This window comes from Ovis canadensis, chromosome 17, assembly GCF_042477335.2.
Source record: "Ovis canadensis isolate MfBH-ARS-UI-01 breed Bighorn chromosome 17, ARS-UI_OviCan_v2, whole genome shotgun sequence".
NCBI lineage: Eukaryota > Metazoa > Chordata > Mammalia > Artiodactyla > Bovidae > Ovis > Ovis canadensis.
In genome coordinates this window covers 82,484,109-82,709,515 of record NC_091261.1, presented here as the reverse complement: position 1 = coordinate 82,709,515, position 225,407 = coordinate 82,484,109, and the positions used below count along the sequence as shown (strand labels likewise).

Sequence of the window (225,407 nt, the reverse complement as noted above, 5' to 3'; positions counted from 1 at the left end):
CTGAGATCCCACAGGTCACAAGTGCAGCCAGAAGGAAAGCTTGTTAGGTTTTCTTAGTTTATCAGCAACTCTGTCTGTTATTTCCTCCCCCCAGATCTAACACAGCCTCTGAGTAAACGGAACCATGTGGTTACTCTGTGAGGTGACCACAACCATGTCAGTCTACAGGAAAAGCTCCATCAGGACACAGTTCAGCTAGACACGTTGTCTCCTCTCTCTCTCTCTCTGGCCATGCCACGCAGCACGTGGGGTCTCACTTCCTCAATCAGGCATCGAGCCCTTTCCTTGGCATGAAAGCGCAGTGTTAACCCCTGGCTCACCAGGGAGCTTCACCAGGAGGTTGGATGCTGCAGCAAAGCAGAGGCAGCCAAGGAAATAAAGTGTTAGAAATAGAATGATTTGTTCCTTCGTTTCGACAGTTTAGCTTTCTCTTTTGTCCACTATTCCGTTCTTAGATGTGCACAAACATATGCAGTGTGTGAGCGTGTAACACACACACACACGCGGCGAGAGTATCCACATCGATATGTACGCGGGTGCACGCATACAATACGTACAGGGCCCCCCTCTGTGGGCTTTTTACAAAATTATTTTATTTTCTGGCCGTGCAGCATGTGGGATCTTAGTTCCCTGACCAGGAATTGAACCTGTGCCTGCAGCGTTGGGAGCGTAGAGTCTTAACCACTGGACCAGCAGGGAAGTCCCCCCAGTATGTATCCAGTGGTTAACGATCGCCTTGCAGTGCAGGGGACACCGGTTCAATCCCTGATCCACGAAGATCCCACGCGCCGCAGAGAAACAGCCCATGTGCCACAGCTTCCGAAGCCGTGCGCCCTGGAGCCCACGCTCCACAGCAAGGGAAGCCGTTGCAGCGAGAAGCCGTGCTCCACAGCTGGAGAGCAGCCTGAACTCACGGCGACTAGAGAAGGACCTCACACGGCGATGCAGACGCAGAGCAGCCAAAAACGAATGTTTGTATTAAAGGTAAAAACAATATTAAAGCAAGACACCTTTTAAATCTATGTACCTACATGCAACACACACACGTACATATCAATGCGCGCGCACACACGTGCAACATGTACACACGTGTATGTAACATGCACACATGTGTTGCGATGTGTACACGCGTGTGTGTGTACTGTGCGTGCATGCGTGTGTGTGACGTGTACACACGCGTGTATATGTGATGTGCGCACACGTGCAGCGCCCTAGCACGAACATTTGCTTGTCACTGCATTTTCATCGGACAGAGGTTTTGAGTTCTGTGTAGTCAGGTCTATTCAATTTTTTTTCCTTTATCCTTTTCCTTGGCTCGAAGAGGCCCCTCCTTACATCCTTTTTTGGTTATATTTTATATGTACTCTTAAATCCACCCATCTGGGTTGTAAGCGTCCGAGGCGCCACGTCTTTCTTGAACTTCATCCCCCGCTGTTCCACAGACCTGCCTGTCTTCTCTGCTACTGCTGCTCTGTAATTCATAGACAGGAGGACTTGGGTCACATTTTTAGGAGGTTTAAAAAACATTTTTTTTTTAATTTTTCTAAGTGAGCCAGGCAGGAATCATTTTCTCAGAACTTGGCCTCTTCACACCCCTGCAGTTCTCCTTGGGGTTTTGATTATAACTGGCCTGTTTGGAAACAATTAACACAGTTCTACGTGAGATTAGGTCTTCACATCAAAGAACATGGTAGATGACTGTTCATTCAAGTCTGCCTCTAACCATCAGAAAAGGTCTGCAGGGCTTCCCTGGTGGGCCAGGGCAGGGGACGCGGGCTCGGTCCCTGGCCCGGGAGGCCCCAGGTACTGCAGGGCAGCGGAGTCCATCAGCTGCAGCCCCTGAAGCCTGCACACCGCAGCTGCAGCAGCCCCTGAAGCCTGCACACCGCAGCTGCAGCAGCCCCGTCTGCCACGACTAGAGGAAGCGTGAGCACAAAACCAAGACCCAGCGCAGCCAAAACTAGATGGAAGCCAGAAGGAAAAGGAGAAAGCGCTTATCATCGCCTTCATATGCGTTCACATGCGGCTTGTTGAGGTCAGTGTACTTCTGCAGGGTTTGTAAATCAGCCACGTGATGAGACACAGAGGCAACTCTTGCCGGCAGTTTAGTTCAGTCAGTTCAGTCGCTCAGTTGTGTCCGACTCTTTGCGACCCCATGAATCCCAGCACGCCAGGCCTCCCTGTCCATCACCAACACCTGGAGTTCACTCAGACTACGTCCATCGAGTCCGTGATGCCATCCAGCCATCTCATCCTCGGTCGTCCCCTTCTCCTCCTGCCCCCAATCCCTCCCAGCATCAGAGTCTTTTCCAACGAGTCAACTCTTCACATGAGGTGGCCAAAGTACTGGAGCTTCAGCTTTAGCATCATTCCTTCCAAAGAAATCCCAGGGCTGATCTCCTTTAAAATGGACTGGTCGGATCTCCTTGCAGTCCAAGGGACTCTCAAGAGTCTTCTCCAACACCACAGTTCAAACGCATCAATTCTTCGGCGCTCAGCCTTCTACACAGTCCAACTCTCACATCCATACATTACCACAGGAGAAACCATAGCCTTGACTAGACGGACCTTAGTCGGCAAAGTAATTAATCTGCTTTATACTATCTAGGTTGGTCATAACTTTTCTTCCAAGGAGTAAGCGTCTTTTAATTTCATGGCTGCAGTCACCATCTGCAGTGATTCTGGAGCCCCCCAAAATAAAGTCTGACACTGTTTCTACTGTTTCCCCACCTATTTCCCATGAAGTGATGGGACCGGATGCCATGATCTTCGTTTTCTGAATGTTGAGCTTTTTTCACTCTCTTTCACTTTCATCAAGAGGCTTTTTAGCTCCTCTTCACTTTCTGCCATAAGGGTAGTGTCATCTGCATATCTGAGGTGATTGATATTTCTCCCGGCAATCTTGATTCCAGCTTGTGTTTCTTCCAGTCCAGTGTTTCTCATGATGTACTCTGCATATAAGTTAAATAAGCAGGGTGACAATATACAGCCTTGACGTACTCCTTTTCCTATTTGGAACCAGTCTGTTGTTCCATGTCCAGTTCTAACTGTTGCTTCCTGACCTGCATACAGATTTCTCAAGAGGCAGGTTAGGTGGTCTGATATTCCCATCTCTTTCAGAATTTTCCACAGTTTATTGTGATCCACACAGTCAAAGGCTTTGGCATAGTCAATAAAGCAGAAATAGATGTTTTTCTGGAATTCTCTTGCCTTTTCAGTGATCCAGAGGATGTTGGCAATTTGATCTCTGGTTCCTCTGCCTTTTCTAAAACCAGCTTGAACATCTGGAAGTTCATGGTTCACGTATTGCTGAAGTCTGGCTTGGAGAATTTTGAGCATTACTTTACTAGCGTGTGAGATGAGTGCAATTGTGTGGTAGTTTGAGCATTCTTTGGCATTGCCTTTCTTTGGGATTGGAACGAAAACTGACCTTTTCCAGTCCTGTGGCCGCTGCTGAGTTTTCCAAATTTGCTGGCATATTGAGTGCAGCACTTTCACAGCATCATCTTTCAGGATTTGAAACAGCTCAACTGGAATTCCATCACCTCCACTAGCTTTGTTCATAGTGATGCTTTCTAAGGCCCACTTGACTTCACATTCCAGGATGTCTGGCTCTAGATGAGTGATCACACCATCGTGATTATCTGGGTCGTGAAGATCTTTTTTGTACAGTTCTTCTGTGTATTTTTGCCACCTCTTCTTAATATCTTCTGCTTCTGTTAGGTCCGGACCATTTCTGTCCTTTATCGAGCCCATCTTTGCATGAAATGTTCCCTTGGTATCTCTAATTTTCTTGAAGAGATCTCTAGTCTTTCCCTTTCTGTAGTTTTCCTCTATTTGTTTGCCTTGATCGCTGAGGAAGGCTTTCTTATCTCTTCTTGCTATTCTTTGGAACTCTGCATTCACATGCTTATATCTTTGCTTTTCTTCTTGGCTTTTCACCTCTCTCCTTTCCACAGCTATTTGTCAGGCCTCCCCAGACAGCCATTTTGCGTTTTTGCATTTCTTTTCCGTGGGGACGGTCTTGATCCCTGTCTCCTGTACAATGTCACGAACCTCATTCCATAGTTCATCAGGCACTCTATCTCTCAGATCTAGGCCCTTAAATCTATTTCTCACTTCCACTGCATAATCATAAGGGATTTGATTTAGGTCATACCTGAATGGTCTAGCGGTTTTCCCTACTGTCTTCAATTTAAGTCTGAATTTGGTAATAAGGAGTTCATGATCTGAGCCACAGTCAGCTCCCGGTCTTGTTTTTGTTGACTGTATAGAGCTTCTCCATCTTTGGCTGCAATGAATATAATCAATCTGATTTTGGTGTTGACCATGTGGTGATGTCCATGTGTAGAGTCTTCTCTTGTGTTGTTGGAAGAGGGTGTTTGCTATGACCAGTGCGTTCTCTTGGCAAAACTCTATTAGTCTTTGCCCTGCTTCATTCCGCATTCCAAGGCCAAATTTGCCTGTTACCCCAGGTGTTTCTTGACTTCCTACTTTTGCATTCCAGTCCCGTATAATGAAAAGGACATCTTTTTTGGGTGTTAGTTCTAAAACGTCTTGTAGGTCTTCATAAAACTGTTCAACTTCAGCTTCTTCAGCGTTACTGTTTGGGGCATAGACTTGGATAACTGTGATATTGAATGGTTCACCTTGGAGATGAACAGAGATCATTCTGTCATTTCTGAGATTGCATCCAAGTACTGCATTTCAGACTCTTTTGTTGACCATGATGGCTACTCCATTTCTTCTGAGGGATTCCTGCCCGCAGTAGTAGATATAAAGGTCATCTGAGTTAAATTCACCCATTCCAGTCCATTTTAGTTCCCTGATTCCTGGAATGTCGACGTTCACCCTTGCCATCTCTTGTTTGACCACTTCCAATTTGCCTTGATTCATGGACCTGCATTCCAGGTTCCTACGCAGTATTGCTCTTTACAGCATGGGACCTTGCTTCTATCACCAGTCACATCCACAGCTGGGTATTGTTTTTGCTTTGGCTCCATCCCTTCATTCTTTCTGGAGTTACTTCTCCACTGATCTCCAGTAGCATATTGGGCACCTACTGACCTGGGGAGTTCCTCCTTTGGTATCCTCTCATGTTGCCTTTTCCTACTGTTCATGGGGTTCTCAAGGCAAGAATACTGAAGTGGTTTGCCATTCCCTTCTCCAGTGGACCACATTCTGTCAGGCCTCTCCACCATGACCCGCCCGTAAGATGGTAGGTGTTGCAAGAGGGCATCAGCGGGCAGACACACTGAAACCATACTTGCAGAAAACTAGTCAATCTAATCACACTAGGACCACAGCCTTGTGTAACTCAGTGAAACCCAGCCATGCCTGCAGTTACCCCTTTGTGCATTTCACACCAAGCAGATTTGCTGGGTCATTCCAGAAAGTCTCTAACGTGTTATTGGTTTATCCTGTTTTCTAGGTGAAATCATTACTTGGAAATAAAAAGCCTGCCTATCCTTTTTATCCTTTTTATCCTTTAAAAAGCCCACACTGGCCAGCACTTCAGGGCAACACGGAGCTGGTAGCAGCGGTCACCTGTGGCAGACTCTGTGGACTCAGGACGTGCCCCCCTCGACACTTCAGCCTCTAAAATGGGTGCCCCTGCGGCAGCCACGTGGCCCGGGTCTGACGACCACGTCTGCTGGAGGTTTGGGGACAGTGTTGGCTTTCTTGGTAGGAGACCCTGCCCCTTCCTCTCCCCGGAACTCAGGTGCAATCTTGGAGGCGTGGCACCCATTTTGCAACCGAGAGACAATTGAGGACAAAAGCCACACATCGTGGAGACAAATGAGAGGATCCTGGGCCTTGGATGGAGTTTGAGCAGCTATTTTCACTGCCGACATTCAACTTGCTGAGTTCTTACTATGAGCTTTCAGCTGTTTTCCTCAGATCGGTCCTTCCCACAGCTGTATTCCTCACCAGTACAGCTTCTGGGTCTGTGACCAAACCAGGTGTGGTCTTGCCCCATGCACAGCAAACCAGAATCCTGAGACGCCCAGTCTTGCAGCCAAGCAAGGAGAGCTAGTCCCAGACGCGCCTTTCCCCCAGCTCAGCTCAAATGAGACACAGCGGACTCCAAGGTCCTAGAAAACAAGGTGGGCAAATCCCTCAAAGTCCGCCTCCTGGGGGACAAGCATGTTCTGAAAGGCCCTGAGGGGCTTCCCAGGCGGCCCAGTGGCCCGCACTCCACACTCCCGGCGCAGTGGCACGGGGTCACTCTCTGGTCAAGGAACTGAGGGCCCCCATTCCGTGAGGCCTGACCAAGAAGAGTTTCTTTTCTCAAGCAGAAAAGAAACAAGAAGAGAAACGATTCTGTTCAGCGATGGCAGGGGAATGAATCTGACCCATCGCCCCCAGGCTCAGCCCCCCACCCCGCCCCCTCTTCTCTGTCTCTCAGTGCTGAGCATGACACGTGACGGCCGCTCCATCTGCTTCCTCTGACAGGGGCATAGACTCAACAGGGGCTGAGAATCAGCTCGCTTAGCACTCACCTGAGGATTTCAAGTTAACATGTTGACCCCAATAAACGTACCACCCACAGGCCAGCTGCTAAGGCATTCATAGGCCCCAGACCATAGACAAAGTGTGCCACAGGGCACACGGCGAAAGCCAGACATATGGTTAAATTTTTTTAAAAAAATTATTTTTTAAAAATTTTTACTGAAGTTTAGTTAGACTCTGATACATAGGGGTTCATCTAGCATACGTCATGCAGTTATTTAATTTTATCAGAGGACAGGAGGAGAGAACCAAATTTCAGCTTCATCAGGGGAAAAGGGGACAGGCGATCCATCTAATCTTATATGTTACATCTGAGGAGGTTAGGGATGGTGGAAAAATGCATGATCAAATGCAGGCAGAGGTTCCACTGATAAATTCAACAGCTAGAGAGATGACCTGCTTTTGCCAACGTCTGAGAAATCCTAACCATTGAACTGTTTTCCCAAGCTGGGGGTTAAAAACAAAGGAAACATTAAACAGGAAAGGATAGTCTTTCTGGCACCTGAGCGAGGTTTGTGAATTGCGTTTTGGAAGAGCCGGACGCCCCGTGCTGCGCATAGTCACTCGGCGTGTCCGCCTCTTTGCGACCCCCTGGACTGCAGCCCCCCAGGCTCCTCGGTCCATGGGAGTCTCCAGGCAAGAACACCGGAGCAGGCTGCTATGCCCTCCTCCAGGGGATCTTCCAGACCCAGCTCTCCCACGTTACAGGCGAACTCTTTACCGTCTGAGCCCCAAGGGAAGCCCGAGAATACCGGAGCGGGTAGCCTATCCCTTCTCCAGGGGAACTTCCCGACCCAGGCAGGGAACCCGGGTCTCCTGCCCGGCAGGCGGGTTCTCTACCAGCTGAGGCACCAGGGAAGCCCGGATGCAGATGGTGCGATACTGCAAACAGGAAGCGCTGAGGACGCCACACAAAACCACTGGGACCGATCAGTGAATTCAGCGAGGCAGCGGGATCAAGATTAACACTCGGAAACGGACCGCACTTCTTTATACTAAACATGAAATATCAGAAGGTAATGCAAAAAAAAGAAACAACAAAAAAAAAAACCCAACCCTCTTAAAATCACACCAAAAGAACACTTCGAATGTTAGGGATGAGCCTGACCAAGGAGGCGAAGGAGGCTCTCGGGAGGGGCTCCGAGGACCCTGGGCAGGGAGCACGCGGCTGCCTCCCCGCATCCCAGGCCTCCTCGTGGAAGCCACCAGACCAGACCAGCCGCTCGCTCTCCGAGGCGGGAGGCGGCCCCGGCGCCCCTGCTGCGCCTTTGCCCTCCTTGGGCCTGAGTCCCTGAGCGCCCTCTCGGCACAACAGGCAGGAGCAGGACGCGGACGCCCTCACCGTGCTCCCGGCCGCTGCAAGTGTGCTCCTGGAGCCCTGGGTTACTTGCTTCCCCAAATCTAAACAAGTATGGGTGAAAGTCGCTCCAACTCTTTGCAACCCCAGGGATTCAGTCCATGGATTCTCCAGGACAGAATACTGGGGTGGGTAGCCTTTCCCTTCTTCAGGGGATCTTCCCAACCCAGGGGTTGAACCCAGGTCTCCCGCATTGCAGGCAGATTCTTTACCAGCTGAGCCACAAGGGAAGTCCAAGAATACTGGAGTGGGTAGCCTATACCTTCTCCAGTACTGAAACCAGACTGATTATATACTTTGCAGCCGAAGATGGAGAAGCTCCATAGAGTCAGCAAAAGCAAGACCCGGAGCTGACTGTGGCTCAGATCATCAGCTCCCTATTGCAATGTTCAGGCTCAACTTGAAGAAAGCAGGTTAAGCCACTAGACCATTCAGGTCTGACCTAAATCAGACCCCTCATGATTATACAGTGGAGTGGCAAATAGATTCAGGGGCCTAGGTCTGATAGGCAGAGTGCCTGAAGAACTATGGACGGAGGTTCGCGACATTGTTCAGGAGATGGCGACCAAAACCATGCCCAAGAGAAAGAAATCCAAGAAGGCGAGGTGGCTGAGGAGGCCTTGCAAACAGCTGAGAAAAGAAGACAGGCAAAGGCGAAAAGCGAAGACATACTCATCTGAATGCAGAGTTCCAGAGAACAGCAAGGAGAGATAAGACAGCCTTCCTCAGCGATCAGTGCCAAGAGATAGAGGCAAGCAACAGAATGGGGAAGACTGGAGATCTCTTCAGGAAAACTGGAGACGCCAAGGGAGCATTTCATGCAACGATAGGAACAGAAAGGACAGAAATGGTCTGGACCCAACAGAAGCAGAAGAGATTAAGAAGAGGTGGCAAGAATACACAGAAGAACTGTACAGAAAAGATCTTCACGACCCAGATAATCACGATGGTGTGGTCACTCACCTAGAGCCAGACATTCTGGAATGTGAAGTCAAGTGGGCCTTAGAAAGCATCACTACAAACAAAGCTGGTGGAGGTGATGGAATTCCAGTGGAGCTGTTTCAAATCCTGAAAGATGATGCTGTGAAAGTGCTGCACTCAATATGCCAGCAAATTTGGAAAACTCAGCCGTGGCCACAGGACTGGAAAAGGTCAGTTTTCATTCCAGTCCCAAAGAAGGGCAATGTCAAAGAATGTTCAAATTACCGCACAATTGCAGTCATTTCCCGTGTTAGCAAGATTATGCTGAAAATCCTTCAAGCCAGGCTTCAGTAGTAAGTGAACCAAGAACTTTCAGATGGACAAGTTGGATTTAGAAAAGGCAGAGAAACCAGAGATCAAATTGCCAACATCTGCTGGATCACAGAAAAAGCAAGAGTTCCAGAAAAACATCTGCTTCTGCTCCACCGACATCGCTAAAGCCCTCGACTGTGTGGATCACAGCAAACTGCGGAATACTCTTACAGAGCTGGGGACACCCGACCACCTGACCTTCCTTCTGAGAAATCTGTATGCAGGCCAAGCAGCAGCAGTTCCAGCTGGACATGGAACAACAGACTGGTTCAAAATTGGGAAAACGGTATGAAAGGCTGTATACCGTGACCCCGCTTATTTAACTTACATGCAGAGCGCATCATGCGAAAAGCGTGCCGGGTGAAGCCCACGGTGGAGTTAAAATTGCCAGGAAAACTGTCGACAGTCTCAGATGATAGAGGCTGATGGCGCGTTTTGCAGATGATAACTCTATTGGAAGAAAGCCAAGAGGAACTGAAGAGCCTCTTGATGAAGGTGAAAAAGGAGAGTGAAAAAGCTGGCTTACAACTCAACATTCAGAAACCGAAGATCATGGTATCTGGTCCCATCACTTCATGGCTAACAGATGGGGAAAAAGTGGGAACAGTGACTGATTTTATTTTCCTGGGCTCCAAAATCAATGCAGACAGTGACTGCAGCCATGAAATTAAAAGACGCTTGGAAGAAAAGTTATGAGAAGCTTGACAGAATAAGAAAAAGCGGAGACGTCAACTTGCCAACAAAGGTCTGTTCAGTCAAAGCTGTGGTTTCCCATTCGTCACGTATGGATGTGAGAGCTAGATCCCACAGAGCCCCAAGGGTTAGGGTAAGGCTCTATGTCAAAGAGCTGATGCTTTTAACTGCGGTGCTGGAGAAGATTCTTGAGAGTCCCTTGGACAGCAAGGAGATCAAACCAGTCCATCTGAAAAGAAGTCAGTCCTGAATATTCATTGGAAGGACTGATGCTGAAGCTCCAGTACTTTGGCCACCTGATGCGAAGAGCTGACTCATAGGACGCTTTCCCTGATGCTGGGAAAGATTGAAGGCAGGAGAAGCAGGGGACGACAGAGGATGAGATGGCTGAATGACATCACCGACTCAGTGGACATGGGTTTGAGAAAACTCAAGGAGATAGTGAAGGACAGGGAAGCCTGGCGTGCTGCAGCCCATGGGGTCCAGAGAGGCAGACAGGACTGGGCGACTGAGCAACCCAAAGAAATCTTCAGATTTAGTTTGATCCCCATCAAATTTCCCATGAAAATTTCACGGAACAAGGATAACCGAAACTCCATATGAAACCATCTAAGACCAAGGATTGCCTAAGCAAGTCTCAGGGGGAAACAAAACCAAAGCGGGGTCCATAACCCTCGAAAATCTCGGATAGCAGTACAAAGCTGATCCAAGCAGCGCGGCAGCCGCACGAAGACAGACACGCCCATCAGCAGAGCAGAGAGCCCAGATCAACCCACACATCCACGAGCGACTAACTTTCAGCAAAGGAGGCCGGAATATAGGACGGGAAAATGACTGTCCGTTCAGCAAGTGATGCTGGGAAAGTTGGCAGCTGCGTGGAAATCAAACACACCCTTCCACCAGGCACAAAAATGAGCTCAAATAACTTAAAGACTTAACCGTAGCCATGACGCTATTAAACTCCTAGAAGAGAGCATGGGCAAAACATTCTCGGACATAAATCATAGCAATGTTCTCTTAGGTCAGGGTCTCCCAAGGCAACAGAGATAATAACAAAAGTAAAAATAAATAAACGGGACCTAATCAAAGACACAAGCTTTTGCACAGCAAAGGAACTCATAAACAAGATGAAAAGAAAACATGCGGACTGGGAGAAAACATTTGCAAATGATGAGACTGGCAAGGGCTTAATCTCCAAAAGATATAAATGGCTCATACAACTCAGGAGCAACAACAGAAAACCAGACAACCCGATCGAAAAATGGGCAGAAGGCCTAAATGGACATTTCTTCAAAGAAGACCTACAGATGGCCAACAGGCAGATGAACTATTAGAGAAAAGCAAATCGAAACTGCGATGAAGCGTCGCCTCCCGCCAGTCAGAATGGCCATCGTTAAATGGTCCACAAATAACAAGTGCTGGGGAGCATGCGGAGAAAAGGGAACCCTCCTACATGGTTGGCGGGAAGCACGCTGGTGCAGCCACCGTGGAAAATAGTATGGAGGGTCCTCAAAAAAAAAAAAAAAAGAGTTGCCCTAGGATCTAGCAATCCCAATCCTGGCATATACCCAGACAAAACCCTAACTCAAAACTACGCACGCACCCCGAAAGACACACGCAGCACTGTTTACAATAGAAAGACACAGACGCAACCGAAACGTTCCTCAGCGGAGGGCTGGGCAGGGAGGGCGTGGCGCTCACCCTGCGGGATGCGCTGAGGCGCGCGAGACTGAAGGTTGTCAGTCGTGTCCAGCTCCCTGCGGCCCCCATGGACTACACCGTCCGTGGGACTCTCCAGGCCTGAGTTCTGCAGGGGGTAGCCGTTCCCTTCTCCAGGGGATCTTCCCAACCCAGGGATCTGACCCAGGTCTCCCGCATTTCAGGCGGATTGTTTACCAGCTGAGCCACAAGGAAAGCCCATGAAAAAGAATGAAATAATAGGAATTCTCCAGCAGCCCAGTGGTTAGGGCTTGACAGTCCCACAGCTCGGGGCCTGGGCTTCATCCTTGGTCAGGGAACTAAGCTCCTGCATGTCATGTGGCAAACCCAAAGGACAGAAAAAAAAAAAAGAACGGTATTTGCAGGAACACATGTGCAGCTCACCTGGAGCCAGACATCCTGGACCGTGAAGTCAAGGGGGCCTTGGAAAGCATCCCTACGAACAAAGCTAGTGGAGGTGAGGGCATTCCAGTTGAGCTCTTTCAAATCCTGAAAGATGATGCTGTGAAAGTGCTGCACTCAATATGCCAGCAAGTTTGGAAAGCTTAGCAGTGGCCACAGGACTGGAAAAGGTCAGTCTTCATTCCAATCCCAAAGAAAGGCAATGCTAAAGAATGCTCAAACTACCGCGCAATTGCACTCATCTCATGCGCTAGTAAAGTCATGCTCAAAATTCTCCAAGCCCAGGCTTCAGCAATACGTAAACCATGAACTTCCTGATGTTCAAGCTGGATTTAGAAAAGGCAGAGGAACCAGAGATCAAATTGCCAACATCCGCTGGATCATGGAAAAAGCAAGAGAGTTCCAGAAAAACATCTATTTCTGCTTGATTGACTATGCCAAAGCCTTTGACTGTGTGGATCACAATAAACTGGAAAATTCGGAGAGACGGGAATACCAGACCACCTGACCTGCCTCTTGGGAAACCTGTATGCAGGTTCAGTGGCTGTGGCGGCCGGGCTTAGTTGTCCCGAGGCTGGTGGAATCTTCCCACCCATGTCCCCTGCATTGGCAGGCACACTCCTGACCGCTGAACCACCAGGGAAGGCCAGCTTGTGTGGCCTAACTCTTGGATCCAGGTCTCCCCATTTGAAAGCAGACAATACTTGGGATTCAACCCTCATGTTATGCAAAAAACAAAGACCTCCTTCAGATCCAGTACAGTAGCAAGTAGAGTGTCTGACTCAGGGATTGTTCATTGTTGCTGTTTCAGCGGCTAAGTCGTGTCTGAGTCTGCGACCCCATGGACGACAGCCCGCCAGACTCCCATAGGATTTCCCAGGCAGGAATACTGGAGTGGGTTGCCGTGCCCTCCTCCAGGGGATCTTTCCGACCCAGGGATCGAATCTGTATCATTGAGGCAGGTTCTTTACTGCTGAGCCACTAGGGAAGTCCAAATTCACCCAGAAGCGTCTTCCAAACCCCAGTCCCCCAAACCAAACCATCTCTTCGCTGCAAACAAAACTAAGCAAGCAAGGTCTCAGCACCCGCCGAGCAAGCCCGGGGCAGTCCCGGACCAAAGGCGCCAGGCCGGCGCCCAGACTCGGCCACAGCCTCTCGGTACTGGCCTCGGATGAGCCTCAGCAGAAGGCCCATCTGGACTCACCTCTCCGCCGGCCGCTTTAGCTCCCTGGAAGCTGAGCTGCCGAGTTTTGCCGCAACGAGGAGAACCAGCCACAGAGCTGCCTCCCCGAAGGCTGGGCCAGGGCGCCTGCAGGGCGAAGGCCGGGCCGGGGCGCCTGCAGCGCGAAGGCCGGGCCGGGGCGCCTGCAGCGCGAAGGCTGGGGCACAGTCTTGGCTGGGGCACGTGGGGCCGGCTGTGGGGGATGGGCAGGCGCAGCTGGAGGGCGGGGGGGGGTGGGGCAGGGGTCCCAGCTGGGCTCAACCAGCTCAGCTCAAACTAGACGCGGCGGACTCCAGATGCCCAGAGCTCAGCTCAAACTAGACGCGGCTGACTCCAGATGCCTATAAAACAATCGGGCAAACTCCTCGTTCAGGAGTGGCACCTGGAGGACCCTCACGTCTTAAGCCCACGTGGCTCTGCGTTGGCCGGTGGGATGAACTTGGCTGATTACCCATGGGCTCAGGTCTCCATCCCGACTTGAGTGTGACAGCTGATACTTCAGTATCGGGCGAAATGCCGACCGTTGGCCAAGACTGACTTTCAGCCTGCTAATGAACTATCTCTGGGCGTCCCTGGTGGCTCGGCGGTAAAGAACTCGCCTGCCACTGCAGCAGGGCCAATGCAGGGATCGCAGGTTCCATCCCTGGTCCAGGAAGATGCACATGCTGTGGAGCAACCAAGCGCGGGCGCCGTAAGTGCCGAGCCTGCCCAGAGCCTGAGCTTCTCAGCAAGAGACGCCACCGCAGCAACAGGCAGTTGGGGAAGGGCCGGCGCAGCAGCCCACCACCGCCGAGAATAAGAAAGACACGTCTGAAAACGCACGAGAACCCACAACTGTCTCGATAGAATTTAAAAGATTAATAAGTCAATAAACTACCTGTATGAGCCTAGTTTGCTAAGTCTCTGGAAAATCGCTGCTGAGGGCCAAACTGAACAAACCCCTCTGCAGCCCCAGAAATGGCTGCGGGTTTGTTTCCTTGTGGAGATGCAGCTGGACTGTGGATAGGTTTCCAGTCACCCCATCGTCTTTGTGTTTCTGGGATAAACCCCGTTCGGCAGCGGTGCACTAACATTTAGGGTGTGTGGACTGGGGGTGCCGCCAGCCGGGCTGCCCAGCAGTGAGCCCCAGACGTCACTCTGGCTTTGCGGGGAAATAACCGCTGAGACGGGGCCTTGGTCCAGAGTGGGAGGGGCCTGAGCTCAGCTTCCCCTGCAGGGCCAGCCTCCTGCTCACTCAAAAACAGAACAAGAAATGAAGAATGAAGTGGGCTGGGGGCCGGGACGGAGCCCATGAGGACCCCCTAATATTTGCATCGGATTTCCAGGTGATGAGTCCCGTTCTGAATTATTAAAATGACAGACACATTACTTCTGTAATTGGCACAAAAAGCGATCTCCAAAGTGAATGATAAACCGCAGGGGCCGTAGGTTTCCCCATGGCGCTGCTCAGGAGTGACAATCTCCTTCCTTCGTATCCAGAGCCGGGAGTGACGGACCGTGGGGAGGGCAGCGGCCAGGCCACCTCCACGCGCTCCTTGAGAGCCGGAAGGTGACAGGCGGGCAGCGGGCCTGTCCCGGGAGTGCAGGGCCCCTTCCTGGGCCTGAGATGAGCCACGGCATCTGGGTGCTAGTCAGGGTCAGAGCAAGGCGGGGAGAGTGTGCGCTCAGGCTGGGAGTGGGCAGCTGGGGCCAGGGCGCCGTGTCGCGAGGCGGCTGTGGCCGACAGGTGTGTCCCCTCGCTCCAGCGCCGTGGCACAGAAAGTGGCCTGCCCTCACTCAGTGGCTGCTTCGGGGCGGGATGGCAACTATGAGACAGCTGGCAGGGTCCAAGCGCTCTCCACTGTGCTGAGCTCCTGGCGTTGGGCGGCAGGGGTGGGCCAGTCAACCTTTGTTTATGAAAACGTGCCTCCAGCCAGATTTGGGCCCTGGGCTGCTGCTGGCCAATTCCTCCTGCGGATCATAGAGAAGGAGAGGTATGGCAGGTGAATAGGATGGGGACCAGGCCCATGGCTCTCGGCAGACACGGAGGCCCCAGGTGACCGGGAATTACTGGGAAACACCTACGACCTGGTTCCCTCAGCCCAAAGCACCAAAGCCTCCCACCAAGGAAAGCCCCCAGGTCAGAATGTCCCTGGCTGCCCCCACCTGGTGTGGGCACATTGCGGCCTGGGCTTCCCCAGTGCTAAGAGCTTGGAAGGAAAGAGGTCACCAGATTCTTCCAGGGTCTGGCTCCCTCTCCTCTGAGATTGCCCACTATCAAGACGGGTGCTTTGATTGGAATAAAATAAAGCTTTGCTCCTTAGTTCTGGCCTAAGACCCTGCAGAGTTCCTGAGCCATGCAAATTGTTACTATGGCCCCAAATTCATTCAAACAGGGACTTGGAGGCAGAGATCCGTTACACCAGATGTGAAGAGAAGGGGTGATGATCCCCCCTCTTTCTCTAGTGAACAGTCCACTGCGGCCTAGGTTTCAACCGAGAAAGGATGAATGGCATCTTGTGGTGAACTGCTGTGACCTGAGCCAGCGCCAGCAGGCCTGTCCCAACAGCCGTAGTGGCCCCAGCAGGCAGTGATCCACTGGCCAGAATTCTGTTGTGACTGTTGCCCTAATATATCCCACAGAGGCCTCGTTCCTGCAGCCACCAGCCTCCACTCACAGTCACACTTGTTTCATACAGTAATTATGATAAAATACAGAAAGCTGTGACATCACTTTGCCGACAAAGCTCTGTATAGTCAAAGCTATGGTTTTCCTAGGAGTCATGTACGGATGTGAGAGTTGGACCACAAACACTGACCGCTGAAGAATTGATGCTTTTGAACTGTGGTGTTGGAGAAGACTCTTGAGTCCCTTAGACTGCAAGGAGATCAGTCAACCCTGAATATTCATTGGAAGGACTAATGCTGAAACTGAAGATCCAATATTTTGGCCATCTGATGCAAAGAGCCAACTCATTAGAAAAGACTCTGATGCTGGGAAAGATTGAGGGCAGGAGGAGAAGGGGACGAAAGGGGATGAAATGGTTGGATGGCATCACCGACTTGATGGACATGAGTTTGAGCAAGTACCGGGAGTTGGTGATGGACAGGGAGGCCTAGCGTGCTGCAGTCCATGGGATCGCAAAGAGTCAGACACAACTGAGGGACTCAATCAGCAACAGATAACACCAATTTCACTGAGGTGTGTTTTTTTTTTTTCCTTCTTCTATTTTTTTTCTACATGGCTCGCAGGATCTTAGTTCCCTCACCAGGGATCAGGGTGGAATCTGCCTCCCCTGCATTGGCAGGCGGATTCTTAACCACTGGACCAACAGGGTTTTTTTAAGCTACAAAAATTCCGCAGTTGGTTGCAAGGGGCAGCTCACTCCCTGCCTCCCTCCCTCCGGCGATACCTGGAGGGCAGAGTGGGTGGACGCCCGGGGCACGCGGCGGGCTGCCGCCTCCGCCTGTGCGGGTGGACGCGGTCCCCATGAGCTCTCGGGGGATTTTACCAAACCCGCGACTGTGCAGGCCCCGCCCCCGGTCCGGTCGGCCTCGGGCCCCGCCCCCGCCTCAGGCCCCGCCCCGGGTGCTGCCGAGGCCCCCCCCCCCGCTAGATGGCGCCACCGCCTCGCGGGCGCGCGTCCCGGCGCGGACCCCGCCCTCGCGCGCGCCCACGGGTCCGCGGGCCGCAGGGCGGCGTCTCCGAGACCCCCTCCCCGGCCCCTGCCCCCAGCACCCCGCCCCCGGGAAGGCGCGTCAGACGAGCCGACGCCGCGGCCTCCCGCGGGAGGTGCGCGAGGGACACGCGAGCGAACGCGCGGGCAGGGGCGCAGCGAGCGCCGGGGCCCGGAGCCGGCCTAGCTCGGCCACCTTCCGGAAAAGGCGCGACTGTGGGGGCAGAAAATGAGCGGTGGTCTCCCGGGGAGACAGGGAGGGCTGGAGAGCGGGAGAAGGAAGGGTTTCAGGGCAGAGAGACTGCTCCGGACCGTGCTGCAGCGGCGGACACGAGCCACCGCGCCTTCGCCCATAGCGTGTGCATCAGCGACCCCGCTGGGAACCGTGGGCGCTGCGGGGTGCTGGCCCGTCACCGCAGGCCCGCCAGCTGTCACAAATGTCCCGCTTGGAGGGAAGATTTTGATAATCAGGGTCACGGGGGAGGAGATATATGGGAACTCTCTGTCCCTTCTACTTAATTTTGCTGTGAACCTAAAACTGCTCTAAAAAAACAAAAAAACTATTTTTTTAGAAAAGTAATTCAAGGTGAGGAGGAAAAAAACTCTGAATAATGGGTCAAGGGAATATGAAGTGGGTCCTGGCTTAATGAAAGCTGTAGGATGAAGGCCAAGCTTTGTCTTTCTGTTAAACCAGGTTCTACAAAGTAGCTTTGACTTTGCAACACACGCAGCGGGACTCTGGGGTCTAACCCAGCAGGGGCACTCTGCCGCCCACTGCACCCCCACAGTCATTACCCAACCCAGTCATGTGTTTCCAAGGCACCCAGACCACCAGCTACGTCAGGCCCAGTATTCAGCCCAGCGTCACAGCTCACCCGGTGAGGCCCTGACCTCCTGACTTCTTTTTTTTGATGTGGTAAAAGACACATAGCATTAACTTTACCACCTTAACCCTTTTCAAGTGCATAGCTCAGAAATATTAAGTACACTGACATGGTTGTGCAGCCGTCACCACCAGCCATCCTGGTAACCCTTTTCATCTTGTAAAACTGAAACTCCGTCCCCACTAAACACTGACTGCCCACCCCCTCCCCCAGCCCTTGGCCCCCACTTTCTGTCCCTCTGTGAATCTATTGTAAACACTTCACGTAAGCGGAAGTATATAGTATGTGCTCTTCTGTGATGAGCTGATTTCGTTTTCATGTAGCGTCCTGCCTTCAGAGCTCACCCTTGTGTTATGTGTCAGAGTTTCTCCCCTTTTTAAGGGTAATATCCCATTGCATGAATGAACCTCCCTTTGCTAACCATTCATCTGTCGACGGACACGTGGGTCATTTCAGCATCTTCGCTAATGTGAAACTAACCTCTTGACTGACCCAGGTGACTCGGCCCTGTAGCTGGACTCATCAGCCAATGTCCTCACTCACCACGACCGTCCCCATGAGGACCCAGGGTACCTGCCCCACTGGACCCATCAATGTCTCTTCCACCCAGACTCCCTCTCGCGTGCTCACGCGCCCTCCTGCTTGTCCTCTGAGGGGGCCTCAACCTCTGCAGACACCCTCACCTGCCTCTCAGACCTCTGCTCTCCTAACCCCACCCCTCAGCTTCACTGCCCTCTTGGGGGGGGCCCTGCATTCCGTGAGCCTCCCCAAAGGGACTGATCGCTGGGTGTGTCAGGGGCGCCCCTGCCCTTGTCATAGCCTCTCTGTGGCCTTAAGGAAACCTTGGCATCCACATGGCTTTTTCCATCTGTGGCCACCTCACACCATCTTCCCAGCAGCTACTAGCTCAATCGATTTAAGCTCAAAACAGATACACAGACAAACGGACAAAATGGTCAGACCAGGAAACCAAAAGAAGCAGATGCCGGAAATCGAGTCCTCCAAAAAGGCCAGACTCTTTCTGTGCTCCCAGCAGATGAGGCCCTGGCGCACAGGCCCCGGGGGCTCCCTGGGGCTAGCGTTAGCTCCCAGGTGCTACCCGGAGGAGTGGCCGGGACCCAAAGACAAGGGTTGGGCCTGCAGGACCTCACAGGGAGACGCACCAGTCAGCGGGCAGTTTCACTCCCGCGATGGCGGCAGGAGGAACATTGGCTAACAGGGAATGTCGACCAGGAGAGGCGGCAGCAGCGGGGGTTTTCTGGAGCCGGACGATCGCGGGAGTCACAGGAGCGGACGAGGGGCTCTGGCGCACGCCAGGATCCTCTCAGGACCGGGCTCTGGGCTCGCAGTGGGGTGCGACCTCCAACACAGATAAATTCAGCAGTATCGTCCCATGACCGCCTCCTGGTGTGTAGTGGCCGGAGCGCTCTGGGCACTCCTGTGAGCCTGCGGGGTGCGTGTGTGTGCGTGTGCGTGCGTGCACGTGTGTGTGCGTGTGCTGAGGGGTCTGTGTCTCTCCCAGCACCTCTCGAGCTGGGGCTGTTGCGTGGCACGTGCCGGTGCCGTCTCCATGTCCCGCACCTGGTGGCTTCGCCCCGTCTCTGCTGGCCTGGCTGTAGGTGCAGGTGTGTCGGTGCCTGTGTCTGTGCGTGTGTCTGTGCGTGTGCGTGCGTGTCTGCACACGTGTTCGCTCGGTCTCTCTGCTGGTCTGGCTGTAGGTGCAGGTGTGTCAGTGCCTGTGTCTGTGTGCGAGCGTGTAGCTCGGCCTCTATGTGGCGTGTGCTCCGGCTCAGGCCTGCTCCAGTCCCACATTCCTCCCGCTCCTTTGTGCTCTGTGCTACAGAAAATATTTGCGTTTCCACGACTCATAATTTTTCCTCCTCAATCGCTACCAGATGTGGGTCCTGTGGTCCCCGTCCCCATGGCAACGGAGGTTCCAGCAGCCGCGGTTCCCTTTTGTGGCGCCTGCACTGGGAGCTGGCGCTGCTGCAGGCCCACAAGGCGGGGCAGTGGCTGTCGGGCGGGGGGTTCCCGGCAGCTCCCTCCCCAGGCTGCTACCTAGGGGTCCGAGGGGCTTCCTGGCCCAGGTGCCCCAGGCCACAGCATCTGCCCGCAGGGCACCCGGTGGCAGGGCTGCTGCAGGAAGCTCTAGAGGCACCCCTGTTCCGTGAGGCGCCGACACACAGGGGCTCCTGAAGTTCAGGATCTCCAATGCCCAGAGGCTCTGGGGCAGGCCTGGTGGACGTGAGATGTGGGGCCCAAGCCCTCTGGTCGCCCCACACCGTGCTGATCCAGGCCAGGGAGTGTTTTGCCTGCTGGAGCAGGGGTTGGGGGTCGGGGAACAACAGGGTGGGCACGGTGAGTGGGGGTGCCCAGCCACTGCCACCCGACCCACCGCCCTGCCTTCCACCACCCTCCTCCAGAGTGCCCTGCCCTCGCTGGCCTCTGCCCCTCCTGGCCAACGTTAAGGCTGTGTTCTCCGCCCGGCAGCCAGCATGGCCTGGTGCCGGAAGGAAGGGCTGAGGCTGTGGCCGGGCGCAGGGCCACGGCTGGGAGGGTGCCCGGCTGGCTCGAGGGAAGCCGCGTGCCCGGGGACCGGGAGCCTGCCTTCCACGTGCGGCCCAACCAGGCCAGAGACAGGGACCACGGGCACGGGAGCCACACCAGCGTCTCCGCTCAGCTGGCTCGGCCCCTGCACAGGTCAGTGACGTGGACCTCCAGGCGGCGTCCAGCCAGAGCACCAGAGGCTTGCCAGATGAGACGCCTGAGCCGCCAGCGCTGGGCACACTCCAGCCGCTCCAGGGTCCGCAGGACGGCTGTCTGTGGGGAGGTGATGGGAGTGTCTTGGCTGAGTCTCCTGATGGAAAGAGCTGGCAGCGGGGGGTAAGGAAGAGGCCTGCCAGGCAGAGGTGGGCAATGGAGGAGCCCAGGTGGGCAGGGCCAGCACACACCTAGAGAGGTGAGGTTCTGGAGCTCAGGAAGGTCACTTTCGAGGCCCTCCTGAGGGCCACAAGCCCTGAAGACATGGAACATGGGACCGCAGAAAGAAGGCCAGGCCAGAGGGGACCAGCTGGGGCCGGGCAGTGGGGGGCTGCTTGTAGGCCCAGCCGGGGCTCGGGGGTCAGGCGTGCTCCCCCCTCCCCCCAGCTCCCGCAGCTGGCAAGGCCTGCGCCTGAGCATTTCCGGCTGAGGACAGGGAGCCCATTGAGACAGACAGCGGGGCTCTGTGCACTGCCAGACGTGGCCCAGCTGGAGGCTGTGCCCCTGGCCTGCTGCCCCCTGGCCCCAGCCTCTGACCTGCCCCAGACACACCAAAGAGCTCAGGGCGCCAAGCGCACAGCACTGGGCCAGTGGGGCAGGCGCAGGGCAGGGTTAACCACCCTATCTGTTCCTGCCCGCCTGCCCGGCACCACCAGCAGGGGGGTGGGCCGAGTGGGTGCCCAGCACATTGGATAAAAAGACGAAGGCTGAGCAGATGGACAGGACGCGTTTCTCACGTGGTCCTGGGGGGCCACACCTGGGCTCCCAGACGCCACTTGGGTCATGGGGTGCCAGGTCTCTGGGGGTGACGTCCTTGTCCGAGGCCCAGCAGAGAGGGAGCAGGCAGACCGTGGCGGGGTGGGGGAGGCACTTTATTCGGAAAGCTTTGGCCGAGCCCCTGCCAAGAGGAGCCCGTCCTGGGGCCCCCGGGGGTGGGGGGTGGGGGCAGCCCTGCCGGGGGCCTATAAATACGTCTCCTCAGGCCACTGGAGTCGCCCCTCGGATTCCCAGGCATGTGGGGTGCTGGGAGGCCATCAAAACCAGCTCGACAGCGGAAGGGGCTGGGAAGGACTGGTGGGGGACAGCCAAGCCCCCTGAGGAGCAGAGACCAGCCCTCCTCCCCAGGCTCCTGTCAACCAGAGGCCCTGGGGCTCAGCCAGTGGAAGGAGCTTCCAGCCAGAGGCACCAGGCCTTGACCAGAGAGGCATCCAGGGTGGAAGTGCTTCTGGCCCCAGCCAGTGAGAAGGCGGCCCAGCCAAGGCACTCTGGGCCAGTGGGAGGTGTTCTCCAGACAGAGCCCTCCTGCCCCTGGCCTGGGAGAGCCCGGCGGGCAGACGGGAGCCCTCCCCAAGGAGGCCGTGGGAAGGGAGGGGTCAGCGAAGCGCCTGTCAGGCCTCAGCCACCGGATGGGGCTTCCTGCCGCAGTGAGCATGGTCCCGTCCAGGAGGGCCGCGGGGCCTGAATCAGCGAGACGCAGCCTCCCGCCAGGCGGCTCCAGACTGGGGCCCCCGCGGGAGACGCGGGGGCGCGGGGCGCGGGGTGCCAAGCAGCGCTGCTAAGCGGGGAAGTTGCAGGCCCACGGGGCGCCCGTACTACAGCGTGGGTGCGCCCGCCCGGCCCGGCTCGCCCGCCAGCTCCCGGCTCTTCTTGCGGGGCGGCTTCTGGATGGGGGTTTTCTTTCGAGGGGTGTCGGATCCCGGCGCGCCGGCTGCCGCCTTTTCGGGCCCCAGGGCCTCAGGCGCGGGGGACGCGCGGGCCGGAGAAGAGGGAGGCGCGGAGCGCTTGGCCTTTTGCGGAGGCGCCGGCTTCTCTCGGGGGCCCTGCATGCCCGGGGGCCCCTCGGCGCGGCCCAGGCTGCGAGTCTTGTCGCGCAGCTCGGCGGCCAGCATGGAGGCGGCCTCCGGCGCGCTGCGCGGGGGCCCGCCAGCGTCCGCGGGCTCTGGGAGGCCCGGGCCGCGGCCCCGAGCCCGAGCCCGAGGCGGGGAGGGTGCCGCGAGGGCTGGCCCCTCCTCTGCCAGCCCGGGGGGCCGCGCCGACGTGTCACTGGGCGTCCGTTTCCTCTTGCTGGGACTGGGAGCGGCCTCGGGGCCCGCGGGTGGAGGCGAGGGCGCGGGGGCGGCGGCAGCGGTGGCCCCAGCACCCTGCTTGCCATGGACCCAGGACACCTTGGGTTTGGTGGCGGGGTCGGGTGGCGGCGGCTTCCGGCGCTCGGGCGATGGCGAAAGCGACAGGCCTCGGGCCTCGTCTCGGACCCGGGCCGGCCGGGCCTCGCGCCGGGCCACGCGCGCATACAGCGCCCCTCCGGGCCCGTCGCCGCTCGACGCGGACCGCTCGCTGTCGGAGGACGCGGGGAGGGGCGCCGCCTCCTCCGCGGGCGTGGTCACCGGCGCCGCGGCGGGGGCCTCCGAATCCCGGCTCTCGGCGGCCGCCTCTGGCCAGGGAAGAGCGCGCCGGTCACCGCCCGCGGGAAAAGCTCGGCCCTCCAGCCTCCAGGCGCAAGCCACCGCCAGCGCCCCCTCCCGTCCTCCTCCCGCCCCACTGGCGCTCATGCGTCCTGGCATCCAGACAGGACTGGCACGCTCCCCGCGCTGACCGCAGACTTGGAGCCCTGGGCAGGACGAGGGGCTCCTTCCTGGGCCGCAGCTCCACCTTGGCCCCGAACCGCTTCCGCACCCCATTCCCGGCCTCGGGGCCACCATCGCCACATTTGACCCTCGATTCCGTATCCTTCCTTAAGAGCAATGCCTTCCAAGGCTCAGGGTCACCTGGCCACCTGCCCAGAGTCATTCACGGGGACGGTGGCAGGAGGAGAGGGGCCAGAAGCCCAGAAAGTGAGCCTGCTTCCTGACGTTTGTGAGCCAAGGCTTCCCCTCAAAGTGTGCCTCCAGACCCCGAAGACTCCCTTTCCTGTCTCCTCTTGCCAGCTCCTCCCCCAGCCCAGAAACTTCTCTCTACCTGGTCTCCCCAGATGTGAACCCAACTGTGGCTACCTCCCCAGACCCCCAGCCAAGTCTGGGGCTGGGCAGCACAGAAGCCTGACCTGCAGCCTCAGCTGTGTGTCCCCCACCCCTAGCTAACAGCATCACCAGCCCTTCCTCCCTGTTCCTCCGAGCCGAGATCTTTTCAGCGAGAACCCTTTGCTGGGTCAGAGCTAGAGGGGTCCTCATCCCAAGGAGGCGAACTCACCCTCGTGGGGTACGCAGTACACGGGGCCTTCATCCGTGGTATCAAAGGAGGAGAAGGAGGCCCGGGAGGACCATGATGGTGAGGGCTGCTCCAGCCCCGAGGGCGGCTCCAGGAAGCTGCAGTTGAGTGTGTTGTCCAGGTCGTGATGGGCCACTGGGGAGGAGGGAGGCACAGCTGCCAGGGGCCCTGCCTTGCCCGAGCCAGGGCCCTCACCAGCCCTCCTGCCACAGTGAGGTAGGGACCCAACCAGCCATACCCCAAGACTCTGAGTAGGACAGGCAACTCAACAGGCCTCTCCCAGCAGCCAGGGAGCTGACCGAGGTCAGGCCTGAAGTTGTGAAGAGGGAGCACCTGGCTGGGAGATGCCATCAGGCCCTCCAGGCCATGCTTCAGACCCTGCCCTGCGGCAGTTTCTGAGGGCAAATGCGCAGTGGAGAGGCCACCCTTTGGCTCAGCCCACCTCAGCAGGCTGCCACCCCCAGGCACAGCCTCCACAGATGTAGACCCCGCCAACAGAGAATCCCGGAGCCTGGCCAGCCTGTCCCCCTCGCACAAACAGGAGGTGGGCTCCAGCCCCTACACCTGTGTCCGTAGACCCCACCATGCTGAGTGGGCCCAGCGTGGCTTTTCTCAGCTGTCTCCACCTTTACCTCCCAGGAGCCTTCATCACCTCGTCCCCTTCATCTTTGGAAACAAGTGGGAAAGACACAGAGAGCTTCCACCCCGGTGTGAATCAGTGCAGACAGAGAAGAGAAAACGGCATGCCCTGCAACCCGGCAGCTGACCCGTCCTGACAGCGGTGGGGGCCCAGGGGTCAGCCTGCCCTCTTTCCAGGGAAGACTCTGGCACTTCCAGAAGTCTGGGCCAGGGGCGGGGGCTTCTTGCGGCAGGGCATTCCCACGCACCGGTCCCGCGTCCACCTGCGGCTCCGCACCAGGACAGACGGTGCGTTCACTCCCGCAGACTGCGGGGCGACGGGACGTCCAGGCCATCCCTGCCTTCCTCCCGGGCTCCCCCGTATCCGCGAGCCCTCTTTCCTCGCCCTGGGCGCACCTCCCCTCGCCCCTCCCATGGACAATCAAGGCCCCGCCGTTCCTATACTGACTCGGTCACGCCCACTTCCCGGCAGCCGCCTGCGTCGGGGGTGTTCCCCGGTCATCCTTACCTACGACTTTGGGCAGCTTCTGCCTGCGGAGCGGGATCCGGGGTAGCTTCATGCTGATACGACTGAAGCGTCCGCACAGGCGCTGCGGAGCCTTCTTCCTCCCCAGCGAGAGCTCCCTGCGGGGGCGGGGCCTGAGCGAAGGGGGCGGGACCGTGCCTTGGCCGGAGGGGCGGGGCAAGCCAGCGGGTGCCCACCCACGGGGCGGGGCCTGGCGGCGGGGCGGGGCCTACAGTGTACGCGGCCCCTCGGGGCGGGGCCTGAGCGAAGGGGGCGGGGCCACCCGGGGCGGGGCCAGGGCTAGGTCTGTACCTAGCCGCAGACCGCGCACGACGCGCGCGGGGCTAAGGCCCGGCCGCGAAGCCTCACCCGCGCGCTGGGTCCTTGCCGCGGCAGGCGCAGCAGCAGCCGAGCAGCGAGAGCAGCAGGCCGAGGAGCAGGGCGAGCAGCGCCCCCGCGCCCATCACGCCCTTGCGCTGGTTGGTCTCTGTGGGGAGAGCCCGATCAGAGCGGGGGCCAGCGACCCCCGCGCCCCCCCCGGTGGCCCCTACCCACTCACCCAGGCGGCAGGCACCGGTGACCGGGTCGCACGAGTCCTCGTGGCAGCTGCAGGCCTGGGCGCAGTCCACGCCATGGAGCCCGGGCGGGCAGGTCAGGTTACAGCTAAGGGAGCGGGAGGTCAGGGAGGCGGGCGGGGTCTGGGGGCGCCGCCGAGCTACCCTACGAGACGCCTCCAGCGCTCGACCCCGCGGCCGGCCAGCCCCGCGTTCCCTGACTCCACTCTCTAGGGACTGCGGCCACCCCCACCTCCAGCACGTCCTGGGCGATCAGTGTTTTGGAAATGCATAGGTGCACTCCAGCGCCGGGGAGTCTGAGGGCCCGGCCGAGATCACTGTCCGCTGTGCCCACTTCGGGGGCTGACTCTTGTGTACAGGGAAGAGAGGCTGCCGGACCAGATCCGTGGGTGAACGTGGAGGTCCCTGCTCACTTCATATCATCAGCTCAGGGGAGCCCACTGAACACAGGCTGACCTGGCCGCCAGATCCGGCTCGAACGCCGGCTCCACACCAGGGCAGGAGACTGCCCCCCAAGAGCCTCTGGTCGCTCCCTAGCTGGCTGAGGGCCAAGCCTGGGTCCCGCCTGGTCGCCAATACAGCAGAACCTGGGGTCTGGCTGGAGTCCTGTGCCGGATACTGACTCCTCAGACCTCTCGTCCCCGGGCACTCACTGGGGCCCATGGACGCCCGGGCTGCAGAGGCATCGTCCGGACTGGAAGTCGCAGTGGCCGCTCCCGCAGTCGGCGCACACGAACGCGCAGTCCTCGCCGTACGTGCCATTGCTGCACTTGGTCTCACACCTCGGAACGCGGGGGAGGGGGCGTCAGAGGAAGCAGGGCCAACGACCCTGCAGCGCACAGAGCCCAACGCGGAGGGCGGTCGGGGAAGGGAGGGCGGCGGGGGCTGCGTGTCCGGGGTGCACGCGCGTCGCTCACCGGTCGCCGATCCAGCCCGCGTTGCAGCGCGCGCACTTGCCGGTCACGTGGTTGCAGGCGTGCCCGTCGCGACACGGCGGGCATCGGCGGCCGCAGCCCTCGCCGTAGAAGCCGGCGGCGCACGGCTGGTCGCACTTGGTGCCGTTCCAGCCGGGCTCGCACGTCAGGCAGCGGCCCTCCGCCACGGTGCACGGCTGCTGGCCCTTGCACTGGCCGCATCTGGGGAAGGGGCGGGAGGCTAGGCGGGGCCCGACCGCCGCACTCCCGCCCCCTCGGCTGCCTGTCCCTCCCTCCCTTCCCTGGGCGGGGGCCGCGCTTACCGGCGGCGGCAGCCCAGGCCGTAGAAGCCGGCGGGGCACGGCTCCCGGCAGTACTTGCCCCTGTAGCCGGGCTCGCACGCGCACGTGCCGTCCAGCGGGTGGCAGCGGCCGCGGAAGCACTGGCAGTAGCGCTCGCAGCGCGCGCCGAACGTGCGCTCCCGGCACTGGCAGCGGCCGCTCTGCTGCTCGCACGGCGACGCGCTGCAGGCGCACTGGTTGTTGCAGCTGCGGCCCCACCAGCCCGCGCGGCACAGGCACGCGCCCGTCTGCGGGTCGCAGCGCGACGTGGCGCTGCAGTAGCACGCGCTGGCGCACTGCGGGCCCCACCAGCCGGGCTCGCAGCGACACACGCCGCTCCGCGGGTGGCACGCGCCGTGCTGGCACTGGCACGCATGCTCGCAGCGTGCGCCCCAGCGCCGCGCGTGACACGTACACTGGCCCGTCACGTCCTCGCACTGCCCGTGCGGGTGGCAGACGCAGAGCTCCTTGCAGTCGGGACCCCAGAACTGGCGCGGGCACTCTGCAGGGGCGGAGACGGGGGCAGGCCCGGGCGCTGGCGAGAGAGCCTGCGGGCTTCCCGCCGGCGCCCCGCCCCCGAGCCAGGCCCCGCCCCTCACCGCCCCGCCCCTCTGGGACCCCGCCCCCAGCGCCCCGCGCCCGCCCGGATCCGCTCACTGGTGTCGCAGTTGGCCCCGAAATAGCCGTGGCGGCAGCGGCACTCGCCGGGTCGCACGCACACCTCGTTCTCCGAGCACGTGGAGTTGCCTTCGCACACAGCTGCGGACGAGACGGGCCGCCGCACTCGTCTCCTCTCTGTGCACTCCCGCCCCAGCCCCCGGCCCCGATCCCAGGGTGACCCACTCACCGATCCCACACTCGTCCCCCTGCTGTCTCCAGCCGGCGCAGCACGTGAGCTCCTGGGAGCTGCAGGCAGAGACTGGCGCCTGAGTCTGAGCCCCTCGCGCTGGGACCCCCCCCACCCCCGGCAATCCCCACCTTGCCCCAGGGAGGTGGTTATCGGAGGCGCTGCAGTAGGTTCGGGGGGCTCGAGTAAGTCACAAATTTCAGCCATCCAGACCAAACCCTGGGAGGCGGCAGAGAGCAGACCCCCTCCAAGAGCTCCCCAGCTCCCTCTACTTGCTCTCCTGATCTGTGCCCTCTTCCCCTATCTGCTGGGCCTGAAAAGAGACCCCAGGCGTCCGAGGAGGGGCAGTGGTGAGGTGGGGGTGGGGCAAAAGTCTCTGGGCCTCCAGGACCTGCTCCAGGCTAGGGCACCCCGGGGTGGGGCAGAGTCTGGCCCGATGGGTGTCAAGGGTTCAGACCCAGACAGTGCCAGGACTGGCTGGGTCAGGCAGCACATCAGGGTGCCCTGTTGGGGCTAAGACAGGCAGCCTCTGAGCGAGGTGGGCTCGGCGAGGGGTCTGCTCGGGCAGGGGACACCCAGGGAGTCTGTCCAGGTGAGGAGAGTGCAAGTGAGGGCTGCAGAGCACCAGGGCAAGACTCGGGCTAGAGGAAGGCCACGCTGGAACGTCCTCTCTGTGCAATTTCATGAAACCTCAATTTTATTTGGCTTTTCCAAGGTACAGTAGGAGATAAGAGCTTCCTAAGTGTCCCATGTCGGGGTGGTGCAGCCTCCTGAGCCCCGGGCTGATGGGGTGGGCAGACACAGAGGTTCGGTGGCCCTGCCCAAGTGAAGCCATGGCCCCTGGTGAGGGTCATGAGGGCTGAGGCGGGGTGTGCCCACGCTGCGGGCAAAGGAGGTCGAGAAGGAACAGACACTCACACTGCAGGTCTGTGGGGTCTCAGATCCTAAAGGCACACGGCCTCCGTCCAACCTCAGAGCAAAGGAGAGGGTCTCTCGGGGAGGATGGGAACCCATAACTGGCAGGTGTTGGTGGAGGAGGTGGGAGGGGCTTGATGGCCCTGGTGGGTGGGGTTCAGGGAAAGGAAAGGCTGAGCTGCCCCTTAGCAGCCCCTCAGAAGATGCCCTCCATGTTCCCAGCTTGAGATGATCACTAAACCCCAGGTGGCACCCAGGACCCCAAGGGAGTCCCCTCTCCCAGAAAGGGCTGGATTCTCCTTTGGGCCAAAGATATGGGACCTGGGGAACAAGACCCATAAAGCCCCAAACTTCAAGGAATGGGCCAGCTTATTTTCCACAAATAAAACTGGAAGCCAGAGACAGGAACACTCAACAGGCCTGGCTTTTCCTGAACCCCAGTGTCCCCACCCACCCAGCCCGGCGCTGCCCTGGGGCTGCGAGGAGCACATCTGCGGGGAGACCCATCACCCCCTGCCTCTGCCTCTTCTGCCGGCTCTCTGGATGGAGAGTCTCTGGAACTGGTCCTTCTGCAGGCGACCCCACCAGAATGGCCTGCTGGGACGGCCTGGGAATACTGCCCGCCTTCCGTCCCGGATGGCCTGGCTTCCTCGCTCTGTGACCAGCTTGGGAACCTGGCCTTAGGGCCACAGGAAGGTGCATAGGATGTCTGGGTCTGCCTCTTGCTGTGTGGGCACAGAACTTAACCTCTCTGGGCGCCAGCCACTATATCTGTACAATGGGTACTCATAGGCTTAGCAGGAAGATTAAGAGAGTGAGATGTCTCCAGCTTTTGGCACCAAAAAAATAAAAAAAAGTCACCCAGGAAATTTCCTGCTAACTCAGCCGGTAAAGAATTTGCCTGCCGTGAAGGAGACCCCGGCTCAATTCCTGGGTTGGAAGATCCCCTGAAGGAGGGCATAGCAACCCACTCTAGTATTCTTGCTCAGAGAATCCCAGGGACAGAGGAGCCTGGCGGGCTGCAGTCCATGAGGTTGCAAAGAGTCGGACACGACTGAGCAACTGAGCACAGCTCAAGAACTCACCCAAGGCTGCTGTGCACACTTCAGCCCATGCTGAATAGGCCCCAGGAAGCTCCCCCAGCGTGGCTGGCACCCAGGCCCCACCCAACAGAGCTAAGAACCCCACCCGCGGGCGGGCCAGAGCCCGTGTAGAGGGCAAGCCTGTGGGGTCTCTCCTCCTAGACGGGAGGCAGGAAAGGCTGGGACAGGCTGGCAGCCTGGCTGTCTCAGATCTAATGAAAGTGAGAGGTCAAGAGAGGGGGCCGGGGACAGGGCAGCTCCGACATCGGGCGGGACCCTGGGTGTGAGTCCAGGCCCCGCAGCAAGCAGGCGGTGCCCCGCCACGGAGCACGGTCCCTGCAGCTGCAGCGGTGCTGATTAGACCTTGATCTTGAACCCGCCCGAGCGCACTGCCCACTCACTGTGCCACTGTCTGCCCTGCCCTCTGCCCGCACCCCCCAGGACTCCACAATGACCCTGCTCTCCTCCCGTCCCACCACGGGCACCCTCCCGGGCCCCCTGCTCTGCCCACTCGGCTCCCTCCCGAGTCCCAGTGAGACACTGGCAATGCCCTGGAGGCCTCCTCCGTGTGAGCCCCCACTCCAAGGCGACTCCATCCCAGGGTAAGGCCTGTCTTTCCAGGCTGAAAGGCCGGGACCCCGCGCCCTCCCAGAGATAACCCCGGCTCAACCTTCCAAAGTGGACCCAGGAGGGACAGGCCACTTGTCCCCTGCCCCCTCACCCCCGCCTCATCCTGCCTGCTTCTCTCCCACCTTCTGCTCTCCTGCCCCAGGGTTTCCAGGGCCTCAGTCTTCTCAGGAGTGGGCAAGAGCTCGGGTGGTCTCTCCTCCACCATCCCCGTCCCAGCCACCCGGGCCCCTTCCGTGCTTCCAACAGGCCCTCAGCACGCAGGGCCTGCCCTCCCCTGGCCCCTCTCACTCATCACCTCCAGTTGGGTCTCCTGGCTGAATACCTCCTCCCTAGCCCTTGCCAGATGGCAGATGACTTGTGGTAAGTCTCCCACCCTACACGCACACACACGCACACACATGCGCGCTCACACACACACACACACGCACACACATGCGCGCTCACACACACACACACACACACACGGGACAGCTGTGCCCTGGCACTGCCGGGTCCGCACACACTGAGCCTCTGGGGTTTTACTGAGAGAGATGGTCCCCTCCGTGGTCCTCCTGCCTCCCGGCAGAGGCAACAGCTAGTGGAGCTTTGAAAGGATGGTCCAGACCCTGGGGAGGGAGGCGGGGCCCCCAGTGGCGGTGGTTCCCATTAACCAGCTCCACAGAGGACCAGGGTCATCCCCCCTCCCTCCCCTCCACGAGGCGGGTGCCACCCCTGACCCCATTTGTCAGGAGCAGGGCCTAGCCTGAAGAGCTTAAGCGATGTGCCCGAGGCCACTCGGATGCGGAGGCCTGGGGATCTGAAACCCAGCCCAGGCTCCCGGCAACTGGAACGGGCCGCCCGATGGGGAGGTCCGCGGCGGGGGAGCGCGGCCGGCCGGCCCTCGCATCCCCCGGTAGGGACCCCCACGGGGAAGGAGAGCTGAGGCAAGGCACAGGCCGGCGGCGATCGCGCCCTCCCCCCCTCCAGGCAGCCCCGCCCGCCGCCGCCGCCGCCACATTCCTGGGGCCGGGGAGGCCCGGGAGGCCCGGGAGGCGGCGGCGGCGTCGATGTGAAGCAGATGGCGGGCCAGGCCGGCCCCCGCCCCGGAGGCGGGGCTGGCAGCGGGGAGGGGTCTGCGCGCCTCGGGATGCGAGCTCGGAAACCCCGCGCGGCCCCTCGCAGCCCCTTGTCTGCGGCGACCGCCCTGCCCCCGGACGCAGCCTCCCTGGGCCCTGCGGCCCCGGGCGCCCCGACTGCCGGGGGCCCGTGGCCGCCTCTCCAGACGCCCGCCCGGCGCCTCCCGCCCGCGCCAGAGCACCCGCACACGCCGGCTCCCCGCCCCGCGCGGAGATGCCCTTGACCTCGCAGTGGCCGCTGACAGGCCAACCGGGCCCTCCGACCCCGGCGCACCCCCGGCTTCTGGCCCGCGCTCTTGGTCCTCCGTGCGCGGTCCTGGGCCCCGGTTCCCCGCCCCCCACAAGTCCTGTCCTCGCCCGGCCCACACGGGCTTCCCTAGCCTGCTCCTGGGGCACCCGCATCCCACCCGGGAGGGTCCGCATCCTCCCGAGGCCGGCGCCCGCCCTTGTCCTGTCCCGGCTCCCGGCCCACTCGGAGCGCAGGCTCCTCGACGCCCTGCTCCGGGACCACCCTCTTCCCACCCACGTCCGCTCTCCCTAAAACGCCAGTCTGTGCTTCCCACTCGCCTGGAGACCTCCGCGGCTCCCCCCGCGCAGGGAGGCGGCCGCCGCGGGCCTCTCGGCCTCCCTCCCTCCCGGCTCCGGCCACACTCGCCTGCCCGGGCCCCTGGCACATGCCCCGCCACGGGCTCGGAATGCTCCTCCCGTCTTCTTACGGCCCTCCCAACCCGGCCCAAAGGGTCTGAAATCTCGGGCCCCGTGTGTCTGCCCTCCCGGCGCCCGATGCCCTCCGCTCTCCTCTCGCCCGAGGTACCCTCGGACGCACCGTCGTGGCCCGGCGCCCGGGCTCGGGCTCGGCCTGGAGCGGAGCCGGCGTCGGGGAGGGCCGCCCGAGGGGCCCGCGCGTTCGGCGCAGGGAGGTCCCCGGCGCCCCCTCCCCTGTCCCGGCCCCCGGCGTCCCCTCCGGCCCCCTCCCCCAGCCCGGCCGGCTCCTACCCGGGTGCGCGGCACACGTTGCGGCCGCGCGGGCTCAGCTCCTGGGGCGCCGCGGGGCCGGGCAGCAGCCAGAGCAGCAGCAGCAGCAGCGACGGCCCCCCGGCTCCCCGGCGCCGCGCCGGCCCGGCCCCCCGGGGCCCTGCGCCCTCCATGCGGCGCGGGGCAGGCGCGGGGCGGGCGCGGGCGCGGGTGCGGCCGCTGCGAGAGCGGCCGGAAGCGGAGTGCACAGCCGGGCGGGGGGCGGCAGGAGGGGCGCCGGGCCGGGCAGGAAATTCCACATCGGCTCCCTGATCCCGGGCCAGCCGCGGCCGGCCAGGCGGCAGCGCCCGCCCCGCGCGCCAGACCCCACCCTCCGGCCGTGCCGCCGCCCCTCAGCGCGGCCCCCGCCCCCAGGCGGCCGCGCGCAAACTTGGGGCGAACTTGGAAGGGGCCCGCGGGCGGAATCCCCGGCCGCCGCGCCTTTCGCTCCCTCCCCGGACACCCACCCGAGAAGCGGCCCCTGCGCGCTCCCGACGAGGCCCGGCCCCGGGGCTGCGGGAGGCGGGTGGGCGCCAGGCGCGGCGCACCAAAGCTCCCTGGCCAGCGGCGCCTCGGGACCGCAGGTCAAGGCCGCAAGCCGGCCTCTGCTCCCGCGGCGAGGCCCTCCCGCGCCTGGCGGTGCGGTCAGCGCCTTCCGAACCGGGCGCAGTCAAAGCCTGCAGAGACGGCGGCGCCCGATGCTTGAGGCCTGGGCGAAGGGGCCCCTGTAGGGACAGACGGGAGCGCTGCCCGCAGTAGAACGGCCCCGCGCCGGCTCTGAGAGATCCTGGAGGTGAAGGCAGGCGGCAGAGGCTGCGGGGTCAGCGGTGGGGGCAGCCAGGGACGCAACCCCTGCCTACAAGCCCTTGTCGAGGTGAGAAGTGCGCTAGGAGCCTGGGAGAGGGATTCTGCTTGAGAGGCCGTTGGTCCCAGAGGGTTTCCAGAAGGTGGAGCCACTCCCGGAGGCCCAAGGCTCCTAAATCCGGAGTGGGGCAGAGGCGGCAGAGAGACGGGGTGCGTGGGGCCTGGGCACCTGGAGGAACAGGGCAGCAGAGGGGTCAGACCGAGGTCCAGGCCCGAGGAGCAGGGAGGGCAGGCAGGCCTAGGGAGGGGACGGCAGCGGGGCGGCCAGCTCCCAGCAGAGCTGAGCTGGGCCTCTAGGGACCTCAGAGCCAGAGGCAGGGCCAGGGTGGGGGGCGGGCTCCATTCGGGCTCCCCAAGGAGGGCTCCTGCCTGTCATGTGAGGGTCCATCAAGGAGGAGGGGGCCTGGTCAGAGGCCCCGACAGGCCCAAGGCTGTGGGCACTGCTGGGCTGCCAACAGACTGGTGCGAGGGAGCCCCGGGGGTTTGGGGCCCCCTCCGCCAGCCGCGCTGGTGCAGGATGGGGGCGGCCTCAGGCAGGGTGGCGGGGATGTCCAACTCCTGGGGTCACGAACGCAAACACTTCTCTGGGGCAAGTCAACAGGCCAACCACTTCCGGGCAGCCCTGCAGGGCACGGCCAGCTCTCCCAGGGCCCCGGCCCCTCCCACGGAACCCCCATTGGCTGCCCTCTAGGGTGGCCAGCAGAGGTCTGTGCGGCTGCTCTATCCGCCCTGCTCCTGGCTCTAGAGGCGTCGCCCAGCTGGACTGGGTTCACGGACAGGAACCTCAGACTCCATCACCTCCCCACCCCCCTCCAGCCCCAGAGCTCCTTCGGGCCCCAGCTCTGTGACAGGCCCCTCAGGACTGTCTGAATGCAACTCTCTGCCCGGCCCTGGCCGTGTGCCACCTGTGTCTGCTGCCCGCAGGACAGGACCATCCCCAGCCTTGTCTCAGGCCCACCTCGTGCCTGATGGCGAGTTTCCCGGCCCCACCCACGCCCCCATCGGGAGCCTGGGTACAGGCGGAGTGGGGGGCCGTCTGTCTGCCTGGCCTGTGCCAGGTGGATACCAAAATGAGGGCGTGCCCACACGACTGGCCAGCACAGAGGCCAGTAGTGGAGGCCCAGAGCCTGGGCCTGGCGGGGGTGGCTCCCGGAGGAAGCCAACTTTGAAGGGAGAGAGTGGCCTGGAGGCTTGAGTGCAGCCGGAGAGCCTGCCCAGCTGGCAAGGGCTGCCTGGGCTCAGGGAGGAGGGGGCGGGCTGCTGGCTGTGGGCCAATGCTGCACTGGTCCACGGCAGGGCCCGGCTACGGCCCGGGTCTTAGGAACCCTTCCAGGCCTCACGTCTACCCCGCCCCATGCCCTGGGGTCCTCACAGACTCCTCTCCATCCCCTGCAGACCAGAGGCCTCTCGCAGCCAGGCCTTGGTGCCTGGCTGGGGAGACAGCTGCGGCAGGCCCAGACACTCTGGGGCAGGACGGGCGCTTGGCCCTTCTTCACAGAAGCCTCCGAGGTCTGCAGGGTGGTGGCAGACACAGAAACAGGGGCCCCCACTCCGAGCTCATGGTCCCGCACCTCACCCTTGGGAGTCGGAGGATGACCCTGGACAAGTGGCCATCCTGTCCTGTGGGAAAGGACCACCAGGGTCAAGGCCGGGCTCGCTGCCTGGCCTGAAGTGTTAAGCGCGTGGTGTCATGTGGGGTGGGGCGTGGGGACAAAGGCAAAGACCCAGAGCGGTGGGGGTCTGCAGGAGGGGGTGAGAGGACCCCACAGGAGCGGACAGTGTCCTGGTGCAGGTTGGGCAGTGCGGAAAACGGCGTTGGAACCTGCAGGTCCCACCCACTCAGGAGGGTCCTTGAAGCTTACCTGGAGGAAATGCAGAGGCCCCTCCGCAGGACGTGCTCAGATGCAGGAGACAGGCGCCCCCTGAGGCTCTCACGCCCTCCCTCCCCAGGTGCTGAGCTTCCCTTGGCGCCAAGACGGCTACCGGAATCCTGGTTCACAGGAGAGGTCCACAGTGGGAGAGGCGCTCCAGCCGGGGTCCGCAGACAGGGACATGTGTCTTGGTGACACCCTCCAGCCGGGGGTGGGCTCCCCCCCAGAAGCCACTCAGCCCAGGCCAAAGGAGAGCAACACGCCTCGCAGAAGGTGCTTTATTTCATTTATCAACAACACGGGGGCAGGAAGGCCCAGCTGCAAGGCCCTGTTATCACAACCAGCCTCAGGCCCCTGGCTGGCTCTCTGCTCCCACTTCCGTCTCAGGAGCTGCTGGGCTGGCGATGGGCTCAGCCCGGCTCCCCCGCGGGGGCCCGTCCCCAACCCCCTTGGGAGAAGGCGCCCTCTCAGCCCAACAGTGACTAAGGCGGAGAGTGGTGCCGGCGCCCAGCCACGCCTGCTGAGGAGGAGAGGCTTGGGGGCTGTCTGGAGACCGGGCCCTTCCCAGAGGGTTCCTGCCACAGGTCTGCGAGCCCCCAAAACACCTGCCTACCTGCCGACGGGCAGGGTGGGGGACACCTGGGATCTCCCACTCCCCCGCCCCGGGAACCTAGTCCTCGCTGGAGTTGTCGAACTCCTCCCAGTCAGACACACTCATCACCTCGGAGGCGAAGTCCGGGTCGGCCTGGCTGCGGTCAGGGGTCCCCCGGGGCGGCTCGAGCAGCAGGGACCGCGGCAGGGTGAGCACACAGGCGGCCAGGCCCGAGATGGAGTTGTCCAGCGGCGGCCCCTCCTCCCAGCTGTCCTTGCCCGCGTCGTAGATGTGCACGTAGCCCGTGCGGCTGCCTCGGTTGTGTGAGCGGCCGCCCAGCACGTAGATCCTGCTGTCGAGCACAGCAATGCCCGGTTCCCCGTGCCCGGCCGGGAGCGGGCAGACGGACGACCACTGCCCGGATCTGCAGCTGTAGCAGGCCACCTGAAGGGCAAGGTGCGGGCTCTCAGGGGCTGGGGGCCCCCAGGGAGGGCTCTGACCGGCTGCTGCCCTGCGCCACCTCCCCAGCCCCTCAGCCGGCTGGTGGCCCCAGGCCCGCGGCTGTCTCCCCTTTGGCCTGGGGGTGCTGGCTCACTCCCCTCCACCGCTGAAGCCGAAACTCAGAAGCCAAGCGCACGGAGCACCGGGCAAGATGCAGATAAAATGGAGAGACAGGCTTGCTGAGTCGTGATGACTGTCAACATTCTCTTGGGAAGTACCCAGCGGCCCAGTGGTGAGGACTCGCACTTTCCCTGCTGGGGCCCCAGGTTCAATCCCTGGTCAGGGAACTAAGATCCCACAAGACATGTAGTGTGGCCAAAATAGAGAAAAAAAATCATCTTGCCTTCAAAGCTACCCCAAATAGTAAACGTGGGAACCAGGGGAAATGTTCAACCTACTAGTAATCCAAGAATTGCAAAACAGAACCTCAGGGACAAATCGTCAGCTGTTAACGAGCGGGCACTGGGGGAGAAAAGGCACCGGCCAGGCGCCCATCTGACCAGTCAGGGCGGCAACGTGCAGAGCTGCACAGAGCCACGTGGACGCCAGCCCTGCCTCTCCCACTGCGAGGAGGCCTGGCCACCAGGGCCGGCCTCTGCGGGCGGTAAGCGCAGAGACGTGGACACGGGCGGACGGGCGACCCTGGATCTTCGGGGACCCCTAATTGCACAGCCCTTGGAAGCATCAGGGGATGTGTGAAGGCCCAAGATGGGAGGGGAGCTGCTGGCTTGGAAGGGGAAGGGGCCCGAGCGGCCGGCCCAGAGGCTTCCAGAAGCCAATAAGGGCTTCAGCTCACAGCGGTGAGGAGCAGGACCCGGCCCCACCGAGGGGGCTGCGCTCTGCTGACACCCCGGGTGAAAGGACGCTAACCCTCCCGGGGCTCCGCTGAGGACGCACCCTGGACTGTCAAGTGAGAGCCACAGGCTGCCAGCACAGGCGCCCGCGGGTTTAGGCACCACACCGGGGGCGGTCTGTCCCAGCTGCCGCAGGAACTGAGACGCTGGGGCCTAGCGGCTCTGAGCGCTGGGGGCCCCGTCTGGGGACACCCAGCCAGGCGAGCTGAGGGCCAGGGAGGGTCCCATCTGGGGACACCCAGCCAGGCGGGCTGAGGGCCAGGGAACCTGCATTCCTGGTGAGTTCTCTCCTGATGTGGGTACTGCTGGCCCAGGAGCCACATTTCAAGGACCGCAGCTCTCGCCTCAGGAGATGACCCAAGATACGCAAACAGCTCCACGGAGCAAACGCTGCTTCAAATGTTACCTGAAACGGCCACACCTTGACCAGCCCCAACGTCAGCGGTCTGATGAACTCTGCACAGCCACTGGGTGGCGTGGGGCGGCCCTCAAACGAGAGGACACACCCACGGAGCCGGGGCAGGTGGGCGGGCGTTCAGGAGGGCTAACACTCCAGGCTGGGGGCCAGATTTCAGGAATTCTTGTCCCCTTTCTCCATTTTCCCAGAGTTCTGCAATGTGGTTAGACTAACTTTATAATTAAAGCTTTTAAGAATAGTGCAGGCAGGTGACACCTCTCTGTGACACCCTAGTGGTGGACACGTGCCATCTGTCTCAACCCCGACTGTGCACCCCCAGGAGTGACCCCCGGCCAGCCGAGTTATCAGCTGTAAGGACGCCACCCTGAGGTGCGGGTGCCAAGTGTGGGGAGGCGGTGGGCGCGGGGGCGACGGGAAGCCTCGCTGCTCTGTTCGGCTTGGCTGCGAAGCTGAAGCCGCCCTAGGAAACGCAGCCTAGTAACCAGAAACGCGCCCGTGTCCCCCCTGCAGCCCGCCTGCTGCGTGGCCGGCTCCTCACTGACACCCGCGGGGGGCGGCCCCGCTCACCTGGTGCACATCTCTGCGGTAGCCCGCGTCGTTGTTGCTGCCCCCGATCACGTACAGCTTGTCCAGCAGCGTGGCCATGCCGTGCCAGGCCCGCCGCACCGGGCCGTCAGCCAGCGCGTGCCAGGTGTCGCTGCCCGGCTCGTAGCAGTGGGTCTCCTTCAGGTAGTCCTCCCCGCGGCGGCCGCAGGTGACGTACATCTTCCCGTCCAGCGCGGCGCCCGCGTGGGCGTAGACCTGCGGCGGGGCACCGGCGTGAGCGCCAGGAGGCCAGGGGCCGCGCGACCCCCGCTCCTCCCTGGACGCCCCGTCCCGCCCCCCACCTTCCCCACGGAAGAGGATTCCAGGGCCCAGAGGCGATGCTGCGCTTCCCCGAGGGGAGCCGCAACCCCTCTTTCCGCACCACCCCCCCAAGCAATGTGCACCGGACCCAGAGGAAACCATCACAGCCCCATCTTCACAGAGGCCTCCTGACCCCCATGCCCGCCAACCCTCCAGGCCTGTTATCAGCTCCTTTTTCTGCTCCGATATGATCCTGCGATTTTAAATATGGTGAATCACACTGGTTAAATTTCGAGTACGGAACCAGCCTTTGTAATCGACTCTATTTGGTCATGAATTTCTTTTGGAGGGAGAGGGGAATTTGCTAATATGTAGTCACGAACATTCACATGTAACTGTAGGTATGGCAGACTTGCTCTATTTTGGGGGGAGAGAGAGGCTGCTGTCTTGTATGGTTTTGGTATCAATTTAATGATAACTTCCTAAGGTGAAATGAGAAGTATTCTCCCTCTTCCACTTTCTGGAAAAAAAGAATCGGTATTTTCTTTAAAAGTTCGGTAAATTCTCCAGTTAAACTATCTGGGCCTGGACGTCATTTCCGTAAAAGGTACAGGGCCATTCAAATCATCTGCTTAGTTTTCTGGGTGTCCTAGCACGATGTTTCGGAGGAACTGGTGTGTTTCACCGCCTACTGACAGGGCGTTAGTAATGCAGCCCCTCCCGCCACTGTTCTTGACACTTTTAGGAAGCTGTTTTCGCTCCCTTCCTCAGGCTTCCTAGACGCCTGTCCCTGCCATTGACCTGTGCAGACCCGGCCTCTCAGAGTCTCCTCTAACAGCCCTCCTTCCGCTCTGGTGCCTACCCCTTCCCTCCTCTGCTTGCTTTGGGCTCGCTCTGCTCTCACTTTTCCAGATTCTTGAGGGATGAGCTCAGATCACTCAGTTGAGACTTTTTCCCTCCCTAATGAACGCTTTCAGTGCCGCAAATGCCCCTCAGCACAGCTTCAGCGGGCACGCCACAAAACTTGACAAGCTATCTTTTCATTCTCACTCGGATCAAGGTCCCAGGTCCCTTGCTGGGTTGTCATCTTATCTCAACCTTTTAAGTTTTCCAAGTTTTACACACACATCCAGAGTTCCAGGTAGTGCTGAGCAGGAGGAAGTGGGAAGGACCCTGAGACAGGTGGGAGTGTGGGCCCGCCCTGCGGGAATCCTGAAGGCCCCTATAGGGGCTGTACGCCCACGTCTGCAGACCCGCGGACCCCGTGGCCTAGCAATGCCCCCAAGCCGATCAGAGCTAGCCCCCAGCCAGCACGGCCCTGCACTCACACATCTCCACCTCCGGTCTGACCTCCCAAAGCCTGGCTGCCAACCGGCTGTGCCCGGCAGCTCACGTCTGTCATGTCCTTCCCACAGCCCACGCCTGGACCACCCACGGGCCGGAGCCTGCTCCCTCTCTACACATGCACGCCCCTTGCTCCACCGCCTCCTCCCAGCCTGGAAGGTTCTGTTTCTCCCAATGGCTGCCATCTTTCCTGGACATGGTCGCACTGACACCTCCCTGCCCCCACAAACAGTCCAGCGAGGCCCTCCTCGAGCACCGAGCACCACCGCTGGGCTCGGCCCCAAGTCCCTTTCCGGATCTGTGCAGTGACCGAGAGCGCTCTCTGCCGCTAGGCTCAGCCACTGCCAGCACCCGATCCCCGGGGCTGCTGACGGAACAGACCCATGTGAGGAGCCTGGCCGCGGGGAGAAGCGCCGGCTGAAGGCCGAGGCTGCCCCTCCGTGGCCAGGCTGAGAAGCGCAGCCTCCCGTCCAGACAAAGAGCCCCTGGACCCCTCCCCCCTCCCCTCCGCGGGGGGTGGGGTCCGCCAGCGTCCGCTGCGGCTCAAGGACCCCGGTCTCTCCCCAGCACAATATGCCCCCTTCTCCTGAACAGGCAGGAAATGCTCTCCAGAAGGGCTTCCTCCCCAGAGTGGCCGAGGAGCGGGGTGCTGGGGAAGGGGGGCGCAGTCAAGAGGGGCGGGAGGGAGATAGGGGGAACGGAGGGGAAGGAGGGAGGGGAGGGGGGGACAGGGTCAGGGAGGGACAGGGTCAGGGAGGGGAGGGACAGGGTCAGGGAGGGGAGGGGGGACAGGGTCAGGGAGGGACAGGGTCAGGGAGGGGAGGGGGCACAGGGTCAGGGAGGGACAGGGTCAGGGAGGGGAGGGGGCACAGGGTCAGGGAGGGACAGGGTCAGGGAGGGGAGGGGAGGGGAGGGGAGCAGGAAGGGGCAGGGAGGCAGGAGGCCCGTCTGGCCAAGGCCTCGGGCAGGACACAGCCACCCTTGCTCTGCTCTGCCCAGTGCCGAGAGGTGCTCACAGATGCTGCGACCCGGGTGCAGCACAGACCGGCAAGGACCCCTCTTGCCCTGAGGTCCTGTGTCTGGTTTGGGGGCCAGGGTCTCAGCACCCCAAGTCCTTAAGCTCAGAGAGCCACCCCCTTCAAGCATCACCTCTGCAAGATGAACAGGTTAACATGTTTAAGCTGTACTGTGCGGGACACAGGATTTACAGAAACAGGAAAAACGGCACTTCTGAAACGTTTCTGGCTTCGTGAAGGGCCTGCCCTCTGGGGGTCTGAGGCTGTGGGGTCCTGCCTATCCCGTCCCTCCCGTCCCCCTCTGGACATGGCCCGGCTCACCTCAGTGGAGCCAGGGGGCAGGCAAGGGGAAGGCTTCCGTCCACACTGACCTGCAGGGTTACAGCAGCTGCCGGGGTCCAAGGTGAGGAGACCCAGAAGGGGGTGTAACTCGGGAAGGGGCCTCTCCCAATGCCGCTGGGAGCCCCCCACTCAAGCTCAGGGCACAGCTCGTGGAGGCAAGAGGGCTCTGGTCCTGGGCCTGGCCCGGCCTCCACTGTGTGAACCTGGGAGGGGTCCCTCGGGGGGCTTCCTTACCTCCCTCTTGAGCGGCGCCACGTAGGCCCAGGAGTTGGTGGCCGGGTCGTAGCGCTCCACGGCGGTCAGATCGTTGTGGTAGTCGCGGCCCGCCACCGCGTAAATGTAGCCGCCCACAACGCACACGCACAGGTCAGCGTGCTCCTGCTGCAGCGGCTGGATCTGGAACCAGCGGTTGTGCCTTGGGTCGTACCTCGTGAGACAGGGGACAGTGCGTCAGCAGGCCCCTCCCCCAGCACGCCCCCACAGCCTGGAGGGCAGGGCCAGGAGCGTCCTGGTGTGACTCACAGCGGCTTCCAGACCCTCCGCTGACCACCCCACGCTGCCCGATGGCTGTTCCTACATAGCACCTCCATCTCACTGTCTCACTCCCAGCTCCCCACGGCTCTGTGCTCACGGGGCCCGCAATTATGGCCTCTCGACTGGACGCCTGGGCACAACAGCCTCCAGCCAGACACCCCACTTTTAGCCTTTGCCCCAAACACAAGTGAATGCACTCGGCAGTTGCTGCTTCTTGCCACGGCCCCTCCCTGCCAGCCAGGAAGACCACACAGAGCCGGGCGTGAGTGGATCTGGGCCTCAGCCTTGTTCGCTCGGCTCCGCGCCCGGTGGGGTGATGCTGCCTACCACAAGGGACCGAGGGGTCGACATGCGTGATGAGCCCCTTCAAGCGCTGTGGCCCACGCCTGTGGTCCTGCGCCCAGGGAGCCTGGCTCGGGGCAGATCGCACTCGGTCTGCTCAGGAGAGACCAGGCTGAGTGAGGCTGTCAGGTGTGGAGCCGGTCACTCACTGGGTGGACATCACGGCCCTCGGTGCTGGCACCCAGGGCCTCCTTCCACTGCGAGCCGGGAAACAGGCCAAAGGGGGCGGAGCCCGTCAGCCTGTTCCCGGGGAGGGCGGGGCCGAGGCGGGGAGGGCGGGGCCGAGGCGGGGAGGGCGGGGCCGAGGCGGGGAGGGCGGGGCCGAGGCGGGGAGGGCGGGGCCGAGGCGGGGAGGGCGGGGCCGAGGGGGGAGAACTGAGCTGCCGGAGAGAACCGGCCCTGCCAGGCGGAGGCCCAGCCGGGGGGCGGGGTCGAGGTTATGAAGGCGTGGTTTCCTCCTTTCTGAACTGAGTACCCACTTCCCCTCTGGATCTCCCCCGCGTCTTGGGGCAGCGACAGCAGGGGAGGCCGAGGGCTACTGTCGCTGTCCCCTCCTGGCCCAGGGTCCGCCCGCGGGCTGTGGCCGGCCAGACCCGCCCCTGAGCAAGGCTGGCGCCAGCTCACAGCTGCCTGAGGCAGCCAGCAACCTGTGTCTGCTGTGCGCCTGTCCGCTTGTGCGGGGGGGGGGGGGGGAAGCTTCCCAGAGGCCCCAGATGCGGAGACCAGCCTGGAAGCCTCCAGGAACAGAGGCTGGGGGGCCTGCCCCACTTCCGCTGCTCTGACCCAAAGGAACAGGCTCGGAAGACCCCAGACTCACAGACAGAAAGCACGGCCTGCTCCAGACCTCGTGCCCGGCACATGGCTGACAGCAGAGCTGGGGATGCAGGGATTTGGCCTGAGGTGAGGTGGGGCTTGGGGGCCTGCCCCGCCCCCGGGCTGAGGACTGCATGCTGGGGGAGCAGGGTGACAGGCAGCCACCTTCCAAGGAGGCTGTGCAGCTAGGAGAGCGGAGCTAAGGGCACAGGAGAGGGAAGCTGGGCCGGGCTGCGAGGGCAGAGGGTGCCGGGGTGACCGTGCCCCCCAGGCCTGGACCCCCCCCTTCCCGCCACGGCACTCCCTGCAGCCCTGCACCCGCCAGAGGGCGGGGGGCGCCTGGGGGGGGGGGCGTGGGTCTCCCAGGAGAGGAGACGAGAGTGGGAGGAGCCAACGCCGCGGGCAGCCCCCAGCCGGGGCCCCTACCTCCAGCAGCGGGACTCCGCGCGGAAGCCCTGCACGTTGTTGTCCCCTCCGATCAGGTACACGAAGTTGTTGAGCACCGCGATGCCCTGGTTGGACATGCGGGGCGCCAGGGACGCGGTGAAGTGCTTCCACTCCCCCAGCAGCGGGTTCAGGTACTTGGCCTGGTCGCTGAGGACGGTGGACGGCGTGGAGTGGATGCCCCCGAAGCCCACCACGCACTGGAAGTCGGAGCGCAGCTCGGTCTGCGGGCCCTGCAGGCTGGGCTGCAGGCTCTCGTTCCGGTGGTACATGAGGGCTTCGGCCACGGTGTCCCTCAGCGGGCTGGGCTCCAGCTTGTCGTGCAGCCGCTGCAGGACCTCGGCCTCCATGAGGGGGAAGCGCACGGTCTCCAGGAGCTTGGGCGGCTCGTGCAGCGGGAGCCGGTCGGCCTGCACCTGCTCCGGCGGGTAGTGGTAGAGCAGGGCACCCTCGTACACCTCCGTCTCGCAGGACACCTCCAGGCGGTTGCTGCTCAGGAGGGCGTAGACCTTCTCCAGGGGCAGCTGGCGGTACTTGTCAGTCCGCGAGAAGGCCACGAAGTTCTTGAGGATGTAGGCATCTAGCTGCTCGGTCAGGCGGCTCAGGTCAAAGAGCTCGGCCAGCCGGTAGACGTCGAGGATGTTGTCCTCGTCCACCCAGGGCGTGAGGAAGTCGCAGCAGAAGTGAATGATCTCCGGGATCTGTGGGCAGAGCGGGCCGTCGAGCCCAGGCCGGTGTCCCTGGGGCACCTCGGAGGGCCAGCACGCGGGGGCAAGCCACCAACAGCTACTGGCAACACCAACAAACAGGAGCCGGTGGGCCGCGCACTTGGAAGCGTCACACCCGGCAAGGCAGAAGCCCAGCGAGTTAAACCCAAGACGGAGCTGGGCAGCGGGGGTGAAGGGAGGGCTGCCCCCTCGGGCCGGAGCCTCACCTGGAGCTGGCAGGCAGCGACCAGCGTCTCCTGGACGTTGCTCAGGCTGAGCTCCAGCTCGGCCGTGTAGATGAAGTGCAGGATCTGGCGCATCGCGCTGTAGGACACGCCGTGGATCAGGACCTCCTCCTGCTCCATCTCCTTCAGGCCCCCCGCGAACATGCCCCTGCACAGGGAAGACAGGGCACGGCCGGTGACGCCCGCGGGGCTGCCAGAGGGGCGGGCCGAGGCCGGCTCGCACCCTGAGCCGTCCGGCGGAGGCGCCCACAGCTCCTGACCAAGCTTGGGACTGTTCCGGAAACTCCATCTCACACGGCCCAGGACCTGCACGTGCGCCCCCGGGCGCGGGGCCAGCGGGCTCTCTGCTGCGTCCGCCCGTGTGATTCCCGGGGCTCAGCGGGAGAGGATGGATGGGAAGCAAACAGTAAACATCTCCGCTCAGCATCCCTGCCCCTGCAACCACTCAGCACCGGGAACCGGTCACGGGGCCGGCCCCACAGCGAAGCGAGTGGCAAGACCCCCGAGCACGGAGCTAAAGCTGGAGGACAGACAGAAGACAGGGCGCTGCCGGGTGTGCAGTCGCCGTCAAGGACTGAGACGGGGCGTCTGACGGAGGAGCAGCCAGCCCGAGGGGCCCCTGCCCGAGGAGGCCATAGAGGCGGCGGGCGCCCAGGCCCAGGGCCAGGATGACCTTGCAGGCCGGCTGCCGGGGGGCAGGAAGCCTGGGCCACATGCTGCTAGGCAGGGTCGGGTCTGGATGGACACCAGGCAAAGGAGGTGCCGTCGGAGAACTGATCCCAGGTTTGACCGAGGGACCTCAGATTCCAGGCTCCATGGGGCAGGGTGGAGAGGCTGCAGTAGGGGCAGGAGGCCCCGGCAGGCCTGGGGATTGGAGGGGAGACCCAATCTGGGGCTGTCCAAGGGTAGCCAGGACCCAGGGGTGAGGGGTCAGCGGGAGCCCGCCCCAGGCCCTACAGAGCAGGCACCTCTTAACGTCCCGGCTGCAGGGTCAGTCAGGGGCTAGAGGCGGCGGCGGTGGTCAGGGAAGCCTTGGGGCTGAAACGGGTCAGCAGCACGCTGCCAGAGTGGCCGTGTTCCATTTCGACACACACACGCACACTCACAAGACTGACAGGACGTGAAAGGGTGGAAGGCTCCGCCCGCCTTCGGCTCCGGCCCCCAGCTGCCCTCCCAGGGAGGCACCATCCCGAGGCAGGGGCCACGCCTGGATCCACACCCAGCTCTGCCTTCACAGGGCACCTTGCAAATGGCCTGGATTACCAGCACCCACAGGGCTGCCCCGGGCAAAGGTGCCAAAGGACGCAGCCATGCACACTGGGGTCCCCCAGGGTTCCTTCTCGTCTCCCGTCGTTTCGCCCGATGGACGGTTCTGCCCCAGGAGCTGGTGGGAATGCCAGGATCAATTCCAGGAGAGCCACTGCTGGGTCAAAGGGTCCACACACTCCCACCTGGATGCCTCCGCCACAGCCTGTCATGAAGCCCCACCTGGGGGCGGGGGGCCTGCCCGGACACCCCTGGAAGCAGAGGGCGAGGATGCTGGCTCCAGCCACCGGGGGGCGAGGGAGAAACCTGGCAGCGGACGGACCGGATGGACAGAGGCTTGGGTCGCGGGTTCAGCAGGTGTTTTCACTTTCTCTTCCAAAGAATGCAGGTGCTTTGCCCACTTCCTCTTAGACTCTTATCTCGTCAACTCAAAGAAGCCGGAGCCTCTGTGCACCTCTGGTGTGAATGCAAATTAGTGCAGCTGCTGTGGAAGACAGTTCGGGGTTCCTCAAGGCACGACACACAGAACTGCAGAATGTTCCAGCAATTCCGCGTCTGAGTATGTGCTCCACAGAACTGACAGCAGGGCCTCCAAGAGACATCTGCGCCCCACGCTCACAGCAGCTTTCCTCACAAGAGCCCAGAGAGGGGGACGACCAGTGTCCGTCGACAAGGTGGCCAAGCTGCAGCGCAAGAAACGGGAGCGCGTTACTCGCCTCGCGAAGGACGGCCTGGCGCCCGCCACGGCCGGGCGAGCCTCCGGGACGCGCCGCTCGGCCAAAGCAGCCGGTCCTCGAAGGGCAGACATCGTCTGCTTCCACTCACACGAGGTCCCGGAGCGGCCACGGAGACGGAAGCCCAAGGCGGCCGTACAAGGCGGCTGCCCGGGCCGGGAGGGGGCCACGGGAACTGTTTCTCGGCTGCAGGCTCCGCTTCACAGCTTGGAACGGTTCCGGAGGCTGCACCACAGAGTGCATGTAAGGACACTGAGCTGCACGCTGAAATGGTCACAATGGCCAAGCTGTAGGTTTTCCAGAAATCGCAGTAGAAAGAGCAGCACGTGCACCGAGTGTCCAGCAGGCGGGGATGGCCACGAGTGGAGGACACAGCACGCGTGCCGCTCCCGCGGACGCGAGGAGGCCCAAGCGGCCCGGCCTCAGGGGACCAGCCTCAACGCTCACTGCGAGGGCTGATGCTGAAGCTCCAGTACTTTGGCCACCTGATGCGAAGAAGTGACTCATCAGAAAAGACCCTGATGCTGGGAAAGGTTGAAGGCAGGAGGAGAAGGGGACGACAGGGAATAATATGGCATCGCTGACTCGATGCACGTGAGCTTGAGCAAGCTCCGGGAGTTGGTGATGGACAGGAGGCCTGGCGTGCTGCTGTCCACGGGGTCACCAAGAGTTGGGCACGCCTGACAACGGGCAGCAGAGACCAAAAAGAGGGCACTGGCAGGCCCCAATCCCCACCCAGGCAGCGCCGGGCGCCCCTGGCTCCCTTGGCCCTGAGGGGACGGGCGCGTCTCCAGCCCGGACACCTCCTCCACACCCTTGAGACCAGGTGTGTCTCGGAATCCAAAAGTTTCAGCTGGAGAAAACACTTATCTGCCACACGTATGATGTCACAACCCTCCATGGGAGTCTAAAATCAACACCTCGAATCCAAACACCTCAGTGTTTCCCAACCAGAAGTATGATAAAAGTAAAGAAGTCGCATCTCAGTTCAGGACAGGTTGCATGGTTTAATGAATTTGTGCCAAACTTTACATTTAAAAACAAAAAAAGCTGGTAAAGCAGAAGAATCCAGCTCTCCCCTTCCTCTCAGAGACCAGCTGTCCAGACAGACTAGACAGCTGTCCACCAGCAAAGCAGCTCTGGGGGCCTCCGAGGGCAGGGCCAACGTTCAGCAACACACTGGAACCCAACAAAGCAAAAAAGAGCAGCTCCAAGTTGTCAGAGGTTCGGGGTTGAGGAGTATGAAACAGGCTTTGCAAGAGACACCCTGTGGAGGCTGAAGGCTGGGTGAGCGAGGGGGTGGGCAGGGGCACAGCCGTGCTCGCCACGCTTTCCTACCCGGACAGCGACTCGGCGGCGGGGATGGGCGCTGGACAGGACTCCGTGCCCCTCGCCTGTCTGGAGAGGCCCACACGCCGGCTCAGGCTGGTAAGCGCCTTGCATCAGAAGAGAGGCTCCCAGCAGGGAGCAGCTGTCCCTCTGCAAGCAAGGCCCAGGGACGGGGGTCTGCTGCCCCATGAGCCCGGGCCTCACGGAGGGTTTCACACTCTGATTCACGAATAACTCAGCTTCCTCCGTGTTGGCTGACCCACAGAGCAGACCAGGGGGCTGTCAGCCCCAGCTGCACGTTGCCGAGAGCCTGGCAGACATCCCACAGGACATCCCCTGCAGGGCCCAGCTACGGGCCCACAGCCTCCAAAGGCCTTCGCTTCACTCTCGCTCGCGTCAGAGACCTTCCCAAGTCTCACTGCGTCATTTCAACCCGAGTCAATAAGCGAAATGAATAATAAAGAAAAAAACCTGCATAAGCTTGGGAATAATTTCTCACGTGTTTATCAGAGATAAGTGTGGGCTCTCCCTGGTCCCAGGGGGAGAGGGTGTCAGCCTGCACAGTGACCAGGCCAGAGAAGAGAACGCCTCCCAGGAGAAGCCTGCCCAGGGCCAGCTGCCAAGGGCTGAGAACGGCTCCTGGAGGACGCGGGAGACACAGGAGGCCTCCCGCAGGTAGGAGAGGCGGCGCCCGCCCCCGGCCCGCAGAAGAGGGCCGTGACTGGGACAGACAGCCGACGTGGGGAGAGAAGCTCCACGTGGAGGGCTTTCGAGGGTGCGGCCAGGAGGCCCTGAGCCGGGGCGACCCCAGTGCCGGACCTTCTGGGCTCTGAGGCCTCCCTGAGGGGGCTCCTGGCCACCCTGCCCCACCCACTGCCCAGGATTTCAAAGCTTGTGAAGAGTAAACGCCCATGAACCGAAGGGTCGCTGCCGTCCCTGGACACGCCCAGCCACCACTGGGTCGCCCTCTCCATACCCTCCTTCCGGAGAACAGGCTGTGCTTACACCACGAAGAAACACTTTGCTCATTAGCTTCTAAAATCAAAAGACGAGAACTACAGCCGAGCCTTGAAGAGAAAAGGACCCAACGGGATGGAAAGGGTCTCCGGCCCAGAGCCCTGTCCACCGTGGCGGCAGGGGGGCCGCCCCTCACTGGGCCAAGTCGGAGCAGAGGCACCCGCTCTGCCCAACGTGCCCGGGGCTGGGCAAGCCTTGCGCAGGAGACTGAGAAACTCGGGGGGTCACAGCGCCCACAGGGAGGGTCGGGGGCCGAGGCCCGCAGGATGAGTTGGCGTGAGCGGGAGGCGACCGGCCCAGTAAGCGTGTGAACGGGGCTGTGTGGACGACGCGTGCAGTGCTGACCGCCCGCGAGGGTCCTCACGGGCGTCCCCAGAGGAGCCGGGGCACGAGTGGGCTTCCTGACGGTGTCACAAGAACTCTGCATGGGGCTGAGATGAAGGCCTAAAGCCTCGTAAGGTCTTGAAAAATGGCGGTGGTTAGAGAGGCAGCAAGGGCAAACGTGGCCCAGTGGGAATAGGTGTCCAGCTCTTTGTAACACTCTTCTCAACATTTCCACAGGCCTGAATGTTCTTTAAAATGAAATGACGGGGAGCCAGAATAAAGTAGAGAGGGAATCTGTGCCACACCAAGACACTGTAACTTACTGCTGGAAAAGTCATCCTGGAAAATACAGCATCGTACGCAGAGCCAAGGATACTACCTTTAAAACAAAACAAGAACAGAGAACACGCGCCTACTGACCGGAAGTAGTCGCAGGAGGCAGCCAGCAGGATGCGGTGGGCCTCGAGCTGCTTCCCCTCCACCACCAGGACCACATCGAAGAGGATGCCGCTGTCCCGCAGGGCCAGCAGCCCCCGGAGCAGCGCCTGGGAGTGCTGGGCGCTCCGGTAGGTGTTGCTGACGCAGTGTGGGTGGGAGGGCTGCGTGGGCAACTTGCAGAGCCGGGCGAGCTCCTGCTCTTCCGCCATCCTGACCACCGCTCCCGACCTCAGCTCCGCGGCTGTCAGCTGGCAAGACATGGGCGAGCAGTGAGCCCGGGGGGCCACGCAGGGCTGGCTGCACTGCTCTGGGGCCTCCCTCGCGCTCACCCGTGCTTTCCCCGGAGGTTCAAGCCTCTGGCCCCCTCTTCCCTCCCACCGCAGTCCAGACGTGGGGCCTCCTTCCTCCCGACCTGTGTTCCTTCACAACTAAGACCCTCCTTCCCATTTCATCTCCTTTAGCGTCGCTGTGAGACAGAAGGTTCTAGAGATGGACCAACCCATGGGAACCCAGCCGGCAGACCCCCTGTGTGGTGAACCTCAGAGTGAGGCCCCTCAGCCAAGGAAAGTGAAAGCGAAAGTGAAGTTGCTCAGTCGTGTCCGACTCTTTGCGACCGCATGGACTGTAGACTACCAGGTTTCTCTGTCCATGGAATCTTCCAGGCAAGAATACTGGAGTGGGTTGCCATTTCCTTCTCCAGGAGATCTTCCTGACCCAGGGACTGAACCCAGGTCTCCTGCGTTGTAGGCAGACACTTTGCCGTCTGAGCCACCAGGGAAGTCCCTCAGTCAAGGAAAGGGGACTAAAGACAGCCAGTCCCTCGGGGCATTCTAAAATCCCTAGAGGAGAAATGAGGACCAGCGCAGACCAGTTCTCAAGGGCTCTTCCTCTCTCCTGTTGCGAAAGAACACTGGGTTCCCAACACAGGAACGGATGCAAAAGAAAAAAAAAAAAAAGACACCAGGGGCCTCCTAGGAGATCCCGTGATTAGAATTCCATGCTTCCATCGCAAGGAGGGTGGGACAGATCCCTGGTTGGGAAACTAAGATCCTGAATGCTGAGCCAACCAGAAGTGACTAGGGACAGCTTGCTGCTTCAGTCAAGGGGCAGCCAGTCCGCCCTGCACCAAGCTGGGGGGCCAAGCTGTGCACCCTCCAGGCCACAGGACCGCCAGCCAGTGGGCCACGCACCACAGGCCACGAACATCAGCCTTCCCCACCCCACGCTCCTCCACGATCCCCTCCCCTAATGTGCTGCTTTTCAATACCCTACTGGACCTCTGAAAGAAAAAATGAGAGATTCTACTATAAACAAAAAAAGTATATGATGAAATTTAAATTTCCTTCCCACTTACATCCCCAACCAGATCCCCTCTCAGAGGAGAGTATTCTACTTCCCCTCACCCTTCCAGGCAGCACCGATGCATTTGCAGGCAAGGCTGTAAAACTAAGTTCCCCCATTTAAGTAGATGTTACACCTTTACCTCGTATCCCTCCCACAGTCCATTGTGCGGTTAATCCTATTTTATTTAACCAATCCTTTTCAGGGAGACGTTTGGGTTTCCTCCAATTGTTTGCTGTTGCTAACAGCTTTGCACTGAAAATCAGAGACGTGCTGTGTGTGCGGCAGGTAAATGAGGAACATTTACTGGATACCGAGCTGCTGGGTTATCTTGATTTGACTGTGCAGTGGACCTTTCCATAGATACTGCCAAAATGCCTTCCATAGAGGGTGTACCAATTTATTCTCCCAACAGCAGAGAGAGAGAACCAGATTCCAACCAGTGTGTAGGACACCAATAGCGTTTCTTTTTCATCTTTGCTGACTTAACAGATTAAAAAAACAGCATTTCACAGTGAACTTTGTTTTGGTAACTGACGAAATTTCGGAAACTAAGGAAGGGAATGCCGCACATCCATTGGGGCTGCCTGCCCATGCCTGTTTTTCTGAAATACAGCTCGTTTACCTTGGGAGCTCACTCTCTGGCACCTTCAGCGAGCCCTTCCTTAGGCTCGGTATACCCTCAACCCGTAACGATCCCAGTCATCACAAGCAAGGCCCTGCGTGCAGTCCTGTGCGGTTCAGAGCTACCGAGGGAGGAGAAAGGAGGCTTCACGCCTCAAGCAGGTACAAACTCAAGGACGCTAAATGCACTTCCGTAAACTCGTGGATGACAGGGTCGGAACATCTCTGAAGAAATGTCCGACGACACCCTTTCCTGAGGAGGCACCCCAGTCCTCCGCGGGGCCCAGGCAGCGTCTGCACGAGGCAAGGGCTGCAACAAAGGGAGGGGGTCCTAGTCCCGGGAGGGGGGGGCCGCGCGGCGTGGACGGGTGAAGCGCTCCGGGGCGTCGCGGCCGCGGGGCAGGGAGGCGCCCGGGAAGCAGGCGCTGGGCCCGCGGGGGACAGAGGGGCGGCCGGCACTCCCGGCCGAGGCGTCGCGCTGACAGCATGGCCTCCAGGGCTGTCCGGCTCGGGCCGCGCCGCGCGTGCGGGCCGAGGCGGGCGGGCCGGGGTCCAAGGTCGCGTCGGAGGGGACGGCGTCCGATCGGCCGCCTGTTGCAGGGCAGCCAGCGAAGCGCCGGGAGGCGGCCCCGAAACACGCGCGGCGGGCGCCAGGCCCGCCCGGGGCCCGCTCGCCGGCGCCCCCGGGGCCCGCCGCGCCCGGGGGGTCCCGCCCGCCGCCCCCGCCACGTCAGGCTGCGGCTCGCCTCGGGCCGCCGCCCCCCTCCGCCTCAGTGCGCTCCGGGCCGGCGCCCGCGCCTGCCCGCGACAGCGCCCGCGCGTCCGCTCCGGGCCCGGGGTCCGAACCCGGCCACGCGCACCGAGACGCCCGCCGGCCCGCGACCGTCGCTCACCTGGCGCCGCCGCAAGCCGAGGCCGCACTCGCGGGGGCGGGGCGCGCGGGGCGGGGCCTCCGGCGTCACGTGGGCACGCCGCGCAGGCGCCGTGCGGACGCGGGGCGGGGCGGGGCGGGGCGGGGGGCGTGCCCGGGGCCGGGCCGGGGCGGGGCTGCAGGCGTGTCGTGGGGCCCGGACAGAGGCGGAGGGCCCGGGCTGCCGAGTGTCTGCGCGGTTCTCGGTTCCCTACCCCCTCGCCCGGCGCGGCAGACCCAGCAAAGAATGAGGACGTGAAGGAATGCGTTCTGGCAAGGGGTGGCGCCCTGTAAATCCGTTTCCTTCTTTCCCTCTGTCCCTCCCTCGAGGTCCCCTGAGTCGCCCGCCGCCTGCTGGATGCTGGCGGGGACATAATCACCGCCAGTGTGAACAGGGGTTTTCCTGTTTACCGAGATTCTAGAGTCAGTCTAGGAAGTCAAGAATTACCTGGCGTAACAGGCAAACTTGGCCTCGGAGTACAGAATGAAGCAGGGCAAAGGCTAGTGCAGTTTTGCCAAGAGAACGCCCTGGTCGTAGCAAACACCCTCTTCCAGCAACACAAGAGAAGACTCTACACATGGACACCACCAGATGGTCAACACCGAAATCAGACTGATTATATTCTTTGCAGCCAAAGATGGAGAAGCTCTATACATTCAGCAAAAACAAGACTGGGAGCTGACTGTGGCTCAGATCAGGAACTTCTTATTGCCAAATTCAGACTTAAATTGAAGAAAGTAGGGAAAACCGCTAGACCATTCAGGTATGACCTAAATCAAATCCCTTATTATTATACAGTGGAAGTTACACATGGATATAAGGGATAGATCTGACAGAGTGCCTGATGAACGATGGATGGAGGTTCGTGACATTGTACAGGAGCCGGATCAAGACCATCCCCAAGAAAAAGAAGTGCAAAAAGCCAAAATGGTTGTCTGAAGAAGCCTTACAAATAGCTATAAAAAGCAGAGACGTGAAAAGCGAAAGAGAAAAGAAATATATACTCAATGCAGAGTTTCGAAGACTAGCAGGGAGAAATGAGAAATCCTTCCTCAGTGATCAATGCAAAGAAATAGAGGAAAACAACAGAATGGGAAAGACTAGAGATCTCTTCAAGAAAATTAGAGATACCAAGGGAACATTTCATGCAGAGATGGGCTCAATAAAGGACAGAAATGGCAGGGACCTAACAGAAGCAGAAGATATTAAGAAGAGGTGGCAAGAATACACAGAAAAACTATACAAAAAAGATCTTCACGACCCAGATAATCACTATAATGTGATCATTCACTTAGAGCCAGACATCCTGGAATGTGAAGTCAAGGGGGCCTTAGAAAGCATCACTACGAACAAAGCTAGTGGAGGTGATGGAATTCCAGTTGAGCTGTTTCAAATCCTGAAAGATGATGCTGTGAAAGTGCTGCACTCAATATGCCAGCAAATTTGGAAAACTCAGCAGTGGCCACAGGACTGGAAAAGGTCAGTTTTCATTCCAATCCCAAAGAAGGGGAATGCCAAAGAACGCTCAAACTACCACACAATTGCACTCATCTCACACACTAGCAAATTAATGCTCAAAATTCTTCAAGCCAGACTTCAACAGTACGAGAACCGTTAATTTCCAGATGTTCAAGCTAGATTTAGAGAAGGCAGAGAAACCAGGGATCAAATTGCCAACATCTGTTGGATCATTAAAAAAGCAAGAGACTTCCAGAAAAACATCTACTTCTGCTTTATTGACTATGCCAAAGCCTTTGACTGTGTGCATCACAATAAACTGTGGAAAATCCTGAAAGAGATGGGAATACCAGACTACCTGACCTGCCTCTCGAGAAACCTGTATTCAGGTCAGGAAGCAACAGTTAGAACTGGACATGGAGAGTTAGAGGAGCACGGTCGTGAGGCAAGAAGCGGTAGGTTTGCAGCCGCCGTTTCTTCCACCTCGGGTCTCTGGATCTTTTGTAGAGCGTCCAACAGCGCTATGTTGGGACAGAGCATCCGGAGGTTCACAACCTCTGTGATTCGTCGGAGCCACTATGAGGAGGGTCCAGGGAAGAATATACCATTTTCAGTGGAAAACAAGTGGAGGTTACTAGCTATGATGACTTTGTTCTTTGGGTCTGGATTTGCGGCACCTTTCTTTATAGTAAGACACCAACTGCTTAAAAAGTAATCCATGAGATAGGAAGAGGAGCATATTAAGAGGTGCAGTCTCTTAAAAGGATCAGTCCCTTGAACTCAGCATCCTAACTATGTTTGTAAATAAACTTATGGCATAATTCCTTAAAAAAAAAAAAAGAACTGGACATGGAACAACAGACTGGTTCTAAATAGAAAAAGGAGTACGTCAAGGCTGTATATTGTCACCCTGCTTATTTAACTTATATGCAGAGTACATCATGAGAAACGCTGGGCTGGATGAAGCCCAAGCTGGAATCAAGATTGCGGGGAGAAATATCAATAACCTCAGATATGCAGATGACACCACCCTTATGGCAGAAAGTGAAGAGGAACTTAAGAACTTCTTGATGAAATTGAAAGAGGAGAGTGAAAAAGTTGGCTTAAAACTCAACACTCAGAAAATTAAGATCATGGCATCTGGTCCCATCACTTCATGGCAAATAGATGGGGAAACAGTGGAAACAGTGGCTGACTCTATTTTGGGGGCTCCAAAATCACTGTAGATGGTGATTGCAGCCATGAAATTGAAAGACACTTACTCCTTGGAAGGAAAGTTATGACCAACCTAGATAGCATATTAAAAAGCAGAGAGATTACTTTGCCAACAAAGGTCCGTCTAGTCAAAGCTGTGGTTTTTCCAGTGGTCATGTATGGATGTGAGAGTTGGGACTATAAAGAAAGCTAATCACCAAAGAATTGCTGCTTTTGAACTGTGGTGTTGGAGAAGACTCTTGAGAGTCTCTTGGACTGCGAGGAGATCAAACCAGTCCATCTTAAAGGAAATCAGTCCTGAATATTCATTGGAAGGACTGATGCTGAAGCTGAAGCTCCAATACTTTGGCCATCTGATGCGAAGAAGTGACTCATTGGAAAAGACCCTGATGCTGGGAAGGATTGAAGGCGGGAAGAGAAGGGGACCGCAGAGGATGAGATGGTTGGATGGCATCAGCGACTCAATGGACATGAGTTTGAGCAAGCTCTGGGATTTGGTGATGGACAGGGAGGCCTGGCGTGTTGCAGTCCATGCGGCTGCAAAGAGTTGGACACGACTGAGCGACTGAAGTGAACTGAGAGTAAATCTGCTTGCCAGCCTGCAGCTGGGTCCCTGCACTCCAACCAGAGGCTCCCGTGTTCATTTTTCTCCTCCGCCCTGCAGAGGACCCCATCCTGCGAGGCTCAAGCGCGAAGGCCGTGTCTGGAGGATGGAGAGCTCTGAGGGGAGGACAGAGCTAGGATAGCTCAAGCTTGAAAAGATTGGGGCCGAAAAAAAAAAAAAAAAGAAAAGAAAAGATTGGGGCCGGGGCGGGGGGGGGGGGGGCGGGGAGGCGGGCAACCGTGGATGAGGGAGAAAGTAAGTGGAGATACACTGTCCTGGCCGCGCACCCCGCTGCGTGAGGCACCTAACGAGATGAGTAGACCGCGCCCGCCCAGGAGCCGACGTTCTCAGTGGGAGAGGCCATCCAGAAGGACTTCTGGGAAGTGGTGGCCACACAGCTGTGCACCAGATGAGGACTTTGTGGGGAGCAGAGACAGCATTCCAGCTTGAAGACTTTGTCCACAGATCCAGTCTAGCGAGCGGTCAGCCAGCCGCCAGGAATTTCTAAGCATGAAAGGAAACTTGGAGACCAGACCCAGCCCTCCAGCCTGGGTCAGCCTGGGCAGGCAGATGGCCAGCTCATGGTGCAGAGACTGGCCTGGAGGGGCAGAAGGGAAGCAGTCGCCCTCAGCGGGGAAAGAAGCAAGTTCGAAGGGCAGTGTTGGCCGGAGACCTGGGGAGGAGGCAGGTTCCCCAGTACCTGTAGAGGGGAGTGATGCGTGAGGAAGGGTCAGCCCAAGTCATGGTCGGGGACAGCCGAGCTGGAGTGGGTTTAGGGAAAGACAAGGCCCTCCAGGGACCCAGGACGGTGAGGAGGCCGCAGATGTCCAGCTGAGGGCCTACCTGGGGGTGTCATGAGCTTCTGGAGGTGATACACTGAGCCAGGACAGGGATGGGGAAAGGAAGGTGAGCCGAGTGCAGAGCACACTTTTTCCAAGGGCACCCAGAGGGGCAGGGAAGGGGTGACCGCAGAGGTCCAATGGGGCTGGGAGAGAGAGTCCTCTCCTGAGGGTGGCAGCAGCCAGCCTGCAGTGACCGAGTGTGGAAGAGGGGGACAGGCCTCTGATGCTTCTTCAGATGAAGAGGGAGACTGGAGGAGGACACCTCCCGGGCAGGAGAGAGGAGCCGGCGGGTGGGGAGGACAGGAGGCCCGGAGCAAGACGGGGGTGCTGGCCGGGGACTGTGGGGAGCTGGAGGGACCCTTATCTCAAAATACAGCCGGCTCAAGTCAATGGTCCCTGCCACGGGAACGTCCGCAGCAGAGGAGGGACAGGGCGGGGGAGGCCTCAGGGAGGGACGGGCAAGAGCACCTGGTGTCCTCCCAGGGACGTGTCAGCTTCCCAGCAAAGCCTCTGTTCCCCAAGGGTCCCAGCTCTGGCTGCTCCGCCGTGGCTGTGCTTCTGCATGGAGAACAGGGCTGGCGCTTAGGAGAGTAAGAACAAGAGGAGGGAGGTGAAGCAGAGAGAGGTCAGAAGCAGAGATACTAGGCAGCAGGCGGGAGTGGAGAACGGGAGGTCTGACGTCTCCGCCCAGCGGGAAGGGCCTTAAAGGAGAGCAGCACCCGTGTCTGTCTGCAGAGCAGTTTGATCACAGCCATCCTGAGCAAGCAAAAATCAGTCGAGACTGGCGAAGATATTGGCAGCAAGCGGCAAAGAATCTGTGAAAAAATTCATCCAGTGAATCCCCTGGAGGCCCAGAGGTCAGGATGTGGCGATTTCACTGCTCAGGGAATTAACAGCCCCACAAGCTGCATGACACAGCCAAAAATGAAATTTCTTAAGTGTCAAACAATCACAGATGATATTGAGTCCATTAAATAAGTGGAAATGAATGTGAGCAGTTAACACGCAAAAGAGGACACAAACCAGAGAATTCCCTGGAGGTCCAGTGGTTCCGAAGCCTGGCTTCCAACGCAGAGGGCGCCATCTTCATCCCTGACTATTAACAAGACCCCACATGCCGCAGGGCAATGAAGTCCCGGCGCCCTGCAGTCAGGGAAGCCGGTGCTCCGAGGGGGACCAGCCCATGTGCCACAACGAAGAGCGGACCAAATAAATAAATAGAGACTTTTAAATACGTGCGTCAGTGAGAGTAAAACAACAAACCCCCGAGTGACGCCGTACATCAGTGAACGCGTTCGTCCCGTCACTGACGATAACCGTTCAGAAGGCGTCAGGAGTTCCTCTCCCAGTGAGGTCTCGCTCGATGCACAGGCTTTTCTCCAGGTGCGCGAGCCGGGGCCGCCGTCCTGCGCGGGGCCTTCTCCCTGCTCCTGCAGCTCCTGCTGCTGTCCCCTAGGGGACACAGGCTCTAGCAGTGGTGGCACGTGGGCGCAGTTGCCCCCCTGCACGTGGGATCTTCCCGGACCAAGGATCCGCCTACGTTGCAGGTGGACCCTTAACCACTCCAGGGGCTTTTTTTTTTTTTTTTTAAGAAGAACTTTTAAAAGTTAATAATTAGAAAGTGAACCAACCTGAAAAACGATAAAGGGTCTTTACCGGAAGCTCACAGAAGAGGAAGTCCCCGACGGTATGAACAAAGGAAGTGAGCTCAAGGGCAGTAATACTCAGGAAATGCAAATGTTACACCTCGCTTTCCCACGCTGGTAAAGAAAACACTATTCTGACACCTGTCGAAACAGTAAGAAAGACTGCTCAGGAAGCCTACTGCCGTCCTCGGGGCTCTCTCAGCGGGGGAGGGCTCCGGTTCTCCTCTGAGTACCGCAAAGACAGCTAGGGCCAGAATGAGGGGCTGCTGGATGCAAGATCACTCATGTGAGATGTCAGGGGTAGGGGCATTCTTGCTGCCCTGGCCTAACGGGATTATCCAGGGTGGGGAATGAGGAACTTGATCAGGTATCACGGCTGGGTGTACTCCCAGAACCGATCAGGCAAAGAGCTTTATCTAGGCTGGGCTAGGCAGTCAGGAACAGGGCAGGTGCCAGATGCGCCAGTTAGAGAGGTTTACAAACACGCCTGCAGGCACTTCCCTGGAGGCCCAGTGACCAGCAGTCTACTTCCCCGGGCAGGTGATGCCGCTGAGTGGAGAACTGAGCTCTCCCATGCACCAGCGAAGACCCAGCGCCCCACAGCTAGGACCCGAGGCAGCCAGATAAATAGATTTTAATTCGCTTCAAAAAAAAAAAAGCCTGGAAGATCTTTGACTCTCCTCCCACCAAGGGGTGAATCCCAGTTTTTCTTCCTGTCCTTGTGCGTGGCCTGGACTTCATGGCTGGTTCTAAGGGACAGAATGAGGCATAGGGAAGGGTGTGTTTGTGAAAGGCCTCAAGCCTTGCGTCTGCCTCTGTCTGCGCTCCGTAAGCTCTCGCCCCTGACCCCGTCGTAAAGACACTCAGGCAGCCCTGCGGGGAGGCCTGTGTGGACCCCAGACCTCTGTCAAAACCGGCCCCCACTTGCCTGCCAGGAGCCAGCTGTCTGGCAATCAGACCCTCCAGCCCAGCCAGGCCTTCTGAGCACGGTGATCCTCGGCGTCCCACAGCTGTCTGGAACCTCACGAGACGCTGAGCCACGGCTTCCCTCTGGTCCAGTGGCTCTCTGAGCTCCAGCTCAGAGAGCTTAGGTTCGATCCCTGGTCAGAGGACTAGACCTTGCATGCCGCAACCAAGACCCAGCACAGCCAAATGTAAGAAACGAGAGAGAGAGAAAGAAACAAGAAAAGAAAAAGACTGAGCCAGAACCCAGCTCAACCGCTCCTGAATTCCTGGCCCATAGGAAAAGGCAACGGCACCCCACTCCAGTGCTCCTGCCTGGAAAATCCCACGGGCGGAGGAGCCTGGGGGGCTGCCGTCTATGGGATCACAGGGAGTCGGACACAACTGAAGTGACTTAGCAGCAGCAGCAGCAGGAAGGATGGCAGACAATGGATGTTTATTGTTGCCATTTTCAGCTACTTGGCTGCGGCGTAATTTGTTACATGGCGGTACATAACTGATACCTAGAACTATTGGTATTGGCTATCCACATTTAAATAAATGCACAGTGGCTCTCCGCAGAGCAGCACTGCCAGTTCTGGGTATCCGAGGAATACCCCAGATGAAAGCAAGACAGTGTATGGAGGGTATTCACTGCGGCAGGCATATCGAGTTGTGAGAAAGCAGAACCAAAGCGGAAGTGAGACAGGAGGGAAGGGGGCAGGGAAAAACCATGACAAGATGATACAGCCTTCAAGGATGTGACATTAACTGGTTAGAACCTAGCAGGCCCAAGCGGCAAAAGATGTGACTTCCAGTGGACCTTGGGTCTCATTGCACGCTTGTTACAATCCACTAGCTAACTGACACAGCCTCTGAGGCCAGGACAGTCCCCAGGTCAATCATAAAAGGCCAGAAGGTAGACAGTAGCCTAACTCCTGGAAATCCCTACCCTCTCACCAAGGAGGCCTAGTGTGCCACAGTCCATGGGGTGGCGAAGAATCGGACACAGCTGAGCGACTGAGCTGAACTGAGCTGAACCCCTTCCCCAGACGAGCTGAAATGACGCTCCCACTCAGCCACCGAAATCGGGCGGTGGAGTTACATCGCTAGACTCCGTCCAACTCTTTGCCACTCAGCACGCCAGGCTTCCCCGTCCTCCGTCATTTCCTGGAGCTTGCTCAAACTCAAGTCCATTGAGTGGGTGACGCCATCCAACCATCTTGTCCTCTGTCGTCCCCTTCCCTTCCCGCCTTCAGTCCTTCCCAGCATCAGGGTCTTTTCCAGTGACTCAGCTCTTTGCATCAGGTGGCCAAAGTATTGGAGCTTCAGCTTCAGCATCCGTCCTTCCGAGACTGTTCAGGGTTGATTTCCTTTAAGATGGACTGGTTGGATCTCCTTGCTGTCCAAGGGACTCTCAAGAGTCCTCTCCAACGCCGCGGTTCAAAAACATCAATTCTTCTGGGCTCAGCCTTCTTTATGGTCCAACTCTCACATCCACACATGACCACAGGAAACACCACAGCCTTGACTGGACGGACCAGCAAGGAGATGTCTCTGCTTTTCAATATGCTGTTTACGTTTGTCACCCAAACTGTGAAAACGAAACACCCCGCAACCCAGGGCCGCCTCACTTTCTGAGGGGGACGCATCCTGTCCGTGGAGCCCGTTTGTACGTAAACTCGCTTTCTCCCTCCTGTGGCTCACTCCTGGATTCTTGCCTGCGTGAGGCCGAGGCTCCTCACTTGGCAGCTGGTCCCAGGGACCCACCTGACTTCTGGGACATGACCATCCACTCACACTCCCTTCTCTGGCAACACGTGTCCATAAATAAACCGGTTAGGTACCTGACCTGAAGCAGGTAATTTAGAGGCTGTGATGTAGCAATGACTCTTTTTTTTTTTTTCCTTAAACCAAGTGACCAAGGATACAGCCCAGGCCCCAGCAGCGAAGGCACCAAGTCCCAACCGACGGGCCGCCAGGGAATTCCCAACAATAACGTCTCAACTTCACCAAATAGCCAAGTAACCCCATTTCCCAACTGTTCTCTACATGTCCTTTCTCGCTTAAGGTTGAAATTTATTGGCATCAAGGTTCAGACAAGGTCGTGGCATTGCAGACGGGTGGGGAGCCTCTGGCTGGTCTTCCCAGGTGGTGCTGGTGGGAAAGAATCCTCCTCCTACTGCAGAAGAGCTGTGGGTGGGGAAGCCCCCTGCAGAAGGACCTGGCAGCCCACTCCAGCGCTCTTGCCTGGAGAATCCCGTGGACGGAGGAGCCTGGGGGCTGCAGTCCACGGGGTCACAAAGAGCCGGATACGCCTGAGGCGACTTAGGATGGGGCACCTCTGAAGTGTACCTTTGTTTCTCTTTGGGTTCCCCTTCACTTGTGTTTTTCTTCTTCTTCTTTCTCTTCTTTGTTTTTAGATAAGAAGTAGATTTATTCGGATTCAGAGAGATGCACACTCCACAGAGTGCAGTCTGAGGGAGAGTGTGGCAGCCTGCATTTTTCTTCTTGTTGAGGAAACCGGATCCTTTGTTTTGTAAATCCCTACCTGGATTTGCAATTCGTAATGTGACAATCGCCGCTGGGTACACGAAGTGCTACCTGCTTGGGGAAAAAGGTAAAAAAAAAAACCCTGTAAAGATTATGTGATATACTCTGGGCATCGTCTGGACCACACTTTTCTGGGCTGTCAGATTTCCTTGCCCTTGAACTAGTTTACAACTCTGTACATTACAGACAATCACAGTGCAGAATAATTCTTGTCCTTAGACGTGCAAATTCTGCCAGGTGGGGGGGGGGGAGTCTCTGTCACTCGCCAGGGGAGAGGTCAGTCTTGTCTATATTTGCATATTCATTTTGAAACGGAGCAGCAGCCTGTGGTGCTTGCTCCCCCCACCAACCACACTGCACGTCCTACACCAGCCTTTTGTCTGTAGAGAACCTTAGTCAAGGGGTAAGTTTAATCAGATAAATGAGAAAAGCAGAAACAAAGGAGAACGGTCGGAAGAGACCAAGTGATAATAACGTGGTCATTGAGCAGAGTCAGGGACCTCTAGCTCTTTCTCACGGACTGTAGATAGTATTCTGAGCCACATCCTGTGAGCTGTTAGCTACTAAAACCCCAGGTGGAAGAAATTAACTCCATGATGACCAGACTGTACCCATGGCCCAAGCTGCCACAGTTCTGAGAAGTGTCTCAAAGAAGCGGGAACAAACTGAGCCTGGAACTGAAGATTAACCGGACTTGAAACAATCAAGATGATGCCGGCCAGACCACCCGGTGTCCAGTCTGGAGATGACTGTCAGAGCTGACCCTGCTGCTTCCTGCCTGTGGTCCCGCACGCACCCCTACACTCGTGTCTACAGAAGCTCTTGCCCCAGAGGTTCGCCGGGGGGTGGGATGGGGGCTGGGGAGTCTGCCTTTGGACAGGTGTCTCCACCCTCCCCTGCCAGTTGCCAGCATTTAAAGTAAAGCACAGTTTCCTCTCCATCAGCATGGCCTGCTTATTGGCTTTTGAGCAGTGAGCAGCTGGACCCACACACACCACCACTAACAATTCCAATACTCCTGAATATTAAAAAGCTGCTAAGAAGTTACAGTGTTAGACTTTATTTTTGGGGGCTCCAAAATCACTTCAGATGGTGACTGCAGCCTTGAAATTAAAAGATGCTTACTCCTTGGAAGAAAAGTTATGACCAACCTAGATAGCATATTGAAAAGCAGGGACATTACTTTGCCGACTAAGGTCCGTCTAGTCAAGGCTATGGTTTTTCCTGTGGTCTTGTATGGATGTGAGAGTTGGACGGTGAAGAAGGCTGAGCGCCGAAGAATTGATGCTTTTGCACTGTGGTGTTGGAGAAGACTCCTGAGAGTCCCTTGGACTGCAAGAAGATCCAACCAGTCCATTCTGAAGGAGAACAGCCCTGGGTGTTCTTTGGAAGGAATGATGCTAAAGCTGAAACTCCAGTACTTTGGCCACCTCATGGGAAGAGTTGACTCATTGGAAAAGACTCTGATGCTGGGAGGGATTGGGGGCAGGAGGAGAAGGGGACGACCGAGGATGAGATGGCTGGATGGCATCACGGACTTTATGGACTTGAGTCTGAGTGAACTCCGGGAGCTGGTGATGGAGAGCCTGAGCTACTCCATCTTGAAAAAGAATCCCATTTTTGCAAGGGTTCCGGGCAAACAGACTTAGGCTTTGGATGTTGCCTAAGCTTGCCCCGCTATGCACGAGCCAATCAGCCCTTAGGATGAACCTCCTGACTTTAAGTTCAAGGATTCGTGATTTACCTTGGAAGTGATGATTTACCTTCGTGATTTACCTTGGAAGTGATGATTTACCTTTGTGAAATAGTGATTCACCATGTAAGTGAAAAAAAAACCAATCAGAGATCCACACACAACCCTATAGAAGAGGGAACCAATCAGTCGTCCTTCAGCCTGAACACCCCTTTTTGTTACCCTTTCACCTGAATATTCCCTATATAAGCAGTGTAACCCCAAACTTGGGCTCCCTCCCTATAGCCACTGTGTCGGTGCCGGTGGGAGCCCCAGCTCGAGCTTGGTAATAAAAACTCTCTTGCTTTTGCATCGGATACCGGCTCCCTGGTGGTCACTGGGAGATTTCACGACTTGGGCATAACAGTGATGGACAGGGAGGCCTGTCGTGCAGCGATTCATGGAGTCGCAAAGAGTCGGACACGACTGAGCGACTGAACTGAGCTGAGCTGAAGAAGTTACCAGCTTTCTCACCAATGAGTTAATGAGAGTTGTGATTTTTCCTTTTCAAAAAAATGTTTTAAATTAATGTAAAAAATGAAAAAAATTAATTACTGTGTTTTTGGCTGGATCTTCACTGCTGAGCGCAGGCCTTCTCCAGCTGCGGCACATGGCCTCCAGATCGCGTGGGCTCAGTAGTTGTGGCGCCTGGGTTTAATTGCCCTGTGGCATGGGGGGGATCTTAGTTCCCTGACCAGGGATCGAACCCACGTCGCCCGCATTGAAACTGGATCCTTAGCCACTGGACCACCGGGGAAGCCCCTGAAACCACCTTCTTTCACCGAGATCACACACCTGCACTCAGGATGTAGTGAAGCCCAAGTTACTTATGTGTCGTCACAGAAAGAATTCAGTGAAAGACAGAGTGATAGGTGAGAAGCGGCTTTATTCATAGAGAAACAGTCCGTGGAAAGCGTGCAGGCCATCTCAGAAGGCGAGTCTCCTGCATTGATGGGTGGACTCTACCACTGAGCCAGCAAGGAAGCCAAAAAAAAAGTGACTGTACTCCAATAAAAAATAAAGTTTCTACTGTGTTGCTTTTAGAAGCAACAACTACCCGCCCCCTCCACACTCATAAATGATTGCAGGCTCGAAGACAAACACAGAAAAGGGGTTACATCTGGCAAGTGCTGGCGTGGAAGTGAGACAGGAGAGAAGGGCGCAGGGCACAACCTTTAAAAGAACAGCATAGCCCTTGAGGACAGGACAAAAACTCGTTAGAATTGCCAACGTCCACAAAGGTGGAAGGTTTGACTTCCAGTGGACCTGGAGCCTCATCACACATCCATTGTAATATAATAGTGTCTGAACGTGTGCTCACAGGTGCTGTGATTGTTCTGAGGCTGACAGTTCAGTTCAGTTAAGCCGCTCAGTCATGTCCGACTCTTTGTGATCCTATGAACTGCAGCACACCAGGCTTCCCTGTCCATCACCAACTCCTGGAAGTTCCTCGAACTCATGTCCATTGAGTCTGTGATGCCATTCAATCATCCCATCCTCTGTCGTCCCCTTCTCCTCCTCCTCCTGAGGCTGACATCTAAGCCCCAAAAGTGGGTGGTGGCCTGGTTCCTGGAAATCCCCACCCAATCTCCAAAATAGTTGGAATAACCCTCTCATTCATTAGTCTATGAAATTACCCAGCCCTTAAGAACTAACCACCACGTATTTTGGGACTGCTCCCGCCCTTCGAGAGAAACTGTATTTTGTCTATGGAAAGTGTTTCTAAATAAATCCACTTCTTACCTGTCACTTTGCCTCTCGCTGAATCCCTCCTGCCCAGAGACGTGAAGAACCTCAGCTTCATTAAGTCCTGAGACCCGGTGTGCCATTCCAATTAAAAGACAGTGGGTTCGAGTCTCAGTCTGGATTTTGGCCGGGTCCAGCCCCCTATCCGAGGTGTGCGGTTTCAGGAGGGGCAGGTCAGCACCTTCCAGGATTGAGCACCAGAGTGAGGAGGGGGACCAGAGGGGGTCCCCGTGCAAAGCTGGAAGGGGAGGGCCAGAGCCCCCAGGAGGGTGTGCAAGGCTTTCTAGCGGGAAGCTTCCAGCTCCTGCCTCCCGCAGGGCCCAGCATGGTCTCCACCAAACGTGTGGCTGTGACAGGGTCCAGCTATGGCAAGGTGGTCTCAGGAACCAGCAGAGTCGAGTCTGGCCCAGCACCTCGGTGGCTTGGGAAAGGATCCTGCCTCCAGTCAGCTTCAGCTTCCTTTGCCATTCCTCCCCTAGAGTCCATTCAGGACCTGCCTCCCTGCGTCTCCCCCTCTCCCTGAGGCCAGGAGGTCTGGGGCCATCTCTGCCTCTCTTTCCCTAGTCACCATCCAGACTCTAACCAAGTTGTTATCACCTCTGGACCTCAGATAAAGGGATGAGTGAAAATAGAAGTCTGGAGCAAACACCAAAGGGGATAGCACTTAAGTTTATCTTGATGATAAATTCTTGACAATGTTCTGAGCCTCTTTGTCACAAGGAGCGACAGTAAGGACAGGAAAAAAAATCACTGAATTGGAGACACACACATACATAAGTGAACGTGAAGTCGCTCAGTCGTGTCCGACTCTTTGAGACCCCGTGGACTGTAACCCGCCAGGCTCCTCTGTCCCTGGGATTCTCCAGGCAAGAATACTGCAGTGGGTTGCCATTTCCTTCTCCACAATATACATAACCAATATTTAATTCATGAATCACTTGGTTTATTGAACACAATTAGCACACAAGGGTTAGTTGAAGCATACTTTAAAAGAGTGAGCTCTATGATGAGTGTATTAGATCTCAGTTTTACTAAATGTGCAGGAGGGACAGAGACAGGGCAATGAACCATTCCAGTCAGCCTGAGGGTGGCCAAGACATGGGCTTTGGGAGCTAAAACTGGGAAGTCCTAGGCAAACCAGCACAAGCTGATCACCACGGGGACGGAATTTTTTTGTTGACCTGGACACTTGTGGGATCCTAGTTCCCCACCAGCAGTCAAACCTGCGCCCTGTCAAGTGAAAGCTTAGAGTCCCAACAGCTGGCCTGGCAGCGAATTCCCAGGACAGAATTTTTTTAAATTATCTTTGAAAGAATGAGAGCAAAAACGTTTGAAGATGTGACCATCTGTCATCACTGCAGGCAATGAAACCTGAGGACCAGAGGGGCCCCTCTGTGGAAACTGCTCACTGCCTCCTCTCGCAGTCCCGTCCGTACTCCTGCCTGGGGCTCAGGGACACAGAGTGGGCACAGCCCGTCCTGGGCCTGGCGCTTAGTAGGCATCGGCAGGTGTCAGTTCAGGTTTTCCATGAGGCCCATCTCGGTGACTGTACATTCATTCAGTAGCCTTTGTGGACCACTTGGGCTCAGGATTCTTATCACCTGCCTTCCCTCCCCAGGGACGCAGACAAAGCCCCACAGGATCAATCCGGCAGAGATTTCAGCCTCCTGAGGGAATCCTCAGGCTTCACCCCCCCCCCCCCCCCCGGGTCCATTCCCGCCTGCTCCAGCTCCCCCTGCCTCCGCCCCTCGGCACGGTCGTGTGCCTTTCGTGAGCATCTGGACTACGCTCTCCACGGACAGGGCTGTGGGGCCAGACGGGACAGCCTGTGCGGAAAAATGAGCAGTGTGGTTTGGGCTCCTCACATTCCCAAGCCCTAGAAAACAGAGCCATTGGTGGGAAATGAAATTCCAAAAGTCTCCCGGAGAGAACCAGCGTGTGTGGTTCTTGGGATGCGGCCGCGGGAAGGGCCGAGCAGGTGCTGAAGTCTTTGATAAACAGTGTCTCCAAGGCGTCCGCTCAGATAGCGTCACGGGACCTGCGCGCAGCAGGGCCACGGGCCGGGCCGGCGAGCCGGCGCGCGGCGGGCCGTGGGGCGCCCGGGACTCCATTTCCCACCAGCGCGCGCGCGCCCGTTTCCCACAATCCCCGCTCCTCTTCCGGCGCGGCCGGGGCGCCGCCGACGGCTTCCGGGTTGGGCCTGGCTCCGCGACCGAGGCGGCGGCGGCGGCGGCGCGGGGCGCGGGCGGTGGCAGCGGGGCGGCGGCATGGACGTTTCGGGGCAGGAGACCGACTGGCGGAGCGCCGCCTTCCGGCAGAAGCTGGTCAGCCAAATGTGAGCAGGGCCGGGGCGGCGCGCGACCCCCGCCTTCCCCGCAGCCCCCTCCTCGGCTCTCCTCGCGGCGGCGGCGGCGGCGCGGCCGGGCGGCGGCGGGGCCCGGGGCGCGGCCCTCGCCGCCCACCCCCCGGCGCCTCTGGGCCGCGGCCTCGCCTCCCCGGGCCGAGCTCTTGCCGCTCGAGCCCCGGCTTCTGAGTCATCGTCCTGCGCCTTCGCGCTCGTCCTCCGTGTGCTCCGGCGGCGGCGGCCTTTCCCCGCTCTGCGCCCCACCGCGGACGCGGGAGCCCGGTGCCTCCCGTGGCGGCGTCCGCAGCGCTGGGCGCCGCGCGGCTCCTCCTCGGAGACGCGCCTGCGGGCGGGCGGGAGGGGCGGCGGGGTCGGGAGTCTCGGGGGCGCCCCTCCCCGCCGCGGGCTTCGCCGGAGGGTGACAGGAAGCGGCGGTCGGGAAGCGCCCTTGGGTCGGGAGTGGGCGTGAAGAGCTGGGGTTGTTAGCCGCCTCCCCGGCCTCAGCTGCCGACCGCTCGAGGCTAGGGGCTGCCTGGCGCTAGGGGACTCGGCGCGCCGAGCTCCCGCTTCTCCGCACTGGCCGCTTGCGGCTTTACTGCCTTCTGCTAGGGCTTGCGGGGCCGGCGGGGCTCAGCCCCTGCCCGCGGGGGCCGCGCCGCCGCCTCGAGGCGCAGTTACAGCGCCGGCTTTCTCCCACCGGAATTGACAGTTCGCTTGAGCAGGCCAGAAGCAGCCTCGGGGAGTAGGCGACGCAGAAATCGAGCCCCAGAAAGACGAGTGGGAGTGGGAAGGGCCGTCACCGCAGCTGAGGCTTGGAGAGAGTGAGCCCCCACCGCGCAGCGGGGTGGCCCTCGTGCTAGGCTGAGTCGTGGGATTTCAGGAGACGGTCATGCAGCGAGGGCGAGCGGGGGCGGCCAGTTAGTGGTGGAAGTGCAGCGCTGGGGAGGTGAGCCTCTGTTTGGCACAGGGCTTGCCTGGACGTGCTGAGATGCCAGAGTTGGGAAGATCCCTCGATTTCCCCACCCTCCCACCCCAGGCGGATCAAGAACAGAGGAGAGAGGCCAGGAAGGCCATTCGGAGAGTTTTGAGCTCTTGGGGGTCTGGGGACCTGTCGTTTATCATGCCTGAATTCCCCCCTGCTAGAGCCTTGTCTTTCTCATCGCTCCATAAAATCGCTGAGGAGTGACCTAGTCAGGCAAGCGCTTATAAAGGCCTGCATGAGACAGTGCTGGAAACTGAAAGAGGAAGACGATCCCAGGGAAAGAGGAGAGCGAGTGCAGTGGATGGTGCTTGCTGACTAACTGGATGGAGGGGGCGGGGTGCAACCGTGTGGAAGGAAGGAAGTGGGGGAAGGCAGGGAAGCCGGCAGTCCGGGGCAGGCAGCGGGGACTGGAGAGCTCAGCGGGGCCTGCAGTGGAGTTGGCTGGGACGCTTCTGCCCTTGTTGCAGACTCAGTGCAGCCTTGAGGCTTGGTCCACTTCTGGGCTCCTGTAAGAGAGGCCCCCAGGTCAGAGATTTCTCTTGGAGGAAGCCTGGAGTTTAAAGACGGAAGGAAAGAATTGTCCCCGAAGGAAGTGGGGCAGGTAGGGGAGTGTCTGAGGGCCGGGGGCACTAGAGAGGACAGACTTAGTACTTCTTGATCCAGCCTTCTGCTTCCAGAGCACCTGGGCCCTTTTTTTTTTTTTTTTTGCTAGATTGGTGCTTAGATATTACTTTTCTGTTGCTGCCTACGATTCGTTTGGTTTAAAACAACCGAGGTGTTTTATTACCCAGCAGTTTCTGTAGCTCAGAGGCCTCAGTGGGCTCAGCTGAGTCTTCTCCCCAGGGTCTCCCAGGGTTGAAATCAAGATGTTGGCAGGTGCTTTTCCTCCTGGAGGCTCTGGGGTGGAATTTGCTTTCAGGCTAGTTCAGGTTGTTGACAGTTCAGCTCCACACAGCTGGAGGCCTGAGGCGAAATCGGTCCTCACCGGCTGTTAGCCTTGCCAGGGTCAGTCTGTCTTTGTTCCCCGGGGCTGGCTCCATTCCCTCCCACACCCACATGCCCAGCTCCAGCAAGGGTGGGCTCTTCTGCCTCATCCAGAAAAAAATAATTCTCTGCTAGTGGCTCAGAGTAGATTGAGCTTGCCAGGATAATCCGGGATGTTGTCCCCAGTTTGAAGTCAATGCCTTGATTAGATCTGGAGAGGCCCTTCTGCCTCTCCTGTGGGTGTGTTCAGGGCTAGGGCCTGGGCACAGTGGGGAGTCCAGGATGAGCAGTTTCGGGAGCTGTCTGCCTCACTCGTGTGGGCGTTCTCAGTTCTCAGAGCTTCTGTTTTCTCTCCAGGTTTCACTTTGAAAGCTGGGATTCTCGGTGCCTTGATTTACGGTGCTCACAGAGTTACAAAAGAAAGGTCAGGGCACCTGGCATGCTGTCACTCCTGACTCTCCCCAGTGTTCATGCTGGTGCTTAAAGCTGGCTGTCTTGGGAAATGGTTTGTTGGTTTTTTTTTTTTTTTTGGTCCCTGCCACAGAGCATGCAGGATCTTAGTTCCCCAACCAGGGACTGAGCCTGTGCTCCCTGCAGTGGGAACCCGGAGTCTTAGCACCTGGACCTCCAGGGTGGCCCCTTGGGAAATGTTTTGAGCCGAAGTAATCTATAGTTGAATGAGGAAAACCAAGTGGAGAACTGGGCTGTCGCAAAGGGAGGGGAGCATCTCAGAGCGGCGCCCTGCCCTCACCCAGCTCCGAGTTGCTCTGGAGAGAACGTGCTTGGAGCATGGGCTGAAGCAGCTCCCGACTCCACTGTGGGAGGCGGTGTTAGCGGGGCTTGTCCGGAGGCCCTGCAGGGATGCCAGGGCAGCCTCTCCTTAGCCTCCCGACTCCCGACTTCTGCCTCCCCTCGCTCCCCACTGCCCTGCTGACAACTCCTCAGTGACTGTCCTCAGCGTCCGGACGGGGCTCCGGATGGCCTGGCGCGGCCTCGCCACCTCTCTTGAACCCCCGCCCTTGTCCAGCCTCTCTGGTCTTCCAGCTTCTTGCACATTCCAAGTTCCTTCTTTGTTCTTTCCCTTTAAGCAGTGTGTACTCCACGAAGGGTAGACTGCCCCCGCCTGCCCCCCCCTGCATTCCTGACTAGCGCCTTCTCTTTATTGATAGGCTGCTTAAATATCAGATTCTCCAGGCCCTGCCCGCCCCGCCCAGAGTGGGTCACCCCCTGTAATACATTCACCCCTGGCCTTCGAGCTTCCCGGAGGACTCTAATCCTGTGAAAATGACACCTGGCGTGTGAAACGCTTGCTGAAGCGCGCAGGAGCAGGCGGCGTCCTGGGGGCTGTGTGGGCCTGTCTCAGCCGCTGGCCCGGGCGACCGGCTCCAGCACGCACTCTGAAGCTTGGGAGCCCGTGCTTTGTCCACGTGTTAGCTGAGTGACCTCGGGCACATCACCTTTCTGGCCATCCCCTCTTGAAGGCAGGAGTCCAGTCGGTCTCACGGGGCTGGTGGGAGGGGAGTGGAGGGCTGGGGGCTCGCGGTGATGTCTCCCCTGCTGCCCCCACCCAGGCCCTGGCAGGAGGCGGGGCCAGGGAAGGTGGTGAGGAGCCCCACGCCGCTCACAGCAGCCCCTGGGGAGCGTAGCTGCCAAACCCTCGGTGGCTCAGATGAGCTCTTTGTGGAACCCCTGCTTTCCCAGACCGCAAGAGCAGCCCCCCAGGGCCCCCCAGCTGGCCTCTGTGGGCCTTAGACCCGCCTCCTGGGGTCGTTGGGTGAGTGTTGCGCACGCGTGTCCGATCTGTCGGCTTCTGGAGAACAAGCTTGTGCGAGAAGTGAGCAGCACTGTGAACGCGAGAAAGGGCTGCCTTGAGCGTCTCCAGAGACTCGTCTTGAGTTTTGTATTGATAGCTCCACCCTTGAGTACAGCAGGATGCACCTTCAGGTGTGGAGTGAATGGACGTCCGCTGGGCTGACAGATCCCAAGGGGTGGGAGACGGCTGGGGGAGGGCAGCCCTGGTCAGGGCTGCAGTGGGGGGCCAGGGAGGGCGTGCGGAGGGGAGTCGCGGGTGGGGGGCAGCAACAGGTCAGCCCCCTCTTCTGCCGCAGCCCCCAAGGGACGTGGGAGATCCAGGTCTGCAACCTAGGAGATGCGGAGGTTTCAGCCCAGACCGGAAGGAGCATGCCAAGCGCTGTTACCCAGAGGCAAACGAAACAGGCACAGAAGCCGAGGAGAGCACCAGACCGCACTCGCAAGAGTCTGGAGAGGCCTTCAGAGGGAGGGGAGCCTCCTGGAGCTTGGGCGCCTGCAGCCTGCCTGTGGCTTGTGGCCCCTCCCTCGGGCAGAAACCGCTGAGTCTTGGCCGATGCTTTTCCTGGCTTGGCCCGCAGGCCACAGCAGCCCTGGGCCTCCGTGGTGTGACTCTGGCCTTGTTCTCCAGCGCGGAGGCTGCTGAGACCGTCACTTTCTTCCTCGCCAGGTGCCGTCCACGTGGCTGGGCTGGTGTCTGGGCTCAGCCCACCACGAAAACGTCTAGGGGCCCTGTCTGGTCACCGTAAGTCCCAGTGAGACAGCCAGAACGTGACTAGGGGGATGCTGACTTCAGGGTCCTGAGCTTGGCTCTGTTCCCCTAGACCGGGAGTGAGAGTGGCCTGAGGGCACAGGAGCCCTCCATCACCCAGGAGTTCCTCAACGGCAGCTGAAATGTGGGGGCGTGCTCTGTGCCCTGCTGCGGGAGCTGGCCTGTTGGCTCAGCCACCGCCTCGAGGCACACTGCCTTTCCCTCCGAAAGGGTGGCCACGCCTCTGGGGACACTGAGGGTGGAGGTTAGCCCAAGCCAGATAATGCCGAGCGCGCTTCGGTGGGGCCACTGCCAGGGGGCTTCCTGTTGGCAGCTTTAGCCACTCCCCTTGGGCCACTGGGTCCCGCAGGGTGGCTGACACAGCACCGCCAGCCCCGCTGACCTCTGGCCTCACGGGCTGCAGCTCTTCACGCCGCTTCCTGGCTGGAAATGGTCTAGCTGTTGGTGCCATTCCTGACTCGGTGGCCGTGGCTGGTCCAGGACCCTGAGTGGGCATTCTAGGGTGAGGAGGACTGTGACCACTTCGTGAAGGGCAAGGGCTACTTGCCCTAGAAGAGTATCCCTGAGGGCAGTGATGTCGGTTATGAACCTAAAGGTCAGTTTTTAAAGAAATTCTGATGGCTTTTTAAAAATTCAAAATGGGTCATAGAACCGAGTGGTGTAAAGACCCCGCCACACCTGTGTGTTGGGCACTCGGCTTCAAGTTGTCAGCTCTCGCCTCAAGGACTCCACCCTCTGTCCCCAGTCACTCTGACACCCAGAATGTTTGGGTGGCAGCTGGTGGACTCAGCTCTGTGCTGGGATTCCTCCTCCAGAGTCTGTGCCGGCTGGCCCAGACCCTCAGGGGCGCCCAGCTCTGGGCCTGGCTGGCCTGCCTCCTGCTTGCTTCCCTGGCTCAGCACCAGGCCCCGAGCCCCGAGCCCTCCCAGCACACGCGGTCGGCCGCTGCCCCACCCCGGCGCTCTGGCCGCCTCGTCCACTTTGCACCTGGATTGTTGGAGTGCTTGCCGCCCCCTGGTCTGGGCCCTCTAGACAGGAACGTCACGAGCGTTCTCGAGTCACGGTTGCTTCCTGCCTCTCCAGGGATGACCGTGGGTCACCCTGATGGGTGCTCGTCTCAGAGTCTGAGAAAGGCACAGCACCACGCATGCGGGATGCAGGCAAGCTGGCGTCCCCAGGAGCCATGGATGTCAGGTGCAGGCTGCACTTGAGTCGTTAGCTTTGGCTGGTTGTCTGGGTGATGTTAGTTTCTCTGTGATCTGTAGTGCACGTGGGTACTGTGCAGTTTAATAGTCACCGTGTACTTGTGTGCAATCAGAAATCTTTGGAAGGAGAGGTAGACCCTGTGTGCAGGGCGGAGGAGGAGGGCCGCGGTCTCCTCCAGCGGCTGTGAGCTGGCGAGTCGCCCCGTGCCCCGAGTCAGGGTGGGCAGCCTCCTCCGCCTGGCCCGGTGCCGGCACGGCCGCCTTCAGGCGGTTCTGCCCTCCCCACCCCTGCTGAGAGGCTTCTGCTTTCCATCTGAAGCTGCCTGTCCGGGTTCCCTCCCCGCCTCTGCCCCCATGCAGTGGGAGGGCCACCGCCAGACTCCGCTGCCCCCTGCCTCCGGCTAGTCGTTTCTCCTCTCCCCTGCCGGGGGTCTGGCATCATCCCCACTCCTGACCCCTGACAGTTCCGCCCCCCGTGGTCCTGCTTCCTCCTGAGTTTGTTGGATTCTGGGATGCATCCTGGCGTGAACGGAACAGGTGAACTCTCTTTCGCGGTTTTGACACTCGTGGTTACTTACTTTGCTTCGCCAGCAGTGTTAGAAGTTTGTGGGGAGGAGGACCTGGTCACATCTCTGCGTCGTGCGCACCCGTAGGTGCCTCATCTCAGGTGAGGGACGTCGGGCGGCTGCAGGGAGGGGTGTGGAGAGCAGTGTGGAGCCGTGCAGACGAGGGAGTCCAGGCTGTTCTGGATGGTTCTGCTCAGCAGATAAGCAAAGGAGCACCTGGTCCCGGAGACGGGAGAGGGGAGTTAGCAGCCCAGGTGTGATTACCTCGAAACCACAATCCAGAGGGCAGGGGGCGCGCCCTCCACTTTCGTAAGAAGCTCTGCCCTTGAGGACACCCAGTGGTCTCTTGTTTGGCCCTGTCACTGCCGAGGGTGCGGTTCCACCCCTGGTGCGGGGGTCCCTCAAGCTGTGGGGTGTTGCCAAAGGCAAACAAAAGGAGGCGTGCCTTGTAACCCAGGCGGGGCCTGTTAATAACGGCCTCTGCCTGAATGAGTTGCGTATCCAGGTGCAGCGACCTGCTTGGCACCGTGAGTGCTTGGAGAGGACGCTTGAATTTGTCGTTTTTGAGGCTGTTTGTGACGGCAGAGCGCTCGGGCGCGTCCTCTTCCCGCTCTCCAGTCCTCCCTGGGCTCTGCTCCGACTTGGTGGTGAGCAGCGGGTGCTCCTCCTGACCTGGGGACCAGGGGAAGGACCAGGGCGGGGTGTGACCCGGTGGCCTCTGCTCAGCCCCTCGGCATCCAGGCCGGGCGGGGCAGGCAGGGGCAGAAGGCGCTGCCCGGGCACCTGCTCTCCGAAGACTGTCCAGGCTTTGGGGCTGGGGCAGTGCCCGCCTCATCCCCGCTGACCCTGTCCTCTCCCTTTCCAGCATCCTTTCTGTCCTCCTCAGAGGTGCGGTGTGAGGGAGTGATCTGGCCGCCGGGTGTGGAGAGAAGGCCCTGTGGGCCACCGGGGGCCCTTCCAGCCATCGGGTGCTGAGGGTCACCCCAGGGAGCACTTGGGGACCCCTGCCCAGGGCTGAGGTCAGTTTGGGCGCTAAAGCTGAGGGTGGGGCTGGGGCCCAGGGCCCTCCCCAGACTCCTATCGTGTGTCTCTGTGTTGAAGTAAAGCCCGCCTGCAGCCCAGGCTGCGTCCTGAAAGGGCGGCACCCTGTGCTTCAGCCGGTGCAGAGCTGGCCCTGCCTTCCTGACTTCCTGGCCGCGGAGACATCTGCCCCCGCACGAGCCGTCCTCCGGATCCCACGCTGTTCACCCCGGGGTCTGGGCTCTGGGCTCTGCTGAGTGCCACGCGCGGTACTCGTCCTCGTGGGCAGCGGCTCTTTCCGCCATTGCCCCGCGGCAGGGCGCCGTCCCCGGAGCTTCCCGCGGGGCCCATGACAGCCGCCGGCGGCGTGGCCCCGCCCCCGGCTGCGTGGCCCCGCCCCAGAGGCTTGGCTCCGCCCCAGAGGCTTGGCTCCGCCCCCGGGGCTGCAGCGCCGGCTCTCGGGACTCTGCCTCAGGGCGGGCCTTCACGTGCTTAGCGCCAGCCGGGGGTTTCCGAGGAGCGGAGGGAGACGTGGGGGAGCGGGAAGCCCGTCCCCAGCGCTCCGGTCGGCGGCGGCTGGTGGGCACAGCCCTCCACTCTGTTCAGGTGACGTTGCAGACGCTTTCGGAGCAGCAGGGCGCTGTCCATGCGCTCTCTGCCCCGCGGTGGCTGCTGCTGACGTTTTGTTCCCGGTCCTTCCGCCCTGTTTCTTTGGGCATTGGACTTGATGTGTGTGCATTGTATTTATTTGTGTGTGTGTGTGTGTGTGCATTTTAAATAAGCCGGCACACACAGCCCCATGTTCTTGAAGTGGAATGATACTCTGAGTTCAGTTTGAGTGGTGGCCTTCTCACGACCACAGTCCATGCCCTGGGGGACTCTGGCTGGGACTTGTGTGTCCGTGGTTCCAGGTCTCACGAGGCTAGACAGTGGTTCCAAATCGGAAAAGGAGTACGTCAGGGCTGTGTCGTCACCCTGCTTAGTTAACTTCTATGCAGAGCACATCATGCAAAGTGCTGAACCGGATGAAGCACAAGCTGGAATCAAGATTGCTGGGAGAAATGTCAGTAATCTCAGATATGCAGATGACACCACCCTTCCGGTAGAAAGTGAAGAGGAGCTTAAGCACCTCTTGATGAAAGTGAAAGAGGAGAGTGGAAAGGCTTGTTTAAAACTCAACATTCAAAAAACTAAGATCATGGCATCCAGTCCCATCACTTAATGGCAAATAGATGGGGAAGCAATGGAAACATTGACAGATTTCATTTTCTTGGGCTCCAAAATCACTGCAGATGGTGACTGCAGCCATGAAATTAAAATATGCTTTCTCCTTGGAAGAAAAGCTGTGACCAACCTAGACAGCACATTAAAAAGCAGAGACATTGCCGACAAAGGTCCATCTAGTGAAGGCTGTGGTCAAGTATGGATGTGAGAGTTGGACCATAAAGAAAGCTGAACGCTGAAGAATTGATGCTTTTGAACTGTGGTGTTGGAGAAGATTCTTGAGAGTCCCTTGGACTGCAAGGAGATCTGACCAGTTCATCCTAAGGAAATGAGTCCTGAATATTCACTGGAAGGATTGATGCTGAAACTCCAGTACTTTGGCCACCTGATGGGAAGAACTGACTCATTGGAAAAGACCCTGGTGCTGGGAAAGATTGAAGGCGGGAGGAGAAGGGGACGACCGAGGATGAGGTGGCTGGAAGGCATCACCGACTCTGTGAACATGAGTTTGAGTGAACTCCGGAGCTGGTGATGGACAGGGAGGCCTGGTGTGCTGCTGTCCATGGGGTCGCAGAGAGTTGGCAATGGCTGAGCCACTGAACTGAGCTGAGACTCGGCGAGCCTCTGGTCTGTCTGGGTGGGGAGGGACTGGACCGACTGCTGGTTACTAGAGCAGGTTTTTCTGAGGCTTAGTGCTTGCCCCGTCCCAGAGGCCCAGGCTCTCTAGGCCACATAGTGCTCCCTGTGTGGGGGCCCGAAGGACCCCACTGCAGCACACTTTGGACGGGAGCCTTCCTCACTCATCTCCACGGTGTCTTCCTGTGTGCTGGAAACGCCCGTTTGTCTGTCTGGGTGAAGTAGAAAAGGACACTTTATTACTTTGCCAGGCAGAGGGGGCACAGTGTGCCCCTGCTGTAAAAACTCTGTGTCCCCGCCTCCCCCGGGAGCATTTGCTGAGGGTTAGAACTGGCTGTAAGGGCGGGGTCTCCGACAGGATGAGGGTGTGAGCAGGCTTGCACCAGACGAGATGGCCCTTCTATTTCCCATCTTAAAGTCCCATTAGGACTTCTCCAACCCCGCACAGAAGTGGGGATCGTGGGAGTGCGGCCTCCCCGCTACCCCGAGAGCTCACATCACGGGACCAGTGTTTCCCCTCCTCCCCCGTCCCCCCTCCCCTGGGCTATCTTCAGTCACATCCGATGCCGTGTGAGTCTCACCGCCCGAATCAAGTGCGGATCTCTGGAAGACACGGCTTTGCTCCTCCCGAACACTTCACGAGGCCTGTGAGAGAAGCACGTTCATGAGCTCTTGGCTTGACACAGGCCATCCTCACCGGGTGGTTGCCCCGGGGTGGCTGGGACGCGCTCAGGGCTGGAACCTGGGGAGCCGCCGTGGTCCCAGGCCTGGAGCCCCGGGGTCAGTGCCGGGATGAGTCAGACGTGCAGAGTGGAGAGGCTGACGAACCTCCTGCGGCTCCTCTAGCCCAAATGAGACACACCCTCCCGGGAGCAGCGGCAGCTCCTCCAGGCCTCCTCCTTTCCCTGAGCCTCAGCCTCCGTTGAGGAGTCTTTCCAGCAGAAACTGGAGGGCTCCGTCAGACCAACAGGGCCGTGAGGAGAAAAGAGGGAGTGGAGGTCTGGGATGTGGCTTGAGACAGGCTCGCGGCTGCTGTGAGGGCGGGCAGGCGTCCTCCTCTCAGGCCGGGAGCATCTGCTTGCGGCTGGTGGCTCAGCCAGCTGCGTCCCATCGTTTCCTGCCCTCAGCGCAGCCCCCTGGGTGCCGGGCCGCGCCGCTGCGAGTGGTCTCTGCCGCAGGGGGTGCCGTGCGCCGGCCCTGTCTGGTCGGCCCCTCTGAGCCCACGGGCCGCCTGTGCTCGCCCGCCTGGCTCTGGCGGCCTGGGGGCGGGGCCCTCTCAGGGCTGGTGTCTCAGGGCCCTGCCGTCGGGTTTGCTCCCTGGAGGCTTCCTCCTCTTTCTCTCAGTGTCTCGGTCCAGCAGCCTCCAGGAGGGGCTCCGGGAGGCGCATCCATCCTGGTGCTCGTGGCCTTCTCGGTGGAGGGGCTCCCCGGGGACTGAGCCGCCCATCCTGCTGCTGCTTGGCCCCAGGCTGGGAGCCTCTCCTCTCGGAAGGCTTCAGGGCAGCTCGCCTCGCTCCCCAGCTCAGGGCGGCGCTTCAAGGAGCGCTCCCCCCTCGCTCCCCGGGGCTCCGCCCCCCCATCGGGGCTGTGCTCCTCCCCAGGGCTCCGCAGCCTCGGCCCTCCTCCTGTCTCCATCTCCTGCCTCCTGGCTCTGCCCTGCGGGAGACGGCTTCAGTTTCACCTCTGACCTTTCCCTGCTAACATCTAATAAACTTTCATTTGTAAGAACTTTTTTTTTGGCAATCTGACTTTTCTGGTTTTGCAGTGTCCTGTTCTTGCTAAATGGATGCGGTGGCTTGTCTGTTGCACTTGGATAATGAAGGTGGGTTCTTGACGGTTGCTGCCTCCTGCTGAGCATCTCCAGGGGGCCTTGATGTGTCACGTTAGGGGTGTGGGAGCCCGTGGTCAGCTGCTCACTCTGACAGGGCTCTGTGAAGGCAAGTGGAAATTATACCTGCAGGTTCAGTCCCTCTTTGCAACCTGGGTTTTCAGCTCTTACTTAATTTTACTTTTATTCAGGCGAGGTTATGATAGGGAATGTGTTTGTTTGGATCATGACTTAAGCTAGCGCCTCACCCTTCACATGGCTCTGTTCTTCGGCAGGTGGGCTCCTCTCCCGAGAGCCACAGTGCACACTGGGACCTGTGTACATACGTATTTACTTATTTTTCATTCTGGCTGATCCCTTACCATCCTCCTCTCAAAAAAAGTTCACGATCTTTAAAGAATTCGCTGCCTAAGAGAGTATAATACTTGAAGGGACAAACCAAAGAAAGTTTAGGTCTTCTCCGACTCGACAGTGTGGACGCTGCGGACGTGCGAGCCGGACGCAGCTTGCCCCCTCGCGGGGCCGGCGTGGCGACCCCCTCCTCTCTGCAGGCAGGCTGCCGGGCTTCCTTGGTGCCCGGCGGCGTTTAAGGAGGGTGGGACAGTTCTCTCCTGTGCTGGCCCGAGCCGTGCTTTGCCAGTCAGCTCCCCGGGCTGTGCTGCAGGTGTGGGGAGCTCGCCTCGGGCCCTGGCACCCCTCCTTGGGCCTCAGGGCAGGGCTTGAACTTCTCTCTCTAATGGGTGGCGGATGAAGATGTGGGACGAACCTCTTTTCCGTTGAGGCAGTCCGCGTGCAGGTCGGAATAGTCTCCAGGCACAGAGCCCCAAACCCGGCACCAGATGACGGGGCGGTCCGAGCGCAGGTCGGAAAAGAATTTCCAGACGTAGAGCATTTTAGGAGGCGGTGAGTTTATTAAGAACAAAGAGCAGAAATAACGTGGGCACCGTGAGTGCAGTGGCCTGAAAACGCCCGACAGTCTTCCTCTCAAGGGAGAGTCGACAGTTTTCCTGAGTTAATGCCAATTTTTATAGCCTCAAGACAAAGAAAGTGCCTGCTGGAAGGCTGGTGTGGAGTGAGCAGTTGGGGAGCCACAGGGTGTTCCCTGGAGTGGGCCTCTTTGCCTACTGGGGAGTCAGGAGGCTTGCTAGTGATGATAGGGAGGAGGGGGCTTTTGGCGATGGTGATGAAGGGGCTCAGTCAGCTTCGGAGTGACCTGGGTTCCGGGCTCCCCTTCCGTGGCCTTGGCGCAAGGCCTCGCCCCTGAGGTCTTGGGGGCAGGACTCAGCGTCTCCCGCCTGGCGAGCCCTTCCCGCTCTGTGCTGTGCGCGCTGGGGCTGTGCTTCAGAGGGCCTTGCCCCTTCCGCTGCGGGCCTGGCATGCCCCCTGCCGTCCTCCGCGCTGCTGCGATTCGGGTCTTACGCTGGGTGCAGGGTCAGCCGCCAGCCACAGGCTTCTGTCCCGCAGTGGCTGAGAAAGAAGCCTGCACACGTGGGCAGCGCCTGGACAGGTGGCCTGGGAGTGGGGCAGGGCTGCAGAAACCTCCACCCCCGGGAGGCCCGTTGGCTGATGGTGTTGTGGTGCCCAGATCGGGCATGTTTCCTTCAGTGGCATGAAAGCCTTTGGGTGGGCGGAGGGCATCCGGTCCCCCTGAGGCCAGGAGCTTCGGCACGGGCCCCAGAGGGAGGGGCGGGGTGCTGGGAGCGTGGCCCCTGTCACACCTGGGGCGGCCGCCGTGAGGGGGGTCAGGAGAGGCGGGAGCATGGGCGGGAGCTTCCAGCGAGACTGCTGCCCGACCGGCTCCTCCACACCCTGCGCTTCTGTGTCTGTGCCTGACGGCTCCTCCCGTGGCCTCAGCGCGGCCCCGCGAGGTGGCGCCGCCCCATCCGCCCTCCGCAGGAGCGCTGCGCGGGCTCCTGGAGGTGGCGCCCTGCACGGGCTCCCCGGTGGGGCTCTGGGTGGCCAGGGCCCGTGGCCTGAGCACACGTCCGGCTCATGTGCAGGCACGCGCACGCCGCGTCGGGCGAGGTCTGAACGCTGCCTCAGCGGAGCTCCCCACCGTGGAGGCCTGGAGGCGGAGGCCACCACAGAGCGGCCCGGGCGCGGTGAGCCGCGGGGTGAGGATGAGCCCAGAAGGGGAGGCCCCCAGGTGTCTTCTGGGCTCCGGCTGGGGGACGCGGGGGCCCGGGTGGTGGGTCAGGTCTGGACCAGAGACCAGTGGAGCTCTGCCTGGGCAGAGGGGTGGCCCCCCGTCCCCCCGAGGATGGGTCTGCTCAGTCGCCTCTGTCTGAGGTGCTTGGGGTCTCAGAGCCCACTTCCGTGTGGAGCCCCTGCCGCGCGCTGCCCCGGCCTTCCCGGCGCCTCTTTCTGAGCCTGGCTGCATGTGTGCTGGTGCGTGGGTCCCCTCCGCCCTGGCTGCCTCTCCAGCAGGAGCCTGTTGCTGCCTCTGGGCCTGGCGCAGGTGCAGGCTCGGGGAAGGAGGCAGGAGGTGGGAACTCTGGCCTCACGTGGGGAATAAGCCGCCTGGCACCGGGGTGGCTCCGTGGCGTCTCCTTTTCTCACACGCTACTGCACACCTGTCTGTCTCAGCGTGCAGCGCCCTTCCTGGGATTTCTTTTCTTTTCTTTTTTTTTTTTTTTTTTATACTCAATCATCTGTATTCCTGGGATTTCTTTTCTTTTTTTTTTTTTTATACTCAATCATCTGTATTCCTGGGATTTCTTTTGGGATGACAGGTGTGGTCCTGCAGCCCCCTGCACACTCGTGGTGCCCGGGGTGTGGGTGTGTTTGGAACTGCCAGAAGCCCACGGTACGTGCTGGACCAGGCTTGTTGGATTCTATTGTGGGGGTGCGGGATTCTTTATCAGCGAGCCCAGCTCTGGGGAGAAAGGCGGGGAGACCCATCCTGCAGGGAAGAGGGTGGCCTGCGAGCAGGGGCCCGGCTGGGGGCCCCTCCTTCCTGACAGGTGCACACCTGGCCTTACCTGTGTGGGGCTGCGGGGTGTGTCCTGCCACCCAGAGAGGCTCCAGCGCAGCTGTGCACACGGCTGTCGTCCTGCAGGCCGTCGCGTAATGGAGACCTGGCTCCGAATGGGTCTCTTGCTGTGTGTGTGTTGGCATCTGTGAGGTCAGCATCTGCCTTGAGCTGGAGGTTGATGAGGTCGGGCTCATCTCCTTGGTCCCCCTGGGAGGACCTGCATGTGGGAACTTTGCCTTGGGGGGGCTAAGGTGACTAAGCGCCGGAGCTGGGAAGGCAGGAATCGGAGGCAGCCGCCACTCTGCCGTCGACTGTGATACTGGTGAGCAGCCCTCGCCTGGCCCCACTGCCGGCCCGAGCCAGGCAGCTGCTTTCTTGCCAGGGTGACCACCGTTCAGGGCCCAGCCGCCTTTCCTTGCTGTACTGAGGGCCCCTCCCTCCGTGGCTGCCCTGGGCCTCGGCCTGGGCCCCGGACGGCTGCTGCGAGGCCGCTAGCCAGGGAGCCTGTGCCAACATCTCTCCCCCTTTGTATTCCAGCGAAGATGCTATGAGGAAGGCTGGAGTGGCCCACAGCAAGTCCAGCAAGGACATGGAGAGTCACGTGTTCCTGAAGGCCAAGACCCGGGTAAGCCTGGGGCGGCGCGGGGGGCAGGCGCCAGGCCGCGGGGGTGGGGCGGCCGCCGCTGCTGGGTGCTGCTCTGCGTCTGGGGGACAGCTGTGGGAGGGCAGCGTGTGGGCACCCAGGCCAGCCTGTTGGCACCCTGTCCGTGCCCAGCTCCCGTGAGTCCTGTAGGGTGCTGTTGGGCCTTGGCGGCTCCTGTGGACAGTGCCCCGAGGCAGAAACACTCTGTCCTCAGGCCCAGACCTCCCCAGGGGTCGGGCCCTGGCAGGTGGGCCCAGAAGGGCTCCCGCCCCTTTCTGCGTGACGCAGGTGATGCTCTCGGAGGGTGGGGCCCTGGCTGGGGGCAGCGGATCGAGTGATTGGGGCGGGCCCTCTGTGAGTTCTCGCAGGAACTGGGGCCACCTGGGCACCCCGTGACCCCTCCTGTCATTGTGAACGCTCCCCAGGGGCAGAGCTGCTGGTCGCAGTGAAGTGGGACAGACACACGGAAGGCGGCTTGTCTGGGCCACCTGGCTCCGCCGAGCGCCAGGCGCCCAAGCGCGGGGCTGCAGCTCTGGGGCCCTCTGTGTCGAGAGCTCAAAGCAGTACTTACGGTCGGGTACTGGTGTGGGTGAGCCGGCTGTCGAGACGCACAGAGCTCCATCCGGGAAGCTCGAGCCTGTCTGAGTGTTGAGATGAGGTGAATACTTTCTGAAACGGGAAGGTAGAGCTGGCTGGCCTGGGCTTGTAGACCAGCACACACGTCAGTGAGCACGTGTGGGTGGAGGCTGAGCCGCCCGTGCACACAGAGGATGGTGAGCATTTCTTCTTTTTAAAGCCTGTCAAGCTCTGACTCACACATCGCACAGTTCACCCAGTAGAGTCTGCGACTCAGTTGTCTTTAGGGCTGCACAGAGTTGTGCAGCCATCCCCATGATGTGTTTCAGAGGATTTTCTTCTCTTTCTTTTCCTGTGTTTGATGGCACCGCTTGGCTTGTGGGATGTCAGTTCCCGGGCCAGGGACTGAACCCAGGCCCTGGCAGTGAGAGCCCGGAACCCTGACCGTAGGCCCCCAGAGGTCTCCCCAGCGCGTTTCCCCGGGAAGCTCTGCGCCCATTAGCCTCGCTCACCGTTCTCCTCAGCCCTAGGCAGCCACCTGCCTGCCTCCTGTTGCTGGCGGTGTGCCTGTCCTGTCCTTTTCTCATAAATGCAGTCGTAAGGTACGTGTTTCCGCGACTGGCATCTCAGAAAAGCATTGCCGGCGTTTATCCACGAACTGTGTTGTGGCGTGTATTCCACTCCTCCCTGTTGTCGGGTGATATTCCATTGCGTAGGTGTAGCGCGTTTTACTTATCCATCCATCTAGTCAAGGCTATGGTTTCTCCAGTAGTCACGTATGGATGTGGGAATTGGACCATAAAGAAGGCTGAGCACCAAAGAGTTGATGCTTTCAAACTGTGGTTTTGGGGAAGGCTCTTAAGAGTCCCTTGGACTGCAAGGAGATCCAACCAGTCAGTTGTAAAGGAAGTCAGTCCTGAATATTCATTGGAATGACTGATGCTGAAGCTCCAATACTCTGGCCACCTGATGTGAAGAGCTGACTGATCAGGAAAGACCTTGATGCTGGGAAAGATTGAAGGTGGGAGGAGAAGGGGACGGCAGGAGGAGATGGTTGGATGGCATCACCGACTCAGTGGACGTGAGTTTGAGCTCCGGGAGACGACGACGGACAGGGGAGCCTGGCGTGCTGCCGGCCCTGGGGTCGCGCAGAGCCGGACAGGGCTGAGCAGCGGTGAGCCCCTCAGTCGGGGCGCACCTGCTCCCGCTTCTGGCTGTTGCAGCAGTGCTGCTCCGAACGTCTGTGTGCCGGCTTGCCCGGGCACGCGTGGATTCATTTCTCTTTGGTGTCTGCCTGGGTAAGAAGTTGCTGGATCAGATGGCAGTTCTGTTTAACCTTCTGAGGAGTCGCCAGATTGCTTTCGAAGCAGCTGCGCCGTTTTCCGTTCTCGGGGGGGTGCATTTTGTCCCAGCTGCTCCGTGCCTCAGCAGTGCTTGTCACCGGCCTACTGAGGCCTTCGTGGTCGTGCGAAGTGGTGCCTCACGTGGTTTCTAAAGCTGATTCGTCCGTGGCCGCGCTGGGTCTCCATTGCCGTTGCAGCCTTTCCTGAGGCGCGGCGCGTCGGGGGCGCCCTCTGGTTGTCGTGCGCAGGCCCCTCGTGGCGGTGGCCTCTGAGTGTGGAGCACGGGTGCCCGTGCGTGGGTGTCGGTGCCTGTGGCTCACGGTGCTGGAGCTCAGGCCCAGCGGCTGCGGGGGCAGGCTCCGTTGCCCTGGGACACCCGGGATCTCAGACCAGGGATGGAACCCGTGTTGCCTGCCCTGGCAGGCCCATTCCTAACCACTGAGCCGCCAGGCAGCCCCTCGCTGTGGCTCTGACGTGCATCCCCAGCTGGCTTGCTATGTTTATCGGTCATTTGTATGTTTTCCTTAGAGAAATGTTTGTTCTGACCCTTTGTCCGTTTTGAAATTGAGTCATTCGTGTTTCTGTTGAAGAGCTCTTTTCAAGGTTTGGAGACGCGTCTCACATTGAGTGTGTGATTTGCTGGTGTTTGGGGGATGAGATGAGCTGGGAGCCTTGGGCGCTTACTGGATGGTTTCCTCTGGAAACGCTCCCCGTGTTGTCTAGCACTGCTGGTTGCTGCTGTGTGAGGAGCTGCCCTGGAGAGTCGTGGCCTAGAGCGGCGGTGGTGTCCTGACTCTGGGTTGGGTGGGGGGTGGAGTAAACACCCCTTGCAAGGCCCGGGAAGCAGACGCAGCGCTGGGGTGGCCCAGCCGCACAGCTGCCAGGGGGCTTGCCCGGGAGGTCCCCCCCGGGGCCTGCGGTCAGAGCCTGCCAACTTTCCTTCACCTCCTCCCATCTGGCAAAGCAAATCCAGGCATCCAGTTTAATTCTTAACACCCGAATTCCAGCAGGTGGGTCTGCTCTCTGTCTCAGAGAGACTGAGGGAAGCAGAAACCACAGTGCCTGGGGGTGTGTGATCACCGCTGGCGCACTCTGAAGACTCGGCGGAGGGGGCCAGAGAGCCGACCTCTGTGCCGCGTGTGTGAAGAGGCTCATCACAGGCGTGTGCGTTGCTGATACTTGCTCATCATTTGGTTGTTTGTTTATTTATTTTTGTTTTTTTGAAGTTCAGTAACTTTATTGGACCATCAACAGTTCTCATCCACAGTAACCGCAGATTTTTGAAAGTGGTGACAGGCACATAGGGAACCCGCCTGTAGAACTTGTTCGGTGGGTCTCCGCCATGTCTTCTGGACAGCTGCACGCGGATCCGTGTGGGGCGCTCTGCAGCCCCTTGGCCCACAGCTCTGTTGGGCCTGGTGCTAATGCACACGTCAGGGAGTCCCCCCTTCATGGTGAATTTCCCGTTTTCTTGGCGTGCCCAAGGGGCACGCTTCTTGAAACCCACTCCATAGGTGCGCTTGTGAAAGTTGATGGTATTCTGTCTGGTCACCGCCTCGGTGACGGCGGACCACCCTCCTCTGTGGGAGTTTTTAGACGAGGCTTGTATGTTGCGCGCGGCCCAGCTCCTGTGCGTGGTGTACGGTCCTGTGCACAGGTAGCGCGTGTCTCTGATTTGAAGCGTGAGTTCCCATGGCGGGGGCCAAGGTGAAACCCAGGCACCAGGGAGGCCAAGAGCATTGGACTTGGGAGGCATCCTGGAGGCTTGTCAGAGGCAGGCCAGGGGCGCACAGATGGCCTGCTGGTGGGGACGCAGGGCGTGGCCTGGGAGAGGGGCGGCGCGCACGGCTGAGCAGGAGGCCCCGTCTTCTGCAGCCCTGCCTGTGGACCCACAAGCCCACGGTCGGCCTTTGACTGAACCTGAAGACGCCTTCTGCTGTGCTTGTTTGATCAGGAACAGTTATCGGACGAGAAGAGCACAGCTGTGCACACTGAAGACTGCGGACGGCCTGAAAAGGTCAGCATTCTCGCAGCAGCTGCGGACGCCTGCCGGAAGGGCCTGGGCGTGGCCGGGGTGGCAGGGCCGGAGCCGCCCCCCGCCGCCCGCCGTCGGGGGTGCCGCCCGGGCCTCCCGCTGCGCTACGCTGCGCCGGCAGGCTTCTTTGGTGCTCTCCGCGGTTTTCCGTGGCTCTGTTCCCATGCTGAGAGGGTGCTTTAGGAACGCTCCGTGCAGTCCCTGGGGCATGGGCCAAGCGGCACGGGGCACCAGCTTGCTGGCTTTCTTGGTTCGATCTTAGTGTTCAGTTTAGACTGGGCAAGGAGCCCGCAGCCGTTTGTCACGCTGATCGGTCTTTGTGTGTCTGGAACAGTTTGCGCTGTCTAAAGGTGAGGTGCGAAGCTGTGTGGATGGCGGCAGGGCGCTTGGCAGAGCTCCGGCCTGCCCTGCGGCTGACGCAGCTTCCCACACAGGAGGGGCTCGCAGGCAGACTCTGTGGAAGCTGACAGACTGCACCCGTGGGAGCTCCAGGGCCTGTCCCCGCCGAGTCTTGGAAAAGAGCAGCTTTAAAGTTACAAAAACTTAAAAGCTCTTGTGTATCAAAGGACATCAGGAAGAAGGTGAAGAGGCCTCTGAAGTCGGGGAGGCACTTGGGAACCGTGGATCCGGTGAGGGACTGGAGCCCACAGTGTAGAAAGAAGCACAGCTCCATGACAGAAGAGGCCAGACCCCCAGCTCAGACTCAGGCAAGCAGCGTGAACAGACGTCTCCCCGAGCAGACATTGGGATGGCCAGGCAGCACGTGAGGAGACGCGCAGTGTCAGCAGTCACTAGGGAGGAGCGACTCCAAACCGCCGCGCAGTGCGGCTTCACGTCCGTGATGGCGGTGATAACAACAGACGAACACGGCTCACTCACCTGAGGAGCGCTGGCGAGAAACTGGAAGCACCGGGCGTCGCTGGAAGGAGGGTCCGGTGGAGCGGCCGCCGTGGGAACGCTGGCGATTCCCCAGAAGTTAAGCAGGGGCCCTGTGTGCGCGGAGCGTGTGCGCGGAGCGTGTGCGCGGAGACCGGTGGCATCACTCCCTGCAGCCAGAAGGTGGGGGCCCCGCGCGCGCCACCCGGCTGTGGGGAGCCAGAACGCGGGCTGGCCGCAGCATGGGCTGTGCGGCGGGAGGGAGCACGGATGGCTGGCCCAGCGCGGCTGGACCTGGAAAGCGTCAGGCTGAGTGCAGGGACGAGGTCGCCAGAGGGCACGCGCTGTGCGAGGCGTCTGCGTAGCGTGCCCAGAGTGGGCCTGTCTAGAGAGACAGGGTGTTTGCTTCTTGCGGCTGCTGCGCAGGTCCCCACAGACCCGGCGGACTCCAGGCTCGTGACTTCGGCCTCAGGGCCCAAGGCTTTCCCCTGGCAGCCATGTTTGCAGCCGGGAGTTTATCGGTTTGACCTGTTTGCTGCTTGTAGACTTTGGGAGCCTGATGCCCTTTTAAAATGTTACCCTGTCTCCCTCTTTCGGCCCAGGCCGACAGTGGCTCTGCCGTGTGGCACTAACCCTGTGGGCCTCGTGTGTGTGACAGACTCCCTGTCAGATCAGGGGTCCCCACAGACCTTTCACCCCGTACTTTCATCCCCTGTCCTGGCGTCTGTGAGGTGACCCAGAGGATTCCTCACATGCCTCGTCTCCTTGGCCCTGGCGGTCTGTCCAGCCACACCCTCAGCCTTCTCTCCAGAGCTCACATTCCTACAGTGAATCTCCTGGTTTTCATGTTGGTTTTTTGGTGACTCAGACAGCCTGGGAATTTTCCAAACGAGGTCCAGGTTCCTCTCCGCGCTGCGTTTCTTCCCTGGGTTCCCTTCTTCCTCTCGCGTCTTCCTGCAGGCTGGCCGGCCCTCTCCCGCTCCGTTCATCGCCACGCGGCCCGCGGCCCGTGCGGCTAGACGTTTGCCCAGGGCCGCAGGGCTTCTCCCGGCTTTCGTTTCCGGTCACGCATTCTGCTTTCCCCGGAGCCCTCCCCAGAAGTACCTGGCACGTCTGCCTCTCTCCCAGCGTCCTGTTCCTGATGACGTCTGTGTCTTGAGGACGACGTGAGCGTCCTCAGTGACAGACTGCTCAGCACCATGTTCCCACCAACGACCTCCCCGAGGCCTGGCTCGGTCCTGCCTGCCCCGTATTTCCTGTGACCTGGGTGTTGGGTCCGGGGAGCGCAGTGTGCAGGGGTTGTGTTAGCAGGAGTGCGTGGGAGGTGGTGCCTCATTGTTGTGTGTGGCGTATGTACGGTATTTCTGGGTGTCTTGGTGTTCCCACAAGGCCACAGTTGGTCAGGAGTTGGGACAGGGACAGCCTGGCTTTTTTATGAAGTATCCCGTCCACTTACCAGCTAATGATTCCATCATTTAACTGGGCGCCGCAAACTGGTAATCGTCCTGAGTTCCGGCTTTTCCTCTACATTTATTAGGTGAATTTTCTTGCCAAGAAAGGCTTTCTTTCATCCACCAGGGCTTCTTGGTTGCCTGAACCGCAGTCTTTGGGGACCCTCAGGGACCCCTCTTTGTGGAACGGTGGCCGGGGGGTGCAGTTCAGCCGCTCCGCTGCTCTTAGCTCAGGGTCAGCTCTTGCTCTGAGGAGCCCGCGTTCCTGCGGAGGGCGAAGTGGACCTGGCGGCTTGCAGTGTGGGCCTGAGGCTGCTCAGTGCTTCCGCTCCTGTTGGAGTCCTAAGGAGGCCTGTGGTTTTGAAACGACAGCGACCTCAAAACCCCATCATTTCACACTGATGCCTCCAACTACGGCGTTTCACTTTCGTTTCAGGCATGTATCTGTTCTCTGAGGTCAATCTCTGGCCTGCTGCTGTCGCCGGCAGGATTGCTGCTTTGAAGGCTTGCAGAGTGGGCAGGCCAGTGTCGCCGCTAGTGCTGGCCGCGAAAGACGGAATGCGGGACGACCTTTAGGGACTCCTCCCAGCTGTGTGGGCCCTTAAACGTGTACCCTCTCTCTGGGGACGTTCTTGCGTTTTGTGTTTCAAGATGGTCGGTCTGAAAAACCCTTTTCCCTGTGATTCAACACCGCCTCGTGTCGACTCCTACGCTGGCTTGGTTCTGCATTTTTAAAACTTGTGCTTGTTCTGTAGTTGGGCTTTAGCTTCGGTTTGGTGGAAGATTTGTCTACTTGCAGCGTGGAAGCTGCGTAACAAGGCAGCAGGCCTCCTTCTCGGCGCTCGTCCTGGCCTCCCTGGGGTCTCATTGTCAGTCTGCAGCCTTCCCTGTGCAGATGGGAAGCGGAGACGTGTTCAGACTCCCCGAGTCTCATCCCGAAGGTCTGGCAGTGGAGCCTCTGGTGTGTAGCCTGGGCCGCTTCAGCCGCAGCCTCAGTGTCCCGCTCCTGCGTCCACTTGGTGAGGGGAGGCGTCCTCCGCCCTGGCCGAGATGTGGACGGGCTGGACCCAGCGTGGGAGCCGTGGGAAGCCTGGCCGCGCCCCTGTCCTCTGTACCCTGTGTCCCCGCCCCCCCGGTGTGAGGGGGCGCGGGTGGGTCTGTGGAGTGAGGGCTGCGCCGTGCCCGGCCACACCCAGAGCCAGGGTGGGGGGTGTGCGCCTTCTCGCCTTTTCGAGGCTGCCCTGGGAAGGGTGCCTTGGAGCAGGAGCGGGCCCGTGACCCGCGCGTCTGCCTGGGGGCCCAGAACTCGCCCGCCTGGGGAGGCCCGTCTGGACGGGAGGTCAGGCAGCCGCCCTGGGGGCTGGAGGGGCGGACCGTCGGCCCACGAGGGCTTGGCCCACAGGAGCACCCTGTGCCGGCCGCGCCCTGCCCCCTTCTCCCATCAGGCGGCCGCTCCTCTCTCTGTTCCCTGAGGTCCCCAGAGCCTCTGCAGCCCCGGCCGTGGGCAGCCCCGGTGGGTGTGGACCGCGGCGCCCTCTGCCCACCTGGCTCCAAGCACTCCTGGTTCTGTGCCAGGGGCTTTGGGGACACACGCCTGGGCCTCCTACCCCGTGTCTTGTGTCTGGCGCTGTGTTTGGCCTGAAGTGTGGTTGATCCGCACTGTTCCTGTCTCTGCAGCAGGGTGGTTTAGCTGTCCTTTCCCGCCGCAGGAGGTCCAGTGCGGCTGTCTGCGCTGCGTGCCTCGTCCATCCTGTAACCGCCTCCCCTGCCAGGCCCGGTGCCCCAGCCCACCCCTTCCCTGCCGCCTCCCCTGTGGCCACTGCAAGCCTGCCCTGGCACGCCTGTGAGGCTGTCTCTGCTTCACAGGCCGTTCGTGTGGCATGTTTTGGATTCTGGACGTGAACGATGGCACGTGGGATTTGTCTTCTCTGGCTTGGCTCCGCGGGGTCGCCTCCGGGCCCCTCCGTGTTGCTGTGGCTGGCAGTCTGCCGCGCGCGCCAGTGGACACTCAGCCGCTCCCCGCTGGGCTGTGCGCGTGCTGCTGGGTGCTGGGTGCGCGCGTCTGTCTGAATCGCACCGCGGGCTCCGGGGTCGTGGGCCTGTTTTCAGTTTGTTTGAGGAGCCTGCACGCCGGTCTCCGTGGTAGCTGCGCCGGTTTACGTCCCCATCAGGGTGAGAGGGTCCCCTTTCTCCACACCCTCTCCGGCACTTGTTCTTTGTGGATTTTTTAATAAACTGATGGCTTTGTAACCGGCGTCCTCTCGATTTTGAAGTAGAAAAAGCTCAGCAGATCCTTTTGAGGTTTCTCTGACCCAGAAGTTGGCCTTACAGAGTCAGCTCTCGACCTGGCCGGCTCCCCATCCCCATCTCCTCGCCTCGGCCACCTCGTTTCTGAGCTTCCTTCGGCCCCCACTTCCCTTGCTCCCCACTTGCCAGCCTGCTGCCCTTCAGGGGCCAGCCTGCTCAGGTAATCTGGGGACTTCTTTCCTCCCAGAAATTGAGGGGAGTCAGGAGGGGGCGTGTTGAGCACCCCTTCCTCACAGCCCCACTCCTTGCTGCCTGCCCTGCGGCCTCCTGGGCCTTTCCCCCGTTGTCCTCTGATTCCCCGGCTGAGGACAGGCTAGCGGCGGTTTGAGATGGATGAGGGCTCACAGGGTTAGAAAGTGAGCTCTGTGTCGCGTTCTTGGAGGCCCCCTTGGTGCATCGCCTGAGAGCCGTCCCTGTGCCCTGCGGCGGGTCCTGGTGAGGGCCGGCTGCGGCCCGGTGACTTAGGAGGGGCTTGAGAGAGCAGGCGGGCCGAAGCTCTGCCCTCTGTCTGCCTCGCGGGGTGGTTCAGCTTCTCTGAAAGAAGAGCTTCGTCACAAACATCCCTTCGTTGCCCCCAGGACAAGCTCACAGTAGTGATTTCCCGGGAACGCCCGGCAGTGAGTGTCCTTGGTTACAAAGAGGACAATCCGTGGAAGGCAGGCCCTGCTGGGCGGGTCCAGCAGCACCGGGAACTGGGAGGGCCGTGGGCGGGGGCCTTCACCTGCCTCCCTGAGTGGCGCTGTGCCCTCTTGCCCTCTCCCCGACCTCGCAGTGAGTTCACCAGGGGTGGGGGTGGCCAGCCAGATTTGCATGGAGATACCACCTCAGTAGTGCAGCGCAGCAGGCCGTGGGAAAAGCGGAAGTGCTTCTCCAAAGAGCCGAGACTAAAGCGGCCGGCCCTCCCGGCCTGCTTCCGAGGTGCCCTGTGACGCTGGGCAGGCCCCGCTGTGGAAGGGGGGCTGTCTGAGGCGCCCCCCACCCTTGCAGGGTCTACAGCGGGCTGGAGGAGCAGCGGCTTCCGCTGTCTGGGCGCCTTCCTGGCTTCTCTCTCTGTCTGCCTTTCTCTGGCCTGTGGGAGCCAAGCTCTGCCGGCCTTTCCCGAGGGATGGATTCCAGAAGAGGCCGAGCTGGACCGACGGACAGACAGCGCAGTCGCCTTCTCTGCCCCCGGGAGGATCTCAGAGGGGCTGGGGCGGGAAGGGGCGTTGCTCCACCTCACTTCTGCTCTGAGCTTCAACTGTTTCCTGTTTTTACTTTTAGGACGAATACCTTTCTCTGGTGGCCAGGCTCATTATTCATTTTCGAGACATCCGTAAGTAGAACGCCACATCTCTGGATGGTGTGCTCACCGCGGGAGGGCTGTTTGGACAGTGCCAACTTTCTGGGAGCTTCTTCACGGCTTCAGGCTTGGTCCCGTGTTTCCCAGCCTCCCAGAGCTTCAGCCTGGACCCTGCTGGTGTGGCCAAAGGGAGGTGTTAGTGTGCGGGGGTCTGTGCTGGACAGGTCCCGCTGCCTGTCTGCTTGACCTCCCCTCTTCAAGGACTGCCGCTTTGCTCTCTAGGCGGTTCCTAAACGCGCAGAGTCCACCCTGGAACACACACTTCCTTCCCTGATATCTGGGTTTTTTTCTTTGACCCATGGAGACTGGACCTAACCGTGTTCCCATCAGGCTGGACGCTACTGGGGCCAGCTTCCTCAGCACATCCCGCGTCCTGCCCTGGTGAGGCCTGGCCTGCATCCCGGCTCCCCTCGGGACCGCTCCGGGCTCCCAGCCACGGCGCCTCCTGCCGGCCCGCGGTGTGCGCCCGCAGGAGGCGGCACCTCCCACACAGCCCGGTGGGGCGGCTGCGGCTCCGCCGTCCCTCACCGCAGGCGCCGGGAGACGCCGGGGCCCCAAGTCCCTGCAGGACCACTGCGCCCTGCCTCACTGAGCTCTTAGACTGGCCTCCCTCTCTTGCCATGTTTGGGGCAGCCCCGTGGTGCTGGGATCAAGAGGAGCCACCACCAGGAGGCTGGGGCCTGAGCTGCCTGTCCTGGCAGGGGCTCAGCCTGACAGGCCGCAGGGCCCCTTGGGAGCTGGCCCTGGCACTTCCCTTGTCAGGGATGCCCACAGCGGCCTCACCCCAGGAGAGGGTGGAACCGCTGTGGCTGCTCCCCGCCAGCGCCAGGGAGGGCTGGGTCCAGCTTCTAAGCCGTCCTGGACAGACTCAGTTTCCTCACCCAGAAAACCTGGATGCCGCCCCGGAGCGGGCTGGAAGCAGGGCTCTCAGCCCCCGGCCACCCTCAGCCTCCCGTGTGTCAGCACTGCCGGGGGCGGCACGCGCGCGTACACGTGGTCACACGCACACACGTGTTCACACGCACACACGTGTTCACACGCACAGATGCTGAAGCCCTCGGGTGTGTTTCGTCTAGCTTCTAGGCAGAGTCGGGTCAGGGTTAGTGAATGACCTCTGGGCAAATGCTTCCTGCACTGACTTAGCATGGGAATAGGTGATTATAACATAGTAAACAGTTATACATTAAACATAAACAGTTTTAACTGTTTACTTTGGTTTCTCCTCTTTCTTCTTCTTTTTACCATAGATAACAAGAAGTCTCAGGCGTCTGTCAGTGGTAAGAGTTTCTCCTTTCTGAAGTTCTTCCCCAGCTCGGAGTGGGCGGCAGGGCCGGGATGCTGGGAGCTGTGGGCGGGGTCACTCTGCTGGGAGGAGCAGGTTCCCAGAGGGACGCCACTCCCGCCCCCAACCCCAATGCCAGGCCGCCCCGTCCCATCCCTCCTGGCAGACTCGCTGGCGGTGGAGGCTTGTCTAGAGTGGTGAGCTCCCTGGGAGGCCACCGGAACACACGGCGGTGCCCTCAGTGTAGTTGTCCGTGGTAGCATTTCGTAGAGAGTAGCCGTGAATCCACCCTAAGTTACAAAGTTTCTTTGCAAGTTGTTATCATTAATTTTATTTTTTAATTACAAGGTTTTATCACATGGGAGCCCTGTTGATTTAGCCCAGGTCTCGCTGAGCAAGCCACCAGTGAAGGGGTTTAGGTGACCCCAGCGCCCAAGCGGGAGTAGCCGGGGGGGTGGCGCTGCTGGCCTTCCTGGGCTGCTCGTGCTGGGGGGGCAGGGCGGGGTCAGCACGCCCGGCCAGAGGGCGTCTAGGTTCCGGTGTTGGACTCAGCGCCCTGGGGCGCTGGGTTCTGTGGCAGGGTGCTGGCCGGGCCGCTCCGCCTGTGGGTGGCCGTGGGCCTGCTGTGACAGAGCCTCAGCTCCTCCCCAGGCGCTGGCTGCTGCCCGGCATCGCAGGCCTTCCCCCACTGGTTCTCGGGGCTCTTTCCCGAGAGCTGCTCCTCTGTGGGGTCCTGCCCAGACTTAGCAGAGGTGGGCTTCTGGTGCGCACGGGACTCGTCACCTCTCTTGGGGGAGACCGGCTCCCAGGCTCCGCTGACTGGGGAAGGGCCCTCGACACTGTTTTCTCCGGGTGTGCCGCTGTGTCTCACCCCTGGGAGGGGCCTCCATCCAAGAGGGGCGGAGCCCCCACGGGCTGGCTCGCCCCAGCCCCAGGCCTGCTGTGGGCTGGGCTTCTGCCTGGAGGGGCCCTGGCCTCTCCGCGTTTGGGGCACTGAGGGCATCAAGCCTGAGGTGGGAGGAAGCGTGGACTCAGTAAGGCTTCCTGGCCCAGGAGCCTGGCCCAGGTTGGGGGGCACCACCCTGAGACACAGACCCTGTGCCCCGCAGACCCCATGAACGCGCTGCAGAGCTTGACGGGCGGGCCCGCCGCGGGAGCCGCCGGCCTCGGCCTGCCTACCCGGGGCCCGGGCCAGGCCCTGGGCGGGATGGGCGGCCTGGGCGCCATGGGCCAGCCAGTGCCGCTGTCGGGGCAGCCGCCCCCGGGCGCCTCGGGGATGGCCCCCCACAGCATGGCCGTCGTGTCCACGGCCGCTCCGCAGAGTGAGTACACGGGTGGGGCAGGGGCCGCGCAGCCTCTGCCGCCAGAGGGCGGGGGCGTGGGGGGCGGCCTGGTGCCCCAGCCCCGGGGCCATGCTCTGCCTTGGGGCTCCTCCGCCCCACCCCTCCAGGGGCAGCAGTCGGCTCCAGGACTGGCCCGGCCCCAGGCCTGGGAGGGCAGGGAGAGGGGCTGCACTGCGCTCCTGGGCCCCTGGAAGGTGCCGAGGAGCCGCGCCCCGCGTGCCCCTCCCCCAGCTCCCCACCGTAACATCCCAGTTGAGTCACCAGAGCCGCCACGGTGCCGTGCACGCCGGCCGTGTGCACGTGTGCGGCTCTGGGAGGTCTTGTCACGTGTGCAATGGAGTCAGCACGCCGAGCCTCCCCGCTAGCTGCCGTCCTGGCTCCGCCCTCCAGCCCTGAGCCAGGCAGTGTTCTCGGCCTCAGTGGTCTCTGCAGGTGTTGCCTCAGTGGGGCCGTGCGATGTTCATGGTTTTGAGACTGGCTTTTTCACTTGGCGTGATGCCCAGAGCCTCCAGGTCGTGCCTGCCGTCCTTCCCTGCTCACTGCTGAGGAACCTTCTGGGGCCGCGGTCCTTTCATTCGCCCAGCCTTGGAGGACAGGCAGGTTGTTTCCGTTTGGGCTGTTAGGCTAAAGCCAGTGTGAGTGCTCGCGGACAGGGCGTGGTGTGCCTGCGTGTCCAGCCTCTTGGCCCTCGCGGGACCCCGTGAGCAGGGCCGCTGTGGCCCCAGCGCGGGTTCTCTGCCCGTGTCCTCGGTCTGGTCCCCTCGCTTCTCCGAGGCTGGCCGCACCGTCACGCCCCAGCCACCCCCGCCCCCAGAGCGTCGTTTTTCCTCCTTACTGAGTCCTGCCTTGTGACACCTGTCTCCCTGCTTGGCTTTTCACCTTGAGCTCCGTGTCCCCGCTCAGCACAGGCGCACAGGGCGGCTTTCAGGAGGCTGCTCCGCCTCCTTTTCGTGTGATACTCTGGTACACAATTGAATTTCCTTTCATCACAAACTTAGGTTTTATAATAAAGTATAGGTCTGAATTGGACGAGCTTAGTGTGAGTCGCAGCCTCACTCCCGAGACCCGTGGCCCAGCGGGGAAGTGCTGGTGCCAGCCTGCACCCTCCCTGGCCCGACCTTGGCCGCATCCCGTTGTCATCCCGTTGCGCGGCGCGGAGGGCGTTGCTGTGGCCCCTGCCCTCATGACTCACTGCTGCCCCCACAGAACCCCCTGTGACCTCTGGGGCCTGGTCTGCCTGAGGTAGGTGTGTGCCCAAGGGCGCTTGCCACCCTTTTTCACACCTCCGAACACTGCCATGGAATTCAGGCTGCTCAGGCCCTAGTGCCACGTCCCAGAGTATAGGCCCTGGGTCCAAGGTTTGACCAGGGCACCCAAAGGCAGTCGAGAGCCCACTAGGCACCTCCAGGTGGCCTGGGTTAGTCACAGGAAGCACACTGCTGACTCTGGGTGAGGCTGGGCTTTTAAACTCGGCATATTTTTGTTTTTTGAAGAGTTTTATGTTGTATGTTTGAGACCAACTTTAAAAATCCGCGCTGTGTCTGGCTTTTGGGAAGATGGGTGCCTAGGGGCCCCCGCCCCGGATGGCTGGGTCCTGGGTGGCCTGTGTTTGGGCTGCAGGGTCCGTCCATGCAGGAAGGGTGTGGCGCCCTTGGCATCCCCAGCTGCACCGGAGACAGGGCTGGACTGGAGGGGAGTCTCCAGGGCAGGCCTGTGGGGATCGCAGATCCAGGTCAGGCAGTGTGCGTGGTCAGCAGACAGGATCCACCTGTGGACCTTCAGGGCCTCAGCTTTGCTGGGTGTCAGCGTGCGTGCGGGAGGAGGTGGGGTCCAGAGGGAGGAGCGCTGTGAGGCTGTGTCGGGACTGGCTGAGCAGAGGTGACCAGTAACTGCAGAGAGCCTGCAGGCGTGAGAGGAAAGCTTCTGGGAGAGGAAAGTGGGCGAATAAGCAGGTCAGTTACAGCTGGAGAAGGAGCTTGTGGGCTGGAAGCTGCCTTTGAAGGCGTTACCCAGCATGGAGCCTAGAGGAGGGGCCGTGGGAGCAGGAGGCTGAGAGACGGAGGCTGAAGTCGGAAGCGCGGCTGGCGTCACAGGGCGGCCCAGGGCGGAGGGGGCGGGGGTGGCGGCCGGGGGCCCAGGGCTCCACGCGGGTTCCCCGGGCACCACACCCCAGCCAGCCCGTGTGCCACAGGACACCAGAGCCCAGAAGGCGATCTCAACAGCCGTCTGTCAAGGCGGGAGCATTCGGCAGACTCAGGGGTGGAGTCAAAAGCCGCTTGTGATGTTAGCGCCCCAGGTACAGAGCCGCCAGCAGAGCCGAGGAGGCCCTCCCTGAAAGGGAGGTGAGCACACGGACATGATTTCTTTCCCTCACCACCTTCTCTGACCTCTCAGACCATCCTTCCCAAGATACCAGGTCTAAACAGGCAGAGCAGCATTTTCCATGCAAGGGTATCCACGGGCGTCAGGCCACGCCAGGGACTCTCAGCAGCTTTGCACCCTGGGGGCTGTTTGGCGGTGTGGGACGGTCGGGCTGTTGCAGCTCGCGCGGGCGGGCTCCTGGCCTCCGGCGGGCAGAGACCAGACGTGGTGCTGGGTGTCTTCCGTGTCCGGGCGGCCCCCGGCACAGCGTGCTCTGGCCCGTGTCAGGAGGAGCACGGCTGGGAATCCTTTCTGTAAACAGATTATCTCCGTGCCACGGTCCTCGGAGCTGCCCTCCACAGGCCCTGGTCTGTGATAGGTCGTTCTGTCCGGAGTCCAGTGTGGGGCGCCTCTTGCAGCCGAGGAGAGAGATAGAGAGCAGCAACAGAGCCAGGGTCCCTGTGGGGCTCCCGAGGCTGCGCCCCGGGCGCGTTCTGTCCCGCCTCTTCCTGCAGGTGAGCGTGAGACAGACAGGTGCCGAGCCAGGCCGTGTCAGCGAGAGGGGGTAGGCAGCGTGGACCCAGGCCTGTCGTGTGCATAGAAAACCTACTTTAAAAAGTATTTAGAGAGGAGTCTAAGGTCCTCATATTTAGGGAGGAGGTCTAAATATGGATAAACTTTATACTTTTTAAAGTTAACCACATATAATAATTGTAAGGGTCGTTGGTAAAACAATAGAAACAGTCTCAATCCCACGTCGATAGGAGAGACTGGGATGGCGCGGACACTGCAGACAGAAACCCAGACAGCATGTGGAAATCGGCCCAAGCGTCCAACAAAGTAGAATTCAGAAGAGGAAGAGAAAGCGCCAGTCATCTGTCAGCGACGCTGAAAGAGTTAGAAGGGGAGAGACAGATACGGACAAGCTGAAAACTATGGGTGACTGCTGCGGATGTGGAGAGAGGCTTTCCTGCTGAGGCTGGATGGAAACGAGGGGAGGGCGCAGCTCCTTCCTCCCGACGGGAGGCCCCTGAGACAGCACCCTGCACAAGACTTCAGACGAGGAGGCGGTGGGCCAGCCTCCTCCCAGAAAGTCAAGCAGACAGAAGTGATGCACCGGGAGAACCGAAGGATGTGGTGGGGAGCGTGCTCAGGAAGCGGTCTGCACACCGACGCTTTCAGCTGAAGGACAGAGCCGTGCCTGCTCTGTGCTTTATCCAGCGTTCACAGTGGCCGTGTCAGTAGAGACGGGGTCAGCTTGGCAGCTGCTGAGGGCTGGCACGAGGGCCTGTGGTGGTGGAGCTGCGCCAGGTCGTGACCGCGGGGGTGGCTGAATGTCACCCGGTGAGAAAATGGCGTAGGGCTTAAGCTGGACGCTCAGACGGGCGCACACCTCCCTGCGTTAGGGTGTTGTAGCTTCACAAAGGGCCCCCGTTGCGGGAAGCCGGACAGAGGGCAGTGTCTGTGCTGCGCTCCGTCGCCGCCGAAGTGCCTAGAGCTCCCGTCGGGCTTCCCGGGTCGCTCGGCGGTGAAGAACCTGCCTGTCAAGCAGGAGACGCAGCTTCCGTCCCCTGGAGCAGTAAGTGGCGACCCACTCCAGCATTCTTACCTGGAGAATCCCACAGACAGAGGCGCCTGGAGGGCTACGGTCCACGGGGTCACAAGAGTCAGCTGGGACTTGGGAGTTCACGCACCCTTTTTTGCGCACTGGGAGTGCAGAGTTCAGGAGTAGGTTGTGGCGTCGAATTGGAACATTTTCATCACCTGAAAAGACAGCATCACTGAAGATCTTGTGAGCGATTATCCCTTCTGTCTTTTTTGGCTGTGCCACGCATAGCGTGGGATCTTAGTTCCCCAACCAGAGATCAAACCCACGTCCCTTGCAGGGGAAGTGCCGAGTCTTAACCACTGGACCACCAGGGATGTCTCTGACTGGTGGTTTTTATCAGCATTTTTTCTAACCACCATGAAGTGGACACAACCCAGATGTCCATCAGCTGATGGACAGGTAACACAAAACGTGGGGGATCCGTATGGTGGAGTACTGTGCGGCCCCAGAGAGGAAGGGAATCCGGATCTGAGGCACAGCGTGGGTGAGCCTCACGAGTGCAGCGCTGAGGGAAAGGAGCCGGTCACCAAAGGCCCCAGCTGTGTCCAGAGCCGGTGGCTCCATTGAGGCAGGACGCAGACAGGTGGTGCCATACTGGGCCTCCGGGTTGGCGTGTTCCTTCCTGCCCCTTCATTACGGCAGAGTTTGTCCCGTTCCTACAGGGTGAACCCAGTTACTACAGAGTAGATTGGGCTCCTGTGGACTGGGTCAGGTTTCTGTCGAGTGGGTCGCAGTTACTGTGGGGTGGATCGCAGTTACTGTGGGGTGGATCGGGTCCCTGTGGAACGGATGTTGGTGGTAAGTCCTGTCATTGGCACCCCATTCCTCCCATGCTGGCGGGGATGGCACCTCCCCCAGCTGCACCCAGGACAAGCGCCCCACCCGTCTGTCTCCAGCCCAGCTGCAGCTCCAGCAGGTGGCGCTGCAGCAGCAGCAGCAGCAGTTTCAGGCCCAGCAGCAGGTGGCGCTGCAGCAGCAGCAGCAGCAGCAGCAGTTCCAGGCCCAGCAGAGCGCCATGCAGCAGCAGTTCCAGGCAGCGGTGCAGCAGCAGCAGCAGCTCCAGCAGCAGCAGCACCTGATCAAGCTGCATCAGCAGAACCAGCAACAGGTGCCAGCCTCGTGCCCCCGAGCCGGGGTGGGGGGCAGCCGGGGCGGGGCGGGGGCTCCCGGATGCAGGCGGCCACAGCGAGGCGACCCTCAACGGGAAGGCTGGCCAGGGCCGCCAGTCCTCCGAGCACGCGCAGGCCTCCTGTCCTCCCTGTCCCTGAGAGCTCTGGTGTCTGGACACCATACTGATCGTCCCACATGGGTGGCCGTGTCACAGGAAAAGCTCTTCTCTCACACAGGGTCTTAGTCACTGTCCTGACGGGTTAAGCATCTCCCACTCCAGCCTGTTGAGGGTTAGGGGAGGGAAGCCCCGAAGGACCCACTCTTGGCCGCCTGCTCCCGGCCTGGGCTTGCGCCTCCTTTCCCACGCTCCTCCTCCCGGGCTAACAGGGCGTCTTCAGGCCCACCTCTTCTCCTCATCCTGAAGCTGGTCCTGTGCCCACTTTGGGGGCCACACACGCACCCCTGGAAGGGGCTCCTGAGGTGTGTGGTCAGACAAGCGTTGCCCAGCTTCTCTGGGGCTATACCTACACCTGACCCCTTACCACGCCCTCCGGACCCTTCCCTGGACCCTGCCTTTGTCCCCTCAGGCCTCGGATGGGCCAGCATCCGTGGCCAGGGCCCTGTGACGCTGGGAGTCCCTCTGCCCCTGGGAGCACCACTGGGCCAGGCCACGAGCTGACAGGCCTGCTTATTCTGCCCCAGCTGCAGCAGCAGCAGCTACAGCGCATGGCACAGCTGCAGCTGCAGCAGCAGCAGCAGCAGCAGGCTCTCCAGGCCCAGCCGCCCATCCAGCAGCCGCCGCTGCAGCAGCCGCCGCCCCCGCCCTCGCAGGCCCTGCCTCAGCAGCTGCAGCCCCCACAGCACCACCAGGCCCCGCCGCAGCCCCCACCGCAGGCACAGCCTCAGCCTCAGCCTTTGGTGTCACAGGCTCCGGCCCTCCCCGGGCAGATGCTGTATACCCAGCCGCAGCTGAAACTGGTGAGTAGCGGGCGCCACGCGGCCGGGGCCCTTCTCCTGGCGTCCCCAGGGCTGTGGGTGGCAGGCCCTCTTCCGGCGCCGGGACTCACCCTGGCACCCCCACCCCGGCCCCCATATGCCGCTCAGCAGAGGAGCGCGTGTCCCACCAGCCGCCGCACCCCGTGGCAGTGCCCTTCCTTCCAGGAGGCACCTTGTCTTCTAAGCAGCCTGGCTGATTTGGTGGAGGACAAGGGCATCACGAGGCTGTGGCTGAGAAGGTGGATGGCAGGCCCTGCATTCTCAGTGTGGCAGAGGGCATGCCACCCGCCCGGCCCACAGACCACTCGGAGTTCTGTTCTGAGCAGAGGTCGTGACCATGTTTTTGAGGAAGGCATACGATACTATCTTGTCACGTGAAGTAAAGTCGCTCAGTCGTGTCTGACTCTTTGCGACCCCATGGACTGTAGCCTACCAGGCTCCTCTGTCCATGGAGTTTTCCAGGCAGTGGTACTGGAGTGGATTGCCATTTCCTTCTCTAGCGGATCTTCCCGGCCCAGGGATGGAACCCGGGTCTCCCGCGTTGTAGACAGGCGCTTTACGGTCCGAGCCCCCAGGGGAGTCCTTGTCTTATCGTGCATCTGTACAGAAGCAGATCCATGTCTGTGAACGGGGACATCACGTGGAAGACAGCATTGTCCCCAGCTGGGGGCGTCCGCTGTGTCAGGAGCCATTCTCATGTGTCTTGCGGCTTCCTGCTTTTGGTCCTTTGCTCCTTGCCTTTCACTGGGTGAGGTCGGGCAGAGCTGCACCGGAACCATGTGGCGGGTGTCTGGAGACCCCAAGGCGCAGGCTGCAGCGCTGGGGGTCCTGAGCAGGCTCCCGTCAGCAGGAGCCCGCTGGCCTAGGTTCCCTCGAGGAGTCGGGGCTGCGGGCAGGGCTCTCGCGGGCCGTCAGCGCCCTGGGCTCACCGCGGCAGCTGGTGGTGGCTGTGTGGTGGTTCATCGGGGCAGACTTCTCACTGGAGTCGGAGGTAGGGCTCAACTCTGCCGACTCAGAGCCAGGCTGGCGTGGGAACTGCCGACAAGCCACGGGTAAGGGTCGACTGGTAGCAGACGTCAGCCAGGGAAGCGGCGGGAGCCCCTCGGCTGGCCGCAAGGGCGCCCCACCCCTGGCCTGGCGGCTGCAGGTCGCTGCTCCTCCCTCCACAGGTCCGGGCCCCGATGGTGGTGCAGCAGCCGCACGTGCAGCCCCAGGTCCCACCGCAGACGGCAGTGCCCACGGCCCAGGCCTCGCAGGCAGTGGGTCCCGGAGTCCAGGTGAGGGCCCCGCGCCGAGGCTCTGGGGGCACCGCCAGTGCCTGCCACCCGTGGACGGCGAGCTTCTGGCTGGATCGGGCCAGTCCCGGGGTCCCCGGGGCAACTCCGCCCGGCGTGTCTGGGTTTGAGCTGGACAGGGCACGTGCCACGCCCACCCCGCGCCGCCCCACGTCTTCCCTCTTGCCTCCTTCCCCAGTGCGTGATGGCGGCGGGGGTGGTGGGCGGCGTACTCTATTCCTGCTTCAGCTCTGAGCACGGAGCCGGGAGCCGTTGCTCCAGAGACCAGGAGGAGCCCGAGGATGGGGTGTCTGGCTCTGGCAGTCATCCCTGACTTCCGGGACTCACCCCTGGGTGCCCACCCCCCGCACATCAATGTCGATGGATGGAAGGGCCTCCTGGCCTGGCCCAGTAGCAGCCAGTCTCTTTGTCTGGGGTGGGAGGCCAGGCCTTCTCCACAGGCCCCCTCGCCCCCCAGCCTGTGTCCGGTCCTGGCCTTGGTTCTTCCTGTCTCTGCCCACAGCGGCTCAGGAAGGCGTTGACTCAGCAGGTGCGCGGTGGTGAGACCCGTGGGCCCACAGGCTTCCACCCACCTGTGGCCGTGTCAGCCGAGCACCGTGTCCGGGCGGGGGTGCTGCGTGTCCCTTAGAGTCCAGCCTGGCCCTGTGGGTCGACTGCGGGGGAGCGTGCGGATGGGGTTCCCGCAGCCTTAGGAGGGTCTCTGTGGCCCCACGCCCCCTCCTCGGCTCGCCCACACGCGGTCTCGTGAAGCCCGCATCGCCTCTGCAGCCAGGGCAGGAATGTGGCCCATGTGCCCGTGTCGGCGACCTTCTTTGCCACCACTCTATGCCGGCCTCGTCTGCAGGCCTCCTGGGGCTCCCTGCTCTGTTCCCCTTCCCAGCGGTCACGCTGCCTTTGCTTCTGCTGGAGTTTGGGGCGGCCTGCGTCGCTTCGAGGGTGGTGTGGATTTGTGGCCTCTGTCCCAGCAGACTGCAGAGCTGAGGCGGGGACTCGGGGTGCAGCAGTGGGGAGGGGCGGGGTCGCCCCTCCTCCCGCAGGGTTTGGAGTTCTGAGGACCGGCCTTCGGGACGGGGGGCGTGCCCATGGCTTGCGTGCACTGGAGGCCAGCCTGGGTGGCCACGCCCCAGACGCCCCAGGCTCCCAGGTCTGCCCACGGGGTGGGGCGCTCGCGGGTCCCGGGACCTGGTGGGCTGGCCTCAGTGCACGCTCGAGTCTAGCAGCAGTGGGCGTGAGAAGACCCCTGGGGGAATGTCTGCTTCCTCAGCCCTTTGCAGCCTCGGTGGCAGCGGACAGGTCTGACCCAACACTAGGAAGTCAGCGTGGGTGGGGGAGGTGGGGCCGAGGGGGCAGACAGGAATCGTGGGTGGAGAGCCGGGTTGGCGGCTTTTCTTTCCTCCTCACGTTTCAGCAAAAGTCAGGCTCTCCTGGACTCAGTCCCCAGGGCCGCGTTGCCGTTCGAGCCCCTGTCCTCTGGAGCGGGTCCTGCCGGCCTCAGTCCCCGTCTGGTCTGGAGGGTTTTGCTGTTAGCAGTGGTGGGTGGCGTTTCTCGGAGTGACTCCGGGGCACTTGGGCCTCGGTCCCGACTGGAGCCTGGGACCCGGGTGTCTGAGGACGACTGGGCACCCATCTGGACACCTGGCTCCGGCGGTAACTCCAGCGGGGAGAGTGTCTCGAGGCCGCGAACTAGGACACAGGCGCAAGCCCCGCCTCTCCACCAGCCCCGCCCCTCCGCCAGCCCCGCCCCTCCGCCAGCCCCGCTTCCTCCGCCAGCCCCGCCCCTCCGCCAGCTCCGCCTGCGAGGCGGGTGTTCGATTCCCAGGCATCAGTCGGCCTCCTTCTGGAGGCTGCCTGGGCGGGCTTCGTTTCGTTTCATCCTAATGGTTTTGAGCATAGGCAGGCCCAGCTCTCCAGGGCCTCAGACCCCAGACTGAGGGCTCTCATCAGGGCAAGCCAGGCCAGCCTTGATGCCTCCAGGGGTGCAGTTGACGAGGGGGGCGCTGTCAGCTCGTGCTGGGACACGGCGGGCAGCGGGAGGCTGCAGTCGTCCAGGGAAGGGTGGGCAGAGCCGGAGGGGCCTGGGCCAAGCCGTGCTGGGGGAGCGGGCAGAGAGGGTGGCCTCGGGCAGCCTAGTGGGATCCAGGCTCCTGTGAGCGTTCCTCCGTCTTCCCTGACTCAACTGAAAACAGCCACCAGGCAGAGTGGCCCTCAGCCGGCATTTGCGGCACCGGGTGCAGACTGCAGGCCAGGGCTGCAGAGTGCGGCGGGCGGGCTGGGGGGCAGCTGGGAACTGCCTCCAGGGAGACGCTCGGCACACAGGAGGTGGCCGCAGTGTGCCGGACACCCCGAGCGAAGCCAGCAGGGCCTGTGGAGGCGTCCCGTGCGGTAACGGGCCAGGCTCTGCACGAGGCAGCTCCGGGGGCCTATTCCAGGGCCTGGTGGGCCGCCGTCTGCCCGGCCAGGACTAGCACCTCTCGTGTCTGGGTAGAAAGCGGTTTCCACACGCTCGCATTCCTAGTTCTTGGCCTGTGACCGCCTCCCTCGGTGTTCACAGACAGACGTGGCGGCCTCCTAGTGGGAGAGTGGGGCGGGAACACTCCGCGTTCGCTCGACGAGGGCTTCAGGGACCGGGTGACCCTGGGCGCTCCGAGTGCTCCCCTCGCTGCAGAGGTTGCTTGGCTGCCAGACCGCAGCTCTGGCCTGGGCGCTGGCGAGGGAGAGGCAGGGCAACCGCATGGCACAGCCTCCGCCATGCCCTGCTGCCCGGCTTGTCCTTGGGGCCCAAGGGGTCACGGAGGCTTTGAAAGGTCAGCCGTCACGTCACTGTGCGTGGTCACTGTGCGTGACACGCACACGTCACGTCACTGTGCGTGGTCCTCGCTGGCCTCCCCTGCCTGCAGGCTCCCACACGCACAAGGCAGGGGCCTGGCACGTCGTGTCCCCCACTCGAAAGTCTCTACTAGCCCAGGGCCAGCAGTCCAGCCCTGCCGCCAGCGTGCGGGCCGCGTGTGTGCAGGGGCGCACCGCGTGGGTGTTTGAGAGGCGGCGGCAGAGGGGCCGCGGGGGTGCGCGGGGCGGCTCAGCAGGCGCGCCCTCCCCGCAGGTCAGCCAGAGCGGCCTCACCGTGCTGTCGTCGCCGTCGCCGGGCCAGCAGGTGCACACCCCGCAGTCGATGCCGCCTCCCCCGCAGCCGTCCCCGCAGCCCGGCCCGCCCAGCTCGCAGCCCAGCTCCAACGTCAGGTAGGCCCGGCCGGGGCCCACCCCCGCCTCTGGCCCCGGCCCCGCCCCCGGCTCACCCGCCTCCTCTCTGCCAGCTCCGGCCCTGCCCCGTCCCCCAGCAGCTTCCTGCCCAGCCCCTCGCCACAGCCTTCCCAGAGCCCAGTGACGGCGCGCACCCCGCAGAACTTCAGCGTCCCCTCCCCAGGACCGCTGAACACCCCCGGTAAGTGGGGCGAGGGTCGGGCACAGCCACGCCCCCCATGGGCGGGGCCGCGCTCACCAGGCCGCGTCCTGCAGTGAACCCCAGCTCTGTCATGAGCCCCGCCGGCTCCAGTCAGGCCGAGGAGCAGCAGTACCTGGACAAGCTGAAGCAGCTGTCCAAGTACATAGAGCCTCTGCGCCGCATGATCAACAAGATCGACAAGAATGAAGGTGGGCCCGCGGGCCAGCAGGATGGGCGGGGCGGGGCAGGGACCTCCGCCCCTTCTGAGGGTCCGCTGCTTCCCCAGACAGGAAGAAGGACCTGAGTAAGATGAAGAGCCTTCTGGACATCTTGACAGACCCCTCCAAGCGGTGAGCCTTGGTGCCCAGCCTGTGGGGACAGGGCTGCTCCCATGCTCACAGAGGGTCCCACCCAGTGGCCCTCACGGCCTTCTTGCTGGCCTGGCCCCCGACGTGCGGGTGGCCTTGGGCTGGAGATGGTCCCAGTGCCCATGTGTGCAGAAGGGGCGCTGAGCTCACAGGCGCTGGCCGTGGGAGGGGCCGGACCCTCTGAGAGGGGCTCGAAGGCAGGGCCACGTCCTCACGCCCCTTGCTTCTCCCACGGGCCACGGAGCTGTTGAGGCCAGAACTCGGCCGGCACCCCCTTGCAGGTGGTCTGGCCTGAGGACCCTGCCCTCTCCTGGGGCCTTTGGCTCAGGCCAGGCCCCCTTCTGGAATGTTCTCCCTGTTTTGCTCACCTGGGCAGAATGCTGGGCACTGAGGGGTCCTGTGAGAGACGGACAGCCCTCCGGTCTCTCAGCCGTCATCGGGTGGGGGCAGGGGCCTGGCCTGCATCCCCCCTTGGCCTGCCATGGCGTGCCATGTTTTGGGCGCAGGGCCGCCCTGCCTCAGACTCAGCCTGGGAACAGCGTGGGCTGGCGGGCTCCTGGGAGTGGTGCCGGGGCCCAGGCCCCAGTCCGCTCCGTCCAGAGGAGGCCAGACTGTCCGTGGCTGGGTAGAGACCCGGGAGCGCTCGGCTCCCTGCCCCCACCTGGAGGGCCAGCCCTGTCTTCCTCCCTCAGGTGCCCTCTGAAGACGCTGCAGAAGTGTGAGATCGCCCTGGAGAAGCTCAGAAACGACATGGCGGTGGTGAGCGTGCTGCTCTGCCTGTGCTGTCCCTGGGGCCGTGGGCATCCCTGCTGGTCAGGTGACCGCGAGCCGGAGCCTGTAGTCCGAGGGGGTGGGGGCCGTGCCCAGTGCTGTGGGTGAGGTGAGGATGCCGGGGAGCCTGTGGCTGCGGCCTCGTAGTGCACGGCTCTCGAGGCCCGCGGACCTGGCCTGGCTGGGCCTGTGGTCTGGAGCTTGTGGGGAGGCCAGGAAGGCCGGCTGGGCGAGGACGAGGGCCGGGGCCCGCGAGTGGGCTGCTGACCCCGCCGTCCTGCCGCAGCCCACGCCCCCGCCGCCCCCAGTGCCCCCCACCAAGCAGCAGTATCTGTGCCAGCCGCTGCTGGACGCCGTCCTGGCCAACATCCGCTCGCCCGTCTTCAACCACTCCCTGTACCGCACGTTTGTGCCGGCCATGACTGCCATCCACGGCCCGCCCGTCACGTGCGTACCTGCGGGGCTTGGCGGGCGGCAGGCCAGACCGCAGCCTGGCCAGGGGGTCAACACGGCTGCCTCCTGCAGGGCCCCGGTGGTGTCCACCCGGAAGCGGAAGTTTGAAGAGGACGAGCGCCAGAGTATCCCCAACGTGCTCCAGGGGGAGGTGGCGCGGCTGGACCCCAAGTTCCTGGTGAACCTAGACCCTTCGCACTGCAGCAACAATGGTGCCGTCCACCTGATATGCAAGCTGGGTGAGTGCTGGGCCGGGGCTGGCGGGACCGCCTGCTCGCCCAGCCCAGCCCTCCTGGAATCTGCCCGCTGGCCTCCTCGGCCCACACGCGATAGCATGCGCACTTGCCTGGGGGCTGGCCCTGAGCCTGCACGCGCTCATATCCCTCCAGGCACGGGAGCCCCCTCCCTCCCGTCCAGCTGCAGCTCCGGGCCTGAGGCCGGAGGGAACGGGAAGCGCGGGAGTCGGTGCCTGGGCCCCGCGCTGGCCTCTGCGGGGCCTCCAGGCCCGGTGGGCACTGCCGGGTCACCGGTGGGTCACAGGTGGGCACTGCCGGGCCACAGGTGGGCACTGCCGGGTCACCGGTGGGTCACCAGTGGGTCACAGGTGGGCACTGCCGGGTCACAGGTGGCACCTTGTGTTTCGCAGATGACAGGGACCTCCCCAGCGTGCCGCCGCTGGAGCTCAGCGTGCCCGCCGACTACCCCGCCCAGAGCCCGCTGTGGGTCAACCGGCAGTGGCAGTACGGTGGGTGACGGGGGGCAGGCGCCCGGCGCTCCTCTGCCAGCCCCCGCCCTCCTGAGGCCCTCCTGAGGCCCTCCTGCCCTCTTCCTCAGTGGACAGAGCAGGTGGCCGCACAGGCCCACGGGAGGGGAGGCTCCCTGCCCACCGCACCCCTGCAGTCCTGAGCAGCCGGCTCAGGGCTGAGGCTGGCCCAGCAGCCCCTGTGGGCCTCTGTGAGGCCCCTGGGGACCCATCTGGGGGACAGGCCCTGAGGCCACGCCATTGGTGCAGACGCTCCTCCCCAGGCTCAGGGCTGGCCTGCGGAGAAGCAGGCGCTGAGGGCAGTCCCCCCCAGCTGTCCACTGGCGTATGGGAGCTGGCACCCAGGCCCCAGGCTGGGGAGGGCGGTGGCGGTCCTGGCAGAGGCTCACGGCCGCCCTTCTCTGCAGACGCCAACCCCTTCCTTCAGTCGGTGCACCGGTGCATGACCTCGCGGCTGCTGCAGCTCCCTGACAAGCACTCGGTCACGGCCCTGCTCAACACCTGGGCCCAGAGCGTCCACCAGGCCTGCCTCTCGGCCGCTTAGCCGCACCGCCGCTGCATGTCCGGCTTCCGCCCTCCGGGGGCCACGGGGCAGCTGGCAGCCTCCTCGGCCCCATGTCGGACGTTTCTGGACGCTGGCTTCCTTAGAGAGCCCGGACCTCGGTTAGCTCTTCTGCTTTCCCTCCGCCTCAGGACCAGCTACACGCTTCCACACGCGGAGAGGCCCCAGCCGCACCCCGGCCCTGCGCGCGAGGGCTTCTGTCCCCTGCAGGGCCCGTGTCCACTTGGCACGGTGGGTCCCGCGTGAGCCTCGTTTGTGTGCTGGAAAGCCTTCTGCCGTTTCCCGGGGGGCGTGCAGGACACAGGAGACCCTGAAGACGCACAGCTCTCCGGCCACAGTCTGGGGTCGCGCGCGCCGCGGGATGCCCCAGGGTTGGGCGCTCACTGCAGGGCCCCGCCACCCTCCTCCCGCCCGGCCTGGCGCCCGCTCGGGTCAGGATGCTGTCCTCAGAGCCGGCGTTCTGAGAGACTGAGGCTCCTGCTGGGGCACTGGCCAGCTGGCCCCCTGCTGGAGAGAGGGTCCCCCTTTTTGTACGTGCATCCCCATGTCTTCTGTGGTTCTTATAATAAATTTATTATTCCTGTGTCTGCCGTGGGTCTGTCACTGTGTCCCCCTGCCTCCCTGCCGTGAGTCCGGGGCCCTCTGTCCAGTGAGGGGCGCTGTTGGGGCGGAGCGAGGTCCCCCACTGGAGGGGGACGCCTAGACTCCATGGGGCTGGGAGGACTGTCCTGCCAGACTGGTCCAAGCCGAAGCTGTCACTCTGGCAGACGAGGGTGTCCTGCGGCCATCGCCGGGCGGGCCAGCATCCCGGGGAGGACCTTGCCCCGCGGCCATGGCCCCGGCCCTCGGTGGAGGAAGGTGGGCCAGGCAGGGCCGCTCACCAGCTGTGTGTGCCGGTGGACGCAGGACGGTGTCGCGCGGGTGCCTGGCAGGCAGCCCCCTGCACTCGGGGAGGAGCGTTAGGGCCGTGGCTCCGCTTCTTTTCTTCCAGGGCAGCCGCCGGGTCCGGCAGGTGGGGTGACTCCTGGCAGGCCCCGCCCGCCACCAGGCGCAGAGCCACCTGCCGCCAGGTGCAGAGCCCAGGTGACGGACGAGGCTCACGACTGGGAGAAACGAGCTTTATTTTCAGTCTTCAACAGGCTCATGCTTATTCCATAACACGTGCGTGAGAACGCAGGATAGCAAAATACTGAGGGAGAAAATAGTTCCCAGCCCCGAGACCACGTGCGGTGTCCGCCGTGGGCCTGGTCGATCGGAAGCTGGCTTGGCTTAGCGCACTGGGGGTGCGTGGGGCACAGTCCCGCAGGGTGGTGGCTGGGCCTGGCGCTCAGAGCACCGAGCGGTGCAGCCGCCGGCCCTGCACCGCCTGCAGCCGCCGCTGCCGCTCTGCGAAGCTGGTCTTGAGGCTCTGCTTCAGTGCCGGCAGGATGGCATGCTCTGCCACGGGCGCCCGGCTCAGGATCAGGCTGGGGGCAACGGAGGTCACTGCAGGCACCCTCCCCACCCCGCAGCCCCCGGGCGCAGAGGCTGCCCGCCTCCCATCCCGGCAGGACTTACCATTTCTTAGAGATGCCCTTGGCGGTGACCTTGGGGAGCTGCGTGGCCCCCAAGTGCAGGGCCTCCTGGTCTCTGGAGAAGGGATTTGGCCGTGAGCCCCAGATGAGTGGGCCCAACCATGCCCCTGCAGCTTCCCGGCGCACCTACCTGGGGGAGCTGGGCCCAGCCTCCTCGGGGCCGGCCCTGGGCCTCTGGCTCCTTTCCAGGAGCGACTTGAGGTGCTGCAGCTGAAGGCAGGGAGGAGAGGCGCCCTGGGTGGGGCGGTGGGGCCCTGGGGCGCCCAACCCCTCCCCGTCCCCTTCTCCCCCCTCCCCTTCTCCCCCCTCCCCTTCTCCCCCTCCCCTTCTCCCCCTCCCCTTCTTCCCCTCCCCTTCTCCCCCCTCCCCTTCTCCCCCCTCCCCTTCTCCCCCCTCCCCTTCTCCCCCCTCCCCTTCTCCCCCCTCCCCTTCTCCCCCCTCCCCTTCTCCCCCCTCCCCTTCTCCCTCCCCCCCACCTCCTGTGCCTGCAGGAGGTTGGCGTTCCACAGCTGCCGGATGACGACCTCACACTGCTGCAGCGTGGCGGGCTTGCGCAGGTGCAGGGGCAGGCCCTCCGAGGGGGGCGCCCCTGGCACCTGCATGCCCTTGTGCTGGCTGCCCACCGCCCAGGGGGGCACTGTGTTAGCGCTGTCTGCTTCTTCGTCCCTGAAACAGTCATGAGAGCTGCCGGGGCGGGGGCAGGGCCGGGGCAGCCTGCCATGGGCGGTCTCACCAGCTCTCAGGGTGGCACTTGCTCCAGAGTGCGGAGGGGGCATCTCCACAGCCTGGCTCCCTTCTGTGCCCGGCAGCAGGCCCACCCCTTCCTCCCCTCACAGCACACACTGAGGGGTGGGTGTGGTCGAGCTGCCCGGGGTCCGGCGCGGGGTGCCCACAGGCTGCAGAGAAGCAGGGGCGGGCCCGCTGTCCCAGCAGACAGCAGGTGAGTCCCAGGGAGGCCCTGCCCTGGTGTGCGACCCTGTGCCCTCCAGAGCCCAGCACGGTTCGTGGGGGAGCCCCAACCAGACTCGGGGTTCTCTGGGTGAAAAGCAAGCTAATGTGGAGGCCTGGACGCTTTGCTTCTGTGTTTGAAAGCATCCTTTAGGGGTTGCTGCCAGCCCCTCCTGCAGATTCAGGCCAGTTCAGGGGGCCTGCTGGGTCCCGGGGAGGGGAAAAGGCAGTGCCCACCAGGTGGGCCAGCCCAGCCTTCAGGAGCCTGTTTCCCGCTGGAGACCGTTTGAAAAGGCTACGCCGTGAGCGGGTTCCAGGCTGTGAGCCTGCCGAGCACACCGTCCCACGGGCGCAGGGAACCTTACTTGACAGGCCCCTGCACCCTGAGGGCCTTGTCCACCATGCTGCCGTGAAGCAGGGAGGCGACCGAGGTCTCCTCCAGGTCCGGCTGCGGGGGGCCTTCAGCTTTCCAGTCTGGCTTCTTAGAGGACCCGGGCTGGGGCTTTGCCTTGCCCTGAGAGCCGGCTGCAGGTCAGACCCAGACAGGGCCTTGTCACCAGGCGTCAGTGGGCCACGTGCGCCCGCGGGGCCCCACCTGTCCCTCGTAAAGGGCACAGGGGAGCAGCCTCCTTCTGGGCGGGGTGCTGGGAGGCACAGAGGCAGGGTGGGGCAAAGCCCGTGGGGGTCTGAATGTCCTGAAGGGGCCACAGTGCTGAAGGCTGGCTGCCCCAGCAGCTGAAGCAGGGAGAGAGCCCCACACGCCCTGCAGAGTGGTCCTGTGGGCCTCGGCAGAGCTCAGGGCCTGGGCGGGGGCGGGGTTGGCCGGCAGCCATTCCCTGACTCTGAACCCCATTTTGGGCAAAATGAAAGTGAAGGCAAGATCTGGGCCCAGCCCGCACGAAGCCTGAAGTGTCAGAGGCACCGTCGGGCAGGGCAGCTCTCGAGGCTACACTTGGCTCCGCGTTGGGGCCCCCACCTGCGTCCTGCCTGCTCTGAGGGCTGAGCTGAGCAGGCGGAGGACCCCGGGGCTCCTGGGGCACACGTTCTGCCGCCTTGCACCCCACACTGATGGTCGTCCCTCCAGCCAGCCCGCTGACCTGGCCCCTGGCCCCAGCTCCCTCCTGGGCCTTCAGCTCACAGGCCCCTGGGGACCTTCCTGGGTCCCTTCAGCGTCTCCTTGACCCCCGAGTCCATGGGGCCTGGCTGAGGCGCCCCCTGAGGACCGCCGTGGGCGCTCAGCGTGCTGCTCAGCACCCCACGCCCGCATCAGGCCCGCAGCACCCGAGGGGCCCTGCTCTACCCCAACCCCAAGCACAGAGGCGCCGGCGCACTCACCCGACACTGTTGTGTTCGAGACGGACTTGTTGGACTGAAGGCTGGAGCTCGACGTGCTGCCTGTGGGGCGCAGGGGGTCAGCCCACGGCGGCAGGGCCACGCTCCCGTCCCACCCGTTTCTGTGCTCCCTCCACACACGAGCAAGGCTGCCCCAGACCCTGCCAGTCCCGGAGGGAGCCGTGGAAGGGGGCTGCGGCTGGAACCGGGGTCCTGAGTGGGAGCACGGCCTCTCCCCAGGTCCGCTCGGGGCCCCAGCACTGCCTGCCCACATCAGCGCCTGGCGGCTGTGGGGCCCCGACAGAGAAGGGTCCCCGGCACTCCCCCTGCGTGCCTCCCAGGAAGAGCGCCCTGGGGGCCTTCGAGGCTGGCACCGCTCACCACTCAGACCGCCTCCCAGTGAAGGCCTGGCCTCAGCAGGAGGAGGGGAGGGGAGCCCTGGGCAAGGCTGCCGGACAGGCAGGGCCAGCCGGCGCAGATGAGGCCGTGGGCGGTTGCCGTGGAGACAGTGGGGCGGCCCGAGACCTCAGGGACCGGAGCTGGGGCTGTGCTGGGCCGGCCTGTGTTTTGGGCGAACGTCTGGGGCCGCTGTGCAGAGGACGAGCCTCCAGGAGAGTGAGGCTGGGGTCCGTGGGGGCGCGAGGGCGCTTCTGTCCACGGCCCCTGCTGCGCTCTGGTGCGGTGGCCCAGGCTGCAGCTGGGAGCTGTCTCTCTGGGCTAATCCGGGGGCTGCTCTTGAGGGCAGTCACTTTGCACGAGGCACCTGTGGGCCTCAGCCTTACCTTTCTTCTGTGGCTTTTGGTTCATGATGAGCTTGTAGTGGAGATCTGAAAGCAAGCATGGGCTCTGCTCGGGGCCACTCTGAGAGACACGGCTTGGCCCGTGGCCCAGGCCTCCCTGCTGAGGCCCTGAGGAGCCCTGCCCTGTGGACCCAGACACGGCTCCCTCGGGCGGACTCGGGGTGCCCCTGGCTGCTCCCTGAGCCGGAGCCCCTCCCTGCATCCGTGACGTCGGCGGGGCGCCCTCTGCCGGGTGGGCCCAGGCTCCGGGGGGGGGGACAGAGGGAGTCAGGATGACGCAGGGGGCCGGGACCCATCTGGGTGCGCTCGGCTTGGGACAATCCATCGGCCTGCCTGCGCGGACCCGGGGGCGGGGGATGGGGGGCGGTGTTTCACTTCGACAAAAAGGTTTTCAAAGGGGGCGGCCGGGTTTCCGTTGCGCGCAGTGTGGCGGGCTCGGGGCCTGGGTGGCGGAGTCCCGCGAGGCGGCCTCCTGAGGCCCGGCCCGCCGCCCGCCTCACCCTTGTTCTCGCGCTTCAGGCGCTCGATCTCCTCGTGGAGCTTGACCAGCGTCTCCGAGTGCTGGCGCTGCAGGAACTGCACGCTCTTCTCCAAGTCCAGCACCCGCTTCTGAGCCTCGTTGAGCCCGAGCGACGCGCCGAGCTGCCCGGGCTGGGGGACCGCCGGCAGGCGCGGGCGCGGGCGCGACGTGCCCCGGGAGCCCGGGATGCCCGAGCTGCGGGGCCGCTGCCCTGCCGCCACCCCCGCCGCGCTCATGTAGCCGCTGCCGCTGGACGCCCACTCGGTGGCTCGGCTGCCGCGACCTGGCGCGGCGTCGCCATGGAAACGGGAGAGCCCGCTGGGCGCGCGCGCGGCGGGGCGGGGCGCCCGGGGGCGGGGCGCCCGGGGGCAGACCCTTGACTTCGTGCGGGTGTCGCGGCCCCGCCCCAGTGGGGTAGCTCGCTTGATCACAGGCCGCCCCTCATTTCAGAAAGTGAAGAGGAACGAACTAAAGAGCCTCTTGATGAAGGTGAAAGAGGAGAACGAAAAAGTTGGCCTAATGTTCAAAAGGCTAAAATCACGGCATCCAGTCCCGTCAAGATGAGGAAGAAGTGGAAACAGGGACAGATTTTATTTTCTGGGGCTCCCAAACCACTGCGGACTGTGACTCCAGCCATGAAATTAAAGGACTGCTGCTCCTGGAATCAAAGCTATGATAAAATCAAAGCTAGATAGCATATGAAACAGCACAGACATTATTTTGCTGATGGTGCATAGGGTCACAGCTATGGTTTTTCCCGTAGTCATGTATGGATATAGAGTTGGACCATGAAGAAAGCTGAGCACCAATGAATAGATGCTTTTGAACAGTGGTGCTAAAAAAGATTCTTGAGGGTCCTAAAGGAAATCAACCTTGAATCTTCACTGGAAGTGCTGAAGCTGAAGCTGCAATACTCCGGCCACCTGATTCAAAGAGCCAGCTCATTGGCAAAGCCCCTGATGCTGGGAAAGATTGAAGGCAGGAGGAGAAGGGGGCCACGGAGGATGAGATGGCTGGAGGGCATCACCGACTGGATAGACATGAGTTTGAGCGAGCTCTGGGAGTTGGTGATGGACAGGGAGGCCTGGTGTGCTGCAGTCCGTGGGGCCGCAACGAGTCGGACACGACTGAACGCCTGAACAGCAACATTCCTCTGACAAACCGCAGAGGCCCATCCTCCGTTACAGGTCTTAGTTTAGTTATGTTCACTGGCTGTGTTTCAATAGTTCGTGTTCTAAATAGCTGATATGGTTACAGATGATACTTTAGATGACACGATTTTGTCTCAAAAATCAAAAGGTAGAATTTCCACTTCCAGTCATCGCAGACCCCTGTGCTTTATGAAGTGTGAACAAAACACGAAACAGTTGTCTGCAGGCACCAGAGGAGAACAAAAAGCAAACAGAATTTGCAAGAAGGCAGTGCTTGAAGAGCCATTTTCTCCTGAGGGCTCCCGATCAGCGAGACCGGAGCGGAAAGCCGCCGGCTTACTGGATGGAGAGCGTGATGGGTGGAAACTGAGGGGTGCTGGAAAGTTCGGAGCTATGAGCTCCCTTCACGTGTGTGGCCTGAAACGCAGACGGTCCCAGGGCAGGACAGAGCCAGAGGCCAAAATGGCCAACTCCAGGGGAGACCACGTTTGGGAACTAACAGAGATGCTTTCAGAGAAGGCAGAGAAGTTTTTCATTTAAGCTCCCGAAGAGTCACAGCTTGGGAATAAGGGCCGTACTTTAGAAATAAGAGATTTGCACGAAGAGCAAGGACAAAGTCAAGCTTCATCTGCCCCTATAAAATGCAAAGCCCAGCCTCCACAGGTCCTCTTCCGGTAACTCAGCCGCCCAGAGAACCAAAGTCAGAACCCAGAGCCTCACTGCCAAGCGACCTGTGACGTCAGACCTCCACTAGTGAAGCCCAGACGCGGTGGGGTCAAGCGGAAGAATTCAGATTCTGCCGACAGAAACAGGTCACAAGTAACTCTAGACAAGAGTTTCCAGCAGAGCGGTGGGGGCTTACTTGGCCAGTCGTGTCCGACTCTTTGGGGCCCATTGGCTGTAGCCCACCAGGCTCCTCTGTCCATGGGATTTTCCAGGCAAGAATACTGGAGCGGGTTGCCATTTCTCTCTCCAGGAGATCCTCCCCACCCAGAGATTGAACCTGGGTCTCCTGTATCGCAGGCAGATTCTTTACTGACTGACCTACCAGGGAAACCCGACAGAAAAGTGCTGTATAATACCTGTGTAAAGTCTGCAGAAAAAGGCAGTTGTGGTGATTGAAACCATGGAGAAGTTTAAACACAGTTGGGGGGAAAATATATACACATGTATTCTGGTTTTCTGGCCCGCAAGAAGAGCTGAACACACTGAAAATCACCAACTGTTCTTAGACCCATCACAGCCCTGAGGTCTCAGGGCAAACCACTGCCCTGTTTTGGAGACAGATGGGTACAGAGAGCCACAGCTCAACCGCAGCAGCGGCCTGGACAAGAGCCAGTGCCAGGCGGGGGGCGGGCGGGACAGCCTAAAGTGCAATTGATGAATTGCTGACCTGGCTCGGTGTGAACAAGGCTGAGAGTTAAAAAGTGGGAGGAGACGCCTCCTATCTCAAGGGGCTCCCAGCGCTCCTATTGGGCTCTCACAGGGAAAGGTGGGTACAGGTGGGCCACGGGCACTCGGTCAGGCTTGCAGGCAGCTGCCCATCAGCCGGGCAGAAGTACGTCCTCCTGGGTAGAAAGGACTCAAACGACACAGAGGCCCCCACGTCCACCCCGCCCCTGTCCCGAGGCGTGGACGCCGCCCAAGCCTCCTCTGTGCTTACGCACTTCCGCTGACACGCCTGTGGGTCGGGCTCATTTGTCTGCTATGACTTTCGGCTGTTTTCCTGTGACGGGGGCGTGGCAGACATCCTGCTTTGCAGCTTGGTTTCTGTTTTCTCCGCGGGTCTTGGTGCTCAGGGAGCTGTCAGTTCCTTGCTTTGTTGTTCTGTAAACTTTGGCTGGCTGTGCTGGGGCTCAGGCGCGTCACTGGGAGTGCAGAGTCTTGGCTCTGGACCACCGTCACATCCCTTTGGTGTTCTTTTTTTTGCTACACAGCGGTCTCTGGGCTCTTCCTGCTTCCGCTCTCCTGGGCCATCCTAACCCTCCCGGGCAAAGTCAAGGACAAGCTGGCTGTGCCGGCGACCGTGCGGGCCAGGGCTGTGCAGCGCGGGAGGCGGCTCCTGCCGCTGCACCTGCCGCAGCCCCGTGAGACCAGCTTCGGTTAAGAGGGAGGGACGTGCTTGCTCGGGGCCGGCCAGGAAGACAGACTTGGCTTCTGTTCATCATCCTGGCGACTCTTGTGGGGAATAAGTCAACCGGGAAATGACCACTGTCTTTTCTAAGGGCAGTGACACGGAGGCCGCGTTCTTACTGTCCCCTCCTCCCCAGTCACGCGCACCTAGAGGGCCGGTGTCGATCTCGCTTTGCCCTTTGTCAGGGCCAGCGGCCCCGCAGTTCCCGATCCCGGGACAGGGAGCGCGCTGTGCACGGGCGCCAATGCTTCCAGCGATCTGAGGGGAGACGCGCGTCGTGAAGACGTTCGGGCCCCTGAAGTTTTCTCTTGCCACTTGCCCTTTTCTTGTCATACCTGAAAAACCAGTGAGCTCACTTTTCAATATTTGCTCCTGTGTTTTCTCCTAACGGTCCTAGTTTTAGCTTTTTCTTTAAAAATAAGTAATTCGGCTGCACCAGGTGTTCCTTGCGTCATGTGGGAACCGTGTTGACTGCAGTGTTCGGCTTGTGTAATCTGAGTTCCCCGACCAGGGACCGAACCCACGTCCCCAGCGTTACAAGGCGGACTCTTAAAGAGCCATCAGGGAGGTGCCTGTAGCTGAGTTCTGCGTCAGTCTGTGATCTGAGCCTTGGTCAGGCCCCTTCACTCGTCCAACATTAGATTAAAGGACCCCGTCCTGGCCCTTTTCTCGTCATGGACAGGCTAACGTATCCGCTAGCTCACATTTTGGTCCCTGGATATGTATATAATAGGTATAGTAAGATACCTGTCAAGCGAATGTACTTGTTGGGCAGCTCACTTGCTCAGCACTGGAGAGAAAAGAGGACAACCCTCGTCCACAGAGAGCAAACGTCCTCATTGGACGGATGGTCAGTCATGAGTATTTATTCATTTATTCAGCATCTCCAAGTGCGCAGCACCACACAGATGACAAGAAGTATGTCTTTGCTTTTATCTGTGGACAGTGGTTAGTCCAGAGGGGGCCCTCCGTCCAGCCCGGGGGACAGAGGCGGGGAGGACGGACTGGGGCCAGGGGCATGGGGCTCCCCGGGCGGGAGGGAGGGGGTGCAGACCCTCAGAGGCCTGCCAGCGGGCCGAGCAGCACCCCGGGCTCCCTGAGAGGAGGGTGGCGGTGGGTCCGGCCGGGCAGGGGGCTCTCGCTGATCAGGCTGCCCTGAGTGTGGGTCTCTCTTTGGAGGCTTCAGACGCACAGACTCTGAGCTTCCTGGGGACATTCTGTAGGACACGGAAGCTTGAAACAGACAGGAAGGCTTCTGGGAAACAGTTCAGGAAGGACGGTGAGCCCAGCGTTGGCTGCGGGGCTGGGAGGCCGGGGGCTCTGAGAGGCGACTGGTGTGCCCAACTTGGGCAGCACTTGGGTGGCCGAAAGGTCGAAGCCAGGGCACTGGGGCTTGAGGGGGTGGGCAGCTGGCATAAACCGCCTGAGGCTCTGGGTGGGGCTGAGATGTGCAGAACCCCCACCTCCAGCCTGCCCCCGACCCCGGGCTCCAGGCCAGCAGCCCCTCCGCAGGGCTCTCCCCTCGCTGTGCCCGCCTCCTGCCCCCTTCTGCAGCTCAGCTGTGGGTGTGAAACCCCAGGCCCATCAGCTAGATCCGCGGCGCCTGTGAGCAGCCTCCCCCACCGGCTCGCTCCACTTGTTTCTACAGAAACCTGCATGTCCTCCCGAGCGGCTCAGAGCCACGAGGTAGGACGCGTGCTCAGGTTGTTGCTCCGGGAGCTTGGCGGCACAAGCTGCGGTGCCCGCGGGCGGGAAGCCACCTGGGCAGGCGTTGGCAGCGAGTAAGGCTGTTATTTACAGGGTGCCATGCAAGGGAGGGGAGCCTCAGGCCCACTGCAGCATGGCCGCAGAGTTAAGTGTCCTTTCCAGCGATCTCTCCGTCTGTGCTGGTCTTCACTGTGTCTGTGGGCTCTTCTCCGGTAGTCAGGAGTAGCTTCTCGTGCTGTGGAGCTCAGGCTCAGCAGTCATAGCGCACGGGTTTAGCTGCTCCGCGGCACATGGGATCTTCCCAGATCAGGGATGGAACCCATGACTCCCGAAGCGGCAGGCGGGTTCTTCAGCACTGTGCCGCCAAGGAAGCCCAAGTGAGTGGCTTTTGAAGGGGAAGTGGAGGGGCGGGGCTCACCCCCTTAGGGCTGGTGCCCCCGGGTCTGGGGCTGTAGCCGGCTGCCCTGGAAAACGACTCAGGATGCCTGTCAGGAAGCTGCACCTCCAGGCACCCGGCAGCATCAGGGGCTCAAATGCAAACTCACCCCGGCACTCGGTTCCCACCCGGGCCTCTTCAGAACCGGGGCCCCTGCCCACCTTCCCGCACCTCCCCGCCTGGGACGGCAGCCTTTCTCCCCTGGGACCTGTCTCCTGGGCTCCGCTCCTTCCCGTACCGTCTCCACTCTGCAACCAGAGCCCCCACACCACCTCAGGGTCCGTGTGATGGCGGGGTCCCCAACGCCCCATCCGTTGGGCCCCCTGGGCAAAGCTGCCAAGCATTGTGGGCCCTGGCTGCCCTCCACACCCCACACTCCAGGTCTGAGCATCGGTGGCACCCGGCCCCCCAACCTCAGCGTCCGCTTTTACTTCTGAATCCTGCTCCGTGAAGACCCCCCAGGTCCTGGCACAGCTGCGGGTACCACAGTGGGTGGCTGCTCCACAGTTAATGGTGTGTGGGCAAAGGGGGGGCGTGGCGGTGAGCAGAGCCCCGGAGAGATGGGGGTCCCCAGCCTTGCAGGGGTGTGGTCAGGAGCCAGTGCTGTGGACATAGGACCCCAGACATCATCTCAGAGGTTGGTCGCAGAGCTGGTGTCCACGGGAACCGGTGGAAACTAGAGCCCCCTGTGCCCACAGAAGCTGACCGATGGCACCATGGGATTCAAGACCAAGAACAGGTTTATTCAGGTCCAGGGTCAGTTACAAGTTTGGCTTTTGGTCACAGGCCCCAAAGGCCACTGTTCTGAGTTTAGATTAAAACACAAAGCCCAACATTTACAGTTTGAAAGCTTAAAAAGACAGACACCAAAGCCTTTTAAAAATCTGGGCTGGCAAGTGCCCCCGGTGTGTCATCTGCAGGACAAAGGGCACGGGAGGCCGTGAGGGTCTGTGAACCTGCAGCCTCGTGCACTTGGAATGTTTCAATGTCACCAAACCCTGTCCAAGCACCTGCTCTGAGGAGGACACAAATGGTGCTTCTGACCGCCTCTGGCTGTGCCCCAGGGCGGGCAGCCCGCCGTCTGCAGGGACAAGGCCTGCACACGGGGCAGCCCCGGCCGGTGGCCGTCTGCGTGCCTCTCCTCAGATGCACGTGTGCAGCCCGGACTTGGCAGCAAAACTGGCTTAAAATCATGGACCAGAGAACCCCCATCTGATTTTCTCAAGACTCCCATTTGGGGCCTGATTCTTCTTGGGAGCCAGAAGCTGGTCTCCTGTTCTGCGGTCTCACTGTCCCCCCTTCCAGGGCCATGAGGGCAGAGACTGCAGGCCCCCCCGGGGAGGCCTGACTCCTGAGCTTCACACAGTGAAGAGAAAGGCACCTTCTTGCGGGGCCTCCGGCTGAGGCAGGGAGCCCACCGCTCCACCCTCCCCCTCAGGGAGGCCCAGGCCCTGCCCAGCAGGCTCTCGTCCTGCCTGCCAGGCGGCGGGAAACCAGCTGAAGACGCGCAGAGGTGACGGGCGCGGGGCGGCCCGGGGGCGGCGGGCAGCCGCTCTCAGAGCTGGTGCAGCTTGCCACGCTCGGTCAGCAGCGTCATGGCCACGGCGTACAGGATGTAGCCCAGCACGAGGAGCAGGGCGCAGAGCAGAGGCCCCACGCAGAACAGTGAGGCCACCGAGAAGGCCAGCAGCAGCGACAGCAGCGTCCGGTAGCTGCCCAGGAAGCGCAGGCTGAGCCGCGGGCCGCGCGAGCGGCTGGCAGCGTGGCCCCGCCCCACCGGGCTCAGCAGGCGCCGGCCTGACAGCCCCGGCTCCAAGAGATGGTAGCGGCAAAAGCTGCCCAGGAAGTCAGCCCGCGAGCACAGTGCCGCCATCTGGCCTGCGAACTGGAGCGGACGCAGGCTCAGTGGGCGAGGGGCGGGCTGGCGGGGCCCTCCGCACTCACCCTGCGGTTGGGGGCTGGCGGGGCCCTCCCCACACTCACCCTGCGGTTGATGGCGGACGACAGCTGGAATAGCGCGCGGACCAGGCTGGCGATCTCGTAGCTCCGGATGGGCTGCAGCTCCCAGTCACCCTGGTATTCGACGTCGAAGCGCCGCAGCCCGCTGACGATCTGGGGACGCAGGGCGCTGAGCGCCGGGCCGGCCCCGCCCCGCCCACTGCCGGCAGCGCCCCGCCCCTGGCGCCCGCCCCGCCCACTCCCGGTATTGGCCCCGCCCCTGGTACCCGCCCACTCCCGGTAGCGCCCCCGCCCCGCCCCGCCCCCGCACCTGGTAGCGGCCCAGGGGCGTGAGGATGAGCCCGTCCTCGCCCACGATGCAGTCCGGGAGCTGCTTCTTCCCGTTCTCGTCCTGCGTTGTCCCCAGGGCAAGCGTCAGCTGGGCGAGCTGGGCCTCGCTAAGCTGCGGGGCGGGACGGACAAAGGGTCTCGTTCGAGGCCTGGGGAGCCATCCCCACCCAGACTCATCGCCCCGAGGGCGGGGGCGGGCGGTGTACCCGGAAGGCTTGGCACAGGCACTCCAGCGCCTTCTCCAGGTACTCATCCGTCTTGCGGACACTGTCCTGCCCCATCTCGTCCAGGTCGTTGCCCGCGTAGGAGCCGTTGCTGTCCGCGGGGTAGAAGCCCAGCCAGGACAGGAAGGGGCGGCCGGCCGCACCCTCCCCGCTCTGGTCTGAGAGGGACTTGGCCGTCTGCTTGGCCCGTGTGATGAGCTGCGCCAGACGCAGGACCTGCGGGCGGGCGGGCGGGCGGGCGGGGGTCAGCGTGCTCAGCTGCCTCCTGGCGCCCGCACCATGAGTGTTTCCGGCTGAGGCGCACCTTCCAACAGACGTGAGGCGGTCACCCGCATGAACTAGGCTCCCCCAGCCAGACGGCGAGCAGCGTGGCCGCGGACCACTCACCAGCGCCCGGACCTCGGGTCCGAACATCGGCGTGTACTTGCAGTCCTGGCCCTCCAGGCTGTACACGTGGCTCTTCACCTTGAAGGAGGCGTCGGTGACAGCCGGCGGCCATGACGAAAGGAAGCTGCCGGTGAAGGAGGGCGCTGCGAAGAGCCGGTGCTGCCGCTGCGGGACGCCGAGCTCGGGCTCCAAGAACAGCTGCTCGCCTGGAAGGCAGGACGCCAGCCTGGCTGTGGCCCCCGGCGCGGGCGGACCCCCGGGGGCCCCAGGGCCGCCAGCAGCGGGCGCGGCCCAGCGCTCCGGTGCCCTCTGAGTGGGGCCTCACCCCGCTGGATCATCTCGGCCAGGTTGGGCTGCGCGAAGACCTTGGCCACGCGGAACACCATGAGCGCGTTCTTGGGGCTGACGAGGTCTGTGCGCAGCGCACGGTTCAGGAAGCCCAGGAAGAGCTTGGTGTAGACGAGCAGGTTCTCCTGCACGAAGGGCGCCCTGTGGTGGGGTGAGTCAGGACTCCTCCGGGCTCTGTCTCCCGAGCCTCGAGCGGGGTGATGGCAGGGGTAGTGCAGAGGGCTGAGGGCAGGGTCCTCATGAAGAGGCCCTTCTCTGGGCGCAGGCGCGCGGCAGGGCTGAGGGGCTCTGCCTGAGTGCGCCTGGCGGGGGACGATGGGGGACCGCCCCCACAGCACCCTGGGCGGGCTCACCATCTCTCCGACACGCCGCGGGCCTGGCAGCCGCTGCCCGGGGCCTGCCTCTCAGGCGCATATCTCCAGGGCTGCAGGTAGCTCAGCCACATCTCCAGCACCTGGCGAGAGGGAGGGCTGGCGCTGGGGGAGGGGGGAGGGAGGGGAAGGAGGGGGGAGGGAGGGGAAGGAGGAGGGAGGGGAGGGAAAGAGGGGGAAGGGGAGGGAAAGAGGGGGAAGGGGAGGGAAAGAGGGGGAAGGGGAGGGAAAGAGGGGCCCTCCCCGCAGAGGTGAGGCCGGGAGCCGCATTCCCCCCCACCCCCCCACCCCCCGCGGGCAGCTGGGTTCCGGTCAGGGCTGGCGGAGCGCGCCCTCCCTCCCTCGGCACGCGCAGGGCGCAGGCCGGCGCGGCGGCACTCACGGCTCTGAAGGACGCATCCAGGGGCCAGTGGCCGAAGCAGTGCTGCAGGAAGAGGTACAGCTTCTGCTGGACGAGCCTCGGGACGGCGGCCCTGCGGGCACGGGGGCGTTACCCAGAACCCAGGCCGCCTGGCGGGCCGCGGCAAGGCCTCCTGTGTGCAGCCCCCTCCTCAGAGGACACCCCAGGGGCACAGCACCCGGGCCTGGCCCACAAGCCGCTGTGCTGCCAGCCCCCGCTGGCCTGAGCGCCAGCCTTGGCTCTGCCCTGCTGGCATGGGGGGTGCGGGCGCAGAGCTGAGAGGCTGGGCTCTGCTGCCATTGGGGGGGGGAAGCGAGATGGGTCTCCCTGCTGCCCCTTCCTTGCCAGGAGGGGTCAAGGGACCGCCCCCGCCCACACACACCTCTTGAACTCCTCCAGGGGGCTGGCAGCGTGGGAGTGGGCGGAAGGAGAGGCCTGCTCAGGCCGCAGGCTGTTGGAGAAGGCGTGCAGGTGCTTCAGCAGCAGCCGCACGACCAGCACGTGCTCCTCCGTGGGCATGAAGGCCTCCTGGGGGCCGGGCGGGGCGTCAGCTGACCCAGCAGTGTGTGCCGCTGACGCCCAGGGGGCTCCCTGCCCTTGGGAGCGCTAGCGCAGCCTGTGAGCTGGGCTTCGGTCCACAAGTGCGGGCGGGCCTGAGCCCACTGTGGGCTGCTCCCCCGCCCACCCCCAGCCAGGGGCTGCCCAGGATGAGCTGCGCCAAGATGGCGCAGAAGGCTGGGCCCAGGGCACAGTCCCACAGGCCGCCCCGGCACGGACTCGGCCACGCAGGCCCTGGCGACCCCCAGGGCGGCGCCCCTTCTGCCTGGGCTACCTTTGGGCCTCTACGTGCTAGGCCTGCAGCACACCGGAGGGAAAGGGCTACCGTGACGGCAATGGAAGCACAGGGCCCCCCGGGCCTGCCCCCCAATGCACCTCGACCCCCAGCATTTCTGGGCCCACTCCCCCCCTCGGCCGGCACCCGCACCGCAGCCCGCGGGTTGCCTCCTCGCTGTCAGGCAAACCGCCTTCTTCAGTGCCTCCTGGCCTGAGGCAGTGCCCACGGGAGCCTGTGGCTGTTGCCCACGCCCTCTGCTTTCAAGACACCCACGGGCTGGCCTGTTGCAGATGACCCTGCTGCTACCCAGGAAGGCCCTCCCCTGTCCATGGCAGCCCTTCTGGAACCTTCTCTCCTCTGTGCGGCAGTCAGGCAGGAATGGAGCGTGACATCTCATCCGTGCTCAAATTTAAGTTCAGGGCTGCAAGGCCCCACCCAGGGCAACGCTCCCTGACCGTGAGCGAGGCCCAAACTGCCTGAGATCACATCGGGGAGCAGCGAACCTCGGGAGCCCACTGGCCTCACACTCCCATCCCGCTGCCTGCACTCCGTCCCTGGCACTCCTGCCTAAGCAGATCGCAGCCCCCAGCCGCCACCCATGAGCCCAGAGGCGTCCTGTCCTCGGTCAGCCCTGGCACCAGGCCTGTGCTCCAAAGGCCGCACGGCTTCCCCCACGAACCGGGGCCGAGCACGCAGCACCACGACCCCTGCGGGCTGGACACCTGGGGTGGCCTGGAGCTTGGCCAGGCAGTGCCGGTGACCGCAGCACAGCCAGCGGGTCCTGGGTGTCACTCTCGGCCACCTGGCTGCACCCCGAACCCCAGCGGGAAGGCCTGGCTCTGCTCGGAAGGGACCTCTGCGTCACCACAGGGCGGGGTGGGAGGGGGCGGGCGGGTGGACAGAACGCGCGCGGCCAGTACTTGGTGGGCGTGGAGGGCCTGGAGGCTGGGGTGGGCGGGGCTGTGGAGGGCGCTGCAGACGCTGAGCCGGTAGTGCAGGACCTCCAGCTGGGCACGGAGAAGCCGGCGGGCGGAGAGGAAGAGAGAGAGACAGTGAGAAGGAGCCCCGCAGCCACAACAGACAACAGCAAGAGCACGTCAGGGAGAGCCTGTGCCACGCACCAGGCCCCGCAGCCCTGGGCCGGGCACCAGGCCCCACTCGGCCCCGGCAGCAGAGGCAGGCCCCAGGGTCCCTGGGGCTCCGTGGTCCACCCACGCCCCGCGCCGAGGCAGCTTGTATGTCTGTGGCCTGGACACGCCGCTGTCACCAGGGCCCACAGGGACAGGCCCGAAACGTACACGTGAGAAGCCAGTTCTAGACAGTGGCCTCTCCGCCCAGAAGAGAAGACTCAGCAGTTTACGGGACTTCCCAGGCTGTTCCAAAGAGACTCATCAGCACATAACGGGATCAATTCCCGGTCAATTCCCAGGTGTTGTGACACCGAAGGGAGCCCCAACCTGGAAGCTGTCTGCACGGGCTGGTTCCCAGAGGGGCTCCAGGCAGCACACCGCCCAGCAGGCCCATCCTGGACTCCCACCTGGAGACCAGCCCCGGCCTTGCCAGGCCCGCAGACACACAGCCTCCCATCAGTCCTGCGGGCGTGGCCACACACACCCGGAGGCCTGGATCCCAGCGAGGGGCAGCGAGGCTGGCGCACTGCCCCGGACCCTTGCCTACCCCCCGCGGCAACCAGAGCCGCCCGGCACACGGCCTGCCCCTTGGGTGCCAATCTTCACCCAGGGGACATGCCAGACGCCGGGAGACGACCGAGCCGCGCTCTCAGCAAGGAGCTGGGGAGCCTGGGGACCCCGCGGGCCCACAGCCTGCAGGAGCTCCAGAACAGCGACCCCAGGGCCTCTGCGGCTGGCTTTCCACACAGCCTGCCTCCTCCCGTGTTATTTTCCTGTCCCAACAGATGGCAAAAGGCAAAAAGTTTCTGGGCAACGGGCCAGGCCTTCCCACTGCCTCCAGCCCCAGCCCCCGGGAGGAGGGCTAGGCCCCCAGCTGACAGGCGGCCTGGAGCCGCGGCTGAAGACTGATGTGGGAGGCTCCTGGGCCAGGTGCGCAGCACCTGGCAGAAGCAGGCGGGGTGGGCGGTGGATGGGAGGCCCAGGGTGGAGCCTGCCCCACTCGGCCCTCCTGCTCCTGGGGCGCTCTATAGAGCAAACCCCCGGGGACGGCAGAGGCCGCGGGGCTCGGGCCTGAGGACCGCGGCCTGCAGCAAGGGCAGGGCCTGTGGTGGAGCGCCCTGCGGCCCGCCTGCCGCAGCAGAGCCCCCCGTCCCCGACCCGGCTGGGGGCCACAGGCCTCCGCACACACAGGTGCCCCGGCAAGGGAGGGGGCCTCCGCGGGAGAGCGGGGTGCAAGCCCGGCACTCCGCACAAGCCGCCTGCCGCCCGGCGCCTGGGGAAGCAAGCCCACAGCCCGCCCTGGAACAGGAACGCAGCACGAGCAGGAGCAGCAGCACAGACCTTGGCGTGAGGGGCCTGCATCTTCTGGTACATCTCCAGAGAGTAATGATGGAGCCACATTTCCACAAACACCTGCAAGAGAGCACGGGCAGGTCAGCAGGTGCCCGGCGAGGGCTCCAGACCACTCGGCAAGGGGACGAACAAGCTTTCCACCAAGGCTGCCGGGAGAGCAGGACCCCACTGCACACGGCGCCGTCAGACCCTCACTCAACCCGTAAACGAGAAACAACGCGCAGTGGATCAAAGACCCGACACGGGGCGGAACCGCAGCGCTCTGCGTCCCACAGCGCTGGGCTCGACGCTGCCTTCCTACGTGTGGCTCCAGCAGCTCAGGCAGCAGAGGGGGGAACTGGGCTGCATGGAAACTGAAAGCTCTCCTGGGACTTCCTTGGGGCCCCGAGGTTAAGAATCCGCCTGCCAGCGCGAGGGACACAGACCCAGCCCCTGGTCCGGGAGGACCGCACGTACCGTGGGGCACCTGAGCCACACGTGCCGAGCCCGCGCACCGAGAGCCGGCTCCCCCGCGGCCCCCACAGCCGGGCAGCGGCCCCGCGGCCAGCAACGAGGGCCCAGCACGGCCAGCGAAGGAAACTTCAGTAAGCACTAATTAAAAACCATCTTCTGTGCGTCAAAAGACACGCCGCGCAGACTAAAACAGCAGCTCACAGAACGGGGAAAAGGCTGGCCAACCGTGTCTCAGGAAGGTTAACACTCAGCTTATACAGAGACCGAGGGGAAGCCAGTAACAACAAAAACGCCAGCTCAAAACCCGGCAAAGGCCTCGAGCAGACACCCCTCCCAGGCTCACACATGGCCAACAAGGGCGAGAAAGGCCGGTCACCACGACTGGGACACGGCAGTCAGGACCCAGAGCGCCCGAGCGTCCCGAGGACGCGCGGCAAGTGGGGCCCGGGCGTCCCGCCAGGGGCGAGGACAGACGGCCCCGCCTCCGTGGAGAACAGCACGGCAGGCCTCAACAGCCCCGCAAAGGGCCAGGCTCAGGACAGCCACAGCAGCCAAGAGTGGGGGCAGCCCACGTGTCCGTCAGAGGGACAGACGCGGCACGCGGCACGCGTGCAGCAGGACCGCGCTCGGCTTCAGAGGGAGGGGCGCTCTCAGCCACTACGCAGACGAGCCTGCGGCACCTGCTAAGGGAAGCGAGGCCAGCGAGCCAGAGGCGCTGCTGATGCCCAAGAGGCACCGGCGGGGGGCCCGTCACGGAGCCAAGCGGGACGTGGGTGCGGGGCTGGCGGGGCGCGGAGGGACTGCTCTCTGATCAGACGCTGGGTCTCATGGGTGGAAGGTTCTGGAAACTCGTTACGACACAGCAAACACCCTAACGCTCTGTGACTATTGCCTTAAAGCGTTTCAGACTTACGCTCTACGTTATGCGCTTCGCCACGTTCCAAAAAACCCTAGAACCCCACTGCGGCCACTCTCCAGGTTCTCAACAAGCCGGCTGTGGTGACGCCCGCAGGCTCTCTGGGGCCGGCTCAGGGCACAGGCGTGCGGCTGTGTGACACCCACACGGGCCCTGCAGGGAGGGGCGGGCCTGCTGACCAAGGGGAGGCCCCGTGCCTCAGTGCCCGAGACACGCGGGGGGCCGGAGGCGGGGGGCCCAGCCACGGGAACGGAGGCTGGAGAGTCCTCGTGTCACCAGGAGAGGAGGCTGAAGCTCCACGGACGGAGCAGGGAAGACCGCCAGCGCCACAGGCGACAGTGGGCACACGCCGTCCCGGCGGCAACGCTCCCCGCCAGGCGCAGCCTCCTGGCTCTGCCCGCGGGGTGGGCGGCGCCCGGCACCGGACCGGCTCCTGCAGACGGCTGAGCTCACCTGCAGCAGCGTCTCCGACCGCCAGATCTCGTGGGAGGCGGGGTCCGCGTTCACCGACGTCTGGTGGGAGACGTGCCGCTTCAGGAGGCTGGTGTGGTGCCAGCCGTAGGACGCGAAGGGCATGGCCGGCGTCCTGGGGACAGGCAGACAGAAAGCACATCGGGGGACAGGGGACGGGCCGCCCGGGGGCAGGGGCAGGCCCAGCCGAGCTGCTGTGCATGAATACAGGGGAGGAGGCTGCCTTCAGGGCCGCACCGAGGCGCGAGGAGGCCGGAAGACGGGAGGAGCGTCAGCTGGCACTGCCCATCCACAACGGGCCCGGCTGAGGACCGCAAGGGACGCAGACGCCACCCACGAGGTCCCCCAGGTCCGTTACTTGAGACCCAGGCACTGATTCACCTTCCCCGGAGGAGGGCTGCGTCATCCCTCAGCCCGGCCAGCGTCTGACCGCAGGGGACACCCCGTCAGGGTTGGGACCCCCTGGACAACGGGGAGACAGCCACGAGCGGGAGGCAGGGGCTGGTGAAGCCCGAGGGGGCTGTGGAGCCAGGCTGGAGGGCCCTGCTCTGCAGAAAGGCCAAGGAGACCACGGCTTTCAGAAAACACTCAAGAGTTAAGGCGTGACAGCCACGTGTCTTGTAACTTGTTCAAATGCTCAGGAAAACACACACAGATTCACAGAATAGAACAACTCGGAAATCAGGCGGGGAAGGGCCTGTGAAGGTACACATAGTAACCTGTAAAGCCTGAAATTACACCTTAGAAGGAGCAGGCCACATCCGGCCCAGAGGTCCAGCTGGCAGCAGAAGCCTGTCTGGGGCTGTGAATGCCCCCCCAGCCCCTGCTCCACACCCCCCACTCGTCCTGTCCTGTCCTCGGGAACCCTGCTGCTCGAGTGCGGGGTGACTCAGCACGTGCCAGCGGATGGCGGGGTGCGGGGGGGCTCTGCAGGCGCGCCCCCCCCCATTCTTCACAGCCAGGACCATCAGCCGTCCCCAGGTCCGAGTCCCTCGCCAGCTGCTCACCGCCTGGCCTGGGCTCATGTGCCCCATGGGGAGAGGGCAGCCAAAGGCGGAACACAGCCTGGGCCCGTTCCCAAGGCCAAAGAACCTGCCGCTTCAGAGAAGCCCGGGCCAGGGCGGCTGGGCCGTGGAGCCTCAGGCCGCAATAACGTGGACAAGGCTGAGCACTCGGCACGCAGGGCAACACCACCATCCCAAGGGCAACGCACCGCCAGGAGGTAGGGGCACCTCGGGCACGGGCCGGAAGCCTCACCTGGGAGCCGGCGAGGGGCTGGGCCCCCCCGGGCTGGAGAGCGGGGGCAGCACGCTGCCTTCCGTGGGCAGGAACCATGCCAGGTACCTATCCACCAGGATGAAGTAGGCGCAGTCGGAGGTGCGGACGTGGAGCGCCCCGGGGGGCGGCTGTAAGCAGAGCCCCGTGAGCGCGGCCGTGGACTCCGCCCCCGGCAGCTGCCCCTGCCTGGAAGGCACCCTTGCGGGAAGCCCCCTGGACCAGCACTCGGGGTGCCCACCTGCCCCAGCCCGTCACCCTCGCTCGGGGAGGGCAGCCTGAAGGGCGAAGGCTGTGGGCACCGGGGGGACAGGAGGTGGCCAGCTCAGCCTGCCTGGACAGGAGCCCTGGACACCCCCGCCGCGCCCCCAGGCGGCTTCAGCCCTCCTCACCTTCTGGGCGATCAGGCTCCAGGCAAAGAAGAACATGTAGTACTCGAAGGGATCTGCGGGCTCGTCAGGCGGCAAACGGCAGGGCGGCACCCCCCCCCCCCCGGCCGGCACTCCCCCCCCCGCCGGCTCCCCCATCCCGCCTCCCATGGCTGACAAAGGATACTGAGGGCCAGGTACAGGCCGAGGCCCCCGGTGGGGGGCAGCTGCACCTTGTTGTGGTACAGGGGGCTGTCGGGAAGCACACGCTCCTGGATGGACGCCTTCACAGGCCCCTGCAGGCACAGGGGCGGCCTGGGGAGGCTGCGGTGGAGCCCCGCCCTGACCCTGCCTGGGGAACCTCGCTGTCGCCTGCCCGTCGCGTGCTCCCCCCACGTCCCCACCAGGCCCGCCGCAGCAGGGCGCATCTTGGCCCAGCCAGGCACATGATGGATCCCATCTGTTGTGCATCTGAGCCCCGTGAGCAAGCCCGCCTTTAACTCGCCCACAGAACTGGAGACTCAGTAAACAAAGCCTGTAGGCACAGGTCCTGGCACTCAGCTGGAGGCCACTGGGCCTTCCCACTGCGAGGTTCAGATCACCTCTGGGAAAATAGTAACTGGTGAAGTTCCAACGTGTGGTGCCTCCTGGGCCAGACGCCAGGGTGCTCTGGCCACCGTCCCACCCTGCAGGCCCGTCCGCTGGCAGCACCGTGACCACGAGCCCACCTCCACCACCGCGGCTTGCTTACGGGCAGGTAGGAGACAGGAAAATCGAACTTATAGTCTTCGGCCTGAAGCTTATACACCAGTTTCATCATTGGGCCTCTGAACGCAAACGACAGAAGCAGGCAAGTGAACGGCGAGCCAGCCGGGACTCCCAGAGCACTCTGGCCCCGCGCGGGCGAGGCGACCTACCCAGGGTCCAGGAACTCCACGGCCACACTGTGCTCCACGGGGCTCACGCGGCCCTGCAGCCAGCGCAGGCTCCACCCGGGCAGGACGCCGTCCAGGCTGCCGAAGATGCTCTCGACCAGCCATGGGAAGACGCTGTGCAGCTCCTGTAGCAGCGGGCGCTCAGAGCAGACTCTCCAGGCGGCCCCGCCCGCCTCCCCGCCGGGCCTGTGCCCAGGGCCCGCTCCCCGGCCCGGGGCAGCCGTGGTGATGTGGCCACTGCCTGTCTGGCTCTAGCCGGCACGGCGCACCTCTGTGCTGGACGCGGCTCGGGCAGGCGCGGGGAGGGACGCCAGGCCTCCATCTGCCCCGCGCTGGCAGCGCCGCCCATGTGACTACCATAACCACCTCCAGACACAGCCAAAGGCGCCTGTGGGCCGGCAGCTGAGAAACCCCAACCTACGTGCCCTCGTGCTTACACATCACAGACCTGAGTTACACCCGGGGTCAGGCCTTCGCAGGGAGCGCTCGGAGGTGCGAGGGGGGCTTGTGGACCCTCCTCTGGGAGCATGTGGGACACGTCCCCATGAAACACAGACAGCGGAGCCTTACCTTTGCTGGAAAGTCCTCGATGACTTTAACCAAGTCTTGGCAGCGCTGTGCAAAGGGCTTGTTTATAGAGTCGGCTTTCAGGCTGGCCTAGGAGACGGAGCCAACCAGAACATGGTGAGCACCCTGCTGGGAGTCAGACCGGAAGTCCAAGTGACAGGCAGGAGTCGGACACAGAAGCCGCGCGCCATTCCGACCGGAGAAAAGACGGTCAGCGGGAAAGGCCAGGCTTCACCCGGGGAACGCAAGGCCCCGGCCGTCTCCACACAAGGGTGGGGTCCACAGCATATCGGTCAGCGGCGAGACCCTGCTGTGCAGGCTGGGGCTGGATCTGCTGGCTTTCGAGCAGCACCAGGAAGACCCTGCTCCCAGGTCAACATCCACAGGAAAGCCGAGGCCGGGCACCCCAGCAGAGCAGGGGACTTCCGACTGTCACCAACAGCAGTTAAGCGTATCAGAACACCTCGCCTTCATGCAAGGATTTACGAGACGTGAAGATGCAGGCGTCCACTCTTCACCCTTGCCGGCCCCAGCCAGGAAAACCGGGCAACAGACATTTCTACGACCCCTTCTTGTAAATGAGAAAACGGGGCTCAGTGGCTGCATAAACCAGCACACACCAGAAGAGGGCAGACTCGCCCCAAAAAGCAGGCACTGCCGAGTTCTCCAGCCCCTCTGCTACAGAACCCCTGTCCTGTGGGCCCTCGGCGGGCAGCGGACACTTACCAGCAGGAAGCTGGGCTGCTGCAGGTGGGGGAACGCCATGGCAGCCTGCCTCGCAGGGTCCGGAGCGGCCGTCTTAGGGGACCACTGCAGGGACAGAGACAGAACCTCAACGACGAGGTTATCGCAGCACTTCACAGAGCTCAAGCAAGGCCCAGGCTCTGCAGAGCGCTGCGCACGTGCAGCCCAGTGGCCAGCTCCAGAGCCAGGACGGTGGGGAGAGCCTGTGGTAAAGCAGGGCACCGGCCACGTGCCAGGCCTGGTTCTGGCGGCTCAGCATCCGCTCCTCATTTACTCCTCGGGCCAGGCAGGCAGGATTCTAAGGCCAGCCCTGCCAGAGTCCCGTCTCCGGTTGTTCAAATGCTCTTTGAAAGGGGTTTTACAGACAGGTTAAAGTCTCAAGTGTGAGAGCCGTAAGATTCAGAGTAGTCCTGGCTACCAGGCAGCAAGGAAATGGGGACCTTGGTTCCACCCTGCAAAGAGCCGGACCCGCTGGCAACCTGCGTAACCCTGGAAGCAGGTTCTTCCTGCGCCTCCAGATGAGAGCAGAGCCGGCCAGCACCTTGAGGTCAGTCTTGAGACGCCCTCCGCTGAGCCAGCTGGGCTGTGTCCTCAAACACAGCCATGAGGTGCCAGCGGGTGCAGTTTTAAGCTGCGAAGCCTGCTAAGCAAGGACAGAAGGCGCATCCTCACGGCGACCTGCGGGGCAAGGCGAACGCTGAGGGAAATGGAGGCACAGCCGGGACGGAGACCCACCCGCCTCCTCACGGCTCTCTAGAGAAAGGCGGGCGCACCTGCTCTATCCTACCTGCACCCTCTGAGAAGGGAGCGGGGAGGGGACGAGCACGCTTCGCCAGCAGAGCCTCTGACGCCACTAGAAACTCAGGGGCAGCTCTCCAGACTCCCCCTCCCTGTGCCTGCGGGGCAGAACCCAGAAACACGCAGACCCAGCAGAGCCGGAGGCTCCGCGCCCTCGACGGCACTCCGGGCACAGCTCTGCCCACGGCCGAGCAACAACGCTGAGGGGGCAGCTGCCGGGCAGACCTCTACGTGCGTGGAGAGGCCGGGCGGGCATCTCTGCCACTGGGCATTACGAACACCTCCCCGAGACCAAGCGTGCTGGACCCCCGCCCCCGGCACATGGCCCCCAGCCCTGTCTGTAGGAGCTGAAGTCTGCCCGGCACCCCTGTGTCACAGAACACCCGGCACCAGCAGCTGATGGTTGGGAGAGTCTGATGCGCAGTCCTGAGTTGTTTACAGACGCTCCAGCTGCCAGAAGGGAAGAGCCAGCTGCGCGACGACGGCACTGCAGCCACAACGAAAGGCGCTCCGTCCACAGCCGGCAGCTCCGAGAACCGGCCTCGAGACAACGGGTCGGACGCTGCTGTTCATGATAACCTACGTCTCTGTGGGCTTCGAAATAACTGTAGCTTGCTCTGCCTGCGTATGTAAACAGGCTGAAACTGTCAGCAAGAAGATGCTACAGACTCACGCCTGCATCTTCCACCCAAGGAACACAGCGTCCTAGGTCCACAGAAGCAGTTTCGGAAGACAGGCTTTTGCCCCGAGTCCCGCAGAAACGGAGTACTGGCCGGGGGATCTGTAAGCAGGCCCTTCGCCCTTTCCTGGATGCCCATTTCTGCCCTGCTCAGACCTTGCAGAAATGAGGTGACCTGGTGGCATGCAACCTAACTCCTGACTCAGGGTCTACTGAATGCCCACAAAACCCTGCCTAACTTGTTGACTCTTTTCCTAGACTAAAAAAGAGTAGGAATGGAAAAGAATGACCAGCTCTCCGCCCCCAGGTTCCCTCCTGGCAATCCTGCAGATTAGCAGGCAAGACAACAGCTGAAAAACGGCCAGGAGGAGACCGCCAGCCTGCACGAGATGGAAAGTGACGCAGAGCCTGACGTCCTGCCGCAACGATTCTGAGATTCTTTCCCCTTATCCCTTTAAAAACTCACTGCGGAGCATAATCTTCAGAGTTGGCTCTGGAACACCAGTCTGCCTTCTCTAGCTTTCTGATTAAAACCACCTTTCTTTTCTCTTGACACTTGCCTTTGGAGTATCCGCTATCGAGCTGTGAGTAGCCAAATTTCGGTCCAGCAACGCGGAGTCTGCTTAACTCCTAATTAAACTAAATATCGGCCCCAGTTTTAAGGATGACTTTAAACGCTCAATCCTGAACCGAGCGGTCCAGAGAGCGGCGTGCACTATTCAGAAAACATCAAAGCGGCATAAACCCTGTACCGCGGGCCCGGGGCAGAGCTTCAGAGACGACGAGGTGAAAGCGGCTCCTTCCTCGGAGAAAGCGGGCAGCGGCAGCGGCTGAGTGAGCCCGAGGCGCCCAACCGCGGAATTTCGGGGAGAGGGCAGCGTCCCGATTCTCCTGCCGCGCCGCCTGCTCTGGGAACCCAGCCTCCGCTTCACCCCGCCACCTCCACACCCGCTGCCGTCAGGAGCGCCTTCCGACCCGGCTTCGAGGTCCCTCCTGGAGCCGCAGCCTCGGCGGCGCCCATCTCGTCGGGGCCTTCCTCCGGCCGCGCAGCGAGCAAGACGCCGTCCCGTCTGCGGCTCGCCACCTCCCGGCGACCCTCGGAAGCCGAGGCTCCGCACGGCCAGCACACCCGGGGCGGGGGAGGGCGTCGGGCCGGGACCCACCCCCGCCGCGCACAGCGTTCGCCGGGGAGCCCCAGGCTGTCGGTCCCCCACCGCGCGCGGGAACGTTAACCGGGCGCCCGCCTGGGCGAGGCCCGTGAGGCGCGCGGGAGGGCGGCGGGAGGGCGCGGCGCTCGACGCCCTGGTCCGATGCCCGGGGCTCGCCTGGGAACGGAGCCGACTTCTGTGGAGGTTTGAGGCGGCTGCCGGGACGCTGGTCCCGACCGCGCGAGACTCCCACCACTCACCCAAGGAACCCGCAGCTTCAGGGACGGAGGCCGCCATTCGGCGACGAGGCGCCGGAATGTCGTCATCAAGCTGCGCGCGTCGCGTCCCCGGGCGGGCGCGGTGAAAAGCGCGTGCGCAAAGCCAAGCCCCACCCCGCCCCGCCCCGCGGGTTTATGGGAGGCCCGCCTCAGTGCGCGCGCGCGCAGCGGGACCTGGCGGCAAGGAGCGCGCGTGCGCAAGAGAAGCGGCCTCGCGTTAAGGTTCGGGCCTGGAGGCGCGCCCCCTGTCGGGGGGCCGGCGCGGGACAGCCGCGCGCCGGGCCTGGCGGGCATTTACCGGGCGACCGCGGGGCTCTGCGCGCGGGCTTCCTGCTGAGCGCGCGCGGGAGCCCAGTCGCCAAGGCGCGGGTGCTCCGCACGTCCGCCGCCGCTCGGGCCCGAGCACCGGACGGCGGGGCCGCTGCGGCGCGCAGGGCCCGCGGCGGGCCGGTAGGGGGCGCGGCGGGGGGCGGGCGGCGCGCACCCCCGCGCTTCCTCAGATGGCGGCCGCGGGCGCGGGGCCGGGCCCCGGGCCGGGGGCGCCCCCGGGGCTGGAGGCGGCCCTGCAGAAGCTGGCGCTGCGGCGGAAGAAGGTCCTGAGCGCCGAGGAGATGGAGCTGTTCGAGCTGGCGCAGGCTGCGGGCGGCGCCATGGACCCCGACGTGTTCAAGTGAGCGCCCGGGGGAGCCGGGGGTGCCCCAGGGCGGCCGGCCGGGGCGAGGAGGGCTCACTGCCGCCGCGTGTGTTCTCGCCAGGATCCTGCTGGACCTGCTGAAGCTGAACGTGGCGCCCCTCGCCGTCTTTCAGATGCTCAAGTCCATGTGCGCCGGGCAGAGGGCGGCGAGCGATTCCCAGGACCCCGCGGCCGCGCCCCTGCCCACGCCCAGCGTGCCTGAGACCCGAGGTCAGAGCCGGGCCGGGGCGACGGGTGGGCAGCCCCTGGCACTGGGCGCGTTTGGTCCCGAGTGGCCAGGCCTTTCTGTTCGTGGGCACATCCGATGGCTGGCCCCTTGGGCTCCAATCCCCAGCTTGGACTTTGCTATCTTCCACCCTGGAGCGTGCCCGTCCACATGGGGAGGGCGCAGGGTGGGAGACCCAAAGCCGGGCAGACCTCGTTGGGACTCTGCGATCCGTTTCTCCCCATCTCTGCACTCAGGTCTTTTCCCCACGAAGCTGGGAACAGGCGGCTTCGGTTCCTTCCTCCCTGGGGCTGTAAGCCTGTACTTCAGTCCTCAGGGAGCAGGGCGGGCAGAGGCTTTCCTGAGCTCGCTTGTTGGCCCCCCAACCCGGCCCAGGTCCTGCTCAGAGTCTGGACAGTGAAGCTTCCCTCTGTGGGCAGCTCCTGGCTGGCAGGGTGCAGAGAGCCTGGGGCGCTGCTCAGTCTGGAGGTCGTGGCTGGGATGAGCAGAGGCTGGTGACCAGGGTGTCACAGTGGAGCTCTAATCCACTTGGCGTGTCCCTTCTCCTCCATATTCCAGACACACTTGAGATGCAGCTGAATCTCCGGGCCGGCTCCTTGGCCACAAACATTCTGAGAAGGGGCTTTCGGGGCAGAGGGCAGCTGGGCCCCTAGTTGGGAGCTCCAGGGCCCTGGGCGCCCACGTCCCTGTCCTGAGAGGCCCCCTCCTGGGCGCTGCGGTGCGGGCCTCCCCACTGATGCTCCCTGTCTGCTCTCTTTGTCTCTCTCTGACCTCCAGAGGCCTCCTTTCTCTCTGCCTGGAGCTGTAGCCCCCCTGCGAGGCCCTCCTTTTCCTGCGCCCCGCAGCCTGCGGCCTCTCCGGTTCTGCTCCACGGCCCAGCTGCCGCGCACTCGCCTCTCTCTCCGGGGCCCCCCGGTTCCCTCCGGTTCTCTTGCTGCCTGTTCTCTCCTTTTGCAGGTTGCGTTTATTGGTTTATTTCTGGGGGTTGGTACTGTTTCCATGGAAACCGCCATGGCCTCCAGAAAGAGCAGCCCTGGGCTGCAAGGGTGCGAGCGGTACTGTCAGCCCCCAGAATGGCTGTGGAGCATCAGCCCCCGGGGTCCCCCTTGCCTGGCTCCTGAGCTGGGGATGTGGCCGCTCCGGCCCTCGCTCAGTGCCAAGAGCACCACGGGGCAGACGCACTCCTCTCCAGCTGCACCCAGCCGTGTGCCCAGCAGGTCCGCGCGGGGACCATCCCCAGAGGTGTGGGCCAAGGGTTACGGGGCACGTGTGCAGCCCGCGTTGCGCACTGGGCGTTCAGTGGCTGGTCTGCAGCACCGGTCAAGCTCCTGCTGGGTGCTCCCCACGCCCCCACCACCCGCCGGTCCTGGCCACCAGACCCCGCCAGCCTGCTCAGCAGGCTGCGGTGGGCCCCCCACCTCCTCCCACAGCCTGGCCCATCCCACAGCCTGGCCTCGGCAGCTGGCCGGCTCCACAAGGGGTGCTCTCATCACCCAGGAGAAAGCTCTGGGCTTTTCTGGTTCTAGTCCCACTCAGCGCTGTGGCAGAGCCCGCAGCAGGGGTTAGGGGCTCCCCAGCTTCAGGGGCCCCCGAGTCACGACTGGCAATGGGCCACTGTTTGGGGGGGTTCACTTCATTAGGGGAGTAAGCTGGCAGTGATTCGTTCAGTAAGGATGACCTGGTTCACTAGCATCACGGACTCCAAGGACATAAGCTTCAGCAAACCCCAAGACGGTGAAGGACGGAGGCCTGGCGGTGTCCGTGGGTCGCGACTTAGTGACTGAGCAGCGCCGATGACCACCGTCTGTCTCGACTCTTAAGGGCCCCACAGGAACTGGGCTTTACCCTTGGCTCAGCCTCAATCCTCATCTAAGTCCGTTCCATCTGACCCAACGGCCACATCCGAGGAAGCTGAGCAGCATGACTAGCTCTGAGCTCCCAAACGTGCCTTGCTGGGTCCAGCGGGCTCGAGGCCTGAGTGGGTCTCCCCATGAGCCCCAGGGCTGTGCGGCTCCTTTAGGTGCTGAGAACCACCCTGAGCTGGATGAAGGGCCTGCTTCTGTCCTGCCGTGGTTGTCCTGACCCCTCTGATGGCTTAAGGGTGGCATCGGTTTCTTATTTCCGGGTTCATCAGCCTCGCCAGATTTGAAGGTTACCCTTACTTTACTGTCTCCTCACCCTTGAGTGTCTGGGGCCCTGGTCCTCCTCAGTGGGGGTCAGGGAGGCACGTGTGCAGACCCGGAAACAGAGCTGCAGAGTGGCGTCCGTGGCGGTGGCCGTCCTGCCACCGAGGGAGCTGCTCCTGCGCTGCGCTTCACTGGCACCCAGGCCCCAGGGGGAAGCCGCAGGCTCGCAGACCTGACTCGGCCTGGCCCAGCCTAGGGGGGGAGCATGGCCTCCCAACTGGGTGGCCCTGTGGGTGGGGACGGTGCACTCACGGGAACAGAAGGCTGGCGTCTGTACTGGGCAGAAGGGCGGGCACAGCCCTCTTGGCTCATGTTGGTGGCCCCTGGGCAGAGCTGCCCCGCGTCACCCCACCACACACTCCACTCTGCTCCCGCTCAGTGCTGGGTGACCGTGGCTGCACCTTATTCAAATCGAGTTCACACGGGGAGACCAGCTGTCAGGCTTCCAAGCTGGGGCCACTGCAAACGCCCCCCAATGCTTTGCCAGGTGGCTCAGACCTCCTGCCGTTTGACGGAGAACTTGCCAGAGACTCTGGGCAGGGGAGCCCTGTCTCTGCAGGCGTGCCGGTGGCAGGATCAGAGCTGGTGCCATCCATGGCGCAGGCCCCCACTCCCCACTGCAGGCTGCAGGGCTAGGAACCAGCGAGGAGCCCGGAGTCCCGCCCCTGCACCAGCCGCGGCCAGGGGAGAACCCGGGCTGAGACGTGTCAGCGGGGCGAGCCGGGCCAGGCACGCCGATGCCACTGCTGCACCCAGCTCAGCCCAGCCGCGGCTGCAGACCGTGCCGGCCGACGGCCAGGGCAGTGGTCGGAGCCGTGCTCTGCAGCTGAGCGGGGCCGCCCCACGGAGCCTCAGGGGAGTCCCTTCTGGGGACCGGTGGTCCTGGATGTCTGTGGGACAGAGGGGAGAGGGAGCCGACCAAGAGGAAGCACTCCCAGGACCGGGTCCAGAAGCCGGCCTGGCGTGCTTCCCGCGCCAGCCGCCGCGCATGCCTGCACTGCCCTGGGCCCTGCCTGGCTGCTGACCCCTGCGCTCTGCGTCCCTCAGGGAGAAACAAAGGCGGCGGAGCCCTCGGCGGAGGCCCGGCGCTGGCAGAACGCGGCGGCCGGGACGGACCCAGCCAGAGGATGCCCCGCCAGCCCAGTGCCTCCAGGCTGCCCAAGGGAGGCGGGCCGGGGAGGAGCCCCCCGAGGAGCGGCAGCTGAGAGCCCCCCAGCGGGCGCCTCGCGCTCCTGCGGCTAATAAACCTCTGAGACGCCAAGGACCCGCTCCAGCTGTGTTCTGTCAGCCACGTTCCGCTCGAGCCTTTCGGCTTCGCTCTGGGCGCTGTCTTCGCCGCCCGCCTCCTGGGCCTCTGAGCCAGCGGGAGCCGAGCGTCTTGCCCGGCCTCTTGCACTTTCACCGAGGCCCTCCCCGGCAAACAGGTGCACCAGTGGTTTGAGCACAGAAGGACGGTGAGCGGCGGCTGGTAACCGCCCCGAGGGTCACGCGCACCAGAGAAGCAGGTAAGACCCTGCCTCCCGGCGTCCTGAGCGGCCACATCACCCACAGGTCCAGACTGTGGACCCTCTGCAGACCCGAGGTTTCTGCACTCCAACCCCAGGGCCTTATGCCTTAGGCCGCCTGTCCCAACAGAGAAGCCTGGGAAATGGCAAATTCAACGGGAAAACCAGCGGGGGGTCCTCCACACTCCTGCAGACAGATGAGCTTGTCCTAAGCACAGGTTTAACTGAGAAACTTTAATAGGGAAACATCTGTGAAGGGGCCGTCGGGGGACCGGGTGCGGGGCTGCGGCCCCGCCCCCCTCAGTACTCCTCCCCTTCCTCGGCCTCCGCCTCCACCGAGTCCACGCCCACCTCCTCGTAATCCTTCTCCAGCGCCGCCAGGTCTTCCCGGGCCTCCGAGAACTCGCCCTCCTCCATGCCCTCCCCCACGTACCAGTGCACGAAGGCGCGCTTGGCGTACATGAGGTCGAACTTGTGGTCCAGGCGGGCCCAGGCCTCGGCGATGGCCGTGGTGTTGCTCAGCATGCACACGGCCCGCTGCACCTTGGCCAGGTCTCCCCCCGGGACCACCGTGGGGGGCTGGTAGTTGATGCCCACCTGCCGGAGAAAGAGAACATGCTCAACTTGGGAGTGAGGCCTCGGAAACGGTAGCTCGTTTCTAAACATGGGGGCCATGGACCCACTTCAGACGACGCCCTGTAGGAACGGGTACTCTCTTTTTCGGCAGGATCTGGCAGTTTAATATCCCACGTTTTCACTTCTAGAAGGGACTTGAGCTTTTCAGCCTTCTGCATGACTAAAATATCTTGCCACATACACACTTTTATAATGAGAAAACCTAATACAAACGTGGGAAAAGATTCCAGGAAAATGGTGACAGACGGTCGTCAACACGTGACGCCACACCCAGACTCACAAGTGAGGATTCAACACCGTCAGGGGTGAACTGTCTTCCGTGGGGACAGCAGTGTGACCTGTACCTCCCCACAGACTGGCCTCCCCTCTGGCTCACAGACCGGCCAGGAGGGGAAGCCTGGGCACAGTGCCAGGCACCCCACACAGCGCTGCCCAGCTGACAACGGCTTGGGTGGCAGCCTTGCCTTCCAAAGGTCAAAGTAAGGGCACTGAAAGGAAACTTCCTCAAACCAAGAATGGAAGAAAAAAGACGTCCCTGGTGGTCCAGCCGTCCAGATGCCGTGGTTTACGGCAGGGGGCCAGGGGCTGGTATCTGGCCCAGGGACTAAGATCCCCCGTGCCCTGTGGCATGGCCAAAAAAAAAAGCTTTCACCCCCAACCTATAACCTAACATTGGAGACCTGCAAACATCTATGGGAGGTTTAATTTCGTGGATATTTCCAGAATGGTGAAATCTGTTACATACACACTTTATCCCTGGGAGTCGTAAACCCTCAGCTGGGCCGCGTCAAGGGGTCTTGAAGTGGGGCTGAGGCCAGGTGGGTGCAACAACGTGGGTGTGGTCAGAGGCGAGCTCTGATATTTAAAATGGGAAAACGCTGCTATTTATCCTTATTTTCAATCTGCAAAGACCCTGGGGATGGCAACTCCCAGACACTGAAGGGACCCATCAGGGCTCAGACGCAGGATCCAGACTCTATCTAGCGCAGATGGCTTGTGAAAAAGGACTCAACGAGGAGGAGGGCGCAGGGTTAACAAGCCCAGGCGTGGCCAGGCACTGCGCCTGGTGATCGCGGGTCTCAAGTGGGACATTCTGGGACTTGGCTTCGAATTCAGGATGCTCTTCTCTGGGCGGACGTTTCACGGTGACACTAGACGCAGTCGGAGGAGCCGCTTCGTTATTAGTGTGGTTTTGTGTGGCGGCGGCACTCCAGGCCTGGCTTGGAGAAGCAGCAGTGAGCCACCCTTGGCCCCACAGAAAGTGCTGCCTAATGGACAGAAGATCCTCTGCAGGCACGCGAATGCTGCCTAAGCTTCAGGGACCACTGGCGACTGAAGTGGCGGGGAATCGGAACCCACTGTTTCTATCACAGAACGAAGCCACACGCTCTGACAAGGTTCTTGGGCGAGCAGCGGGGAAACATGAGGACAGGCAGGCCTGCAGTCAGAGGTCTCTGAGAGCTCCCTCCTTCCGTCGCTGCCCCTGAGGCCCTTCGGCTCTAAAGGCTGTCTCAGCCTCTGTCTGAAGTGTAAGATACTAGGAACGCTGGCCCACGAGCCCACGGCTGTAAGTAGTAAAGGTACGTGAAGTACGGATGGAGACCAAGGCATCTAACACACTGATTACTAACCTTGCTGTCCCTGCAGCCCAGCTGCCCTGGAACAGGGGACCCTCCGCGGCAGGTTAGCACCCCGCCCCGGGGCCGGCCAGGGGCACAAAGCCGCACACACGCTCCCGCCCAGCCTACCTTGAACCCGGTCGGGCACCAGTCCACGAACTGGATGGTGCGCTTGGTCTTGATGGTGGCGATGGCCGCGTTGACGTCTTTGGGGACCACGTCCCCCCGGTACAGCATGCAACAGGCCATGTACTTGCCGTGGCGAGGGTCACACTTGACCATCTGGTTGGCCGGCTCGAAGCAGGCGTTGGTGATCTCGGCCACGGACAGCTGCTCGTGGTAGGCCTTCTCGGCCGAGATGACCGGGGCGTACGTGGCCAGGGGGAAGTGGATGCGGGGGTAGGGCACCAGGTTGGTCTGGAACTCGGTCAGGTCCACGTTGAGGGCGCCGTCGAAGCGCAGGGAGGCCGTGATGGAGGACACGATCTGCCCGATGAGCCGGTTGAGGTTGGTGTACGTGGGCCGCTCGATGTCCAGGTTGCGCCGGCAGATGTCGTAGATGGCCTCGTTGTCCACCATGAAGGCGCAGTCCGAGTGCTCCAGGGTCGTGTGCGTGGTCAGGATGGAGTTGTAGGGCTCCACCACGGCCGTGGAGACCTGGGGCGCCGGGTAGATGGCGAACTCCAGCTTGGACTTCTTGCCGTAGTCCACCGAGAGCCGCTCCATGAGCAGCGACGCGAAGCCCGAGCCGGTGCCGCCCCCGAAGCTGTGGAAGATGAGGAAGCCCTGCAGCCCCGTGCACAGGTCCGCCTGCAGGAGGGAGAGGCGTGAGCCGGGCCGCACGCGCCGCCGAGAGCCCTGGCCTCCCCTTCTGCCCGGGAGCCCCCCGCGCCCCCCTCACCAGTTTGCGGATGCGGTCCAGGACCAGGTCGACGATCTCCTTGCCGATGGTGTAGTGGCCACGGGCGTAGTTGTTGGCCGCGTCTTCCTTCCCGGTGATCAGCTGCTCCGGGTGGAAGAGCTGCCTGTAGGTCCCCGTGCGCACCTCGTCTGCGGGGGGACAGCGGCCGGGCTTGGAGGACGCCGGTCTCACCCCCGTGGCCGGCTCCGGGACCCGCCTGTCTGCAGGCCCGCGCCGCTCCTCCCAGCCCGGGGGTCAGGTCTCCCAGGAGTCTCCCAGACACACACGCCCCACCTGCCATTTTCGGCTCCGGGAGGGTCCATCAACCCGGAACAAGCCCCAGCGTGGCGGTTCCCAAAGGACAGGAGCACCCAGGCGGCTCTGTCTGCGCCTCTCGCCCACACCTGCCGCTCCACCCCGGGCGTCCCTGGGACGGTCCTGCCACCCTGGACGGATGCCGGCCTGACTGCCCCGGGTACCCCGTCGCCTGGGTCTCCCGGGCTCTGGGGCGACTGTCTGGCGTCTCCTGGGTGGCCGCTCCCCTCGGAAACTACGTCGGGCTTCTGACTGGAGGCACCTGATGAAGGTTCTGGGCTTCCCTTGCCAAGCGGGAGGGTACCTACCGACCACGGTGGGCTCCAGGTCCACGAACACGGCCCTGGGCACGTGCTTGCCGGCCCCGGTCTCGCTGAAGAACGTGTTGAAGGAGTCATCGCCACCGCCGATGGTCTTGTCGCTGGGCATCTGGCCGTCGGGCTGGATGCCGTGCTCCAGGCAGTACAGCTCCCAGCAGGCGTTGCCGATCTGGACGCCCGCCTGCCCCACGTGGATGGAGATGCACTCGCGCTGGAAGCAGAGCAGAGTGAGGCCCGGGGACATGGCAGTGCTCTCTGCGTGGCACGCAGACGTACCTGACTTCTTAAATTAATAGTTCTAATATATTTTGGTTTCTTAGGGTCTTGTCAGACTTTGTCCCACAAGCTTCCCAGGTTGATAGGAGCCCAACATGCTAGTGGAGAAGAGCGGAGAAATAGCTCCAGAGGGAATGAAAAGGCTGAGCCAAAGTGGAAACAACGCCCAGGTGGTGAAAGGAAAGTCTGATGATATAAGAACAACATGGCCGAGGAACCTGGAGTGTTAGGTCCACGAATCAACGCGACTGGAAGTGGTCAAAACAGGATCAGCAAGAGTGAACATCGACATTTTCGGAATCGGTGAACTAAAATGAATGGGGAAGGGCGAGTTTAATTCGGATGACTATTGTATCTACTACTGTGGGCAAAAATCCCTCAGAAGAAATGGAGCAGCCTTCATAGTCAACAAGAGTCTGAAATGCAGTACCTAGATGCAATCTCAAAAATGAAGGAATGATCTGTGTTCGTTTCCAAGGCAAACCATTCAATATCCCGGTAATCCCAGTGTACGTCCTCATCACTAACGCCAGAGAAGCCGAACTTCAATGGTTCTATGAGGACCTATGAGACCTTCTACAACTAACACCCAAAAAACATGTCCTTTTCATCACAGGGGACTGGAATGCAAAAGGAGGAAGTCATTTTCTGTCTGAGCACCTGCCTATCCAGCACGGAGACAGACCGGAACTGTGAAGAGGAATACAGTCGTTATAAACGTCGTCCCAACACTCAGTAAAAAGCAGCAAAAACCTACACAGAATCAGCATCGAGCCAGTGTGTTTCCACCCAAGGCTGGATTTAGCAACCTGATGTAACCAGTGGCTCCAAAAATCAGACACAGTGTATGAAATAACACTTCTCAGTCATCAGACAACAGGCCGCACAGAACAGTGAGCGAGTCCTCTGAGCAGGGAGCAAGGCGAGCCCGGCCGAGGTCCCAGCATGTCCAGGCTGCAGCTGGGACAGGAGCCCCGAGCACAGCCCCGGGATCGCCCGGGGTGAGTGGGGGGTCCCGTGCTGAGAGGCCAAGGCAGCGGAAAGCCTGGTGCTGGAGGAGAGACAGCTGTGCCGAGGGGCCCAGGGCAGCGGGGGCCCAGGCCCTCACTGGCTGCTCGGCACAGGGAGGGGCTGAGCCCACACCTGCTGTGACAGGAAGACGTCCTAAGCTAGAGAGCTCCGGGGCGGGGGGTGGTCCTCAGCAGTGGGGCTGAGTGAGGCCGCCCCTAAAGACTGCCCTGAACCCACCCAAGAAAGCTTAAGAGCAGGACGCAGAAGGATCAAACTCTTCCCAGGTATATTTATAGCATCCCAACAGAAAGCCGAGAAACAGCTAAGAGAAAAGCCGGAACAATCCAACGTCCAACAATGTACAACTCCTAACGCCTGCTACCCACTGCTGCACTGAGCACGGGTAACAAGGACTCAGAGAAGGCGATGGCAGCCCACTCCAGCACTCGTGCGGAAAATCCCAGGACGGAGGAGCCTGGCGGGCTGCAGTCCATGGGGTCGCTGAGGGTTGGACACGACTGAGCGGCTTCCCTTTCACTTTGCACTCTCATGCACTGGAGAAGGCGATGGCAGCCCACTCCCATGTTCTTGCCCGGAGAATCCCAGGGACGGGGGAGCCTGGTGGGCTGCGTCTATGGGGTCGCACAGTCAGACACGACTGAAGCGACTCAGCAGCAAGAAGGGACTCCTGCAGAGCAGAGGCCTCTGCTCAGTGTCAGGCGGCCGCCTGACGGGAGGGGAGTCTGGGGGTGAATGGAGACACATACGTGAATGGCTGAACCCCTCTGCTGTCCACCTAAACTAGCACAACACTGTAAATCAGGTATACCCCAAAACAAAATAAAACCTTTAAAAAAAAGACCCCGAAATGACAGATGATTAGTAGATTAATGACAGAATTAGTAGAATTATATGCCTCAGGAAGTACAGGAAAAATGAGCATGAAAAGGAGAAAAACATTTGATATATAAAAAAACACCTAGATCAAATTGCCAATTATGAAACAGTCTGAAATGGAAACACTGGATGTGATTAATAACAGACTCTATGTATTTTAATAACCATAAATGGAGAGTAACCTTTAAAGACTATATAAAAAACAAAGCAACAAAAGTTCCCAGCAGATCATGCACTAAGGAGGTCTCGACGGGGGGCAGCTCTGGGCGCAGTGGCTGCGCCGCGCGGGGCCGGGCTCAGCAGGCGGGACGGTAGCTGCCGGCATGCACACTTCGCACACACACGCGGAAGAGCTCAGCGATCAAGCGCAGCTGCGGTGCAACGACATGGGTGAATCTCATCGTGGTGAGTGAACGGATCCAAACAACAATAACAAATTAACGCAACAAACCGAAACCGTCATATAAGATCCTAGAAAACACAGAGGCATGGCTAAGCGGAGGAGGCAGAGGGTCGAGGCCGAAATGAGGATTTACAAAGGGATGTGAGGTAACTTTCCTGGTGGCTCAGAGTTTAAGGAGTCTGCATGCAATGCGGAGACCCAGGTTCGATCCCTGGGTTGGGAAGATCCCCTGGAGGCAGGCACAGCAACCCGTTCCAGTATTTTTTGCCTGGAAAATGCCATGGATGGAGGATCCTGGTGAGCTACAGTCCATGGACAGGACTGAGCGACTTCACTTCTTTTTCACCAGGTACCTGGGGGGTGATGGATATGTTCATTATCTTGACTGAGGTGATGGTTTCACGGGTGATCAACATGTCGATATTAAACCTGGCCAAGTTACACACTTGCAAATAAAGATCTTGCATGCCAAACTAAAAAAAAAAAAAAAAGGTCCCACAAGCCCCAGGGAAGGTCAAAGGTCACGCACGCAGCACTGAGGCCCGATGCAGCTTAATCAGTGTGTGTGAAAGAAAAGCTTGCAGTTCGGTGCTTTCAAAACCTCAACACACTGTGGCACCTTTTCGTCTCTGCCCGTGCCAGGGGCACGTGGGATCTTAGCTCCCTAAACGGGCCGAGCTCACGCCTCCTGCACTGGAAGCACGGAGCCCTCATCACTGGGCTGCCAAGGAAGCCCCAGCACTGCATAGTAAAGGTCTTACTCTTAGAGAATTCAAGTAATACAGAATATGTTTTCTGAAACTAGTATTAAATTACAAATCGAGTTAACACAAAAATGTCTGTGAAGTCCCCAAATATTTGGGAATGGATAACAAGGAAAATGAGAAACTATTTTGAAAGGAATAAAAATGAAAACATGACGTGCAACGTTTGTGGGCGAAACCTAGAGCAGCGCTCAGAGGGAAGCGCGCACCCATGTGCTGCATCTGTGTGCACGCACGCACGTGCTCAGCTGCGTCCGACTCTGCAACCCCATGAACTGCAGCCCACCAGGCGCCTCTGTCCAGGGGATTCTCCGGGCAAGAATACTGGAGCAGGCTGCCATTCCCTTCTCCAGCGGATCTCCCCGACCCAGGAACTGAACCCACGTCTTCTGCACCTCCTGCACTGGCAGGCAGCTTCTTTACCACTGAGCACGGGGGGCGGGGAGGAGGGGGTGTGGGGTGTGTGTGTGTGTGTGTCTGTGTGTGTACCTGTAAAATCTGATGGAAGGATTTCCCTGGTGGCCCAGTGGCTACGACTCTGCCCTGCTTGGTTCAATCCCTGGTCAAGGCACTGGATCCCACATGCTGCACCTAAAGAGCCCAAGTGCCACGATGAAGGCCAGCGCAGTCAGATGAATAAATATTTACAAGAGAAACAGCTGGCGGAGCTCGGGGCAGGCCACCCCAAAACATGCTGGAGGCATGCTAATTGCTTCTAATTAACATTCCTTGAGGACCAGACGGTAGAAGCAGCAAACGCTGACCCTCCTTTGTCCCCTGAAACCAGGTGCAAAGCTCCTGTCGGGAGGACGGAGGGTGCTGTGGTCCCTGGAGACGGGAGTTAAGGCTGAGAAAGCTGCAGAAGCAGGCTCTGCTACTGCTTCACTGTCTTGCGGCCCCCAGCAAAAACCCTGCTCTTTCTTCAAATCTTCATCAATAACTGGTTCTCTGTCTGAAAAGAGGTATACAGAGCCTGCTTTCATCACTCCTCAGGCCCGATGCTGACGGGACCTCCACATACATAAAGTGAGACTTGGTTTCCTCATGCTAATCGGTCTTCTGTTAACCTGATCGTTAGACCAACCAGAAGAACCCAGAGAGGAAAATTTTTCCTGCCTTACAAACTCTTCTGGGGCTTCCTAGGTGGTGCTAGTGGTAAAGAACCCGCCTGCCCAATGCAGGAGACACGAGACTCAGATTCCATCCCTGGCTTGTAAAGATGCCCCGGAGGAGGGCTGGCAACCCACTCCAGTATTCCTGCCTGGAGAACCTCATGGACAGAGGAGCCTGGTAGGCTAGTCTACGGGGTCACACAGAGTCAGACACATCTGAAGCAACTTAGCATGCACGCAAGCTTCTGCTTTAATCAACTAGAACAGCAAATATCCAAGTTGTGAAGACAAAAAAAGCAAGTATAAGAAGCAATGTAAGATAAAAAGCCAAAAAAAAAAAAAAAGGCAATAAAAAGCATGTATAAGAAAAGAAACTGAACAGAAAAGAGGGGAAAAAAACCCAGAGAAGAGTCAATGAAACCAGCACCTGGTTGGAGCTGAACAACCAAACTGATGAGCCCCTGGCCACGTTTATCCAGAAAAAGACAAGACTGATTACCAGTATCAGGAAGGAAAAAGAGGATTTCACTACTGATACAGATTGAGATGGATAAATTCCTTACACACACTACTAAAGCTCATTCAAAAGGAGATAATCTGGGGAATTCTGGCCATCCAGTGGTTAGGACTCCAGGTTTCCACTGCAAGGGGCACAGGTTCAATCCCTGGTTAGGAAACTAGGATCCTAAAAGCAGTGCAGCAAAGTTGAAAAAAAAAAAAAGATCACCTGAGTGAAGAGAAAATGGGCCATCAAAATGGCCATATCATGAGACAGATAATTTTAAACACACGTATTATTTTCCCACCAACCATGATCATACCCCAGGTTTTTAAACTCCAAGCTCTTACGAGTGAAGGTCTGGAAGGCTAGAAATTCAGCTTCTGGTCTTGTCCTTAGTAAGTGAAAGAAAAGGGGCCAAATCCTAGCTGATTTTCTAGTTCTTTCTGATTCCAATCAAACTGCAGTGCTGAACCAGAAACACATCACCCTCTGAGGCCAAGCAGGTTCTCCAGAAGGTACTCAACTTTGTGATGAGCCTCTAGGTGCAGAAAATAGGATTTTACAAACATTTTTGTTGCTGTAATTCCCATTAAATTCATCTTGAGACATAAACCCTTCTAACACAAAGGGAAGGCATCTGCAATGGCTGACGCTTTATTGGACTTCAGTGTAATTTACGTCAGGTTATATCACACCGACTCACCACCACCTCCCCATCACCACATTTCCGAATTTTGTTGGTTAAACTAAGTACTGTGAACTTGACATTTCAGCTTGAGAAAACCCTGTTACACCAACAAACAACGGCTGAATAGCTCTTCTAAAAGTGTTAACCATTGAATTTTTCTTATTCAAGACACAGCCTTTGCTAAAAATAGCTGCCCTTAATGCACAAACTCCTAATCCTGAAGCATCCTTATACCCGTCAGGTAACAGAGGATACCTTTCCTTTATACTTGGAATAATTCACTGCTAGAAATAAATGTTTTTGAGCAGCTAGATGTTATGGTGTTCAATAACCAAGAAGAGAAACCTCAAAACCAAGTGTTGCAAAGGGACAGTGCACAGGTTAGTGTGAGTTATTAATCCAGTGACGAACTTTGTTCAGTTTGAAAGCTACCACAGGGATGAGAAGAGGAGGATGACATCAGTCTCAGTTAATCGGGAGCAAGGCAGACGTGAACTGGGCCAGGGAAAGCCCTGCCAGGCACCATCCCGGCCTCTCTCCACAGGTGACTGGTCTAGGACACGCAGTGATGGGTGCTGGCTGCCTTCCGCGGGTGTGCAGATTATTAATGCCATTAATAACTCAACAGTTAACTAGAAACCTGCGACTTGAGAACGTAAAAATGAACAAATCGAGGGCAGAAGCCTAACCCTGCTTCGGGAAAACAAGAATTCTCATATATGTGTTGGTGATGAAAGGGAATCTGAAACTCTGTCTCATTCACTTCTGGGGCCCCACATACACCAGTGAGAAACACTGCAGCCACAGATTCCTCCACGCGTAAAAGACTGGAAAATACCCAAACATTCAGCGATTCAAAACAGGCTCAAGACACGCCGTCACCCCTAGAGTACTAGGCAACAACTGGTAAACAGGGACGTAGGTCTTTGCACACGAAGGGAGCCGGGCTGTTTGAACACTGAAAAAACCAGACGTGAGAAAAGGGGAATATAAGCACTATTCCTGTTTGCTTGGTTTTGCTTTAAATGAACAAAACAGGAGAAGGAAATGGCAACCCACTCCAATATTCTTGCCTGGAAAACCCCATAGGCAGGTGAGCCTGGTAGGCGGCGGTCCATGGGTCACAGCTTAGCAACTGAACAACAACATCGCTGTTAATGGAGCAATTACACAGATGCACTGGAAGTTTAAAAACTAAAAGTTGTTCTGAAAGTGGCAAAAAAATAAAATAAAATAAATGAACAAAACACCTCACAGCCCTATCTAACCGAGGGAGCCACTTCTTTTCAGCACACACTCAATATCTCAAGGCCTATTTCCGTAGCTGCCCTCTGAGCTCACACACAGACCAATAAGAGCGCTCGGGCACAGCCCCCCGGCTTTTGCTTCGAGACGCAAGAGTCTGGATGGGCGAGGCTGAGAGCCATTTATGCACCTGCGAAGTGAGCCGCGCGCCCGCCCCCGACCGGCACACTCCAGACACCATCCCGCCACCTGAGCCCGTCTCCCGGCCCCGCCGCCAGGCCAGGCCCGTCCCTCCTGCCCCGCCGCCCGTCCTCCAGGCCCCGCCACCCTCAGTCCTGTTCCCCAGGCCCCTCAGCCGGTCCAGGCCTGTCTCCCAGGCCCCCTGTCCCACCAGGCCCGGCCCCCGGCCCCGCCGCCCGTCCTCCAGGCCCCGCCACCCTCAGTCCTGTTCCCTAAGCCCCTCAGCGGCCCAGGCCCGTCCCTCCTGCCCCGCCGCCCGTCCCCCCAGCCCCTCAGCGGCCCAGGCCTGCCCCGAGGCCCCTCCGGCCCCTACCATGGTGGTCACCCCCGGGCCACAAGCCTCCTCAACCTCTTCTCAGTCCGACGCCACGCGCCCAACTGCCGAGGCGCTTCCCCGCACTGCGTGTCCTGATTGGCTCGCCGGCCGCGGGCCGCAGGATGGCCATTGGCTGCGACCGCTCTGGGGGCCAGACCCCGACCCCGGCCAGGACAGCAATGGTGATTGGCCAGTTCTCCCGGGCGAACTCGCGTTTCATTGGGCTTCACTTTGGGCGGGAAGCGGCTCCTGTTCTGCGTCGGCAGGAAGCTGCGCGCTGGCGCCTCCTGGGCCACCGCGGAGGGCGGAGACGGGCCGGCGGGAGAGACCCCGCTGGTTCATCTGTAAACTGCGGAGCGGCGCGGGGCGCGAGAAGCAGCAGGGCTGGTCCCTGCAGGGGGTTTGCGGGCCTGGCAGAAACGTGGAAACGCTCTTCAGTTGGCAGCCTGTTGCTGGTGGCACGTGCTGCCGACCACGTGACAGGCTCCCAGAAGGCGGTGCCGCTGAGCTGGTGCGGGCACTTCCGCCTTCAGGGACGGGACTTAGGCACGGGTCTCCAAGTATCCCGAGTTTCCCAAGGATCAAAGCAGGGCAGGTGGGTGGGAGGGCGAGGCTAGGCTGGGCAGGGGGACAGGGACGTCGGAAAGTTGCAGTGAAGAAGGGCTGACGGTGGCCAGGCCAGTGGGCCTGGGTACCTACCAGTGGGGGCGGGTATACACTGGCAGCCGAGGTGGGTTAGCGTGGCCATTTTTTACTGGGAAGATGGGACAGGAGACCTCACAGGTGGTGATTGCACGAGGCCAGAGAACTAACCCACCCACAGACCTTGGGTGAAGGACCCATGGAATTTCCCAGGTTCCTGGAAGGGGGGCTGGATAGCCTCAGCTCACTACTCTCCCAAATCCAGAGATCCTGCTGCTGGTGCGTGGGAGAATCTGTGTTTACCCGACAGAAGAGAAGAGCCCCTTCTCAGCACAACCGGAATGAGCTGAAATCTTTGAGAAGGCAGGTCCAAAAGGGAGCTAAGTTAAGCGAATGTAAGTAAATATAAATTATATATAATAATCTATAGGCATAAATTATAAGCCAGGTGTTGATTGCAGCCATGAAATTAAAAGATGCTTACTCCTTGGAAGGAAAGTTATGACCAACCTAGAAAGCATATTCAAAAGCAGAGACATTACTTTGCCAAAAAAGGTCCGTCTAGTCAAGGCTATGGTTTTTCCAGTGGTCATGTATGGATGTGAGAGTTGGACTATGAAGAGGGCTGAGCGCCGAAGAATGGATGCTTTTGAACTGTGGTGTTGGAGAAGACTCTTGAGAGTCCCTTGGACTGCAAGGAGATCCAACCAGTCCATTCTGAAGGAGATCAACCCTGGGATTTCTTTGGAAGGAATGATGCTAAAGCTGAAACTCCAGTACTTTGGCCACCTCATGCGAAGAGTTGACTCATTGGAAAAGACTCTGATGCTGGGAGGGATTGGGGGCAGGAGGAGAAGGGGACAACAGAGGATGAGATGGCTGGATGGCATCACTGACTCGAGGGACGTGAGTTTGAGTGAATTCCGGGAGTTGGAGATGGACAGGGAGGCCTGGTGTGCTGCGATTCATGGGGTCGCAAAGAGTCAGACACGACTGAGCGACTGAACTGAACTGAAGCCAGGTGTTGCAGCGGCAAAAAATCCACCTGCCAATGCAAGAGACGCAGGAGACGATTTGATCCCTGGGTGGGGAAGATCCTCTGGAGAAGGAAATGACAACCCATTCCAGTATTCTTGCCTGGGAAATCCCATGGACAGAGGAGCCCCGTGGTCTACAATCCAAAGGGTAGCAAAGAGTCAGATGTGACTGAGCGACTGAGCACACAAAAAGTAAACAGGGTTAAAAGCAGAGATGAGGGACTTCCTTGATGGTCCAGGGGTTACGAATCCACCTTCCGATGCAGGGGATCCGAGTTAGATCCCTGGTCAGGGAATTAAGATCCCACAGGCTGCAGGGCCTCTACTGAGCCCTCTCGCCAAAACTGAAGAGCCAGCGTGCTACAAGGAAGATCTGGTGGCCGAAATTTTTTCAAAGTAGGTGGAAAATGCAGATTTCTTACCCCGCCTACCACTGCTAGGCCAATAGAGGCTGGGGTAATGTTCACAGTGGCAGACCAAATGATCTGGGTTTGAGCCACACTCACCACCATGGATTCAGTGTGACTAATTTCAGCTCCATTTCTCCCTTGCTTTGAAAGATTTCAGAGACTGTGGCCTGGGGGTTAGAAGGGTGGGGCAGCTAGCCAGAGAAAACCAGAAGCCCTCCTCTTCTTCAGGGAGGTCCAACAGGATTGGTGCAAGGAACTTGGGCCAGCTGTGGGCAGAGGGGCCGACCGGAAATGATGGAGAGTGACCAGCCCTAGTAAGGGCTGGAACAGGTGCCAGTGCCAATGGCAGGGGACAGAAACAAGGAAGAGGGACTTCCCTGATGGAAAACTAAGATGGTGCAAGCCTCGAGGCTCAGCCCCAAAGGGAAAACAAAAAGGAAGAAGGAAGAGCTGGGAAACCAGTTCGTGGGGAGGAGTCATGAGGGTCAGTTTGGAGTGAGAACACGGCACAACACGTTGATGGGCTTTGAATGGTGGACTCTGGGCTAAATGTGGCCCAGGGGAGAATAGCAGACTCAGGGTGGCCAGCATTAGAAAAGAGGACAGAAGCTGCAGCAGACAGACAAAAGGGGAGAAAAAGATAGCAATGACGTGGGGAAATGTGAGATTTCTTTGGCCCCAACTCCTTTGTCCCACTGTTTACCAGGGGAACGTCTCTATTGAGCAGCCAGAGGCTTCATCTGGTTCTCTGGCCACTCAACCCTTCCTGTCCCTGGAGTTCTTTCTTACAAACAACTGATGCTTTATCTTTTATTTTTATAACAACTTTATTCACATACCATAATATATGCAGAGTCCACCATTCGAAATGCCGGGCTGGATAAATCACAAGCTGAAATTGAGACTGCCAAGGGAAATATCAACAACCTCAGATATGCAGGTTATATATATATGCTAATAGCTGAAGCACCAATATTTTGGCCACCTGATGTGAAGAGCCAACTCACTGGAAAAGACCCTTATGCTGGGAAAGATTGAAGGCAGGAGGAGAAGGGAGCAGCAGAGGATGAGATGGTTGGATAGCATCACCAAATCAATGGAGATGAGTTTGAGCAAACTCCAGAAGCTGGTGAAGGACAGGGAAGCCTGTCGTGCTGCAGTCCATGGGGTTGCAAAGAGTCGGACACAACTTAGTGAATGAACAAATAATACTCCCCAGCTTAAAATGTACAGTTCCTTTTTTTTTTTTATATCCACGGAACTGTGCAACTATCACCACTATCTAATTTCAGAACATTTTAATCACCCCAAAAAGAAACGCTGTACCTGGGAAACAGTCACTTCCCACCCCCTACCCCCAAACCCCCATGGAAACCATTGATCTACTCTCCATCTCTATGGATTTGCCTGGTCATGTGAATAAAATGATACGAAATGTGGTCTTCTTTAACTGGTTTTGTTCACTTAGCATAATGCTTTCAAGATGTATCTGTGTGATCTCAACACTTCTCTTTTTTTGGCCACACCTCACCGCACACCTGATTCTGGTTTCCCAGCCAGGGACTGAAGATTGAACCCCCACCCCTGCCCTGGGAGCATGGAGTCTCAGCCACTGGGCCGCTGCAGAAGCCCCACCAGTTACTTAATCCTCATAGAAAAGTCATATTCCGTTGTAGGGATATTTCATATTTTGTTGATCCGTCGTCAGTTGGATGTTTGTACAGCTTCTGCTTTTGGGCGCCTCTGAGTAACGCTGCTGCGAAAACTTACCTGCAAGTCTTTGCGTGGATGCATGTTCTCGTTTCTTGGGTATATACGTAGGAGCAGGATGTCTCAGTGACAGTGAAAGTCGCACAGTCGTGTCCCACTCTCCGCGACCCCGTGGACTGTACAGTCCATATGATTCTCTAGGCCAGGATACTGGAGTGGGTAGCCTTTCGCTTCTCCAGGGGACCTTCCCACCCCGGGGATCACCCCCAGGTCTCCTGCATTGCTGGCGGATTCTCTACCAGCTGCGCCACCAGGGAAGCCCAGGAATACTGGCGTGGGTAGCCTAGCCCTTCTCCAGCGGATCTTCCCGACCCAGGGCTCAAACGGGGGTTGCACACACTGCAGGCGGACTCTCTGCCAGCTGAGCTGTGCCTGGATCATACAATTGAAGGAGGAAACAGAACAGGCTCCATCTTGAAAGCAGGACTCCATCTTGGGCTGGACTGTGGACTTTGAACTATATGCCCAGGATCTATGGAAATGCCATACCAACTGGAAAACCAGACACACACACCCCCAGAAAGAATAGCCCCAGGGCTCATACGTTGACTCTCCACCTAAAAGAATGCCCTAATCATCTGTGTAACTGAATAGAATCATACATTCCATTATGTTTATTGGGGCATGACCACAGGCCTATTGATAATGGCCCACTGTTAACTACCTAGGCTTAAGGCATTTGAATCATGGGTTAAGTTTGATTGTATCTTTTCCTTTGTTCAGACTAGTTTCAGGGAATTTGGGGAGGTGGGTTTGGGCACCTACACTTAGGGTATATAAAGTTTTCACAAAAGCTGGTCGGGGCCCTTGGAAACCCCGCCCTGGGCCCGCCGGTGTGATGAACCGCAGCCCACTCTCTGCGCTGTCTGTCTGAGTGAGCTTGTTTCCCGGAACATGTGGCTACAACACAATGACTCCATGCTTAGCATTTTAAGGGATCACCCAGCGGGTCTCCAAAGCATCTGCCCCAGCTTACCGTCCCCACCAGCAGTGCCCGCGGGTCCCAGTCACCCTGCAGGATGACCGTGCACTGCGGTTTGCCTTTCCCTGATAACGAATGATGTTACGAGTGTTTCCACGTGCTTGGGGGACGTCTGTGTACCTTCTTTGAAGAAACGTTTTGGGGCTTTCCTGGTGGTCCAGTGGCTAAGACTCGGCGCTCCCGATGCAGGGGGCGCAGGTCAGACCCCTGATCAGGAAACTGGATCTCACAGGCTGCAACTAAGGGTTCACATGCCCCCAAGTAAAGATCCTGCAAGCCGCCGTGCAAATCCCTCGGGTCACAACAAAGACCCAGAGCAGCCAAATAAAATTGAAATAAAAGAGAAGGAAATGTCTATTCAGATTTTTCACATGTTTTTTAATTGAGTTGCTGAGTTGTGAAAGTTCTTCACATATTCTGGATACAATCTCCTTATCGGATATAGGATTTGCAAAACTCCCATTTTGTGGATTTCTATCGTTTCACTTTTGGGGGGACCGTGCCGCCCACTTGCAGGGTCTTAGTCCTCTAACCAGGGAGTGAGCCCCCACCACACAGTGAAAGCACCAGGTCCTAATGACCGGGCTGCCAAAAAATTCCCTCTCCACTTTCTTGATGGCGTTTGTTTATTTATTTATCTTTTACTCTATTTAAATTTTTTTCTTTCTTTTTGATGATATCCTGTGAACACAAAAGGTTTTAACTCTGATGAATTCCAACTCGTCTACGTTTTCCTTAGATTGCTTGAATTTTTTGTGTCACATTGGGGAAACTGCTCTCTGGAGACTCCACTGGCCCCTTGTTACTGTTCAGTCACCAAGCTGTGTCTGACCCCGGGCCTGCAGCACGCCAGGCCTCCCTGCCCCTCACCAGGTCCTAGAGTTCGCCCAAGTTCATGTCCATTGAGTCGGTGATGCCATCCAACCAGCTCATTCCCTGTCACCCTCTTCTCCTGCCTTCAGTCTTTCCCAGCATCAGAGTCTTTCCCAATGAGTCGGCTGTTCGCATCAGGTGGCCCCTTGGTGGGTGTCTAACCAAAAGATACGACCGAGTCAAAGAGCTAGGGAAGGGAGGCCCTGTTACTTGCAGCAAGTGGGGACAGCTCCAAGGCTGTCCCAGAGCGGTGTCTGTCCCACCAGCAAAATCGAGGCAGACATAAGTGAAGGTGCATGAGTATTCGCAAAGGGGCTTGAGCAGGAGTCCAGCACAGCACGCTGGCAAAGGTGGAGAAAGTCCAGACCCTGGTTGATTGGAGCATGAGGGTCAACAGTGCGAACACCATCATTCCTCAGGTTCCAGTTAATCCGGTTATGTTAAGGAACTATATTGGGTTCTCTTCCTTCAGGGTCTTCTATACCTCCTGCAGGGACCAATCTGTACAAAATCACTGCCTTAATCCACATTCATGAAGGGTTACTCATCTGTTTTCCTGTAAAAGTTTGTTGAGCGTTTATAACCCTGTCGTCTCGTGCCTCCGTTTTGTAGGGTCATGCAGCCTGCAGGGGTCTTGGACAGATATCAGCCCACCCCAAGAGGGCATGCCCCAGATAACAGACTCACAGCTGAGTAATCTGAATTTCTAAGAACTCCTCCTGATAAGCATTCTCTCCCACCTCCCAGAAACAGACCCCCCACCCCGTGCGATCCTCAGTTAAGCTTGCCAAAGCCCCACTCTTTCTGCTTTGGACCGATCAATCCAGACCCAGCCTAGAAAACCCAAAGCCCTCCACCTGTGTGCTGACTTACTTCAGCCGTGTACAACTCTGCGACCCCATGGACTGCAGCCCGCCAGGCTCCTCTGTCCATGGAACTCTCCAGGCAAGAATGCTGGAGTGGGTAGCCATTCCGTTCTCCAGGGGATCTTCCCAACCCAGGGATGGAACACGCGTCTCCTGCCTTGTGGGCGGATTCTTCATCATGTGAAGCATGACATGCTTCCTAGGACAGCCGAAATCCGAGGTGCTTACACCACCGCGTGCTGGTGGCGGTGTGGGGTCTGGGCGCTGTGCTGCCGGGGACGCAGAGAGAATGGCCACTCTGGAAGACAGTCTCGCGATTCTTCATAAAACTAAACGTACTCTTACCTCATGATTGAGCAATCACGCTCCTTGATATTTACCCAAAAGAGCTGAAAACTTAACGTTCGCAGAGAAAGCTGCACGCTGATGTTTACAGCAGCTTTATTCATACTTAGCAAAACTTGGAAGCACCCAAAATGTTCTTCAGTAGGTGAATGGATAAACTGTTGTACATCCAGACAAGAAATGCAACGCAGCACTGCAAAGAAATGGGCGATTAAGCCGCGAAGACATTAGGCACCCCCCCAAAAAAGATACAAGACCTTTAAACACATATTGCCAAGTGGCACCCCCCCAAAAAAGATACAAGACCTTTAAACACATATTGCCAAGTGAAACAAGCCATCAGAAAAGGTTACATACTGTATGGTTACAACTACACGATGCTTTGGAAACCGTCATGTGGAGCTGGTGAAAAGATCAGTGGGTAACTTAAGAAGCAAGTCTATCCTGATTTCAGTAACACAGCCCTGATGACGTAGCGTTATACTTAGTTTAAAGGAAGCAAGAGTCCTCAGACTCTGTTCTTTTCCAACACTGTGCTGGCTATTCTGGGCCCCTGCATCTCCACATGAATTTTAGGGTCAGTTTGATGATTTCTGCACAGTAGGCAGCTGGGCTCTGACTAGGGACCCCACTGCATCTACAGATGGGGAGTGCAGCCGTCTCGAGCACGTTAAGTCCGTGAAGGCGGGCTGTCCTTCCACTTACTGAGGTCTTCTTCGTTTCAATGATGTTTAGCAGATTTCCATGTATAAGTCTTGCATTTCTTCTGTTAAATTTATTCTGAGCATGTTTATAGATAAATTTTGGTGCTATGTAAGTAGAATTGTTTTCTTAATTTCATTTCTGGACAGCTCATTCCTAGTGTGTAGTAAGGCAACTGATTTTTTTTAACAGACATCTTCTATCCTGTACCTTTGCTGAGCTTGCTTATTAGCTCTAATATTTATGTGAGTGCGTATTCTTTGGGATTTCCTAGTACACAAGTCATGTCCTCCGTGACGACACAGTTTCCCCCTTCCTATCTGGATTCCTTTTATGTCATTTTCTCACCGAACTGCCATGATCAGACCCTCCAGTAAGGTGTTGAAAACGAGAGGCGGGAGTGGACATCTTTACGGTCCTGCCAGGAAGGGGAGGCCTTCAGTCTTTCACCACTGAACCCAGGAGCCCAGGGGTTTTCACAGATGGTCTTCATCGGCTTGAGGCCAGTCCTTCGATTCCTAGTTCCTTGAACGCTGCTTTGTTTTTTGAGATGATGGTGTGGTTTTTGTCCTTTATTAGTGTAGTGTACTACACGGATTGATCTTCACGTATTAAATCAATCTTGCATTCCTGGGATAAATCTCACTCCTTTTCTATGCATTCCTGGATTTGATGTGGTAGTATTTTGTGGATCAATTTTGTGTCTATATTTTCTCCTCTTTGGCCACAGGACTGTAGTTCCCGGACCAGGGATTGAACCTGTGCCCCTGCAGTGGAAGCTCAGAGTCCTAGCCACCAGACAACCGGGGAATTCCCGTCTGCATTGCTAAGCGATGCTGGGCTGCGCGTTTCTCGTGATGTCTTTGTTGGGCTTGGCGTCAGGGCAGTCCTGGCCTTGTACAGTGAGTCGGGAAGTGCTCCCCCCCTTTGTTGGTTGGTGCTATTTTCTTGCCGCATCTTCACGGTGTGCCTCTATGCACAGGGGGCCCTGCCATATCCTTGGCAGGCTACAGTTTACTGTGCCAATCAAGCGTGGCCCTGACTGCCCACTGAGTGTTAGTGCCTACGGTAAGAGCACTGCTCTGGGCACAGAAACGCAGTGCCGTGAGGCACGCGCAGCAACTCTCTCAGCGTCACCAGTGAAGCCTCTCGGGACCTCCCGTCATAAAACTGCCCAGCCCTCTGGGCTTGAAATGCATTTTTCTGCGTTTCTGTGGAGGCACTTCAGAACAAAGAATACCTGCTCAGTTCTGGCCACACGGGAGCAAGTTCAGGCGGACATGTTTCCTGCAGGAAGTGGGAGCCCATCTGAGAAGCTCCTGAAGACATTGTCAGCCCGGGACTTCCCTGGGGGTCCAGTGGTTAAGACTGCGCTCCCAATGCAGGGGGTCTGGAGGTTTGATCTGTGGTTGGGAACTAAGATCTCCACGCTGCAAGGCACAGCCAAAAGTAAATAAAAATAACAATTGCTACCATTCTCATTAAAAAAAAAAAATGCAGCCAAATAACAGAAGGGAGCAAGGGGGCTGGCTGAGGCAGTGTCCCGAGTCGTATCAGGTTGCCGGGAGCCCACCATGCCGTCAGGAGCCCACTGAGCCAGACAGACTGCAGGGGCCCCCGAAACCGTAATTCCACAAGCCACAGGGGAGCCTGAAAGTCAGTACCGGAGGAAGTGGCTCCCTGTTTTGGCTTGGCTTTGCTCGAGGGATCGTCACCATTCTTCCATGAAAGAGTGAACACCGTCACGCCCATGTTTTCACTTTCAAAGAAGTGGGGGGGGCAGGACAAAGCCCCCCTCCGTCCCAGGAACAGACACGCCTGTCACGGGACACGACGTGGGCCTGGCCGTGGTGTGGGCACTCAGGACGTTGCGCCTCTTGCTGACATCACCAGTAGGGGGCTGCCCTGGGGTCCCCCAGGGTCCTCCTGGCCTGGCACAGGTGGCCCTTGGCTAGAAGTGGCAGCTGTTGGGATCTGAGGGGCCTGGGGGTGCCGGGTGCTGGCGGGCTGCAGGTGGTGCCCCACAGACTGCTTGCTCCTTTGGGACACAGTCTGCAACCAGAGGCTCAGAACAGCCAGCAGGGCCTCTTGCCAATTTACAGGCCCTCCCGGCCGTGTATGCGGCGGCTTCCAGCCGCCCCACGCAGGCCACTCGGCCAGCCCTGCACCCTTGGCTCACCAGGGCCGGCCTGACTCTGGAGGGCCCAGAGCCCCAGCGCTGGGGGTGGCGGGATCAGAGAGGGAGTCTGCTCCAGCGGAATGCAGGTGGGCTGCAGACGCGTCCCCTGCCCCCAGAACTGCACCCGCTCAGGGGCACCCCGCTGGCCTTGGCCTGGGCTTCCTCGTCTGTGAACCAGGCCCCGGGATGGGGCGCCCCTGGAGCCAGGGTGAGGAAGGGGTGGGCTGCCCGGCTGTGTGTCAGCAAGGTGCGGCGGGCTCGCTCAGGCGCCCGGGGATGGGGGCGGGCTCTGCGCGCGGAAGGACCGCACCGGCGGGCGGGGCGGGCGCAGCGCGCAGAGTGGCGGCGGCGGCGGCAGGCGGGTGGCAGAGGGGACGGGTTCGGGGGAGGAGGCGAAGGCTCGGGTACCTGAGAACGGGGCGGCGTTCAAGGTGAGGCTGGCTCCAGGGGCGGCGGCGGCGAATCCGACCCGGGGCGCAGCCAGGAGGCCTGGGATCCCCCGCTCGTTCGGGCCTGCGGGCGGACGAAGGGGATCCGGCGTCTGAGGCCGGGTGGCAGCCCGGGAGACGCCCAGCGCCTGTTCCGGGTGCTGGAGGCCTGGCCCAGCTCCCGGGAAGCCTCGGGTTTCCACCTGGCTCTGGGTTCCCAGGTCCAGAGGCTGGGCCCCCAGTTTGGCTCCCTGGGGCTGCCTCTCTGAGCCCTCGAGGCCACCCCACCTCCCCGGCACCCCACCCCCCACACACATAACAGGCCCAGATTCAGCTCCACTTGGATTCCCTGCCCTGCCCTGGAGGCAGACAGCCCTCCCGCCCAGCCCAGCCCATCCCTCTGGCAGCCCAATATTAAGGGCACTTGGGACCCGGGGTGCAATCACGCAGCAGGCGGGGCAGCGGTCACTCCCCTCTGGCCCTGGCAGGTGCCTGCAGCTGGCTCCCGGCTCCGCTCGGCTCCTCTCGGCCCACGATGGCTCCTGGACGGCCCTGTGCTGCCGGCCTGGCGCAGTTCTGCCAGAAGCTGAAGCGGCAGAAGCCGCTGGAGGACAGCGCCATGGAGACGTCGCTGCAGCGCTGCCTGTCCACGCTGGACTTGACCCTGCTGGGGGTGGGCTCCATGGTGGGCTCTGGCCTCTACGTGCTCACGGGCACCGTGGCCAAGGAGATCACGGGCCCTGCCGTGATCGTGTCCTTCGTCGTGGCCGCCGTGGCCTCCCTGATGGCGGCCCTGTGCTACGCGGAGTTCGGGGCCCGTGTGCCCCGCACGGGCTCTGCCTACCTGTTCACCTACGTGTCCATGGGCGAGCTGTGGGCCTTCCTCATCGGCTGGAACCTCGTGCTTGAATATGTCATCGCCGGTGCCGCCGTGGCCCGCGCCTGGAGCGGCTACCTGGACGCCATGTTCGACCACCGTATCCACAACTTCACCGAGGCCCACCTGGGCGTCTGGCAGGTGCCCTTCCTGGCCAGAAGTCCAGACTGGCTGGCTGCCGGCATCGTCCTTCTGGCCTCCGCCTTCGTCTCCTGCGGGGCCCGCGTCTCTTCCTGGCTCAACCACACCCTGTCGGCCGTCAGCATGGCCGTCATCCTCTTCATCGTTGTCCTGGGCTTCATCCTCGCGCGGCCCAGCAACTGGGGCGAGGCGGAGGGTGGCTTTGCGCCCTTCGGCTTCTCCGGCATCATGTCTGGCACGGCGACCTGTTTCTACGCCTTTGTGGGCTTCGACGTCATTGCCGCCTCCAGCGAGGAGGCCCGGAACCCAAAGCGCGCCGTGCCCCTGGCCGTCGCCCTGTCACTGGGGCTGGCGGCTTCCGCCTACATCCTGGTCTCTGCTGTCCTCACCCTCATGATCCCCTGGCACAGTCTGAACCCTAACTCCGCGCTCGCCGACGCCTTCTACCAGCGGGGCTACGGCTGGGCTGGCTACCTCGTGGCAACTGGCTCCATCTGTGGTGAGTGGGGTCCTGCCCTGGTCTCCCGGAGTGGGTGGCGGTGGAGGGGGGACACACATCTCCGTCTGGGCTTCAGTTTTACGAGCTGTAGCCCAGTGCAGTCGCTCAGTCGTGTCTGACTCTTTGCGACCCCATGGACTGTAGCCCACCAGGTTCTGAGGAGCCTCTCAGTGCGTGGGAGGTGCTAATTATCAGACTCCACCCAGACTTGTGGGCACGGACCCGCTGGCCCCCTTATATGTGGGATGTCGGCCTGGGCACGTGCTTCCCGTTCACAGGGACTCAGCCATCACCAGATTGCCGGCCCCCAGCCCTCAGCCTAGCTGAGGCGTCCCATTCCTGGGCTGGAAGAGGGGCAACCACCCTGCACCTTGCAGACACTCAGGCTCCCTCCGAGAACCCAGATAAACTCAGGCACAGGCTCCCAGGGACCCCTGCCACGGCCTCTGGGGCTCCTGCCTGCTGGGCGCGCTGACCAGCCCTCGCTCTCTGCCATAGCCATGACCACTGTCCAGCTCAACGGCCTCTTCTGCCTGCCGCGGATCATCTACGCCATGGCCGTCGACGGGCTGTTCTTCGAGGCGTTTGCCTACGTGCACCCCCGGACGCAGGTGCCTCTGCTGGGCATCCTAGTGTTCGGGGCCCTCACGGCTGTGGTGACGCTGCTGCTGGACATCGAGGCCCTGGTGCAGTTCCTGTCCATCGGCACCCTGCTGGCCTACACCTTTGTGGCCATCAGCGTGCTTGTGCTGCGATTCCAGACGGCCTCTCAGTCCGGCTCGCCCAGCCTGGCTGGCTCCAGCCTGAGGGCCAAGGAATACAGCTCCTTCTCTGACCACTTGGAGCTGGTGGGCGTGGGGCACGGCCCCGAGCCGGGGCGGCTGCGGCCAGCCCTGAGGCCCTGCCTGGGCTTCCTGGACAGGGGCAGCCCCGGCGCGGCCGTGTGCAGGGCCATCTGCGGGCTGGTGGTCTCCGCCGTCGCCCTGGGCTGCGTGCTGACGCTCGGGCACTCCGTCCTGCACCTGCCACTCTGGGGCTTCCTCCTGCTGCTGCTGTGCAGCGGCGTCACGTTTCTGCTCAGTCTCCTCGTCCTGGGGGCCCACCAGCAGCAACGCCTGAAGGACACCTTCCAGGTAAACCCCCGCCGCCCCCCGTACCCACTGTCAGCCCGCCACCCCGCGTCCTCCGCCGGGCACGTCCCCATGTCTGCGGGTGGGCCCCAGGCTCCAGAGCCTCCAGAGGCAGAAACAGGCTTGGAGGCCTGCAGAAGCGGGCCCTGGGCCTGTGGGCCCCTGCAGCCGGCCCAGCCCTGCCCTTGCCCCCCAGATGCCCCTGGTGCCCCTGATTCCAGCTCTGAGCATCGTCCTCAACTTCTGCCTGATGCTGAAGCTGAGCTACCTGACCTGGCTGCGCTTCACCATCTGGCTGCTGATGGGTGAGTGAGGGGCTGGGCTGGGGCGCAGGCGCTGCTGCTGGGAGCGGAGCGGGGGTGGCGGTGGCCTGCGGCTCACGCTTGCATCGCCCCGGCAGGACTCTCGGTGTATCTCGGCTACGGCATCTGGCACAGCAAGGAGAACTGGCGGGAGCCGCCGGGGCTGGTCACCGCCCGCCACGCGGCTTTCCCCGACGGCAGGCTGGAGGAGACAGCGCAGGATCCTGGCCAGGCGCCGGCCCAGGGGCCTGGCAGTCCGTGAGAGCTGCCCGGCCTCCGTTCAGGGCAGCTCGGTGGGCTTGTGGGCCTGCCCACCCGAGGGGGCCCCGGGACCTGCGGACCCTAGTTTAGGGGCTGGTGCTGCACGTCACCCTTGGAGTGGGCACAGCCAGCGCTGGGGCGGTGGACTCTTTGAGACCCTGTCCAGCTACTGGGGCGGGTGTGGAGGACATCCTGTCTCGGGGACCCACAATAGGAACCACTCAACCAGCCGTGTGGTCTTGTCACGTCCGTGGATCTTGAGGCATCGGGTCCTCGCCGGCCCCTGGAAAGGGCTTGCTCGATTGTCAGGGTGGAACAGGGTGGTGCAAGGTGGAGTGCTGGGGTTCCGGGCGGGGGAGGTGCCGGCCCGGGACAGCCCTGGGCTGAGGACACTCAGGCCAGTGCCCTCTGCCCCTCCGAGGGTGCCACAACCCCCAACGCGCCAGCGCAGAGGAGCAGAGTCAGGCTCCCCTCCCCTGGGGGGCAGGCCCAGCACAGACGCCCGGGCCCCAGGGAGGCCGCCTAGAAGGGCAGCGGAGTTCCGGGGTGCCCTTGTCTCCCTGGGTCCCGGAGAGCGTGGCGTGTGCCTGAGGCCCCCCTGGGGAGGCAGAGGCACGCCCACACGAGCACATGCACCTCCAGACACACACCCATGGGCTCAGCACCTGCAGACTGAGGCCCCAGGCCTCCAGGCTCAGACCCTGGTGCCTCCCCGGGCTGGGCGCCCGAGAGCCTGAATCCTTCCCAAGTGCCCTCCAGCTCTCCTCCCACCCCTGGCCCTTGGGAAGGGCCCAGGCCCAGCCGCATGGCCGCCGGTCTCCCAGGCAATGCTGTGCCCCCGCAGATACCACCAGCCCCGTCCCTGCCTGTAAGGAGCACGCGGGAAACTGTGGCTTTGGCAGGCTTTACTCCCCGACCTTGCAGCCATCCGTCAGTGTTGTCTGGGCCCACACCCCTCGCCCGAGCCCTGAGGGCCCCCCGCCCCCTCGGACACTGCTCTAGGGATCAAGAGGCAGCTTGGGCCCAGCCTGAGCCCGGCGCTTCCCTCCACAGCTGGCCCGCGTCATTGCCCTGGCCACGGCCAGCATGCCTGGTCTCTGGGCCCCATGAGAAAGAGCCCCAGGCCTCCCACGTGAGCACCCCCAAAACTCTGCCATGAGGAGTCCAGCAGGTGGGACCCAGACCCAGGCCCTGTGACGACCGCATACCAGACCCTGGCCAGCCTGCGGTGGCCTCTGGGACTTGTCTGGGACATTCCTTCCAGCCTCGGGGCTCTGCTCCCGAAAGGCAGGACCTCCAGAGAGCCGCTGCTGCAGGCTGGCCCTGGGGGTGACCTTGGGCGGTGGCGAATTCCCCTCCCACCAGCCGTCCCCACCCACACGGCTCCAGGGGGCGGGCTGGGTGTTTCCAGGGGCTCTGCCCGCCGCCGGAGCAGCTCGTCCTTGGTCTTCTGTCGGTCTCAGCATCCCCAGAGCCTGAGAGCTGCCACGGGGAAGGGCTGGGCCGTCTGCCCGCCCCAGTCTGAATTCCAGGAGTGGATCCCAGCAGCAGAGACACTCTGCCTTAGACCCCGAGGCTCCGGGATGGGGCCTCGGGATGGGGGTGCTGACCGAGGAGAAGGCTGGGGTCTGTGCAGCCAGAGGAGGGGCTGTGCGGGCCAGTGGTGAGGGGGCCACGCTGGGCACCCTGGTGAAGAGCTGCGAGACGGTTTTCCACACACAGATGCAGCTGGAGCCCCGGGACAGCACCCTGACACGCCCTGCTACAGGTCCCCGCACAGGCGGCTCTGGGGCGCTCCCCGCCCCAGGAGGAATCGTCCTCACACCCCATCCTAGTCCTGGGGGCTCCATCCACGGGGGGTGTCCCAAGGCGAGGTCCCTGCCTTCCCAGCCCCGACCCCCACCAGCAGGGAGCAGGCCATCTAGCGGGTCCACAGCCTCCGTGTCCAGCTCCCGGTAGCGACCGTGGCCGTCAGGACAGGCGCTGGGCCCCCTCTAAGGCCCCTGGACGGCCGGGCGCGGGGGTGTGGGTGCCGGCTCTGTCTGCTCGGGCTGGGCGGTCCTCTTTGGAGCCTTTGCCTATGGGTGATGGCAGCAGGTTGGGGCTCGGGCTGAAGCCCCGGACAGGCGGCGCCCAGGCCCCGCGGGCGCAGCGTACCTCCTCATACTTGGTCCTCCAGTAGAAGTGCGCTTCTCCGTCCACGTACAGCAGCAGCAGGTCACAGAGGAAGGTGATCTGGGGACGGCAGAGCTAAGCTGTGCCCAGACCCACCCCCCAGGCCTGCCCTGACCAGACCCGACATCAGGCTGGGCGCATGCTTGCCCACGCTCTCCGCACTCACCACGCCCAGCCAGGCTGCTCCTGTGCCCAGAGAGATAAGCGTGGGGATGAGCCCGAATTTCCCTGCCTGAGAGACGGGGTGAGCCCTGAGCCATGACCGTCCCTGCCCCCCAGCTCCCCACCAACCCTGCCCGCCTACCCACCCAGTGGTGTGGCCGTCACCCCCTGCCCCCACCAACCCTGCCTACCTACCCGCCCTGTGACCAGGATGTCGAAACGGATCCCATAGAGCTTGAGCAGGCTGCGGGCCTCCACGCCCGGGCTCTCCCACCAATGTGTGGCTGTCCTGGGGGCAGGAGAGAGGCTGGTGGCCTATTCCACCCGCTCACAGCCTCCATCCCCCTCACCTGCTGACCCCCCAACCCCCCAGCCCCATCCAGCGTTCCGGGAGGCTGCTGAGGACACGGGGGCAAAGCAAGCTGGGTCCCACCCCTCAGGAGCTCCCTGCCTCCCCAGGGAACAGGGCAGAAGGGGCCCTAGACAGACACCAGCAGCGGGGGAGCTGGGCGCAGGCCCAGGGCCGTGGGGTCCAGAGGGGGGACCGCACTCTCCCCTGGAAGCAGGGAAGGCTCTGCAGGGGCCCTCAGGTTGGCTTTGCAGAGGCCATGAAACAGTTCTGCACAAAGCAGCCGGGGGGGGGGGGGGGGTCAGTACAGCCAGGCCAGGCAAGGCCTAGGTAGCTGTTAAGGCCGTCGCCTCCAGGCCTGGGGGCTATGTGAGCATGTGTTCGTGTTCGTGTGTGCTCATGGGTGTGAGCATGTACATGTGTGTGCCTGTGTACTCACGTGTGAGCATGTACACGTGTGTGCATGTGCTCTGTGCACGAGCACGTACATGTGTGTGCGTGTGTGTACTCGTGTGTGAGCACGTGCTCACGTGTGCTCGTACATGTGAGCGTGCTCACGTGTCAGCATGTACACGTGTGTATGCTCTGCGCGTGCGTGTACGTGTGTGCTCGTGTGTGAGCGTGTGCTCGTGTGTGCTCGTGCGTGTGAACATGTGTGTGTACACACGTGATGAGGTGACATGAGGCGGCAGGACAGGGTCCCAGGGGGCTCTGCTCGGGAGACTCAGACATGACAATAAGGGCAGTTCGAGCTGCCTGGCCACACCTTGGATTCGAAAATAAAAAAGATTTTGGACTATTATTGACACAGTTCAGGAAACTCAAGCCATTAGATTCTTTTTCTCAAAGGTGACATGGGTGTTCACGGTACTAGTCTTTGAACTCTTCTATAGGCTTTGGAACTTTTAAAAATAAAACCTACAGGAAAAAGTAAAATAAGAAGGCGCCCGTGTGGTGGAGGGAATGCTGGAGGCAGGACTGGGGAGGCGGTGCAGAGTGGAGGCTGGACGGCGCCTGTGCTGGGGGCCCCCGCCCCCCGCAGCGGGCCTCCGGGGCTCTGGGGGCCGGCCGGGCGGGGGCTGTGGGGCCGTACCTGAAGTTGTAGCTCCGCTCCTGCAGCTGAAAGGAGTACTGGGGCTGGCAGTCCGCGCCCCTGCTGTCCAGGTCGCAGTCCCAGCGGACGTGGACACCCACGGCCCCGCCCTGCATACAGCGCGCACTGGCCCAGCGGCTCTCGGGGCCTCCCCGGCCGCCAGGAGCCCCGCCCACCCCACCGGGGACCCACCAGCAGCGCCAGATCCTCAAAGACCCCTCCGGCTGCAGCCACGAGGTCCCCAATGCGGAACACAGGGCAGGCGGGGCTGGAGCGGGGGTCATAACGGCAGAGCTTGAAGTAGGTGGGGTCCTGGGTGTCCAGGGCGTTGGACCTGAGGGGCAGGAGGGGGTCAGGCCAGGCAGGGGGCAGGAGGGTCTTCGGTCTGCTGTCCCCCACCTCCAAACCCCCGCTTACTTGGAGAAGTTAAACTTGCTGAAGGTGACGGTGTTTTTGATGAACAGGGTGAAGTTCTCAGCCTGGAGAAGCAGGGGCTTCCTGCCGGGTAGAGGGGGGATGTGAGAGGCAGGCTCCGTGGTCGGGGGGCGGGCGTGGGGCCTGGGGGGCTTACACGGGCGCAGCACCGCTCTCCACTGGACACCAGCCCCGGATTTCGCAGGTCCTGTGGGTCGCATTGAACACCACGCACTGGCCCGTCTTTATGCCTTGGAAACACAGGACAAACCCCAGGCCCTCGAATCTCCATGGGGCCTGGGCAGGGGTTGGGGGAGGGAGGCTGACAGGAAGGAGAGGCGCAGACCACCCGGGGTCCCCTGGGCCGGAGCCCCCAGCCTGGGGAGGCCCTGCAGGGTGGGCCCACTTACCATGACTCTGTGTCCCCGTCTCCCCCTCGGGACAGTCCCGGTCGGCCCAGCAGTTGGCCAGCGGGATGGACGGGTGCTGGGGGCAGAGAGCAGACCGCCAAGGGCCTGGAGGGGCCTCCCTCGGGGACCCTGCCCCACAGGGCAGGGGGACACGCCCCTTCCTGCCTTAGCCCCTCGGGAGTCTGAGTCTGGGGATACCGGAGAGCTGGAGGCTGCAGGTAATCACGCAGGTGGCAGCCTCAGTGGGAGATGGGTGCAGGCAGAGTTGCAAGGCTGAGGAAGACTCCTGACCCGCTCCTCCTGGGGGGGCGGGAGTGATGTGGCCAGACCCAGCGGCTCTGGTCCAGTTCAGAGGACGGAACAGGGGAGGTGGCGCGCGGTGGGAGGGTGAAGGCATGCCGGGTGGGGCACTGGGCGGTGACCGAGGGCGAGCCCCGTGGGAGGGCCTGAGAGCACACAGGCTCACCGCATCCCTGCCTGTTCTCCTGTGAGGCTGGGCCGTGGCTGCCTGTACAAGGGGACCAAGTTTTGGGGGTCAGCCAGCGGGGAAGAGGGTGAGCTTTCCGGGGCTCCAGGCCCCAGAGGGAGGCACAGCCTCACAGATGCAGGTTTGCGGATGTGTCCTGGCTGGTGCTGGACACCGTTGCCCAGGCATCCAGCTCAGGGCAGCGTGGGGAACACTGGTGGTCGGAGGGCAGTGTGGGGCCACCTGCCCTGCCTCGAGGTCCCCACCTTTGTCCCACGTCTGTCCCTCCTCTCCACCTGGCTGGGCCACCGTGGGCACCCCCCAGGCCCTGTCCTCCTCCATCCGGCTTCCCGAATGGCCCCTCTCGAGGCACCGGAGATGGAACGCCCCTCCTCTGAGCCCCCTGCACCGCCGTGCTCCTGTGATCAAGACCAGCTTCTCCACAGAGCCCTTGGGATACCCCCCCCCAATCCAGTCCAAATGGAGGCTCCAGCCCCACTGAGCAGCAGGTGACTCCTGAGATGCCTCACCCCACACGGGGGGCCTTTACCCACGCAGCCCCCTCTGCCTGCACAGCCTGAAGACCCTCCTTGAGCCTGGGGTCCAGGGGGAAGCCCTGCCCGAGCCCCCGGGGACTCCCAGCTGCAGCCTCTGCGCCACCCCAGGACCTGCCTTGGTGGCTGGCTGTCTGCCCCAGAGCCTTGGTGTGTGTGGGTGGGCTCTGCAGCCCCTGGGGGAGGCTCTGCGGGTTTCTGAAGGCTGTTGCACTGCTGGGAGGGCCGGCCCACCAGGACCCCCGGAGGAGCGGCTCTGAGGAAGGCGGCCGGTCAGATCTGATGCATTACGGCACGGCCCCCGCCGTTTCATGGGAAGAGCCAGAAGCTGGGACATGGAGCAAAGAGGAATCCCATGGATTCCAGAAAAGACAGAACCACAGCCCCAGCAAAACTTCAGGGCTGTCCACACACTGAACCAAGACTAGACGTCCGCGAGAGTTTGCAAAGGGAAGGGCATCGTGTGTTTGCCAAGGGAAGATGGGGCCCACCGGGCACACGGGACGCCCCAGCAGCAGCAGTGGGGCCACCGAGCAGTACTCAGGGGCAGCTGACTGCACCCTTTCTCTCCAGCCAGTGAGTGAGTACATTTTAGCCTTGATGAAAGGAAAAGGGCATCACAGAGGTAAGCTTCCAAGGCGGTGTCCTGGGTCAGGACTCTTTAAGCAAAACCCACAGCCTGGAAACTGAACCCTTAAAAATGGTTAAGACGGTAATTTTGTTTTGAGCTGTTTTATTTTTTTAATATAAATTTATTTATTTTAATTGGAGGCTAATTACTGTACAATATTGTATTGGTTTTGCCACATATCAGCATGAATCTGCCGCGGTGTTCACATGTTCCCCATTCTGAACCCCCCTCCCAAGATGGTAATTTTGATGTTACGTGTATGTTATCACAATTTGAAAAAAATCGGATTAAAAATCCACAGCTGGAGAGAAGGGTCAGTGGGCTCAGTGACAGAGGTCCACCCTGGGATGCCCTCAGGTGAGGAGGAAAGGTGCGGTTTCTAGGGACGGTGAGATTTTCTGGATGGCGGGGACCACAGCTGCAGGGCAAAGTACGCTGAGATAGTGAGCGGCCCTGAGCTCGGCCTGGGCAGCAGTGTGCTGTTTGCAGACAGGAACGGAAGCTGCTCCCGGGACACATTAATAGAAGCTGTGTCTAGAAAAGGGAGGTGATCTTCCAGCTTGCCTCTGGCTGTCGGAGTCCACCTGAGTTCTGTGCCTTGTTCTGGGTGTTACCTGGACAACCTCCAGAGTGCCCAGAGGCAGGACCAGGATGTGGAAGGGCCCAGACACTTCTGGAACTAGGGACCCATGGGAAGCCCTCGGGCAGTCTTACCTCTGGGCACCTGCCCTGGACTTGTCCTGGCGTCACAAGGAAGTTGGTCACCAAGAAGAACACGTTCTCGCCCTGGAAGAGAAGTGTCAGGCTGGGTCTCTGCTCCCCGCCCCCCACCAGGAGAGGCCAGCAGCTGGCAGCTTGGCTCGTTCGGGGAGGGGCCCTGGCTCCATCAAGCCACCAGCCCTGAGCCCCAGGAAAACACCCCTCCAGTGTGGCAAGGGTCAGAGACAGGAGCTCAGTGGGGCTTGCAACCCTTCCTGAGCCCATGTCTGCCTCCCACATTCACTTAGTCGCTCAGGCAGGATTTTCCAAGAGCCCCCTGATTCCAGACACTGCAGATCCAGGTTAGAGGCGAGGTGGATCCCTCACTGCAGACAGGGCCGGGGCCAGGGGGCCAGAGGGGAGCTCTGTGGGGGTCGACGATGCCTGGAGCCTGCATGTGGCACACGCAAGCTCAGCAGGCTCCTGGGGTGCGCACGCCCAGGAAGAGGCATCAGGGGTGTCGGCGGTCAGGATCCAGAGGGGCCTGGTGGGGACATCCCTGCTGGTCCAGTGGAGAAGAATCTGCCTTGCAGTGCAGGGGACTCAGGTTCGATCCCTGGTCCAGGAACTAAGAAAGATTCCCACACACTGCAGAGCAGCTGAGCTCACATGCTGCCCACTAGAGGGTCCGTGCACCACAGCGAAAGGTCCCGCAGGACGCGACTGAGGCCCGACACGGCGAGATTAATTAATAAAGGGAACTTAGAGGGGCTTGGTGGACCCCCACGAGAAGGAGGCTTCTGAGGGTGGCAGGTGGGGGCTGGGAGAGCCAGCCCGGCTGCTGCATGGGGGCCCAGCGGAAGGCCTCCGTCAGCCCGACCCAGGGATGACGTGGGCGGCCGTGAGAGCTGTTAGGAAGTGGAATGAACCAGAGGGAGGGGCAGGGAGGTGTCCAGTGGGCCCAACATGGACACTGAGGGATGTCACTGGAGGACGATAGGCCATGCGGAGGGCGGGAGGTGATTTCCCGTCGGATGAGGTGGGCCTGCCCCCGGGAGGCAGCTGTGCTCAGGGTGGGGGTCACCAGGGTTAGAATCTGGGCGTCAGCAGGACGGGAGGAGACTGAGGCAGCGGACAATCTGGGTGACGGGAGGAGGGGCAGGAGACACAGCGTGGGAGGGGGCAGGGGAGGAGTGCCCCCACGGCCCTCCCAGCCCACCCTGTAGCGCACGCGTTGAGCTCCGAGACACTCCTCCCCTTTCCAGATGCAGACTTTTTGTTTTTTTCTTTTCCATTATGTTCTTTTAATTGTTCTTTAACTTGCAGCCCATGGGATCTTCACTGCGGTGTGGGAATCTACAGTCGCGGCAGGCAGGACCTAGCTCTCCAACCAGGGATGACACCTGGGTCCCTGCTTCGGGACGGCGGAGTCTTAACCCCCAGACCACCAGGGAGGCCCCTCCGCTGTGGTTCAGTGGAGGGTGCTGAGTATAGTTTTCTGTGCTACGGGGCAGACCCTTATCGCTCACCCACTCTGTAATAGTTCACCTCTACTGATCCCAAACTGCCCCCCCCCTCCCTCCCTCGCCAGCACCCCCCCCCCCCAGCCTGGCAGCCACGAATCTGGGGTCTACAGCTGTGAGTCCGTGTCGTAGATGTGTGGATTCGTGTCACACTCCCGATTCCACATGTAAGTGATATGGCTTGTCTTTGTCTGATCGTCTCTGCGTCCACCCGTGTAGCTGCAGATGGCATTATTTCATCCTTTTTCTGGCTGAGCAGCATCCCCCTGTGGGCTTCCCGGGCGGCACTAGCCGTAAAGAACCCGTCTGCCAGTGTAGGAGATATAAGAGACAAGGGTTTGATCCCTGGGTCGGGACGATCCCCTGGAAGAGGAAATGGCAACCCACTGCAGTGTTCTTGCCTAGAGAATCCCATGGACAGAGGAGCCCGGGGGGCTACAGTCCATGGGGTCGCACAGAGCGGGACACGACAGAGCATCCGAGCGTGCACAGGCGGCATTCGGCCATGCCCAGCGCGTCATCTCTACCAGCCCCGGATGCAGGCTTGCTGAACGCGTCTCCCCGGCCTGGCTTCCTGACCGTCTTCTCCGCTGGAAGGCCACGGCTCCCTGAGGCCCCGCCCTGAGCACGGCCCTGGGCCAGAGCTGGCACCCCGTTCCCCCTACACACACTCACAGTTGGGGGGGGGGTGTCAGAGGGGCCAGCGCCCAGCAGCGGCGCCGGGTCACCCACCTGTGGTGGCTTCACGAAGTCAGCCACGTCCCACAGCCGGTTCCCCAGCTCCTCGATCCGGGTCACGGAGACCCCCTTGAGCTTGGTGATGACAGAGATCTGGGGGTCCAGGTCCTGCTCCTGGTAGCCTTTTTTGGTGAGGAGGGCCCACCTGGGGGCGACGGACAGGCAGTGTGGTGCATCCCTGGGCCGCGTCTCCCCCACATCCTCCTGACTCCCAGCCCGGGGCTCCGGGGCCCTGCCTTCTCTCCACCTGGTCTCCCGCACCAAACCCCTTGCCCAGGCCAGAGCTCTGGCCATGGGTCAGAGGGCCAGGGCCCTTGCCGGGCACCTGTGAGCTTGGGGACACCCGCCATCACCTCCTTCACCAGCCAACAGCCTCCCCGGCCCTGTCTAGATCCGCTTCCTCCTCAAAGACGCCCCCAACCCAGCTTGAACGAGTGGTCTCTACCGGGGTCCTTAGTGCTCCAGCTCTCACGAGTGTCAGGGACCACCTCCTGCCTGGCCAAGGGCCCCCGGTGCGGGGAGGGGGCCCATCCTGCTGGGCGCTGGAGTCCAGCACGGGGCTGGGAGAAGGCCCGGGAAGGATGCAGGGAGGCACCTGAGCACAGGACCTGCTCTGACACTCCCCCAGCCTCTAGACAGACAGAGAGCCTTCCTTCTCCCCACCTCCTGCCCTGCACGCTGACCACCAGCCCAGACCCTGAAGACTCAGCCCCTCGCCCCTCGGCCCAGCAGTGACCCCTCCGGCCAGCACACCCAGAAGCTGTTCTCTTACCCCACCACGTAGACCACGACCCCCAGCTGCAGCAGCCTCTGCAGGGCGCCCACCCGCCAGTTCCGGGTCATCACATACTTCTCCGTTTTGTAATCCAGAAGCCCCCAGCCCACCCTGGCGCCTGGGGAGCCCATGTTCCCAGCTCCTGCTGGCGGCCAGGCTGCGTGAGTCAGCACAGCAGCTGCAGCCACAGCTGAATAGGGAGCTGAAGCAGGTGCCAAGCGGGGCCAAGCCAGCAGCTATTAAAGGGACACTCAGGCAGGACTCAGCCTCCACCTCCCAGCCCCTGGGCTCAGGCCCAGCCTCCCCGCTGCTCAGGGCCTCCCATCCACCGCAGACTCCGCCAGCTGGGCCGTGGGCACTAAGGGAGGCGCGGTCTCCGGCCCGTGCCCTCTAACCCGTCACCTCCAAGAGATGGCAGGTGGGACGGGCACTGTGAGAGGGCGGCCTGGGCCAGCTGGAGCCCAGACATCAAGGAAAGCCTCGGGAAGGGAGCTGTCCTGTGCAGACCTGAAGCTCGACAAGCAGCGCTGCGGAGGGCAGTCCTCGGAGGAGGGAGAAGCATAGGGGACTGCCAGCGGGCGAGTGAGCGCTGGACCCACAGGGTGGGAGTGGGATCCTGGCGGCAGAAAGCAGTCAGCCGAGCCCTGCCGGGCCCTGCCGGGTCCCCCAGCCCCCTGTGCGACGCCCCCGAGAAGCTGCCCCTTTCCCAGGCTCCCGATGAGGAGGCAAGCCCGCCGCAAGCCGATCAGTCCTGGCTGCGAGCGGGCCAAGGGCAGCGCGCGCTCTTGGCGGCATCCGCAGCAACCAACAACTTGGGGTCACCTGGGCAACCGCTGCCGGGGAGGCGTCCCTATTGGCTGCAGCGGACAAGCGCCCCATCAGATTGGCCAATGCGCTGGAGGGCCCGCCCCCATCCCCGGGCCGCGCTCGGCGGCAGTCCCTCGCACCCCCGCTCTGTGGCCGCTACTGCAGAGTGGGCGTAACCATGGAGGGTCCCCCCCAGGAGCCTGGGGAGAAGGAAGGCCAGGAGGAAGGGGGAGCGGCGGCCTCTGGGCGTCCTGCTGGGGTCCCGGAGGCCAAGAAGTGTTCAGACGCGGATTCGGACTCCGACCAGGAGACAGAAGGTGCCTACTGGCAGGGGGTGGGGGGCAGGCTGGGGCCGTGTAGGCAGGGGACCCCGTCCGGCAGGAGCGCACCCCTCCGTGGGGTGGGGGGCGGCTCTCGCCCTATGCTTTCCCCACCATGCTCCTGGCGGCATCAGTCCCATCCTTAGAACAGGCTTCCAGAATGAGGTTAAGAGGCAACCCCCCCCCCCCAAACAGTGTAAGAAAGGCTGTCTCACCCTGGCCATCAGAAAAAGACTAAAGGAAAGGAAATAGGGGACTTAGAATCGCATCAGTTTCCTCCCCCGTAAGAGGTCCCCACAGCCCTGTGGTCTGCAATCCGGTGGAAGAGACAGTATGCACAGCAGGGTCCCGGGGGTGGGCGGGGAGGGGAGGCCCAGGCCCAGCTACACAAGCGGCGGGACCGTGATCCCCGCCAGCACAGGAGGAAACGTCTCCAGAGGGGAGAACAGGCTGGGCAGTGGGGCCGGCCGGGAGGGAGCCACGTGAACCCCGCCTCCCAGCAGGCGCCCACAAGCCTGGCGAGCTGGGCAAGGACACCCTCTACCTGAGGTCCTGCCGGGCCCACAGCGTCGTGCCCGCCTCCTGCTTTCTGCGCCAAGGGAGCGCCCCAGAGCTCAGCCTGCGGCACCGAGGCCTGGGGCCCCAGGTACCCCAGGAGGGACCCTCGGGCAGGCTTGGAGGGCGAGGACCTGGGAGGCAGCAGCCTGGGGAGGGGTCCCTTCCTGAGCCCACCCCACCACACTCCCCTAGCCCTGCTCGGGGTCCCAGGCATCTCCCAGCCCCCACACTGAGTGGAAGGTAGGATCAGGGCTATGACAGAGTTCGGTACAAGGACTGTGGGGCCTGCAGGGCACCCCTGATTTGTTGGGTCAATCTCCTGGGGAGACCGAGAGTGGGAAGCCGGCATCCCTGGGCCTGTGGGAATGAACCGAGCTGGCTGAGCCCCGCAGGCAGAGCCCAGGGAGTGCCCCGCCGTGTCTGCAGCCCCGGGAAGGACCAGGCCCCTCAGGTCCCTCTCTGTCCCAGGGGGCCCGGGCTCTGGCCCGAGCACTGACCTCCAATCCCTACATCAAGCGGCTGGACCTTCGGGACAACGGACTCTGCAGGGCCGGCGCAGAGGCCCTAGCGGGCGCTCTGAGGAGAAACTGCAGCACCTGTGGTAGGTTCTGAGCCTGGGGTGCGGCTGGGCTCCCCACACGGGGCCTTCTCACCCCGCTCCCAGCTGCTGCTGCTGCTTGGGGGCGGCTTCATCACAGGGAGGGTGGGGTGGGGCACCCGGAGTTGTGGGGCCTCTTCCACTGTCTTCGGCCGGCCAGCACCCTGGGTATATGGTGGCCTCCCAGCTCCTCGATGCAGAGAGGCAGGGGGCAGACGGGCAGGGACCGGGCCGGGCGAGAGGAGAGGGGCTGGATCCAGACGCCGCCTCTGCCACGGAAGGGCAGGGAGACCCTGGGCAAGGAGGCAGCCTTGCTGAGCCTCACTTTTCAACACTCAGCCCTTGGAAACGTGGGGACATACACTCAGCAGAGCGTCTGCTCACGTAAGCCCTCCGTGCGCGGCCACCTGGGCGTCACTGCCAGTCCTCGGAAACGTGGCAGTGGGGCTTCCTCGGGCGGGCCACATGGCTGCCAGGCGTGAGTCACCCACTGAGGGGCTGGGTTCGTCTACATTACAGCCCCGCAGAGTAGGTGGCATTAGCCCCCAGACAAAGCTTGTGGACACGTGGCCTGGGGACGGGGCTCTGGGGAGCTGCTTGGGGCCGCAGGGGACCCAGCCAATGGGGTCAGACTCACCACCCACCCCGGGACAGTCCGGCCACTAAGTCCCCCATGCTGGGACAGGCTGCGCAGCTGTGGGGGACAGAACGGGCAGGGCCTGCTCTGGAGCCCGTCCCTGAGGAGTGGTGCTGCCCCCAGATGTGGACCTGTCGGAGAACCACCTGGGAACGGAGGGAGCCCGGGCCATCTGTGCCGCCCTGGCGGTGAGCCCGGCTGTGCAGAGGGTGCAGCTGGCGGGGAACGGCCTGGAAGAGCAGGCAGCCCAGTGCCTGGCTGAGCTCCTGCTGGCCCACACCGGCCTGAAATCCCTGGACCTGAGCTACAACCAGCTGAATGACCAAGCAGGTATACCATCCGGCCGCCGGCCTGGGTCACCACAGCGGCGCTCCTGATTGTCTTCCTGGGGCAGGCTGGGCGGAGGTGGGCAGGACCACTCCAAGCATCCGTGCCCGCTCCTGTCCCTGCACCCCCACCCCTGGACTCTCAGCCCGTTCCCCAGACATCTCTCTGCCCAGCACTGCCTGTGGGCCCTGATGGCCACTAGGGATCCAACCAAGAACTCAACAAAGCCCTTGTCCTCCCGGAGGGCTTCCCAGATGGTAAGGACCTGCTTGCCGACACAGGAGGTGCAGGAGACTCGGGTTCAGTCCTTGGGTCAGGGAGATCCCCTGGAGGAGGGCACGGCAATCCACTCCAGTGTTCTTGGCTGGAGAATCCCATGGACAGAGGAGCCTGGTGGGCTATAGTCCATGGGGTCACAGAGAGTCAAACACGACTGAAGCAAATTAGCAAGCACACCCTCACTGGACACGTGGTAACAGGATTACCCTCCATAATTATTGGTGCTGCGAAAGGAAGAAGCAGGGCAGGATTCTGGAGAAGAGCGGACTCCCCCCACTACTTTAGAGAGGTGACGTTTCAGCTGCAGCGTGCAAGAGGGAGAAAGTCAGTCATGGCAAGACCAGAGGGAGAGCATTTCAAGCAGAGGCACCAGGGTGGCTGGGCTAGTGAGCCAGGAGAGAGGGGCCCGGCGTGGGATGGGGTGGCGGAGGGGCCGCAGGGCCCCCATCAAGGCCGGACGTGAGGACGTTGCTCCAAGCACTGTGGGAGACGTCAGTGGGACGCCCCCGCCTCAGCACCTTCTCCCCAGGGCTTCTGCACGGGCTGGCCGCCCTGCCAGGAGCACACACTTCCACCCGCCTGTCCTCAACCACCCAGTCGATTCTGAGAATCACCGGGGGGGCTTCCCTGAAGCTCCAGCGGCTAACACTCTGCTTTCCCAATGCAGGGGGCCTGGGTTCAATCCTTGGTCAGGGAACTGGATCGTATATGTTTCAACTAAGACCTGGTGCAGCCAAACAGAATTTTTTGAAAACATTTTTTTTTTTAACTAAAAAAAAATCCCCTGGGACCCTGGGTTAGGAATACAGATTCCATGGCCTGGGATCTGCTGGGCCTCTGAATCCTCTTGGGGGGCACTGTAACAGCTGCCCCAGGAGATTCGCCTGATCCAGAAAGTTCAGGAATCACTGATCTGCCCGCTGAGCCTGAGTGAATGGCGCTGGCCTCGCTGTGGGAGAATCAGTCCTAGAGTTCAACTGCAAGACAGACAGCCTGCCTTCTAAGAAAACTGCTGTGGGAACAGGCAAATTACAAGAGAAGCTATTTCAGGCTTTCAGCAAAGTCTAGGTGTCGCTCTGGGTCAGCACCAGACAGTCAGTGAGGTTGGAGGGGCTTGGGACTCGAGGCCCTTTGAAGGCTGCACAGCGCGTGGGGGTCTGTGGGTGGGCCCGCCTCCCCGAGGGACCTCAGCCTCCCCACCTGACCCGAGGCCAGGGTAGCACCGACCTCATGTCGTGGCTGTGGGGGTCGTGAAGAACACGCACCGGGAACACAGCCGGCTGGTTCACGGCTGTAGGTCCCGCTCACCCTCCCGCTGCTCAGCAGAGAAGGGGCCTCCTGCCAAAGCGGGCGCCACTGCCGCTCGCCTCTCCCACCCAGCCCTGGACGTGTCTGAGACCCCGTGGCTGTCAGACTTGGTGCCGGATGCGGGGTGGGGGATCCGGATCTCAGGGAGGCACCGGGAGTCCTCGCGGGCTTGCAGGGAGCTCTCCAAGGTGCTGCCGCGTCTGCGGACCCGGCCGCTGAGCCTTCTGCTCTGTGCTGGGTGCGGGACTATGGAGAGGGGCCAGGCAGGGCGGTCTAACACTCAGAGCCCAGAAGGATGGACACAAGAGCAGACAAGGGGTCCGAGGTGGCCCGGCCCGGCCTGGCTGAGTAAGCAAGGCTTCCCGGGTGGGAATGAGGCGCTGTTTCCCAGGTAAAGAAGGGCGTCAGCAGTTGCACACGGGGATGGGGGTGGGGGGGGAGCAGGGGCAGCCGGAGCTGAGAACCAGGAGTAGGTCAGACCCACTGAGCCCGGACTCGGCAGAGAGGGTGGGCAGGGCTTCTGCCCATCTTGCATGTGAAATAGTTCTCGGGTTTTTTACCCACCCAGCCCTGCTCTTTCCTTTCATTTTTCCCCCTCTTTTGACGATTTACTTACTTACTTATTTGGAGAAGGGCATGGCAACCCACTCCAGCATTCTTGCCTGGAGAATCCCATGGGCAGAGGAGCCTGGTGGGCTGCAGTCCATGGGGTTGCAGAGAGTCGGACGTGGCTGAGCGACTTTCACTTCGCTCCTTATTTGGCTGCACTGGCTCACAGCCGTGGCATGCAGGCCCTTCAGCTGCAGCATGGGGGATCCAGCTCCCTGGCCAGGGGTCCGACCTGGGCCCCCTGCCTTGGGAGCTCGGGAGCCTCAGCCACCGCACCACCGTGGAAGTCCTCTCCTTTTCTGCATCACTGCCTCCTCTCTACCGCAGCCACGCTGACCTTGTCACCTCCTGGGTAGACGGCGGCACAAGGCACCCAACGGGTCCTCTGACCTCAGGTTCCCGCCCCCACCCACCATAACCTTGTCTCTCCTTAAAGCATCCCTCTAGTGCCCATCATTTCTACGTCCCCTCACAGCCTCACCTGGGGGGGCCCAGCACCAGGCCTGTGTGTGTTTCCACGAGCCCCGGGCTCCCTGTCCCCTCTTCTCCCCGCCACGTTCGGTCTCCACGGGTGCATGGGGTATCCTTTCATCTTCAAGGCTCTCTCTGCTTTCCTGACCCCACTCCAAGGCAGGGTTAGCCCCCACTCTGTCCCCAAGCCTCCCTGTTTGTGGTTGGAGAGCTCACACCCCAGAAATGCCTTGAGGGCAGGGCAGGCCCATGAGGGGTTGGATGCCCTGAGGCTCGTGCACAGCGGAGGCCCACAGTGGGCACCACTATCAGTTCTTGAAGGAATGATCAGAGTGAATAAAAGTCTGTCGTGGCGTTTCTGAAGGGGAGACGCTTGGACCAGCCCTGGCAGAAAACACAGGACTCACGGAGCTCAACGTGAGCTGGAATCACCTGCGAGGCCTTGGAGCTGCAGCCTTTGCCAGAGGACTGGAGGTACGAGGCCCTGCCTAGCAAGCCCCTCTGGCCTCCTTCTGGGGTGGGTCTCCCAGGCCCCCATCTCTTGCAGCTCTTCAGAAATGAGCCTTAGGCACTTCCCTGGCTGTCCAGTGGTTAGGACTATGTGCTTTCACTTCAGAGGGCACAGGTTCAATTCCTGGCTGGGGAACTAAAATCCCACATGCCTCATGGTACAGTCAAAAAAAGAAAAAGAAAAAAAAAAGAAGGAAGGAGGCTTGGCTCTTCCCAACAGCGCTCAGAGGATGCTTCTCCAGGTGGCTTCAGTTTCCCTGGCTCTATTTAATGACGACAGTTTGGCCTCCCTGCACCGACTCTCAGGGCGCTGAGGGAGGAGTCCACAGCTGGAGACACACGCCTCCAGAGACGCCACGGACGTTCGGGTGGGGGCGTGCACCGTGTGGTCCAGTGACGCGCACTCACCGCTGGGCAGATGCTTGCCTGAGACGATGGCCCTGGGCCCCGGGCCCCCTGCACACCCTCTCACAGGCTCTGCCTGCCCCCTGGCCCCAACCCCTGGGGAATGGGGGGCACAGGGCCCCGTGTGCCCCTGGGGGCAGCTGCCTCTGCGGGATCCTCCTTGGGGAATGGCAGGGTGGCCTTGCCCTCCACGACGCGCAGTGTCGAGGCTGACCGGGGTCCCGCCCCACAAGCTGGGCACCCACGGGCTCCCCACTTCTCCCCATCACAGCCCTCCAGGCACATTTCACCCAACAGTCCTTCACTGGCGTCCTCCTTGAGCCCTGGGATGCTCTGTGCCTTGGGGTCCCTGCCCGAGAGGGGTCCCCGTCACTGTCTCTGGGCCCTGCGGCCCCAGGGCAGACCGCTCACTCTGAGGCTCACTCACGTCCATGCCCACCCTCTAGGGCTCTCCCCTGCAACCTCTGTGGTCTTCTGCTTCCGGTCCACACTCTGCTCCTCAGCTCTCCTGGACTTGGGGGCGGGGGCCTGACTTCCTCCACTGACACGTGTGGTGCTATGGGGTTGCTCCTTTGTGTCCCAGGCAAACATCTTCCTGAGGGTCCTGGACATCTCGTACAATGGCTGTGGGGATTCTGGAGCCTCCGCGGTGGGGGAGGCGCTCAAGACCAACAACGTGCTGGAGGAGCTCTACATGAGGTGAGAGCAGGGCCCCCTCCGCACCTCCAGGCCCCCTGCCACCCGGGGACCGGGCTCCTCCTGCTGCTCATCCTCAGGGCTGGAAGCTGCCACAGGCCCAGGGCACGCCGCCCTGTCCCTCTCACTCAAGTTCACCCTTGCCACGTGAAAGTGTTCGTCGCTCAGTCGTGTCCGACTCTTTGTGACCCTATGGACTGTAGCCATGGGATTCTCCAGGCCAGAATACTGGAGTGGGTTGCCATGCCCTCCTCCAGGGGATCTTCCCAGGACCGAATCTGGGTCTCCTGCATTGCAGGCCGATTCTTTACCCTCTGAGCCACTAGGGAAGCCCGTCCTTTGTCCCTGGGGACTCGTAATTCCTACTGCATGGCTGGGGGATGGGAGGTGCAAACACGTAAACCTCTCCAGCAGAGCCGGTGCGGGCGGGGGCGCTCCACGTGCGTGCACCTCCCTTTCAGGAGGGGTTTGTGCCCTGTCCAGCACGTGGCTGCTGGGGGCCTGCCACGGCTGGGCTGCGCCTCCAAGCCCAGGCAGGGTCCCAGGCCTCCTGGGAAAACCAGAGGGAAGGGAGGAGGTGGAGGTCAGACAGGTCATGGGCTGTCCGCCATTGGCACAGGCATCTGCTCCATCCTAACCATTTTCCCCTCCTGGTGGGGGAGAGCTGGGGTCTGAGAAGATAGAGGGAAGTGGGGCTGGCCTGGAGACAAAGCAGCCAAGAGCGGGGAGGGGACCTGGAGCAGAAGGTGGGGAGGGAGCTGGCGGCTGTCGCTCGGACAGAGGCAGGGTGCAGGACGCGTGGGAGCACGTGCTGAGCACTGAGGGCCGGGAGCAGCAGCTGGTCTCCACTGGGGGTGGAGGTGGGGGGAACAACCCTCTAGGCACGTCTGCTGGACCTTGAACACGGAAGACTCCACTGAAGCGTCTACACACTGACCTGCCCAGGGCCCCCGGGGAGTGCTTGGAGGCTGGACCTGGGGGTTGCACCAGCAGCTCCAGCTGCAGCCCTGGGGCAATGTGGCTCTGCACAGCTGCCTGCACGGCAGCGCAAGTCACATGTCTTTCTGTTTCAGCAACAACCGCATCTCTGTGGCGGGAGCCCTGAGCCTGGGCCTGGGCCTGCGAGTCAACCAGACACTGAGGATTCTTGCTGTGAGTGCCAGCCTGATGGGGGAGGCCCCGGCACAGACTGCCTGTGCCTGTCCACACAGCCCCCTCCCTGCCGCATCTCACCCTGGTGCCTGCGGGCACACGGGGGAGGGGGCGCCCGGCTTCCTCCTGCAACCTCATCATCCACTCACCCATCCTTGGCCTGGCCCACAAATTCCTTCGGACTCCCCCCAGGCCCACCAGGCTTCCCCTCACCTCCCCATGGCCTTGCTGGAACCCAGGGGCCACGCAGGTGTTCCGTCTCCCGTGGGGAGGATGTAGCCGGCCACTGAGAGCAGAAGGCAGTGAAGGGAGGCCGGAGCAGGCCCTCCAGGACCTCTCGGCCAGCTGCGTGTGCCCCGAGGACAGTGCCAGCAGGTCTGGGGACCTCAGCCCTGCCTGGCCCTCAGGGAGCACAGGAGCCCCCAGCAGCACCCACTTCCCCAGCCCGAGGCTCACTCTTGCCCCCGAGCAGAACCCAGACCTCTGTCTAAGCTCTGAGTCTCCATTTCTAGCCTGCCTGACGGTCCCCTAGATGAGAACAGGCGCACGGGATTCTGGGAGTCAAACCTGACCTCGCCGTCCCCCCCAAGGCCTGCCTCTAGGTGGGGGGCTCCTTTGCATCTTGTCAGCTGGGGCCCAGTGCTGACCCCCCTCGTCCCACACCTTCCCTCCGGGGAGGGGGATGGGCTGCCCGCTGCTCCTCCTCCCTGTCGGCCATCAGGTCATCCTCCTAAACAGGAAACGGCCCCGGCTTTAAATCTCTCTGGAAAACGCCAAGCTTAGTCATCTGCTCATTCACAGCACATGGGCGCTGCGCTCCGCCAGCCCCACGCTCCTCCCCACCTTGAGGCCCTTCACTCAGGCCCAGTTCAGTTCAGGCTCTCAGTCGTGTCCGACTCTTTGTGACCCCGTGGATTGCAGCACACCAGGCCTCCCTGTCCATCACCAACTCCCAGAGCTTGCTCAAACTCATGTCCACTGAGTCAGTGATATACCATCCAACCATCTCATCCTCTGTCGTCCCCTTCTCCTCCTGCCTTCGATCTTTCCCAGGATCATGGTTTTTTCCAATGACTCAGTTCTTTGCATCAGGTGGTCAAAGTACTGAGGTTTCAGCTTCAGCATCAGTCCTTCCAATGAACACCCAGGACTGATCTCCTTTAGGATGGACTGCTTGGATCTCCTTGCAGTCCAAGGGACTCTCAAGAGTCCTCTCCAACACCACAGTTCAAAAGCATCACTACTTTGGCTCTCAGCTTTCTTTATAGTCCAACTCTCACATCCATACATGACCACTGGAAAAACCATAGCTTTGACTAGACGGACCTTTGCTGGAAAAGTAATGTCTCTGCTTTTTAATATGCTGTCTAGGTTGGTCATAGCTTTCCTTCCAAGGAGCAAGCTCTTTTAATTTCAGGACTGCAGTCACCATCTGCAGTGATTTTGGAGCCCAAGAAAAGAAAGTCTGACACTGTTTCCACTGTTTCCCCATCTATTTCCCATGAAGTGATGGGACCAGATGCCGCAATCTTCGTTTCTTGAATGTTGAGTTTTAAGCCACCTTTTCCACTCTCCTCTTTCACTTTCATCAAGAGGATCTTCAGTTCCTCTTCACTTTCTGCCATAAGGGTGGTGTCATCTGCATATCTGAGGTGATTGATACTTCTCCCGGCAATCTTGATTCCAGCTTATGCTTCATCCAGTCCAGCATTTCTCATGATATACTCTGCATATAAGTTAAATAAGCAGGGTGACAGTATACAGCCTTGATGTACTTCTTTCCCAATTTGGAACCAGTCTGTCGTCAAACAAGGAGGGAACACGGCCCCGCCCCATCAACAGAAACTTGGATTGAAGATTTACTGAGCATGGCCTCACGCATCAGAACAAAAGAGTTTCCCCCACAGTCAGTCTCTCCCATCAGGAAGCTTCCATAAGCCTCTTATCCTTCTCCATCAGAGGGCAGACAGACGGAAAACCACAATCACAGAAAACTAATCAAACTGATCACATGGACCACAGCCTTGTCTAACTCAGTGAAACTATGAGCCATGCCGTGTAGGGCCACCCAAGATGGGCGGGCATGGTAGAGAGTTCTGACAAGACGTGGTCCACTGGAGAAGGGAATGGCAAACCACTTCAGTCTTCTCGCCTTGAGAGCCCCATGAACAGCATGAAAAGACTCTCAGCCCAAGCTGCTTGCAGTTTCCCAGCCATGAGGTAAAACCTCTCAACCCTGCTTTGCTCCTGTGGCTCTTCTTGTTGAAATGCCCAGCGCAACCCACCTGGCCTGGAAAGCTCAGCTTGGGTGTTTTGTCCCATCCACCCCCCACTTTCCATGGAGCGTTGGTGCAGGGGTCTCTGAGCACTCTCCACACTGCCTTGTTCTGTTTGCTCCCCTCTCCTCCCTGCGACAGTGAGCTTTTAAGGGTAGGGTATGTCTTGTGTGTCTGACTCCTGACACAGAATGGGCACAGGGTGGGCGTGCAGCCAGTGTCCACTCCCGTCCACTACTCCTGGTTCCAGCACCACCAAAGGCATCATGTCACAGGGAGGAGCCTTTTGAGCTGAGATAGTGAGGCTGCCCAGAGCCACATCCACAAAGATGGGGGATCCCTCCTGCTGCCCTGGGCTCGGCGTCCCTCACTGAGGGACTTGTGTGCTTCTCAGGTGTCCAGGAATCCCATGAGAAGTGAAGGCTGCTGTAGTGTGCTCAAGTCTGTCCAGGCTAATCCACAGTCCGCACTGGAGCTTCTGGACTTTTCTGTGAGTTTCTCATAAACCTTGTCTCTGACCCTCCCAATAGCCCTGCGAGATATGACTTTCTCCATTTTAGGAAGAAGTGTGGATTGGAGAGAGTGCCTGGCTCAGGTATACGGTGTGGGCATATCCGAGCTCCAACCTGGCCACTGTGACTCCGCTCCTGCCCCTGTGTGGGGTGTCATGGTGGTCTCACCTCGGACCCCTGCCTGGGTTCTTCATTGGCAGAGAGAGAACAGGTGGCTTAGACGCCCATGCTCACTGATGTTTGGATTCGCAGGTTCAGCTCTTGCAAGGCAGCCCCTCCTCCCAGCCGGTAGTGCCTGCGAGTTGATCCCAGTGCTGGAGATGCACATGGGGGGCTGCACGAGAGGTGATAACCATTTCACTCCACTTTGCCTTTAAAAAGTTCTTTATCGGCAGCGTGGAGTCTTAGCCACTGGACCACCAGGGAAGTTCCGGTTTTGCCTTTTAATGTAGCAAAAATGTCACTCTTTTCTAAGGCAGTTAAACACAAATGAGAGAATCCCCCAATACAAATAACGAAGAGTCTAGTTACAAATCACTGCTCATTCTCCCTCTGATTTATTTAAACCCAGGCTTGAGTCAAAGCCTGTTCAGAGATGTGTTTACAGTTTCAATTGTTCAAACGCGGGACAAACTGATGCCCTATGAGGTTTTTTGAGACCTTGTGTGTGTAAAATGGTCAAGTTCTCAGAAAGTGATAACATCCTGCCTGGTGATGGGTTTCTCCTCAGGATATCCAAGTGAACAGAGAGTTTGATGACCTCGCCAGTTCAGTGAAGGTCATTCTTCCAGGGCTTTGCATAAAGACGGGTGCGCGCAGAGTGGAGTACAAAAAAGAACTGCTGGCCGTCTTCACACCATCTGAGTGACTATGTTGTGTGACTTTCTTCTCTCCCATGGGCCACTTCAACTTCAAGGTGCCTTTCAACATATGAGTGCACTGAGGCCCCATGTCAACCAGGTGGAAGGCTACAGAGCTGGCCTTCATGGTGACTGAGGCTTCAGTGTTAACCAGGGTCTTCCGTCATTCTCATTCGGGTCCCAGATTTGTACTCCTAGAGAAATGAAAGCATGCCCACACAACAGCGTGAGCCTCCATGCTCATGACAGCATTATCCGTGCCGGCCACCAAATGCAAATGCCCACCAACTGATGAGCGGACAAGTAGAACGCAGTGTGCTTATACAGTGGAATATTACTTGGCAATAAAAAAGGATGGAATTTGGCATGACGGCAATGTTCTAAGACTGATGATAGTAACGGTCTCACAATTTCAGTAACGTACTAAAAGCATCTGAATCGCGTGCCTTAAGTAGATGAGCTGTACCGAATGCGAACTGTGTCTTACACAGTCGCTTAGGAAAAAGAGGAGTGGAGTAACGGCACAGGCGACATGATGAACCACTGCCCTGAGGGAAAGCAGCCGATCACACAAGACCACTTACTGCGCCACTTTACTGGGTGACCTGCCCAGCATGTACATTATATCTCAGAAAACCGCTGCTGCTGCTGCTGAGCCGCCTCAGTCGTGTCCGACTCTGTGCGACCCCCTAGACGGCAGCCCACCAGGCTCCCCCGTCCCCGGGATTCTCCAGGCAAGAACACGGGAGTGGGTTGCCATTTCCTCCTCCAATGCATGAAAGTGAAAAGTGAAAGTGAAGTCGCTGAGTCGTGTCCGACTCTGTGCGACCCCACAGACGGCAGCCCACCAGGCTCCTCGGTCCCTGGGATTTTCCAGGCAACAGTGCTGGAGTGGGCTGCCATCGCCTTCGCCGCCGCTTCCCTGTAGGGCCTGCAAATAAGCAAGCCAGTCATTGCACCAAGCCCTGGCGCCCTCCCCAATTAACAAGGAGGCCCCGGGGGTGACGCGGGTGAGGCGGGGTGGACCAGAGCAGGCCTGCGGCAGGGCGCGGGAGGGGCGTGGGCGGGACGAGCTCGAGGAGACCGAATAAGGAGCCGGGCGCGCTCCGCCTCCCGCTCGCAGCCTTCCCGCCAAACTCATGCCCAATCAGAACGCACCACAAACTGGGAGTCCCATGTGAGCCAATCAGAAGCGGGATTCTAGGCTCCGCCCCACCCCGCAGCGCTCTGCACCAATGGGCATCGGCGGCGGCGGCGTAGGGTACACGACGACGTTTGGGGCTCGTCCAAGCAGCGCGAGGCTTGGCGTCGGCAGTTGAGCGCAGCGGCGGCGAGAGCGGTTGCGGTCGGTGTAGCGGCGCGGTTGAGCTCAGCATGGTACGGATGGACGGAGCGGGAGGGCGCGCGGGCCAGGAGGCCTGGGGGCCGTGCTCCTGGTAGGGGGGCTCAGACCGAGGACGCTGGAGAAGCCCCGTGTGGCTTCTGGTGTGAATCACGCGCGACCTGAACAGAGGCTGAGAAAGAGAAACTGCGAAGGCAGAGCCGTAGTTGCCAAGAGCACCGACGTCCGAGGGCCTCGGCGGCCAGCGCGCCTTAGCATGTGGGACCAGGGCTCATAGGAGGCAGGCAGTCCCAGGTCCAGCCCCCGGGGCGCGGACAGTGGGCAGTGCCGGGCTCCAGAGGTTGGGGGGCGCGTGCTCGGGAAGGAGGTCATCTACCGAGGAGCGGGGGCACAGGATTCGGTCTGCGGGAGCTTTGGGAGAGGAAATGGAGCCAGGGACAGGAATGTCATTAACCACACTTCAGTGCTCCAGGCGAGGACGGCGGTGCGCTTGCCTTTCTGCGGAGGAGAATGATTTCCCCGAGCGATTCCTTTCATTGTTAGTCAGGTGGACATGGCCTCTGCTGACCACGGAGCTCCCCAGCCGCACTTTGTAAATGAAGACATTGGGTCACAGAGCTGACCCCGAACACACTGGGGCTGGGCAGGCAAGAGTAACAGAGCCATGCTGTGAAATACAGCCGTTGTGGATTCAAAGCGAACACCGAGCGTGTGAAAACCATGTGGCTGGGTGGGTTTCAAAAGCCTTCCAGGGCGCTGTTAGAGTCTCCCCTGGAAGAGTGAGCGCTCTGGCACTGGAGGAGGTCTTTCCAGAGCCCATTGCTTCCCTCCGGAATGAGGTGCAGGGACTACTGACTCACGTTGACCTCTGACATGATGCTTGTGTGACAGAAACAGAACTAAGCTCCTAGGACTGTAAGTTAGAATCTACGGTGGGCGGCACTCCTCAGATCTCACTTGATCTTCTCTATATATTTGTTCGGATGATGTGTCTAAAATCAGCCAGACGGTTAGGGAATATAGGGTTACATTCCCAGCAGGAAATAGAGGGTATATTCAAAATATTTAATAGGTACTGTGAGTGCAGTCTGTTGGAAGATAGTACTTATAAAGATGGGTGCAGGGTTTACGGAAACGACCAAAGGACAGCGCAGTGTCCCAGCACATGGCGTTCTGGGAGCCATTAATCCTAGGCTGTAAGGAGTGAGCGGCAGCAGCGCGTACACGGAGCTGAGTGCGTGGGTTCCTGACGACCGCTGATTGCCCCCAGTCTGAGCCCTTGAAAAGGAACCTAAGGCAGCCAGGCAGAGAGGGAGTCAGGAGCAAACACCCTGGCCACACCTTCCTCTAACCTGCATCTCTTGCTGCTGACTGGCACGGGCCAAAGCAACCAGAAGCTAGGGGGCACAGGTCAGCCTGGACACAGAGCTGGACAGAGAACAGAGGGGAGACCTAGAGGGGCAGGTGGAACCGTGACTTAGGTCCTGTCCACTTTTCCTTTCCCAGCAACATTACAGCTTATCCTTTGGTCAGGACACGCTCAAATGGGTCTCTTCTTCAGGGAAGTACTGGGACCAGCTGTAACATGGAGTTTGTTACTGACATTAGATGGCTTGGAAGTTTTAAAGTCACTGAATTTACCTAGGATAGCAAACACATAGGCTTTGGGGCTAATTCTGGCGCTATCAGCTCAGGTGCTTTGGAGCAAGCGAGTTTTCACAGGGTTAAAGGGTCACATAAGGCTCCTTGAAAACAAGGCTTCAGAAAGCCTGAGACACTCTGAGGCACTTAAAAACACTGAGTTAGGTCTGCGTGCCACGCAGAGAGCACTGCCATGTCCCCGGGCCTCACTCTGCTCTGCTTCCAGCGCGAGTGCATCTCCATCCACGTGGGGCAGGCGGGCGTCCAGATCGGCAACGCCTGCTGGGAGCTGTACTGCCTGGAGCACGGCATCCAGCCCGACGGCCAGATGCCCAGCGACAAGACCATCGGCGGCGGCGATGACTCCTTCAACACGTTCTTCAGCGAGACCGGAGCCGGCAAGCACGTGCCCAGGGCCGTGTTCGTGGACCTGGAGCCCACCGTGGTCGGTAGGTACCCTCCCGCTTGGCAAGGGAAGCCCAGAACCTTCATCAGGTGCCTCCAGTCAGAAGCCCGACGTAGTTTCCGAGGGGAGCGGCCACCCAGGAGACGCCAGACAGTCGCCCCAGAGCCCGGGAGACCCAGGCCACGGGGTACCCGGGGCAGTCAGGCCGGCATCCGTCCAGGGTGGCAGGACCGTCCCAGGGACGCCCGGGGTGGAGCGGCAGGTGTGGGCGAGAGGCGCAGACAGAGCCGCCTGGGTGCTCCTGTCCTTTGGGAACCGCCACGCTGGGGCTTGTTCCGGGTTGATGGACCCTCCCGGAGCCGAAAATGGCAGGTGGGGCGTGTGTGTCTGGGAGACTCCTGGGAGACCTGACCCCCGGGCTGGGAGGAGCGGCGCGGGCCTGCAGACAGGCGGGTCCCGGAGCCGGCCACGGGGGTGAGACCGGCGTCCTCCAAGCCCGGCCGCTGTCCCCCCGCAGACGAGGTGCGCACGGGGACCTACAGGCAGCTCTTCCACCCGGAGCAGCTGATCACCGGGAAGGAAGACGCGGCCAACAACTACGCCCGTGGCCACTACACCATCGGCAAGGAGATCGTCGACCTGGTCCTGGACCGCATCCGCAAACTGGTGAGGGGGGCGCGGGGGGCTCCCGGGCAGAAGGGGAGGCCAGGGCTCTCGGCGGCGCGTGCGGCCCGGCTCACGCCTCTCCCTCCTGCAGGCGGACCTGTGCACGGGGCTGCAGGGCTTCCTCATCTTCCACAGCTTCGGGGGCGGCACCGGCTCGGGCTTCGCGTCGCTGCTCATGGAGCGGCTCTCGGTGGACTACGGCAAGAAGTCCAAGCTGGAGTTCGCCATCTACCCGGCGCCCCAGGTCTCCACGGCCGTGGTGGAGCCCTACAACTCCATCCTGACCACGCACACGACCCTGGAGCACTCGGACTGCGCCTTCATGGTGGACAACGAGGCCATCTACGACATCTGCCGGCGCAACCTGGACATCGAGCGGCCCACGTACACCAACCTCAACCGGCTCATCGGGCAGATCGTGTCCTCCATCACGGCCTCCCTGCGCTTCGACGGCGCCCTCAACGTGGACCTGACCGAGTTCCAGACCAACCTGGTGCCCTACCCCCGCATCCACTTCCCCCTGGCCACGTACGCCCCGGTCATCTCGGCCGAGAAGGCCTACCACGAGCAGCTGTCCGTGGCCGAGATCACCAACGCCTGCTTCGAGCCGGCCAACCAGATGGTCAAGTGTGACCCTCGCCACGGCAAGTACATGGCCTGTTGCATGCTGTACCGGGGGGACGTGGTCCCCAAAGACGTCAACGCGGCCATCGCCACCATCAAGACCAAGCGCACCATCCAGTTCGTGGACTGGTGCCCGACCGGGTTCAAGGTAGGCTGGGCGGGAGCGTGTGTGCGGCTTTGTGCCCCTGGCCGGCCCCGGGGCGGGGTGCTAACCTGCCGCGGAGGGTCCCCTGTTCCAGGGCAGCTGGGCTGCAGGGACAGCAAGGTTAGTAATCAGTGTGTTAGATGCCTTGATCTCCATCCGTACTTCACGTACCTTTACTTCTTACAGCCGTGGGCTCGTGGGCCAGCGTTCCTAGTATCTTACACTTCAGACAGAGGCTGAGACAGCCTTTAGAGCCGAAGGGCCTCAGGGGCAGCGACGGAAGGAGGGAGCTCTCAGAGACCTCTGACTGCAGGCCTGCCTGTCCTCACGTTTCCCCGCTGCTCGCCCAAGAACCTTGTCAGAGCGTGTGGCTTCGTTCTGTGATAGAAACAGTGGGTTCCGATTCCCCGCCACTTCAGTCGCCAGTGGTCCCTGAAGCTTAGGCAGCATTCGTGTGCCTGCAGAGGATCTTCTGCCCATTAGGCAGCACTTTCTGTGGGGCCAAGGGTGGCTCACTGCTGCTTCTCCAAGCCAGGCCTGGAGTGCCGCCGCCACACAAAACCACACTAATAACGAAGCGGCTCCTCCGACTGCGTCTAGTGTCACCGTGAAACGTCCGCCCAGAGAAGAGCATCCTGAATTCGAAGCCAAGTCCCAGAATGTCCCACTTGAGACCCGCGATCACCAGGCGCAGTGCCTGGCCACGCCTGGGCTTGTTAACCCTGCGCCCTCCTCCTCGTTGAGTCCTTTTTCACAAGCCATCTGCGCTAGATAGAGTCTGGATCCTGCGTCTGAGCCCTGATGGGTCCCTTCAGTGTCTGGGAGTTGCCATCCCCAGGGTCTTTGCAGATTGAAAATAAGGATAAATAGCAGCGTTTTCCCATTTTAAATATCAGAGCTCGCCTCTGACCACACCCACGTTGTTGCACCCACCTGGCCTCAGCCCCACTTCAAGACCCCTTGACGCGGCCCAGCTGAGGGTTTACGACTCCCAGGGATAAAGTGTATGTAACAGGTTTCACCATTCTGGAAATATCCACGAAATTAAACCTCCCATAGATGTTTGCAGGTCTCCAAGGTTAGGTTATAGGTTGGGGGTGAAAGCTTTTTTTTTTTTTTGCCATGCCAGAGGGCATGGGGGAATCTTAGTCCCTGGGCCAGATACCAGCCCCTGGCCCCCTGCCGTAAACCACGCATCTGGACGGCTGGACCACCAGGGACGTCTTTTTTCTTCCATTCTTGGTTTGAGGAAGTTTCCTTTCAGTGCCCTTACTTTGACCTTTGGAAGGCAAGGCTGCCACCCAAGCCGTTGTCAGCTGGGCAGCGCTGTGTGGGGTGCCTGGCACTGTGCCCAGGCTTCCCCTCCTGGCCGGTCTGTGAGCCAGAGGGGAGGCCAGTCTGTGGGAAGGTACAGGAGGTCACACTGTTGTCCCCACGGAAGACAGTTCACCCCTGACGGTGTCGAATCCTCACTTGTCAGTCTGGGTGTGGCGTCACGTGTTGACGACCGTCTGTCACCATTTTCCTGGAATCTTTTCCCACGTTTGTATTAGGTTTTCTCATTATAAAAGTGTGTATGTGGCAAGATATTTTAGTCATGCAGAAGGCTGAAAAGCTTAAGTCCCTTCTAGAAGTGAAAACGTGGGATATTAAACTGCCAGATCCTGCCGAAAAAGAGAGTACCCGTTCCTACAGGGCATCGTCTGAAGTGGGTCCATGGCCCCCATGTTTAGAAACGAGCTACCGTTTCCGAGGCCTCACTCCCAAGTTGAGCATGTTCTCTTTCTCCGGCAGGTGGGCATCAACTACCAGCCCCCCACGGTGGTCCCGGGGGGAGACCTGGCCAAGGTGCAGCGGGCCGTGTGCATGCTGAGCAACACCACGGCCATCGCCGAGGCCTGGGCCCGCCTGGACCACAAGTTCGACCTCATGTACGCCAAGCGCGCCTTCGTGCACTGGTACGTGGGGGAGGGCATGGAGGAGGGCGAGTTCTCGGAGGCCCGGGAAGACCTGGCGGCGCTGGAGAAGGATTACGAGGAGGTGGGCGTGGACTCGGTGGAGGCGGAGGCCGAGGAAGGGGAGGAGTACTGAGGGGGGCGGGGCCGCAGCCCCGCACCCGGTCCCCCGACGGCCCCTTCACAGATGTTTCCCTATTAAAGTTTTTGTGTTGAGCATCATCTGTGTATTGCTTTGCGGGAAACGGTGTTCCTCCCCACGGCAGTGTGGCGGCAGAGCCGCACGTCTGTCTGACTCTGCCGACCGTCACCGGGCGCGTTAACCCGGGAAGGAGCGGGGGCGGAACCGGGACGCGCGCTCCACCTACACACGTCGGGTCAGCGAGCTCCTCGGGGCAGGAAGCGGACCCGAGCGGGTCTGCGGATCGGGGCCCGCATCGCGCGCCCCGGAGCAGCGGCGCTGGAGCCACCCCCAGCCCAGGGCAATCCCCTCTGCCGGCACCACCCGGATCCGGGCGGCTGGGCGAGGCCCGCGGCCTCTCCCGCCGCTTCCGGGGCCCGCCCCTCAGCGAGCGCCGCGCGCTTCCGCGTCTCTATGGTCCCGACTTCCGCGGCTCGGCAAACCTCGCGAGACCTCGGCGGCGCCGCAATGGCGAGACCGTGAGTGCCGCAGACAGGAGTCGGAAGAGCGGGCTGGGGCGGGACTCGGCGAGGTCCGGCCGGGGAGACTCTCCAGGCCGCGGCCGCCGGAGCGGGGCGGCGGCCTGGACCCCGGCGGCCGCTGAGACCGAGCGCCCGCCTCTGCCCCAGATGCCGCGTCACTGCTCCGCCGCCGGCTGCTGCACACGGGACACGCGCGAGACGCGCAACCGCGGCATCTCCTTCCACAGGTCGGCGCGCCGGCGCGCGCAGGGCCCCTTGCGCATGCGCCCGCCCCGCCGCCGCGCACGCGCCTTCGCGCCGGGGGCGGGGCTCTGGCGGGGCGCGCAGCGGGCGGGGGCGGCGCCTGCGCTGCGCGAGGATGCCGGGCGGGCCTGTCTACCCGGGAGCGCGCGGTCTGGGTTCGCAGGACGTCCGCGGGCGGTATGAGCCGGGCGCACCTTCCCGTCGCGCTCACGGGCTCGCGGCCCCCGCAGGCTTCCCAAGAAGGACAACCCGAGGCGGGGTTTGTGGCTGGCCAACTGCCAGCGACTGGATCCGAGCGGGCAGGGCCTGTGGGACCCGGCGTCCGAGTACATCTACTTCTGCTCCAAGCACTTCGAGGAGAACTGCTTCGAGTTGGTGGGAATAAGGTGAGCCTCCTGGCAGCTGGCGGTCGGGAGGGCGTGAACACGGGGCGGGTGGCCGGTGGGGAGGCCGCCGGAGTAGCAGGTCTGGTGCTTCCCACCTCGTCACCTCAGCTTCCGCTCCAGGCGGACCTGGGCAGCGAGACCCTAGCCCCACGCCTGCCGCACCGGCCACAGGCGGAGCGCGCTCCCTGCAGCCCCAGCCCTCCCAGCAAAGGCGCGGAAGAAACCCGTCCTTCTGCCTGCTGCTCCGGTGGTGGGGGGGCCCTTAACTTGGGAAACTCCCTGAACTCATTGTCGGCACGCTGCCTCCCACTTCCCACGGAGCCAGGGTGGCAGGCTGCTCTGCCGCCTGCAGTGTGGCAGGACTGTGTTCCGTCTCATCCAGACCACTCTCCCCGCAGTGGGTATCACAGGCTGAAGGAGGGAGCGGTTCCAACCATATTTGAGTCTTTCTCGAAGTTGCGCCGGACCAAGACCAAGCGGCACGGTTACCCGCCGGGCCCCCCAGAAGTCAGCCGCCTGCGGCGATGCAGGAAACGGTACGTGCTGTCCCGCTGTGCAGCCCCGGAGGGACCGGCCTGCAGGGTGCTGGCCAGCAGCCTTCCTGGGCGCGGCTGGGAGCCTGTGGAGTGGGCTCAGGGATGGGGGTGAGCGGGGCTGTGAAGCGGGTCAGGGCGCGCTGCGCCTGGCCCGGCGCGTCAGTCTGTCTGTCTCCTCCCAGCTGCTCTGAGGGCCCGGGGCCCACCGCTCCATTTTCCCCGCCTCCACCTGCTGACGTCGCCTGCTTTCCTGTGGAAGAGGCCTCGGCACCTGCGGCCTTGTCTGCCTCCCCAGCCGGGAGGCTGGAGCCTGGCCTCAGCAGCCCCTTCTCCGACCTCCTGGGGCCCCTGGGCGCCCAGGCAGATGAGGCGGGCTGCAGCGCCCAGCCCTCCCCAGAGCGCCAGCCGTCCCCCCTGGAGCCGCGGCCCGCCTCGCCCTCGGCCTACATGCTGCGCCTCCCGCCGCCCGCCGGCGCCTACATCCAGAGCGAGCACAGCTACCAGGTGGGCAGCGCCCTGCTCTGGAAGCGGCGGGCCGAGGCCGCCCTGGATGCCCTGGACAAGGCCCAGCGCCAGCTGCAGGCCTGCAAGCGGCGGGAGCAGCGGCTGCGGCTGCGGCTGACCAAGCTGCAGCAGGAGCGAGCGCGGGAGAAGCGGGCCCAGGCCGACGCCCGGCAGACGCTGAAGGAGCACGTGCAGGACTTCGCCATGCAGCTGAGCAGCAGCACGGCCTGAGGGGCCACCTGGACAGGGAGCTGCCCTGAGCCATGTCTGCCGCAATAAAGGGGATCCGCAAAAGAAGCCCTGCTCTCTGGCTCAGCGGAGCGTTGGGGCCCCGCCCCCTGGGTACCACGTCCATCTCCCCCGACCGGCTATAGCCCGCTAGAGGGCTCGGCCCTGCACTCGCGGTGGTCCCCACGCCCCCAGGCTGGCCGAGGCCCCCCTCACTCAGGCCGTTGCCGAACTTCCTGCGCCTCCAGGTGAGCGCCCCTCGACCGAGGCTGTCCACCCACCCGCCACCCCCGGGCCCGCCAGTCAGGCCGGAGGTGTGGCAGGCCCTGTGTGGATCCTGGGGGCACAACCTGAGGCAGGAAACGAGCTTTAAGGCTCAGAAGACTGTTTTCCCCTAAGTGGCTTCCTGGCAGCCTGGGCACAAGAGATGTTGTTCCCAGAAGGGGGGCAGAATGGTGCCTTACCCACTGGGATGGACGCAGGACAGAGGATGGGGAGGCCCAGCCCCGCCCAGGCAGGAACCTCCAGGCAGCTCAGGAGTACGGCAGCCAGCAAGGGGCCAGGAGAGGCCGGAGGCTGGCCTTCGTTCCTCCCCGCAGCCCGCCTTGGGGGCTGGGGAGCAGCTGGAGTGAACAGAGAGCCCTGCAAGGCTGGTGTGTCCTGCGCCCTCGGGCTGCCTGGCCTCACCGTGGGAGGACTGCGCGGTGAGCTGTGGGTGCAGGTAGCGCTGCTGTGCCTTTAATGGAGGCTAGCCCATTGACAGTAGATGGTGGGAGCAGGCGGGGACCTGGGACGTCTCCGACTTCATTCTGGGACACCCAGGGCCCCGATGTGTGCCCACGCCGGGGGGTGCCCGGCCGTCCGGAGGTGCTGACCCCTCCGGCTGGGAGCTGAGCTCAGAGCCCTTCACGCCTCACAGTTCATCTGGAGTTGGACTCCACCTGCCCAAGCTCTGGGTAGCAGGACAGGACCCTTACTTACACCGACCTTGACGAGGGTCAGGGGTTGCTGTGCAGCCCACATCAAGGCGCCTTGGCAACATGACCCAGTGGCGGGAGGCACAAACCATGCTGGGCCCCTGCAAGATGGTAGGGGACCCAAAGCCAGCTCCCTGCTGGGCTCCTCTGCCCCTCTGGGCCCCTGGCCAGGTGCTTCCCCCTGTGGTGGTCTCACCATTGAAGCCTGGCACCCCACCCTGGGGCGGGCGCGAGTCAGAGGCCTGCTTCACTGTCCATTTCCCGGGGGATGTGTGTCCTCAGCAACGAGAGGGGCGTTTGGGGCACCGCCGTGTCCGCTCAGCCCCCTTTGGGAGGCTCTGGGCACTGGGCCCCTCAGCTGGAGGCCCAAGTGTGAGTGGCACGGGCTGCAGCGGGCGGGGTGGGGCGGGGCAGCATCGCTCGGCCCTCATATGTCGGCCCCCAGCTCTGCACACTGCTTGTCTGAGATGTGGGAGGCCAGCGAGTCGATGATGTCCAGCAGCAGCTGCTGGCTCAGCAAGCGCAGCGTGGGCAGCTTGGAAACCTGCGGAGGCAACCAGAGGCCAGAGGTTGGAGCCAGGTGCTCCCTTCTGCCCCGGGCCAGGCGACCACGGTCTTTCGGGGATGGGGGGGTGGGGTGAGGAGCGGCCAGCGTGTGGACCTCTCCGTGTGGTTATCCCCAGCGCCCACTGCTGCCAGGGCCAGGCTCCAGTCCCCTGCACCCGACCCGGACCTGGCTGGCGACAAGGGGGGTGCGCCCTGAGCCCTGACCTTGGTGAACTGGTGCACGATGATGTGCAGACAGTGCCGCTTCATGTCCAGGGCCTGCGTCTTGTCCGCCGCCTCCAGGATCTGCAACGGCGGGCTCCCTAAGCGAGCTCCCTAAGCGGGCTCCCTAAGCGGCGCTGCCCCGGCGCCCCGCCCCGCCCCGCCCCGCCCCGCCAAGACGCGGAGGGCCAGGCCCAGACCCAGGGCGGCCACCTGTAGCACGTTCTGCACCGTCACGTTCATCTCCAGGTTCTGCTTGCAGTAGGCCTGCAGACGGTTGTTGTAGAAGCCGTAGTAGTACGGCGCTGAGAACAGGTAGCTGGGAGCTGGTTAAGGAGCCGCCGGCCAAGCGAGCTTGCCTCCCCTCCCCGCGGAGGGCCTCAGGACATGGCGGCCCGCCCACCACCAGGACGCTGGGCTCCCATCCAGGCAGGGCAGACCTGTCCTCTGCCTGGGCTCTGAACCACTTGGGGGTCCAGGGCCCAATTCAGGATCCAAAGAACACCCCAGACTCCTCTCCCAAGGGAAGTCCCCCACGCACCTGCAGACCCATCCTCCCCCTCCCTGGCTCCGACCAGCACACAGCAGACGTGCCCGGGAGCCACGCGTCCTCAGAGCCCCCCGTCCCTCCTGGCTGCAGAACCCTCTGAGCTGGACTGGCTGCTCCCGAGGGCTCAGGGGAGATGGGGCCACCAGGAAGCCTTGGGAAACCGCCCGGCCAGGCAGGGCCGGCGGGCGTCGCCGGGAGCCCGGAGGCGAGGATGCAGCGAGTCCTCGGGCGGCATGTTGACCTCGCCGTAGTAGATGTACCGCAGCATGGACTCGAAGGCCTGCCTGCTCGGCACCATCTCCCCGATGGAGATGTTCACCTGGCCGTCCTCGGGCATGAAGGACCGGAACATGGCCTCGAAGTAGCTGCGGGCGGCAGGCAGCCTCAGCAAGGCAGCCGGCGCCCGACCCCGCGCCCACGCACCACACCCCACCCACCTGGAGCGGGCGGCCAGGATGGCCTTGTGGGCTGGCCGCGGGTGACCGTCCAGCAGGAGGGTGATGTCGCAAAACTCCGCGCCCGCGCCCTCCAAGTATGCCTTCATGTCCTGGATCAGAGACGTGCCTGGGGGTGTGGAGGGAGCCTGCTAGAGGGCTGCTCCCGACTTAGGGCTTGAGGCCCGCCCCCTGCGCGTCTGCCACGTGGCCGCGCCCCCCACAAGCCCCTCCCCCCGCTCTGGCCCTTGGGGCTCCGCCCCCCACTCCACAGCCCGGCCTCCTCCGTGATTTGGCCCCCGGAGCCCGCCCACCCCTGTGCTGTGTCACCTGGAGCCGGGGCCAGGTGGTGAAGGAGCCTAAGGTCCCTTCCCGGCTCGGTGGGGACAGGGCAGGGAGGCACCGAGCATCTGAGGGCCGCGCCCACCCGTCACCAGGCCCCAGACCTGGGCGCACCTGGAAGAGAAGCTGGCCCACTAAAGACAGACCCTCAGGCCTGGCGCCCCAGTCAGGGCAGCAGCTGCCAGCGAGGGCCCATGTGCCCCCAGGAACACCTCCGGAGGTGCAGCCCTGGCGCCCAGCCCACTTGGCGGGGCTCCGCCTTGCCCGAGCATGAGTCGCCTGCGGTTGGACCCTGTGCCCAATGTGCCCTCCGCCCTCGGAAGAGGAGGGCTCCCTACCGATGTCCACCGGCTGGTCGGAGGGGGCGCGGGGCGGCGGCTGCTGCTTCCGCCGCACAATCTCCACGATCAGAGGGGAGGAGAGGCGCTCAAATTCCTTCATCATGATCACCTGGTTGAAGTGCGACTCCTTCACCACAAAGTTCAGGCAGTGCTCCTGCACACACAGGCGGTGGGCGCCGGGTCAGGCTCCCCGGGTCGGGCCGCAGCGGGAGGGGCGCGGGTGGGGGCCGCCGGGGGACCCCGCCGGCACCTTGAGCTGGCCCAGCTGCAGCCGGGCGGCGCTCTCGCACACGACCAGCACGTTCTGCAGGTCCACCGAGGCCTCGATGTATTGGCGACACAGCTGCTCCAGGCGGCAGAGCTGGAAGCCCAGCGCCAGCTTGTACACGTCCATGATGAGCAGCACGTCCTCCACGTGACCTGCGCCCCCAGAGCCCCCTTGAGCCTCGGGCCGCGCGGGGGGAACGGGGCCCAGGAGCCGCAGGCCGCCCCCGCCTGCCCGCCTGGGGCCCACCCACCGGGGCCCGCCCCGTCGCGGCGCGCCGACCTTTCCGCGGGTACTGGATCTTGTCGGTGTACAGGAACTGCATGAGAACCTCGAACGGCCGCGCCTCGGCTTCGCGGATGGCCACGCGCAGCAGGGGCGGCCGGGCCGCTCCCGCAGCAGCCACAGGGCCCTCCCTGGGCGCCGGGGCCGCCTCCTCCTCCAGCTTCTGTGGGCAGAGGAAGAGGGCTCAGGGCGCCACGGAAGCGGCGGACGGGCCGGGGCAGGGGCGCCGCGGGGCGCGCGCGGCCTCACCCGCGCCTGGGCGATCTTCCTGCGGAGCCAGCGGCTGCGCGCCGTGACGATGGCCACGTGGCCCTGCACGCACTCCTCCTTCTGCGGGGAGAGGCAGGGCTCAGCGGAGGGCGGGGCCCGGGGCAGGGGCCGCTGGCGGGCACGGGGGGTGGGGGAGCACCCACCTCGCCCAGCACGAACTCCACGTCGCAGAACTGGCGGGCCTCCCACAGCCGCCCGTAGTCCTCGTGCAGCGTGCACTTGGGGTAGGAGGAAAACTGCAAGCAGAGAGCGCGCTGCCGGCCCGCGCGGCGCCGCCCAGGCTCCCCGGGCCCGCGGCGGGCCGCCCCCAGCCCGACCTCGGCGGCCGCCGCCCCACCTGGAACCTGTACATCTCCCCGCTCCGGATGTTGTTGTCCACTGTGCCCCCGAAGATGTACATGGCGTCCGAGATGACGGCGGCCGCGTGGAAGAGTCTTCCGCTGGGCAGCTGGGTGGAAAGGGGTCAGTCGGCGGAGGGGACAAGGAAGGCGCGGGGGTGTCCGGCGGCGGAGCTGCCTGAGGCCCCGCGCCGGCCTGGCTGTAAACAAGGACGGCACCAGTGGCCTGGAAGAGCGGGGGATCACAGGACAGGAGACCAGACGCCCCCCTCCCCAGAAAAACCACGTGTGGGGGGAAGGGGGGCCTGTGTGCGCAAAAGGGAAGGATAGACCCTGTGCCCCGCGAGGCGGCGCCAGGCGCCACGCCCTGCACTCCTGCAGCCCGGCCAGGGGGCGTGGGCTCCGGGCCTCCCCTCACGTGCTGGGTGACCCCCAAGCCTCCGTCTCCTGACCACACCACCGGCTCCAGGGCGTGAGTGAAGGGCGGGGGGGGGGGGGGGGGGGGGCGCGCAGCAGGGGCCAGGAGGGTGCCGGGCCTCACCTCTGAGGCAGGCAGGGAGGGCTGCCTGGAGGTGGTGCTGCCGAAGTCCAGGCCGAACACGTCCCGGGACTTCTTGCAGCCGGTCCGCTCCTCGGAGCCGGGAGCAGGCACCTCCTCGGAAGCGGACGCTCGCTCTGGCATCTCGGCCCCGCCGACCTGGGGGCAATAGGCGCGAGCAGGGCCCTCAGCAATGGCTGGGCGGGCGGCAGGAGGCCGCTGCTGGCCCCGCCCAGCTTGTGGATGGGTGCTGGGGCCACAGTGTGGGTGTAGGAGGGGCTGGACGGGGGCTCCCCCAGGCACAGCGGAGACGGGATGCAGGCCCCGTTCACGCGCACATCCCAGGAACGTGCCCGGCATGGCGCACGCACACCGCTGCTGCGCTTTACTGCGCGGGTGCTCAGTGGAGGGCAGAGGGCTGGGCCGCAGCGTCCGGCGCTGAGGGCCCTGGGCACCCTGGCCTCGCTGCTGCCGGCCGCCGGGGGCACCGCAGGCCGGCCGCACTCACCTCGCTATCCGAGCTGGGCTGGATGACCTCCCAGGTCTGGAAGTCCACGTCATAGCAGTGCAGCTCGTTGGGGAGGGTGTTGTCGGCCGCGCCCCCGAACACATAGAGGTGGCGGTCAAAGGCCACCATGGTGTGCCCGTAGCGCCGCTGCGGGGGCGGCGGGGCGCCCCGCAGCAGGTGCTCGGTGGGGATGCGTGTCCACCTGCGAGCCGGGCTCACGCTGCATATGACCATCCATGAGGCGGCAGCTCCTGCCGCCCGCAGCCTCCGCCTGGGCGCTGAGCCCCCCGCCCCAGTCCACCCCGGCACCAGCCCTGTCTGGCCCCTCAGGACCACCGTGGGGTCCGTCTCAGCCTCCCTGCCCCCCACAGAGCAGGCAGCAGTGGAGGGCCAGGGGGCGGCTCTCTTCAAGCTGGGACCCAGAGGGCGGCCATCCAGGCTGCAGTAGCGCCCTGGGCCAAGGCGGCCAGCTGTGTGTGGGGCCCACAGGGGCAGCCCCCAGGCACGGGTGTGGAGCGCTGACGGGGGCCCCGCCTGCAGGGAACTCACGTCTGGTCCTTGAACTCGAACTGGAAAAGGTTGTTGGTTATCTTGGCCCCACTCTGGCCCGAGAAGACGAACATCCTGTCCCTGCACACGGCGGCCGGGAAGTTGCAGCAGGAGGGCGGGATCTCGCCGCTCTGGGCCACCTGCGGGGTGGGGAGGCCGCTCAGCCCGCGCCCGGCCCGGGCCGCTGAGCTGGGGCTATGCTCACCCCAAGGACTCACAGCCCGCGTCCGCACAACAGCTGAAAGCCCCACGTGGACGGGCCCAGGGTGAACAGCGGGGGTGCCTTACGACAGGGGCGGCAGGGCAGCGGGCGACAGGCCACCCAGGACCCCAACAGCAGTCGCCCCCATCGTGTCTGAGGAAGGATGCATCATCCCCAGCTATGGCAGTCACAGGCTCGGCCATGGTCTCCCGGCCCGGAGCAAGGCGGCCTCCCCAGCCCACGGCCCTCACCTCCTCCCAGCACGTGAGCTCCCGGTCCTGGAGGCCGATGGTCCACATGTCATTCAACCTGCATCGGGACAGAGGGGGTGGGGCCCCGCAGCTGGGCTGGAGGTCAGGGTGGGCCTGGGCCCGGCCGGGACAGACGGCCCCAGGAGGGAATCTGATTGGGGACTACAGAGCGGCCTTGGGGTGGGGGCTTCGGCTGGGGGCTGCCCGGAGGCCCCGGGGGCCACCACGAAGCCTGCGGCACTCGGGGCTTCTGGAACTGGCTGGGGTCCTGGGGACTGAGCGCTTGGTGCTTTTGTAATCAGAACACAGCAACGTCGACGTTCGCTGACGTTCCACAGCAGGAAGGCGCCTGCCTCCCCCGCTCTGAGCTCTGAGGACACCAGCTACGGTCCTGGGCGTCCTTGGCCAGCAGTCTAGACGTGTGGGGCCCACCATGCCTTCAGTCACCCCAGGAGCTTCAGGGGTGCCAGAGCGCCTGTCCCCGGTGGGGGTCCGGCGGGGGGGCCTCCACTCAGTGGCCTTCCCCCAGCCGCATCCACATACCCAGCCTCCTGGGAAACCCAGCTCGTGCCTCCTCCCCGGGGCAGGCGGGCCGCTCTGCGCCCGGCGTGTCTCTGGCCACGGCCTACCTGGCGTTGCCATCATAGCCGGCAAAGATCCACAGCTTGTCACTATACACCGTGGCACCGTGGGCCGAGCGGGCGACTGGCAGCCTGGGGCAAGTGGAGGGCAGGGCTGGGGGCACCCTGGGCAGAGCTGAGCCGCACAGCCCCACATAGCCCGGGTCCCAGCCCTGTGAGCCCCACCGCCCTGGGGCGAACGTGCCCACACCCGCTGACCCGGGCTGCTGGGAATAAGGGACCTGGCAGAGTCTGAGCCCGCATGGGCACTGGACGAGGAGTCACACGTCCAAGGGCACAGAGCCCCCTCCAAGCCCCTGCCTGGTGTCGAGGGGGCGCCTGTGAAGCAGGGCCAGAGGAGGCCGTCCGCAGAACACTGGGTCTCCCTACCCTCCGGAGGGGTCCAGGGGAGCTGAGAGCCAGGGATGGGCAAACAGGGCCAGCTGGCGGGTGCTGCGGGCTCCCAGCTCGGCCGTTGCGGGCCCTCACTTTCAGGCTGCGGGCCCCTCTTAGCTTTTAGAGTTAGGGTTAGGGTTAGGAACACTGCTTCCGTCTTGGGCTTTCGTCCTTTGGCCGAGGCAAGTGGGATCGTAGCTCCCTGACCAGGGTTCGAACCCACACCCCTTGCCTTGGAAGGCAGTCTTAACCCCTGGGCCGTCCCGGAAGGCCCCTTCATCTGTAACCCCACAGAAGCCAGTCCAGGCCCGCCGCCCCCCGAGACCCAGCATGACAGCCCGTACAACCCCAAAGGTCTCAGCACAGTCTCACCGTCCTTCAATTTTCCACTCTGTCCACTGGCCAGTTGCAAACTTGTATTCAAAGAGGTCGTTTTTGTTCTTCAAGTTTGAGTTGGAATAGATGTCGCCAGTGTAGCCCCCTGTAAAGAGAGCAAGAAGCCCCCACAGCCCGGGGCGTCAGCTCAGTCTGCAAACCCAGGGGGCGGTGGGCACGGGCGGGGTCTGCCCTCGGTCAGCACGTCTCCCAGGACCCCTGCCGCCCATCAGCTCCTGCTCGAGGCTCTGGGGACAGCAGCCGGGCGCAGAGGCAGACGGTGCCCCCTGGAGATCAGGACGGTTGGGGGAGGGGACCCGAGAGGCCCCCGACCCAGCACAGGCGCTGGAGGATGGGGCATAGAGAGGCTGGCCCAGCACAGCCCGGGGCCGAGGCTCGACGGGAGGCGGCGCTCACCGAAGACGAACATGCTGCTCCCGTAGACCACGGCGGAGTGGTGGTATCGGGGGGCCGGGGGGGTCCCGGTGGTGAAGGCCCTGAGGGGGGAAGGGGCATCAGGTGCAAGCGGGGGGCAGCCCCATCACCCCCAAACTGCTCTCTGCTTTCTCATTATAGAAGCCTTAAAAAAACTGCCAACTAAGGGAAAAACAAAACCTCACATATAATCCCTTTGCCAGAAACCACTATCCACAGCTTGAGGGTACACCTCCCCACCTTCCCCACAGTTACGCCTCTGAGTAATTTTCTGTGATTTCTCTATGACCAACTCAGTGAGCACGAATCTGAGCAAACTCCCAGAGACACTGGACTTCCTTGGCGGCTCAGGGTGAAGTATCGGCCTGCAATGCGGCCCCCAAGCCAGCTGCAGGAGACCCAGGTTCAATCCCGGGGTCGGGAAGGTGCCCTGGGAGAGGAAAGGGCAGCCCGCTCCGGTCTTCTTGCCTGGAGAGCCCCACGGACAGAGGGGCCTGGTTGCTACAGTCCACGGGGTCACAAAGAGTCGAACACGACTGAAGCGACGCAGCACAGACCCCCAGCAGGAGACCGTGGACAGGGAGGCCTGGCGCACACCCCATGTGGCCGCCGAGAGTCAGACGGGGCTGAGTGGGATCTCCGCAGTGGGATCTCGCGCTGGCCTCCTGGCCCCTCTGGAGCCATCCCCCCTGCAGCCCCAGGCTGGGCCGTGCTCTGCAGCGCAGGTGTCCATGCGACTTAGCTGCTCCTTTTCAGACTTTTAACTGAAGCAATTTTTAACCATGAATTCAAAGTCTCGAGAGTGATTTTCCAGTTCACCCGTAACTCCCGCACACAGTTTGCAACCAAGTGCGAGAGAACCACCAAACCAACTGACCTGACCCCAGCGCCTCCTGGGGGTCTGGGCAGGGTGCCGCTGCGAGTCTCAGGCCCAGACATCCTCCTCTGTCAAAGGCGGGGCGGTGAGACCCCCCAACCCCGCGGAAGGCAGGGCCCAGAGCTGCTACAGAGGCCGGCAGTGGGCACAGCTCAGGAGGAAGCCCAACACTTCCTAGCCCCGGCATCTTCTCCTCCCCTCGGCTGGGAGCTGCCCCCAGCGGGGCTGGACTGGAGCAGAAGGGCACAGACACCCAGAGCTCAGAGAGGGCGTGCGTCTTGCCCAAGGCCACACAGCAGGGAGGGCCTGGGACCTGCGGGCTGCCCGCTGCCTGTGCGGGGCCTCCCGGAACGGGATGGGCCTGGGGAAAGGCAGGGTGGGGGGCAGCTGCTGGGTGGCCCCTCTAGTGGCGGAGACAGTCCTGGAAGGACCCGTCAGCCCACGGCCCCCCAGTGGGCTCCCACAGCAGCCCCTGGCCTGGGAGATGGAGCTGGTGATGGAACAGCTCTCCTGAAGCAGAACCTAAGGACCCACAACTGGATCCCCTAAAATCACAAGATTCGGAAAATCCAATCTCAGCCTCAGACCAGAAAAGAAAGGAAGCAGAAAGAAAAGAGAAGGCCAGGGGTCACTGAGAGGGGCTGGATGCGGTCATCAGCTCCTTGAAGCACCTCTAGCCTGCACGCGCGGGACCCGGCCGGGGGCGCTCGTGTCTGGGCCGGGGGCTCCCACCTGCACCAGGAGCAGTCCTTCACGTCGAAGCGCAGGAGGTCATTGAGCATCGTCTTCCTGAAAGACAGTGGGGACCGGCGGATGGACACGGGCAGCTGATTGAGAGGCTCAGCCAGGGCAGCTAGCTGATGCTCGAGGGTCCAGAGACGGGACCCCAAAGGGAGCTCCCCGTGGATGCGGGACCAACCCGCCCAGGGTCGGGACGCACGCCTGGTTCCAGGCACCCTGCGTCTCACCAGCCACCCCACTCTTGCTCCCAGGCCGCAGCGGGTCAGGGAGGCCCCATGCCTTCTCTCTCTTCCTGTCGCCTCTTTATGGCAGAGCCAAGATAATAACCACATTCGAGATACAATAAAGCACAAGCAGAACCACAGGCCACCTAACACCACCCACCCGTTACCCCCCAGCCCTCACAGGAAGAGCGAGAAGGGCGTCCACCCAGGAAGAGCCCAGCACCCCTGCCCGTGGGCCAGGCCTGCGCCTCTGCTCCCCCTTGAGGAAACAGCCTGGGCGACCACAGGGCCTGAGGCCACGCCCCACGGGCAGAGAAGCAGGAGAGACCGGCCCCTCCCTCGCCCCTGCGCACCCCTCTAAGCAGGAGGAGCCACTCTGCGCTGTTTACAAAGTTCCAGCTCAAGTGAGACAAATCCTTCTCTGTTTCTTAGTGTCTCTTTGCAGAGAAAATGTTTCTGCTTCCGGCTACACAGCTGTCACTCAAAGGCTGTGTCCCCGGCACAGGGTGGGGGACTCATCACCCCCGGCCCTGCGCTGGCCACTAGGCCTTTTCTGGCTCGCGGGAGTCTCCTTCAGGCTGCAGTAAACCCCTGGGGATGGACGCCTCTTCCGCGTTCCATTCCCGCCAAGGGCACACATGTGTGGAATTAGAGCTGGGACAGAGCTCCAGCCCCGGCCAAGGAGAGACCCAGCGAACATCCGGCTGCTCTGAGGACCAGTGGAGCCGGAAGAGGGGCAGAAGCGGAGGGGAGGCCACCGGCTGGTCCAGCTGGTCTGAGGGGTGGGGGGGAGGCCTCAATCCCAGGAGATGCAGAGGAGGGGCAGGGAGGGTGGGAAACAGGGAGGCAGGGGGAGGGTCCTCACGTGCAGCCAAGTCACAGTGAGGCAGGGTGCCCAGTACCACACAGGCAAGGGCAGCGGCGCTGTGGACACGCGTGCAGGGTCTCACACGCTGCCAGGAGGGCGCGCGCCTTTCCCCAAAGAGGGGGCCGTGCCGGGTTGTGAGCCAAGAAGGAACATGCTCCAGCCGGCTGCGCGTGGGCAGAGAGGCTGGAAGCCCCTTCTCCCCAGTGTGCAGGCCCCACGGAGGGATCCTGTGGGACTGCGGCCACAGCCCGTCAGAGGCCAGGCCTGCCTGAGCTACAGGCCAGTGTGTGGCGGAGAGGGGCGGACAGGCTCAAGGGCGGGATCGGTCTGTGCCCACAGCGCCCGCCCCACGGGGACACCTGCGTCCCGGACCCTGACAGCCCGGGGCTCACTGACCCTCAGGAGCACCTTTCAAAAGCAAGGCGGAAGCCCACCGCCTTCGACAGAGGAGACACGGGGCAGTGGAGGGTTGAAGCCACGTTCTCAAAGCCACCAAGCTGACCTCAACCAAGCCCTGTGTGTCCAGGAGCCCAACTTCAGCCTCACACCCCGCTGGCTCCCAACCCTCCAGAGCCCCGGGGGCCATCCCTGGCCTCTCCTGTGTACACCCGGGGTGCACGCGGCAGGGAAGCCCAGCAGACTCCAGGCAGCACAGTCCTGCCACACGGATCTCTCTGCTCCAGACTCTTCCTCTCTCCTGGTGCAGAATAAGCCTGCCGGCCTGCTGTGGTAGCCCGGCCCGGCCCCGCCCTTGCTAAGACAGCTCCGTCTCTCCGGGGAGACGCAGCTCCTGGAGGAACCAGGCCAGCAGCAGGACGCGGCCGCACAGACCAAGGGCCACCTCAGCAGCTGCTTCACAGAAGGAAGCCAGCCACCACTGAACCGGGAACCGTCGTGGGGTGGAGACGGGCCACCGGGAAAGGCTGTTTGCCAGGCATGTGCCGCGAAACGTAGGGAAACCCTCGTGCAAGTGAGCAACGCTGGAAGGCAGGAAATCTGTGTTCTCTGAAGCTCGTCAGCCGCCCGCGTGGGGCGCGGGGAAGGAGCAGCGCCTGGCCGGGGCGCCGGCCGGGGCAGACGCGTCTCCTTCAAGGCTGCGTCCACTCATGCAGGACAGGGCCGGCTCCCTGACTTCAGTGTGTGCTCCCCATCGCTGAGAGAGCCTCACGGATTCGGGAGCTGGGCCCAGGGCTTAGCTCTCATTTGGAAGAGTGGCGGTGGGGCTGCAGAGACCAAGTCCCCACCACCCTGCTCCTCCCTTGAGACCCAGACTCACCCGTTGTCTCCACCAAACACGTAGATGGCGTCTTTATAGGCTACCACTGTGTGCTTGCTGCGCCTGCAGACAGAGAGGGGCGGGCGGCCGTCAAGCCAGGACGCCCCTGGGGGGCACCCGCCAACCAGACTTGGCGCGGGGGGCTACCACCTAAGTCGGATAACAACCCTCCTCCCCAAGATCGGTGGAGACTCCCAAGCTCCACCAGCACCCTCAAAGGGCTCCGCGCGTGGAGACCCCGGACTCTCCCACCCCACTGCGGAGCCCCGGGGCTCCAGCTCCACATCCACAAACACAGCGTGGCCGTAGCCTTCAGCCCCGGGCACTCGGGGGTCCCCTCGGAAGCCCCTTCCCCTAACCCTGATCACCAGCCCCCCCCCGCCCCCCAAATACTACCGCGTCGGGCCCCGGGACAGCGCGGCCCGGCCTCGCGCCGGTGCCCCGCCGGAGACCTGCTCGGACACCCCAGCCCCGGGGCCCCGCCCCGCCGTACCGAGCCCCCACGAACTCGTCGCAGGGCGGGAGGCGTCGCCAACGATGCACGGTCTCAGAGGGCCCGAAGTTGAGGGTCAGGTACTCGACGCTGTCCGAGCAGCTGTGGTCAAAGTCCACGCTCGGGGCCACCTTGGACCGCGCGCCGCCGGCCAGCGCCCCGGCCCCGATCGGGCCTCCCGAGCCTCCCGGCCCCGCCATGCCGAGTCCTCGGCTGATGGGACCCGGGGGCCGCGGGAAGCGCGGCCGCCGCCCCGAGCCGCCCCGCAGAACTACATTTCCCGGCGAGCCCTGCGCCGGCCGGCGCCCGCACTTCCGGGTTCCGCCGCGCACTTCCGGGTTCAACCGCGCACTTCCGGCCGGCGCCGTCCGCACTCCTGGGCGAGTCTCGGGTGGACTCTACCCACTGGCCTGAGCGGCGAGCTCATGGTGGTCTCCCCAGAAATGTTTTCCGCGGGGCGCGGTACCCCTCACCCTCGGCTCCAGAGTACGTGGACGCGGCAGCAGCCCCGCACGGCCCGCATGTCCCCGGCGCGGCTCCCTGCATGCCCTGCGCCCGTGGCTCTGTCGCGATTGTCCGCCGCGCCCGGAATCCCGGACGGAAGGGTTCCGGGCTCGCAGCGGCCCCCGTGGTCCCCGCCGCCGTCCCCTTCCTGCTGAGTCCCCAGCCCGGCCCCCGGCATCTCCGCTCCCCTCGGCCTTCCTTCCACGTTGCGAAGCAGCGTGGTGCGGAGGCTCTGGGTTCTCGGTCCTACTCTAGGCAGAGCCTCAGCTGCTTCATCTGCGAAATGGGCATTCAGGAAGCTTAGGCTGCCACGAGACCCAGTCCTCGGCCCTAATGTGGTCAGCGCCGCGGAACTGCCAAGCGCGACCTCCTGTTTCAAACTCTTGGCACCCTCTACCTGCAGTGCCCTTCCTTCAAAATCCAGACCCAGGGCTTCGATCTGCGGGGGCGCCTTCCCCAATCCCCGGGGGGTGCAGAATCAGCTGCTCCCTCCTCGGGGCGCTCCTAGACCAGGCTTCCTCCGTGTGACACTTCGCTGGTCTCTGGTCCTGCCTGTGTCCCCCGTGATCTGCTTTCTCCCCCGTGAGAGTTTGCCCGGGTATAGTGGAAGTCACACAGCTCTGCAAACGTGTGCGTTTTAATGTTAAGATAATATCTAGTACGTTGCAGGGTCCCACAGGGGACCAGTCCCAGTAGAGGAAGAGGCCAGCCCGCCCACCCCCACCCCACCACTGCCAGCAGTCCTCAGCACCGGAGGCCTTGGGTGGTGAGCATTTCCTGGAGGCGACCGAGGCCTTTCTGGGTGGGGGAAGGGGGGAGCCAGGCAGCCGAAGGCAAGCACTGAGGGCGCTCAGGGTCTGCCCCCTGGGGTCCTGGGAACTGTAGCTTGGCACTTGCCCCCCGGGGCTCAGCCTCTGTCCCTGACGCCCCAGCAAGACCGTGCTGTGTGCAAACTCAGGAGCCTTTCCCTGTGAGCCAGGACATGTCACCGGTCCTGTAGGAACGAGGGAGGAGGCGTGAGGGCAGAGGGCGGCAGGCTCCCCCTGGGCACCAGGAGCAGCGGGAGCTGTGTGTGGCCCTGGTGCCCGGTGGGGAAGTGCCCGTGGGCAGAGGGGGAGACCACCAGGCGCAGGCTCCGGGCTGAGGTGGGAAAGGCCCAGAGGAAGGAGAGGACGCACGTACTTGCTGAGCAGCACAGACAGCCTTCTCGAGGCAAGAGGGAGAGACAGAGAAGGCCCGGGAGAAGCCTGTCATTCCTGCCCCTCCCTTGGTTCCCGGTTTCCAGCGTGAGCCCCCCTGTCCCGTGGCCTCCAGGCTTTCCTTGACCCTGGGATGGGTGTGGGGTGTGGGGGTCTCTGCAGGTCGGCTGAGCCCACAGGGTGAGTCCCGGTGGCGCCGTGCCAGGGTGAGGTTACAGCAGCAATGGCTGCTGCCCGGTGTCCCTCAGACGCCGAACAACCACCCCAGGACTGCCAGGGCGTCCCCAGGAGGAATGAGAATCACGTTTCTCCATGGCTGTGTTCTGGGCAGCGGGGTGTCCCGGGCCCCGTGACTGCCCTGGCAGTGGGTCTTGACCCTTCCCTGCAGCACTGGCCGCGCCCTGGACACGGCCTCCTTCCCTTCTATCCACAAGAGCACAAATAAGCAACCTGCTCCCAAACCACAACCCTTGTCCCACGTGACACCGTAGCCCTGGGAGCTTCAAGCTGGTTGATGGGGGGACGGGGAGAGCCCCGGGAGGCTGTGGGGGCAGCTCACTGCCGTGGGCAGCTTGAACCAAGGCCTCCGGAACGTCTGCCCCCTCCCCGGGGCCTCCAGCACCCACACTCACTCCACTTCCCGCTTCCGGATGGTGCGGCCGGAGGCCAGAACCTCAGCCACCTTAGACACGATGGGGTCGTAGTTCATGCTGGCCACAGAGATCACCTCGTCGCCCCTGCAGGGAGAGGTGGCCGAGCCTGAGGACTGCCAGCAGCAGCCCCTGTCCTTGGAGACCGGATGCAGCTGGGGCTCAGGGAGGCTCCCACTCCGGACCGAGGGAATGCTATGACCACCTGGCATCCCCTTGGCCCAGCACAGCTTCCGGTCCCGCGGGACCCCGTGAGGCTCCTGCCCAGTGGGGTTCACGGCTGACACCTGTCCTGGGACCCCGCCCTCTACCAGTGACCCTCTGTCCAGTGACCCCAGTGTCGCTGTCCTCGGTGTAAAAGTAGGCCATCAGCCCCCATCTCCAGGAGCTGACCTCAGATGATGAAGTGTCCGCCTCCCGCGGGGCGGCTGTGCCCCACTTCTGTGCCCCTCTCCTGGCCGGCCTCCCGCCTAGCTGGCCCCCCTTGCCCCTCGGCCCACCGCCTGGCGAAGCTGGCTCCTCCAGAGCAGCAATTCTCCCGGCCAAGTGGCCCCCTCACCCTCATGGCTCTCACTTGGTGTAAAAAGCCACGAACTTGAGCTCGTCCAGATCCCCTTGGATGATGACATCGTCGAAGCCGTCTCCGTAACCTGCAGGACGGGCGGAGGGGACGTGGCTTCACCAGGTCCGCGTGCAGCGCCCTTCCCACGATGCCCTCGGCGGACCTGTAAGGGGGTCCTGGCCCCGCCGCCAGCGAGCTCCTGGCTTCCACCTGCAGCCGCCGTGGTCCCGCCCCCGGGATGCTCCTCACCCCGCCCCGAGACGCTCCTAGTACCACCCTCCGACGCTCCTGGCCGCCCCCCGCCGCGGGATGCTCCTGGCCCCGCCCCCGGGTGCTCCTGGCCCCGCCCCCGGGTGCTCCTGGCCCGCCCCCGGGTGCTCCTGGCCCCGCCCCCGGGTGCTCCTGGCCCCGCCCCGCGCTCCGCCACACCTGGGCCCCGCCCTCAGCCGGACCCCTTGGCACCTGCGTAGCGCAGGCTCTTGCCGAACATGGCTGTCCACAGGTAGGGCACCGTGCTGATCTCCGCCTCCTGCGCCAGCATGTTCTGGGCCGCCACGCGCCCTGTGGGGCCCGCGGTCGTGAGCGCTCCGCCCCAAGGCCTTGCCACCCCTCTACTGCCTGCCCGCCCCCTCCCGCTCTCCGGGGACCTCTGATATGTGGGGCAGGGACCGGGAGTGCCCATCCCTGCTTGCCAATGATGGGTGCAGAGGTCACGCGGGGCCCAAAGCTGGCCATTGACGTCCAGTGCCTGGACTGGGTCCGGAAGGGGCCGGCTTCCCGGGGCCACCCATGTCAGGTGTGACTCAGACACCTCACCAGACAGGTCAGGTCTCAGGAGGGAGGCGGGACAACGGGGCACCAGTGTCCAGGGGAGCAAGGACGACAGGCTGAGTCAGCGTCTGAGACAGAAAGGGGGCGTGGCTCCCCTCTTTGATCGAGGGGTCCTGTCGGACCCCTGCAGTTGGATGTCTGTGACCGTCCCCTGGACCCTCCTGGTTAAACATCAATTATACAAGCAGTTCAAAAGCTTGACGCTTTTGAACTGTGGTGTTGGAGAAGACTCTTGAGAGTCCCTTGGACTGCAAGGAGATCCAAGCAGTCCATCCTAAAGGAAATCAGTCCTGGGTGTTCATTGGAAGGACTGATGCTGAAGCTGAAGCTGAAGCTCCAATACTTTGGCCACCAGATGGGAAGAACTGACTCATTGGAAAAGACCCTGATGCTGGGAAAGATTGAAGACGGGAGGAGAAGGGGACAACAGAGGATGAGATGGCTGGATGGCGTCACCGACTCGATGGACATGAGTTTGAGCAAGCTCCGGGAGCTGGTGATGGACAGGGAGGCCATGGGGTCGCAAAGAGTCGGACACGACTGAGTGAGTGAACTGAACTGATATGAGCAGTTTGTGTTCCTTCAAACCTAGCACCAACCGCAGACCTTAGGCCTGAACAGAGGCTGGCACCAAGAGAGGGGCTTCAGGCTCAGACGGCGCGAGAGTGACGAGAACAGAAGAGGGCGCAGGGCGTCTGGCCATCCGGCCTGAGCAGCTGACTGGCTGTACCGGCAGCTGAGGGGCCTGGACCAGGTGTGTGCAGTGACCGCCCACGGGGAGGGGGACGTGGGTTTCCAGGCCCAGACAGCCACCTCCCAGGGGCCTGCAGGCGGCAGCCAGCTTCACAGTCTGTCGGGTGGCCCAAAGGGGATGCAGTGGGGAGCTGGACTGGGTCCTACTAACCTCCCAGCCCCCGGTGAGTGCATGGGTTGGTGAGGACTTCTGAGGAACGTGATGTTTGAGAACAGCGGGAAAGGAGAGGCTGGGGCAGGGGTAGTGGGCTGGGGCGCTGTGGCGGCGGAACTGGGCGCCCAGAGGATGCTGGAGGGGTCTAGGGAAGGAGGTGGCAGCAAGCCGGCTCCATCGCCTGTGTGAGGCTGGCCTGATGGGCCACTGCAGGGCCCTGAGTGGCAGACCCCAGGAGCAGGGCCCACAGGCAGCAGCTGAGGGGCGGGCCCGGGGGGAGGCTGCTGCCACCGGGCTGGCGGTACCCTGGGCGTGAGCCATCTGCCAGTGGGGGATGTTCACTCTGCGGTTGTTCCTCCAGGCCAGAGGGAAGGTGACAGCGTCGCCAGCTGCAAACACGCCGGGGATGCTGGTCTGCATCATCTGTGGGGGGGGCGCGGGGCTCATGGGTGGGACAGGCACCCCAAGGGGGTCCTCCCCCACCCCACCGGCAGCTTGCCCACCTGCCCCAGCGGCCCCACCTTGTTGACGGGGATGAAGCCTCGGGAGTCCAGACTGATGCCACTCTGCCTCAGGAAACCTGTGGCAGGCACAGCGCCTGGCAGGACAGGGCCCCTGTGTCCACAGCAGTCCAGCCCAGCCCATGCCTTCACAGCCCGTCCCCTCTGTGTGCATCCCCAGAGACCCTGTGTGTCTCCCATCGGGCCTCAGGTACCCCCTCCGAGAAGGTCTCCGTGAAGCGCCTGGTGGGGGTGGGCATCCGCACCTTCCCCCAGCCCGTGCCACCTCCTCCCCCAGCTGGAGCAGGGGCCAGCTAGAGCCTCACCTGTGTCCACGCAGTTACTGGGCAGGCGTCACTAGAAGCATGCCCCATGCCAGCCCAGGCCAAGTACCGACTCTCCAAGAGCCCTGACCGGTGGGTATGGTCAGACAGGCTGGGGGAGCGGAAGGGACTGGCCCGAGGTCAGCGTTGAGCAAGAGGGGGTGACCCTGCTCCCTGCCACCGCCCGCCCCCTACTCACCGATGCCCACCACACAGACGTCGGCCCGCACCACCTTGCTGCTCTTCAGCACGACCTCCTTCAGCTACGGAGAGTGGCGGGGCGGGTGAGCAGCTCCGGGGCACAGGAGAGGGGACAGAAGGGCCGGGATGGAGGGGAGTGGAGGAGGGCCCACCTTGCCCTCCTGGGCCCGCAGCTCTGACACCTCAGTCTGCATGTAGAACTTGACACGGTTGTTCTCAAACATCTGTCAGGCGGTGGGTGGGGCGGGGGTGCAGGGGTGAGAGCTGGACAGGAGGGACAGGACAGGCGGGGGCCCGGCGCGGTTGGATCCCCAGGGGGGCTCACCTTCATGAGGGCGCGGCCGACACGCTCCCCCAGGAACCTCCTGAAGGGGGTCTCCTCCACCTCCACCACGGACACTGAGTGGGCCTTCTCAGTCAGGTAGGCGGCCACCTCCATCCCTGGGGCAGGGGGGGTGATGCGGGCTGGCACCCTGCACCGCCCCTGCCAGCGCCACCCCAGGCTCCCCCGGCTGCTCACCCAGGAAGCCGGCCCCCACGACCACGGCGTTGCGGCCCCGGGCCAGCCTCACCACGCGGTTGGCGTCCTCGGGCGTCCGGATGGTGAGCACATTCTCCACGTCTTTGCCTTTGCAGCTCAGGGTCTTGGGGCTGAGATGGGCCAGAATTGGGGAGAGGGGCGGCTCCCGGCCCCGCCCCCAGCCCTCTGCCTGGCGGGGGTTGCGGGGCCCCTCCCACCTGCTCCCAGGCGCCAGCAGCAGCTTGCTGTACTCCAGCTTGAAGCCATCCTTGAACACGGCCTTCTTGTTCCTCACGTCCACTGTGACCACCTGAGACCCCCGGGGGAAGAGCATGGCCTCCACCACGCTCCGCGCCTGCCAGGCCCTCTGGGCAGCTCCACCACCCGCTGAACCTTCCTCCCCGCACCAGGCAAGCCCTCTCACACTTCAGCCCCACCTCCTCCTCAAAGCCCTCCTGAAGCCCCAGGGCCTACTTAACCCTAACCCTAACCCTACCCTGGGGCCCTGTGTGTACTATGATTCCCCCAGGCCTCGGGCATCCCTGGGTGCCTGGGCCCCTGGGCAGAGGGGTGTGGAACACACCCACACCTCCAGGGGCCTCACACCCACCCTCCACGGTGCCCAGGAAGCCCTCCCAAGCCTGCTCCCCTCGTCCACACCTGGGCCTCGGTGAGCACCTCGATGCCGTGGGCTCGGAAGAACTCCTTGGGCCTCAGGGCCAGCTGCTCCGGCTGTGCGTCCAGAGACTGCCGGGGACACTGGCTTGAGATGGGGCCAGGCGGCCAGCGTCCCCTTGGCAGCTGAGGACCGAGGCCTCGTGGATGCGGGGCAGCCTGGGCCACACAGAGGCTCCAGGGCGGAACTCTGCCAACTAGACCTCCTGGGCACCACAGACAGGCCTGGCACGGGCAGAGAGGGCAGCCGCCCGGTTCCCCGGGGGACCTAACTGTGGGCAGAGGGGCGAGGGTCTGGCCCTGCTCAGAGCCATTCGCGCCCTGCCCACCTTGCTGAGCTTGGGCCGGTCGTAGGGAAGGTGGCGGTCCAGCGTGCACAGCACGATCCGGTCTGAAAAGCCCTCCTGCCGCAGCGTCTCCGCGCACACCAGGCCAGCTGCCCCTGAGCGGAGGGGACGGGGGGGGGACGGGTGTCAGGAGCCCTCTCCCCAACCCGCCCTGCCCCGAGGACCCAGCACCAACCTGCGCCCACGATCAGCACGTTGGTGCTGACGCTGTGGCCGGCGCTTGGCGAGATGCATGTGGCCATCACCTTGGTCCTTCGCTGCAGCTGCAAGGCCTGGGGGCGGCCGGCTCGCTGGGGGCAGCTGGGAGCGGGGCTCACTGCCGCCCCCTGTGCCCACCTGGCGGGCCAGGCTCTCCTGCCCCGGTGGTGCCTCTTCCCCACCGGGGAAGCCCTCGGCCGGCCTGCCAGGCTCCCTCCCGCCCCAGGGACCCAGAGGCCCTCGAGCCGCATTTCTCCCTGCCTGAGTCCCCAGCCTGCGCCCTTACCTGCTTGCTGGCCCGGACGTGCACCTTCTCCTTCTCGATCTTCACCTGCAAGGGCTGCGGAGCTCAGGCCCAGGCTTTGGGGTGCTCTGGCCCCTGCACCCCCAGGGGCTCACCCCGCTGCACGCCAGTCCCCACCTGGAACTTGTGCAGACTGTCCAGGCCCGGGAAGTCCTCCAGGTCCCCGGTGCTGACGTTGAAGCAGGCGCCGTGCCAGGGGCAGCGGACCCGGCCACGGGACAGCACTCCTGCAGGGGGCAGGGCTGGGCCACCAGCAGAGGCCGGGCTCCAAGGGCACCACGGTCCCGTCCCCACAGCCCCAGAGCCCCCCACCAGCAGATGGGGCCCCCACGGGCACCCACACCTCACCTTTCACCAGGGGCGCGCCATAGTGCGGACATTTGTGGCCCAGGGCATGGAGCTCCCCGTCCTTCACCAGCAGCACCTTCCCCCAGCCCAGCTCCACCTCCCGCATCCTGGGTGGGGGGGGGTGCTGCCTTCAGAGGCCAGGGAGCGGCCCCCAGCCCCAGACCAGCAGCAGCCTCCGAGGCCGTGCCCCACCCCCTCCCATGCCCTCCCAGGCCCAGCACCCACTGGCCGTTCTCCAGGTCCTTGACATGGCAGACAGCGGCCTCCACGCAGTCCTGGGCACCAGGGTAGGGGTGGGGGGCAGGCAGGCGCTCATCCGCGTGGAAGTGGCGGGCGGCGCCGTTGCCTTGGTAGGCCCGGGGGCTGCCCTTGCCGCTGGTGGACAGCTCCTCCTTGCCCCGGTCCTTCTCGGGCAGCACCACCTCGATCTTGAGCTCCACTGGGGGTGGGCGGGGTGTGGGTGAGCCTCCAGCCCAGCCCATCCCTCACTCACCCCTCCAGTGGGAGGCCGAGCGGAGGTGCTGGGGGAGCCCTGGGCAAGCGCGACGTGATGTCTGTGCGTTTTTTTTCTCACTAACAAACTGAGCCAGGGGCACCAGCAGTGTGCGTTTGCCTGGAGCGGCCCCTTCTCCAGGAACCCACATGCAGGCGAGAATCTGGGGCCGGAACCCTGACTCCGAGGGCACAGCCACCATGGAGGATGGGGGTGGCCCGAGAAACTTGGGACGCAGCCCGGGTCAAGGTCCCTGAGTGAACCTGGGTAACCGAGGCCTGCAGAGGTTTGAAATTTTTTCAAAATTAAAAGAAAAAAGTGTATATGCTACATAATTTCAACTGGAGATAGCTGCTCTTGCCAGCTGGAGAACCCTTCATTATTTGCCAGGTACTGAGTGCAGAGGGCCTTGGGGGTGGACCCCACCCGGGCAGTGCGTGCGGAGGACGCAGGCGTACCCCCCTCCCGTGGGGCTGACTAGGAGGGGCACTTAGCAAGATTATCACTTTCTTTATACTTCTCCACATTTTCCAAATTCCCGACTCGAGCCTCGGGTATTTTTCTAATTAGAAGGGAACAATAAACAGAATTTTCAGCAGCGATAATCCGGCCTCCCGGCCCGTGGCTGCAGGGAGCGGGGCTGAGCGCAGGGCACTGAGCTCTGGTGCAGCGTGGGCGCCCCCCGCCCCCAGCCCTGGGCCCCTGAGCCCCCAGGCCCCTCCCCCTAGACCTGACCTCCAGAAGCAAAGAGCCCAGGTGGCTCCTCAGGGCCTCAGCCCAAGCGGTGGTCCCCTTGGCCTGGGCCCTTGTCTGTTTCTGGCACAGCTCAGCCCTGCTGGTCCTCCTAGACACAGCCCAGGGGCCGCTGCCACTGGCCGCCCCCCCGCCACGCTGCCCTAACCCCCCAGCCTGGCCCGGCCCCTCATCCGTCCATCCAGCGCCCCCACCCGCCCCACCCAAGCTGCAGTCAGGGCTGAGCTTGGTTCCCTGATTCCGGGGGCAAGAAGGGCCGGCCCACACATTGCGCTGAAGCTGCTGCTTCAAGTGGGGGCCTCCGGGTGGGCTGGGCTTTTGCCTTCATTTTCCACACTCGAAGTAACAGCGATCGAATGTTTTCAGAAGAATTAAAAACAAACATACTGTGGGCTCAGCTGACACCAGTTACGTGAGCTGCACAGACCAGAGCTCACAGCAGCAGCCCTGCAGGGGCCCAGAGGACAGCCACGCCAAGGGGCTTTCACCCTCCCTCCTCCAACAGAAGACCCGAGGCGCTCGATGATGTGGCCTAACGGGAAGGCGCCAAGGCGGGGGCCGTGCGGGACCCTTAGCCCCTTTCAGCAGATGCCCTCATTGTAAAATGAAAGAGCAGAGCTCACCCCCTTGGGGGCAGTGCAGCTGAAGGCAGTAATACATGCAGCTTAGGGCAGACGCCCAATGCGTTTCATTGCTCAGCTCTGAGCCTCCTGGTGGCCACGGCAAAGAGGGAAAGCCTTTGAGTACCAGAGTGCCCTAATGACCGGAAGGTGGCCGAGGCTGCCCTGGTTGCACAGTGGGTAAGGGTCTGCCTGCCGGTGTAGGGGATTGTGGTCTGGGGAGACTCCACATAGCACGGACTGGCTCAGCCCTGCACCACAGCTGCCGAGCCCGTGGACCCAAACCACGGAAGCCCGCACGCCTAGAGCCTCTGCTCTGCGACGAGAAACCCACTCACCGTGATGCAGGACGGACCCTGCTGGCTGCAGCCAGGGAAAGCCCGGGCAGAGCGATGGAGACCCAGTGCAGCAGCAGCAACGGCAAAGGCAGGCGACCAGATGCCAAGAGGCCTGCACGTGCTCCCGAGCTCTGAGCTCAGGAAGGACGGGCGTGGAGCACTCCCCGAGAAACGCGGGGCTCCCGGGCCCGGGCTGCGCTGGGCGTGCCCTGGAGGTGGACAGGGAGGACTTCGCCCGAGCCTCTGTGCTCCTTCTGGTCTCCCTGTGGGCTGGGGACCCCCAGAGAACTCTCCTGGCCGGAAGGCGCTCACTCCCACGAGCTGAAACCCCAGACCTGCCCCGAGTGGGCCCCGGGGCCCTGAGTTCCTGCCCCCCCTGCCGCAGCCCACAGGGAGCCCCGCCCCCCAGACAGGAAAGAACAGCGTCCTGCGAGGGCCTCCCGGGTGCCGAGCCCTGTGCCAAGCGCACCAGCAAGCGCGGGGCACAGTTACGAGGCCCGTCTCACAGTGAGAACACAGAGGCTCAGAGAGGCGACGTCGCCTGCCCAAGGCCACGCAGTCTGGAGCAGGCACCGGATTTGAGCTCGAGAGCACTGCCCCTGGTGTGGTAAGAGTGACCCGCCCCTGTCCTGGGGGTCCTGGGGCCGGGGCTCCGAGAGCAGCAGGAGGCCCCCTGGGCCAGGGCATCCAGCCAGCCCAGCAGCCCTGCAGGAGCCTGCTACAAGGCCAGCCAGCACCCTGGGGTCCACTGCCGACGGGCGGGAGTCGCGGTCAAGACAATTGCGTCTTTTGCCCAAGGGTTGGGTTTCTGCAGCTTGGGAGCGGGGACCAGACGCAGGGGGCCTCTCCCGGACTGGCACCCCTGGCCCCCAGGTTCCTCCTCAGGCCCAGGGAGACGAGAAAAGGCTCGCGGGCTTCAGGTTGTGGAGCCGCCGGCTATCAGGTAAGGGCAGCTGGGTGAGCGGGCAGGGGGCCTAAGTGCTTGGGTCTGGCAGGGTGGGGATGTCCTCCACCAATGGGGAGTGTGTCCAGAGAGGCCTAGGAGGCGGCCCAAGGTCACACAGTGGTCAGAAGAGATGGCAGGGCTGGACCTGTCCGCTCCACCTCTGAGTGGTCTAGAGAGCTCAGGCTTATATATTTTTGGGGTGGGTGAGGCTCAGAGAGGTTGCTCCCATGCCCTGGGTCACATGGCGGCTGAGTTCTCTCCAGAGCCCCCTTCCTCAGCCCTGAGGGGGACAGACCTCCCCCCGCCACCCGCCTGCCCCCAGCAGCAGGAGGAAGCCTCCCCTCCCCTCTCTGAGAAAGGCACTGCCGTCGTTCCCACCGCCAGCACCCTGAGCCCCAGATAAAGAGGGCTCCAGCTGCCCCCCCTGCCCACAGTGTTAGCATTCGGCGGCCTCCGGGTCTGACCTACTTCGGAGGCAGAGGGGGAGGGACGGAGGGAGGCAAGAAGGGAAGAGGTACCTGGCTTGGGCTTGGAGAAGCAGCCGCCCATGGCGTGGGGCCTGTGGGGCGGGAGGGCGCGCTGAGTGGCGGCTGTGGGAGGCCTAGGGTGCCCCCTGGGTTGCTGGGCCCCCTGCGGCTCTCAGAGATGCTGGCACTACCATCCCAGTGGGAGCTGCCTCCGGCAGCTTCGGAACCAGGGCTTCGATGAGGCTGCGGGTAGAGACGCAGAGAGATGGAGCCGGGGGACTTTGGAAAGGGGCCGCCCTGGGGCCGGGTCCCCGAGGAATCACGGACCGCACCTGCCTCCTGGCCCCCCAGGCTCAGCACCCTCACTCCCCTCCCCTCTGGCCTACCTCCCCCTTAGGGCAGCCTCCCTTAGGCCCAGGAAACCCCACGATTTCTGCGGCCCTCAGAGCGCTACTGCCTGGGAGCCCCGGGACCCTTCATTCTCCAGGGCGGCCACCGTGCCTGGGGTCAGACTCGGGTCACCTTGACCGATCAGAGCTCCTCCTCCAGCGGGGGGCGGGGGTGCACATTTAGCACTCCCTGGCCCTGCCCCGACCTCGGTGGGCAGCCCTGGTACCCACCTCTTCCAAGGGCAGCTGTTGCCTCCCGTCCCGGCGCCAGAGTGGACCGAGGCCGCCCGTCCGGGAAGGCAGGGCCAGGGGCAGGGGTCCAGGAGGCGGCCCGGCGTCCACCCCTCCCCCAGCGCGCCGAGGCCAGGAGGGCCGGGGGCGGGGCTGGGGGCAGGCCACCGGTCCCCAGGGAAACCCAGCTCCATGTGAACAGAATGGGCTGCCCGCCCGGCCCGACGGCGCACCGCCCCGCTTCCGCTCCCCTCCCCTGCTCTTCCCCAAAGCCTCTGACGTTGGGGTTCTGCCCAAAAGCAGATGGAGACACGGGAGGGGGCCAAGGGCTTGCCAGGGCCAAGCAGCTGGTGGGGGCATCCAGGTGGCCTCCCACCTAGTGACTTCCAGACAGACAGGGACCCAGGAAGGCCCTGTACCGCCCTGCAAGCCGCGGGGCTGAGGAGGGGTTGCCCCATCCTCCAGGAGACCCGCGCGGCTGGAGCTCCCAGGACCACAGGGGGCCGCCCGGAGCATGCAGCTTACACGCGGGACTCAGAGGGCCCAGGATGGAGCTGTGGCTGCCTCGCTACGCTGATCTCCCCAACTTATCCCCCCGAAGTTCTTCCTGGAGTTTAAGCAGCTGAAGTCCAGCTGGTCTGGTTCAGATCCCAGCGAGGACCCCAGAGGGTGCCTGAGAGCAAGGGGCCTGGGAACTGCAGGGAGTCTGGGGGGGACCGTCTACTGCCTGGCACCCGCCTCACCGCCCTGGCGGGCCGCCGCAGGAGAGGTAGTCCCTGAAGGCCACCTGGGCGCACCCTTGCTCTTTCCCCCACTCCGTGCCAAGGCAGGTCGGTAAGACCGGGCCTCCACCCGCCCCACCTGCCCTTCCCTGGGCACACGGGTGCCCCTCCCCAGGCCCTGGCTCAGCCCTGCCCACCGCCCTCCTGCCTGACCTCTGGCCTTGCGTCAGGCCTGCTGGAGGCTGGCTTCCCAGTGTGCGTCTCACTCAGCGGCGGCTGCTCTGCCTTCTGTCCCAGCGGAATCCAGGGTGGCTGGGCAGGTGGACAGAACTCTGGGTCCAGCCCACAGGCACAGTGGGTGAGCTCTCAGGGGCTGCTTCCGCCTGGGGGCCTGGGCGGGCAAGGGGCTGTAAGCTGTCAGACCTCGGAGTCCTCGGGGTTGCTGGGCCACCGACACCCCAGGAAAGGGGCGACCTCAGCTTGTCTCCAGGTGCCCAGACGTCCAGACCCCCGAGGTCTTGGGCCTGGAGAGAGATTTGCTGGGGACAGAAACCTCCCCAGAGCTACCATGCGCCGGGCTGGCGTGGAGGCCCCCGCTCCCGCAGGTCCAGACACCCCCACCAAGCAAAGTCCCTTTGCCAGGACACACCAAGAGGGCACCCCGAGTCTTGGCAGGCTGCCGCCCATGCCCACAAGCTGCCCAAGCTGCAAACAGCCCTCTGGGACCCGCGTGTGTCCCCCGAACAGCCCCAGGGACCCGCTCCCCACTGCTCCAGTCCGCCTGTCCCGGGGGCTCCCCTGAGCCCTTTCCGCACCCACCCCGAGGGGCACCCCCAGCAGCTGGCTTCGTTTTCTGGGACAGCGACTGAGCTGTCTGAGCTCCGCCGGCCGCCGGCCCTCGAGGTCGGGGGGCGCTGTCCGACCTCCCCCCACGTGAGCCCGTCCCCCCGGGAAGCCCCTTCCAGCCTGCCTCCGGGACCCCTACCGGGGCCAGGAAGGGCATCAGCGCGCGGAAGCTCCCACGGCCGCGAGCAGGCGCCGAGTCACGGGACAGGGGGCCGAGGAGAGAGGGGCGTCCCGCCGGGCAGCCCCTTCTGGGCGCCGCCCCCAGCCCCGCGCGCTCACCTGAGCTCCGCCGGCCTCTGGAGCCTCCCGGCCGCGCTCGGGCGGGCGGGGCGGGGCCGGCGCTGCGGCGACGCTGCGGCCGGAGCCGGGAGCCAGCGCCAGCCGCTGCCGCGGAAGTGGGGCGGCCCGGGGCAGGCCGCGGGGGCCTCGGCCCCGGACGCCGGCGGGGTCTGGGGCCCTGACATCCTGGCGACCCCCATGGGGCTCCCGGCTGGCGGCAGGCCGGTCCTTTTTCCTTTCCTGTCTTGGAACCAGGGGCTCCTGGCAGCGTGGGGGCAGTGAAACCTCCCGCAGAAAGCTCCCAAAGTGAGCCCAACGGACCCCGACACCTCGACGGCTTTGGGGGTTCAGCTCCGTCCCTCCCCGCCCTCCCCACACAACGCCTTCCACTTTGTACTTTATGACAGTGTCTCCTTCCCAACTGTCCCTGCATGTGCAGAACTGCCCGAGTCCCTGTAAATCATGGTGTAGCCTGGTGGCTTGTCACGTCCCCTCCTCCAGGAAGCCCTCCGGGGGCAGCCTTTCTCCCCTAGCCTGGAGGTGCTGTTCCTGCTCTGGGGCCTTCCCAGAGTTTCCAGGTACTGACCGTCCAGCCTGTGCTGTGATCGGGTAGGGCTGGGGCTCAGCGAACCTGTCACTCAGCCCAGCGGGCCTCCGACCGGCATCTCCTGTGCCGGCTGGCATGAGCCCTCTTACTTGCCATCTCCCCGGTTTCTGGGCCTCCGTTCCCGCCGGCAGGGGTGCCAGGATGACCAGCCTTCGAGGCAGTCTCTTTATGTCACAGGCAAACACCCAGGGGGCAGGCATATCTCCCCACGTCTTACAGATGGGGGAGCTCGGGCAGGCACCCGAGGGCAGGGGCAGGGCCTGCGGGGATCACTGCTGCAGGCAGGTGTGGGGCCGGGGGCTGCAGGGGGTCACTTTGGTCCACCTCTCCCTGCTCCTGCCGCAGGAGGGGCCCCGACACGGGCAGATGGTGCTGCTTGGCGGGGTGCCCTGGGCCTCCACCCAGCCTGCCCCGACTGCGCCCTCTGCTGACCCTGTAGCCCTGTCCCTGCGCCCCCCGCCCCCCCAGCCAGGAAGACACTGTGCTCCTTGGGAGAACCGTGGCTGTGGCGTCGGGCGTTGTGGCCGCTCTTGGCTCTTCCCGGCAGCCGGAGGAGGGAGGTTCTCTGGGTCGTCTCCATGATACAGGTGTGAGAGCCAGGCCTCAGGGGACTTGGGGGCCCCCCCACCCCGAGCCATGCTGCTGGTGAGGGGCGGGGCCTGGCCGGGCTGGCAACTCAGAGCAGGGGGATGGGGGCGTCTCCAGTGCAGGGCACCCGTCCTGGTCTGTGAGCTCTTTGAGTCAGGGAGCCCTTTGTTGCCCGGGTCCCCAGGAATCAGGGGGCACCTGCAGTGCCCTCCAGCGAGGCTCCTCCAGGACAGCAGACAGGTGCAGCCTGGGACACGGCGGTGCTCAGGGTGGGGCTGGGGGCTGCGAGGAGGCCGAGGACGGGGTGCATGGTGGGGGAATGCCCATCCACCCCACACCCCGGCCTCATTCTGAGCCCCTGGGGCAGCCACGACTACATCCTTGTGGAGCAGAAGTGGAGCCGGAAAGCAGGCGGCGGCCTCCGCGAGGGCCCTGGCTTAGAGGTGGTGCGTGTGGACATGGGCCCGAGGTCCTCACCTTGCCCCGAGAGGAGATCCGTCCCGGTGGCCTGGACGGCACCCGACCAGGCCCCAGCAGCGAGGGAGGGCCGCCCAGCAGACAGCTCAGAGTCCACAGCGAGCCGCGCGTGAGGGGAGCCGCGAGGGGCCTGTCCCCCTCCTCCCCGCCTGGCTTCGCCGAGCGGGCCGCGAAGTGAGGGCACGGCGCCCCCTGGAGGCCGACCCAAGCCCCGCGGCACCCTCCCTGGCCTTGGGTTCTTGCCGGGGCCTAAGGTGCGTTTTCCAGATGGGGAGACCTCCATGTGCCTTCCTGGCCGCGGGGGAATGTGCAGAGGGGGGCTGATACAGCACAGCCAACATCTGAGCTGCGGCCGGCGTGAGAGGGACGAGACGCGGGCGGGCCTGGCGCCCTCGGCTACCTATTCTTAGGAGGCAGAGGCTGGGGGTCCCCAGGCTGGGGGACCTGGCCCGAGTCCACCCCATGCCCCGGCCTCATTCTGAGCCCCTGGCTTGCTCGGGTCGCTGCAGCCCGGCCTCCCTGCCCGCATCGCTGGTGGGCTCACACAACCCTGCCCCAGGGCCCCCAGGGCCCTGGGGGCTCCCCCACCCTGCTGGGGCCGGCCCCCACCCCAGCCCCGGTGCTCCCGGAGATGCTGGCATGCCGTGCGCCCTGTCCTGTCTCTAGGCTTCGTGATGACCAGTTCTGATTCCAGTCCCCATAGAATTTTATGTTTTTTCATTTTTGTCTTCAAAGATGTTTTCTGTTTGTAAATTAAAATAATTTCAAAAGAGGGAAAAAAAAAAACCCTCCAACCAACAAAACAAGAACCCTGGCAGCAACTCCCGCATCTAAGACATTCAGATGGACTGTTGCCAGCTGCTCCAGCTCATTCAGGCGCTCAGTCGTGGCCGACTCCTCGAGACCCCATGGACTGCAGCACACCAGGCCTCCCTGTCCATCACCAACTCCTGGAGCGCACTCAAACTCATGTCCATCGAGTCAGTGATGCCATCCAGCCATCTCATCCTCTGTCGTCCCCTTCTCCTCCTGCCTTCAATCTTTCCTAGCATCAGGGTCTTTCCCAAGGAGTCAGCTCTTCTCATCAGGTGGCCAAGTACTGGAGTTTCAGCTTCAGCATCAGTCCTTCCAATG

The 225,407-nt window shown here is 62.0% G+C and overlaps 14 protein-coding genes and 2 long non-coding RNA genes across 51 annotated transcripts; 7 read left to right on the top strand and 9 right to left on the bottom strand.

Moving 5' to 3' along the window:
• Nucleotides 1–21,352: 21,352 nt before the first annotated feature.
• On the bottom strand, nt 21,353–32,467 carry SCARF2 (scavenger receptor class F member 2). 2 transcript variants are annotated; one of them, XM_069558449.1, is made up of 11 exons: nt 32,263–32,467; nt 27,525–27,583; nt 27,335–27,436; nt 26,660–27,179; nt 26,340–26,558; nt 26,076–26,204; nt 25,407–25,510; nt 25,217–25,334; nt 24,851–24,981; nt 23,686–23,838; nt 21,353–22,930 (listed from the first exon to the last, which is right to left on the bottom strand). In XM_069558449.1, the coding sequence occupies exons 1-11, from the start codon at nt 32,412–32,414 to the stop codon at nt 22,092–22,094; spliced, it is 2,526 nt and encodes an 841-aa protein (XP_069414550.1). In that variant the 5' UTR covers nt 32,415–32,467; the 3' UTR covers nt 21,353–22,091. The 2 variants fall into 2 exon arrangements, with proteins under 2 accessions (XP_069414550.1, XP_069414551.1); XM_069558450.1 differs by having other exon boundaries at nt 24,851–24,966; nt 32,263–32,466.
• Nucleotides 32,468–32,557: 90 nt separating this feature from the next.
• Nucleotides 32,558–37,618, top strand: LOC138422886 (uncharacterized). The gene is made up of 2 exons (XR_011250050.1): nt 32,558–33,154; nt 35,095–37,618. It is a non-coding gene; the product is annotated as an uncharacterized lncRNA (long non-coding RNA).
• On the bottom strand, nt 35,280–57,811 carry KLHL22 (kelch like family member 22). 10 transcript variants are annotated; one of them, XM_069558456.1, is made up of 8 exons: nt 57,748–57,811; nt 56,585–56,674; nt 49,104–49,369; nt 43,996–44,161; nt 43,044–43,762; nt 41,163–41,355; nt 37,948–38,181; nt 35,280–36,051 (listed from the first exon to the last, which is right to left on the bottom strand). In XM_069558456.1, the coding sequence occupies exons 3-8, from the start codon at nt 49,328–49,330 to the stop codon at nt 35,686–35,688; spliced, it is 1,905 nt and encodes a 634-aa protein (XP_069414557.1). In that variant the 5' UTR covers nt 49,331–49,369; nt 56,585–56,674; nt 57,748–57,811; the 3' UTR covers nt 35,280–35,685. The 10 variants fall into 10 exon arrangements, with proteins under 10 accessions (XP_069414557.1, XP_069414552.1, XP_070145452.1 ...); XM_069558451.1 differs by lacking the exon at nt 56,585–56,674 and adding an exon at nt 42,622–42,678 and having other exon boundaries at nt 57,748–57,807; XM_070289351.1 differs by lacking the exon at nt 57,748–57,811 and adding an exon at nt 42,622–42,678 and having other exon boundaries at nt 56,585–56,606.
• Nucleotides 53,933–54,289, top strand: LOC138422960 (cytochrome c oxidase subunit 7C, mitochondrial). Its single transcript, XM_069558651.1, has one exon. It carries the CDS (start codon nt 53,979–53,981, stop codon nt 54,168–54,170), a length of 192 nt encoding a protein of 63 aa, XP_069414752.1. The 5' UTR covers nt 53,933–53,978; the 3' UTR covers nt 54,171–54,289.
• A 9,091-nt stretch (nt 57,812–66,902) lies between the features above and the next one.
• Nucleotides 66,903–108,586, top strand: MED15 (mediator complex subunit 15). 4 transcript variants are annotated; one of them, XM_069557994.1, is made up of 17 exons: nt 66,903–67,070; nt 81,617–81,704; nt 91,571–91,622; nt 92,897–92,926; nt 94,041–94,253; nt 99,141–99,352; nt 100,057–100,332; nt 101,520–101,627; nt 104,746–104,882; nt 104,957–105,084; nt 105,159–105,293; nt 105,371–105,434; nt 106,145–106,211; nt 106,510–106,670; nt 106,749–106,915; nt 107,323–107,421; nt 107,847–108,586. In XM_069557994.1, the coding sequence occupies exons 1-17, from the start codon at nt 67,003–67,005 to the stop codon at nt 107,981–107,983; spliced, it is 2,142 nt and encodes a 713-aa protein (XP_069414095.1). In that variant the 5' UTR covers nt 66,903–67,002; the 3' UTR covers nt 107,984–108,586. The 4 variants fall into 4 exon arrangements, with proteins under 4 accessions (XP_069414095.1, XP_069414096.1, XP_069414099.1 ...); XM_069557997.1 differs by lacking the exon at nt 66,903–67,070 and adding an exon at nt 71,455–71,599; XM_069557995.1 differs by lacking the exon at nt 101,520–101,627 and having other exon boundaries at nt 66,912–67,070.
• A 519-nt stretch (nt 108,587–109,105) lies between these two features.
• CCDC74B (coiled-coil domain containing 74B) lies at nt 109,106–113,529 on the bottom strand. Of its 3 annotated transcripts, XM_069558000.1 has the most exons (8): nt 113,156–113,529; nt 112,638–112,682; nt 111,859–111,918; nt 110,889–111,048; nt 110,052–110,241; nt 109,706–109,785; nt 109,559–109,630; nt 109,106–109,467 (listed from the first exon to the last, which is right to left on the bottom strand). In XM_069558000.1, exons 1-8 carry the CDS (start codon nt 113,409–113,411, stop codon nt 109,329–109,331), a joined length of 1,002 nt encoding a protein of 333 aa, XP_069414101.1. In that variant the 5' UTR covers nt 113,412–113,529; the 3' UTR covers nt 109,106–109,328. The 3 variants fall into 3 exon arrangements, with proteins under 3 accessions (XP_069414101.1, XP_069414102.1, XP_069414100.1); XM_069558001.1 differs by lacking the exon at nt 112,638–112,682 and having other exon boundaries at nt 113,156–113,509; XM_069557999.1 differs by lacking the exon at nt 113,156–113,529 and having other exon boundaries at nt 112,638–113,066.
• Nucleotides 113,530–119,325: 5,796 nt separating this feature from the next.
• Nucleotides 119,326–134,648, bottom strand: SMPD4 (sphingomyelin phosphodiesterase 4). 2 transcript variants are annotated; one of them, XM_069557368.1, is made up of 20 exons: nt 134,555–134,648; nt 131,652–131,735; nt 130,929–131,015; nt 130,341–130,483; nt 130,175–130,250; nt 129,611–129,719; nt 129,448–129,500; nt 129,038–129,186; nt 127,763–127,895; nt 125,929–126,000; nt 124,378–124,464; nt 123,005–123,150; nt 122,605–122,695; nt 122,205–122,305; nt 121,829–121,992; nt 121,504–121,709; nt 121,099–121,332; nt 120,873–121,004; nt 120,587–120,715; nt 119,326–120,488 (listed from the first exon to the last, which is right to left on the bottom strand). In XM_069557368.1, the coding sequence occupies exons 1-20, from the start codon at nt 134,618–134,620 to the stop codon at nt 120,159–120,161; spliced, it is 2,592 nt and encodes an 863-aa protein (XP_069413469.1). In that variant the 5' UTR covers nt 134,621–134,648; the 3' UTR covers nt 119,326–120,158. The 2 variants fall into 2 exon arrangements, with proteins under 2 accessions (XP_069413469.1, XP_069413470.1); XM_069557369.1 differs by lacking the exon at nt 124,378–124,464 and having other exon boundaries at nt 134,555–134,646.
• A 59-nt stretch (nt 134,649–134,707) lies between these two features.
• LOC138422451 (mitotic-spindle organizing protein 2) lies at nt 134,708–138,939 on the top strand. Of its 2 annotated transcripts, XM_069557397.1 has the most exons (4): nt 134,817–135,242; nt 135,328–135,476; nt 136,270–136,449; nt 138,726–138,939. In XM_069557397.1, exons 1-4 carry the CDS (start codon nt 135,073–135,075, stop codon nt 138,881–138,883), a joined length of 657 nt encoding a protein of 218 aa, XP_069413498.1. In that variant the 5' UTR covers nt 134,817–135,072; the 3' UTR covers nt 138,884–138,939. The 2 variants fall into 2 exon arrangements, with proteins under 2 accessions (XP_069413497.1, XP_069413498.1); XM_069557396.1 differs by lacking the exon at nt 136,270–136,449 and having other exon boundaries at nt 134,708–135,242.
• Nucleotides 138,726–164,102, top strand: SLC7A4 (solute carrier family 7 member 4). 2 transcript variants are annotated; one of them, XM_069557389.1, is made up of 5 exons: nt 138,726–139,183; nt 161,151–162,179; nt 162,678–163,312; nt 163,506–163,614; nt 163,710–164,102. In XM_069557389.1, exons 2-5 carry the CDS (start codon nt 161,198–161,200, stop codon nt 163,871–163,873), a joined length of 1,890 nt encoding a protein of 629 aa, XP_069413490.1. In that variant the 5' UTR covers nt 138,726–139,183; nt 161,151–161,197; the 3' UTR covers nt 163,874–164,102. The 2 variants fall into 2 exon arrangements, with proteins under 2 accessions (XP_069413490.1, XP_069413489.1); XM_069557388.1 differs by lacking the exon at nt 138,726–139,183 and adding an exon at nt 160,519–160,665.
• LOC138422447 (tubulin alpha-3 chain) lies at nt 139,403–150,894 on the bottom strand. 2 transcript variants are annotated; one of them, XM_069557391.1, is made up of 5 exons: nt 150,426–150,894; nt 142,963–143,185; nt 142,340–142,488; nt 141,568–142,248; nt 139,403–139,780 (listed from the first exon to the last, which is right to left on the bottom strand). In XM_069557391.1, exons 1-5 carry the CDS (start codon nt 150,426–150,428, stop codon nt 139,484–139,486), a joined length of 1,353 nt encoding a protein of 450 aa, XP_069413492.1. In that variant the 5' UTR covers nt 150,429–150,894; the 3' UTR covers nt 139,403–139,483. The 2 variants fall into 2 exon arrangements, with proteins under 2 accessions (XP_069413492.1, XP_069413491.1); XM_069557390.1 differs by lacking the exon at nt 150,426–150,894 and having other exon boundaries at nt 142,963–145,191.
• Nucleotides 155,627–159,680, bottom strand: LOC138422452 (uncharacterized). The gene is made up of 3 exons (XR_011249873.1): nt 159,296–159,680; nt 157,016–157,546; nt 155,627–156,643 (listed from the first exon to the last, which is right to left on the bottom strand). It is a non-coding gene; the product is annotated as an uncharacterized lncRNA (long non-coding RNA).
• A 658-nt stretch (nt 164,103–164,760) lies between the features above and the next one.
• On the bottom strand, nt 164,761–174,084 carry P2RX6 (purinergic receptor P2X 6). Of its 2 annotated transcripts, none has more exons than XM_069557392.1 (12): nt 173,859–174,084; nt 173,081–173,231; nt 170,841–170,912; nt 168,476–168,551; nt 168,223–168,316; nt 168,069–168,149; nt 167,844–167,985; nt 167,652–167,761; nt 166,405–166,498; nt 166,214–166,279; nt 166,030–166,107; nt 164,761–165,950 (listed from the first exon to the last, which is right to left on the bottom strand). In XM_069557392.1, the coding sequence occupies exons 1-12, from the start codon at nt 173,990–173,992 to the stop codon at nt 165,867–165,869; spliced, it is 1,182 nt and encodes a 393-aa protein (XP_069413493.1). In that variant the 5' UTR covers nt 173,993–174,084; the 3' UTR covers nt 164,761–165,866. The 2 variants fall into 2 exon arrangements, with proteins under 2 accessions (XP_069413493.1, XP_069413494.1); XM_069557393.1 differs by having other exon boundaries at nt 167,652–167,677.
• Nucleotides 174,085–174,742: 658 nt separating this feature from the next.
• LOC138422444 (tubulin alpha-3 chain) lies at nt 174,743–193,187 on the top strand. Of its 5 annotated transcripts, none has more exons than XM_069557384.1 (12): nt 174,743–174,985; nt 175,489–175,634; nt 176,015–176,147; nt 176,905–177,111; nt 180,140–180,249; nt 181,274–181,389; nt 182,460–182,538; nt 185,209–185,304; nt 189,396–189,618; nt 190,093–190,241; nt 190,333–191,013; nt 192,805–193,187. In XM_069557384.1, exons 1-12 carry the CDS (start codon nt 174,847–174,849, stop codon nt 193,099–193,101), a joined length of 2,376 nt encoding a protein of 791 aa, XP_069413485.1. In that variant the 5' UTR covers nt 174,743–174,846; the 3' UTR covers nt 193,102–193,187. The 5 variants fall into 5 exon arrangements, with proteins under 5 accessions (XP_069413485.1, XP_069413484.1, XP_069413488.1 ...); XM_069557383.1 differs by having other exon boundaries at nt 174,782–174,985; nt 175,492–175,634; XM_069557387.1 differs by lacking the exons at nt 189,396–189,618; nt 190,093–190,241; nt 190,333–191,013; nt 192,805–193,187 and adding an exon at nt 186,057–186,556 and having other exon boundaries at nt 174,782–174,985; nt 175,492–175,634.
• A 10-nt stretch (nt 193,188–193,197) lies between these two features.
• Nucleotides 193,198–195,594, top strand: THAP7 (THAP domain containing 7). 2 transcript variants are annotated; one of them, XM_069557394.1, is made up of 5 exons: nt 193,308–193,625; nt 193,776–193,855; nt 194,102–194,257; nt 194,656–194,793; nt 194,976–195,594. In XM_069557394.1, the coding sequence occupies exons 2-5, from the start codon at nt 193,776–193,778 to the stop codon at nt 195,526–195,528; spliced, it is 927 nt and encodes a 308-aa protein (XP_069413495.1). In that variant the 5' UTR covers nt 193,308–193,625; the 3' UTR covers nt 195,529–195,594. The 2 variants fall into 2 exon arrangements, with proteins under 2 accessions (XP_069413496.1, XP_069413495.1); XM_069557395.1 differs by having other exon boundaries at nt 193,198–193,855.
• Nucleotides 195,595–196,241: 647 nt separating this feature from the next.
• On the bottom strand, nt 196,242–209,574 carry LZTR1 (leucine zipper like post translational regulator 1). 4 transcript variants are annotated; one of them, XM_069557371.1, is made up of 21 exons: nt 208,449–209,574; nt 207,956–208,018; nt 204,438–205,635; nt 203,952–204,031; nt 203,532–203,640; nt 202,773–202,856; nt 202,144–202,201; nt 201,691–201,830; nt 201,142–201,343; nt 200,637–200,792; nt 200,095–200,205; nt 199,901–199,993; nt 199,737–199,817; nt 199,485–199,650; nt 199,188–199,357; nt 198,935–199,091; nt 198,258–198,384; nt 198,036–198,185; nt 197,484–197,589; nt 197,274–197,354; nt 196,242–197,046 (listed from the first exon to the last, which is right to left on the bottom strand). In XM_069557371.1, the coding sequence occupies exons 3-21, from the start codon at nt 204,569–204,571 to the stop codon at nt 196,930–196,932; spliced, it is 2,322 nt and encodes a 773-aa protein (XP_069413472.1). In that variant the 5' UTR covers nt 204,572–205,635; nt 207,956–208,018; nt 208,449–209,574; the 3' UTR covers nt 196,242–196,929. The 4 variants fall into 4 exon arrangements, with proteins under 4 accessions (XP_069413472.1, XP_069413471.1, XP_069413474.1 ...); XM_069557370.1 differs by having other exon boundaries at nt 205,579–205,635; nt 208,449–209,016; XM_069557373.1 differs by having other exon boundaries at nt 205,518–205,635; nt 208,449–208,713.
• On the bottom strand, nt 209,574–222,640 carry AIFM3 (AIF family member 3). Of its 8 annotated transcripts, XM_069557381.1 has the most exons (21): nt 222,602–222,640; nt 221,690–221,867; nt 220,186–220,377; nt 216,743–216,956; nt 216,518–216,624; nt 216,287–216,396; nt 216,152–216,196; nt 215,843–215,939; nt 215,650–215,762; nt 215,306–215,392; nt 214,864–214,955; nt 214,646–214,776; nt 214,451–214,566; nt 214,278–214,349; nt 214,124–214,187; nt 213,623–213,699; nt 213,407–213,524; nt 211,826–211,924; nt 211,376–211,451; nt 210,784–210,888; nt 209,574–209,946 (listed from the first exon to the last, which is right to left on the bottom strand). In XM_069557381.1, exons 3-21 carry the CDS (start codon nt 220,214–220,216, stop codon nt 209,907–209,909), a joined length of 1,794 nt encoding a protein of 597 aa, XP_069413482.1. In that variant the 5' UTR covers nt 220,217–220,377; nt 221,690–221,867; nt 222,602–222,640; the 3' UTR covers nt 209,574–209,906. The 8 variants fall into 8 exon arrangements, with proteins under 8 accessions (XP_069413482.1, XP_069413481.1, XP_069413477.1 ...); XM_069557380.1 differs by lacking the exons at nt 220,186–220,377; nt 221,690–221,867; nt 222,602–222,640 and having other exon boundaries at nt 216,743–217,037; XM_069557376.1 differs by lacking the exons at nt 220,186–220,377; nt 221,690–221,867; nt 222,602–222,640 and having other exon boundaries at nt 215,843–216,196; nt 216,287–216,624; nt 216,743–217,037.
• Between the last annotated feature and the right edge of the window lie 2,767 nt (nt 222,641–225,407).

What these genes read in the sequence shown, in the direction of transcription:
- SCARF2 (XM_069558449.1), bottom strand. Translation starts at nt 32,414, where the DNA reads ATGGAGGGCGCAGGGCCCCGGGGGGCCGGGCCGGCGCGGCGCCGGGGA. An exon ending in GCGGGCTGGATCGGCGACCG is followed by an intron (nt 26,205 to 26,339) that starts GTGAGCGACGCG and finishes CCGCGTTCCGAG; the next exon opens with GTGTGAGACCAAGTGCAGCA. An exon ending in CCGGGCGTCCATGGGCCCCA is followed by an intron (nt 25,511 to 26,075) that starts GTGAGTGCCCGG and finishes CCGCTCCCTTAG; the next exon opens with CTGTAACCTGACCTGCCCGC.
- KLHL22 (XM_069558451.1), bottom strand. Translation starts at nt 49,330, where the DNA reads ATGGCGGAAGAGCAGGAGCTCGCCCGGCTCTGCAAGTTGCCCACGCAG. An exon ending in GCCTCCTGCGACTACTTCCG is followed by an intron (nt 44,162 to 49,103) that starts GTCAGTAGGCGC and finishes TTCCCTGTGCAG; the next exon opens with GGGCATGTTCGCGGGGGGCC. An exon ending in ACCGCAGAGATGTGCACCAG is followed by an intron (nt 36,052 to 37,947) that starts GTGAGCGGGGCC and finishes CTTGCCCTTCAG; the next exon opens with GTGGCCTGCTACAGCTGCAG.
- LOC138422960 (XM_069558651.1), top strand. Translation starts at nt 53,979, where the DNA reads ATGTTGGGACAGAGCATCCGGAGGTTCACAACCTCTGTGATTCGTCGG.
- MED15 (XM_069557994.1), top strand. Translation starts at nt 67,003, where the DNA reads ATGGACGTTTCGGGGCAGGAGACCGACTGGCGGAGCGCCGCCTTCCGG. An exon ending in CAGCCCAGCTCCAACGTCAG is followed by an intron (nt 104,883 to 104,956) that starts GTAGGCCCGGCC and finishes CCTCTCTGCCAG; the next exon opens with CTCCGGCCCTGCCCCGTCCC. An exon ending in AGGACCGCTGAACACCCCCG is followed by an intron (nt 105,085 to 105,158) that starts GTAAGTGGGGCG and finishes CGCGTCCTGCAG; the next exon opens with TGAACCCCAGCTCTGTCATG.
- CCDC74B (XM_069557999.1), bottom strand. Translation starts at nt 112,980, where the DNA reads ATGGATTGTCCCAAGCCGAGCGCACCCAGATGGGTCCCGGCCCCCTGC. An exon ending in AGGGTGCAGGGGCCTGTCAA is followed by an intron (nt 110,242 to 110,888) that starts GTAAGGTTCCCT and finishes TGACTGTTTCAG; the next exon opens with GGACGAAGAAGCAGACAGCG. An exon ending in ACCTCCTGCAGGCACAGGAG is followed by an intron (nt 109,786 to 110,051) that starts GTGGGGGGGAGG and finishes CCCTGCCTTCAG; the next exon opens with CTGCAGCACCTCAAGTCGCT.
- SMPD4 (XM_069557368.1), bottom strand. Translation starts at nt 134,620, where the DNA reads ATGACGACATTCCGGCGCCTCGTCGCCGAATGGCGGCCTCCGTCCCTG. An exon ending in GGTCGGAGACGCTGCTGCAG is followed by an intron (nt 126,001 to 127,762) that starts GTGAGCTCAGCC and finishes GCTCTCTTGCAG; the next exon opens with GTGTTTGTGGAAATGTGGCT. An exon ending in TGCAGGCCCCTCACGCCAAG is followed by an intron (nt 124,465 to 125,928) that starts GTCTGTGCTGCT and finishes CTCCGTGCCCAG; the next exon opens with CTGGAGGTCCTGCACTACCG.
- LOC138422451 (XM_069557397.1), top strand. Translation starts at nt 135,073, where the DNA reads ATGGCGGCCGCGGGCGCGGGGCCGGGCCCCGGGCCGGGGGCGCCCCCG. An exon ending in CAGCGTGCCTGAGACCCGAG is followed by an intron (nt 135,477 to 136,269) that starts GTCAGAGCCGGG and finishes TCTGACCTCCAG; the next exon opens with AGGCCTCCTTTCTCTCTGCC. An exon ending in CCTGTTCTCTCCTTTTGCAG is followed by an intron (nt 136,450 to 138,725) that starts GTTGCGTTTATT and finishes TGCGTCCCTCAG; the next exon opens with GGAGAAACAAAGGCGGCGGA.
- LOC138422447 (XM_069557390.1), bottom strand. Translation starts at nt 143,218, where the DNA reads ATGTCCCCGGGCCTCACTCTGCTCTGCTTCCAGCGCGAGTGCATCTCC. An exon ending in CCTGGAGCCCACCGTGGTCG is followed by an intron (nt 142,489 to 142,962) that starts GTAGGTACCCTC and finishes GTCCCCCCGCAG; the next exon opens with ACGAGGTGCGCACGGGGACC. An exon ending in TGGACCGCATCCGCAAACTG is followed by an intron (nt 142,249 to 142,339) that starts GTGAGGGGGGCG and finishes TCCCTCCTGCAG; the next exon opens with GCGGACCTGTGCACGGGGCT.
- SLC7A4 (XM_069557389.1), top strand. Translation starts at nt 161,198, where the DNA reads ATGGCTCCTGGACGGCCCTGTGCTGCCGGCCTGGCGCAGTTCTGCCAG. An exon ending in GGCAACTGGCTCCATCTGTG is followed by an intron (nt 162,180 to 162,677) that starts GTGAGTGGGGTC and finishes TCTCTGCCATAG; the next exon opens with CCATGACCACTGTCCAGCTC. An exon ending in GCCTGAAGGACACCTTCCAG is followed by an intron (nt 163,313 to 163,505) that starts GTAAACCCCCGC and finishes CTTGCCCCCCAG; the next exon opens with ATGCCCCTGGTGCCCCTGAT.
- P2RX6 (XM_069557392.1), bottom strand. Translation starts at nt 173,992, where the DNA reads ATGGGCTCCCCAGGCGCCAGGGTGGGCTGGGGGCTTCTGGATTACAAA. An exon ending in TTGAGGATCTGGCGCTGCTG is followed by an intron (nt 167,762 to 167,843) that starts GTGGGTCCCCGG and finishes CGCTGTATGCAG; the next exon opens with GGCGGGGCCGTGGGTGTCCA. An exon ending in GAGCAGCCTGGCTGGGCGTG is followed by an intron (nt 166,108 to 166,213) that starts GTGAGTGCGGAG and finishes TGCCGTCCCCAG; the next exon opens with ATCACCTTCCTCTGTGACCT.
- LOC138422444 (XM_069557384.1), top strand. Translation starts at nt 174,847, where the DNA reads ATGGAGGGTCCCCCCCAGGAGCCTGGGGAGAAGGAAGGCCAGGAGGAA. An exon ending in CTGGAGGAGCTCTACATGAG is followed by an intron (nt 181,390 to 182,459) that starts GTGAGAGCAGGG and finishes TTTCTGTTTCAG; the next exon opens with CAACAACCGCATCTCTGTGG. An exon ending in TGGAGCTTCTGGACTTTTCT is followed by an intron (nt 185,305 to 189,395) that starts GTGAGTTTCTCA and finishes CTCTGCTTCCAG; the next exon opens with CGCGAGTGCATCTCCATCCA.
- THAP7 (XM_069557395.1), top strand. Translation starts at nt 193,776, where the DNA reads ATGCCGCGTCACTGCTCCGCCGCCGGCTGCTGCACACGGGACACGCGC. An exon ending in CGCGGCATCTCCTTCCACAG is followed by an intron (nt 193,856 to 194,101) that starts GTCGGCGCGCCG and finishes CGGCCCCCGCAG; the next exon opens with GCTTCCCAAGAAGGACAACC. An exon ending in CTGCGGCGATGCAGGAAACG is followed by an intron (nt 194,794 to 194,975) that starts GTACGTGCTGTC and finishes GTCTCCTCCCAG; the next exon opens with CTGCTCTGAGGGCCCGGGGC.
- LZTR1 (XM_069557370.1), bottom strand. Translation starts at nt 208,648, where the DNA reads ATGGCGGGGCCGGGAGGCTCGGGAGGCCCGATCGGGGCCGGGGCGCTG. An exon ending in TTCGAGTTCAAGGACCAGAC is followed by an intron (nt 201,344 to 201,690) that starts GTGAGTTCCCTG and finishes CCCGGCTCGCAG; the next exon opens with GTGGACACGCATCCCCACCG. An exon ending in CGACCAGCCGGTGGACATCG is followed by an intron (nt 198,385 to 198,934) that starts GTAGGGAGCCCT and finishes CCACACCCCCAG; the next exon opens with GCACGTCTCTGATCCAGGAC.
- AIFM3 (XM_069557374.1), bottom strand. Translation starts at nt 216,999, where the DNA reads ATGGGCTGGGCTGGAGGCTCACCCACACCCCGCCCACCCCCAGTGGAG. An exon ending in AGGTGCTCACCGAGGCCCAG is followed by an intron (nt 214,956 to 215,305) that starts GTGTGGACGAGG and finishes CGGGGGTCTCAG; the next exon opens with GTGGTCACAGTGGACGTGAG. An exon ending in TCGGCCGCGCCCTCATGAAG is followed by an intron (nt 214,350 to 214,450) that starts GTGAGCCCCCCT and finishes ACCGCCTGACAG; the next exon opens with ATGTTTGAGAACAACCGTGT.